We start from the raw sequence: 288,358 nt of genomic DNA, 5'->3' as shown, positions 1-288,358 counted from the left end.
GGGTGGGGCTGGTGGTGGTACTGCCCCTGCACTTCCGCCTGCCAGCACCACTACTGCTGGATTTCCACCCATAATGTGGCAGAAATCCAGCAGTACTCGTAATATGGTGAGCGGAAGACCACCAGCACTGGCAGTCTTCTGGTGTCCGTGGCTTTGGCGGTCTTGTAAAAAGACCGCCAAAGTCATATTGAAAGCCATAGTCTTTACTAAAATCCAAACTGCCATTCGAGAGTAGTCACCGGGAAATGTGCCATGGAGATTACTTACTGAAGGGGAAAAATGTAACACTGTGGGTTCTTCTTGAAGGGGCAGAGTCTACTGGGCTCACACTCCAGCTGCCACCTGGGTGTTGTATGTAACTCCGAGCCCAGCAGGTAAAACATTTTTTTAAAAACACAGGATCGCACAGCTGTAACCAGAGTTGTCGGACTTTCGTTCAGCACTTGCCCTCTGAGTGGAAAGTAAAGACATAGGAAACGGAGGAGGGAGGAGAGGGAAGCCAGGGGTGTAACTGAGGCCCCTGTAGCCCCTGCCGAGTAGGGTGGGAAAACCTTTCAGGGCCCCCAGCTCTTCACTGGGTCCCCTTTCAGGCCAAGGCCAATGAATATCTGTAACACACGGGAGACTCTATGGTGGTGGGTAGTGTCATCCCAAGGATTATTGGGTCCCGTGGCAAGACATATTTTTTTGTGGGGGGGGGGTTTAGAGGAGAGTGTCTTGTTGGGAGCAATTTTGATTTTTTTTCTCCCATTTTGTACTAATTCAAGTCGTATGATGGCGAATTAAGTTTCAGAATTAGGGTCACTGAAAAAACAGTTGAAATATGCCTTTCCTGGGACCCTAAAATCTTTAAGATGACCCTATGCCAACAGAGTCCGAGATAGAGGTAGAGAGAAGGAGAAAGGATGAGATACAGAAATAGTAAGAGGTGATCTGGAGAGAAAGTTCACTTTCCTAGGTAGCTCCTTGAAAGGCAGTGATCCTGGGCAATTGGCCACTTTCACGTTGCCCATGCCTTAAACCATCCGGAGGAGCTCATCACATTCTGCACGGGGGTCTTTTTGCATTAACCCCTGGGGTGGCCAGGACGTAATGGTTATGTCCTCATTTGCACCGCTCGGGTGCCGAGGTCGTAATCATTACGTCCTGCTATGGGCCCTCGGGGGAAGCACTAACGCTACCCCTGATGGCCTGGCACCCCCCTCCCATGGGCAGGGATGGAATGGGAATCGCTTCCCCTTCCACCCCCGCCCACCCTGACCCTCCCCAGTGATGTCTGATGATGTCAGCGTGCGATTGTGCGCTGATCTCATCACAGGCCGCCCCCACCACGTTGGAAGCTCAGCTTCTAGCACAGATCAGAAGAGAAAGTATTTCTCTTCTGATCACGTGCTGGGGGTGGGAGAGCCATCAAAGGAAAGGAAAGCTCTTAGACACCACTAGACACCAGGGAGTTTTTGTTTATGTGTGTTATTGACATGAGGGGAGCAACCCCTTGGGCAAGGGTCGCTCCCCAAGGGGGCAAATAATTTTAAGGCCATTTCTGCCCCCCCGGGGGCAGATCAGCCTATTGTAATTAGGCCGATCTGCCCCCAGGTGGGCAGAAACCTCTAGACACCAGAGATCATTTTTATTTTTTATTTTCTTTATTTTTTTTAAACTTTTTTACACGTGGGGAGCGACCCCTTACGCAAGGATCGCTCCCCTGGAGGGCAAATTATCTTTAGGCCATTTCTGCCCCCTTTGGAGGCGGATCGGCCTATTTTTATTAGACACCGGGGATTTTTTTTTAGGTCAGTTTCATGCAAAGGGAGTGACTCCTAGGGCAAGGGTCACTCCCCTGGCAGGGCAAATTTATATTAGGCCATTTCTGACCATCTTGGGAGCACATCAGCCTATTTTAAGTAGACCGGCAGCAGCCGCTAGGCACCAGGGAATTGTTTTTCTTTTTTTTGTTTTACAGATGGGGAGCGACTCCTTAGGCAAGGATAGCTCTCCTGGGGGGCAATTTTATTTTAGGCCATTTCTGCCCCCCTTGGAGCAGGTCAGCCCATTTTTATTATGCCAATCTGCCCCCAAGAGAAGCAGAAACCACTAGACACCAGGAATTTGTATTTTTTTGTGACGGTTTCACGCAAGGGGAGCAACCCCTTTGGCAAGGGTCACGCCTCTGGCAGACAAATTTATTTTAGGCCATTTCTGGGGCCGATTTGCCCCAAGTGGGGCAGAAACCACTAGGCACCAGGGATTTTTATTTTTGAAATTTTTTAACAGATGGGTAGCGACCCCTTAGGCAAGAGTCGTTCCCCTGGGGGTAATTTTAATTTAGACTGTTTCTGCTCCCCTTGGGGGCAGATCTGCCTTTTCTGTTAGGCTGATCTGCCCTCTGGGGGCAGAAACCACTTAGGAAGTAGGGATTGGTGTGTGTATGCGTTTTGTTTGGGGGGGCAGCCCCTTGGGCAAGGGTCGCTCCCCATGGGGCACATTATTGTTGGGCATTTCTGCCCCCTTGGGGGCAGATCAGCCTATTTTTATAAGGCCCAGGGGCAGAAAGCCCACCAGAGACCAGGGAAGATTTGTTTTTCAAAAAAAGAGGGTGGGGGTATGGCCTTAACCCCACCCCAAATAAATGGTGCAAAGCTGTTCTGCCCACCGATGGGCAGATGGGGCAATTATCCCTGATCCACTCCATGGGGGGCAGAAAGCCTACTAGATGCCAGGTTATTTAAAAAAAAATAGTGGGGTGGTGGCTACCAACCAGTATGGGCATGGTTAAGCCCCCACCCTAACTGAAGGGGGTAACAGTCTTTCAGCTCCCCCCACAGACTAAAACATCTTATCCCACAGCAAGCAAGAGGACATTTGATTATTTTGGGTTCTGGTTTTACATTTGGTCCATGAGAGCTTGTCTAACTCTCAAAATCGTCCCACATGGAATGGTGAGGGCTGCACTTTTTGGACTTTGGAATGCTGCCATGCAGAAAAATCTACCAGACCTAGACACATCTGAAAACTAAACATGTGGGTGAATCCAGAGTGGTGTGCGTCACATAATTTATTGCGCACGATGCCCTGCAAACCTCCAATTTTGCTGGAAATAACACCTTTTTCCCGCATTCTTGTGATGGAACCTTCCAGAATCTGCAGGAATCCACAAAATTCCTACCACCCAGCATTGTCACATCTATACTGATATAAATTCTGCCCCACTTGTCAGCCTAAAAATGTTTTTTTTCAAACTGCCCTTTTGGATCCGCTTTGGTTCCCCCTCATTTTCGACATGTTTTTTGCTCTTCCCTGTCACAGGCACTTGGCCCACCTACTCAAGCGAGGTATCATTTTTACCAGGAGACTGAGGGGAACGTTGGGTGGTGGGACAATTGTGCCAGTGCGGTGATCCCACACAGAAATGTGGGAACAATGTGATATTTTAGCTAAATTTGAAGTGTGCTGAGGATTCTGGGTAAGGATACACTGGGGGATCCACGCAAGTCACACCTCCCTGGACTCCCTAGGGTGTCTAGTTTTCAGAAATATTTCAGTTTGGTAGGTTTCCCAAGATGGCTCCTGAGCCCCGGACCAAAAACACAGGTGCTCTCCCACCACCCCCTGCAGAAATAGGTAGTTTTGTATTTGATAATTTTGTTGTGTCCACATAGTGTTTTGGGGCATTTCCTGTCGCAGGCACTAAGCCTACCCACACAAGGGAGGTACCATTTTTATCAGGAGACCTGGGGAAATGCTGGTTAGGTGCAGGTTTGTGGCTCCCCTCAGATTCCAGAACTCTGCAGCACTGAAATGTGAGGAAAAATTGTTTTTTTGGTCATATTCTGAGGTCTGCTAAGGATTCTGGGTAACAGAACCTGGCGGGAGCTCCACAAGTCACCCCATCTTAGATTCCCCTAAGTGTCTAGTTTTCAAAAATGCACAGGTTTGGTAGGTAGGTGCCGGCTGAGCTAGGGGCCAAAATCCACAGCTGGGCACTTTGCAAAAATCAGCTCTGTTTTCTTTGGGAAAATGTGATGTGTCCATGTTGTGTTTTGGGGCATTTCCTGTCACGGGCACTAGGCCTACCCACACAAGTGAGGTATCATTTTTATCGATAAACTTGGGGGGGAATGCTAGGTGGAAGGAAATTTGTGGCTCCTCTCAGATTCTAGAACTTTCTATCACCGAAATGTGAGGGAAAAGTGTTTTTTTTGTCACATTTTGAGGTTTGGAAAGGATTTTGGGTAACAGAACCTGGTGAGAGCCCAACAAGTCACCCGATCGTGGATTCTCCTAGGTGTCTAGTTTTGAAAAATGCACAGATTTCATGGGTTTCGCTAGGTGCTGGCTGAGCTAGAGGCCAAAATCCACAGCTAGGCACTTTCCAAAAAGCACATCAGATTTCAGTGTAAAAATTTGATGTGTCCATGTTGCGTTTCCTGTTGCGGGCATTAGGCCTACCAACACAAGTAAGGTACCATCTTTGTCTGGAGACTTGGGGGAACACAGAATAGCAGAACAAGTGTTATTGCCACTTGTCTTTCTCTACATTTTTTCCTTCTAAATCTAAGACAGTGTGAAAAAAAAGACGTTTATTTGAGAAATGCCCTATAATCCACATGCTAGTATGGGGACCTCGGAATTCAGAGATGTGAAAATAACCACTGCTTCTCAACACCTTATCTTGTGCCCATTTTGGAAATACAAAGGTTTTCTTGATACCTATTTTTCACTCTTTATATTTCACCAAATGAATTGCTGTATACCTGGTATACAATGAAAACCCATTGCAAGGTGCAGCTCCTTTATTGGCTCTGGGTACCTAGAGTTCTTGATTAACCCACAAGCGCTATATATCCCCACAACCAGAAGAGTCCAGCAGACATAACGGTATATTGCTTTCGAAAATCTGACATTGCAGGAAAAAGTTACAGAGTAAAACGTGGAGAAAAATTGCCGTTTTTTTTACCTCAATTTCAATATTTTTTTTATTTCAGCTGTTATTTTCTGTAGGGAAACCTTGTAGGATCTACACAAAAGACCACTTACTGAATTCAGAATTTTGTCTACTTGTTAGAAATGTTTAGCTGTCCAGGATCCAGCATTGGTTTCAAACCCATTTCTGTCACTAACTTGAAGGAAGCTAAAAGCACAAAAAAATAGTAAAAATGGGGTATGTTCCAGTAAAATGCCAAAATTGTGTAAAAAAAAAGTGTTTTTCTGATTCAAGTCTGCCTCTTCCTGAAAGCTGGGAAAATGGTTATTTTAACACCGCAAACCCTTTGTTGATGCCATTTTCAGGGAAAAAAACACAAGCTATCTTCTGCAGCCCTTCCCATGTTAAAAAAAAAAATGACATCTTTGCTGTATTTTGGCTAATTTATTGATCTCCTCCAGGGGAACCCACAAACGCTGGGTACCTCTAGAATACCTAGGATGTTTGAAAAAAAAGGACGCAAATTTGGCGTGGGTAGCTTATGTGGACAAAAAGTTATGAGGGCCTAAGCGCGAACTGCGCCAAATAGCCAAAAAAATGCCTGGCACCGGAGGGGGAAAAGGCCTGGCAGCGAAGGGGTTAAACCACTGAGGAATGGAAAGAAGGAGTGTGCGATCGGAGTAGAGTGGGGAGTGTGTGAGAGGGAAGAAGTGTGAAAGCTGTGAGACGGTTGGAGTGTGAGGTGCGTGGGAAAAAGTGAGTTGTGTGAGGGTCAGGACAGGAGACGTGGAGGCAGAGGTGTGTGGCAGAAGCAGATGGGAATCCTCGAGAAGGCATAAGAAGCAGGGACGGGGGCTTAGCCCCGGACGTTCTCTGATATTTCCCTATTGTGGTACAGTTCGTTGAGTTACCCGGTTACAGAGCGACACACATGGCGCGCCCTGGCACAGCCTGCAGTGCAAGGCGCCGGGTCACTCTCGGTTCATCTCTCCGGCCCCCAGGTCTCTGCCAGTCTCCGCAGTGACAGCAGTAGCAAGCAGCGTGCCATGGTTCTCACGGAGGGGCCTGTGGACCCCCTCGGCTGGTGGAGTGGGCTTGCGTGACAGAGCTACGCGTCATGCGCAAGAGGTACCTGCGGACTGTGCAAGCTGAGGGCCCGGTGTGCGGCAGAGGTTGGTTTGGACGTCAGAGGGTGGTATGTTCTGCGCCTGTGGCGGGGGGAAATGTCACTTGTGGCTCAGGACCGCTAAGGGGTGGAAGGGAGTGCCCACGAGGCTGATGGGGTTGGTTGTGCCTTAGCCAGTGCCTAAGGCGTGTGGAACAATACTGGGCCTTTGAAACGTCTCTCGACTTCTCTCAGTCTGTGGTAAAGCTCATGCTCGCTGGCCCTGGGAGCTGAACACAAGCGGTAAAAATAGATTCCACCAGTTCTCAGTCTTTTACATTGAGTGAGCCAGCGGGACATGGGCACCTTGTAATAAGCAACTAAAAAACTGTTTCAGAAGTGTACTGGCATTAACCCTGGGGAGGTGTATCGTTCAAACAGCGAGCAAATAGCGCCTCTGACGGGTACTGGCGCTAAACCTGCTCAGAGTCCCCGAAAGCCTACTACTAGTGGAAAGCAGATCGATTAAACACTGCTGAGTGATGCCCCGGAGTTTGATGCTGGATGTAGTACTACCATGAGGTAGTTGTGGGCAGTGACACATACCTTGCTAACAAAGGGAAAACAATGGAAAACGTTTCCATTGAGTTGAAGTTCTAGGAAGAAACGAGTACAGAAGGTTCCAGGGAGATATGTAAGGGGGTCCTAGAACTATTGTCTGCCACAGGCAAACATTTTTTCAGGGCCCTCGTGTGCGCGCGCACACACTCTCCCCCAGCTTTCCATTGAAAGGGCATTTATTGAGTTGCCTATAGCTTTGACTCCCATGAACGGATCTGCACTAAAGTTGGTAGTCACTGGGCTTAGCCAGCTTAGATCTGGCATGCCAATGTTCATGCAAATTTGTGCAGGGAAAAAAATGTAAAGGTAGCAAGAGATGAAAAAATATGTATTTTCCGATTTTAGCTCTGATAGGAATTGTTGCTTGTTTATTGTAAAAAACTGCTTAAGGGATTTACACTATAGTTGCCATGAAAGCGGAACTTTTCTACAAAACGTACTTTTGTTTGTTTTCTGGAAATCCGCCCAGCAGTTTTGAGAAATAAGTGTTTGAAAAAGATGCCCTTTGGGCTTGAAAGGTTTAACACTTGTATATCTTTGCTGTTTAAAGTTGCGATTCAGTGAATCGTGGTTCCTGCCATTCACATTTGATTTGCGGCGTTCATAGAGGGTTTAAAAAAAGTTAAAAAGACAGAAGGAATGGGAGACAGAGCGAAAAAAAGACAGAGGAAAAATATCAGAGCTAGGCAGAGCCATAGACTGTGCACACTGTAGGGGTAATGCAGGAACAGGCCCCTCGAGGTCGGTTGGATGCAAGCCTTCGCAGAGCATGTATATATAGTAAAGGTTTGGTGCCCATGGTGGGTTGAGAGCAGGGCCTGGCCACAGTCCAGGCCATGCTGCCAAACTCCACTGGGCATCACTGTGACTGTTAGCTGCCTGCAGAGGTTTGGGCTCTGGGCCAGGCTGCAAGCCAGGCCCTGCAAGCAGGCTCCGCCATGCACGGGGTTCTGGAATAAATTATATTATATAAAACAGTAATCCAATAAGAAAAACACAGCTGAACCGTGCCATAACTTACATCACCTGCTATGCACAAAGCACCCATTTGAAAATGGCAGTAGAAAAGTGGTAATTAAGGAAGAGGTAAACATGGTGGGCGATGTGTCTGAAGGCATTCGTTATGTGACCTGCAGAACATAACTGGTGGATTTTAGTGATGTGGTGCGTTTGAGGCAGAACCGAAACACACTTTCACCTGTTTTTTATTGAATACATAAATATACATAAATATATTGGAGTTCTTGTACTCAAAGGTAGTAAACTATCTGACAATTGACAATTAGGGGTGTGAGATTTCTTTTATTTCTCATTTGAAGAGGTGCTAATCACAGCTAATTTGATCCTACTAATAGCTACCAGAGCTTTCCTTTTTCCTACATCTACACCTTGGAGTACTTTTTCCATGCAAACTGGCAATTTATTTTCCCATGTGGATTTTTTAAGCTGAATATGGATGCACAGTTTTCTCCAGAGTTAGTGGTAAGCTATTTTCCTTGCAATTTTGAAAGCGGCTAGATGGTGGCAATAGTTTTGCAAAAGTACACATATGACACTCCTTTGACTGTACCAGCTGTATGTATTCCTTTTATGCAATGCTGGAATATGTATATTTCAAATTCATGAAGTCTGGAGATGATCAGAAGAGATGTATCCTAGTGGCTAGAGCTGCTGTCTTTGATTTTGGGGAGCCCAGTTTGAATTCTGGCCTTGGCTCAACATCGTGTGATTCTGGTCAAACCACTTAAGCTCCTGGTGCCTGAAAATGTGTAACCTCTGCCAAGTTTGTGCTATATAAAAAATGTAAAAAAGTTGATTTCTGGGATACATTAAAGCACCCATGCAATAGGCCTTGATGCTATTAATTTATTATAGCTCTGAAGCGGCTTCGAATTCGAACACTACATAAAAGAAACAAATACAATTAATAGTATCACACATACAACAACGGAAAAAGCATTGCTATGAATTTTTCATTTTTGTAAATTACATGTATTACTTTCACAAGCCAAAAGAGAATTGAATTTAGAAGCGTCCAAAGCGAAATTATTTTTAAACAAATAGGGAGTTACCTAGGTTAGCACGTTTACAGTGTGTGTTTTTCCCTACCACCGAGTTAAAGTGTGCTACCTGTATCCCTTTAAAGTTATATTTTTTGTGTTAAGTGTGAAAGATGGCAACCAGGCTGTGATGACAGGCTTTCCTTGGAAAAAAGCCCACCTATGCTGCCCGACACATCTTAGACCCTGTCTTCACCTGCTTCAACATCATTATAATTAACATCCCAATACCTGTCATGCAGCAACCCGGAAGAGCCCCCACAGCGGCCTTAGCATGCTGATACTGAACAACGTAACAGAGGCAGACTTGATGACCACCCTACACAAGAACAAACCAGAACCCACAAGTATCCTGGCATGCAACATCGAGAACTTCAGCAAGTGATCACCAACTGCCCTGACATTCTGGCCCCCAAGAAATGAAGCAACACACTAAATACCAGGACACATGCCAGCTGGTACACAGAAGACCTCAAAATGACCAAGCAACACTGCAAACAACTGGGATGGAAATGGAAAACCAGCAAAGGGGAAGTGGAAAAAGATGCCTTCACAAATGCCCAGAGAAGGTACCACCAGCTCATCCGAGACCCAAGAGGAAGGATTTAGTTGAACAAATGAACACCACCTCCAATAGTAGCAAACAAATATTCATAATCATTAACTTCACTTCACCCACATCTATCACCAGAAAATATGAATCTGTCACAAGGTCTATGCAACAATGCCTCAAACTTCTTTTTCAGCAAGATCGCAGTCCTACACAGCAACTTCCCCATGCAACCAGACCACTGGCCCTCTCCAGAAGTCTCCCATTGATGAAGGAAGTTAGCACAATCACCACATGGGGCACAATTAGGACAGAGGAAATCACAACAATTTTGAAGACCATTCGCTCCAGGGCCCCAGCGGACCGCTGCCCCACCACACCTTTGACAAAATAGCAATCCCTAACAGCGGGGCCCTCACCTCTAGCCTGGCTGATGAAGGGTGATACCCTGAAACCAGTCCTAGGCTGCTTGTTAACGGTCCAGGGCGACCTGGCTTAGTAGTTTGAGCCGGACTGTTCCCATGGGGAGAAGGTTCAAGACGGATTTGCATATGGCTGTGTCCAAAGTGGGATGGCGTTGTGAGGAAACAAACGATGGATTAAACCGAGATCTTTGTGACTGGGGTGAATGTTTGCATTGTTCAGCATTCCGTCCATCATCTGTTCTTTTTGCATTTGTCACACCCTCTCCTCGGCACCTCCATCAGGGACAGCCACCTTCCCAGAACCACGCAATCACTCGGCCATCATGCCCTCCTAAAGACAATCTCAACTGACCTGACCAAACGCTCCAATTACTGACTTAAATCCTGCCTTTCATATCCACTCCTTCCCTACCCAGCCAAAGTCTTGGTAAAAGCCATCAACCAGTGCCTCTTCGACAGCCTTGCCAAACACCACACAAGCAAGATTCAGAATCAACTGCAGCATAGAAACCGCCCTCATAGCAGCAACAGTTCATGTCCACATGAATGGCCTCTGTGCCTACTTTTGTTAATCTCTCTAACGAGACACCAGATCAAAGCTCTTATGAAATAATATTACGTCGATGTGCCAATTCATACCTGGTCTCCTGGTGTACTGTACCAACTCAACCATGACATTTAGTAAGTATAGCTTAAGTTCAGCTAATCATTCCCACGTAAATGCTATTTTCTCTACCTTATGGCTGGATTCTCTTGCTTGAGGGTAATGGCTGTATATGAGCTGGTAGAGGTTGGATCAGACATTGTGTCTTTCCCCTCTGCAAGGGTTAAACTGATGCTGGGACAGCCTCGCTCCCTTTGTCCATGAGTTGTTTTTGACCAGGAACATGTTTATTTTCTGCTCTTAGCTTAGCACTCCTCTCTTCCTCAGTGCTAGGGGATTCTTCATTAACTGCTGCTGCCTGGGGCGTGAGCGATGGATGAAATCATTGATCCTGAGGAGCCCTTGTCGATCAGGCCTTGTCAGGCTCCAGGGATGCCATGGATCCAGCGTTGTACAATAATCTGAGAGTGCCTTACAAAAAAGTCCTGAGGTAATGGGAAGGGAGACCTCGTCTCAACACACGGACCACATCTGTCTAATCTGGTTAAGATAGTTCAGAACAGGATGGAACAATGGTTACTAAAACAGGGCAAATGATCTCTCCGAGAATGGAGAGTAGGTACAACAATTAGCATTAGCGCCATAGAAAGAAAACAATAAATAATGTCCGTCGATGATATTCTAATCGCAAAGGAAAAACAAGGAAGCCATAACGTAAAAATAAAAGAAACACCATGCTGGGACCCATAGAAATAAACCTATCCCTGTAATGTAGCTCATATGTCTTATTTTTATGTATTTATTTAGCGGGTTTATAAAGCACTGAACATTACGTACGCCATCTCAGACCACTGAAAAGGAAAAGAAAAAAAAGCAAGTCAATGAGAAGATCTCGACAACATGAGAGCCAGGGTTGAGATGAAGCAAAGGATGAACCAAGAATCTGACACTCCCATGATAATATTGATTATAACAGAAATTTGGTTTACAGCCGTTCATAGTTTCATTGAGGTGGGTTGGCACCAGACCAACATAGAGGCCCAAGCTGACCAAGTCAGCATCTGGGAGAAATTGAGGGCGCTAATAAAGACATATCGACTGGAGCACAGGGAATCTGAGGGACCGAGCACCTGGGAGATGGTCAGACAAAGCTGGGTTCAGTAGCACTACAACTGGGCAGAGACACCAGTTGCTCCTGCTGAAGTTCTTGCAGATTCTTTCTTGTACACTGGGCCAGGCGTTTCCCCCACATACATCTAAGTTCGCTATTGAAATGCTATTTTGAGGCACACTCTGTTTCATTCGTGTCCTTCTCCCCCACTGAAGCTCACTTCCTCACAGTGGGGCGTGGCTGGAACTGTCCCACGAGTGGCTTCTTCCGACGGATGTCTCCAGGTGCCATTTGTTATCAGGTACGTGAAAGACAGATAGACACAGCTGTGACCCTAGAAAAGCAGAAGGACCCTTTTCAGCAGCTCAGCGACCATCCACCGCAGTTTGAGGTGCAGTTTGGGAGCAGAGGGGACAGCAGCTCCGCCCAGCAGCACGCCTGCCTTAGACTAGAAACGACGATGATGCGAAAACCACACCGGGGGAGAAATAAAGATTCCCCATGAAATTTGCAGCCCTATTCCCAGCAGTGGAGAAAGGTTCGCTAGACAGAAGCAATGTTAGTTGTTTTTCTCAAGTTTACTTGCTTGGCTTCAATACTTATCAAGCACTCTGCTACCCAGATATCCTGGTGCTGAACTCACTAAGAGATCTGTGGAGGGTCGACAGGCTAAGCTGACTAAGAGGAAAGTTCAAAGGTGTTTCTGAAATGCCATGTGATGAGAGTCTGAACGAGGATGAGGGGGTTGATGATTCCAAAAGGCGACTGCGTGTTGGTGCAGGAGCGCAGAGGCTGCAGAGTGACAAGGTTAGGTTTTAATATATCTATGCATCACCAGCGCCAGATGCCTCAGAGCAGAGATTAATTGATATAAAAAGACATAAGTGCAGCAGACCAAAGTTTTTCAGAGGACTTCCCCCGCTGCCAAGCGCTGAATCCAAAATGCCCAGTCTCCATTCTAAGTCATGTCTCTTTCCTTCACCACCCTACACTTCCGGTCTCTTTATCTCACTCTTGTAGATGTTTTGTTATCACTGCATTATCATTCCTTTGCCACTCTTTTCCTGTCTTTCTGTCCATTTTCTTTTTTCCTTTCCTGTTTCTCTCTCTTGCTCTGAGTCGAAGTCTGATGATGAATAATAAGTGCCTGACCCCAAAAATGAGTGACTGTGCCCGTCATCTGCAACCTGTGGAACAAATTAAGCACTGTCCAAGACTGAACGCATTAATTCAAATAAATCAGATATTCCCACAACCATTGAATATTCAGTACGCAATCAAATAATTGAAAGTCTCCTAGATTTTTAATTTACTTTTTTATCAACTTCAGTCGATAGCCTGTGGTGAACGACATCTAGTAAGAAGTTAAAGAAAGTAAACATGAACAGACACAATATTCTCATTTATATGTATTACTTTTGCTGATGCACGAGTTAGATTTATGGGTACAGAGTGCAGATTAAACTGGAGGAGGGGAACAGTGGCCTCGGCTGGTCCACAGCAGTGTGTGACCTTGGGTATAAAAGGAAGAGGCATGTGCTGGGGGCTGGTGGAGAGGGGGAGAATGAGTCTCAGCCGGTGGGAGGAACTGTGTGGCTTAAGCTCGTGGAAGGAAATGTGCAGCCCAGACTGGCGGAGGAAGGGTGGGGGACCCAGGACGGCATTGAGATGCGCATCCAAGCCTGACACACAACCCACACATGCACAGAACCAGATCAGGAGGATGGTTGTCCTCTTATATAACTCCTAAAGTGTGGAACGACCTCCCACTCCACATCAGAGACTTCTCCACTCTTTATGAATTCCACAAGAAGCTGAAGACTTAGCTTTTCAATTAACCAACCCACCATAGTCAGGGCTAGGCACACACACACCATAACATAACATAAAACATATAACCTGTAACATTTAACATAACACAACAAAAAATAGCTTAACCTACTACACTTTGCAACATAGATTGTTAGAACAGGTTAGCAACCAAGCTTGTTCAAGTAAGACATGCTCACTAGGAGGGCAGACCATGGTATATGGCCTTGGGTGGCAGGAAAGTGTGACCAACGTCACCAGAGGAGTGTGCTGCCTAAGTTGACATACTAGGTAGCATGGACAGGGTAAGGGCGACATGCAGCCTTGCTTTAGTAAGTGATGTGTGGTTTCCAGGGTCGCAGTAGAGCGTATGTGATGTGGGGGATGTGTGACAGCACCTAGGTTTGTGGTGGGCAACTTGGCATCAAGGAGAGGGTTATATGGTCCAGGCATGTGGTGAAGGGGTTGTAAGGCCTATGACGGTGGAGAGACTGTGTGACCCAAGGTGTTGCAGTCCAGGCTGATGGAAGGATGTAGGGATTTGCTCATCAGCTGTGACTTTCTGGGAATGTTTGTTGCCAGTCAACGACAATTGTGACCTGTGACTAGATTGGGAGACATTTTAATTACTCCAGAGTAATCTGAATAATTTTGGTAATTTTGTGTTACTCTTGTGACACAAAATTACTGTTAAATTATGCAATGATGTCTGCCTGCAGTAATTTTGAGTAATGTATAGGAAAATGCCTACAACTAGAGCATAAGAACAGAGCACAAACAGTTACTGGCTGGTGCTGTTCATGTTCTGTTGCATTTAGCTCTATTTTTGTAATGCAAATGGATGCAAGGGTGCATTTTCTACTACGAAAATAGTGCTAAATGTAGGATTACCCTCTTAATGTAATTCCACATAATCTTGTGTACTTCTGCTGTAATGTAGCATAGTTACGGTACATCAAATTATGCAAGTTACACCCACCCCAATCCCTGACCTCTTGGCCTGGTACTGTGTTCTCAATGTCACCCAATTGTCCACAGATTTATGAATATATACTGTCACCACTGGCAACTCTAGGCTGTTGGAGAGAAGAAAGGTACAAATATTTGTCTCTCATTTCACCAGTAATAAGCTACCTGGTGTGCCCCACTGAATGACGTGGGTTGTAGTGACTTACAAAATATGTATTTTAAGGCCTTGCTTTAGAAGCCAAGCTACAAGGATTGCTGCAGGCACCAATCCCTCCTAAGTCTGGCAATATATTGTTTCCATGTGTTTAGAGGTGAAGACTGCTTCTATGAGGGGCTGTCATAAATTATTGACATGTTTGTGTGTTTACTGTTGTAGGAAGATGGCTTTTTGCAGGTTCACCCACACTTTTTGCCCCCCTCCCTTTTTGATGATTCAGGTAGTGGTGTAATGATTCTGCACAGTATGGTTCTGACGTCCATCGTGCAGCGTATGTGCTTTGACCCCTAAAGGCGTGTAGCAGTGGGTACAGATTGGCTAACCCTGATTGGCAAGGTTAACTTACATGAAAGCCCTTAGTAAAAGTTATTTAGAATACCTAGGGCCTGTAAGTTAGTGTGCATTTAGTGGACTGCAGCACTATTTCTGCCACCACTAAAATGGCAAGTATAGATTTGATGTTAGGTCTGTTCTTCTACCTAGTTGGTACGTGTAAAGATATTCCAATTCAAAATCATAATTGGAAAGTTTAATTTACGTGCAAGTCCCTAGTATATGGTGCTCAGAGTACCAATGGCCTTAGGGTAACGTGTCCCCAGTGGAAGCTAGTGCACTTAAACGTGAACCACTGCAGTGGCAAATGAAAACATAACATTTGAAGCACCGTCTCATTCGCCCTTTTGACAGGCCCAAATGTCCCTATGTTTTACCTATAAGTGACCCCTAATGTGCACCCTAAGTGCCCAGAGGATAGCGTAGGGTGCTATTGTTATATCCCGACAGATACATGGGTGGGTTATTCTTCTGCGATATTTAGCTCACTTAAAAAGCCGGATACAGAAGCTGAGGCACCTCTACTCCAGCCTCTTTTGTTTTTACCTTAGAGGAGCTTATCAGACCACAGGATAAAAGTCCGGTGGAAAACATCCTGGCCTTGATGGTGTTCCTGTGGACACCTATAAGCTCTTACCCTCTCTATGGGTGCCCCTGTTAACTGTGGTACTAAACGTAGCCGGTGCTGGTCATATATACTCTTCCTGGTCAGAGTCAATAACCACTCCAGTCTTTAAGAAGGGTTAAAAAAAAGACCTGAAATGTTACCAACCAATATCACTGATCAATTCGGCAACAAAAGTATTAGGGAGGATCATTTTAGAAAGATTGGAACAGTGAGCTGAAGATATAATATTCTGGCCAAGTCATAGTATGGATTTAGGAGAGGGTTAGGGACTGTAGAATAGTGCCTCAACCTGAATCTCCTGGTGGCAAAGTACACAAGGATAAAGGAAGGATATCTGTATATGTGTTTTATGGACTTGAGTAGTGTTTTTGATTTGGCGAACCATAACAAATTGTGGAAGTATATGGATCTAGTGGGTGCACCAAATATAATCTCCCTTCTAGCTCATATGTATAACAAATTATCGTCTAAGGTTCATTTTGGGCGACCAGGGCTAGTAACCCATTTGTTTAAGATAAGAGGGGTGAGGCAGCAATGGCTGCATTAATGCACATTTCCTCTTCTGCCTTTATATCAATGGCGTCGATAGGAAACTGGAATTACTTGGCACTGAGAACTCCACATTTGGCCAACGGCCTGTACCGATTCTTCTATATGCAGATGATGCAGTCTTATTATTTCAAACTCCTATAGGCTTGCAGAGTCTTATTAATACTTTTAACTGAGTACATGAAGGAGTTAGACCTGAGGAATCATCTAAAAAACATTTACGAGTAGTTCTAAAGGGAGATTAAAGACTCGTCCCTTTTACATTAAAGGAGGTAGGATCACAAGTACCCAGAGCTTCAGCTATTTCAGTTTACATTTTTCCTGTAATGACATCTGAAACCTTCATAAGGAAATTAGTTGCACTAACATGCTGAGAAACAATTAAGTGGTATTTAGGTTGTCAACTAAATTAGGTACCAAGTCCATTTAAGAAATGTTGGTGTTCTATGGTGTTAAATCAGTTGCAGCAGTAACCTAAAATGCATTCATGCGAGGGTGTGGGCGCAAGAAAACGGTAAGAGAATACATTTCTCAGATGATTTCCTATAGTTCCACACTTCAACTCCTGAGACTGTAATCCATATGGAAACAGGACCCCCTTTTTTGCAAACTGTTTCCACCGTGACATTTGATTTGGTCCTAAGCTGAGACATTATTTACAAAAGAAATCTTAAAAAATGTCTTAGCATTACATCATGTATTTCAAGTCCCTTGAATAGCACATATTAGAGATACTTTAAAGGGACTGGATAACCTAGATGGGGATTTTCAGAAGACCCCTGAAATTATAGTACAGTTCTCAAAAAGGGAAATAAAAAAAATCTTAATGGCATGAGAGCATATGAAAGATATTTGAGAGAACATAATAAAACTACACTGGTGAGCTACTTATCAACTCATAGGCACCCGTGGACACAACTTTATTTGAGTTTGGTCTCCAACATTCGCCATAGGTATATGCTAGCATGATTCCATTAAGGAACACAGCATCATTTGGTTGCTGTCACCAGGCACAGGTGATCCCTCTGGATACACTGGTAGAGTCACTTAAGAACAGACACTCCACACAATGAATCAGGATTTGTAAAGCACAGGTAATCACCCGTCAGGGTATCCAGGTGCTTGCAGGTCCCTGAGGCTCATTTGAACAGCCAGGTCTTGAGGTCCCTTGAGAATTCTGGAAGTGAGGCGATCATCTGGAGTTGCCAAGGGAGGCTTGTATATCCATGGGGCCGGTCGCGGATCCTTATCTAACTGCCTGCTTCACACCACAAAACGCTGTGTCTCCTTTTTCCAAGGGTGCTGGCGGGCGTCATTCTGGATACTCTAGGCCCGGATTATAATCCGTAATTCAGATCACAGCCTTCTGTGCCCCGCGTTGTAAGAACAAAGTTCACTGTAGCAACGTTTCATTTATTGTACTCTTTTATTTTGGCATAAAGCGATGAGGGTGTTCCGTCACAACCCTTCTTCCTGATTCTAACCAGTCTTTTCTCTCTGTGTCCTTTTTTCCTAGGCTGCCGCTCGTCGTCTCCTAGGTCATTCTCGATGGGTAGTGAATCTCAGAGAGAAACAAACATGGGCTCTGCTGAGAAGTAAGTCTGAGCTATTCTGGGATGGGGAAGGGGGTTGTGTGTCCAGTCGTGAGGGGAGAGACCTGGGTAGTCTCACTAACGACTTCTGTGCATCACACGTAAGAATCGTAGCAACACATTGTTCCTGGTTCCAAAGGCCCTATTCAGCATTTTGCTCAGAATATGTTAAAGCTAGTGTTCCCCGTGTTCAGCCTTATGTAGGCCCCAGCAGCCACATGCACCCCACCCCCCTTTTCACTATTATTTCGCCCACCACCCCCTCAGTTGGGACCGTGCCAGGGAAAGCCATGTTTCTCATGGAACGTGGCAGGAAGGTGCGTCCTCCTGCTCTCATCTTCGCTCCTCGCCTTCGCTCGTGGCGGTTTCAGGCAGTCTCATCATGGCTCTTGTCCAGTTGGCGTCTGTCACTCTCCTCTCCGCTCCTTAGGCTCTGACGCCTCCTGGTGTTCCTGCCATCTCTTTGGGTCTGTCCATGATCTGGAAGTTGTTGCTCTGTCGTTGAAACGCTGACAGCTCGTCCAGTGTCCCCCAGGGCACTCTGTAGTTTCCACTGCGACCCTCGGTGTTGCTGCTGATTGGGGGTTAGCAGACATCTTTCCCGACCCACAATCACTTCCCTGGGACAGTTCCATTCCATAAAAAGGGTTGCTGGTGTCTCAATAACTGAATATGCCCCTGTGACAAGAGATCCACTCAGTCAAAATTGCACTTTTCTGTAAATTCTATTCTGTTTGTAGAAAACAATTTTGAAAAACATTATTTTGAAAAGAGAAGTTGTTTGATTATCGGGAGGCTTTTCAATACATGATTAATTTAAATGATGTAATTGTATGCAATGCTGTTGCCAAGTTTTTCATCTATCCTATATGTGTAGGGAAAAGCTTGACATACCTAGACTTGTGATGATTTTGTGTTAGTAATTTTTGTATTTTAAGTGTTATGTAATACAGTTTTACATGAGTTTAGTTTGGATAGTTTTATCCTGTCTAAAAACCAAATAAAGATTGACTGACTGAGCAGGCTGTATATAACTTGTTTTACATGCCCAAAGTAAATTTTTCCTATTGGAAAATTGGTAGCCCTATTGGATAACATTGGGTAACTGTTATTATTACTAATAAAGTGTAACTTCCCAATGGAATTAGGTAAAAGGGTGTTTTAAGGTGTCAAATTAAGAGTTACATTAAATCCAACTTATTGTGAAAGTCACTTAGAAAGTAGCTTTAGAACCTTTATTTTTCTAGGTTGCCTAGGAGGCTACTGGTAGCCTTTTCTGATTGGCCCAGCAGTTTACAGCTGCCAAGCTCTTCCTGTGTCAAGTGTTCTCAGGAACTGAGAACAAAATAGCAATCTGCTAGTAGGTGTTTTCCTCCCCTGTAGCAGAATGGCTGAAGAGGGGGATAGAGGGCAATTACACTTCCAAGGCAGGATGCCCCTGCAAGAACAGAAGTCGCTGAGCCCATGCCTGCCCCGTTTCATTTGTTGGTGAGGCAGCCTGGCTGCACTTTATTTAGATTAGGAGTTTTCCCAAAGGAAGAAGTGTAGCCCCCAGGTATCTACACCTGTAGGGTGGTCTAGGGATCCCCACCCTAGAGGTGTGGCTTTGTTGGTAATGATCAGAATAGTGCATTCTGGGATAGTGTGATGTCACACTTCCAAGGAAGCAGTCACAAGGTGGGTATGAGCAGTAGCCATATTAGCTAGGGAGTCTTCCTCTCCCACAAGATTGTGCAAAAGATAAAATAGACAAAGTTGACAGTCCTCCAAGCTAACTTGGAACACTGCATGACCTGACAAAAACAGAAGAAATATGGTTAGGCATCTGGATTGCACAAAGACTGCACCAAGAAGGACTGCACCTGTTGCACCAATTATATCACCAAGTAGGACTGTGCCTACTGTTCGACCCGTGGAGAACAACTAAAGGGCTGGAGCTGCTCCCACTTGTACCCAGGACAGAAGAGTGGTTTCCAGGGACTGGCTGGCTGGTCTCCTGTACAGCTACATGGTCACAACAAGTGACAAGAAGTCACCAGAGGCAGAGCTGCGAAGAACTGACTTGCTGTCCTCAAATCACAGTGCTAGTGACCCTAGGTAGTGTATTCTGAGGAGTATCAGAAATACATTTTATGTCTGTCGCTCATGGGCACATAACCTACACTCCTGAGAAGGGCATTTAACCAAAGAAGGGACCAACAATGACATTTTATGCAAAAAGTGCCCTAAGACCATTTGCTTGAACATTACCCTTGTTTGGGGTCAGAGAAGACTCCTTTTTGTCCCCTTCAATAATGTCCAGTAACCGACGACTAGAAGAAAGGTGTAACTAAAAGTAGGTTCTTTTCATTCACCTGGACAGTAGTGATTGGCGAGCCTTAGGCAAGTCTCATGGAAAGTGACCAACTATCACCACCTCAGTCCAAATATGTGTACAGCATTAGCGTGCACTCTGAGGTCAGAATGTCCTCTCCCATACAACTAAAGTCACAAGATCACCAGTTGTAGAATCTTAAGCCAAACATTACCAAAGACTGGAACCTGCCAAGAATGACTTTTTCAGCGGCCTAGAGATGCAGTTTAAGCCTTACCCTAGTAAATTGCACCTTAGTGGCTCTTACCATTAAAGAGACTAGGTACTGGCTTTGATAGCAGTATGAAGGTCCAAATCTCATAACCCTCTGTTGGATGTGTACCCTAGCTAGGTTAAGAGCAGGTAGATATGGGAGATGTGGTTGCCAGTGGCATCTTACAAACACCATTCTTACATTATGAAAGATGGTTGTACATATCCTGATCACCAGATCTTAGGTGTGTGTGTGCACACACGCACACAGGCACACATGACCCTGTCTGTCCCAAGACTTTGGACTTAATTTAACATTAGTAGGTGAGTAGGCAACTTCAGTGGGTACACCAAGGCGTCTTAAAATGACAACTAGAGGACACCAGCCAGGACATACAGGAAGGGCCAAAAGTGCTGTCCCTTTAAACATTCTGTACCACTTAGCACATCAAGAGTTTCACAGGGACGCATAAGATCTGCATTTCGAAAGGCCCCGAAAGATTAGGGACCCACAAAATACCAAAAACAAAAATCAGGTGAAATTGACAGTTAGGAACAAAGAAAGAATGATAGCAATGGCATTGGCATTGTGCTGGACTTTCTGTCTTTACAGTGAAGATCCTGAGTTAGAGGAACATTGATATGCCTGCATTATTGGGGTACTTAAAATTCCAAACCAGACTCAGCTTTGAGAGATAAGCATCCTGGCCCCAGGGTGGGAACCTAAAGAGTAGATCCTAAAGCTGCAACCGAATGCAGAGGTTAGTGCACTTCTTCAATGAAGGTGGGCTGACCTTGAGCGGCAGCATCCCTTAGCCAAAGCCCTTTAAACTTACTTCAGATCATCCAACTACATCCCGGGCTGGCAAACTTATGAGACCTCGTGGCACTTGTAACCAATGGAGCATTCACGTTCAGCCTCTAGATAGGAGGTTGAAAGCGCTTTCAAAAGGTCTTATGGAGGCCTCAGTCCAAATATGAGGATGGAGACAAATAGTTTTTATTATTCCCAATGCTTAGTTGAATTGAATTGGATTTAATATTTATAAAGCACACCGTTCACCAAAGAAGGCATCCTGCCACTACAAATTCAAAATAGACTATTGGCCAAATGTAGCTAACAAAGCAGTAAGATTGTAACAAAAATAAACAGGGGCAGCTCCTCCGCAGTGGCGGAGTGGCGTCACCCCCCTTGCTGAGCCAGCAGATGAAAAATAAAACGATAGCTTGCTATCATTTTATTTTTCATATGCTGGCTCAGCCAGCTGGTGCAGGGAGGGGAGGGTCTGGGCTACTGGGAAGGGGGAGGAGGGGAGAGTGAACAAGTGCACATGTGTCTTTGGCCAGATGCCTGAGGCCGGCCAAATACACATGCGCACTTAGGTTCCTCCAACCCGGCTGTATACACAGACGGGCTGGAGAAACAGCACAGGCCCCAGGCTGGTGTCTGAGCGGCAGTTTTATGTTTAGCATCTAAGCAGCGGCAGGATTGTTGGGGTGCCTGTGCTGGGGTCCCAGCAAATGCTGGGACACCACAAGAGCAGCGAGGCGGCAGCAGACGATGGACAGGGTGGTGCAGCGTGAGTTAAGTGTTTTCTTTTTTTCCCAAAAATGTTTCCTCTGTCGTCGTCCCCGCTGCTGCCCCTTCACATAAGCGGCGGCCGCCACTGAAAATAAAGGAGTTTTTAAGGTCTTCCTAAAAGACAGCTGATACATTTTATACTGACATGGAGGTTGTTCCCGAGTTGGGATCCTAAAAATGACAAAGTGCGACCTACAACCCTAGTTTTCTAAAGCGGGCAATGATGAACACCAAGAGGGAATTCGAAACAAGGCTCCTAAATGGATTATAGTGCTTAATTTGCATTGCTAGCAGAGATTTCTGGAATAAAGGACTTGCAAGACATATCAACCAGGAGAGGGCTAATATAGACACTCAAGCAAAACGTGTCAGATGTGTGTTAACAAGTTAAGGGCAGTGGCGTAACACAAAATGATGGGGCCACCCTGCAGAATATGATAGAAGCCCTGGAGTCTCCCAGACTGGACAAATACTCTTTGTTCTCGTGCTCACTGGGGTCCCCAAATGGTTGCCAAATCCTCTAAATGACTAGAGGGCCAGGGGGTAGCTTCACGGGGGTATTTGGGGTGTTACACCCCCCTAATAAATGTATTTTCTGATAAACAGTTGGGTACATATACACAGGTTGGGTACATATAGACAGACACACATTCTCTCCCTCTCTGTTTCCAAAGTGTTCAAAATGTTGGTTATTTTACAAAATGTTGCATATTGTGTTTTCTCTCGTAGTACTCATACAGGCCAGCATTGGTCTTCCTTTTCACTGCCCCTTAGGCCCCCTCATGAACCCTGCTTGCCGTGTGATGTATTTTAACATTATATGTCAGCCTGATTGTTGGAAAATCTGATGCTCACAACCCCGATCTTACTGACCAATCTATGCCCCTGTGGAGAGCCCTCTGCACCATAGGGGCTGCAAGGGCCTTTGTTATGCCCCTGCCCTGCATTTCGCCGGGTCTCTGTCTGCCAGCAATATTTACTATGCAGTTTTATAATTCTGTTTATTTCTGCTCGGGAAAACAGAGTTTTTTCCCGAGCTTGTAACTGTTTAATATTCCATTCCATTGCACGCATCCTGCTGGCATGCAATGGAATGGCTTAAGGGCTAACGGCCCAGTCCAAAACAAGGAACCCTGGGGACCCCCCCCACCCTCCACACCAACCCTCGCACCCTGGGGACTGCAGTGCCCTCCGTTACGGCCTTGGTAAGGGCTTCATCGGGGGAGTCTTGCAGTTAGATGCATCTGAGGTCTGGTAAGGTAGATTGGGACCAGAAAAACTCCCTTCCAAAATTTATTTTTAAGGGTTGGACTTTCTTTGGGGAAAAATTAGCAGACATTCCACAAAAGTCATTCAAATAGAAAAACGTATTTAGCCCTAGGGAATGAAAGCAGTAAACATCCCTTCCCTATTCAGGCACGTAAGTGCTCCTTCCACTGTCGAACAAGGGTTGTTTTACATCCAGAGTTATTATGGAAGTGGACAAGATCTGCTATAGACCTCCGACCCCCAACAAGTATCAACTAGACCCTTGACTGTGCAGCAAGGGGGAAATCAGTATTAGCAGCCAGAGGTGTCTCTTATGTTTCATATTAAAAGGCATCAATCTCCCCAGCCGGGGCCCTAGACATTGAGGACTCCAGTATGCAACAGAAATGGCTGCCCTGTCGCCAGATTCAGACTTTGTCTCAATAACGTGGCCTTAAGACCCCTCAAATAGTATTGCTGCCATTAAGGCAAATTTGTACTTGTCACAACAGAATGCTACTGCTCCATATCCAAGTCAAGAACAAGGCCTGGGTTTTTATTCAGAGGTATCCATAATGCAGAAAGGATCAGTATGCTTTAGGCCAAGGATCATTCTGAACAAAGACAACACATTTGTTCATACAGTAAAGTTTGAAATTTAAAGTCTGCATGAAATTCGTCTTGACCAACCACACAGAGGCTTATCCTGCTGGAAGTTCTGGAGATCATCCCGTCTGAGGTTCCTGGGTTTTTGCATCTTGGGATCTCACACAGTTTCAGGTTCCCTAAGGTGGCAGTATGTTCACAATAGGGAACTCATGTACCACCACTACCTGGATGAATGGCTGATACAAGAACTCTAAATTAAAAAAGTGAGTTGGCATTCTTATGAACCCTTGTACAGTACTTCTCATCCCATCACAGGAGCTGAAATACATTGAGCCAGATTTCATGATTCACCTTTCTTGAAGTCTTCTTATAGACCAGGAGGGCTACCAGGTTGATAAATTGAATGGCCTCTCTCCTTCAGAGGAATGAGAATGTCAGCCACAGATTGCCACCTGATAAAGGGGAGCATGGTGAGTAGACTAAAGAATGCTCCAGCACAACAGATCTCAAACTAGTGCATCTCTCTGCTTCCACAGTGCATGTCCAGATTACTGGAGGTGAGGATTACAGCAGCTGGATGCATTGCCATACCCATGGCAGCTTCAAGTGCTGTATGCCTTCCCCTCTTTCTCCGTGGCTTACTGTCTCCTGTATCAGATCCAAAGAGAAGAGCATCAAGGATTAGGTCAGTAACCTGGAATCACATGGAGTGGCTTCCCGCTGCTGCATCCATTGCAGTGGATGGTGCCCTATGTTGCCCGCCCCTCTAGACTCCAGTTCTATCGCACTGGCAGCTTGGGCTGCTGCTGTAGAAGGTGAAAGCCAGGACTACACTTTTGTTGAGTCAAGGTAAATAGTTGATACATACAGCAGTCTCTGACACTCTCATATGTCTTGCAATGCTAGAGTGAGATGCATTGGTTCTGGGCTCCCTGTATAAGGAGCCCTGTAAAGGGCCTTGGGTTTACAGCCCCTTTCCAACACTTGTGTAAATCAATTCAGTGGGAAATGAGCACAAACGTTTTGAGTTTGCCTGTGGAGAGGTAATCCCAGAATGGCAGGTTATCAACATTTAGTCATCACAGTTAGAAATCTAACTTTTTTTGTATAGTGCTATATCTGATTCATAGCACTGTATTGTATTTTAGTAACAAACTTTCACCTAAGGTGTAATTTCCTATACTTCGCAAGCAGGGCCACTGGAATTATGTGATTGTGCAGCTGCAGCTATTTTCGCATAATTATAGATTTGCTGCATTTGCCACATTATTCATCATCTGCCGCACAATCTGCAGATTTAGAAAAAAATAGTTTCTAGCTCGAACTGCTCAAAAGTTACTAAAAATGCAGCTAACGATGTTGCAGCGCAATGAAAGCCCCATTGCAAAGCTTGACTGGTCATCTTTCTGTTGCCTGTAGCTATAGTTGGAAGTTAAACTGGTGGTAATGAGGTGCACTCAATGCTCAGAAAGTGTTACCAAGTTTAAAAATGATTTACTAATGAAGTAATGTTATTGCAAAATGAGCCACTTTATGCAGCATAAATTGCCTTTTCTTGCTGCATAATTTACTCAATCCTTCCGTATAATTTGGCCCTCTCCTGCTTCATAATACCAGTGGCCCTGTTAGTAAGTACTTCCTTGTTGCGGGGACTGTTGACATTTACTATATTAGCTTTTTACATTTGGGCTACTTTACCTGCTAATAATTAGACACAGTGCTTCCTTGTCAGGTGTAAAATATCTTCTCTCCTCTCTATTATCGTGAGTGGCTTATTGGTAACTAACGTAGCTGCCATTTTTCAAGGAGTGGAATACTTGAAAGAAAATGTAACCAATCTCCTAATTAAATTGTTACATGAATCACTCACATGGAATGCTAAGTGATTTGTTAGCGGTCACACTCAAAAATACATCGTCCTACACATAAAAAATGATCAGTTCACAGTTTCTAGGGATCCGCGATGCTATGGCCTGTCTACAGTGCCATTTTTAGGTCAGCCTAACAACACAGTTTTCTGAGCCACTGTTGTTACCAATTGATTAAAATATACAGAGTGGACATAAACTACTCTCGTCTCGTGCTATGGGTTGTTCGCTGTATCTCTTTGTCTTCTATGGTGTGCTTGAATTCAGAGGAGACTGGCACCCTAAACATTTGGTGTGGCAACCAACCAAATATTTGGGGTACCAGTCGCATGTGGAAGAGAGGGAAAATGAAAAATAAAAATAGTACACTTATCTCCGCTGGCTCGCATCCGGTCCTCGTGCAGTCCCTCGGTGCTCTGAGTGCAGCAACTGAAGTCTCCACACCAATCTAGACGTTGCTCTCATGTTGCTGATTATGTTAACAGCATGAGAGCAGTGCCAGGATTAGCTGGAGTGGTCTGTCTCGATGCTCCAGCAGACACTGGGGGCCTGTGCCTGCTGTCAAGACAGCTGAGTGGAGAGGTTTACACTGCTCATCAGGCTGCTGTCGCAAGACGGCCGGCCAAAATGACATGCGCAATGTAAACTGGTGGAATGAGCATCGCTCCCTTGCAGCCAGTCAGCAGTAGTGGCCCTGCCCCCAAACACCGCTCAGCTGGGGAACGGGAAAAACTAAAATGGTAATAAATGTATTTTATTACCATTTTATTTTTCACCTTTTTTGCAGCGCAGGCAGCAAGGGGGCGACTCTCCTATGTCCTAAGGGAGCGGCTGCTGCGGCTTGAATTGTAATGAATGAGGAACTATTTTGGATCACTTTTATTATTGTTTTACTCAAGACTCAAAATGCATGCTAGCCCTATTGATTTTGCCAATATTTTTTGTTCTTTGGTGTTTCTGGCAAGTAAGACCAGCAGAAATAACTAAGTGAAAGGCCACTGTGCAAACCAAGAATCCACCGAGAATGCACCACAAACCCGTGAACATGGGTCATGATAAGTAGTTGTCTCTAAGAACTAGCATAATGTGCGAGCAGCAGAAGAGCAAAAAATTAAAATACATTCAGAACCAGGCCCACGCACGCAGAATACCACGAGTTTCAGCAATGCTTAAGTTGTAGAAGAGCAAGTGACGGGGCTCAATGCTCAGAAGCTCACGGTGGGAGCACCTGAATGTTGGCATGGCGAACACCAAAGTTCCACATTCTTGCTTCCACCTCATGCATCTCGCATGCACCACCGGAAACTCCCTTCACCTTTATCTCACTCTTGCATGTTCCTGCTTCTTCCTTTTGCCACAGTTTTTACCCTTGGATGTTTATCATCCTCTTTCTCTGGGTCAGTCTGATGAGATAAAAGAAGTACCAGTCCCCAAAAAAATGAGTGGCAATCGGCCCCACTTTCAACCACTGGCTCAAATGAATCACAAATTTACACTGCCCGATCTGGAGTTTGGCGGGTGGTTTAATGTATGTCAGGGCGACGGAATACTTTACTCCTTTACTGTGACTGACACGCCACCCACCAAATTTGGAGTTGTTCATCGGCCCCTTGGACATCTCTAGACATTGGCATGAACTGCTGTAATGGCGGTTTTTGTTGGTGTTAGAAAAGTTTGACAGATGGCACTGTCAAACAAGATGGCTGGTTGTCAAACTTTTACAAAGTTTAAAATTTTTCAAAAATAAACTCCGAAGGTTGGAGTTTGTGTTTTAAAAACGTAAAACTAATGGCCCTGTGATGGGCCGGACTGGGCCGACCCGCACAATGCGCCTGCTTGTTCTGAAGCTTCCCCTGCTGACCCGGAAGGGCCTCCCCGTTCCTCCAATCACGTCGTCCGGTGTCCGCACCAGCGGGAACCTGGAAGTTTAAAGGGCCTGCCGTCGCTTCCTGGAAGGAGGGCGATCGTGAGTGGTGTTCCCAAGAAGAAGACGACAGACGAGACGACCAAGGAAGACGAGGACGACAGGACAACCCCAGACGTGTCCGGAGGATCCAAGGGCCATGCGGAGCCATCCGCTTCGTTCAAGTGTTGCGGAACGAAGGAGAAGAGCAGGAAGCCGGCGGTCCCAATCGGGGACGAAGGAAACTGGCTCTAGGGAGCAGGACGCGAGTACACGCCACACTTCAGGAGAAGCGTGGCAGAAGCAGGTGCGTGGGAGCATCCTGAACAGGGTTAGGGAGGACGGGAAGGGAAAGGAATTATCGAAAAAGGGTTGGGGGCACATTTTAACAAAGAACTCACGAGGGAGGGTGAGCAGGTGTAAAAGAAAGCACGAGGGAGGGTGAGCGGGTGAAAAAGAAAACACGAGGGAGGGTGAGCGGGCTTAAAATAAAACAGACAAGGAAAAGAGGAAAGAGTAAAAGGAAAAGGTATGTCCATAAACTAAAAGACATAAGTAACGGGCACTTCACGCAGAAACAGTATAACGAAGAACCGAGGGAGAGGAAACAAAAGACAAGGGACAGAGAAGAGACCAAGAAGTCACCACAAATAGCAAACAAAGGGAAAGATAGACAGTGGTTAGCAGACAACGGGGAAAAGAGAGATAAAAGAGCGAACTCAAAGACCAGGACGTACCAGGAAGAGGAAAAGGGAAAGACAGAGGCAGGAAGAGAAAGATAAGAAAAACGAATCACTTACCGCAATTATTCTTCTTCTTCCCACATGTGCTTCCTGAGAGTCCTAGAGGTGCAAAAAGAGAAGAAGAAGAGACCATAAATCCCTGCCTGGAGTAGAGACACAGAGAGCGAAAGCAAAACAAGAGATCCATCTACTATCACAGACTGTTATATACAACCAATAAAATACCACTTACCTGTACATCTGACGAGCACTGAATGATTACTAGCGCCAATCCTGCAACAGGCCCCCACACATTGAGAGTTCTCCTGTATTGCGTGTGTCATATTCTTATTTTAACTGTTCCTCACTGCCTGGCAGTGATGGACAAGAAAAGAAAGTTATCCGACCACCCTCAATAAACTGGGTAGAGGGTCAGATGACTTATCTCCGATGGCCCGCCAAAGGAGTATGTCAACGACCGAGTCAGGGTAGGCTCTGTCATCAACATACTGTTTATCTGCCCACCCTTATATTGGGCAGGCAGATGGAGAGTGCGGCAGAAGGGGTGCTGTGTTGCTGCTGCGACAGAGTACCATTTCTGCCTAACTCTAACTTAGCACCACAGTTTGGACACAAGCAGTACAAGCTTTTCTGCGCACATGAACATATAGAGTTTTTTATTACATGCATCGTCTTGCGTGTAAGCTAACGTTTGGCCTATCTATAGTTTTTATACCTTATCTCATTTTCTACACCTAATCTCTTGTGTACTTTTCCCACGCAAAATGGAAACAGCTCCTCCCATTTACTTTTCAGAGCCGAATATACATGTGCCATTTTCCTACAGGTTAACTTTAAACTTTTTTTCTTGTAAATTTGAAAGTGGATTGATGTTAGGGATCCTTTTTTCTTAAACCTTCTTAAAAAGGTTGCAAAGGTTCCAATTTGCAATGTGAAATCTAGAGATGGGCGAACAATTCTGCCCTGCTGGTGGAGTTTTGTCCACTCCACTCGCTACTTGGAGCATGGAGATCCTGCAAAACTCCACCAACCGCCGCAGGGTGGATTTTTTTCTTGTATATGGCTTGCCAACGTTGATGAGTGTGAGTGAGAATTTGAGTCCCTTAGCATTATTTACGGGCACAACAATGCCTCCCAGTGAGATTTCTCAACATGGGTGTTTGCGGCAGGTTGCTGTCATTCGCGTTGAGAAAGCTGCAGTTCGAGTAGAAAATCTACTTGAGCAGCAGGGAGAAGAAGAACCCTTTGGCATGCCACATGGTGCCGTTCTTGGTGATTTTACAGCATGGAACAAGCTCCCAGCGCTAAAAATCAGAAAAAGCAGCGTGACTCTGTGAGATGTTGCAGTTTTTACATAACTCAGCGGAATTCCATGGAGTGAAACTCCACGAGTCCTGTCCAGGCCTAGTGAAATCCCACATGCAGGAAACGATAAGAGCTTCAAGTAGCAAACATAAAGTATGTGAGAATTATGGTTAGGTTTGTGAAAGAAATACTCTGCAACTTCTAACGCCTTTCATGACAAGGCTTAAGGAGCACTGAGGTGCAGAATGAGAAATATAAGTAACAAGAAGGGAATAGTGTGTTACTGCTCTCAAGATATCCTAATTTATTGGCACTCTTGATTCTGGCTCTTGATGTTGTTTACATAGGGTCCCTGGTTAAAGACTGGTAACACTCCGTCCAGACAAACTCAATTATGAGTGTGTTTCAGTGTCCTTGTGCTCCTCGTCTAATTTCTTTGAAACAAGAAGAGATGAAGGAGAGAAAAACAGGGGAGGGAAAAAACAGGGGGCTGTAGGAGAGAGAAACATCACAGCAGGGAGCTGGGAAGTGGAAACAGATTTACTGAGGAATTGGGATAAACAGGAAATGGCCAAGGTCCTTTGCTTAGAGCTTAATGTCTCTCATCTTACCGAGCCCAAGATGATTTCTCATCTCCTCCCTCCCATGACCCCGCTAAATCCCAAAAGAGGGGATGGTACCGCTCAGTCAGTGCACCACCATGCGGTGCAAAATAAGCACGATGCGGAGGAAGACCCTTCACTGTCTTCAGCCCCAGACTCTGAAAACCCCACATACCCACATGTGATAGACAGATTGTCAACTCTGCATTTTTTCAAAGGAAGCTAAAAATGTGTGTTTTCCTAACTACCCTTGTCTGTTGTCTTTCTGTTCTCTTGTATTACTCTCATTTCCTGTTGTCTCTGCTCTAGACATCTGACGCCCTTGGATGAGGGCCTGCACTTTATAAATAAACAAAAGAAATGAAAATAGTACATAATGAACAGAGAGGGTAATGGGGCAGAGAGAGAAGGTAAAGGAAGAGGAGTGAATGGCAGGAGGTACTGAGAGGGCGGTAGTGAGGGGAATGTGGGGCACTGACAGTTGTATGTCAAAATATCATAGTAAACTTATAGCCTGACATGAATATTTTGATTAAATATCACTGTTGAGCTTAGATTTCCTATTATTACCTCTGTTGAGCTTAGATTTTCTTTTATTATCTCTAGTCAGGCAATAGTTTTGTAAACAATATTTAGGATGCCATTTTTTTGCCAGATGATGTTTAGTCCATGATATTGTGATGCCATACCAGACTGAGATGGTAGAAATCAGAACATTTTTGGGAACAATAAATCCAGGATTTGTAAAGCGTGACAAATCAACCATGAGGGTTTCAAGGTGCTGAATTGTAGGCATAGGGGGATTAAGTGATTTGCCCAGAATCACAAGATGTTAAACTGATGCTGAGTCTTGAACCTAGTTCCCCCAGCTCCGAAGTCAGTAGCTCAGGCTGTTACACCACACCCTCTAACACTGGGTTACCTCATTACATTTAATGAGTTCTAACTTTAGATTGGGAGCAGATAGAAATATGCTGTTTACACTCAAATTAATAGTGATTTAAATTTATCTGTAATGGTGAAGTCATATTTTAAGTGACAACTCTGAAAATGCCACTTTTAAACCGTTGGCATTTTCTTGTCCTAACCATCTGTCTCTTCTGCCAGTGCCCTGGGTCACAGGGCTGTGAGTGGCTCTGCTGTTGGGGGTTTGTGTATTGCTTCCAGACAGTAGTGCAAAGCGAGCTTTGGGGTGGAGAGGATGGGCCATCCAGGCAGGATAACTGGAGTGGGGCTATAACGAGACCCACTTACAATTCAAAGGTCTTTACCTGCTGCACACACAAAAGAAGCTGACACCAAGTCTGCGCTACCTTCCTCACCCCCAGACCATTTGGAAACTTGACAGGGGAAGGGGAAGAACTTTTTGGATCTAGATGTCAGGGTAGGACAGGATAGTCCCCCCAAACAATAGCTGGAACCAGGTATAAATATTGGAGCTACCGAGCCACTAATCGGAAGACACCTAGACTTGTAGAAGATTCAGAAGAAGGACTGCCCTGCTGCCAGTGGACTGCCCTGCTGCTTTAAGGATTGCCTTGCTGTCTGAGAAGGAAGATTGGACCTGCTTGCCTTCATCCCAGGGTACACAGAGTGACTTCAGGGATCAGCTGGCTGGTCTGTGTGAGCTACAGGGACACAACAAGCTTCAGAGGCTGACCTGCTGCAACTCAATCTGCAACTGGATATGTCTGAGTGCTGCTGCGGGTCTCTGCTGAAGGGAGTCCTGATCTCCAAGAGGTGCCCCCACTATGCGAGTGGCAGATTCTTGCGGTTCCCCTTTATTCCAAAATTGCTTCCAATATACCAGCTCCAGCATTCTCCATGGGTGTGCCATATATCAAGTACGCCAATATAGTTTCATGTGTGCCTGTTATGTAAAGAATTATATCCAGTATCCCAGTACCAGCATTTTCCATGAGTGTTCTTTGTGGCAATAACAACCTCCTCTATGCCAGTGTATGCCATAGCACGTATACAGTCACCTCCAGTATATCAGGGCCAGTGGCAAGTGTAACACCCTCACACAAACAATGTGTCTCATTCATACTCACAGTCACTCTGCCTTACATTCATTCTCACTCATTCTCAATTGTAGTTACATTCACTCTCACTCACCGTCATCCATTCCCCTTATCACTCACTCTCACTTACTCACTTTCACTTACTCTCACTGACACTCACATAGGCACACATACACAGTCACTGGCAAGAACGCACCCAATATTTTATAGATATGTTTTAGTTACCTTTAACTACCTGGGCCAGTCCACTTCAGGTCCTCATGTGCTGGGTGATTGACAGACCACTGTATCAGAACACAGCCCGCCCCCGCCCCCCCTCCCCCCTCGTCTTGAGCATTGAATTGAAGCAGGAAACTAAAAGTTGAAGCCTGTGAAGTGTATTCACAACGTTGATGCACTATGCAGGTTTCTGTTTTCAGTCACTTGCTTTTTCACCAGCACCTCACAGGGTAGATTTGGGTCAGTGAGGCTCTTGAACCCATCCAACACTGAAAGGAGAATGGAGAGGTTGAGTTTACATCCTGGTTGACTGATACTCCCAGACACTACAGGACTGATGCCTATAATTAAAAGGGAGCCTAGAAGAAGGAGGGCTGACCCAGATGCGCCTAGGGACAAGCCGCCATGGTACATATGCCCAGAACATAGCGGTTCCCGCCTAGACACTGGGGCAGGTTCACTAAGCATAGTTCCTTGGGCAGGGTAGAGGGCGGAGATATTGCTTTGATTTGAACACAATCATAAACGTCCTACTTATTTTACATAGACTGGATCCTACACCAGCCCTCTTCATCCATGGAGCTGTCCACGTTTTGGTTCTGCTTACCATGCCATACATCTTAAGTAATGGGTCAGCCCACATCATCCATTGGCTCTCTTGCACTGTGAGAGATGCGTTTTGCCTGATCACATAGAACCATCCACTTACAAAAAAAGTTCACTTCAGTGCCAGGTTTGTTGGCCCAATACTTTTCTTTTCCTATGTTTTTTCTCTTTCCATTCTTTATATTTGTCCTTTTTTATGTTTTTGGCGCACTTGTGTTTTTAAATTATGTATTCAGGTTACATTTATTCAAAACCAATAAGCATGATACTTTCCTCTGATGTGCATGAAAAGTAAAACAGGGTGCTAGACGCATTCTAACCACTATACTGTTCTATTAAATCATATGTAGTTACTATTTTATACATTTCAAATTATTATTGCAAACACATGGCACCCGCGTTTAGGGAGTGACAATTTTCTACAGTTTTGTATACATTGAAACTTTCATTTCTGTGGCATATCCTTTAAAATAAAGGATAAAGAACGGATCATATTTCCAAGGCCTCTCATTTTGGCTTGCCAATGCTTGTTACTGGTTGATGACCTTTGAGAAGAACTGCATTTGAGAACATTGTGCAGGGAGAGGTATTTTGTAAATTACGCCCCGGACGTGGATCTCAGAGGACTGAAACCTGATGATCTTTTAATAACAAGAAAAGAGTAACCGAGGAACTTCTGCCCAGCTCCAGATTTCTATAGAAACCAACACCATTGGCATCAGAGGCCCATAAAGCAAAGAAAATAGTTTTTCTAGGATTTTTGAACTGAGAGGACAGAATTAGAAGCGAAAAATAACGAATGCCGACGAGTCCGCTGTTTGGCCCCATAATGATTAGATTATCTGTAAATGAAAAGTGACGATTGTCAAAAGAACGATTATGTGTTGATGCGCCCCCTCGTGGCCATAGAGAGTTCTGGTCCTAGCAAAGAAAATTGTAGCTGAACTGCTAGTTTGTGAAAAGTCAGATCACAGACTGTCTTTGAAACGGCTCAAAGGGGGCCCCTGTAAACCACATAGAAAAATAAGAAATTCAATAACAAATGAATGTAACACTTTTCCATGTCAGGGCAAATCTTGATAATTGGATTAGAGACGTGCTTCCAGTTACGGTCTCCAAATAATAAATTATATAACCGCATTCACTCATGTTTTCAGAACAAATCCAGTGCAATTAAAACATTGACCTGTGCAGACATTGGGTCAATTTTCGATTCCACGTCTGTACTACAATTTTATATTCATATATTACAGAACTCAAAAGTTATTATACACAATAAAACACTAAAGGCATTTTACCAGAATTTCTGAAAACCAAATACAATCTAAGCAACGATTGTTTCTCAGTAATTTCGAAAAGATTTAAACAATATCGTCCCCATGTTTCTTACAATCATTTACAGAAACCCCATGATGTTTTGCCTTCTCGAATCATGATGGGGCCGTTCTAGTATTTCTACTATTTCATTGTGTAACTAGGGCTTACATTTTGTAATATAGGACTATAGTATTGTAATAACTGGGCGTGGCTTGCCTCATGACTCTGTGCCTGCACTGGCCCACGTGGCATGTCACTTGATTTGAGCTGAATGAACGCTGGTATAGTATGGGTCATTTGAAAGACCTGACTGGACCAACTGATTAGAGTAACAAAGTCCCTGCTTGGAGATGTTGTACAATTATTTGTGGAAATAGGAAATCGAGACATCACCCATAGTTCTGGAGGGTGTGTCTTCCCAAACAGGGAAGATCATGTTAGATTTTCTTATACTCTGGGACCTCATGAGTGGAACGTTGACAGGAATTCCTCTTCAGTCCTCACTCCACATCCATACTTCCCATCCCTGCTTCTCATCCATCATCCATACGAGCGTGTCCTACAACGGATGCTGTACAGGAGGTTGGTCCTCCTAAGACCTCCACCACTTTGTTCTGAAACGGAGCAACAGGAGTTAAATGGAGCTCAAAATGTGAACTCTTTTTCTACTATTTCAGCATCTCACTTGAAGAGCACACACAAAGGTTCTTCTGTTTGAAGTGTTTGATGTAGTGCTAGCCCAGCTCCAAGCTGCAGTGGAGCACTTTCCAGAGAACGCCGTGTTATTGCAGGCTGAGCATCTAAGCAGGAGGTGCTGTACTTCGTACATTATTGTGTCTCGAGGGGCCAATTGCAGCCAGATTACAGACACCGGTATGCGGTGGCTGTGGGGATGGGAACTTGTAATTGGAACAGTAGTAGACAGCACAGCTATTTTTGCATCACAGATATTTACACATTATGCAACATTAGAGTATTTTCATGTATTTACAGATTCAGGTATACTACAACAAGAGACCCGATTTACAGGGCGTTTTTTTCATTAGGAGCTGTGATTACTCATGGGGATTCAGGATTAAGTTATTCCTACTTTCCAACTCACAGAAAAATCTTTGTGAATTGAGTCCCAGGTGATTTGACCAAAATCGCATCATTTTTATGCAGTGTAGGAGTCTGGCTTGGAAACCCTGCCCTAGAATGAAAGATGAGCATTTAAAGAGACCCTGGAGGAAGGTCTGCAGTTCTGCCTGGGGTGTGGAGGACCATCCACCCTGTTTAGAAATCCCACTATCTGGCAGAGACGCATGTGCGGGAGTGGGATCCACCACTGCTCCCTTCACAGCACTGAAGGTTTGCAGCATTTTGCCGAGTGGCCACTATGTTTAAGATACCACTCAGCAAACGTTTTAGTATTGAAAAAACAAATTCCCAAAGCGGGACTTTGTGTTCTTATTACAAAAACCAAGGAGCCCTGAGGCTCAGGAAATTTGCTGTCTGCGCATGGGACCAACTCTACATTTGTCTTGCCCACGTCTGTCATGTCCACCATGGCAATCGTGAGCTGGGGAAATGAGTGATGGTTGCTCTGCAATCTACAGGGCAGGGCAACCTTCACCTAGACCTAGCTGCCCATCTTCAGATGGGCTGCCATCTCAGAGGTTTGCATGGTGGGACAGAGGAGACTCATCCTATATAAAGACAATGCTTCCCCCAACTCTAAAGAGGGCAGGCCACTAAGAACTGGCTGGGACAGGAGCACCACTGATTTACAGGACTGCTTCTGCTCTGCCAAGCTTTTCATAAGGCCCGAATCCACTACACCATGGGGCATATTTATACTCTCTTTGCGCTGAATGTGCGTCAAAAATTTTGACGCACAATCGGCGCAAACACTGCCCCATATTTATACTTTGACGTCCGACCCCGCGGGCGTCAAAGTTCCACCATGTGCGTCATTTTTTAAAAGGGGGAACCAGCCTTGCGTTAATTATATGCAAGGTAGGCGTTCCCTTCCAAAAAATGACTTTAAGGCCTGTGCGTCTTATTTATACTGTGACGTCATTTTGACGCACAGGAGGGGGCAGGCCTTAAAAAACGGCGCCCAGCCTGATGGGCGCGTTTTTTAACGCCTGGGTCAGGGCAGGCGTTAAGGGACCTGTGGGCTCAGAAGGAGCCCAGAGGTGCCCTCCCATGCCCCCAGGGACACCCCCTGCCACCCTTGCCCACCCCAGGAGGACACTCAAGGATGGAGGGACCCATCCCAGGGAAGGAAAGCTAAGTTCAGGTAAGTATTTTTTTCGTAATTTTTTTGTGGCATAGGGGGGCCTGATTTGTGCCCCCTACATGCCACTATGCCCAATGACCATGCCCAGGGGACATAAGTCCCCTGGGCATGGCCATTGGGCAAGGGGGCATGACTCCTGTCTTTGCTAAGACAGGAGTCATTTCAATGGGGGTTGGGCGTAAAAAAAAATGGCGCAAATCGGGTTGAGGCCAAATTTTTGCCTCAGACCTGACTTGCCCCATTTTTTGACGCCCAAGCTCCATTTTCCCCTACGCTGGCACTGCCTGGTGTGAGTCTTTTTTTTTGACGCACACCAGTCAGCTGCGCCGGCTAACGTCATTCAATAAATAAGGCGCCCGCATGGCGCTTTGGAATGGCGTTAGCCGTCGTTAAAATTTTTGACGCACAACTGCGTTGGCGCAGTTGTGCGTCAAAAAGTATAAATATGGGCCCATGTGTGTCCAACGAAGGGCCAAGAGGGCTGGATCGCTGTCAGATGTTCAGGAATACCACTGAATAAGTAAATTAACTGAATATGGACTAATTGTCTAAGGATGTATCATATGTGGATATTCCTAAAATGTGGGATAGGACGACCCATCGCAGACAACCATGAATTATACCATGTTCATTTCTTACATAATTAAATGTCTTCTTGTGTTTTTTTTTTAACATAATGAATATTGGGATGGATGTACGAAAGAGTTTTGCATTGGCACAGCCAGCAATTTCAAAAGCTCAGGTTTTTTAGGCTGTAAAACCAGAAATCTCTTTAAGAAAAATGAGTTGCCACTGTGTGACTGGATAGAGGGATTGAGTCTGCCGTCTCTTTCAGGCCTCCACCCCTGCACTCACAGTCCTTTAAGTAGGATTCACAAACTGAATTCCTGCCTCGTTGATATTAATGGGGCTAGATTCTGGAAATACTACCTAATAACCTTTTTGCACTGACGAATTACTATGGTAAACATTCAAATGAAAAATAAAAGTGTATTAAAACTAAATATTAGAGAAGAAACAAATCCTACCTAAAGTAATCAGTGCAGTGCATTGAATGTATTATTATCTAAAGAGGGGTATCCTAAATTTAAGTAAAGTCAAAAACTTTGAAAACTTAATTTGTGAGTAAAAATGTTAGTGAGCATATGTGGCAAATGAAAACCATAACTGGGACTGTTAGAGGATAAGTTTGGGAGATAAAGTTACTATCAGGCAACGGAGAATGGCCATCAGATAACCACTCCAGCCAATCAAAAGGCACAGGAGTCAGACACACATACCACAGTGTCCTCTTTTGCGAGGTGCTCAGTCTTAGACAGGGCTAGACAGGTGGCAGGCCAGAGGTGCAGCTCCTTCAAGCGTTACTCTTATGGCTACTGGACCCTCTAGAGGCTGGGTTTATACTGGTAATGAGTTCCCACATCAATCCTAATTACGCTCTTTGTCCTGTGGATGATAATTCCGATTCAGGAACAATCCCAAACGTATTCAGGTATCAGCATTCCAACATCTCTGTGTTTGCCCACAAGATCTTCACCAGATAAAACTGGGCAATCATCTTACTGGCAAGTTGCGCACACTCCGATTCTGTGGAACCCTCAACATGGGGGAACACATGTAATTTGTGCGCAATCCCCATTCTGATTTCTAAAATGTGGAAAGGTGTGGCAATTCCGCAGCCACTGATTGCCACACCCCAATGTATCTCAAAAGGCCAGTGCAAAATTATTGCCCCTAGACCCTTATGTATCAACACATTTCCCCATAGACACAGAATGGGAAAACCTTTCGTGCATCAGGGCCTTAATGTAGCCTGCGCTAGATCAGAAGGAAGAATGACTGAGGGGGTTGTCCTTCCACTATACTCTAATGCACATTGAAGATTATTTCTGGACTCTAGAACGGCTAAGTGACATGTCACATCATCAGGAGCTTGCATCCACTGAGGGACCCAATCCCTTACCAGGATCTAGCTCCAATTGAGAGAGCCAATCTGGTTATCAGATTGTAGTACAGGCCAAGGGAATTAAGGGAACCATCTCATTACAGACTTCTGGATAAAATCTCATATACAGGCTGTGGGAGAGACTCAGTGGCCTGTTTCAGTACTGGCATCTAGTACAGACTGAAGACCTGTCTCATCATTAGATTGTATAACAGTCTTTTTTAGGTCGAGCGCGCAAGCACTTTGACCTGTTGTAAGTATTGTGGGCTTTTAACCACGCTCATCTCACGGCCATTACTTTCATTCGTTCCTGGGCTTGCCTTTCAAAAATTACTTGATGTCATTGGTAAATGTTTACGTTTGTCCTGCCTTGGCGCTGTTCTGTTACTGCCGTGCAGACTGACCCTGACATTGGATTATTGCTCGATTGCCGATATACTTCAGCGTGGGCGAACTATTTTTTTCTTTTGTCTCTCCACTTCGTGCTGCATGGCAGCCATGGCACTCGCAGCGTGAACAGGCACAACAGCGCAAACTCCATCTACAGTACTGGGGCGCTGGTCACATTGTTCCCAGTTACCTAATCAGAGTAATTTCTTGTGACTCTTCCCTTAAGACACTTGAAATTGGTAAATGCTTTACGCATAACAGAAATCCTCAAAGTGAATGTGGCTCTCCCGGCACATCGGGAGAGCTGATACTACAATATTCACTGCACTCTGGAAACACGTCCCATTATGCTTTGCAGGGCATTACTTTTACAAAACATTTTTGCTCATAACTCATCCTGTGGTGGTCCTTGGACAATGGGACCCACTAAAAAGTTGCACATTACACACTCTTTCTATCTAGGACATCTCTGTATCCCCACACTATATTAGTGGGGACCCCAAAATAATACCCCCTCCCACAATTCAATGTCTTTTTAAGTGCTCTTATGGCTGGAACTTTTTCTTTACAGCTGAGAATAGCTTGTGTTTTAAGGGCTTTGTCTGTAATATAATTGCTATACGCCTGCCATCCCTGAAACTGTGTAATGCACTATGGTCTCTAGGGGCTAAATATATGGTTACACTGCATTATTTTCTGCTGTTTTCTTTTAATTTGGTTATTCCATCTAGGGGCTAACTATATAGCTACATGACCCTGATTCTTATAAATGCTGTTTTCATTTTGGTTTCCTCTAGGGGGCGGTTCAAAGCATTACAGTCATATCAACATACTAAAATATTTGTGGCACAGAAACCTGCCCCATAATCATTTACAGGAAATTACTTTTACAGAACATTTGTGTTCATAACTCAGCCTGTGGTGGTCCTCGGACAACGGGACCACCTACAAAACATTCACTGCAACATACTCTTTCTGTCTAGTTCATCTCTGGGTCCCCACAATAGGTTAGTGGGGACGCTGACAAAATAACCCCTACCAGCATTCATTATCTTTTAAAGCTCTCTCATGGCTGGAACTTTTGTTTTACAGCTGATAGAAGTTATGTTTTATGGGTCCTTGTTTGTAATATCATTACAATTAACCTGCTAACCCTGAAAATGTGCAATGCACTACACTCCTTGGAGGCCAAATATATGGTTATATTTCATTACTTTGTCCCATTCTTTTTTTATGCAGTTATGCTCTCTAAGGGCTGACTGTATGGTTACATGATCATTGTTCTACCCAATGCTATTTTTGTTGTGGTGGTCTCAAGGGGCTGTTCTAAGCATTGCAGTCAAATACTATAATATTCCCGGCTCGAAAACTTGCCCCATAATGTTTTGCAGGGCATTACTTTTACAAAACATTTTTGCTCACAACTCAGCCTGTGGTAGTTTAAGACAATGGGACCACCTTTAAAACACTCTTACTATCTACATCATCTTTGGGTCCACACGCTAGGTTATCAGGGACCCCAAAATAATAATTCTTCCCACCATTCAGTGCTTTTTAAGCTTTCTCATGGCTAGAACGTTTGTTTTTACAGCTGGGAGAAGTTTTGTTTTAAAGGCCTTTTTTGTAATACCATTGCAGTTGGCCTGCTAGCCCTAAAAACGTCCTTTAGGGGCTAAGTATGTGGTTACACTGCATTACTTTCTCCTGTTTTTGTATGGGGTTGTGCCCTCTAGCAATATGGTTACATGACCATGTTTCTTACTAATGATATTTTTGTTATTGTGCCCACTAGGGGCTGTTTTGAGCATCACAGTCTAATGCCAAAAGGTCATTTCTGAAAAAGGTTTACATGATAATTGCATATGTTTTAATAATCTCTTCATATTACAATTATGACCATAATTCAGGCCAGTTTAACATCCTTATTACACTATGCCAGTTTTAACAGTCTTGATATGTTTGGGTGACCCTTCTAGTTTATTTCTCCTCTGTGGCTGTCTTGTGTCTTTTTTGGGGACTTGTGTTAACCAGCCAGCAAATCTGATGGTGGGGTGGTGAAAGTGGTATTCTATTGGAATAAGCATTGCAGATTTAAATTAAGATGTTAAATGGCAACATTTTAATTTTTTGCTGAAAATAGATGAAGAAGGTAAATGGAAGTGCTTTGGTTATATGCAGGGCCACTGGAATTATATGGCAGGAAAGATGAAATTATGAGGCAGGGTTGACCAATTTATGTGGCAAGAAAAATCCAGTTATGAATTTACAATGCCAGTAGCTCTAACTCAAGCAAATGTGAGATATATTGCATTGAAAAATGCTTGTTATCAGTTTCTAGAAGGAATGAAGGGAACAGCTAATTACCAGATTCAAAAACAGAACCAAGAAATAATCTGATTACCAGGGTTTCGGAGAAAACAAATCTCATTAATTAAGGTCTGGGTGTGAGTCGACCATTTTTACAGATTGACAGACACTTGTCATCCCCAGACTGTAGTGCAAAAGGAGAGACAAGTACTTAAAAAAAATAAATAGAGGCAAGTAATTCGTAGATATCCACAGCTTTGACTGTAGATGCCTGGGTTGCTGAATACCAAGGCTGCCTAGTCGTGATTCCTCCTCATGCTTCTTTTCACACCCTACTATACTTCCTTTCTCTTTATGTCGTTCTTGCAGGTTCTTGTTCATCTCTGCTTTCTAACTTTTACAATATGTTCCCACCTTTCTCGCCCTTCCTCGTCTCTTTTCCCCATTTGTTTCTCTCTCTTGCTCTAGGACGAAATCTACTGATGAAAAATAAATCCTTATTCCCAAAAAGGAGTGGGGGTGCCCCCCCCCCCCACCTGTAACCACCAGCACAAATTAAGCACTGGGTCTCAGTCCATTACGGGGCTCTGGTGCAGAGTGAATACCTACCACCAAGACTCAGCGTAGGCCGAGGGACCGATTTCTCTTCCATAAACTAAAACAGACTGAGTAAAGAATGTCATTACTAGATTTCAGTGCAGATTTAGAGTCCCTTCTCATAACCAAGATTCCATGGCCGATTCAGTAACCGAGCCCGTTACGAAATATCAGTGTAGACAGAGGGACAACTTCTCTTCCAGACTGTAATATAGAACGAGGGACATTCTCTCCGACTGGCCTCAGTGTGCCCAGTACTGACCCAGATGGAGGGAGTCCGACAGACATGGCAAAAAACATTAAAAGAGCAAAATGAACCATCAGAACACGAGAAATATGAATGATTTCTCTTCACCCTCCCACGGTCCCTCTCTTACAGACTCACACATCTTGGCTCAACAACTCGGTTTGTCGTGAGAAGTGAGATATGACTCCTTGGTTTGGCGCTGAAACATGGAGCACATTACCTCCCGAACAGGATCGCTCAGGAGGATTGGCACAAGATTACACAGCCGCTCATTTCTAGAACGGGGTGGGCTCAGTGGGGGCACAGAAAAGCAGAGAATGTCACTATTAGGAATGGAAGATGTTGAGAAAAGGACCTTGATATGTTCTGGAGAGCATGCACCCATGCCCCGAGCTCCCCATGGAGACTTTTTGCTGTTTTTTATTTTTATTTTTACCTCAGCACACACAACAGGCATACGTGTGGGTTGAGAGTCCCTTGTGACATGAAATGAGTTGCAGAGGAGGGCTCTGTGGTATAGAGCGACACACTTAATGTACCCTCCTTTTTAAGTGTGAACACTATCAGCTTGCCAGGCTGTAGAAGACTGGCAGTGCTGGCAATCATAGATTATAGTGGTGGGGCAGAACTTTCTGCCTGTCACCTGCCAAGGAGCGGTGCCTACTAGCTTTTCTGTGCGTTAAGTTACTCTATCAGTCCCTTGCAACTGGTCCTGCTCCCCATCCCAACTATGTAGAACATAGAAGACTCGCAGGTGTGCATTAATATACATACACAGTAGAAGGTACACGAAGCAAACATGATTCACGTGGCTGTGGAAACCCAGGATTTCATTTGATTTCTTGAACTAACGTGGTACACAATAAGATGGAGGTTGGAGGCAGACCCAGAGAGCAATATGAATAGCAGGGCTTCCCCAAAGCATCCCCGTGGTCCTTTGTAGTGGTACAGATGTTAGGGTAAGGAGGAGAGGAAACAGAGGCTCTTTTTCAAGTGTAGCAATCCCGGTGTGCAATAATAACGCCTCTCCTGGAGGGCCTGCAGCCAGGTATGTGGAGGGAGGGGGGGCAGGACCTCCAACCGTGGTTAAAGTTTTGCCATCATCGGAGCCTGCCGAACAAGGGCAGGGACGGGCTCCTTTGGGAGAAATAGACATGGGGGCTGGCCCTTGTGATTAGGGCAGACCCCCCTCCATATGGTTGCCAGGTGGCTCCACACAGGAGGGGCCAAGTGGGCCCCCTGGAAAAAAGAAAGGGACAGGCCGGTCATGCCCAAGGATGATTCAGGGTGCTGCTTTGGTATGAGCCCCACCTGGGCCCTGGAACTTGGCGCATTCTGGCACCTTGTCAGGTCAAGAAATGCCTCAGGATTGGTCCTCTGTGGCCATTGAGGCCAGGATTCGTGAGCAAAGGAAGGCGGTTGTGGAGACAGAGGAGAGGTGGGCACAGCTGTGCAGGGACAGGGAAGTGGCTCTGGAGAGGGGGCGGCAACCAAAGAGGGAGGTCGGTAGAAAGGGGCCTGAAGCCATTTCATCGCCTAGGAAAGATCAGGGCAGTTGGGTATGGGTCCCAAATGAACAGGAGGTTAGGCAAGAGGCTCATGTGGCTTCGGCGGCCTTCTCTACACCGCAGGAACATGTTGGCCGCGAAGGTGGTAGGCACCACGCAGGACGGGATCAGGACTAATGGAGTGACGTAATGGACGAGAGAGGTGCGGACGACAAGTGTGCGATGGACAGGGAGATAGTGGTGGAACTGGATTAGGAGGATGAATCGGATGAATGGGAAGAGGGGGAGATTCATGAAGGTGGGGTGAGCAAGGAGAAAGATGGGAAAAGGGCACAAGAGCGGCGCAACCCCCTCTTCAATTTCTGTCTTACAGGCGACAGCGGATAGTGGATTGTCGCAGGTGGTGGCACGCAAGGAGGAGCGTGGTCGCCAGGTGCCGACGGCAGCAAACAGGGCAGTGCCCCACGTTCAAGGTAAGGGTGAATGATGGTCTGTATGGGGTGGGGGTCAAGGTACGGTTGTGTCAAAAACACACAAGTCCATAGGGGGTAGGTGATCATTCCATTCACAAGGCACCTGTTTCTAGGACGACACAGGCGGGGGACGGTCAGAAGCTATCAACACAGGAGTGTGGTGACGGCGGACAAGGATGGGGAGGACAAGGTCAGGGATGGGCATAAGAAGAGGCTTCTGTATATGGGCCTGGTGATGCCTTTGGGTTCCCATGTGGCAGACAAAACGAAAGCAAGGATTTGGCGCCATGAGTATGTTGATGTTTTTAAATAGTTGCATAGGGACATAGAGGCAAAGGAAGGTTTGAAAGTGGAGGAGTGGGAGTTAGCTAGGCAACCCAGGGTGCCGATTACCATGGATAATTGGACATCTGCTTTTCTGATACATGCTAGTATATATTGTGAGAAGTTTCCCGACAAGGCCATTGCGCTCTTCAAATACATGGATATCATAAGTAAGGCCCAAATGCATTTTGGGGGTTTTGCGTTGCTGAATTATGATGAGGAGTTTCGGGTGTGGGTGAGTGCGAAACCTGATAAGCCTTGGTGGGATGTGGACTCAGAGCTTTGGATACAGTGGATGGCTTCATCGCATTCGGCAGCCTCGACATTTACCGCTAGTGGTCTCTCTGTAATCTACAAGCCTTTTCAGTCCCATCCCGCCCCAACAAGGGTGGGGATGGGACAACGACCCCAAATTCCTACCTCAGGGGCATGTTGGATCTTCAATAAGGGTTTCTGCTCCAGACATCCCTGTAAGTTCAAACATGAATGCTCTAAATGTGGGGAAAAGCACCCGGTTACGCAATGCTTCTCACTCAATAGCCCAGCGGAACAGTGGAGAGTGGCTAGGGGTAGAGAGATGCAAGGCGGTCCTGCGCCAAAGGGCGCCTACGCCAACTAAGCTTGCGGTATTGCTGCTATGGCTGCGCGTGTATTCGGTTAGGTACATGGTGAACAAGTTGGAGTGGGGTTTTCAAGAAGGGTTTCGAATAGGTTATCAGGGGCCGAGACAAAAGGGATGGGCGGACAATGTGCGGTCGGCCAAAGATATGTCTCAGGTAGTAGCGGACAAATTGGCAAAGGCAGTTGCGGAAGGTAGAATTGTGTGTCCATTCTTCAAGTGGCCTGTGGCTGACTTGATGATTTCACCTTTGGGCGCGGTTCCCAAAAAAGAGACGGGGAGTTTTGTCTCATCCATCATTTGTCATGGCCTGAAGGAGCGACAGTGGATGATTTTATCATGCCTGAAGACACAAGGGTGGTTTATGCGTCCGTTGACTATGCCATTCGGCTCATTCGGGGATGTGGTAGGGGGTCTCAGTTAGCAAAATGCGACATCAAGACAGCTTTCAGGCTCTTGCCCATTCATCCTGAGGATTTCGGGTTATTGGGTCTGCAGCTGGATGGGGCAATTTTTGTGGACAGAGCCCTCCCGATGGGCTGCACCATCTCATGTGCGCTGTTTGAAACTTTTAGTACATTTCTCCAGTGGGTTTTTGTGAAAGCGTGTGGACATCGGGATGTGCCCATTATTTGGACAATTTTTTGTTTGTGGGTAAGGCTGTCTCCGACTCTTGCGGAAAGGCGTTGGCAGGTTTTGAGAGATTGGCTGGGGAGATCGGGGTTCCTTTGGCTCCCGAGGGCCCCAGTTGCGTACTGACTTTTTTGAGGATTGAGCTGGACACAGTGAATTTGGTAGGCCATTTGCCACACGGGAAGGTTGTGGAGATTTTGGAATTTCTGAGACAGGTTCATTCATTACATAAGATTGACTTACGCATGGCACAACAGCTGTTGGATTACCTTAACTTTGCGTGTAGGGTGGTCAAATGGGGTAGGACTTTTTTGCAGGCGCCTGGGGCTTGGCATGTCAGGCGCTTCCCTCCCGCATCACAGGATTCGAGTGTCAGTGGGTTTACGAGAGGATGTCCAAGTGTGGGAAACGTTCTTGACACAGTTCAATGGGGTTTCCATGATTTTCTGTGAGGAGGATATAGTCTGGCAGGTCCAAATAGTTTCGGACGCTGTGGGGGGCTGCTGGTTTTGGCCTTTTTAGGGATGGTAGGTGGTGTGCAGAACAATGGCTGGCACGTTGGTTGCAACAAGGAAGAAGTATCGCTTTTTTTTGTTTTTACGGTTGTTGGTGGCTTTGCCGGTTTGGGGGGACGAACTGACCAACAGGACGGACGTTTTTCACGTGGACAACACGACGGTGGTGGAACTAGTGAACAGGCAGAGGGCGAAGGATGTGAGGGTGTTGCGCTTATTGAGATGTTTCATGCTCAGATGCTTGTTGCTGAATGTTATCTTTAAAGCAGTGCACATTCCAGAGTTTTGAATGTTTTGAAGGGAATTTTTGGGTACACAGTGAGACCATGCTGCAGTCTCGTACTCTGAGTTTTGTGCTGATTTCAATCACGAAAGGTTTGTCGCCAGCCACGATTAGGGGCAAGTTGGCCGGTGTTTCCTTTTATGGAAAATTGTTTTTTTGGTCGGGATCCAGCTAGGGACGATATTCTGGATAGAATGTTGAAAGGATGGGGTAGGACTGGGGGGGTTGGATAAAGAGGCACAGGAACCCATCACATTTGAGCTGTTACATGTGTTACCTGTTTGTTGTTTGGATGCTTGTGAGCTTGCTTTGTTTCGTTGGTATGGTATGGATGTTTTTTGGGGGTTTTCGTGTGTCAGAACGTTTGGGTGTTGGGAAGGATGTAGGCGTGAGAGCGGCTGATGTATGCTTGAGTGGGGAACGTTTGGGCATATGGCTGAAAAAGTCTAAAACAGATCAGCTAGTGGGTTTGGTTGGAGAAAGGGGGGAATGCAGCGGCTTGTCCTGTAGTGGAGTGGTGCTGTTTTCAGTCACAGGTGCATGCAAGCATGGCTGGGGTTTTTAGGCATGCCAATGGCAAGAAGGTTACAGCTTTTCAATTGTTGGCGGTGTTACGGTCAGCGCTGCGACACATAGGGAGAAGGGCACAGTGCTATGGACGCATTCCTTCACAATAGGTGCAGATACCATGGCAGCGCAGCTGGGATGGGATTGGGCTCAGATTAAACGGATTGGTAGGTGGAGATCTAGCTTCTGAGAGCGCTATATGCGGCCTTAGTTAGGAGGGGGGTTTTGTTGGGGAGGAGGGGACGATGATGTATTTGAAATGCTTGGTTGCCAATCTCGTTAAAATGTGTTCTTCTTACAGGCCCCAGGAGTCGGAAGATGGTCACTTGGATGGTGGGCCACTCCTTTATACATTGGGTGGTGAAGTATGTCGAGTGGCAGATCTGTGGACGATCTTTGGGATTGCTGAGTTGCTATCACAAAGTTGTGTGGTGGGGAAAAAGCGGCATGAGGTGGGGTAACCTGCTTCCTTTTTTAACATCCATGATGCCAAACTGGGGTTGCCCGGACATGCTGATATTGCACCTGGGGGAAAATGATCTGGTAAAACTTTCTGGGCTCACCTTACTGCAACATATGCAACGGGATCTGGAGTTGATTTGTCAGAAGATGCATGGTACTTGCGTAGTCTGGACTGAGTTTGTGCCCAGAAGAAAGTGGAGAGGGGCAGTGAAGCATGGGGCTATCGAGAGGGCTCAGAGGAAGCTCAACAGGGCAATGAGGGTTTTTTGCTGGGCACATGGTATTAAAGTTTTGAAACATGAGGACATCACGGAAGGGGACGCAGGTCTGTATCGGGCCAATGGTGTACATCTTTCAGAATTGGGCAATGCATATTATCTGATGGAGATGCATTTGATCATGGGGGATTTGTGGAGTGAAAAGATGTGGCTCAAAGAAGTGGTATAAGGTTGCAATGTTGCAGTTTGCTCGGTCGTGGGGCAGGAAAAACGCCTAACAGGTTTGTGCTGGGTGGCAGTAGATGGGGGAGGGAGGAGAGTCAGATGCGGGCCTGGCCACCCTTCCAGGGGTGAGAAAGAAGCAGGTGAAGGATGATAACGTGGTGATGCCTGAAGCAGGCAGGGAATGTAAGGAAAAAGGGGATGTGTGGGTGAATTGAAGTGGAAGATGAGTGAACTGAGGCAAAGTGAGGGAATGAGTGAAAAAGAGGAATGGGGAGAAGTTAAAAGGGTGGGGGTTTTAAAGTTAAGAGTTTAAAGTTCAGTATATACAATGTTATGTACAACATGCAATCCTGTCCTAAATAAATGGCCTTTTTCACTAAGTAAATCAGTGTGTCAGTGACTGTGTCCCGATGGCCCATCCACAACCCACATGTGAGCTTCGGGAGAGGGCACCCCTGGCTGACATGATCACCACCTGCAAACGTAGTCTGCAGATAACCTGGCACCAAGGAGTAGTGACTGCCTGCCGAGCGCACTGCTCTTGGCATGAGGCCTACCCATACCAGTACACCCCTGTCTGGGACTACGGGGGTAGGTCCGTCTCTTGGCGCACGACCTGTAATTATAAATAACCTTGTATTCTTCCGCCATCATGAAAGTTTAGAGTCACAACCCTCTTCAGTGTGCCCATAAGCCTCCTGTGCACGCAGACCACCGGAACTGACTTCAGAACTGGACATTTAATACCCCAAAGAACTAAATTCTTATTCTACACAGAGGGCCGCTGTACTTTCACCCTGCAGAGCCTGTGTCTGCACTTAAAAAGCCCTTCAGCATAAATACCCGATCACAGTGGATATCCCCTTACGGCGAAATGAGAAGCATCGATGTCAGACAGAGGTAGGTGTCCACTGTGCCGAGCTGGCTATATTTTTACAACCTAGCACTGAATGCATTGTATATCATTGGCACCGTTCTTTGCTATGGCCCCGGCAACCCGCCATTATTACAGACGTCTGTCTGGTCAACAAGACATTTCATTTTGAAAGTGAGTAACTCTGTTTGAGCATACATACTTATGTACTTTTAAATGTTTGGTAATATTAATTTGCATTTTGTATAGCGCATAATTTGCCATTAGCGTGGCATCACAGTGATTCGGGTAGTATTGTATGTACTTTCCAGAGACCTCAATGGCTAACCTGAGTAGGAGTCTGTAGGGTGAGTATGTCAGTTCTGATGTGTGCGTTTTTGGCGGCTGAGTCCAAAACGCTGTACCAAACTGCTTACACGTTTCCGTGGTTGGCACGAGTGTCCACTACCGAGAAGACGGGTCTGCGTTAAGTAGATGATCATGTGTGGTACCAGTCCTCTAAGCGCCTCTTAACAAGCCTTGAGCGCTCGACCAGAGCTACTCCAGGGTGAGCCAAGTACCACAGAGCGCGTGTCTACCCTCAGCACTCAGGGCAGTGCGGGGCACATGGAGAGCCCCACCCAAGGCTACTGGGCACTCCTTGCTTGGCACTAGGACCTGGAGAGCTGTCTAAAAATCAATCAATCAGGAATTTGTAAAGCGCACTATTCACCTGTGAGGGTTGCAAGGCGCTGAGGAGGGGAGGGAGGGAGGTGCTGCTACTGCTCGAACAGCGAGGTCTTGAGAAGTTTCCTGAAGGTAAGGAGGTCTTTGGTCTGGCGCAGGTGAGTGGGAAGAGTCTTCCACCGTTTGGCGGTGAGGTGCGAGAATGATCTACCGCCGGTTGTAGTTCTGCAGACGTGTGGGACGGTTGCGAGGGCGAGGTCGGCGGAGCGGAGATGCCGGGTCGGGGTGTAGAAGGAGAGTCATCTGTTGAGATATTCTGGTCCAGTGTTGTGCAGTGCTTTGTGAGCATTCACTCTTGCACTGTTGTGCAATGCTAAGGGCTTTCACTCATCCATCCTCTTGTAAAGTACAAAGGGAGATGGTTGCCTGGCTCATTTTTGTAAGACAGACATTTATTAAATCAGAATGGAAAGTTAAATTGCACCATGAGTTAGTTAGCATCATCGTACCTGTTGTCTTCAGATGATATAATCCCTGTCACTGTGACCGAGGCTGTTTTGGAACGGGTACAAAAAAAGTTACAATGCTGCTTATTCCAGAATCAGTAACCGAACCATAGAGAACTGGAGGCTAGAGTGTTTGCAATGTTGCAACATTACCCTAAGCCCATAAGAACAGACGTGACAGGATTTGGCTCACTGCGGCCAAATACATTGGGCTATCACGTCCTGGCTGCCTCAGGTTTTGTACCAATAAACTAATCCTTCTGTCACCTACAGGAAAGGTGACTGGCTCTATATCGTATGCCAATAGCGAAACCAAGCCAGTCTAAAGACAGAGCTAGGGCGATTTGCAAAGGCGAATCCAGCCACTGAGGTGAAGGTACTTTGGGCCAGATTTACAAGGGCCTAGCGCCTCCTTGCACCACATTAGCGTCATTTTTTTTTTTTACATTAATGTGGTGCAACAAGGCAAAAATCGCAGCGCCATATTCACAAGGTGGCGCAATGCATACATTGCGCCATTATGCTATCCCTTGCGAGACATTATGTCTGTGCCAGCCATAATGTATGCAAGGGGCCATCCAGCATTAGGAGGCCCACAAAAATGGCACAATGAAATCTACAAGATTTAATTGCGCCATTTTTGGCGTCATTGTTAATGCCTGCTCAAAGCAGGCATTAAAAAGACGCACCCATTGAAATCAAAGGGCCTCCTTGCACTTTGCTCCAAAATCAAAAATGTTGATGCTATTGGTCTAACGTGTGCCATGGTGTACTGTATTGTAAAAACCGCACACCCACGGTGTCGTTAGGTGGCAGTGGCACTAGAAATCTGGCGCATCAGTACTGGTGCACCAGATTCTTGTGATGCGCCAGTCACTGGAGCACAGTCAGTCACAGAGATATCACTACACCATTGAGACATCTAGTCAAAGAGGTGACTGGCTTGATGACTTGATGTTAATGTCAGAAGATGTGTGTCACTGTGTCAATCCAGTGAGTTCATCCAGCACCAAAGGGGGCAGGCTCTAATTCAAGATGTCAGGGCCTGAACCAATCAGCCACAGACGTGGCGAGCAATGTGTCCCTTTGTAAAACCCATAATCTCATCAAAGCCCATGGGTGCCAAGGTCTGAGCTGAGCCAGCCCTAAAGTTGGCAGTGATTGTGCCAGTGCGTGAGGCCACCCATCATCAGTGGTGGCAGGCCCTGTATCCCTGTGCCAGTGTGTTAGACCCCCCACCAGTGATAACCCCTGTATCACTGTGCCAGGGTGTAAGACCTCCCACCACTGGCAGAGACAAGCCCGGTATCCCTGTGCCAATGTGTGAGGCCACCCACCAGCAGCGGTGATAACCCCTAAATTGCTGTGCCAGTGTGTGGGACCATCCACCATTGGCAGTAACAAGCTCTGTACCCCTGTGTGTGAGACCATTAAGTATCACAGATGTCAGCCTCTGTATCCCATTGACACTGTCTGAGCCCTTCAAGCCCCAATGGTGATGGTCTCTCTATACCTCTGTCAATGCCAAAGCTCAGCCAGTCACGGAGGCGACAAGCTCTGCATCCCAGTGCCAATGTAAGTGCCATCCAGCCTGTGTTTTAAAGGCCTCTGTGCCAGTCTCCTGCTCCCATCCATTCACTGCAGTGATGCCTGTAGTTCCAAATGCCAATACCACAGTCTATCAAGACTGAGAGGCAATAGGCTCTGTATTCCTGTGCCAGTACCTGAGTCTATGCATTCCCAGAGATAAAAGGTTCTCTGTCAATTTCATGAACCCAGATAGCCCGGGTGACAGTGCCTGTATCCCGATGACAATACCTGAACCATTCTACCGCTTGTGAGTAGTGGCTCTTCTAATTCCTTGATCCATCCCTTTCTACGCCTTCTGACAGCCCCTTGGCCAATCACATTCTAGAGGTAGGAGGCTCCGTGTCTCTGTGGCAATTCCAAGAGACCTTCCATTCACAGTCACAGGGTCTGTACCCATGAGAACTCCATCCCCAGAGGTGAAAGGTCCTGGGCCTCTGTGTCAATCCTTTGTAGTGCATTAAGCTCTAGTGGTGGTGAATGGCTCTTGTGCTCCTGCAAATGCCTTGGCCCATCGTTTTTATGCCTTCTGAGGCTCTGTACTGTTCTGCCAACCCCTGAGCCCATCCCACCCTAGAGATGAAAGGCCATCTGCCCCAGTGCCAATACCAAGCGCCCTTCTGTGGATTTCTTTTTCAGAAATCCCAGGGCAGATATGGGTTGCTGGGCTTAGATTACAACAATCAAAGCCTTTTAACACTGATGTCCTGGAGCGTTTTCCTACTGTTGAGCACACAACTGAACACTAAGGCCCTCATTACAACCCTGGCGGTTGGTGTTAAAGCGGCGGTAAAACCGCAAACAGGCCGGTGGAAAAATAAATGGAATCATGACCATGGGGGAAACCGCCAACATAGACAGCCACTTTAACACTCCGGCCGCCACGGCGGTACAAACAAACAGTGTGGCGGTAACCGCCGACAGACAGGCGGAAGACAATGTACCGCCCACCCTATCACAAGATGCCTATCCGCCACCTTTTCTGGGTCGGAGCCAACGTGAAGAAAAACACGGCGGAAACAGTACACAGAAGGGAAAGCACCCACCTCTCCACACCCCACGAGGATCCAGGACGCCATGGAGCCCGAATTGCAGATACTGCTGATGCTGGTCTTCCTTCTCTTCTATCAGGAGCACCAACGATGGCGGCGATGACCACAGTGAGTACTGCACCTACAACACAGGGGAGGGGAGAAGGAAAAGAGAGTGACACACACACACAACACGCAACACAACCCAATCCCACCCCCACCCCCACCCACAACACCATATACACAAATACATGCAGCAACACCCCCCAACCCCCTGGAAGAAAGCAAGGACAAAAGGAATTGATTTGAACGAATGTAATCATGTGAAATCTCATTATCAAAGTTCAAAATCCTGTAAACACAATTATGTACACCAACTACACAAGTCCGGATAGTGCACCACTCATTGTCCGTGGACCACTGGGCCCAAAATGAATGGGCGAAGCCCACACATGATACCTGACTGGAAACGGAGAGAACACTGGAAGGACATCAGATCGAAATGAAATAGGCACCTCAGGGGGAGGGGGGCACCTCAGCCAGATGAACGCACGACGCCACTGCTGCACGAGGAGGCTCCATGCCCATTGATGTATCCTGGGGAGTGCAAAGCCACAGTCTCTTAAGTCTCTCCAGTGGGTGCATTGCCCACTGCTTTATCCTGGGGAGTGCAAAGTCACAGTCTCTCAAGTCTCTCCAGTGGGTGGTTTGCCCACTGCTTTATCCTGGGGAGTGCAAAGCCACAGTCTCTCAAGTGGATGTATCTCTCCACTGGTTCTGGAGGGGGCCTGGTGCCCAGTGTGCTTTATCCTGCCAAGGACTGAGGTAGCAGATGTCAATCTCCACTGGTTCTGGAGGGGGCCTGGTGCCCAGAGTGCTTCATCCTGCCAAGGACTGAGGTAGTGGATGTCAATCTCCACTGGTTCTGGAGGGGGCTTTGTGCCCAGAGTGCTTCATCCTGCCAAGGACTGAGGTAGTGGATGTATCTCCCCACTGGTTCTGGAGGAGGCCTGGTGCCCAGAGTGCTTCATCCTGCCAAGGACTGAGGTAGTGGATGTCAATCTCCACTGGTTCTGGAGGGGGCTTTGTGCCCAGAGTGCTCCACGTGCAGTGTGGCTGGTACAATTCCCTCACCTGGGTGTGTGTGCCACGAGATTGCCGAGGTACAGGTAGCATGATCTGTCATGGAGGCAGCGACATACCCCACACTGATGCGGCTTCGCATTCCACCTGCAGGTGACAACAGTGATGACAGTAATGCTTCATGGAGTGGTGCCACTGTCAGAGGAAGTCGCGGGGCCGCTGGCAGTGCTTGCGGCGATGTCTGTTGCGGCGGTGCTGGCGGCGGTGTCTGTCGTGGCGGTGCTGGCGGCGTGGTCTGTGGCGGAGTGTTTGCTGCGGGTCTGTGGCGGCGGTGCTGGCTGCGGGGGTCTGTGGCGGCGGTGCAGGCGGCGGGGTCTATGGCGGCGGTGTTGGCTGCGGGGTCTGTGGCGGTGGTGCTGGTGGCAGGGTCTATGGCGGCGGTGCTGGCTGCGGGGTCTGTGGTGGCGGTGCAGGCGGCGGGGTCTGTGGCGGCGGGGCATGTGTCAGCACCTGCTGAGGGAGAAAGCAGGATGTCTCCTGCAGCCTCGGACGGCTGCCCACCGGGGAAGAGGCAGGGGACTGTCGCAGATGCTGTAGACGTGCCAGAGGCGGTGCAGGTGGCGGTGCAGGTGGCAGTGTTCGCCGCCGTACAGGTTGGCATGGACGTGGACAGAAGGTGTGACACTGGTCCCTCAATCTGTGCCACCATGCCCTCTCCTGACCTGCCCTTCTGTTTTTGGCCCTTCCCCACCTTTGATGGTGGCGCAGTTGTCTTGCCACTATCCCCTTTCGTTTTCACTGACCCCTTGGTGGCTGGTGTTTTCGGCTTCTCCCTCTGGGATGTGGGCACCTTTTTCACCTTGGCAGGTGGCAGAATGTCCTTGCCCTTGCTACGTGGCACACTGGCAGCCCTGATGGTTGGCGCACTCCATGACCCCGCAGTTGCTGGCACCACTGTGCCTGGGGATGTGGTGGCTGAGGTGCTGGGCTGGGACCTGGAAAGCCTGGCCCTAGGGGAATGACGGGGGGTGAAGGGAAGAGTTCAAGGTTTACCAGAAAAAGTCTTTTAGACACACTGGGATGGGTAGATGGAGCGGGTTTGGGAGTGGAGGAAGAGGTAGTGGTTGTAGGAGGTGTACGTCTGTGAATTTGGATGAAGGTGCATGGGCTGGAAGCTGTTGTGAGGTGGATGGCTGATGGGTTGGTGTGTGCATGCGTTTGTGTACTTTGGGAGGAGGGCTCACAGACACACTGGTAGAGGACACTGGGGATGTGTGAATGGTAGTGGGGGTGGTGAGTGCACGTGAGCGGTGTGTGGTGATGGGCGTGCTGGTGATGGAGGTAGTGGCTGAGGATGTAGTGCATGCAGGTGTGAGTGGAGACGAGACTTGGAGGGAGAAGGGAGACATGTAGGAGGGGGACACAGTGGATGAAGTGGATGTTGGTATGTGTGCATGGGTATGGTGCTTGTGTGAGTGCCTGTGGGATGTGTGGTGCTTATGTTTGTCTGAGCCACTCTTGTGTGTTGATGTGTGTGCATGCTGGTCTGATGGTGTGCTTGGGATAGGCTGAGGTACAGGGGATTAGGTCTGGGTGGAGGAGGTTGGAGGGGGGAGGCTGGACATAGGGACAATGGCTGCCATCAGTGCTGAGGCCAGAGCCTGAAATGCTCTCTGTTGGGCTGCCTGGCCAGAAGGAATGCCCTCCATGTATGCATTTGTTTGTTGCAAATGCCTCTCAACACCCTGGATGGCATTCAGAATGGTAGACTGCCCAACAGCGAGGGATCTCAGGAGGTCAATAGCCTCCTCACTGAGGGCAGCAGGGCTGACTGGGGCAGGGCCTGAGGTGCCTGGGGCGAAGGAGATGCCCACCCTCCTGGGTGAGTGGGCACTGGACAGACGCTGAGGGGCTACTGGGAGGGAGGTGCTGGTAGGGGGGGTGGTGGCTGTACCTGTTGATGCGGTTGGCACAGAGGGGCCCGCCACCGCAAGGGAGCTCCCATCAGAGCAGGAGTAGCTGTCGCTGGTCTCTGCTCCTGTCCCCGCTGTGGAGCTCCCCTCGCCCTCTGTCCCACTGGTGCCTTCAGACTCCATTGCTTCACCCTCCAGAGCCAAGTGGGATGCAGCTCCCTCCTGCTCCAGTGCCAGTGCTCCTCTGCCTGATTATGCTATTGCACACAAGAACAGGGAGACCACAAAAAGGGGGGGAAGACAGAAGAAAGACATGTTCAGTGCATGCAACACCTCTACCGTTGGCGGACACAACAGACAGTGAGCAGCCCTCTGCAATATGCCATGCACTTATAGTTCCTAGATTTATCACATGCCCATGGGGTACGAGGCCTAAGCCCAATTGCTGCACACCTGGAAGTCACAGGAGCCTGACTAGGTGTAGATGGCTCTAACCACTAGTGGGGTTGGGGTGCCACATAGCCTGCCTCACAAGGGTCTTTGCCTACCAAGATTGCCCTGGCCTAGGGAAACCCACTGCCCACCTCCCCCGCCCAGACACCTCGTAATGCGCGCAAAGTCATCTGAATGAGAGTGTACTCACCCCCTTGTGGTTGCTGTGATGCCCTCAAGTGCCCATCCAACTCCGGATAGGCCACCGCCAGGATCCGGAACATCAGGGGGGTCATGGTGCTACGGGCGCCCCTCCCACGTTGGGAGGCCATCTCCAGCTGGGCCTCCGTCATCTTCTTGCTCCAGCGGCGCAGGTCCTCCCATCTTTTATGGCAGTGGGTGCTCCGTCTGTGGTAGACCCGCAGGGTCCGGACATCCTTGGTGATGGCACACCAAATAGCCTTCTTCTAGTGGGCGCTGACCTAGATTAATGGTACAGGGGGAAAGGACATTATTCACCCCTCCGGACCATCATACTCATTGCCCACCAGTTCCCACCAATGCCAGGACGCACACAAACCCCCCATCCACACATGTAGGCCTCAGCACCCCCCATGTATCTTCCATCCACACCACACAAAGCAGACATTGCCCATTCAGCATGCTTACAGTGTACTCACATGTTTGTCTGGAGGACCGTACAGTTGCGCGTACTGGGGGAGGACCCCATCCACTAGTTTCTCCAACTCCTCCGAAGTGAAGGCAGGGGCCCTTTCCCCAGACACATGTGCCATCGTCGCTTCCAGACACAGGTCACAGCAGCACTTGCCGTGTAGGTCCTCTCCTGTTGAAGGTCAGGTATCAAGTGACTGAAAAGACAGAAAATGGCGGTCACGTCCACGGCGGTGCGTACCGTCACCGCCGGCATACATCGTCATTGGCTCCTCGGACCCATAGGGCCCAATGTTAACCAATGCAGAATTGCGCCGCGGTCTTTGACCGCCCACCGCAACAGTGTATAACTCCAGCGCAGTTACCTCATATTCCCTTGTCCCACCTTACAGGTCAGGCAGCCGCCATTTCAGGGCACCACTTGGCATTAATAATAACTGCGTCACACCTATGTAGGCCTGGAATACACACAGTTACAGGCACATTGTGGATTAATAAATGTGTGCAAATTACATTTTGGGATACCTCATTGTTGGCTGACTCTCTGCTCCCTGTTCTCCTCCATAGGTCACGTCTGCTGGGGCAGGTGATGAGATGGCGGCTTCCTCCGGTGTACAGACCACTGGTGGACCTGTCAACAATGGAAGAGAGACACATAATAGTCACATACAGACTTATTCGTGCAACAATCGAGGAACTGTGTGCCCAGTTGGAGCCAGACCTGATGTCAGCTATCCGCCATCCCACAGGGATACCCCCTCTAGTGCAGGTCCTGTCAGTACTCCATTTCCTGGCAAGTGGTTCCTTTCAAACAACAGTGCCCATTGCATCAGGGATGTCCCAGCCAATGTTCTCTAACGTGTTGGAGAGAGTGTTGTCTGCCCTGCTGAAACACATGCGCAGCTACATTGTGTTCCCTCAGGTGGAGGATTTGCCCACAGTGAAAGGTGACTTCGATACCGTGGGACATATCCTCAACATTATTGGTGCCATTGATGGGACACATGTGGCATTAGTAAGCCCCCGCAGGAGTGAACAGGTATACAGAAATAGAAAAAGCTACCATTCAATGAATGTGCAGATGGTGTATTTGGCAGACCAGTACATCTCCCATGTGAATGCAAAGTTTCCAGGCTCAGTGCATGACGCTTAAATTTTGAGGAATAGCAGCATCCCTTATGTGATGGGGCAACTCCAGAGGCACCGTGTGTGGCTGATAGGTGAGGCCAAGGACCCAATACAGTGTGAATAGGTGTCTGGGTATGGGGTTGTCCCTAAGGGTAAGTGTGTGTCTAACAGTTGTCCCTCGATATTTGCAGGTGACTCTGGTTACCTCAACCTGTCATGGCTACTGACCCCAGTGAGGAATCCCAGGACAAGGGCAGAGGAATGCTACAATGAGGCACATAGGTGAACTAGTAGGGTGATCAAACGCACCTCCGACCTCCTGAAGGCCAGATTCCGGTGCCTCCATATTACAGGTGGTTCCCTCTACTACTCACCAAAGAAGGTGTGCCAGATAATCGTGGCCTGCTGTATGCTGCACAACCTGGCTTTGCGACGCCAGGTGCCTTTTCTGCAGGAGGATGGGCCAGCTGGTGGTCTTGTGGCAGCTGTGGAGCCTGTGGACAGTGAAGAAGAGGAGGTAGAAAAAGAGGATATTGACAACCGAAACAACATAATCATACAATACTTCCAGTGAGACACAGTTAAGAAGATGTAACTGCCTCCCACATCTCATACAATTTTTGGAGCTAGCATAAGTCTGTCATTTTCACTCAGTGTATGGACCCAGACTTGTCACTTTGACTTTCCATTTCACAGATGTGGGTCCCACTTTGTGCCCTCTGCTATATTTCCTCCAGGCCTACAGCTGTGTTACATCGGTATGCCGTGCATGCAGGGCGTGACATCCCTATCCAGGCCTGGTCAAGCACACCAGGCCTGAGTAAGTCGGCGCGGGACGGCTTCGTCGATGACATGAAGCGCTGCCCATACCGCTGCAGCATCGTGGCCTTGGGCCATGCTGCAACAAAAACAGCACAACAAATGCCTACCTAAATCCTGGGAGGACCGGCCAAAACTTCTCACCGCGAAATGGGCTGGCACAGAAGAGGCCGGTCCCTCCCTTCTCCGCCCTATAAATTCCCCCCCTTTATCCCACCCCCACACACCCCTCAACTAATCCCATCCCATTCACGCCATTTCCTCAATGGTCTGCGTCACTTAATGGTCAGCTCCATTTGAGGGCCTTGGTAGGATAGATGGTTTGATAATCGGGCATCTAGCTCTTGGTTCTCCTGACTCTCGAAGCAGGCTAGATGGCTAACGCAGGCTCTCAAAATCATGAGGGGTGGTGTGACCAGCTAACCTTGCCAGGGAAGAAACCAGCCCCACAACGGGCCTCACTCCTGGAGGTCTGGTCAGTGGTGAAGGCACCAAAAAGCTGTTCAGAGTCCCCAAGACACTCAACCTATTAGGAGTTTGGAGATGAGAAGGGTCATAGGTCAAATTGTGTCACATTTTGCTCAACTTCCAGGGTTCTTTCTGAGCATACAGTAGCACGTGCATCTTATTCAAAAATGTTTACGTCACCCAGACAAGGTTACCTGGCGGGAAACTTTTTTAGATTCTTCCATGCATGTCTTCTACCTCTTGACAAACAAAAAGTAACTTATTTCAGGCCATATCAGCCCTTTCTCCAGGGATGGAAAGTCGTGCAGAGGGGCTTTAATGCCCAGTCATTGTGCATTTGGTCCCTGCCCCAGGTAACGTGTACAGCTGTGAAGCGAAAGTTCCTGCTTGAGAAATTTACTTTTTGGGCACCCTATCCATTTTTTGGTGCTCCTCACGGATTACCATTTTACAGGCTCTCTAGCAATGACAGACAAAAGATGAGGGTCGAAACCAGGCGAGCTAAGCAGGAAGAAGCAAAAGAATGGCAGGACCTCTGTAAGGTGCTCACAGTTTTCAGACTTACCTAGTTATGGAAGTCATGGAGTCATCAAAGTCCATCTAAATCTAACCATACAATGTTAAAAGTCCAAGCAGCATTTAATTAAAGGATTGGGAAAGGGATGGTAGATGCCAGATTTGCAAACCCTTCAACTCATCACTTCGAGAAACTTCCAGGCTCATTTCCCATTTGTTTGCGCCTTCAACCTGTGAAGGCTTTCCTCTTTGGGGTTTGCCAATTGTTCCTCTCAATAGCCAGGCTCACTCACTCAAAGGCCATGGTACCTTATGGGATGGCTGGCGCAGGTGCGATGAGTATAGGTAGATGATTGGCTGGAGCATCTCTGGGGTATTAGGCTCACAAAGAGACCTGTACCCCTATTCACCGGTGGAGTCTCTTAATCTAAGGGGCTTGGCTGCAAACCCAACATTGGATGCTTCATCTCACGCAGTGTCTTTTGTTTGATGTTTTTAAATCTGTGTGTTAGGTCATTGATGATTTATATTCCTTACTTTTTTTTAGAACGTATTGCTTAAGAAGTTGGCATTCTCTCTTCATGGTGCTATGCAACAATATTTAAATTAATCTTTATTTTCTTATGTGGAATTCGTTCCTTATGTTTTAAAAAGTAGCTACATGTACCATAATGCATAGTTGCATTTTGTGTGCCTTGCTTATATCATTTACTATTTAGAAGGTCATGAAGGATAGTTTGTTGAGGAGGTCTTCACCCTCATAAAGCCGAGCTTTTCCTCCCGAAAGGTTGTGGTGTTGTTTTGGGTGTGTCTAAGCCTTTACAAGTAAAGGGTTAATAAATATGCTGTAAAGGTTTAGATAAAACAAGTTCCATAATACTTTTTGCTTTAGAGAACTAAAAGCAATTAAGGAAACAGTTCTTTATTTTATGAAGACAATTAATAATTGATTTCAGGTTATAAAAGTGGTGGCGTGCTATCATTTGGCGTGCCAGTGATTTGCATGTAGATGCATTTTGGTGTTTCTCCGTGTATACGTTTTATAAGATAAACGGGCAGATTTACCAGCCTTTCTGGCAACGCAGCAGCCAAAAAGTCTGTGCTGCATTGCGCGAGAAGGAGGGAGCAGGAGAGCGCCCTATCTGCAGAAATATGTCTCTCTCCTCCCCTTTCCCTAGCGCTGCTTTCAGCTGCCGTGCACAACGCACACACCTTTGCTCCTTAGTGCAATGGTGTGTGCGAGGGTCTACCATAGGCTTTGTACTGGTGCCCGTCCAGTACAAAATATTAGACCTAGACAACTTCAAAAACACTTCCCACTTTGTATGTGTGCTGCTCAGCACAGCAGACATACAAAGTAGGAAAAGAAAGGAGAAATTACAACATTTCTCCTTTCAACGTCTGGTTTTAAAAGGTGTTAATTTTTGACACAGAACCCTGTCCCACGTTTTGGTAGATGGGGTTTTGCGTACAAAAGGGTGGGTGGTTGCATGGGAACGCCCATTTAATGCCCCCTTGACGCAAAGTAATGCAAAGCAGTGCCTCGTCATTTTCCAGTGGAAAGCAAGTTCCGTGCTGGAAAGTAAATAACAGAAAAAACATTTTGCAGTTTGCGTCACTTTCATGATGCAAACTCAGTGCAGAATGTTGGTAGATCTGCCCCTGAGTTCTTATGAGCCCTACGGTCCTGAAGACCAGTGTAAGGACTAACTCCTATGACAAATCTTATGAACAGTGTTACAAGTTTGTCTGGAATCTTTCTAATAGATTGCCTCCATAAAGTCAATTCCAGCTATGTCTAGTACCAAAGTCTTTCTCCTCATGGTAGATCAAAGCTGAGACCATTCCTTTAACACAACCAGGCATGGGGTGTGGTGCAAACTTATACTTGAAGATTACAAAGATTTTCATGGTTCCCCCAGCACCTCACTTTTATATCCTCAAACTTGCATGCTACACATGACTTCCATTTTCCCATTGTGCAAACCAAAGAACCTTCCTGAGACTATCCTCCCATTTTATATTTGTGCATACCAAAGAGCCTCACTAAGAATACCCTCATAGCAGTATTATTTCTTTATGATGCAGCTTTCAAGAGATCTTCTGATCACTCATAAATATAAAAAACTCAGCATAATTAGTGGGACCAAATGCTTGACGGTCCTGCTATTAAACTTGATTCTGTAGAAGGCAACGTCAGCTTCAAAACTGCAGAAATAATCTGCTGCCTATAGTTTTTGAGATTTATTGACATTTCATACATTTGTGAACTAGCTGTGTCTCTTTCAGCTCTTGTCCCTATTTTGATATACCATTGTGCAAATCTTAAGTGTTTCATTCCAAATGTTGTGATCATTTCTTTTACACAAAGTCTTTGTAAATCATGTAATGTGAGTTGATTGAATGCCTTGCAATAATATTCATTAGCAAGAGCATATTTACCGTTCTTCCTAATATGAAGCAGCTGAGCAAGGGGACTGTCATCTGATGAAGAAACCCACAACGGCACATTGCTTTTTTTAGCCGAAGTTTGGCCCTTTTTAGAGCAAGTTGGCCATTCCTTCTCAACAGTCTATGTTGTTGATAAGCTTTCAGTAAGGGGTGCTGATCTGATGCCCGTCCCGGACTTGGGCCTGGGGCCTTGGTTCTGCCCACAGCCACGTGCCGAGCTCTGATAACTGGTATTTTATTAAAGCCAAGGCCTGTAGCATGCAAAAGGTCTACTTATATTTCCACAGAATTCAAAGTATCGATTTATTCTCTGCCATTTTCAACCATGGTGCACTGTAGGATTCTTTGCAGCTCTTGCAATGTGTGAGTACATCACAAGTACTGCACTTCAAACACAGGACTTCAAACAATGTTTGGTCCTAATTTGTAGCAGTGGGTCCCCTTGCAATCGGGAATATTTCTCCAAAGTTAAGCCACCCTTTGTCACCTTGCTGTTGAATGGCGGGTGAAAGTCCAGCCAATCAGTGTGAAGAGCGCCTGTTTTGAATCAGGAATCCAGAGGTTTTCCTCTGTCCACCATCCCTAGGACAGAAGCATTGGTTACCTCTGTGAATGAATGAGGAACATATAGAGTGCACCGTCACTCACAATAGAGCGTCATGGCACTGTGTCTCACATTTCAGTCCAGTTCGATGTAAGGAGCGGATACTGACAAGGGGCTTGATGTAGCTGAAGAGGGCTAGTTAAAGGGGGGCTTGGGGGAGGGAAACATCTTATCCAGTACAGAACTCCAGAAAACAGCGGCAGCCAGAAGGCCCAATTGTCCCAATTGTTTGGGACATCCCTAATCCCCTTGAATTGTGGTGTCCTGCTTCGGACTACGAACAAATGGCAACTCCTCCTAGGGTAACAAAGCAAGCTGAAATGCTTTCTAGCGCTGTGCAGGTGCCTTTGTTGATCTATGGGCTTTCCTTTCATTTTATTTAAAAAAAGAGTCCAAGTTGTAACTAAACCACACACTCATCTTTCAGTTGTAGCGAAGGGTTCTCTTCGACAATTGTTTTTTTTATGGGAAAACTGTTCTCCAGCAGTTTTTTTTGCTTAATTTTGAACCACGGGCAAAGTTGTATAGATGTGACGAAATCTTCAACCTTTGCAGGCAGTATTGTAATTTCGCACACCTCCTGCTACAATCTCACTGTGCAGATAAAAGCAACAGATATGGAAAATAAAGGTGATCCCGCTGTATTTCCTGAAGTGTCCTGGCTTGTAAAACTTTAAAACACCACAGAAAATGAATAGCAAAAGCACAGTCTGTTCCAAAGGGAAATCTCTGCATGTTCGCTCTTCGTTGACTAATCCTAAGGACGATAAAGATGGTGGCGACGATGGGGATACGTTCGAAGGATGCACGAGGGGTTCTCATACTGCTGCAGATGACCAGAAGGAGTTGAGAAGGTAGATACCATTCTGACTCGTTGGTAGACAGCTCACATGGAGTACAGAAAGGAGGGGAGGAAGGCTCCTAGAACTGGGGCCTCACAAGGGAACGGGTAGAGCACAGGATTGATCTGCGCACCCACAACATTCGTGTGGAGGGCACGTGGTGGCCTGCCCGTGCTGTGTGTGCGCGTGCGTGCTGGGGAGGAATCGGTGGTGTGTGCGCATGCGTGCTGGGGAGGAATCGGTGGTGTGTGCGCGTGCGTGCTGGGGAGGAATCGGTGGTGTGTGCGTGTGCGTGGTTAGTACATATTGTTCTGTGTCATTCATCAGGCGCTTTTATTGTTTTGAATTATTGTGAAGCTTGGACAGAGGACTGACTAACTCAATTCCACCGGCAAATGTTCTTCTGGTTTCAGGAAATTCGGTTATCGATCGTGAGCATTGGAAGGATGTGTTCAATGGCTGCGTGAAAGCAGCTGATTAGATCAAGGAGGATTTTTTTCTGCATGGGCAGGAGGCAGAGCCTCTTCGGGTTTTCTGTCATTTGCCAGGACCAGAGAAGAGAGCTAGAGCAAGGAAAGCGAGCAGTGCATTTCATACTGCGACATAGAATTAGGGAAGATTTGGGAAAAAGTAAAGCATTGTAATTCGGGTACTTTGTACTGCAAGGATCAGGGTGTGAGTTAAGTTCCATTGGTCTAATCTGGTAAAAATTGGCTGTAGATCCAGTGCAACTCTAATCTGTTAAGGGTGAGATGTAGGTCAGGGTTAGTGTAATCTGATGAGGGTGAGTAGGAGGTCCGTTGCTAGTCTAATCTGCTAGGAGTGAGTGATAGATCCAGTGCTAGTCTAATCTTTTAAGGGTGGACTGCAGGTCCAGTGCTTGTCTAAAATGCTAAGGGTGAGCTGTAGGTCAAGTGCCATTCTGATGTGGTATGGGTGAGATGTAGGTGCAGTGGTAGTTTAGTTTGGTCAGAGTGAGCAGTAGATCTAATGGTAAGGGATGAGCTTTAGGTCCAGTGCTACTCTAATCTGGTCAGGGCGAGTTGTAGAAACAGTGCTAGTTTATTCTGGTATGGGTCAGTTTTAGGCCAAGGGCTAATCTAATCTGATGAGGGTGGTCTGTAGATCCGGTGCTAGTCTAATGTGTGAGCTGTAGGTCCACTGCCAGTTTAATTTGTTCAGGGTGAGCGGTAGATCTAATGGTAGTTTAATCTGCTATGGATGAGTTACATGGCCAGTGCTACTCTAAGTGGAAAATTACTGGGCTCTTGGAGGAAATACTTTGAAGAGGGGGACATTAATGCTCTATGAGAACCTAACGAGCGCCTTTCTGGCTGTGAAGCAAACTAAGTCTAAGTTTGACAATCTAGGACCAAACTTGACAAAGATGTTCTTCGGGTCTGAGGCTTGAACCATCTTCTTTCTATAGATCTTCTCCGTGAGCCATGAGCACACCTCATAAATGCCCCCTGGAACCCTCCTAACTCTACAAAGTGCTGGAACTGCAGAAGCACTGTAGATGACTTGCCAAGGTAACTATGATGACAAAGTGCAGGTAAACAGATCTAGTACTTAACTTCTCTGCCAGACTAACCCTCCCCCAACCACACTGCAGCCTCTCTATGGAATCCTATGTTTTCAACTGCACACTTCTGCGTCAGGTGTGTTGTCAAGCCGCAGGGCCTGTGAACCCACCAAGTGTGCTGTGAGAGTGTGTTGAGAAATCATTTTTGCCTCCTTTAACCTTAGATGTAGGAGAGAGCCTTGATTGATCAGAAGTGCAGGGTTTCCTTCTTTCACCCTCTGTTCGCAAGGGACCAAGACCCTGGAAACCCTGATGGAGATGAACAGACTACACAAAGAATGCTGGACTGAAGGACATAGGTTATTTGTGATGCCCAGTGTCAGTGCCCCTGACAAGGAACAAGTAAAACCTACTGCAACCAGTAGAAATGGAGATTCAGACCAAGTCCATTTTCAGAGCGCCCTTGCCCATGACAGAGGTACTTAACTCAAGTCCTTTGTACGTACCCTTGCATCACTAGAAAAAATAAATTGCATTCTCTGTACCTCTCTTGGACCTTAACAGAAACTTCGATCCCACCATTGCTGCTTTTCGGCTCTGTCCTAGAGACAACTTCAGTTTGCCTTAAACACCTTCATTCATGTGTCTGTGCGAATGTCATTCACATTTTGCTTCCACCGAATACAGGATACACCTTACGGCAACTGGTCAGCCCACTCCAGCCATTGGCTTGATCTATTTCTGTGTGACGGCATTGTACATGACCGTCAGTGCTTTACTTTGCTGACTTTTTTTCTTGTCATTCTGTATCCTTTTTTTAATTTTAGCCAGTCTGGTGTTTTTTTTATTGTGTCATTAAGGTATAGTAATTGAAAGCAAGTAATAACGTTTTTGTGACAATGAGAATCATATTTGTACTGTGATGGGCATTCATTTAAAACATATACAGGTTCCTACGTGCACCTGCCTGCAACGTAGCATCTCTAATGTTCTATTAAAATTCAATGCAGTAGTTATTTTTTGTATTAATTTTTGTATTACAAGCATATGGCTTCCACGTTTAGGTGATAGCAAGTGTTGTTTGTATTGCTCTTTCTAATGTTTGTGGTATATGCTTGCAATAATAATAAAAACATTTTTATCATAGCACCACAATGCCAATGTGCGACCTCTTAGCTTTGCCAATGCTTTTTAAAAAAAAGTTTTTGCAATCAATACCATGTTTTAATATACTTGGTTTCATCTCTAGCACTAACGTGGGTGAAGGCTCGAGCAGAGTATTACGTAAAAAAAAAAGCAGACAGCGTAAAGAACCCAGGGGCATATTGGCATATCTATGAGAGCCTTGCGTCACGTTTGCACCACATAAAGTGATACATGCTTGATGCAAGATCCTGAGTCAGATTTATGAAGCCAAGCAAAGCCACATTGCTTGGCTTTGAGTGGCCTCATAAATCTTGAGTTTCCCTGTTGCCTTACTCAAGACTCAAAACCTTGCATCAAAACTGATGCGTCGCCTTACTCTGTGCAAAGGAGGCGTTTCGTGGGCGTTGCAGTGGGTATTCCCATGGATTTTGAGGTATTCACCGATTTACAAAGACTTTGAAACCTGAGAATGAGTTAAAATCTTAACCTCCCCAGGGCAGGCGTAACAAAGAGAAATAACTTTATTTCTTCTTGCTTTATGGATTGTTTCTGTGCAGGAGGGTGCCCCTTCTTGCACATGAACAAGCCTGCTGACAGCACAGGCACCCTGGCATCATGATGCTGAAACGGTGCCAGTGCAGGGGGAAAGGACAGGAATGCACAGCATTGAATAAATAGGGTGGATTCCTGCACCTTGATGTAGGGAAGAGCATCAAGGTGACTCGCTGCCTACCCTTCCACCAAATCCCCAAAAATGAGGGCCCCGGCCCTCCAAGCTTCGTGCAGCCTTGACAGAGGCTAACATTGCCCAGACTCATTACAGGATCGGTGCCGCCATCTTGTGCTTTAGTGCACGCTTGTGGTAGACAGGTTTGACAACACTTCTCAGCCGTAGGCACAAGAGACCTCTGTTTCCCACCTGAGACTGTTTATTCAAGTGTTTCTGTTAATTGTGTGCATAATGGAATGGTATTAACTTTAAAACCAGTGTCTCTGACTACACGCTGATCTTCACTCATTGTGCTCTGCTGGTGTCACACGGGCCTATCACCAATCTTTACACCAACACCTGTCACTTCTGGCCACAGTTCCCACTAGAGAGTCTAGGGGGCCACGTAACCTTGCCGGACCATTGAAGACCTGCTGCCCAGATTGATGGTCCTGCAGGAAAATCATATACCGGTAGGTACTCCTCAACCAGCAGTCAGGAGAAAACGCCTGTATTTTGTTCCGGTTCATGTAGATATCCTGTTAACACTGGTTTTATCGCTGCACCAGGCTGTGTTGGTTGTCTGAGTGTTGCGCTGCGGTTAGGAAGGGAGGGGCCCTGTGTTGCGCTGCGGTTAGGAAGGGAGGGGCCTGTGTTTCTGCTCTCTCTTGAGGTGACCAGGAGGGGCCTCTCGGGTGTCTAGTCACTGAGAAGTGAGTAAGCGGTGCGAATGAGGGGGAGGAAGGTGATATGAATGGAGGAGTGATACTGTGGCGGGGAAGAGGGAGACTGATGATAATCAGTCGCCTATGGCGGCGTGAGGGGGCTGTGCCACTGGGCTGAGCAGTGATAGTGAAAGGAGATACCATACATGGTTTCCTCTCCACCATCGACTTCCGTGAAGGCTAGTGCTGGCCTAACGTGAAAGATCCCTGTGCCCCGAGCTTTCCAAAGACCGGTCTGGGGTTAGAGTGAAGAGCCCTATGCTTTATGTTGTGTAAAGACCGGTCTGGGGTTAGAGTAAAGAGCCCTATTCTTAAAGCTGAGTAAAGACTAGCCTGAGGTTAAATAGCTATGTGTTCAGAGCTGTGTAAATACTGGCCTGAGGTTATAGTAAAGATCCCTGTGCTCTAAGCTGTGTAAAAACTTGCCTGAGGTTAAAGTCAAGAGGCTTGTGCTCCAAGCTGTAAAGTCTGGCCTGAAGTCAGAGTAAAGAGCCTTGTGCTCCAGGCTTTGTAAACAGAGGCCTTAGGTTAGAGTAAAGAGCCCTGTGCTCCTGGCTCGGAAATGAGAGGCCTGAGGTCAAAGAGCCCTGTTCTCCAAGCTTTGCAAAGACTGGCCTGAGGTTAGAGTAAAGAGCCCTGTGCTCCACCGTTTGTAAAGACTAATCTGAGGCTAGAGCAGTGGTCTCCAAACCTTTAAATGCCGCGTCCCCCCAGTTGAAAAATAAAAATAATTGGGCCCCCCTCAGAATTTTTCACAATTATTTTTAAAGATTGCAATGTTTAAATATATGTAGACCTATTTAAACATTGCACATAAGTACTGTTACCTTTTTAAAATTGCAATAACATGCTTTTGCTTAAAACAAAGGCCTGTTATCTATATAATGCTTCTTTTGGCCAGAGTCTGGAGCCCCCCCCCCTGGGATCACTTGAGGCCCCCCAGTTTGAAGACCTCTGGGCTAGAGTAAAGAGCCCTGTGCTCTATGCTGTACAAAGACTGGCCTGGGGTTAAAGAGCATGTGCTCCGAGCTTTGCCAAGCCTTCCCAGAAATGATGACTCTCCTTACTCGTTTACAGGACAGTCGCGGTGGGTGGACACGCCTGGATGCTGGAATGGCAGGGGATGCAGTAACAGGAGAGGATGTCGCAGGGATGGTGCGACAATACACAAAGGATGTGGTAATCCGGGCCTGCTCCTACCAGTGATGGAAGAGAGCAATGTAGTAATATGAGTGCTCCTCGAAATGGAGCAATGTCAGAATCCTTAAGTTCCGAGCAGAGGGGACATCTGTTTACAGTGGGGGTCCTGTGAGTGGAAGGAAGGGGTGATAATGGGGTTCTTCTGAAAGAGGTGTGATGGGGGGCGGGCGGTGCTCCTTGGAGTGGAGGAGGGGGCTGTCATACAGTGAGTGCTCCTTGAGATGCAGGACGGAGGAAGGGGGGGTAGTTTTGGTACTGTTCCTGAGTGGAAATGAGGATGTGGTAATTGGGGTGCCTTTCGAAATGGCGGATAGAGATGTAATATTGAGGGTCCTCCTCGGAGTGAAGGAAAGGATGGGGTAATGTCGCTTGCTCCTCAGAGTCAAGAGAGGGATGTGATAAAGTGAGGGATCCTTGGGATGCAGGACGGGGGTGTGACTTTGGTGGCATTTCTGAGAGTGGCCAAGAGAGATGTGACAATGGGCCTCTTTGGAGTGGAGAATACAGATGCGATATTGAGGGTGCTCCTTCTGGTGAAGGAAATGATGTCCTACTCGTATGAGGGGGGGTGGGGTTAGAGGTGCTCTTGGAGTGGAAAAGAGTGATACCATCATGGCGCTGCTTCTAAGACTGGAAAAGGGATCTGGTGACGTGAGTGTTCTTTGGAGTGGAAGAGAGAGGGGTGATAATGTTGTCTTCTCAACGATGATCCGTCCGGTTGATCTCCCCGCCGCGCCACAAAGAAGGCCGAGCCTTTCTGGGAGGGCGCTTATGTAGCCCCCCACTGGCGCGCGGCTGCTCCGACCGGATCAGTGATCGCAGCTGCAACATACACCACTCTAAGCTACTTCCGCCCCCACACCTCGCGAGGTGTGAGGGCGGAAGTACCTGGCCAGCCTGACGCATAACTAGTGCAGAGGGTCCGGCCCACGGCGGCCCGACCTCTAAGGGGCCGTGCTCCCCCCGTATTGGGGTGGTGCGCTTTTTTATTGTTCCTGGAACTGGAGGAGAGGAATGTCATGGAGGGAGTGGTTTTTGGGGTGGAGTAGAAGGTGTGATATGGTTGCTTGCACCCCAGGGTGTAGTCGAGAGGTGTGATAATGGAAAGGAGGAGTCATAATGGTTGCTCCTTGTAATGGAGGTGAGAGGAGAGCTAATGAGAGTGATCTTGGAGTGGACGAGAGGGTGTGACAGTGGTGTTTGCTCCTCAGTGTGCAGGAGAGAGATGTGATGCCAGGTACTCCTTGGGTTGGAGAAGAGGTGTGTGATAACGGGGTGCTCCTGGGAATGGATGAGAGAGAGGTGTGATAGTGGGGTGCACTTGGAATGGATGAGAGAGGTGTGTGATAACGGGGTGCTCCTGGGAATGGATGAGAGAGAGGTGTGATAACGGGGTGCTCCTGGGAATGGATGAGAGAGGGGTGTGATAATGGGGTGCTCTTGGAATGGATGAGAGAGGGGTGTGATAATGGAGTGCTGCTGTGAGGGGTAGAAGTAGAGGTGACCCCAGCAGAACTGAAAAGCTGAAGCACTGGAGGAGAAGGGTCTGATAGTGGGGTGCTCTTGGAATGGATGAGAGAGGTGTGATAGTGGGGTGCTCTTGGAATGGAGGTGAGAGGGGTGTGATAGTGGGGTGCTCTTGGAATGGATGAGAGAGGTGTGATAGTGGGGTGCTCTTGGAATGGAGGTGAGAGGGGTGTGATAGTGGGGTGCTCTTGGAATGGATGAGAGAGAGGTGTGATAGTGGGGTGCACTTGGAATGGATGAGAGAGGGGTCTGATAGTGGGGTGCTCTTGGAATGGATGAGAGAGAGGTGTGATAATGGGGTGCTGCTCTGAGGGGTAGAAATAGAGGTGACCCCAGCGGAACTGAAAAGCTGAAGCACTGGAGGAGAAGGGTCTGATAGTGGGGTGCTCTTGGAATGGAGGTGAGAGGGGTGTGATAGTGGGGTGCTCTTGGAATGGAGGTGAGAGGGGTGTGATAGTGGGGTGCTCTTGGAATGGAGGTGAGAGGGGTGTGATAGTGGGGTGCTCTTGGAATGGATGAGAGAGAGGTGTGATAGTGGGGTGCTCTTGGAATGGATGAGAGAGAGGTGTGATAGTGGGGTGCTCTTGGAATGGATGAGAGAGGGGTCTGATAGTGGGGTGCTCTTGGAATGGATGAGAGAGAGGTGTGATAATGGGGTGCTCTTGGAATGGATGAGAGAGGGGTCTGATAGTGGGGTGCTCTTGGAATGGATGAGAGAGAGGTGTGATAGTGGGGTGCACTTGGAATGGATGAGAGAGGGGTGTGATAGTGGGGTGCACTTGGAATGGATGAGAGAGGGGTGTGATAATGGGGTGCTCTTGGAATGGATGAGAGAGGGGTGTGATAGTGGGGTGCTCTTGGAATGGATGAGAGAGGGGTCTGATAGTGGGGTGCTCTTGGAATGGATGAGAGAGGGGTGTGATAGTGGGGTGCACTTGGAATGGATGAGAGAGGGGTGTGATAATGGAGTGCTGCTCTGAGGGGTAGAAGTAGAGGTGACCCCAGCAGAACTGAAAAGCTGAAGCACTGGAGGAGAAGGGTCTGATAGTGGGGTGCTCTTGGAATGGATGAGAGAGGTCTGATAGTGGGGTGCTCTTGGAATGGATGAGAGAGGTGTGATAGTGGGGTGCTCTTGGAATGGATGAGAGAGGTGTGATAGTGGGGTACTCTTGGAATGGATGAGAGAGGGGTGTGATAGTGGGGTGCACTTGGAATGGATGAGAGAGGTGTGATAATGGGGTGCTCTTGGAATGGATGAGAGAGGGGTGTGATAGTGGGGTGCTCTTGGAATGGATGAGAGAGGGGTCTGATAGTGGGGTACTCTTGGAATGGATGAGAGAGAGGTGTGATAATGGGGTGCTCTTGGAATGGATGAGAGAGGGGTGTGATAATGGGGTGCTCTTGGAATGGAGGTGAGAGGGGTGTGATAGTGGGGTGCTCTTGGAATGGATGAGAGAGAGGTGTGATAATGGGGTGCACTTGGAATGGATGAGAGAGGGGTGTGATAATGGGGTGCTCTTGGAATGGAGGTGAGAGGGGTGTGATAGTGGGGTGCTCTTGGAATGGATGAGAGAGAGGTGTGATAGTGGGGTGCTCTTGGAATAGAGGAGAGAGGGGTGTGATAGTGGGGTGCTCTTGGAATGGAAGAAAGAGGGGTGTGATAATGGGGTGCTCTTGGAATGGATGAGAGAGGGGTGTGATAGTGGGGTGCTCTTGGAATGGATGAGAGAGAGGTGTGATAGTGGGGTGCTCTTGGAATGGATGAGAGAGGGGTGTGATAGTGGGGTGCTCTTGGAATGGATGAGAGAGAGGTGTGATAGTGGGGTGCTCTTGGAATGGATGAGAGAGAGGTGTGATAGTGGGGTGATCTTCGAATGGAGATGAGAGGGGTGTGATAGTGGGGTGCTCTTGGAATGGAAGAAAGAGGGGTGTGATAATGGGGTGCTCTTGGAATGGATGAGAGAGGGGTGTGATAACGGGGTGCTCCTGGGAATGGATGAGAGAGGGGTGTGATAATGGAGTGCTGCTCTGAGGGGTAGAAGTAGAGGTGACCCCAGCAGAACTGAAAAGCTGAAGCACTGGAGGAGAAGGGTCTGATAGTGGGGTGCTCTTGGAATGGATGAGAGAGAGGTGTGATAGTGGGGTGCTCTTGGAATGGATGAGAGAGAGGTGTGATAGTGGGGTGCTCTTGGAATGGATGAGAGAGAGGTGTGATAGTGGGGTGCTCTTGGAATGGATGAGAGAGGGGTCTGATAGTGGGGTGCTCTTGGAATGGATGAGAGAGAGGTGTGATAGTGGGGTGCTCTTGGAATGGATGAGAGAGAGGTGTGATAGTGGGGTGCTCTTGGAATGGATGAGAGAGAGGTGTGATAGTGGGGTGCTCTTGGAATGGATGAGAGAGAGGTGTGATAACGGGGTGCTCCTGGGAATGGATGAGAGAGGGGTGTGATAATGGAGTGCTGCTCTGAGGGGTAGAAGTAGAGGTGACCCCAGCAGAACTGAAAAGCTGAAGCACTGGAGGAGAAGGGTCTGATAGTGGGGTGCTCTTGGAATGGATGAGAGAGGTGTGATAGTGGGGTGCTCTTGGAATGGAGGTGAGAGGGGTGTGATAGTGGGGTGCTCTTGGAATGGATGAGAGAGGTGTGATAGTGGGGTGCTCTTGGAATGGAGGTGAGAGGGGTGTGATAGTGGGGTGCTCTTGGAATGGATAAGAGAGAGGTGTGATAGTGGGGTGCACTTGGAATGGATGAGAGAGGGGTGTGATAATGGAGTGCTGCTCTGAGGGGTAGAAGTAGAGGTGACCCCAGCAGAACTGAAAAGCTGAAGCACTGGAGGAGAAGGGTCTGATAGTGGGGTGCTCTTGGAATGGATGAGAGAGAGGTGTGATAGTGGGGTGCACTTGGAATGGATGAGAGAGAGGTGTGATAGTGGGGTACTCTTGGAATGGATGAGAGAGGGGTCTGATAGTGGGGTGCTCTTGGAATGGATGAGAGAGAGGTGTGATAATGGGGTGCACTTGGAATGGATGAGAGAGGGGTGTGATAATGGGGTGCTCTTGGAATGGAGGTGAGAGGGGTGTGATAGTGGGGTGCTCTTGGAATGGATGAGAGAGAGGTGTGATAGTGGGGTGCTCTTGGAATAGAGGAGAGAGGGGTGTGATAGTGGGGTGCTCTTGGAATGGAAGAAAGAGGGGTGTGATAATGGGGTGCTCTTGGAATGGATGAGAGAGGGGTGTGATAATGGGGTGCTCTTAGAATGGAGGAAAGAGGGGTGTGATAAGAGGAGTGATCCTTGGCTTGGGGAGAGGGTGTGATAATGTTGTTTGCTCCTCAGAGGGGAGGGGAGAGATATGATAACGGGGTGCTCCTTGGAAGGGATGAGAGAGGGATATGAAAACGGGGTGCTCCTTGGAAGGGATGAGAGGAATCTGATAGCGGGGTGCTGCTCTGAGCGATAGAAATGGAAGTAACCCCAGCAGAACCGGAGCACTGGAGCAGAAAAGAGGCTCGGAGATGGAGTCCTGGCCCACAACGGGGGGCGCTCATTGGCTGTTCTCGTTTCTTCCGTAGCTCCCCGGCCCCCACCGCCCCCACCTCCCCGAGTACGACTCTTCTCAGTGCTGCCCGACCACTGGTGTGGGAGACGGGGGGCAGAGTGCGTGAGCTGGCCCGAGTCACCCCAGAGATCCACAGGGGCGGGAGGGCAGAGCCGCTGCCTGTGACAGGCAGGGCCGAGTCTGTGGAGGACGAGGGAAGGGTTGCGGCGGTCACGGTGGGGTGGGGGCCGCTGAGGAAGGAAGCGTTGAGTCTGGGGGCCTGGAGGGGCAGTCAGTAGGGGACGTCATTATGGGGGGGGGGGTACACCCACCGAGGCAGGTAGGTCAGAGTGATTGGGGGCATGAGGGAGCAGTCACAGGGAGAGGCCATTATGGCTTGGGGGGAGGTAGGGGGCAGAACCACTGAGGTAGGAAGGGCAGTGTTACTGGAGTCGCGAGAGAGCACTCATTGGGGTATCAGGTAGGCCACCGGACAAGAAGGGCAGAGTCACGGGGGGCATGAGGGAGTAGTCCGCAGAGGCGGTCAGTGGGGGTAAGAGGGCATTAGAGGAAGCGTCCCTGCAGCAGGGTGGTTTACACACTGTGGTACAAATACCGTGGTGATTGGCACGGACTACAGACTGGTGCTTAGGGCTAGGCAGGCACTGGAGACTTCGGGGTGGAGGCGCTGGGGCAGGAGGGACAGAGGCGCTGAAGCAGGCAGCGCAGGCATGCTCATTGGACACGTACACTGGCTGCTTACACGGGTGTTATGGGGCACAAGGGCGTTGGGGCAGTGGGCACTGAGGGGATCGGCCACTACCTGAAGCAGAGGAACAGACACCGGGGAAGAGGTGGGCAGAAGCACAGACACCGGGGCACAAATGGTAAGGGGCACAGACATCGGAGACACGAGTGTGCACGGGGTGGGGACCGGGACACAGCAGGAGTGGGTAGAGCGGTTTGGACAGGGCCACGGGAACCTGGGCAGGAGTGGGCAGGAGCATCTACACTGAGGGTAGTAGTGGTGAGGAGGCTGTGGTTAGGGTCATAAACACAGGTAGTGGTTAAAGGCAGGATCACAGGCGCGAGGGACAGGAGAGGGGAGGGGTACGGTCCCCAGGTGAGCGAGTGGCCGGGGAGTTAGGGGAGGGATGCAGAGATGGTTGGGGGGGGGGGGCGTTAGGTACAGGATCACAGGCAGAAGGACGGGTGGGCAGTGCCAAGGACACGAGGGCGGGAGAGGCAGGGTGTTAGGGGCTCGAGCATGGGGCTGGGGTTGCTGTGGGGTTAAGGGTAGGGGCACAGACACGACGACAGGAGCGGACAGGATCACAACCAGGAGGCCGGTAGTGCGCAGGACTCGGACACGAGGACAGGAGGAGGGAGGATCGCAGACACGAGGACGGTGGTGGGCAGAGGCACAACCATGGGACAGGGGCGAGCAGGGGCAGAGACACGAGGACTTCGGTAGACAGGGGCACAAAGACGAACGTGGACTGGAGTGGTCAGACTATTAGGGTTAGGGGCACAGACACGAGGACAGCAGCGGGCAGAAGAACAGACACGAGGACAGGAGTGGGCAGAGGCACAGACACGAGGCCAGGAGTGGGCAGAATCACACACACGAGGCCAGGCGCGGGCATAGGCACGAGGACAGGAGCACTGATAGGAGGCCAGGAATGAGCAGGATCACACACACGAGGCCATGAGTGGGCAGGGGCACAAGCATCAAGACAGGAGTGGTCAGGATCCCACACACGAGGCCAGGAGCGGGAGGTGCACAGGTACGAGGATAGAAGCGGGCAGGGGCACTGATACGAGGTCAGGAGTGTGCAGTGGCTGAGGCACGAGGACTGGAGCGGACAGTGGCACTGATATGAGGGCACGAGTGGGCAGTGGCACAGGTACGAGGACAGAAGCGGGCAGGAGCACTGATACGAGGTCAGGAGTGGGCAGTGGCACAGGCACGAGGACAGGAGCGGGCAGTGGCACTGATATGAGGCCAGGAGTGGGCAGTGGCACAGGTACGATGACAGGAGCGGGCAGGTGCTCTGATACGAGGCCACGAGTGGGCAGTGGCACAGGTACGATGACAGGAGCGGACAGGTGCTCTGATACGAGGCCAGGAGTGGGCAGTGGCACAGGTACGAGGACAGGAGAGGGCAGTGGCACTGATATGAAGCCAGGAGTGGGCAGTGGCACAGGTACCATGACAGGAGCGGGCAGGATCCCACCCACGAGGCCAGGTGGGAGCACAGGAGCGGGCAGGGGCAGTGATAGGAGGCCAGGAGTGGGCAGTGGCACAGGTACGATGACAGGAGCGGGCAGGTGCTCTGATACGAGGCCAGGAGTGGGCAGTGGCACAGGCACGAGGACAGGAGAGGGCAGTGGCACTGATATGAAGCCAGGAGTGGGCAGTGGCACAGGTACCATGACAGGAGCGGGCAGGATCCCACCCACGAGGCCAGGCGGGAGCACAGGAGCGGGCTGGGGCAGTGATAGGAGGCCAGGGATGGGCAGTGGCACAGGCACGCGGGCAGGGGCAGGGGCAGTGATAGGAGGCCCGGGATGGGCAGTGGCACAGGCACGCGGGCAGGGGCAGTGATAGGAGGCCCGGGATGGGCAGTGGCACAGGCACGCGGGCAGGAGCGGCAGCGCCTAGGGCGGGGCGGGGGCGGCCCATCCTCCTCAGCCGCGCAGAGGCAGCAGAGCCGCCTGACTGAAACTCCCACAGAGGAGCGGCAGCAGAAAAACACCTTAAGAGGCAGCCGAGCCGCAGGAGCGCGCGCCGAGTGCAGCTGCTCTGGGAATAGCAGGGTATTTTTGAACTCTGCGAGCAAAAGCAGGCTTTCATAAATTTTATATGCGAGGCGGTTTATGAGTGAGGGAGAGAGAGGGGGCGCACAGAGCTGGAGAGAGGCTGAGACACACCGGGCTGGAGACAGGGACTGAGGGGCACAATCACTCCCGGCCGGGGACGGAGAGAGACAGGGGAAATAAAGTGAGAGGTACTCTGGGGTACAGGGGAAGAGAGCGAGTGAGGGGCCCAGAGACAGACGGGGTCACAGGAGAGACCGAGATAAAGGGTCACCTGGAAGAAAGAGACAGAGGGGCAGTGACGCACCCAGGTGAAGCCTAGAGACAGGCAGGTGAGGATGAGGGCGGCTCAGAGGGAGACGGAGGGTCGAGATAGATGAAGAAGCTACGGAGGGCAAAGAATCACGACCAGTGAAAGAGGAGAGAGACACGCCGGGGGAGAGACAGCGAGGAAAGGACGAGAGAGCGAGGCTGTGATAGAGCAGCACACCTCGGCGCCAGCGCAGAGCGCGGGGTAGAAAAGAGAGGGGTCGGGGGGGTGAAAGAGACAGCACGGGGAGGGACACGGAGAAACACTGAGACGGGGCAGGCAAAGAGGAAGAAAGAGACTGAAGGAGTCAGAAAGAGAGTTCGAGAGAGAGAGACACTGTTCCAGAGGTCGGGGCATACAGCCAGGGAGGGGGAAGAGAGGCAGCGTAAACGGCATCAGAGGAGACAGAGATGCCCCGAGCTCATTACCGAGGGAGTCGGGCACAGAAAGAAAGAGACGGGCGAGGGAGGAACAGCGGGTAGAGGAGACCGAGTGATCGAGAGATATATGCATAGTTCCTCATGTAGAGAGACAGGTGGAAGAGACAGACACAGAGGAAGGGACAGCCATGGGTATCTGTGAGGCTGCTAAAGGCAAAGAGCTGAAGTCGAATAACTAGAGACCGAGGTGGAGAGAGGCGCACAGGGAGGAGGAACAGACAGCTCAGGAGGACAAGACCGGGGAGAGACACTCAAGCAGGGGGAAGCTAGCAGTCCTACCTGCCGAGAGTGCCTCTCCAGGGGCCGCGTCTGCCTCGAAGCCCGGCAGAGAGGGGCTTCATGTCTCCCCAGACACTTTATACCCCCAGCCTTAGGGGGGTGGGGAGGTGTGAGTTGCACTCTGCCAAAAAGGGGGGCGTATTCTCCCCTAAAAAGGCTGGAAGACAGACAACGAGGCAGAGTGGAGAGCGGGTGACAGAGGCAGGGAGGGGGTGAGAGTGGCAGGGAGTCGGAGGACCGCGAGGAGAGAGGGGACAGAGAGTGCGCCAAGCCCGGCTCCGGCTGCAGGAAGCGGGCAGAGCTCAGCCTTTTCTCCCCCTCCTCCTTCAAGGCTCCCGTAGCGTCCGTCCCTGCTGAGTACAGCAGCCAACTCCGGGAGAGGAGAGAAGCATCGGCTGCCCTGTGTCTCCTGGGACCATCCACCTGCCTCTCCGGGGACCATCCACCTGCCTCTCCTGGGACCAGCCTGCAGCTACTACCCTCCTGGGACCAGCCTGCTGCTTCTACCCTCCTGGGACCAGCCTGCTGCTTCTGCCCTCCGAGGACCAGCCTGCAGCTTCTACCCTCCTGGGACCAGCCTGCTGCTTCCACCCTCCTAGGACCAGCCTGCTGCTTCTACCCTCATGGGACCAGCCTTCTGCTTCTACCTTCCTAGGACCAGCCTTCAGCTTCTGCCCTCCTGGGACAACCTGCTACTTCTACCCACTCGGGACCATCCATCTGCTACTCCTAGGACCAGCCTGCAGCTTCTAACTTGCTATGGCCAGCTCACTGCTTCTACCTTCCTGGGACAATTCTTCTGCCTCTCCTAGGATAAGCCCCCTGCTTCTACCCTCCTGGGAATAGCGTGCCGCTTCTACCCTCCTGGGACCAATCTGCTGCTCCTGCATCTCCTTAGACCACCCTCCTGTTCTACCTCTGGCGAGGGCACCTACCCAGGACAGCGCTGCCCCTACTGCCTCTCTCGGACCCTTCCTTCTGCAGCCTGTCTCTCTCACCACCGGTGTCCCTCTCCTCGGACTACCTCCGTCTCCTGGGACACCTGCTGCTCCTAGCTCTTTGGGGGTCAGGGGGCCTCCCGGCAGTCTCTTCCACAGCTGTTCGGGTGGCCTGTCTCTTGTTTGCGGGGTATCTCCTTGGTTACATGAATTGTTCTAACTCTTTCAAGCATTATTATCAGAGAATAACTTCTGGCGGAAGATTGTCTCGTCTTGGGTGAGGACTCACTCTGCCTCAGTGCTGTCTGCGGCTAAGGCCTTTCTCTGGCTGAAGAGGTCTCTGCCTGAGACTCACTCTGACTGAGCACAGTCTGTAGCCGATGACTGCTTCTGGCTGATGACTGACCCTGATTCCAGACTTTCCCTGGCTCCGAGCTGTCTCTGGAAGTGCAGACAGCCCCGGAAAGCGCCCACCCTCGAATAGCGCCTACCTTCGGATTAACCCCGTGGCGCTCTGGTCTGTTCTCTGGATTTTGGAATATCCCCCAATCTCAAACAGCACCGATACTCCATGATGCTGCGAAAAGGTAAGACATATCCTTGGGTTCGGGGGCATGCCTTGCTGCCCTGTAACAGATTTGCCTCCCTGTGGTAGGTCTATTCCAGGATGTGCCCCCCTCCTTTTGCTCCCAGGCTGTGCCGTCTCATGCACGAGCCCTGAGGTGTCACCTGCAGTCTGTGCCGTGGGTGTGCCGTCTCCTCTTTGTGCTCAGGTTGTCTATTCTCTTCTTTGTACTTCCAAGTTGTGGCATTTCACTCTGTGTGCTCAGGTTAACTTATGCCTTCTCCTGCTTGTGCTTCAGGGAGGACCGCCAGGATGTGCCCTTCATGTTTGTGCCCAGGTTGCAGTATTTGTGCACGTTGTATATCCCCCTCTTGTTTGTGTCCGGAGAGAATAATCTCCTCTCTGTCCCGCCAGGATGGGCCATTCACATTTGTGCCCAGTGTGTATTATCACATATGTGCCCAGTGTGTGCGCTCTTAATTTTTGCCCAGGGAGTGTCTTTTCCTCGTTGTGCTGCCAGAGAGCCCTCCTGGACCTTGCCATCACCTCTTTGTACTCGGGACATGCTCCCTCCTTTTAATGCCCAGAGAGTACCTCTCTTTCCTTGTGGACAGTCCCTGTCCTCACAAAGCTCAGGGAAGGCCATGTGTTGTCTGAGCCAGAGATGTCCTCTCTCCTCCATCTGTATAGGATGTGTATTATTTTCTCAATGTGCTTAAAATGTGAATTTTTCTCTTTGTGCATGGAAAACAAACTTTTTGTTCCCAGAATGCGCCCTCGCTTCTATATGCTCGGGAATGTTCCCTTCGTTGTTTCATAATGTGGCCTCTTCTGTTTGGGAGCAGTATGTACCATTTTCTCATTCTGCCGATTGTATGCCTTCTCCCCTTTCTGCCTTGGGTGTGCCTTGTCACTTTGTGCCCATGAAGTACTTTGTCTCTTTAAGCCAACAATGTGCCCTCTCCTGTTTACTGACAGGATGTGCCCTTTAATATCAGAGACCAAAATTAGCCCTTTCCAATCTGTTCTAAATTTGTGCCCACATCAGTGTGGCCACATGATGGCTCCTTTCCACTTTGTGCCCAGGGTATCACTTCAGCTATTTGTTCCCAGTGTGTGCCTTCATTTATTCCCAGGTTGTGCCCTCTCTTGTTTGTGCAAAATATGCCTCCTTGCTTCTCTGAGACAAGTATAGGACCGATCCCTTTGATAGGCAAGTGCTCAAACCTTCTATGCCCATCACAGCCCTCCATACTTTATATCCAGGGTGTGAATTCTTCGATTTGTGCCCAAGTTGTGGCATCTTTTCTTAGTGCACCCGATGTTCCCTCTCATCCTTGTGGCATCCCCATGCCACTACTGTTGGCCACCACAATGTGCCATTCTTCGTTATGTCCGATATACGCTTTCTCATCTTTGTGCGAAGGAATATGCCTCCCGTCCATCGTGTATATAATTTAATAGTTCCTCCTTTTACCCAAGATACAGTTTATCCTCATCATACCCTAGATATGCCCGCTAGTGTTTTCCAGGCGAGTATTTCCCAGTATTGTGCCAAATTTCTGCATTTTCTTCTTCTACCTAATACCTGCTCTTGCCCTATTTGTGCCCGAGGTGTGTTCTTTCATATCTATGCCCTGAATGAGCCTTTCCATCTTCTCATCCCAGATGTACTCTATTAGTGCCTACGACGTGTCTTTTCCTGTTTGTGTCGAAAATGTACCCTCTTATTTTTGTGCCCATGATGCCTACTTTGACTTTTTCTACAGAATGTTCTCTCTTCTCTGTAGGCAAAAGAGATGCATTTTTCTTTTTGTGCCCATGTTTTTTCTATCGCTATAGGTCTTCATGTTGGGCTGTCTTTTTCTAGTGCCCAGGATGTATCTATTCATATTGATGCCTGTAGTGTGCAATCTCCGTTTTGTTTCCAGGATGTGACTTCTGTTCCTTTGTGCCCAGTATGTTCTGTCTTCAGATTTTATGCACAACGTACTCTCACTTTTCTTTGTCACCAGTCTCTCTCTTGTCTGTCTGTACCAGTTCTTTCCACTTTCGATCAGAAACTCTTGCCTCTTTGTGCCCAGAGTTTGTTTCATCTTTGTGCACAGAGTTTGTCTCCCAGGGTTCGTTTAGTCTTTGTGCCCAGGGTTTATTTCATCCTTGTGCCCGGGTGTTTTTCATCCTTGAGCTGTGGTTGTGTTTTCTCTTTGTGTCTCGAGTTTATCTTCCATTTTTTTGTGTCCAGAGTGTAATTCCTCTTTATGCCCAGAAGTTCTTTACACTTTGTGCCACATGGGGTTATATCTTTGTGCCAATGGTGTGTTTCCTACGTTTGCCAAGAAGGTATTCCATCTTTGTGCCTAGAAGTTGTTTACTATTTGTGGTACAAGCGGTTACCTTTTTGTATCCAATGTGATTGTTCCCTTTGTGTCTATGACATTTTTCTTTGAGCACAGGAAGTATTTCCTCGTTGCGCCCCTGGCTGTTTTTTCTCTTTATGCTCAGGATTTAAATTAAATTCCCTGTGCCCTGAGTGTGCTTTCTCTCTGAGTGACTTGTGCCCGGTGTCAGTATTTATTTCCCTCTCCCTTAAGGAGTCCCTCTGGGTTGACCCAAGCGATACTGACTTCTCCTGGTGCTAGTCCCCATGGATGGCTTGATAGACTTGTATTAGGAGTCATGGCTAACTTTTTTGTCTCTCGCTAGTCCCCATTTAGGGTCCATTGGCTCTAGTATGGCCCTATTGATTATAATCCTTGCTATAGGTACTCCTCAATCCATGCATGCCTCCAATGTCTAGGGTTCTCTCACCCTTTTACCTCACTGCTCTCCTTTGGATTACAGACAGTAAAAAGCAGCCACTAATTGGGTGAGGTGGGCCCCTGACACTCTTGGGCCCTGGTGCCAACATTGTATGCCCTGGATGACAGGCATTTGCACTGCTATGTAAAAAACACTCAATCCATGTAATGCTGGATAATGTTGGGTAATACTGGGTTACATTGGGTAGTCAAGAGGAAAATTCAATGGAAGGTAGTGCTGACATCTAAGTGATTTTGTGCAATATTAGTGATTCATAAAATTGGGTGATGTTGGGTGATGTTACAGCATTGTGGATGTAGTTTGATGATATTGGGTGCCTAGTGCGGCTACATTTTCAGTGGTATTTGATAGCGCTGGGTGATGTTGGCAATGTTGGCTAATTCTAGATGGCTGGGGCTGGGCATTGTTAATGAAGTTGGGTAATGTGTAGGTCTTGGTGATATTCATTGATCTTGGGTGAAGTTGAGCATTGTTGAGTAATGCTATGCATTGCTCATATAGGTTTGAGATCGGTTGTGCTGGGTGATGCTGGTTGATACTGATTGAGGATGGGAAGCTTTGTCTGAGGCTAGACATTGCCTCTGAAGTTGATGAAGTTGGGTAATGTGTAGGTCTTGTTGATATTCATTGATCTTGGGTGATATTGAGGATTATTGAGTAATGCTATGCATTGCTCATATAGTTTTGAGATCGGTTGTGCTGGGTGATGTTGGTTGATACTGATTGATGTCTGGGAGCTTTGGCTGAGGCTGGACATTGCCTCTGAAGTTGATGAAGTTGGGTAATGTGTAGCTCTTGGTGATATTCACTGATCTTGGGTGATGTAGAGCAGCGTTGAGTAATGCTATGCATTGCTCATATAGTTTTGAGATCAGTTGTGCTGGGTGGCATTGGTTGATGCTAATTGATTTTGGGTAGCGTTGCCTGAGGCTGGACATTGTCTATGAAGTTGGATAATGTGTAGGTCTTGGTGATACTCATTGATCTTGGGTGATGTTGAGCATTATAGAGTAATGCTATGCATTGTTCATAAAGTTATGAGATCGGTTGTGCTGGGCAATGTTGGTTAATGCTGAATGATGTTAGGGAGTGCTGGTGATAATGCACAATACAAATAAAGATGGGCAACGGGTAGTGCTGGGTGATATTGGTTGATCGAGTTGTCGGGTAATATTGAGCGGTGTTGGGAGATGCTGGGCACTGTTCATAAAGATGAGTGTTGGACAGTACTGAGAGATGTTGGATGGTGTTGATCGGTTTAAGGTGATGCTATCCATTGCCCTTAAAATTGGGGAAAAGTTGGCGATGCACAAAAGGCCGTGCTGGGTAATGCTTTAAAAGCTTGGGAGAACGGCAATAGCATGTTCTGAAATGTCTTTGCTTTCGTGCCTGGTGCTGCCTCCCCTTTATCCATCACTATAAGTTATAATAGTAATATCCGGCACGTACATAGCATGCCAACACTTATACAGCACTTTATGTGCCTGGCACCAGGTGGACTCAGTGCAGCCGGCTGTGCAGCACCCATTAGCCGTCCCTGAGATTGTGCAGTATTTATTATCACTAAATCTGGATTCTGCCGCATTCGTTACCTTAGTGACTGGGACTGTGCACAAACTATTACCTTGGCGCATGGAAATGTGCATCATACATTGCTGCAATGCTAGAATGTCATAGTATTAAATACTTCAGATTCTGGAGTACTCATTGCCGTGTTAGTGGTTCTGCTGTGTGTGTGTTCTTTCCTCCATTATAAAATACTGCACAGCACTCTGTGTGTCCATGCCAGGATGCCATAGTATGAAATAATTCAGATTCTGGGATTTTGAAGTACTCATTATTGACGTGCTCGTGGTTGTGCTGTGTTAGTTCCTCCAGAATAAAATACTGCACAGCACTCCGTGCCCATTCTCAGGATGTCATTAAATACTTCAGATTCTGAAGTCCTCATTATTTACGTGGTTGTGCTGTTTTAATTCCTCCATTATAAAATACTGCACAGCACTCTGGGGTCCATGCCCAGGATGCCATAGTATTAAATACTTCCGATTCAGGGACTGTGAAGCATTCATTATCCCCATGCCAGAGGTTGTGAAGCCTTCATTATTCTAGTTTTAAATACTATAAAGTATTATCGAAGACACTCCAGTGTGACATGTTGTGCAGCATGTATTGTCTCAATGCCATGATATCATAGTAGCAGATACTTCAAATTATGGAATTGTGACATATTCCTTATCGCTGCGCCTGGGGCTGCGCAGAATTTACTGCTCCAGTGTATATTATCGCGCAGCACTCCTTGACTTGTACATAATGACTAGGGTATAGTATTAAATACTTCAGATTCTGGGATTGTGACATATCCATTATCTCTGTGCCTGAGGCAGTGAAGCCTTCATTTTTTCAGTCTTAAGTATTGTGCAGCACTTCTCCTCTCAGTGCCTGTGAGGTTTTAATATTAAATACTTCAGGTTCTGGAATTGTGATGCATTCATTATCCAAGTGCCTGTGACTGCGCAGCATTAGCTGCTCTTGTGTAAGATACTGCACAGTACTCATTGTCTCAATGACTAGAGCATGTTAATAAATACTCCGAGTTATGGGATTATGAATATTCATTATTGATGTGCCTGCAGCTGCACAGCATTCACTGCTCCAGTTTAAGGCATTTCAGAGTACTCCTTGTCTCGATGACTCGAGTACAGTAATAAATACTCCGAGTTACGGGATTGTGATGTATTCCTTATCGATGTGCCTGTGGCTGCGCAGCATTAGCTGCTCCTGGGTAAGGTATTGTACAGCACCTCTTGTCTCTGTGACTCGAATATAGTAATAAATACTCCAGGTACAGGGATTATTACTATTTATTATCGATGTGCCTATGGCTGAGCAGCATACACTGCTCCAGTGTAAGGCACTGCACAGTACTCCTTGTCTCACTGACTGGAGTATAGTTATAAATACTCCGGGTTCTGGGATTGTGATGTTTTCACTATCGATGATCCTGCGGCTGCGCAGCATTCACTGCTTCTGTGTAAAGTATTGTACAGCACCCCTTGTCTCTGTGACTCGAGTATGGTAATAAATACTCCAGGGTTTGGGATTATGACTATTTATTATCATAGTGCTTGTGTTTGAGCAGCATTCACTGCTTCTGTGTAAAGTATTGTACAGCACCCCTTGTCTCTGTGACTCGAGTATAGTGATAAATACTCCAGGTTCTGGGATTATGACTATTTATTATCGATGTGCCTGCAGCTGCGCAGCATTAACTGCTCCTGGATAGGGTACTACACAGTACTCCTTTTCTCAGTGACTAGGGTATAGTAATATACATACCCCTGGTTCTGGGATTGTGATATATATTCATTATCGATGTGTTTGTGGCTGCGCAGCATTCCCTGCTGTAGTGTTAGGCACTGCACAGTACTCCTTGTCTCAATGACTAGGGTATAGTTATAAATACTCCGGGTTCTGGGATTGTGATGTATTCATTATTGATATGCATGTGGCTGCCAAGCATTCCCTGCTGCAGTGTAAGGCACTGCACAGTACTCCTTGTCTCAATAGCTAGGGTATAGTTATAAATACTCCGGGTTCTGGGATTGTGATGTATTCATTATTGATATGCATGCGGCTGCCAAGCATTCCCTGCTGCAGTGTAAGGCACTGCACAGTACTCATTGTCTCAATGACTAGGGTGTAGCAATGAATACTCCAGGTTCTGGGGTTGTGGCTGCGCAGCATTAACTGCTCCAGCATAAGGCATTGCACAGATCTCCTTGTCTCAGTGACTAGGGTATAGTAATAAATACTCCTGGTTCTGGGATGGTAATGTTTTCACTATCGACGTGTTTCTGGCTGCCCAGCATTCCTTGCTGCAGTGTAAGGTATTGAGCATTACACTAATAGCCCCAGTCCCTGATGTTTGGTATGTTATGCTGCTGGTAAAGTACTGAATGTGCCCTGACGCTGTCCAAAAGCACTGGGAGGGTTATCGAGAGGTGGAGTCAGGAACAGGGGCAGTGGGAGGAGTCAGGTGAGCAGGAAGAGCTCTGACTCTGAGTCATATTTAATACCTGAGTGCTGCTGGGGATAGTGAAGTAGTTGCTACCCTAGTGCTGTTGATTGTGCAATTTTAGTTCCCAGGGTGCTTTGGAATATGTAACACTAATTTTACTAAGCTTATTATATTGATGTTATTTTTACCTCAGTGCTTCTGATTGTGCAGCAGTCTTACACTTAGGGTAGTGATTGAATAGTATTCCTTACACCGCGCCCACCATCCATTCCCACAGAGCCTGCTGTTTTGCTGTATTTCCTACTGTGCAAAGGTCTATTCTTCGCTGCTATTCTTAGTGTACAGTGCTCTGGTTCAGTGGCTTGGATTGTGTAGTACCCGAGCGTGTAGGATTGTGTCTTATCTCTTGTGGCATGCACAGTGTAATACCCAAAGCGCCTTGGATTGTGCTGTGTATTTACTCCAACTACATCTGTCTTTATAGCACCCAATCTCAGTGCCTTGGGGCGTCTTGTATTCTCACCTCAGTGGGAGGGATTCTGCAGCATCTAAGGGCATACTTGGGGTGGTGCAGTAATGCTGGCATGCAGTCCCAGGGGTTGTGCAGTCTACTTATTCTCAGGGCACCTGTCTTTAAAATTTGCCTTAATTCAGTGTTTTGAATTGTGTAGTGCCCGTACCTGAGTGTCTGCGACTGTGTAGTATCTCTACCACCATGCCTAGGATTTTGGAGTATGTATTACTTCATGCTTCTAGATTCCACTGTGATTGGAGGTGGGTAAAATAGCATATTTTCTTTTCAAGTGTACATACATTTGGGCAGTAAATTGTGTGAGAATTGTGTGCTCACTGCATCGACTGTACGGTTTCTATCTTCACATGGTGAACGTTGCTCTTGGAACTCGGATGGCAACAGCAACTAACCTGTTTCACAGTTCCTGTGTGAGCATTTTTTCTTGCACCAGTCACCCACAAGCACGCATTACAGGAACAGCGTATGTGTAAGTGAAATTAAATATTACGTGAAATACGCAAAACCCAACAATCAAGATCTACGTGAGATTATGGTTGGATAAAACAATTTAGGGCCTACTAAAGTCACTTACTTTTCAACTTGTACTGTGCAGTTGTCAATGCCACAGAGCCTTTGTTATGCAATGTTCTTTACCCCAGTATATGGGACGGGTCAGCATTCGTTACACTCAGTGCCTAGGATTCTACAGGATAGCTTTGATCATGTGCCTGGAAGTATTCTATAGTCCTGCACTCAGCTCCCATGATAATGCAGCATTCCTAACCCGAGTACCTGAGATGACTCAGTACTCATTACCCTTCATGCTGTGATTCCATAGATTTCATTAGTGCAGACTCTGGAATAATGCAACATTGAGGATTCAGATGGGAGGATTGTGCAGTAATTATGCACTCTTGGCCTCTGGCTGTGGAGTATTTCGTACACTCAGATGTTGTCATTGTGTCCTATGCCTCAGTTCACTCCCCGAGACTGTGCAGGATTCATTTTGATAGTTCCATACCCCAAGTGTAGGCATTATTCAACAGTTTTTACTATCAGTGACTGGGACTTCATCACCTGTTGATTTGAAGTAATGATTATGTAAGACTGAATGACTGCAATTATTGTATACGTAGTGCCCCAGGTTGTTCAGTTATCAATACAGTCAGTACCGAAGATTGTGCCACAGGCCACAGTTCAGTTCTTGTAATTGTGCATTATTCGTAACATAGGTGTGTACATTTGTTCAGTATTCAATACCTCGCTGCCTGGGGTTTTACACTATTTATTAACTCAGTGCCTGGGACTGTAGACTATTCCTACCCTCAGGGTGTGGTTATGAAGTATTTTTTTTTTTATGGTAACCATCCAGTTTCACAGTTTATGTCAGACCATTTTTTTCTTGAACCAGTTACCCTCCATCAAGAATTATATGAACAGCAAATTAAAAAAAATATATGTGAAATATGCAAAGTCCAATAATCGAGATTTACGTGAGATTATACTTGAATATACTTGGATACATCACTTACTAATGTACATAAATCACATTTCCCTGGGCTGTGGGATTGTATTATATTGCATTGTATTGTAATAGTATTTATATAGCGCTTCCTACCCCTGACGAGGCATTGAAGCGCTTTTCGGAGAGTAACACGCTACTCCGGAACCCAAGAGGAATTAGTGCTGTATTAGTATAGGGAAATATGAGTACAGATTTAGTATTCTTATGAGTTAATTTGAGCAGAGAATATGTGAGTTTGTTAGTTGGATTGACTAGAATAATGGAGGGAAGAATCCAGAAGTGTTAATTGGGAGTTTATAGTAATAGGATGAGGCTAGGGATGAGTAAAGGAGAGATGGAGGAGGGAAGAGTCTATTTCAAGGGATAGGGAGATTATAGTAGCAGGAGGGGTTTTGGATGAGTCAAAGGTGAGATAAATGAGGAAGAAGTAAAGCTTATAATAGACTACATTTATATTATTATCCTTTTATTTATAATTTAATTTATATATATATATATATATATATATATATATATATATATATATATATATATATATATATATAAATAAATTGGTAATCATTTTTATTTTTATTTAATTTATTTATTGATTAATATTTTTGTAACTTTAATTTACTTATTTATAATTAGAATTTTATTTATAGGTTTTATTTTATTTATTTTTATTTAATTGTTTCTCTAGTAGAGTAGGACTGGAGAAATACATATATATATAAATACATAGTAAGGGAATATATGTTCAAGGAATATAATAATGGGTATAATGGTATGAGAAGAAAATAAGTATTGTATAAACACAGGCTTTCAAAATTTGTAATATTTGAAGTTAATTAATAAGTGTACTTTTCTAACATGTATTTATGTTTCCTCAATTTTTGAATAGGGAAATGCTTATGATACTAAAACATTTGATCAGTGTGATATAAAAACAAGAGCAGGGATTCATAAGTATCTAATATAACAACTTATCTAGGGGCTATGCAATGACCTATGAACATGTTAAGCATAGAATAACATGCACAAATATATGCATATACACACACACATATATATATACACACATACACACACACACACACACACACACACACACACACACATATATATATTTAACCCTGAGTAAATATACATTTTAAACAGGTTTAAAGAGTATGTGTGTAATTTATTGTTATGACATAGTAGCGATACATATTTCCTAAAGAACTATACATATCTAGAATATACACACAATCAGATTAAAAATATTTATCAACACAGGCATCTGCAGTCCATTGCTGTTTGAATATGGTGGTTATGAAGGAAAGAGCCAACACTTGAGTAGTCTTCTGAAGTCAAGATAGTTATCCGTGGATCTTATATTTGGGGGTAATGAATTCCATAGTTTGGCTGCTTGAACAGAGAAGGATGTACCACCTATAGTATTTTTCTTGTATGGTGGTGTTCTAAGGTGGGGTGCCAATCTTCAGTGGAGGTTTCTTTGTTGAATGTTTTTGGTTATTTTGTTTCTGATAAAAAGTGGTCCTGTTCCATGTATAGCTTTGTGGGTGATACAAAGAAGCTTGAAGGTGGATCTTCTGGCAGCGGGTAACCAGTGTAGTTCTCTCAAGGCAGGGGAGATGTGAGCTTGTGGCTTTACATGTAATAGTAGCCTGTCAGCGGAGTTCTGAATACATTGTAGTTTTTTCATAATAGATAGAAATGATCCATGGTAGAGGCCATTGGCATAATCCAGTTTGGATAGTAAAAGAGAGATAGTAGCTTGCACCTTGTGTGGAAATCCGAGGTGGTGGAAGATGCCTCGAAGAGTTCTTCAAGGTGATGAAGCTTGTTCGTGCTAATTTGTCCACTTGGGCTTTCATTGTTAACCTGGAGTCCATGGTAATTCCAAGGTTTTTAACTTCCCCGGATAATTGAGGAGGTGGTCTGAGATCGTTAGGCCAGGCGCACAGTGGGACATAATTTTTCCAGTCACCACATGTGAGTATTTCCATTTTGGAAGCGTTTAGTTTGAGATCCAAGTCATCCACTGATCAACGGCTCTGAGGCAACTGAAGATTTGTGATTTTTCAATTCCTTTGCAGCATTCCAATTTAAGTAGTATTTGTGTGTCATCTGCATAGTTGTAGCATGTGAGTTGAAAACCATTGATCGGTTCTGGTAATGATATCATGTAGATGTTGGAAAGTAAAAGTGAGATGATTGATCCTTGGGGGAGCCCTGCTTTTCTGAGGTAAGGTTTGGATGAGAAGGGGGGCGAATAGATAATGTCAGTTCTGTTTTGAAGGTAGTATGTAATCCAGTCGAGAGCAGTCCCTTCTATGCCGGCTTCGTGGAGTCTTTGGATTAGGGTGTCATAGTCAACCGTATCAAAGGCAGCCGAGAGGTCCAAGAGAAGTTGTGCAGCAACTCCATTGCGGTCGACTGTGTTTTTAAGATCATCCCAGATTGCTATGATTGCCGATTCAGTGCCTCTTACTGGGCAGAATCCAGTTTGGAAGTCTGAAAGTATAGAATTGTCTTCAATGAATTGTGACATCTGGGCGAATGCTGCTCTTTCTATCAGTTTGCCCAGGAAAGGTCCATTTGTAATTGGTCTGTAGTTGTTGGGGTCCTGTGGGTCTAGGTTTGTTTCCTTTAATAACGGACGTATGTATGCCTTTTTCAGGTCTTCCGGAAAAGTTCCTGTAGTTAAAGAGTTGTTGATGATTCTTCTTACAGGTGTGGCGGCATTCCATTACCACAGCACACACCATTGGACATTATTTACCTCACTCAGATCCTGGATTTCGGCACTATGCTGATCCTCGGTGCCTGAGATAGAGAAGTGTGAATTACATGAGTTCACCAGTTGCACAGTATTCATTGTATTTAGTAAGTGAATTGAGACGCCTTCATTACTTCACTACCTAGGTTTGGGTACCATTTCTTAGTCTAATTACCTACGATTTGTGGTACTCGTTATACATGATGTGGAAAACCATGTAAGTAATTGTACACCAGGAATGCAGCAATTATGGAGATCTCTTCAGAGTTGGGAGTTTGCAGCACTGTTACCGTCTGTGCCGAGGATATTGCAGCATGTGTTTCTTTATTGCTCTGAACTGTTCAGTATTAATCACCTCAGTGCCTTGGAGTTTGTAATATTAATTAACTTAAATACGTGCATTGTGCAGTATTAAGTGTTTCGTCGCCTCAAATCGTACTGTATTCCTTCCCCTAGGGCCTGTGATGTTGCAGTATGTATTGCCTTCAGGCTCACGTTGTGTTTCTCGAATGCACATTATTTAACAAAATTGGTGCTTGTGTTTTGGGGCGTTTATAAATTCCGTGCCTTTGACTAGACTCCATTTCTCTCAAAACCCCTGATTTACAGTATTTGCACCTGCACTGCCTGGATGGGGCAGCATTAATCCCATTCAGTTTTTCGATTGTGTTACATTCCTCCTCATACTTGGATTGTACAGTCTTCAGTGCACTAAATTGAAAAAAAACATACATGGGATTTGAGCAATTTCTTAACTTCAAAATGTGGTAGTGTTAAGAATTAATTTGCCTAACACCTGTGATTGTACAGTATTCATTTGCCTGACATCTGGAATTGTGTAGGATTCATTTGCGTAATATATGGGATTGTGCAGAATTCATTTACCTAACACCTGAGATTGTACAATATTCATTTGCCTAATACCTGGAATTGTGCAGTGTTAATTTACATAATTCCTGGGATTGTGCAGCATTAATTTGCCTAACACCTTGCATTGTGCAGAACTCCTTAATTTATCCCCTGTGATGGGGCAGTATTCATGTGCCTATCACCTGTGATTGTGCAATATCCATTTGGCTAACACATGGGATTGTGTAGTATTCATTTCCCTAGCACCTGCTATTGTGCAGCATTCATTTGCTTAACACCTTGGATTGTACAGTATTAATTTGCCTAACATCTGGGATTGCGCAGTATTTATTTGCCTAACCTCTGGGATTGTACACTATTAATTTGCCTAACATCTGGGATTGTGCAGAACTCATATATCTAACACCAGAGATTGTTCAGTATTGATTTGCTTAACAATTTAAATTATGCAGTATTAATTTACCTAACACCTGGAATTGTGCAGTATTTTTTATTTAGCACCTGGGATTGCGCAGTATTCTTTACCCCAGTGTCCATCAATGTGCATCAATCACTCTTGCTGTGCCTACTTGTGTGCAGTATTTATTAGTTTGATGCATGACATAGTGAAGTATTCACCACATCAGTGCATGGATCCCACAGCATTAATTGACCACAGTACCTAAGAAGTACAAACCTTTTATCCTCGTTGCATTCTTCATGCCCTCAGTGCCTCTGAGGACATTCCTTTTTTAACGACAGTACCCGGGACTGGACAATAGTATTTCCTGGAATTGTGCACTATCCTTAGCTGTAGTGCCACTATTGTGTAGTTTTCATAAATTAAAACACAGGGAGAGTGTTCTAATCCTCTGCCCTAAAGAATGGGATTTAGAAGTATTTATTTCCCGACTACCTGAGATTTGAAGTATTTTGTGCCCTCAATGCCTTGGATGGCTCAGTATTCTGACATTCAGGCCCAGATTTATAGTTTTTCATGCAAAACTGCTTTAATGCAGTTTTGCATGAAAAAGTATAGCGCCGGCTAGCGCCATTCCAAGACACCAGCTGGGCCCCATATTTATGGAATGTCTCTAGCCTGTGCTAATGCCCAGTAAGCGTCCTTGTAAAGGACGCAAACAGGGTAGGGAAGGTGTAGGGGAAACCGGAACTTGTGTGCCGAATTATGGCGCTACACTGTTTAGAGGTAAAAAATGCCTCTACGCAGTGTAGTGCCATTTTTTGGCACACAACCCCCATGGACATGGCTCCTGTCTTAGTAAAGACAGGAGCAATGCTCACCACCTTAATGGCCATGCCCAAAAAAAAAAAAAAATATATATATATATATATATATATATATACTTACCTGGGATGGGTCCCTCATCCTGTGGTGTCCCTCTGGTGTGGGTGGGGGTGGGTGGGGTGTCCTTAGGGCTAGGGAAGGGCACCTGTGGGCTCTTTCCATGGTCTCTGACTATGGAAATATGCTTACAGGTCCCCTTACTCCTGCCCATACCCAGGCGTTAAATAATGGCACCACACAAGCTTAGTGCCATTATTTAAGGCCCCCATCCCCCTGTGCTGGATTTTAGCATGGGGGGATAAATATGGTGCTAAGGCCATATCATCCTTTTCTGGACAGGAACTCCTACCTTGCATCTCATTGACGCAAGGTAGGTTTTTACGTCCAGAAAACGACGTTAACTCCATTACTGTGGCTCTAGACGTGTCTAGCGCCGGCGTATAAATATGGAGTTAGGTTTGCGCTGAATTAACATTTAAAAAATGATGCTAATTCAGCGCAAACCGGGTACAAATATGGGCCTCAGTCCCTGGTATCTTCAGTATTCATTACTGAGTGCAAGGGTTGGTTCAGCATTAGTTATTCCCATGGCCTGAGTTTTGCTGTATTTTGTACCCTTAGTGCCTCGAACGACTCAGTATTCTGACATTCAGTCCCTGCCATTCTGCAGTATATGTAGGGTGTGTTCAGAATTAGTTATTCCCATGTCATGGGGTTCTGTATCATTCATTAAGCACCTCAGTGCCAAGAATGATAGGGCATGAAATATCCCAATGCCCCGAACTGTGAGGTATTCATTTCCGCAATATCCGCAATGTGCAATATTTTTGACCAGAGTGCTTGGGAGCACATAACATTTATAATCTTCAGGACATTTGATTGTGGAGTTGATCAAAATATATTCATGTAGTGTGCAGTATGTACTAACATCATTGTCATTACATTAATTGCCCTTAAAACCTGAATGATGCAGTATTAATTACCATCACTATGCATAACCTGGAGTGTTCATTACGCTCATTACTCACAGTAAGTGAACTTTGTCATTTTCCCTTAGTAATGCAGATTTATAGGATTGACTGAATTGGTGCACGGCGTTGTGCCATATTTCTGACCCCTGTGTCTACAGTTGTGCTTTAAGTATTACTACAGTGTCCTGGGCTCTAAGGCAGTAATTATCTGTTTGCTTTTTGTTGATAATTGTTAATTATTTTAATTGCTTGTTTGTACATCATTCACTAATCCCAGCAACTTATTTTATAGTATTTATTATTGCCTGAATAACTAGGGCTGTAAGCTATTCCTCACTACAGAATGTTGAACTGTGAAGTATTACCCACCTGTCTGCCGTGTCTTGACAGTTATTAATTACTACGCTTGCCAAATTATGATTCAGTCTTTATTCACTACTCTCAGTACATTGATTCTGTGGCCTTATTAGTTAAGTACCTAGATTGTGCAGTATTCATCAGCACAGTGCCTGTGACTGTGAGGTAATAATTCTCTGTCTGCCTACTGCTGATCAGGATTAAGTCATTTGCTCGGCTATGCATCATTCATTACTCTCCAGTCTCAATGTTTTGATTATAGAGTATCATTGCCTCGGTGCCTGGATTGTGCAGTGTCCGTCTCTACAGTGCCAAGGACTGCCATGTATTCATTACCCGATTGTCTTGATCATTATTAGTTCCCTTAATTTCACAATAGTGCATTATTCACTAATTTCAGTTCATTCACTGTATGTTATTATTAGTCAGTGCCTAGGTTTCATTGGTACAGTGCTTAGGACTGTGAAGTAATTATTACCCAATCGTCTTGTTTGTATCATTATTGAGCTCCTTAATTGATCAATTATGCATAATTCGTGAATTGCCAACACCAGTACGTTGATTATACAGTATTATTGCCTTAGTTCCTGGATTTTGCAGTATTTAATTCCTCCACTATGTGACTACGTAGCACTCATTACCACAGTACCGGACCAATTCAGTATTCTTTTGCTCAGTATCCGTGTGTCTTCATTTTTCACAGTTTTGCACTGGATTCCCCTCAAATCGTATCCTTTTGGTGTCTGGAGTTATGCAGTATTGATTACCACAGTGTCTGATATAGGTCAGTATTCTTATGCACAACTCATATGACTACACAATGGTCATAACCATACAAATCATGTTATGCTGGTTTTGTTATCCTCTCTATATGGTATGTGCAATAGTTAGACCTTTAGAGGCTGGGTTCGTGAGGTATTCATTACTACATTATAAGCATTGAACCACAGTTATTACTCCCATAAATTGTGCAGTCTTCCTCAAAGAATGCGTACATTGTGTAGCATTCATTACTTCACTGTAAACATTGAACCACAGTTATAACTCCCATATGTTGTGCGTTCTTTCTCAAAGCAGGGCGTATGCTGTTTATTATTCATTACTTCATTGCAGGCATGGAACCATAGTTATTACTCCCATAATTGTGCAGTCTTCTTCAAACAAAGGCGTTTGTTGTGTAGTGTTCATTACTTCACTGAAGCATTGGACCACAGTTATTATTCGCATAGATTGTGCAGTTTCCTCATAGAAGGGCACAGGTTGTGTAGTATTCATTACTTCACTGTAAGCACTGAACCACTGATATTACTCCCATAAATTGTGCGGTCTTTCTCAAAGTAGGGCGTATGTTGTTTATTATTCATTACTTCACTGCAGGCATTGAACCACAGTTATTTACTCCCATAATTGTGCAGTCTTCCTGAAACAAAGGTGTATGTTGTGTAGTTGTCATTACTTTACTGAAGCATTGGACCACAGGTATTACTCCTATGAATTGTGCAGTCTTCCTTAAAGGAGTGCATAGGTTGTGTAGTATTCATTACTTGCTAAAAGTGTCTAGGAAAAGGCAGCATTCAGCACCTAAAGTCTCTTGCATTGTGCTTTGTTCACTAGGTCTGTGTCCGAATAATGTAGTATTAGGTACAACAAGTGATGAAATGTAGCTTTAGTGCCTGAGTGTATGTAATGTTCATTACTTCTCTCACTGGCATAGTGTAATTGTCAATGTATGGGATATGAAGTTCTGCAGTGTCCATTACTCACAGTTCCCGAATTGTAAAGTGTTCCTTTTAAAAGTGCGTGGCATTGGAAAGAATGTAATGCCTTCTGTAGGTAAATCCACCGTTTTACATGGCTCCCCTGAAATTGTCTCTGTTTTAGTCTGATGGGGAGAGAGGGTGATGCCTGCTGCATTTGCAAGTCTCAGAATCACAATAGGAAAGGGATATGTTGGGACACTATGTACAGTGTCGGTGTAGTTTCGAAAGAGCTTGAGTTCATGGAAGATGAAACCAAGCAGCATTGGTTTAATATGGAAGGTACCAATGACTTTGTAGAGTTTTAGTCATAAGTATGAAACCTAAAGTAAACAAGAGGGTGGCTGGAGTGGAATTTCAGAATAGGGGCATTCCCTGCCTCTGCTAGGTACTACTACATCTGATAGTGTTGACGTCAAAGCTTCTTTCATGACATGAAGACTGTGTGCCTGTCGACTGTAGGACAAGGGCTATTCGCAGACCCCACTCAGATGGAAGAGGTTGGAGAATATGTGTGGAATGAGCCTAATGAAGCCCAGACGCGTGTGGTTGGAGGTCTGAATGTGTTGGATGGACAGCCAGAGCACAAACACCCATGGTGCAGAACTTGGAAGTAGAGGAGAGACTGCTGAAACAATGGGGAAAAGTGGTGGCTTCCTTGACAAAGACGGTGGGCTTCTAAGGTATGATTAAAGAGATATGATCTCCAGTTGGCCCTGAGGTACACAACAGGACATTGAAGACATTGAGAAGCAGATGAGTTGATCAATTGCAACTGGTTTGGCACTGACTTTGGGAAGTTTCTTGTTGGAACTGGGAAGTGAGTGACAACGCTATCTCCCACTCACTATGAGCTGGCACCCCAAAAGAACCCTGCGAGGTTTGGAAGCTGTGAACTATGCCTCCTGCATGAGGTGACTGACTTTTTCAATCCCTCTGGTCTGACTGAAGGTAGGAGGCAGTCTGGAGCTGGGTGTCATGCTGTGCCTCCTGGAGAGGGCGGAAGCCTCCTTCTGCCGTATGTGACTTCCCCGCAGTAACTCTCATGGACTGTCCATGCAAAACGGAGAACTGTAGAAAGAAACTTTGAAATACTACATTGTTGAAGTGTGTGATCTAAGTTTCTTCATGTTGGTGTTGAGTTGGTACTGCCTAGCCTAAACATGTGCTCTCTGAAATAGACTTTCAGCTCATCTCTGTGCTACTAAGGAGTAAATGAGGCTGTCTTAGAGAAACAGCGTCTGCCTTACTAGGAGCTGGTTCTGCGCGGTGGTGGGACTTATTATTGCCTAAATACCCAGGGCTGTAAGCCATTCCTTACCTCAGAACGTTGAACTGTGAAGTATTAATCACCTGTTGCCGTGTGACAGTCATTAATTACTATAGTTGCCTAATTGTGATTCAGTCTTTATCCACCAATCTCAGTACATTGATTCTGTAGCCTTATTACCTAAGTACCTAGGATGTGCAGTGTGCATCAGCACAGTGCCTATAACTGTGAAGTCATAATTTACCGAGCAGACTAGTTTCCTACGCCTTCGATACCTGTATTGTGCATTCAATACCTGTATTGTGCAGTCAATACCGGGTCTGTGCATTAAATACTTGGACTGTGCATTAAATAACTCGAATGTGCATTCGATATCCAAATTGTGCATTTTTCTCAGGTTGAGTGACAGGTTGTGTAGCCTTCACTACCTACGTGCTTTGCCCTGGACTGGACTGCATGTAGTACCTACCATAGGTGGGTGGGATTGGGAATTAATTATTATCTCAGATTTGGGGATTGTGCAGCATTTACGGCTTTAGGTTTGCAATATACACTTTCTTTTTCAAATCAGGTCCAGGATTGTGTACTGGTCATTAGCACAGTGTCTGAGATATATAAAATGTATCATTCGCAGTGATGTGCAATGTAATATTCTTTACTTCACTGGCCTTATTTCATTAGAGTACTCCCTCGGAATGTGCAGTATTCCTTTTCTCAGTATCTGATATATTGGTGTGTGTTAATTCTTTCAGTAATGGAATTTTGCAATGTTCGGTAACCTCGGTGTGGACACATCGATTGCTTTCAATATTTGACGTTGTGCTTTATTCATTCCATCCTGTTCCTTTTAATGTGCTATGTCCTGCAGCCTCAGAGCTTGAGATTGGGCAGTACTTTTACAATCTGTGGCTATAAATCTGCCACATTCCTTTTTCTGAGTGCCCCAAGTATTAATTCAGATCAGCATTTGTGACTGTGAAGTGTGTGTTGCCCTTTGTGTCTGCAATGGTCCACATTCCATTTTCATTTGTTGTCACCTCAGTGTCTTTAATTGTGCAGTTATTATTGCATTCCCTTTTGGGGACAAACAAGGGTGCTTATGGTTGGTCCATGTTTGGAATGGCATACATACGCTAAAATGATGGAATGGAATGCATCCAGAGAAGTTAGCAGTATTTCGTATATTGTTCCAAGTATCTCCATCCATCATTTTTTGTTACCCAAGTGAGCAGCCGACGTGGCGCGGTATGCCCAGGTGTCTGTTCTGAACTACAGCGCTGGGGGACCTCAAACTGCACCTCACGGTTGAGAAAAAACAAATGCAAAACATGCCAGCGATTGCATGTTTTCATATTCAGAGGGGTCTTGGTGTGGCACTCTGGGCTTGACAATTTGTAACAGGGCTAAGACTGGTTTGCATATCGTTGATCACTCCCCATAGTCGCACAGATGAGCTACAGATTGATGGAATGGAATTAGCATGAAATAATGAGATTTTCTCTCGTCAGTCCTCCCTGTATCTCAGATTGTACATTATTCATTACTCTTAGGACCTCATATTGTGCAGTTCTCATCCTCCTAAAAGTCAGTAATTGTGTGGTATCCAACATACCTGGTAATTGTAATTTTGCATTAATCATCCTGTGCAGTGGCTAAGAATGCGCAGTATTATTTGCACTAAGCACCGGGGATTTGTAGTATTCAGTCTGCTCATTTCCTGGCAAATTGAAATATTCTTGGCTACAATGGCCAGGTTTACGGCAGGTGCCTGAGACTGCGCTCTATAAGTATGTAGTTAGTAGTTGTACCGCATTCATACTCCAGATCATTGGATTGTGCGGTTTACATTCTTGCCGGCTGAGATCACGTAGTATTTTCTCACAGTGCCCGGGTGTGTGCGGTAGTCACTAGGAGGCAGGTGGTTTAGTACCAGAGGGAGACCAGGCGCAAGGCTTAACACGCTTAAGCCTGAGTCAACCACGGCTGCTTCTACCAGTTCCCGGTTTAATTGCTGAGATAACGCCTCTAAGCCATAGATCACCGTCAGGAGAGCTGAAGCTAACAGTCTTGTCATACAAGAACTCATTGCTTAAACTCACTCAGACGAATGACCTTCAAAAGATAAGTGTGACATTGGGCTAGAGTCAGAAATGCACAACCAACTTTGGACCGTGTTTATACTTTTTTAGCACCGCTTTTGCGTCACTTTTTGATGCAAAAGCAGTGCAAACTTACAAAATAAAGGCCCATATTTATACTTTTTGACGCAAACCAGCGGCGGCGCTGGTTTGCGTAAAATTTTTTACCGTCGGCTAATGCCATTCCTACCCACCAGACGGGCGCCTTATTTAAGGATTGACGTTAGTCAGCGCTGTGGGGTGGTCAGAGTAAAAAAAAAGACTCAACCCAGGCAGCGCCGGCGTAGGGGAAAATGGGGGTTGTGCGTCAAAAAATGGTGCAAGTCAGGCTAGAGTAAAAAATCATGGCTCAAACCGGACTTGTGCCATTTTTTGACGCACAACCCCCTTTGAAATGACTCCTGTCTTAGCAAAGACAGGAGTCATGCCCCCTTGCCCAATGGCCATGCCCTTCTGGCCCCTGGGCATGGCCATTGGGCACAGTGGCATGTAGGGGTGCCCAAGTTAGGCCCCCCTATGCCACTTTAAAAAAATAAAAAAATTATACTTACCTCAACTTACCTGTACTTACCTGGGATGGGCCCCCCATCCATGGGTGCCCTCCAGGGTTGGGCGAGGGTGGCAGGGGGTGTCCCTGGGGGCAGGGAAGGGCACCCCTGGACTGCTTCCACGGTCTGAGACCATGGAAATTAGCCCACAGGTCCCTTAACACCTGCCCTCACCCAGGCGTTAAAAAAACGGCGCACATCAGGCTGTGCGCCATTTTTTAAGGCCCGCCCCCTCCTGTGCGTCAAAATGACGCGGGAGTATAAATAAGGCGCACAGGCCTTATAGTCATTTTTTGGATGGGAACGCCTACCTTGCATGTCATTAACGCAAGGCGGTTCCCCGCATCCAGAAAATTACGCACACGGAGGGATTTTGACATTCGAGGGGTCGGGCGTCATAGTTTAAATATGGTGTTAGGTTTGCGCCAAATGTGCTTTAACATTTTTGACACACATTCGGCGCACACAGAGTATAAATATGCCCCACAATTGTATTTTGTAAGTTTGCGCTGCTTTTGCGTCAAAAAGTTACGCAAAAGCGGCGCAAAAAAATATATAAATATGGGCCTTTGTTTACTAGTGCCAACTCATGTTTCCTATTCACAAATCTTAAATGTACATTCGTAAATGGATTAACTCACATGTGAAATTAGACCACTGTGATATTTTTACACATGGGAGCAAATCTGCTCATAAAGGAGGGTTGTGGCCATTCTGGGGTAGATATACCTGGGTAAGCAGGTGTACACCCACAAACCTGTGAGTTTGGCACATTTCCACCTTGGATACAGGGGATGTGACCAAAATTTGTCGGGGTGCAGGAATGGGATTTTCCTTCTGGCCAACATATTTTAGCTTTGGAGAAACAAAATAATAACAGTCTTTGAAAATTCCAAAACAGTCAGAAGTGTATTATGTTTTGCCTTCAGAATTACATGCCTAACATTTTGTGAATTGTTCCTAATATAATTCACACTTAGAAATCACAAAAATAACATTATGCCCCTACCAGGGTAATGGAAATTCATAGAAAAACGTGAACAATAATAAAAATTAAAGGGAAGGTTGACTAGCCTTAAGATACATAATCATAATCATAAGCGGTTTGTTAGAGTAGAGCTGAGCTAAATGTGAAATAATACGAAGAATGGTTATAAAAAGGCGCTTTTAGAAAAAAATCACCAAATTGGTTTCTAGTAGTTAGGTTCTTTGGTAGGTTTGAAGGACAAAGGGGAGCTGGTAAACAGTGGCACCTCAGTTCCTTGTGCTGGCTCTCGAGGGCTGCAGCAGGGGCCTTTGCAGGAACTTTGAGACCACCTATTTTAAATTGACTCATTGTCAAGAGAACAATAGGAGAGAGTGAGTATACAATAACATACAAAGCGTTCTATAATAGGTAAGAATTCCGTAAAAACTTAGATGTGGCTTACCAGGGGTGATAGAAGGCATATCTGTAACTAGGCCGCAAACAAACCTGGAAACTTGCCAGAGAACCAAAGATGGGTACCATTCCTCCCTGTGGGAAACTAGAATCATAGTTTCCAAATCAAAAAGGGGAAATCTGAAAGTCAAGTCTAAAACAGTTTCTGAGATTCCAAAATCAGATCACATGATATAACTGGAGGGGGTATAAAAATTATTGTGGAGTTGAATACCAAGGTTAGTCCAAAGCAAAAGCATGGGTCCTTACAAGGGATAGTGAGAAGGGAAATCTGGCAACCAAACAAAGGGGAACAAAACCTAAAACCTGATGTAGCCTAACAAATGTGAGAGGAGGCGTATCTGTAACTAGGCCCCAGGCACACCCGGAAACTTGTCAGAGAACCAAAGACGGCAGCATACCTCCTCATCGGAAACTAGAATCATAGTCAAAATGGAATCTGAAGCGTAGTCAAAAACAGGTTCTGGGTTTCCAAAAGCAAATCCCAGGAGACAACTGGAGGAGGTACAAAACCTACTGCCGAGTTGAAAACCAAAGTCAGTCCAAGGCAAATATATGGGTCCCTACAAGGGATAAGGAGAAGGGAAACCTGGGAACCAACAAAGGGGAGAAAAACAAAGATGAAGGGATGGAAACACAGGTTTGAATTACAACGTCCAGCAAAAGAGTTGAAACAACCAATGTTACCAGACACGATATTCAATGCCCATTAAGTCTTTATAGTGATGTGCCCTCTCTGGCCTGTGAGTCAACTGGCAGAACTCTAGTGGCTTTAGCACCATTTTTCAGATCTGATCCTGAAAGCTAATGTCCTCCATTACTGTAGCCTCCATGGCCAGTTCTCATCTCCTTCATGGGGTACGTTCCCTGACTCTCTTAAGTGATAACTTATCCCCAAAAGTGACTGAGGGCTTTTCCTTGTTTCTGAAAGGGAAGGTGGTGCCCACGTGTCTCCAAAATGGGCTCTGTGTTAGTGGACTGCCTCCAGGTCTGGTTGGTATGAGATACATTTCAAGGACAATCCTTCTGCAGAACAAACCTGAAACGAACACAGGTTCTGAAGTACAGAACTGATCCTACCTCTTATAGAGTTAAAAAGGAGAATGAACATTTAAAAATGCAGTATTCCAATAAAAGATGAACAACAAAACAGACTGTCGTGTTCAGCAAGCATTACAATAATATAAACACTAATTACTATTGGCAGGTGAAGCCTGAGCCAGTTCTACGCGTGCACATAATAGTCCTGGTGTGCAGTACAATCTGTACATGTGCCACGAATTAGGGCTCTGGAAGCAGGTTAGGGGCCACTGATTTCTGCACGAACTTTATTTGATTTAATAGCTTTTTACATTTAATTTCTATGATTTAGTGTTAGTATTTTTATGTGTGATCGATTTGGTGTGATTTATGAGCTTACTTGGAAAGTAGCTTCAAGAACCAAACAAAAACAATTACTTCTGTTTCACGACGTTTCCTCATGTGATCCTCTTTTTAAAAAATGAAACAAACACTGTAAGGTGGTCATAAGCTTGGTCTTGCCTGGGGTCTTTTTGGTGTAATAGCACCTTATGGCGCTACATGACAATAGTGCTTTATGATGCTAAGTGAAAGGAAATAGGTTAATGCATCGCATCTCCTTACTATGCCAATGGGCAAACGTGTTGACCTGTGCCCTAAGTGAGTTCGCCTAATCACGCTGTATGCAGATGCAGTCTTCACCAGAAGTGGTGTGTTGACCACCTTGGAGAAGGATATGATGCTGTTGCGGTACCTTTCCTATGCCACCATGGCTGTTGCTGTAGGAATGTATTCTACTTCTTCAATGGCTTTTTTGTGGTGACTGCTTTTGCCTGTCCCTCTCAAAAGGCTGGTGATGGGCCTGGTGACCTGTGGTAATGGCATTTGCATTTTGTGGTCCTGAACAGCTTGTTCCCTAGGGCAGGCTCTGTCTCACAGGATTCTGCCCCACGTTGCTTCTGTAACTTGGTCACCTCTAAGAGACCTCAGGACATTTACTACCTCATTTACTTGTTACCAGGGCCGGCCTTAGCTCTAGTGGTGCCCTGTGTGACAATGTCTGTTGGTGCCCCCCAATGACCACCGCTCACATAAAGCCCTGCCTAGCCTAATCCAAAAGAAAAAAAATAAATACCTTATTTAAAAATATACAGCCCTTAGCCATGCTCCACTTTTCTCTGAGCCATAAATATGGGCAGCCCAAAACATGTCCTGGAACACCAACCACGCCATGCGTCCCTGTGGTCAACTCCCAAGTGGCCATGGAAAGTGCGCATTCGAGATGGTGATGGGGATTACTAAAATCTGAAGTAATGAAGATTACGGGTATGTAATCACAGCATTAGTGCAGAGCATCTTCCACTGCAGCTGTCTGCACTGTCCCTGTCCTGTGAGTGTGAGGGAAGCTTGCTTTAGTTATGGCCATATCGTACCAGTTCTTTGTGTCTTATTGAAACTTCAGAATATTTTTCCCTACAAAGACTTCAGAATGTTGGCATTGTCAATGCTATGTCATCTGATGCTGGCACCGGTTGCAACGGCAACGGTGTGGCATTGCAGTGCTAGTATCTTATCTGCTGGAGTTTGTAGTCAGCATTGATGACCAGAGATTATGACTGGAGAGGTCTAGGTTTGTACTTTGTCTTTTATTGTGAGGGAGGTCTTGAGACAATTCTATGGTTGCTGTAGATTTGTCATCTATCAGATGTGTGCCGGTGTCACCCAGAGAGTGCTTTTGTTCTATTCACGTGCAAAAACAACAGATGATGAACGGAATGCAGAGCAAATCAAGCATTCACCCCCAGTCACAGATCTGGGTGTAATCCATCAGGTTTTTTTGTGTTCCATGCCATCCCAGTTTGGACCCAGCCATATGCAAATCAGTCTTGACCCTTTTCCCCCTATGGCTGGGTCCAAACTGGGGTGGCGTGGTGAGCAAAAAAGCAATGGATTAAACCCAGATCTTTGTGACTCGGGTGAATGTTTGCATTGTTCAGCATTCCGTCCATCATCTGTTCTTTTTGCATTTGTTGCCCCAAGTGGGAAGGGTATGTCCAGACGTGGGTCCCGTGCTCACTGTGCCACTGGATTCAAGCTAGCCTGGCTGATGAAGGGTGATACCCTGAAACCGATCCCAGGATGCTTGCTTCCGGTCCAGAGAGGACCTGGCTTGGCAGTTCAGGCTGCACTGTTCCCATGGGAACAGGGTTAAGACTGATTTGCATATGGCTGGGTCCAAACTGGGATGGCGTGGTGAGCAAAAAAATGATGGAATAAACCCAGATCTTTGTGACTGGGGGTGAATCTTTGCATTGTTCAGCATTCTGTCCATCATCTGTTCTTTTTGCATTTGTTCTATTCACATCTAGTCACTTGGTGGATTTCTGGGCCAGTTGTCTACTGCAGCTTCGTAGCAGTGGTTGTTTAGCTGTTGTAGCACCTTGAAGGAGGCAGTTAGGATGGGGTTGTGAACTTCTTGAATAGCTTCTTCCATTTCAGTCCTGCACTACTCACCCATTGGGTGTTTGAGGGGGAGGGACTTCAAGGGCAGCATTGACAATCTTTTTTTGATTTTCTCCAGTGGCGGCCAGTAATTTTAGAAGGAAGGGGAAAGCGGGACGCACAGGCACACATGCACACTCACACTTACCTATTCATTCACACACATGTGCACACACACATCCATTCTCAACACTCATTATAAAAATATTCAAACATGCACGCACACACACGTACCAAACATTCATTAAAAAACAAAAACACACACACACTTGCCTTCAGCTCTGCCTCAGAGGTCCCAGTAGGGTTGGGACTGATGCCTTCCCTCACTGGCTAACCTAAAGTCAGCCAATGAGGGAAGGCAGCAGTCCCAACTTGTCACAGGATGGGATGGGGTCAGTGAGACTGCTGACCCCTCCCCACTCTGTGACAATGTGTCACTGATTGACATTCAGCATTAGGCGCTTCACGGCTTAAAACTGAAGCGCCCAGTCTGAAGCGATCGGGGACATTCCCCCCTCGTCATGAGTGGGAGGGCCATCGAAGCATCTTTGCTATGCTGAAGAGGTCATGCCCACAGGGCTGTGACTTCCTCAGCCCAGCAAAGTTCAGCTCAGGCAGCTGGGAGCCTGCACAAACAGTGCATGTCTAGCTCTTGGATGCCTGACCAGAAAATGAAGGGCTGACCTTTGCTCAGCCTGACAGACACTCTTCTTGGGGAGCAGAAGGTGGAGGGGTGACCCTTCAGCCCCAGAGGATGGCCGCGGCTGGTTTTCTCACTTTATACACATGGACTCATTGGGAGTTTTGAACCAAGTAAAGAATTGCTGTCTCTTGGTGAGGGAGCAGTTTCCTCTGTGTTAGATGTTAACAGGTTTTTGGGGTCATGTGATGAGGAGGAGTCGCATTCTGATGCCTGAGGAGGTGAGTTGCTTCCTTGTCTGCAGGGGGTGGCAGTCCTAAAAAAAATATTTGGTAACGCTTTTTGTCTTGTTATTGTTTGTATCAGAAGCCCAGGGTTGGGTAGTTTGTTCCACCCTTTCCCACATGTGCTGCCTGTAATTGGCTAGGAACCTTCAAAGCTGGCTTCTGATTGCCTGGCTGGGCCGTCGGGTCCCGGCAGCAGCTATCAGTAACAGCAGATGTCAATGTTGGGAGCCAGGCTCTGAAAGAAGCCCAAAACAAGCAGCATTTTTTCAGATAAACAAAACAAAAATGCAACAAGTGACTGAGCAAAATTATAAGCGCCAGCAGATGACAAGAAGCCAATGTCATATATCATGGGCAGTTGGCAACAGTAAATGCCCCTTAGCATGATGGGAAGCTCATTCCAGCCCTCAGCTTAGTGAAAGCCTGTGAATTACATTATGAAAGATAGCTGCTTCTTCCTCTCACTGGAAAGCGCCAACCGAGAAAGCCATGTCTGAATTTCTAGAGGGTAAGAAAGTTCAGTGACATTAAATATGTTTTTCTCGTCAGCCTTCTTACCACCAATTCCCCCCAACCATGTGAGGTTTACCTCGCCTGACAGACATGATTTTCCTATCCTCAGGCCTTTAGGTGGGATGAAAAAATGAAGAGTCTCTAAAAAGGGTGTGGCCTTTATAATCAAAGGTGTGGCTTAAACATGTAAACTAAATTTCTGTGATTCCCATAGTGTGCCACCCAACCAGTGGTTTGGTGCCTCTTTGAGTTTTCTGATATTGAATTTAGTTATAAAACACTGCCATACACTTAAACCCAGCCAGGACTATTGGCTTTGTCAACAATCGTCGCTGTTTAGGATAAAATGCTATACAAAAGTAATATTCTAAATGGGAAGAAAATACAAAAATAAACAATATCATGGAAACAGCTAACAGTCATAGGGAATGCAATATTAAGTAAAACATGTAAAATAGAAACAGGAACTAAATCGCTGACATGGATTAATTTAAGTTTTTTACATTAATTATTCGGAAATCTATCAGTGTTTTTACCTGTAAGGTTGAAAGAACAATTTTATAGTGATTTATAATGACCCATTTAAGAGTCCATTTTTAACTACTGTCTGAGACCAGGGTGGAGCAGCTCACTTAAAGCCCTGCCTAGCCTAATCCAAAAGAAAAAAAAGAAATACCTTATTTAAAAATATACAGCCCTTAGCCATGCTCCTCTTTTCCCCTGAGCCATAAATATGGGCAGCCCAAAACATGTCCTGGAACACCAACCACGCCATGCGTCCCTGTGGTCAACTCCCAAGTGGGCAAGGAAAGTGCACATTCGAGATGGTGATGGGGATTACTAAAATCTGAAGTATTTAAGATTACGGGTATGTAATCACAGCATTAGTGCACCATCTCACACTTTCTGACCAGACCAATTCAGCCACTCCTTCTATGGCAGAGGGAGGAAGCCCCCTGTCCGGACTCTAAATGGAGTCTCTATCGTAAGGGAGATCCTCTAAGGTTACGTGGCCACGGTCAATCAGGGGCGCAGTGAAGGGCCGCCATTTTAGCGGTGAACAAGAGTGGCATGCCCAACCTATATTTTGATGCCCTCCAATAGTGGAAGCAGCTCCTTGTTCGGCTTGCCCTTTGAAGATGAAACGGCCCATGAGAGCAGCCTGATACCTGCCTCAAGCAGTCACGCTGAGCCTTCTGTTTGGTGGGCCTGGACTGCATATGCCTAGGGGGGTGAGCTGGCAAGCTGGAGGCTGCGGGCACTGCTGGTCTTTGTAGCTGAGCTTGGCACGAGCCCTGTAGATTCTTTTCAGAGCCTGAAATTGTGCAAACATTTTGGCCCCAGGGAGTGAGATTACTTGCAGGCCTTCAATACTGTGTCCTCTGTATCTAGACTAGTGCAGTATTTTTACCCTCAGTGCCAGGGATTGGACAGTATTCCTGATTTCTGTTTTTGGGGTTGTACAATAGTCTAACACTCATTGTCTGGGATTATACAATATTTTACCCTCAATGTCTATATTTCTGTCTTCTGTGCCTGGGATTGTACACTGCTCTTGCTCTAAGTGCCTGGGATCAGGCAGTATTCTTACCCTTGGTGCGTGAAATTGTGCAGTTTTTTTACCCTTGGTGCCTGGGATTATTGACAGCAATTTTACCGAACAGCAGTTTTACCCTCTGTGTCTTGTTCTGTACAATATTCTTACCCTTAGTGCCTAGGACTGGATTCTGTGTATGGGACTGTGCAATACTTTTGTACTGGGAGCCTGACTGGTACAGTGCTCTTATCCAGAGTCTCTGTGATTGGACAGTATTACTACCTTCAATTTGTGGAATTGCACAGTATTTCTGCCTTTTGTGTCTCGGGGGACACAGACATATGCTGGAGTTTTACAGTATTCTTACCCTTAGTGCGTGGGACTGTACAGTAGTCTTACCGTCGTTGCCTGGGACTGTATAGTATTCTATACTGTCTGTTCCTGGGGTTGTACAGTTTTCTTACTCTTGGTGCCTGGGATTGTACAGTATTCTTACCCTTGGTCCCTGAGATTGTACAGTTTTCTTACCCATGTTGCCTGGGATTGTATAGGATTCTATACTCTAAGTCACTGAGACTGTCAGTAGTCTTACCCTTGGTGCCTCGGATTGTATAGTATTCTATATGTTCGGTTCCTGAGATTGTACAGTATTCTTAACTTTGGTGCCCAAGATTGTATGTTATCCTATATTCTTGGTCCCTGGAATTATACAGTACTCTTATCCTTGGTGCTTGGGATTGTATGGTATTCTGTACTCTTGGTGCCTGGCACTGTACACTATTCTTACCCTTGGTCCCTGGGACTGTACAGTATTCTTACCCTTGGTACCTGGGACTGTAAATTTTTCTATACTCTTGGTCCCTGTGATTGTACAGTACTCTTTCCCTAGGTGCCTGAGATTATATAGGAGTCTATACTTTTAGTCACTGGGACGGTACAGTAGTCTTACCCTTGGTGCCTGGGATTGTATAGTATTCTATACTCTCGTTCCCTGGGAGTGTACAGTTTCCATACTCTTAGTGCTCGGGATTATATAATATTCTATACTCTTGGTGCCTGGTACTGCTAGGTCTTCTTAACTGTGGTGCATGGCACTGTACAGTATTCTCACCCTTGGTGCCTGAGTTTGTACAGTATTTGATAGTCTTGGTTCCCAAGACTGTACAGTATTCTTAGCCTTGGTGTCTGGGATTGTATAGGATTCTATACTCTGGGTCAGTGGGACTGTATAGTAGCCTTACCCTTGCTGCCTAGAGACTATAATATTCTATACTCTTGGTCCCTAGGATTGTACACTTTTCTTAGTCTTGGTGCCCGGGATCATATAATATTCTATACTCTTGGTGCTTGGAGCTGTACAGTTTTCTATGCTCTTGGACCCTGGGATTGTACAGTTTTCTTACCCTTGGTGCCTGAGATTGTAATCTATACTCTCAGTCCCTGGGATTGTACAGTTTTCTTCCCCTTGTTGCTCGGGATTGCATGGTATCCTATCTTCTTGGTGCATGGAACTGTACAGTATTCTTACTCTTGGTGCTTGGGATTGTATATTACTCTTGGTCTCTGGGATTGTACAATATTCTTACCCTCAGTGCCTGGGATTGTATAGGATTCTATTCTCTCGGTCCCTTGTTCATACAGTACTGTTATCCTTGGTGCCTGGGATTCTAGGGTAATCCATACTCTTGGTCTCTGGGATTGTATAGTATTCAATACTCCTGGTCCCAGGGATTGTAGAGTAGTCTTACGTTTGGCCCGTACCCTGCTGTCTTTTCTGGTTCCTCTATTCAGTCTTTCTTCCTCTTTCTCTCTCTCTCTCCACCTGCTTCTCTCCCCTCCCCCTTTTCTCCCTTGAGGTTTTGGTGTTCCCGTGCCTGCAGAATCTGGGTTGAATACATTAGCAATGTTTTTCTTTTTCGCAATAAAACTTTCACAGGCTGTGTGACGCATTCATGGAGGAGTCTGACTGTGCTCTAATGCTCCGCTCTGCATTCTGGGTAATGCAGTGGGAGGTCTGTATATACCCCTAGGGCTTCATTCCAGTAATTAGTGTCAGGTTGTAGGGTAGGGATGACGTTTGAGGGTGGCGTATGCACAGGAGGACGGAACCTGGGTTTAGGGGTCAGGTTGGATGTGATGTTTACCTGGTACTCAGATTTGGAGATGGGAACTGAGTTGAGTATTGCAAATCTGAGCTTGGTGTCGAGGCTCAGCATTAGGGTTGGGATACAGGAGGTTGAACTGGGCTTGTGCGTTGCAGGTTGCGTGTTCCAGGTTGGAGACCGAGTTCAGTTTATGAGATTTGCGAATATGGTTTAGTGTGAATGTTAGGTTTAGACATGCAAGCAAAGAGCATTAGGGGGAGTCGGTTCAAGGTGTAGCATTTGGGTCTGTGTTATGTTATAGGGTTTTACACAGTGTAGGATCTGCAGCTTTCAATGACACATTGGTGCTTTTGGGGTGACAGGAGCCTGGTAAGGATTTGGCTTAAAGTTCATGGTGCTCCCATGGGGATTAGGCATTCTCTCCTCAGGCTCACTCCATGCCTCTGTGTGTGCTAGCCACCCCTCACCCCCCGCCCCACCCCAGTTGAGTTGTGCTAGCTATCCTGAGAGTATTGTTATTCACTGGTAATTGCCTGTGTATGCCTTACACCTTCATGAGGGTTCATCCCTATGCCTCTGCTCTTGCCCTGTCTCTTTGTGTTAATCACCCAGCTGAACACTAATTTCGGGGTGAGGGTTGCCACCAATAGATGAGGAGTCTGGGCATGTGCTGGTCTTGTGAACCACTGCCAGCTTTTGTCTGCAGATGATGAAATGGTGGTGTGCCACTGTAATGTGGCATGATGCCAGTGTCCTTGAATTATTTGATCATGCTCTTACTAACGTACAGTACTGAACTGGCTCTAAGTGGTTTGGTTTTAACTCCAGGGGTCAGGGCCAGGGTGCTATGTACACAGGGGTGTCATGTATGCTTCCCTCCCACACCCCATCCATGCAACTCAATGTCTTCGTCAGGCAGCACTGGCCAATCATAACACACAAGAGTAAAGGTACTGAGACCTTGTTTCATGTCCGAGGACATACCCAGGGCCCTATTGCTAGGGCGGGCAACCGGCCATTGCCTGAGGGTCCTGTGGCGAAGGCCAGCTAGTGTCTATTTCTCAGCTCCCAACAACTCCCAACATATGCCTGTGTCCCCTGGGCCGCTGGTACACAACTCGAAAAGCTGCTGCAGACTGAGGTAAGACCTCAATATGACCAAGTACAGACCCTGGGTGGCTCATTGTCATGTGCAGTGTGATAAGGGAGCAAGCTGGGCAGGTTCAGTGTGCGGTGGGTCCGCCCCTATCCTGAGTCACTGAGCATGACAATGAGTCCTCAGGGAGTGACAATGGAGTTTTGAGCATCATGCTAGCACTAATGTTATGTGAGGATGGAGTGAAAGGAGGTTGTAAAGGGGCCAGACTGCAAGTGGTAGCCATTGAAGAGGCTCTAAATTTGTCTCCTGCAGTGGACTGATTAGCCTGGGGTGTTCGCTGCCACCTTGTCATCTTCAAAACCCGGGGACTCCTGTTTTCCATTGAGAGAAAATGAAAAAAATAAGGCTAACAAGGAAATTATGCAAAAATAAAACTTTTGTTGACAACTCAAAACAATTGTTTTATGACACATTACTGTGAAAAACATTCATCCTGGGAAAATATGACAAAGGGAAGGGAGAATAGACATGGAATGAACGAGGGGCTTAGTGGGAGACAAGAGAAAAGTGAGACACTCTGAATGGAGAAGAATGACACAAAAAGGGGAAGAAAAAGGTAAATTCAAAGACAGAAAAAACTCCCCTTGTAGTAACTATGCAACATGGTATTAAAAGTAATTTTGCACAAGTGTTGGCCACTTTTTCGTTTAGTGCCCGGGCCTAATTTTGATCCCAATCCAACCCTGGAGATACCTCATGGATCTGCTGTCCTTTGGATGGAAGCACACAGGAAGTAAAGGTACTAAACTTTGCTAGACCAATGGTAGTTCTAGACCAGTGGTAGTTATGGATATCCCTTTAGTGGTTTTACTGTTCTTTCTACTATCAGGGAAGTAATAATGCCTTGGGAGCACGACCCTTAACGTCATTTAGGGCTCATGCCAACACTGTGATTTAGGTTTAAGGTGTTGTATTAAAATTAAGGGTCAGAGTCATGGTTCAGACATTTGGGCTCGATGATTAAGGTTTAAAGTTGAAGGTTTCGGTTGGAGGTAGGCTCATGGTTTCTATCTTACATTTGGCTCAGGATGTGGCCAATAAACCCATAGGTCTGCGTGCTCGCGACTAGCGATCCTCAGGTTTCTGGGTCTATACTGATCCCTACTTCTGCCATGGGATGGAACGCAGAGGGTTTTGGCGCCACGGAGCACGTGCCTAGACTCGCTCTTCCCTAAACATCACCCGCTGCATGATTGACATAAGCCGCTTTACAGAAGGGACACCAGTCTCGACCCCCGCATCCACCACAGACCTCTACAAAGAGCTTGTCTGGGGCGAGCCCAGCGGAGGCCGCACCCCAGGCGGAGCTGTGCTCCCGGCAGGGCCTCACATGAGAAGATGCTGTCTGGAAGTCCCGGTGCACTGTGGGCCAGATCAGGCCGCTACGCCCGTCCGGCCCTTCCAGGAGCCTTTTGGAGCGCGAGCGCCATCATCGATATTTCATAGGGATGGATTTTTGGATGGGAACACTTGATGAGATAGTTCATTAATTGCAGCCCTGCCTCGCACGCTGGGACCTGCAGGACCTTTGCTGCTCCGGCGTTAACCCCTTAATGCTTTCGTGTCTCTCTTGTCTGCCACGCCCGGGTCACGAGACAGCGATGAGCGTGTCCGCATCAAAGGAGCGTTCCGCCTCGGCCCTACCGCACCCCACGCACCGACCCTCGAGAAAGGCAGCGAAGAAAACAGCCGCTGATGTAATTCCCCGGGGGGAAGGCCGAGCCCGGCAATCTACCGTGTATCACATCAGCACGTTATTGGAGGTGAGAGAAACAGTTGTTTTCTGTAGAAGGAAAAACACTGCGTGGTTTCTAATAGAGGAGAATATGGGGCAGCGAGGGGAGGGGCGCCCTCTCCCAGTGGAGGCGGCTGCACCGCTCACCTGCACAGCACTCGTTTCTCCCACAGGCTGCCGAACAAGGCTTTTCCGGTGTCCTGGCCTATTCCCACTACAGCCCCCAACACGCTCACCCCACGCTCTCGTATGTGGCCAGCACGTGCGTGCTAGAATAAAAGGAGTGCTTCTTAAATGTTGGCCGGTCCCAGCCCGCGAAAAGTCTACTGTCAGCAGCTGTTCTCACGCCAGCAGGGGTCAGTCTGGCACTTAAATCACTTTCAGAGTAGTGACAACACTGCGGCTCGCCCCACTTCTCACCGTGGCACGTCAAACTCTTAGCATTCGCACAGCTAACTGGACAGAGCTCCTGGCATAATCCGGGTATCAGGCAGATCCCATGTTGCCATGTGGTCAACAGTCGTGGCACTTGACAGCATTTGCCAGAATGAACCACACACCGCACGCAAGAGTGTACGCACACAAACACTCATGCGGGTGTACACACGTCCTCCTTGTCTGTTGTGCAACGGACACGCCTATTGATATAAGCGACACCTAAGCAATTGGCAGAGCCCTTCGTCCTTAACCTTAAACGCCAAGGTCATAACCTTAGCTCAGCGATGAAGGCACAGCACAGCCCTCTGATAGAGACTAGCAGCCAAATACAATGTCTGTAAAAATCACCACAAGTTGGATCAGGCGCTCTTCTCTGGTGGTAGCCCAGGAACCATGTGGAGAGTTGCCGGGCAGCCGAAAGCGTTACGAGGTCTTCTCAAAGGTAAAAATGTGCGCTATGAAAACGCTGATAACGTAACACCATGCTCTGTGTGTATGGATCCTGAGAGACAGAGTAATGAAGGCGAGCCACCGCCAGGGGTCGCCGCAGACCCCCCCATCTTCCAGGTTTAGCCCGTCGCAGCTGAGGAGTCCTGACCTCCTTCCACTGCTCTTCCCTACCCCCAACCCCCACACGCTGTCCCCTTAAGAGGAGCTTTAAAAATATCACACTCATGGGTCTCAAAATCGCAGCATCTCCTGATCCCCAGTTTCTGGCACTTGCATGCTTTTCCCTGAAGCATATTAGTTGACAATAAAGCTAACACGCCCACAGTGTTCTTGTGTGTTCGAGCATAAGCTGTAGCCATGGGTGGGGCAGTCGAGCCAAGGAGGAGGAGAGGAAACACCACTCTCCGCCCATTTCTCCCTGGTCCCTGCCAACTCTCCCACAACTTCTAAACTTGCCAGGTGCCGCGAAGGTGATGAAGGGGGTGGGGGCTTAACCTTGTCTGCTGGCACCGTAGGTTCAGTTCCACACACTTGAATCGTATACATCCAGGGCGCGTGGAGGGCTGTATGGCAGCTGCTGTACAAGAGGGACCAAGAGCGTAGCAAGGTGGCCATGGGCAAGCAATGAAAATGAGCCCGGTGACTGCTGCAGGGGTGGCAAAATACAGTATTGTCAGGGTTCAGACCCCCCTCCCCCAAATCAGGGCTCTGGGGCCAGGTGCCACTGCATCTACTGCACCAATGATAACCACGCCTCTGAGAGGGACAGTTACAAACGTGACTGTCTCGTGAAGGGCATAGCCTGGCATGTACCCATAGTTTCCAGGAAGATTAAAGTAAGTACTTGTCAGTGCCAGGACTTCGGTACACAGCAGCACCACTACGGTAAGACTAGACCAGACAAGCCTCACCTTCCATGATCTAGGCCACTTGCGTGGAAGTGTCTTCTAGGAACAACTGAGGCCCCGTCCACTGAAGCGAGTCTAACCGGATGCGCCCCCTTCCGCCCCCCAGGAATATTTAAACCCCAGCACCTACCCCCTCCCTACCAGCCAGTACCTCCCAGTATATACCGCCACGGTGAAAAGGGGAGGATTGATTTTTTGTTGAATGTGTTAAGATGGGTCCCTGGTGAAGCACACTAATCCCCACAAGAGGACTTTCTTTGGGTCAGACCTCTTTCCGGAGTTCTGCGCACACAGCGCAAAGAAGGCCTCCTTTGCCCGTGGCTCAATACCGCAGAAGACCCCGGTATCTCGGCCACAGCGAGCATAGCTGCGAAGCACTAAGCCCGCCCTCTACCCTCTCTCCTCTCAAGGGCATGGCCCTCCCAGTACCAACTTATGTGCAGGGAGGGGTAGACCCCGTGGGACCACCACGCCAACGCACCGCCTCTCAGCTGTTACGGCGCTGGAAAGGATATCATTTTTTGACAGCCCACAGCCCTTCTCACGGATGCCACGAGTGCCCCGCGACCCTCCCTAGCGAAGTTCATCAAACCCCACCCGCGCCTACTCGACATAGGACCCTACCTAGCCTTTGTGAAGAACCACTTAGCCCCAGTTCTGAGCCGTCCACGTGTGGGACAGAGCCTGCTATCCGTGGGGACCGGGGCCCCTATTAGAGCCCCTCCCGCAGTGAATCCCTGGCCCATTTCTTTACTCTGCAGCTTGTACCGTCGCTCGTTACCCAGAGCACTGCCGGAGCAGCACCATGGACAGCGCCTCCCTGGCTGCTGCCGCTAGACCTGTTCAGCACCACGGACAGAGCACTTCTGGTATCTGTGCACTTCTCGCCGCAAACAGACCACGGCCTGGATCCGCGCACTGCTAACCAAGGGCAGAGCACCTCTGTGAACTGCTAACCATGGACAGAGCCCTGCTGGCATCCGTGCACTGCCCATTGCGCGCAGAGCACGACTGGCATCCGTGCACTGTTCCTTGCAGACAGACCAGGGCTGGGATCCGTACACTGCTCGTCGGGGACAGAGCAGCGCGGGATCCCTGCAAAGGTCACTACGGGCAGAGCTAAAGCTGCCCGACCACCGACTACTGGCGGCACAGTGGAAGTTACAGTCCTTGCATCCCTGTGAGAAACAACGTGCGCAGGCGGCGTCTGCCCGTCGCTCTATGGCTGCGAGGCTTGTATGTGAGGGGACGTATATACCCGACGATTTCCACATCTACCTGAAGGCGGACAGAGAAGTTCATACATTGCCAGTCCTACGCAAACGATACCCCGAACTACCTGAAAGCAAACGGTCCACGCGTTGGTAGTCCTGTGTGCACGTCATTCTGCTGTGCCTAAATATAGGAAGTCCCGGCATTGTCAGTCTTATGTGGATATCATTCTCCTACCCATGAAAGTAGGCAGAGTCCTGACATTGCTTCTTTCGTATGTACTCCGCTCTGCTTGGGAGGAGGCAGAGTCCTCATATTGCCAGTTCGCTGTGTACATCATTCTGCTGCCCATTAAAGTGGGCAGAATCCACACGTTTCCAGGCTAAGATCACCGAGACCTCCCAGAAGGCTATCCCAGAGAAAGGTCTTTGTGCCTTGAGGCGAGAGCAGAAGTGAGCACGAGTGGGGTGCCTGCAACTAATGGATTCTGAACAGAGGTGTTACTCCCACAGCCTAACGCGCTGCTGCTCCGGAGCCCGCTAGCAGCCAGCGCCCCTCGTTTTAACCTATCACACTTTAGGTTGAAACTGAGAATTGAGGTTAGTACTGGTCCGTGAAGCCCCCCAGGAGTGCTGGTAAAAAGCATCTTCTGTGAGCTCCACCCGTGGAGGAGGGTTCGCTTTCTGGTGCTTCTCGACTGCATCGCCCTGGCAGGCAGACCTATGCTGCTTGCGCCATTTTAAGGCAGTACGGAGGGGTGTTCCAGAAAAGCTGATACCTGGGCTACGCGTCCCTTCAGTGCCCTCAGTGCTTAATTTCATCCCCCTGTATCAGCCAGTATCACTCCTCCCTTTCTTCTCTAAGACACTGAAACATTTAGTTTTGAGCCAACTCATTATCTTATCTGTCCCTTGTCCAACAAACTTTCCAATCGTCTGTACCTAGCACTCTACCAGACCGCACTCTGTCACCTACCGCTTCATCTCCTCTGCTCACCACAGTCACCTATCTTCAATCCTCATCTGTCTGCAGCTTGTGACACTATGGATTACCCACATAACCTAATTCTCCCACAGAACCATCTCTTTCAATAACACAGCTCTTTAGTGGGTTTCATCTTCCTTATTCAACAGAACATTTTTAGTAAAGTGGCACTCCAATAGATTCCCACTGGCACACCTTTCTCTGGTGTTGCCCCATGGATCAGTACCAGGAATGCTCCTATCATAGTTCTAGTCTCTCTCTATACCCCACCTCTTTTGGAGACATAGGGGGTCATTATGATCCCCGGCGGTTCAGCCCGCCATGCCGGCGGCAGGTGAAAAGACCGCCACCGGCATGGCGGGTTGAACCGCCATATAAAGGACGCATGGAGGGCCACCATAGGCCGCCCTCCTCCACCGCCAGGCTGCCTCCGACAGGCAGCCTGACGGTGGAGGGAATCATTATCTGACAGGGCAGCTCTGCGTTCCCCCGCCAGAGAAAGGCTGGCGGAAGTGGTGCTCCGGGGCCCCCTTGGGGGCCCCTACACTGCCCATGCACTTGGGGTTAACAGGGGTTAACACTGCCGTGTTCATAATGAGGGCCATAATCTCTGACAACATGTAAATCTTCTCTTTCTACAACTTCACTTCCTACATCCAATCACACATCTCTGATTATCTCACTGTAGTTGGGCATTAGATGGCCCTCTTGTTCCTTAGGCTCAACCTTTCCATGATGGCAGACCTCCACGTTCCCTTCTCCTCTACTACTATCACATCTCCAGTCTCTATCCACCTCCCTCCAAGTAGCCGGTCCTTCTCCTCCTCGGCAGGGAATCTAGGAGTAGTGTTCAATCTTAAATATGACTTTCTAGGTCAGGGGTGCACATCTCCTTTCAGCCCAATGTTGCTGCATGTTCCATTCATTGTTCTGTGATTGGACCTCCACCCAGATCAACCAAATCCTACCTAGCCAAACGCTTCCAGAAGGTGATCCATTCACAGCTCCCGACCCTTTTCTTCATGGTGAGCACCCCCAACCAGCTGAGACTCTTTATTCCATCAATCGTTCATCTTGTTAGTTAATATGTTGGCTCATGTTTGAATTTTCTAAAATCCATAACATCTTGTTTCATAGCTACCATGGCTTGTGACTAGGGCCATGTATCATTGTAAACTGAGCTTTCTAACCCCACGTCCATGTCCTTTTCCATACAGAAGAGGTGTGCAACATTTGTGCATGAGGGGCTGACCTTCCCAAACTATTCATCATGTCCAAGTGTGCTGATTGTGGACCATGGATTGTCAAGTGCTAAATTCTTTAAGTTATTGTTCTTTTGTTTCACCACACAAGGTCTATGTCCAAATCCACACAGGAACTTTGCAATATAAAGAGGGTACACCCAGCTGTGTGTTGCAATGTGCTTTCACAATTCAAATTACAATTCACACTGCAAACCTTTGCGAGCCACAAGTGGAAGCTGGCATCAAGGTGGAATTCCCACCCTTCTTAAAACTAACGAGGGAATGTCGCAAAGCATGAAGTGGCTACCGACTGCCAAGGCAGGTGTTACACATTTGCAAAGTGTAAGCTGTCAATTCCTACAGTGTATGCTCTGCACATCTAGACTGTTGTTATCAGGAATGACAGAGAGTGAGTGATTCCACTTGTATTGTGATCCCTGTCACTTTAAAGAGCTACTCTGCTTAAATTCATTAAGTGCTTTAGTAGAAAAATGTAATCTAAATAAAGGTGTCCAGCCTCCAAAGAGAAGAGCTGCATTATGTAATTTTTAGCTGCAAATATTCCCCTTCAGAAGGTCAAGTGAGCTGCTGCAATCCACAGTAGGTGCTGATGAAACCTCATATGATTGCAGCCTATTCAAAGAGCTGTTGAAGCAGCTGTAGTGGAACTACCTTTTCCATGTAGACCTTGTTAAGAAGGGAGATATTTCCATGAACTATTTCTGTACAGACTAGAAATGTGCAAAGGTGCAAAGCCCATTGATTGCAACTTTGCTAATGATTTCTTCTTTAACCAAACAAGCTTTGTAAATTATGAAGCTCGCAAATTAAACAGGAGGGATGTCTTGAGTAGCTCTTTGTTGCAGGATCCTCAAGGCTGCCTAATAGCTGTTCCAAGGAATAGGCATTCTAAACATTTCTGAAATAAATAAATCTTCTAGACTGTGATGGTCATCCAGTCATTGTAACAAATGATCCGGACCACCAAACGCACTGCTTTGGTGGACCGCATCGGTGAAAGCACCAGTAGAAGCAAGCAAATGTTCGCCATTGTGAAGGATTTTACCACACCATCAGCTGCCTCCAGCTCGATCACCCCCTCGCAGGACGTCTATAACAGTCTGTCTCAATTCTTCAGCAACAAAATCATCATCATTTACAGCAAATCCAACCCACAACTGGACCCAACAGACCTCGGCAAATGCCTCTTAATCTTATTCAAAGAACCAATGATAATCACATTGCCTGTTATCCCCCTAGAAGAAACTGCACACACCTTGAAGTCCATCCATTCAGGGGCCCAATTGGACCCCTGCCCCCACCATGCCCGCTTCAGAGGATTGCAACCCAACAGCACAATGATCACAACCATTCTAAATGCCTCCACTTCTTCTACGGCCTTCCCAGATGCTTGGAAAAATTGGACTGTCCTATTGCTGAAGAAGCCTTCCATGGATCCTTTAACACTTGCCAACTGCAGACCAATCTCTTGGCTACCCTTCCTGGCCAAGATCTTGAGGAAAATCATCAATAGATGTCTCACCGAATACCTCAATGACCACAAACTCCTCAACACCACTCAGTCTGATTCCAGACCCAACCACATCACAGAAACTGCCCTCATCACAGCCACGGATGACATCTGCATGACTCTAGATGAAGGAGACATGGTGACCCTCATCCTGCCGTACCTCTCCAGAGCACTTGACCTGGTCTCCTACCCTCATCCTGATCCAGTGCCTACACGACATTGGAATCCAAGGTCATGCACTCTGATTGATCTTTTCCTTCCTGACTGGAAGGACCCAGTCAGTCAGCCAGGCACTGTACACCTTGCATGCCCACAATCTCATCTGCTGAGTTCCACAAGGATTCTCCATGAGTTATACTCTCTTCAATATATACATGATCCCTTAGCCAGCATCATTCACTCTCACAACATCAATGGCATGCAACTCATTCATTCCCTCACGGACAAGACACCCACGCCCAAGTACCTGGATCAAGTTCAATGCCTGCATGACTGAAATCGCCCACTGGGTGAAGACCAGCTGTCTGAAGCTGAACACCAATAAGACTGAAATTGTCATCTTCAGGAAGAGAACTTCACAGTGGGACTACACCTGGTGACCAACAGAGCTAGGACCGATATCCACCCCCACGACTTACACCAAGAACCCTCAGGATCATCACTTACATCAAATTCAATATGACAGCCCAAGTCAATGTTGTCATTGCCTCATGCTTCCATATCCTGAAGATGCTGAGGAAGAATTCCAAAAGCCTCACAATCAGCACCCAGAAAACCATCACACATGCCCTAGTCACAAGCTAACGGGCTACAGCAACACCTTGTATGCCAGGATCAATAAATAACTCACCAGACGGCTGCAGACCACTCATAACTCAGCGACCAGAAACACTCTTAACCACCCATGCCACATTCATATCACACAACATTTGAACGAGCTCCACTGGCTCCCCATATACAAATCTGCACAATTTAAACTCTTCACCCACACTTTCAAGGCACTACAAAACACTGACCCAGCATATTTCAACAATCGCAGCTGCTTTCACAAACCTTCCAGACATCTCCACTCATTTAGACTGCTATCTTCACACATCCCATGAAGGTGGAACTTTCTCCTACATCGATCCTGAAGCATGGCATGACCTGCAGGTCTACATAAGAACCTCCTCCTCTCTTCTTGAATTTGAAGACAATGAAGGCCTAGCTTTTTGATTAGTCCCACTAGGCCCTATGTGTGTCCAGACTCATACCTGCTCAGTTGCAGGATACCCTTTCAAGTGATAGTGCACTCTACACATCTGCATAACATAACTGGCTGGTAACCATTGCACACATGCCATGTGCGCTGAGCTATGGTCCCTTGCTTTTCATCAGCAGATCTCTCTTAGTACACAGGTCTGAACCCTCTATACTCTTGAATGACACATGCTGGCAGCCAGCTTACAGGGAATTACATAAATCAATCCCACTGAAGACCATGGCACTAAGCAATGCAGACCTGGCTTGGAATGTTAAAGATGGCAGAATGTTGAACACATGATGCAAGTTATATAGTTTGTTATGCTAATTACAATTAAAAGCACTCATTATTGTTTCACATAGCACTACAGCTGTGCTGCTCAGGACCATGCATTTTAAACACAATATCAGGTTGGATAACCCAGTGCAGTAAGCAGCTAAGCAGACTGTGATCATAAGAAATGCCATGAATAAACCTGCAGAGCTACTCAAAACTGCCAGCATACCGAAACCATAAACCGCACCCCTACCCCCCCACACCTCTTGATCCACCAAGCACTGTGTTCCATAACATAATAATAACACTTAGGTGGTCTTCGCGAACAACATGGATAAAAAACAAAGGCAACACCGTTCCAACCACACCCAACTCCAGTAAGTGCTATATAAATGCTGCAGTTTAGTACAATACAAAACTTATTTATTTCTTTGGAGGGTTTGGAATGTTTCCTGAGGTCTGGGAGGCTGGTGTGTATTCAGGTAATAAAGGGATATCTTTTTCATTTGTTAAGGGCAGTGTGCAGAGCTGAAGTACATAAAGAAATGCTATGTAAGGAGGACCCAGGGCCATGGAAGGGCAACCTTTGGAAAGAGAGAGGGTCATGAAACCAGTGGCAAGGCTTTGGGGAAGACAGAGGGGATCGATAGGTTCAGCTATGGAGATGACAAAGGGCCTAGAGATTGTGGAGCCATAAAAAGAACGGCAGCTGGTCCAAATGCCAGTGCAAAAAGAGACAGGTAGCAATAAAAAATGAGTCACTAAGGACAGACATGAAAAAGACAGAGGGCCTCAGATCATTTTGGGTGTGTATCATTGGCCATTTGAAGGACAGAATCCCTGAGGGACCAGGGCGGTAGGTATCCACTGGAAGACTAGTAGGTCCATAGCTTAGAGTGGGTATCCATCAGAAGAACAAAGTTCTCCGAAGTCAGTGGGAGAAACCAATGGACTGACAGTGGGCTAGAGAGACACTGTGGCAGGTATAGGAAGTCCATGTGGGAACATTTAGAAGGCCCTAGTGCCTATGGGGGCAGACATTAGAACAGCAAAGGACCCAAGAGCCAGTGAAGATAGCCAATGGGAAGGCCAGCAAGCTCCAGAGCAGTGTGAGACAGCACTATGAAGGTTGAGAGCCCCAGAAGAATTGAGATAACGAATAGCTCAGGAAGCCAGATCCAAAGTGAGTTAGATAGCCAAAGGATAAAGCAGTGGGACCCAGAGTCAGTGGAGAAAGCCATTTGCCAGCGGGTAATGCAGTTGGAGCCAGGTTTGGTTAGGATGGATGTAGGGTAAGGATGTGGGATCCAAAGTCACTGCGTTTAGCCAAAGGGATGGACAGAACCCCTGGACACTTAGTGCAGCCATGCAAATTGCATGGGGCCTTAAAGTTGATTGGGGTGCTGGGAACAGATGATTTCAAAGCCTACAGAAAGAGAGTTGGCTCCATACCTAATAGGGGCTGTCATGGGAAGGATAGAGGGTTCAGGGGGCTTGGGAAAGTCATGGGAAGGAGGAAGGCCCTATGAGCTAGTGTGAATCGGGTGGCCATTGGAAAGACCCGGGGGCCTGGTGCCAGAGTGTACAGTCAACTGAACTGATAGAAAGAGGGAGAGAGGGAGAGGCCATTGGACTAGGAGAGTACAGAAGCTGGCCTCGATTCTTAACAAGGCAGGGCGATGGCACCGAGGCAGCAGAGGGATCTTGTGATTAAGACGTTCTTCATTGAGAGTTCTAGAGAATCCTCAAGGAAGAAACCTTTGCAACAAAAATGTAAATACAAATATATGCTCCCAATTCAGAGCGCTGTAACAGATTTGCCTGTGGAGTATTTTACTTTACTCTCCCTCACCCAAAGTAAGCAAAAACCAACTTTAGCCCGGTACTAAACCTGATTATACCCCAAATACCAATCGTAGCTGTTCCCAAACTCTGAGCTAATGTCTACCTCACTTCTAGCCACCACCCTTCACTAGTGACCGTGTTACCTCACCCGTCCGCGAAAACGTACCAGTTGTATAAATGGCACCAGCAAAAGGAGGTAGTTACCAAGTTATTTTTTACATTATTGCAACTTAAAAATGAAATCATTTGTAGGCACGTTTCCTTACTACATGTTCGTTAATGAGGGTTTCTGCATACGTATTCCCCATAACTGCACACTCCCTAGCTCTCATCTGCAAGCTTTAGTAGAAAAGCGCCCCTGAGTTCCCTGGCTGAGGACCAATTGAGCACACTGCAAGATAGAGGACAGAGCCCCTGACTCCGCCTCCGGGCGAACAGTCTAGAACCTTTTCTGAAAGTTTTTATCTTGTGCAGCTCGAAAAAGCGAGTGCCAGATCGGCTTTGTTAAGTGACTAGCTAATTAATAATTTAAAATCTTGTAGCTGTCTTTCATTAGAATTTATCCGTACATCAACCACAAAATCAGTCAAACACACTCATTTATAAGTTAATGCAAGCCCTGAATTATTAAACAAGCAGCTAGATTAAGGCTCTCAAACCGCAGAACACTTTCATTCGCCTGCATCCTGCAGCCAGATGGCCGGTGCCAAGCAGCGTGAATGCACCACTCTGGGGAAGAGGAAGATGTGTGTGTGTCGGCGTGCCTGTGTGTGGAATAAACACGCAGGTGTGTGTATCTGCGTGTGACAGCGCCCGTATCTGCGTGTAATAAACATCGCATCATTATTTTTACATGCGCGCCGTGCATAGGGGCTGTGTGCACTCGCCTATGTGTGCGCGCGCCTGTAAGAAACATGCAGTTGTGCGATTGTGTGTGAATGTGTGTGGATGCGTGTGCACGTGTAATTGCATTTTTTTTTGCACTTTTGAGTCTGTGTGGAAAAAAAATGCAGATGTGTGTTTGTATGTCTTTATGTGTTTCTATTCCTGCATTTTTGTCTATGTGAATAATCACACATAGGCGTACGTTTGCGTGTGTGTGCGTGCATGAGCGTGTGTGTGCGGTAAGCATGCAATAGGGAGTTTAAGTGTTCACGTGGTGTGTGCGTGGGTGTGCAATATACAAAAAAAAGGTGTTTTTGCATGTGTTTGTATGCTATTGCGTGTGCATCGGCGTCTGTGCGGAATAATTACAAAGGGTTGTGTTTTCTAGTGTGTATAGGCACGTGTTTTTGGAGACCATCTATATTTGCCACGTGGCCCCATGACACGTATGAAATCATCAGTTACTCATGTCAACTACGTATTGCATACAGGGCATTTGATTGTTTTTTTGCTATTGTAAATAGGGCTGAAACGCCATGGCACGCATATTAACGTGGCTAAAGGCTAGATATGTATGTGACGCACAAACACGGAGTAAGGGAGGGGTGTGTTTCTGTGTACCACCGCCATTCCCCCGCAAGAGGTCCATGTGAAGTCGCACCTAACCCTAACATGACCCGTGGTATCTTTTGTAACCCAAGTAGTGACTTAAATATCGCACTATGCAAGCAGGCCCGGCTGAGGAGATGAGGCTCTCTCAAAATGGCGTTTGTCCGCCCCACCCCATCCCCGCCTGCTTAGGCCCGTCTGTATCCGATTCCAGGTAGAAAGCTTCTATTGATATGAAATTGATCTGATTCTATCGTGGCACTCCTCCTAGCCTTTACTGACAGCCTCGCGCATGTCAATGCGTCACACACACTCAGTACAAGGGGGTTCTCTCATCCCTACCCGCCTCGATGTGAGTGCACTCTCAGCAAGTGCGACACTTAGTTCAACCTCGAAAGGACGATTAACTCTCTCCTAACCACTCACTAGTAATATCACCGATCGCTGTCCTCCGAGCGGGTACCAGGGCATGGGGTGATGAGGTCTGGGGGTGACTTTCTGCTGCTTCCTCTAAGCACTCTGCTGTTTGTATTGTGATGTCATATCTCTGGGCCACAGCGTCTTGGACTGTAGTCTGCGTGGCCAGCAGCGGGGGCCCTGTCTGTCCAGTATGGCCTCCAACTCATAGTTGCATTCACAGTTTGAAGTAAGTTCGGTTTCGAAATAAAAAAATACATTGTTTTGCTATTTTCGTCACTCAAAATATCAGATCTTCAGCCAAAATGGTGCACAATTCGACATATTAATTACCTGTTCTCTTTTTGTGCAATCCGAACGTTGGAAAATCCTAGGCCTGGCTTTGGCAGGCCAGCTATTTTACTCTTTTTTTCCCCAAGAATATACAATAAAAGTTAAAAGTAATGAAAAGTAAAAATTCCACAGGTTGGTGGCGTGCCCAAAGAAATGACCCATCACAAACGTAAATTAAAAACAAACACTGAATTAAAGCAAAGATGAACACAAAGGTTGCCCCACTAGCTTCGGTACTGAAATGAAATACTTTTTGGTGGATGTGCAAAGGTGAACAAACAAAATGCTGAAGAGGACTGACACATGGACAAATGGCAAATGGACGAAGAAGCTTGACCGGAAGGGCCTGTATGTATATATTTATGTAGATCTTATTATATTTTTTTAAACAGCTGGTAGCATTTGACCTATCTCTAGGAGAGACCTAGCATCTTTGTATGTGGTGGTATTGTATGAATGTTTTTATATATAGCACTTTTTTTACCCTGACAAGACCTAAAAAGCGTTTGTGGATTTTACAAGCATGACTCTAAAGATCCCCAGTGCCCACGTGCAACAGTGTGTGTCCCCCCATGATCTAGAACAATCGTTTTTAACCTTTTGACATCCATGGACCATCACCTAATCATTACTGGAATCCGGGGGCCCCACTGAATCAGTATTAGAATCCAAAGACCCCCCCCCATACACTGAGCTTCAGCAATTTTGATGAATCGGACTGCAAAACAACATACAAAATTACATAACAATCATCCATCAACCAAATATGCAAAATATGAAATGTATTTACTTCACAAATATAAAAATCTAATGCCAGTTGACCTTTTTAAAAAGAATTTAGAGCTGTGTGTCCCAATTTTGGTTAATATTTTTAGAGCTGTTTTAAGCTCTGCCACTCCTCCAACATGGTACAAAACTATCAATGTCCCAATCTTTAAAAAGGGGAACCGGAATGACCCTACGTGCTATCACCCTGGGAGGATCCTTTTGGACTACCTGGAAGCGTGGGCTTTTGATAATAATATCATTTCAGAGTCCCAGTATGGTTTCCGGAAGGTGGTGGGGACAGTTGATCAATGTTTGAATCTTCATCTGCTTAGAGAAAAGTATGTGGGTGCTAAACAAGCGTGTTTATGGACCTCTAGGTGGCATTTGATAATGTTGTAAGAAGTAAATTATGGGCAAGTCTGATTAACAAAGGGGCAAACCAAAAGATAGTATCTCTGCTGGCCCAACTTCATAGTAATGTGGAAGATAAGATCGGATTTGGGCAACAGGGAGAATGTACTAGCTCGTTTAGGGTTGCTAAAGGGTTTACGATAAGGATGTCTTAGCCCCCCTTTTTTTTTACATTTTACATAAACAACCTTGAGGAAGCCCTGATAAATGAAAAAGCAGATCCCCCCAAGATCGCTGGTAGACCTCAACCAATCTTAATGTATGCCGATGATTGTGTCCTTATGGCCAGAACCGTGAGGGGCCTTAAAAAATTACAAAAACAATTTGTGGAGTTTATGACTGTGTTAGGCCTGACTACTAACAAAGCAAAATCGTACACTATGGTTTGTGGCCGAGGAAAGTAGAGTGCTCCAATTCTATTTTACAGGCTCCTGCACACTGTTTTATGGTATTTATGTTACTCAAATCTGATATTATGACTTTTTTTTTAAACATATATAGGAATTGTTTTTAATGGTTTTCAAATGTTTCTAATTTTTGAGTATCTATTTAAATTTTAATAACAGTTCTTATGTCTAATGTATGTTTCTTTTGTGGATATTTTAAAAGATCCGAATAAAGATCATGACTGAAAATGTTAATTTTAATGGGAATGTTGGAGCTTTCCTAAATTAATTTGAGGTCACCCATTGTCCATACTATATTCTTTTTGATTCACTTGCACTGCTCCACAAATCAATGAGGGGATACCAACTTAATTTTAGCCTCCAATGTCAAATTCCTCCACATTTACAGAGAGTTATACAATTTTCAATTTTGCTTCTTCATTTATATACACTTTATGAATCTGTAAATATTATTTCATTTTCTAAGCAGTCTCGGATCCCCTGAATAGGGATCACTGACCCCCAAGGGACCTGGACCCCAGGTTAAGAACCGCTGGCGTCGCTGCAACTCATCAAATAATGTTCTTCAACCATCAGAACCCACAGCGGAGAGTGCACTTCCGTGGAATAGTGAAACATTGTTTCTTTGTATCGCAATAATGTTCCTTTCCCTGCTACAAACTGTTGAAACAATTGCCACTGTGTCCCAAGGGTCTGCTTTTAAAAGTTAGCCATTTGGGTGGTTCAGTGCGATAACGCACTTCCTTCAGAGTAATGTGTACAACTGTAGGCCACATCTCTTAGACATGTCATGGCAAACTCAGCCTTTCATCCTTCCGAGGTTGAAACATGGCTGCCATGAAAAGTAAGGACAAACTGCATTTGAAGAAAAAGAACGGAACAGGGGCAAAGTGCTCTCAACCAAAGCCTGAAAAAAATATTGTGAAACCTGAGAGCACTCTCTTCTCATAATCCTTCCCCTCTCTCCTCTGTCATGCCACCTTACACACCTGAGCTGGTAAGGGCATGCTGGGGTGGAGGGGGAAAGAAAGAAGACGCTGCCAGAGTGACTATTCACCTGGGGCAGCCGGTAGAGAGGGAAGTGGGGAGAAATGTAGAGTGCTGCGGGTCCCCAGAAGGCCTGGAGCGCCCTCTAGTGATAATGATTACATGGGCATCATGCTAAGAGTCTTGTAAAAAAAGTAATCCAGGCTGGCTGAAGGTGTCACAGACGACATTTGGCAGCTGCGCTCCTCTGACAGCCTGTGCCGAAGAGACTCCTTTCTTTCCATGGAACTGGAGACAGCAGTAAAAGAGCGAAAGGGCGCACTCAACTGTTTGCCTCAGGCCCAGGAGTCCAAAATCAGCTTGGGAGGGAGTAGAAATCCCAAGTCCTGGTGGATGGTGTTAGCTACAACCAACCAGTGACAGTAGCCACAATCCCTGGCTTAGGACGCCAGTGCCTTAGCCATTAGGTGACAGTAGCCAACAGGGTCGGACAAAGAGAGTGAAAAACCTTGAGTACGCAAAGGAGGGGCATCAAAGACTCAGAAAGTTTAGAGATCTCAGCCCTTCTGATTAGAGGTTTGTGAGTCTGGCTTCACAAACTTCCCACCAACCTGCCACACACACTAAGTAGACAGAGAACCCTAGCTCTTCTAGACCTGAAATGCAAGGCTAGCATCTGAAGTGACCCCCTTTGTACGTTCCCACAGATGTAGAGTGGACATTTCTTGTTTATTAACCGAGGTGCATTATGGACACTTGCTATGTTCTCTCTCACATGCAGGATGGACTCATGATCTTAACTCCCTGACGTGCACGTTTGACACATGCTCTTCTTCCCCTGTGATGCAGGATGTTCACGTGTTTTTTTCTCCCTGGGAAGCAGGCTTGTCACTTGCTGTTTTCTCCCTGAGATGCAGGGTGTTCACCTGCTGTTTTCTCCCTAAGATGCAGTATATACACATGTTTTTTTTCTCCCTGAGATGCAGGATAGTCACTTGCTGTTTTCTTCCTTAGATGCAGGATGTACACATGCTCTTTTTCCCCGAGATGCAAAATGGTCACTCGCTCTTTTCTCCCTTAGGTGCAGGATTGTCACTAGCTGTTTTCTCCCAGAGATGCAGGATGTACACATTCTCTTTTCGCCTTGAGATGCAGGATAGCCATTTGTTTTTTTCTACGAGAAATGCAGGATGTACACATGCTATTTTCTGCCTGGGATGCAGTATGTACACATGCTATTTTCTGCCTGGGATGCAGTATATACACATGCTATTTTCTGTCTGGGATGCAGTATGTACACATGCTATTTTCTACTTGAGATGAAAGATGGTCACTTGGCGTTTTGTCCCTGGAATGCAAAACGAACAGCTGCTGTTTTCGCTCTTTAATTTTAGGATGTGTATATGCTGTTTTCTCGCTGAGATCCAGGATCTGCACATGCTGTTTTCTTCATGAGATGCAGTATGTACACAAGCTTTGTCCCTGAGATGCAGGATAGTCACTTGCTGTTTTCTTCCTGAGACAAAATATGTACACGTGCTCTTTTTTTACCTGAGATACAAGATGGTCACTTGCTGTTTTCTCCATGAGGAGCAGGGTGGTCATTAGCTGGTTTCTCCTTGAGATGAAGGATGTACACATGCTCTTTTCTCCCTGAGATGCAGGATGGCCACATGCTCTTTTCTCCCTGAGATGCAGGATGGTCACTTGCTGTTTTCTCCCTCAGTTGCAGGATGTACCCATGGTCTTCTCTCCCTGAGATGCAGGATGGGCACTTGCTGTTTTCTCCCTTAGATCCAGAATTACGCATGCTGGTCTCTCTCTGAGATGCAATATGTATACATGGCTGTTCTCCCTGAGATGCAGGACATACACATGCTCTTTTCTACCTGAGATACCAGATGGTTACTTGTTCTTTTCATCCTGAGGTGCATGATGGTCACTAGTTGGTTTCTTCCTGAGATGCAGGATATGCACGTGTTCTTTTCTCTCTGAGATGCAGGATGTACACATATTGTCTTCTCCCTGAGATGCAGGATGTACACATGCTCTTTTCTACCTGAGATGCAGGATGGTCAGTTGCTGTTTTCTCCCTGAGATGCAGGATGTACGCATGGTATTTTCTCCATGAGATGCATGATGTACACATGGTGTTTTCTCCCTGAGATGCAGGGTAGTTACTTCACTATTTTCTCCATGAGATGCAGGATGGTCGCTTGCTGTTTTCTCCCTGAGATGGAGGGTGACCACTTGCTGTTTTCTCCTTGAGATGCAGGGTGACCACTTGCTGTGACCACTTGCTGTTTTCTCCCTGAGGTGCAGGATGACCACTTGCTGTTTTCTCCCTAAGATGCAGGATGGTCGCTTGCTGTTTTCTCCCTGAGGTGCAGGATGACCACTTGCTGTTTTCTCCCTAAGATGCACTACGTCAATCACTGTTTTCCCTTATCTCCAGATCCGGCATCTGCTGTTCCCACCGATACCATGCACTAGTTTGCTACTCGCAGCTGGCGTAGCTGGATTCCATGCAGTTCTTTGCACACACGTATCTGTGTCGATTTGATTGGCAATGGCATTCAGCGCACCTATAGGCTGTAGACTGATGTCCATCTGTCTGCTAAGCTTAGTACCCCTGATTGCACACACCCAGCTCAATAGAGACTGGCCTCATAGCCTACTTCTGGCATACTGTAAACGTTGTATATCACTAACCCCTCTACATAGCAATGAAGAGGTCATCAGCTACTGCTTTTTTCAGCATCTCAAGTATATTGATTGAATGGAAGGTGCTCTCTTCTTTCCCAGCAGCCTCGACAGGGGTTCCTGCAGGGTTTGCCTGGGTCTGGCTTGCTAAGTCCTGGGTGCAATGGACAGTCCAGCACAGACACAAGCAGACATGACAGCTCCTTGTCTTAGGAAGGATCTGATGCCCATATTTATACATTTTTAGCACCGCATTTGCGTCATTTTTTGACGCAAAATCGGCGCAAACCTCCAAATACAATTGTATTTTGTAAGTTTGCGCCGATTTTGCGTCAAAAAGCGGCGCAAATGCGGCGCTAAAAAAGTGTAAATATGGGCCTAAGTACCTCGACATTCACAATGTACTCAGTCAGATGCCTGTAGTTTGGTACTACATTGGAAAGTTCTGTCTTATCATCGGCGAAGTTTCACTACTTTTTGGTCAGCCATTCCTGAACTTTTCTTGCCATGAAGTAGTCTTAATGGACTTGCTTTCTGACACCCCAAGTATCAAGCCACATTTCCTTAGAATCTATCCCAGGAGACCTGAGCTCAACAGCCTCTGGCTCTGCTCCCTGTTGGTTTACTTCGAAGACCCCATCAGTCGAAAGTCAGAGCAAAGGGAAGGGTCCTCCGACTGGGCTGGTGCCTGTATCTGTGGCCCACATATTGTACTGGTGCCTGTATTTGTGGCCCTCCGATTGCACTGGTGCCTGTATCTCTAGCCTATGGATTGCACTAGTGCCTGTCTCCGTGACCCATGGATTGCACTGGTGCCTGTTTCTGTAAGCCTGTATCGGTGGCCCTCCGATTGCACTGGTGCCTGTATCTGTGAACCATGGATTGCACTGGTGCCTGTATCTGTGGGTCTCTGACTGTGCTGGTGCCTGTATCTGTGGCCCACATATTGTACTGGTGCCTGTCTCTGTGGTTCTCCGATTACACTGGAACCTGTATCTCTAGCCCATGGATTGCACTGGTGCCTGTCTCTGTGACCCATGGACTGCACTGGTGCCTGTTTCTGTAGACCTCTTATTGCACTAGTGCCTGTATCTGTGGATCTCTGACTGCACTGGTGCCTGTATCGGTGGCCCTCCGATTGCACTGGTGCCTGTATCTGTGAACCATGGATTGCACTGGTGCCTGTATCTGTGGGTCTCTGACTGTGCTTGTGCCTGTATCTGTAGCCCACATATTATACTGGTGCCTGTCTCTGTGGCTCCCCGATTACACTGGTGCTTGTATCTCTAGCCCATGGATTGCACTGGTGCCTGTCTCTGTGACCCGTGGATTGCACTGGTGCCTGTATCTGTAGACCTCTTATTGCACTAGTGCCTGTATCTGTGGATCTCTGACTACACTGGTGCCTGTATCTGTGTCCCTCTGATTGCCCTGGTGCCTATATCTGTGAACCATGGATTGCACTGGTGCCTGTATCTATGGCTCACATATTGTACTGGTGCCTGTCTCTGTGGCCCTCCGATTACACTGGTGCCTGTATCTCTAGCCCATGAATTGCACTGGTGCCATTTATCTGTGATCCATGGATTGTACTGGTGTCTGTATCTATGGACCTCCAATTGAACTGGTTCCTGTATCTGTGGGTCTCTGGCTGCACTGGTCCCTGAATCTGTGGCACTCCAATTGCACTGGTGCCTGTATTTGTGACCCAGAGATTGCACTGGTGCCTGTATCTGTGGCCAATGGATTGCACTGGTGCCTATATTTGTGGACCTCCAATTGCACTGATGCCTGTATCTGTGACCCATAAATTGCACTGGTGCCTGTATCTGTGGCCGATGGATTGCACTGTTGCCTATATCTATGGGCCTCCAATTGCACTGGTGCCTGTCTCTGTGGATCTCTGACCGCACTGGTGCCGTATCTGTGGCCCTCCGATTGCAATGGTGCGTGTCTCTGTGGATCTCTGACTGCGCTGGTGCAGTATCTGTGGCCCTCTGATTGAAATGGTGCCTGTTCCATGGCCCTTCGATTGAACTTTTGCCTGTATCTCTGGTCCATGGATTGCACTGATGTCTATATCTGTGGACCTCCAATTGCACTGGGGCCTTCATCAGTGGGTCTCTGACTGCGCTGTTGCCTGTACCTGTGGCTGTATGACTGGGCTACTGCCTGTATCTGTGGTACTGTGATTGCGCTAGTGCCTTTATCTGTGGCCCTCTGATTGAGCTAGTGCCTGTACCTATGAATCTCTGACTGTGCTGGTGCTGTATCTGTGGCCCTCTGATTACAATGGTGCCTGTTTCATGGCCCTTCGATTGCACCTTTGCCTGTATCTGTGGCCATTGGTTTGCAATGATGCCTATATCTGTGGACCTTCAGTTGCGCTGGCGCCTGTATCTGTGGCCCTCTGATTACAATGGTGCCTGTTTCATGGCCCTTCGATTGCACTTTTGCCTGTATCTCTGGCCATTGGTTTGCACTAGTGCCCATATCTGTGGACCTTCAGTTGCGCTAGTGCCTGTATCTGTGGCCCTCTGATTGCGCTAGTGCCTGCATCTGCGACCCTCTGCGCTGGTGCCTGTATCTGTGGCCCTATGACTGTGCTGGTGCCTGTTGGTGGCTGCACTCCTGGAGAGCAACCCTCATAAGAAAACAGACTGCGGGTGGCATTCCCTAGGATAATAGATTCTCTTTTTAAATGGGATTTCAGATACACATAAATCTATTGTATTGCAGTGGCTGGAAAAATGGAGCATTTCCTAACCCAGAAAACAATTTCAACAACTCAAATCTCAAATAAAAGTCTAGATGTTTCTTACAGAGTTCTCTAAATGCTGAAAACAAGAAGCCATTTTGCGAGGAGACTATATGACGGATGTTTGCCGTCAATAACAGCACAAGGACACCTGGCAACAGTGGGGAAAGTATGATTGTGGGCGTAGTGTCTATATAAAAGTAAAGCTCTAACTGGCAGTCTAGCCATGCAATCTACTATTTAAATTAAGAAAATATCTACCTCCAGTTACAGATTTCAGTAGGCGAGGGCGTGTCTATGGGCAGAGCCTCTGTCCTGAGGCTAGCCTGCTGTTCTGCAAGAAAGTGTGGCTTTGTAAATAAAATATCCCATTCTTTAGGACCAGTCACCGAAGAGGCTCATGGCAGACACAAAGACGGGTTACATGCAAAAGCAAGTAGATTTCTTACAACAACAAAATATGAGACGTTGTGAGAATCATCCGTCATTATTCAGAAATGTTTTGGTCTTGTGCTCATGGTCCACACCAGTAATTCTCTAGGTCCTATTTCTGAGAAGGATTTTGTGACTTTCTCCATTAGTTCAGGCATTCAATCAACCAGGTATTTATGAAGTGCAGCTTATCCCACGGTGTGTCTCAAGGCACTGGGGGGAGGATGCGGATTAGTCAAAGAGCCAGGATTTGAGGTCCTTCCTGAACTGGATCAGCAAGGGGGATTGCCTGAGGTGGAGAGGCAGCATGTTCCAGGTCTGCGCCACGAGGTAGAAAAAAGGTCTTCTGCCAGCTGGCTTCTTGCAGATCCTAGGCGAGGGCTAGCTAGGTGGAGTGGAGCTGTCTAATGGGAGTGTAGAAGGATAGGCAGTGGTTGAGGTAGGCAGGTCCGATGTTGTGTAGGGCCTTGTATGCGTGTGTGTGAGGAGCTTGAAGGTGATTCTTCTGTTGACCTGTAGCCAGTGGTGGTCTCTCAGGTGTGCAGTGATGTGGTTGTGATGGCAGATGTTCAGGATGAGTCTGGCCGTGGCGTTCTGGATTCTCTGGAGTCTTGTTTGGAGTTTCTTGATGATGGTGGCATAGAGTGCATTGCCGTGGTCAAGTTTGCTGCTGACAAGTGCCTGGGTGACTGTTCTTCCTGCCTAATGGGAATCCATTTGAAGATCTTTCAGAGCAGGCAAAGCATGTGGAAGCACGATGGTGAGATGGCATTGACCTGGTGGGCCATTGAGAGCAAGGAGTCGAGGATGATGCCAAGATTGCATGCCTGGTCGGTGGGTAAGAGGGGCCCGAGGGCTGCGGGTCACCAGGAGTCGTCCCAGGCAGAGGGGGTGGAGCTGAAAATAAGGACTTCAGTCTTGTCAGAGTTGAGCTTGAGACAGTTGTCTTTCATCTAGGCGGTGACTGCATTCATTCTATTGTGGAAGTTGTTCTTGGCCGCTGTTGGTTTGTCAGTGAGGGAGGGTATCAGCTGGGTGTCATTGGTGTAGGAGACAATGTTGAGACTATGGTGTCTGACGATGTTAGCGAGCTGGGTCATGTAGATATTGAAGAGGGTGGGGCTCAGGGAGGAGCCCTGGGGTACACCACAGCTGGTCTCGAGGTGAATGATGGGAGTCGGACTCTAGGTTTGGGTGGTGAGTAAGGAGCGTATCCACTCAAGGGCCTTGTCGCGGTTGCTGGTGTCATGTAGTCTGGTGCAGAGGGTGGTGTCGAAGATGGTGTTGAAGATGGCGGAGAGGTCCAAGAGGATGAAGGCTGCTGTTTAGCCGTGGTCGAGGAGGGTGCGGATGTCATCTGAATGGCGGATTTCTTGCTGTTCTGATGAGGAGGTGGCATGCGGTGACAGTGGTTTTGAAGGCTTTGTGGTCTGCTGTGTTCTTGCTGCTTCTACACTTTCTCTCAAAGTCATCTGCAGGTGTGCTTGGACTCTTGGAGGTCGGGGAGAACCAGGTGTTTATCTTGTGGTGTTGACTGTTGGAAGATTTCCTGAAGGGGGCCAGTTGGAGATCCATTGGTGGAGGTTTCCGGCTGAGGCTTTGGCATCCGTGGTGTCCAGTGGTGGGGCGTGGCGGAGGACTTCGGTGAGTTGGGCTTCAGAGATATTGCTCCAGTTTCTGCAGGGGTGGCGGTGGGCATAGTGGTGTTCATGTCCTTGGTGAAGGACAAGTGGACGCAGTGGTAGTCGGTCCAGTGTAGTTAGGAGGAGTGTGAGATGGAGATGTTCTTGCCAGCAGAGAAGACGGCGACAAAGGTGTGTCCTGCTGAGTGGGTTGGAGAGTTGACCAGTTGTTTGAGTCAGAGGGTGGCAAGGTTCTCTAGTAGGGATGAGGTGGTCTGGTCGCTGAGGTTGTCCAGGTGGAAATTTAGGTCATCAATGAGGGTGTAATCCACTGAAGTGAGGGTGTGAGGTGTGATGAAGTCGACTATAGAACCGCTGAATGGAGGGCAGGGTCCAGGGAGTCTGTAGATGAGGGTGCCGCAGAGGGTAGTGTTTGGGATTGTCTGAATCTGGAAGTGGAGGTGCTCCATTCTGGGAGAGTGATTGTCGGAGCTGATCGTGAGGTGGAGGGTGTTTTTGTGGACAATGGCGACGCCTCCTCCTGGTCTGATGATGCAGTCTTTTTGAATGATTTTGTAGCCGTCATGGATGGCGGTGGCAATATCCGGGCTGAGGTGGCGGGTTATCCAGGTTTCCGTCAAGAATGTGACCTCTGGGGAGATGGTGTTGAGCAGGTCCCAAATCTCTACGGAGTGTCTGACGAGGGAGTGGGTGTTGAGTAGCATGCAGTTGAGATATCCAGGTGGGCACTTGCTGGATGGGTCTGGTGTGTGGAGGCAGGTGAAAGTGCAATTGCGGCAGAAGGGGCCCTGGGTGCTCATAGGCGAGGCAATAGGCGGTGGATCCTCCGGTGTTGAGGGCATGGAGGGTGCTGGCGTTGTACCGTCAGATGCTGCAGGAGCCAGGGTCCATGGCCCTGGGTGCGGGCCAGGCACGGACAGGTGCCGATGGGCTTGCCTTTGTGCGCCTTCGGCATGCCAGTGGCGCATCTGTCGCGCAGCAGCTGCAATTAAGAGGGGCAGGGAGGTGGGAGGGGCTGGTCAGCTGGGAGGCAGGAAACGCAATGCTAAGAGGGGGGTGGGGCCGCAGGGGCGAAGCAGCGGCAGGAGTGGATAAGAGAGCCAAGGCAGGCAGGATAAGAGCAAAGGCAGAATAAAAGGCAAAAAAGCAAAAAACTGAAAAGAGAGGCAAAAAGCAGAAATCAAAAGAAAAAAAGTAGAAATAGCAAAAAGGAGGCAGAGACAGAGAGAGGATCACCACTGGGCCAAGTATGAGATGCAAGGCAGGAACCTATGGGTGGGGGAGGGCCTTGTACTCATGCAGCAGAGCTTGCAGAGCTTGCGGAGCAGCACAGTGGGCAGCAGCACACTGGTGGAGCAGCGTGGTGGGGAGCGGCACATGTTGACTAGAGGCCAGTTTACGCATTGCATCTATTGACCTACCTGTCCAGGTTCTATTTGGACATTGAGTTTCTGGGCTTCAGATTGAGTCATGGAATCCATCTGATGCCTGGTCTGGGTGGTTTTACTAACAAAACAGAGTGATGTTTAATAGGTGAAAATGTACAGCTATTCGAGGAGTGACAAAATATGAGTGCAACAAAGAATGAATCTTTCAGTGAAAGTTTCTTAAAGTCTCATCTGTCTGTCTTCCTAAATCTTCCTGCTGGTTAATCTGAAATCTGATATAAATAAAAAAATATTAGTAAAAACACATTCAATTCTGACTTACTATTTTTTGGCCGGTTGAGATATCAGCACAGATTTTCCCTTTTATTTTTATTCTCAATCTTTTGTCAGCTGCGGCCCATTACTGCCCTGTTGTCCAAGAATTCTTTGAGCAATTAATATTGTTTATCTGATGAATTATATTTTGTTATCAGAAGCTTTTTTCTTAATTGTCTGTCACATGCCTTTATAGGGAGGGCCACTGGAGTTATGCTGTAGAGAAAAGTGAAATCATGTGGCAGAGATGAGTAAATTATGCAGCAAGAAAAAGGCTAATTATGTGGTGTAATGCAGCACATTTTGTGATAGTATTACTTTGTTATGTTATCATTTTTACACTTGTTAACAACGTCTGGGCATTAGTTCCACCTCATTTTAACACCCACATATACCAATAAGCAGCTAGTGAACCTTTTCAATAGGCCTTCCACTGCAGCAACACGTCACTGCATTTTAGTAACTTTTCAACCATTTGAGCTAGAAACATTTTTTTGTTAAAATCTGCATATTATGCAACAGGTGATGGATTATGTGACAAATCTGGCTAATATGTAATTATGCAAAAATCTCCGCGACTGCACAGTCACATAATTCCAGTGCCCTGTTTATTGGACTCCATTGCGAAGAAGTGAGGAATTGCTCAGCGCAGAAAGTTTTGCAAAGCCATCACATTTTCTTCCTTCTAAGCCATCGAATGTGCTTTCTTTTAAGGCATTGAGCGAGATTTGATTTTTTCAGTAACAAAATAGGGATTGCACTTTCTGTTACATCGCTGTGTGTGTGTTTCTGCTAAGACATTGATTGCACTCTTTGCTAAGATATTGTGTGTGTTTTCTGCCAGTGCGTTGTTTGTGTTTTCTGTTTGAATATTGGTTGTACATTCTGCTAAGATTTTGTTTGTGTTTTCTTCTCAGGCACTGACTTTTTTTGCCATGCTAAAACTGATTGCACTTTCTGCTAAGTTAATGCATGTGCTTTCTGTTATGACAGTGACTGGAGTTTCAGCTAAGTCTTCCTGTATGCTTAGACATTCCACATATTCTCTGCTATGCCACTGATTGCACTTTCGGCAAAGTCACTGTGTGTGTTTCTGCCAAGTTATTATGGGGCATAGGGCCAGATGTAGCAAAGGGTTTTTCCCATTCTGTGTCAATGGGAAAATGTGTTCGTACATATGGCCCATATTTACAAGAAAGTGGTGCTTCAGTCCCGATGCCACTTTTCTTGCTTCCCCTGCACCCCCACAACAACATCATGGTTCTGCTGTATTTACAATATGGTGCACCATGGCGGTCATTACCACAGCATTGTCAAACTTTTTGGCATTGTTGTTGCACTTTGCTGCACCAGCAATACAAAATGGTGGCGCTAGTGCAGCTAAGCACAGGGAGGCCCATATGCCACTATAGGAGCGTCATTTTAACACCTGCCTTAGGGCAGGCGTAAAAATGACGGAAGAGTGATGCAGTGAAATTTTGGGGGCATGCCCCCCTTGCATACATTATGCCTGGTACAGGCATAATGTGATGCAAGGGATTACAAAGTGGTGCAATGCATGCATTGCGCCACTTTGTAAATATGGTGCAGGGAATGGCCTCCTTAACGCCAGCTTAGCGTAAAAAAAATGGCACTAGGGCGGCGCAAGGCAGCAGTAGGGGCTTGTAAATATGCCCCTGTGTTTTTTTTATCTGCTACTATATTGATTGTACTTTCTGCTAGTCCATTGGACATTGCTTGTGTTTTGAGCTAGGCCATTGATTGCACTTCATGATTAATCATTGCATGTGCTGTTCACTCTATTCAATAATCGGTGACTGTATTTTTACTAATTGCGGTACTTGTTTCCTAAGGACAAAGTCTATTTTTCCATGACAAATTACCTCTACTTCCTTTCCACTGGTTAATATTAAAACCTTCCATTTCCATTTGTTCTGGGCTACTACATCCCCGCTTTCACCAGCACGTGCGTTCTCAGGAGGACTGTGCTTGATCACAGAGCTTAATCATGATTCACTCTTGTACATCCAAGAAAAAGAGATCGATGAATTATTTTTAATCCATACATCAGTAATATCTCCACGCTGGGGAAAAAATCTTCCCATCAGCCCCTCAGCTTTGTGCAGCTCCCCCACTTCTGAAGAGTGCCCCCCTAATACCTATATTGTGAACCCAGTAACACAGATTCCAGTTATGCTGGCATGAGGTACCCTCTGCGTAACATCGTATACGGCTATTTACGTAGTCCGGCATAGTACGTAGTCTGGCATAGATCTACGAGGAAGCAGCTTGCTATCACGCTTCTTTCTACACAGTGGTGTCAGTTTCATGCTCCTTCCCTTTCCTGGGCCATCATTCCTAGAAGCTGCTCAGGGATTCATTTTCTGTATGACTAACCAGGTGTATTAAACAGCTAGTGCTGCAGCCCCACCAGCTGCTATTGTTCTCCCTTTGTCAAGGATGGGTTTGGATTACTAGTTCTCCACCTGCGCATAGCAGAACCACTCATGTTTTATCAGATTACATTTTGAGTTTCAAGCATTTGCTTGAATCTTGTCACCTGTATCTATGCCATATATTGTGCCTCATCCATTGTTGACCATGATCCAAAGACTTGCCCTTTGTGCGTCAAACACAATGCATTGGCTGTTCCTATACGTTTAGGTGCCCTGTTCATGTTTGTGCTCCGGCACACCTTTAAACAGGAGCACCAGGCACAAAGAAGAAGGTGCATCACCTTTTTGTAGGTCAATGTGCCTCATGGCTGCATCCATGCCTTTGTGCCCATGTTCATAATATGACGCAGGCACAGAGATTCCCTCAATGAGGGAATGCCTTCTCGAGATGGTGCTGGCGCTACACGTGGGTTAGTACTATTGGTATAACAGAAGGGTCCGGACAGGGCACTATGAGTAATATGTGCACCAATGTGAAATTTTTAGTGCTGTATGGAAAAGTAAATTATTATTATGTGAATCTAATTGGATTTCCTTTAAATAATTGGAAGTTACCCTGAAAATCTTGCCTGGACTCGGACTTATGTTGGGCACACCAGAGAAGTGGGGTTGGTTTCACAACATTTTGCACATCCAGGCTCCATGAAGGTGCACAGAAGCATAACTTCCTCATGCAGGGCATTGGAATTATGTGATTGCGTGTCTATGGCGCTTTTCGCATAATAATAGATTCACTGCATTTGCCACATCTGCTGCATAATCTGCAGATTTTAACAAAAAAAGTTTCTATCTCAAACGGTTCAACCGTGACTAAAAACACACCAACGTGTTCACATGCAGTGCAAGGCCCTTTGCAAAGGTTAACAAGTCCCTTTCCTGTTGCTTATTGCTGTATTTGGGTGTTTAACTGGTACCAATGTGCAGACAGTGTTAAGTGTAAAAATGACAAAACCTGAAGTAGCACAATCACAAAAAGTGATGCATTGTGCCACATAATTTGCCTTTTCCTGCTACATAATTCACTCAACCTGGCTGCATAATTTGGACCTCTCCTGTTGCATAATTCCAGAGGCCCTGCAGATGTGAACACTTACCCTTGCTCACAGAACTATGGTGCAGAAGGACTCCTTGATGCCCTGGTTGCGACACCTTAGCTAATCCTGGTCTAAAATGTCCAGCTGCCTTGCGGCATCTACTGCATGTGTCACAGGGGGTCGGGAATGAGGGGGAAACATTATTTTTTATTTTTTAAAAGACAACACTTACCGTGCACTGCCCGTCTCCTGCTGCCGTCTCCTGCCTCCTCGCTCCTCTTGTGATGTCCCAGCATTCCCTGCGACACCAGCACAGGCTCCCCATCAATCCTGAAGATGCTTATGTGCTAAACCTAGCATGTAAGCAGCATCAGGACTGGTCTGAGTGGCAGTCACTGCTGCTCAGACACAAGCCTGGGGTCTGGGCTGTGTCTCCAGCCCGCCTGTTTATACAGCCAGGTTTGCGAAACCTAAGTGCGCATGTGTGTTTGGCCGGTCTCAGACGGCCGGCCAAACACACATGCGCACTTAGTGCACACTCGCCTCCATTCCCCCACCCACCCGCCTACCCCCATTTTTCGTCTGCTGGCACAGCCAGGGGGGCCGACGCCCTCCACCACTGCAGCTACCATTGGTGAGGCAGGTGCAGGGCCGGGGCCCAGAGGCCTTAGGGGCTTATTGAACCCTGGTAATCGCTGTATTCTAATACTCCAACAGCAGTAAAAAAGGGCCCATTCTGCTCTTTGCACGAGGGTCCGTGGCACCCTCGCTATGCTACTGGCGTCCTGGGCTCTGCTGTGCTTCCCCTCCAAGACATCCGACATCAGTTTTCATCAAAGCGTTCCGAAAGGAGCACACCGCGCGCCCGAGCCCTGCAAGCCCGGCGGCAGCCCTTCGCCAGCTAACAATCCATCGATTATTGAACTTTTCGCAGACACTTCCTGGACTCTGTGCTTTATAGTTATTTTATTCTCTACTCTTCGCCCGGGATGCGCAGTTTGAAGTCAAGGCGCATTGGGCGCCAATTAACGGCGGCTTGCGCACTCGGCGGGCCTCCCTTCAGAGGGAAGCGCACCGGCCGCAGCCGAGCCTGTGATTTCTGGCAACGCAGCTCGTCCTTTACATCCTCACACCCCTGCCGAGCAGCTTTTTATTGTTACACGTGTCACTATAGGCGCGGGCAGGCCATTGTGCAGGGGCGCGCGCGCACAAAGTGCTTAATATGAAACATGGCGCGCAGTGGGCCCTCGGAGGAGAGATCTCCTGATGAGACGGCCGGCGCAGCTGAAAGGCTGTCGGTGTTTTGGGATTAAGCGACTGTGGGGAGGAGCCGCCGATCCTTATCCGCTCACCGCTCAGATGGTGCGGAAGGTTGCCTCATAGCTGCATTTTCAGAGCAGGGCGCGCCCCATATCCTGTGATCCACGCTGGGCACTCTCCACCCCTAACACCGGCCTGTGAGTTGCGGGGACACACGTGACCCCGGTGGTGCTTGCCCACGGCCCGGGCAGGCAGGAGCTCGGGCCTACAGCTGCCTTTCTAAACTTCTTTCACCATAACTTTGAAGCTATTGCATATAAGAATGTCCAGGCGCTACACTTTCTAGAGTTGCTTTAATGGGAGGACACCGGCACTTTCAGTCGGGCTGTTATACTCCCAGTGTGAGCCTATTTGCTGTTCCTTCCGAGGCTGCAGTACTTGTAGAGGCAGCCTACAAGCACTTCTCAGAATGGCTGATATACGATGAATGGAGGATGCATGTGTGCACTTCTTCGAAACACTGCAATGCATTTCATGGGAGAACACTAGCACTTTCAGCACAGCTGTTACATTTTTAATGGCAGAGTATTTGCACTTTTATGAAAGGCTGCAGTACTTTGTCTGAGAGAACACCAGCCTTTCTAAGCAAGACTGTTAACTTGTAAATGTACAAAACCTGCACTTTAGAAGCAGTGGCACTTTTTAATGGGGGCTTATTTGCACTTCTTTACAAGGTTAGTTAACTTTTAACGGAAGAACACCGACACTTCTCAGACCGGTGTTATGCATATTAATGGGAGTGTGTTTGCACTTCTTTGAAAGGCGGTAATACTTTTAATGTAAGAGTGCCAGTCCAGCACTTTTTAGCAGGGCTGCTACACTTTTCATGGGAGCATAGCCATTCTTCTTAAAAAGGCAGTAGTACTTTTAATGGTAGAATACCAGAGCACCGGCACTCTTTGTTTTACAAATTAAGCACTGGTACCAGCACTTCTTGGCAGAGCTCATATACATTTACCTCTGCATGCACCTGTCTGTGCCTCCTTCGCTTGGTACTGTGCCTGTCCCCCCTGCTTGCTTCTGCAGCAGTGGCAAACGCTGGAGAGGGGAACGCATCTGTCCTTTGAAAACACACTCGCATCCTTTGGAACTAAACTGCAAAGCGAGTGATGAATAGATCTGAAGAGAGGTATCATGGCTCATATCAGCAGAGTTGATATAAAGGCCGCACAAAAGGGGCGAGGGAATTATATATTCCCCATACCGGCTCCTGCGCTCCGTGTCATCCGATAAGGAGGCCAATGTATATTTTAAAAGATTGTTTTCCGTGTTTGGTGGAGCAGTTTAGCAGTTGCCAAGCAAGATAAACAGCATTTGCCAAGCACAGTGCTCTCTGCTTTCTGCCCGAGGTGGCTAATTCAATTCAACGCAAAACAATGAAAACACTCTTGCATCCATCTTTCCCGCCAAAACTGTAGAAGCCATTTACGAAAGAGGTCAGGCCTTAGACAAGGGCTGACATTCCTACTTCGTGTTCTGCTCCTCTCTTTGGCCTGTGCTTCCCTCAAAGCGACGCCCAGCATTTCAAAACGTGGTGAAAACACCAGTTCTAGCAAGAGGAGTCACTTCCGGGGTTCCACCACAGCCAGGAACAGAGTAGGGGGGTGTAATTTTATTAAGAGACTTCCCAGCATGCAGCGCAGGGCTTGTAACATTGGTCAAATGTGGTTGGGCATTTAAAGACGCTATAGGGCATGTTGGGGGTTCACTTCTAGTATTTTTTTTGGGAGAAATTATTTTTAAATTTTAGTTTTTAAAACATATTGGACCAGTTGCATTGGTCCAAACCTGATATGGATTTTAATGACTGATTTAGAAATGGTTTTGGGTTCCTAGGCTTTGGAAATATTTAGGGCCTGATTTATGAAACGTTTGCTCCACCATTGCATCTTTTTTTTTTACACAAAAGAGGCGCTAACTTCAAAAATACAATTATATTTTGTAAATTTGCGCTTCTTTTACATCACAAAATGACGCCAAGGTGGCGCAAACTTTTCATAAATCAGGCCCTCAGACTATCAGGAAAGTAGATTAGGGGGAGTGTGAGCTTTAGATTTTCTAACAATATAATTTTAAAATACTTTATACCACAAGCAGGGCGCATGAGAGGGGCTTAAGGTGCAGTGAAAAGGGAGAGGCATGCGGATTGGTAGGGGTATCACAATATATTGAAATCACAATATTTTTTTAAAATAACCAACATTTTTGAAGACTTTAAAAACCGAGAGATGGAGAGTATATGCATGCATTTTCGTCTATGTGTTTGTTAATATCCAGGTGAAATCTGACAGACACCTCACCAAACCCGACTGAAGGCACCTATACCCAACTATTTACCAGAAAATACATTTATTAGGGAGTGTAGCACCCTAACCTCCCCACCCCCTTTCAGTTATGCCTCTGACTATTAGGATGAAATATGTGTTTCTGAAAGATGAAGGCCAGTAAAAATGATTAGGTAGTGATCCTCTTTAAAGACCCTTTAGAGCTTCCCAATTGTTCCCATGTCCTTCAAACTCCCACCTACACCCTATTTCCCTCTCCTTTCATGTCTGCAGACTCCCCCCCTTTGCATCTCTCCCTACTTTTGCTTCCCTCTACATCTTCCGTTCTCCTCGCTGCTATTTCTCCGAAATTAAGTTATTTTGTGGTGTTGGGAACCCCCTACTGGGTTCTGTATCTCCATCCATCCAGTACGCTTTGCTTCTTTCCTCTGCCCCCTCCTCGGGAGTCTGTGTCTCCCATTTTGGGTCATGTGCCTCCCTCCACTAGACCCTATATCTTCTTTGCACCGGGTCATCTGTCTCCTTCCTCATAGCTCTGTTTTTCCTCCTTCTCACCAGTTCCTGTGTCTCTCCTCCTGAGACCTGCAGCGCCCTCCATTGGGCCTGGAATCTCCTCTCCACTCCTGTGTTTCCCTCCATTGAGTCCTGAGTCTTCCTGAACCCACCCAGTATCTCCCACCAATCACTGTCTCTCACTCATCGGGTCATGCTTCTCCCTCGTTTGGATCCTGTGTCTCCCTTCCCACACGTCCCAGGCTGTCCTTTCTCGATGCTCTGTCTCTCCCAGGGCTTCATTTGTAAATAAAAAGGTGCCGGGGCCGAACTCTCTCCTCTGAAACACGCGGCTGTTGCAATTAAATGTGCGGACACAGAATACTGAGGCAGCTAATCCTGAAGCCACCTCGGGCCTCTTCAATCCATTTAAAGCCAATCCCTGCCCCTTCAGTTCTCTCTTGCAGTTTGTGCTTTCTTACTTCGTGACGCTTTTTCTTTTTTCGTCTTTCCATCTGTGCCTTTCGCTCGTAGTAGTTTGAGGCAGAAAAATAAGTACTGGTCCTCAAAAATAAGTGCGGGTGCTCCGCACCGGAAGTCACTAGCACAAATTAAGCACTGGTCTCTCCCTCTCAATTTTCCGGTGACTCCCTCCTGCCGGGTGCCTTGTGTTTCCCTCTCGTGGATCCGAGATCTCTCTCCCTCCAGTCCCTGGCTGTCCGCCTTCGGGGTCCTGTGCCTTCCTCCACTGAGCCCTATGATTGCTATGTCTCCTCTCCAACCCACCCCCCCACCTCCCCGTCTCCTCTCCCCCCCCACCACCCTTCCTCAGCCTCTTCCTCTTGGCCCCAGCTGGAATACGCCTCCATCATAATGACTCGCCGTCACTCCAGCCTGACATATTGTGTCTTTTTGTCATAGATATGATTATCTCTAATTGAAAGTGAAATTCTATCATTTCAAAGGTATCCCCACGCGCGTCAAGGAGCTTGTTGGGTCAGGCCACCTCTCGCTTTAAATGCCTGGTAGATCATAGAAGCAATTTATATCAAGGCCCAGGTGGCGTGTAATGCACACCCGGCCCGGCTGGATAGAAACACGAATGTGAGGCGCAGGAACCCGAGCTGAGGCGCCTCGCGCCCGCGCACTCTGGCTTCATCCCTCCGAGGTGGGCGCCCGCTCTGGTCCAAGGATACCTCGCTGTGAAGGAGCTTGTGGCCCACATTCATCAATTACACCCTCTCAGCCCCGGTACACAAAACTCTGCAGCCCCGAGGCGGCGTCCCCGAGGCTCCCCAAGCACCGCGCACTGCTTCAGCCTCTAGGCCGCAGTGGATTCTGCTTGGGTAGGTATCCGTCTGTCTGTCTGTCTGCCTGTCTGTATATCTCACGCTTCCGTTCTCTTTCTCTGCCTCTCTCGCACATACAATGTGGTCTCACTCTCTCTTTACCTCATCCTCCACCGGCCTGTAACATCTGCACACGGTTCTGAATCGCAGACACACGTGATCATTTGACTGACCTCTAGTGTCTCACATAAACTACACTCGCAGCTATAAATAATCAGAGCACTTGTATGTTTGGTCGACATCCCATGCCGTGCACATACATCCATCACACATGGATTGCAACAGAAAATCAGGTCAATGTCTACAGAGACATTCCTAGACCACAGGCTTCTTTGAGGGTAAATCGCTTTAATTGACCTTATTGTTGAAAGCGGCAGGCCAGATCTGGAAAGCACACATTACATGCAGGCATCTGAAAGCATGTGTGTTTAGACACCATAGTCGAATCCACACATCCCAGTACACGGATGGATACACACATCTGCATTCGCCCCAACAATACATCTTTTGAACACAAAAAACAAAAACAGCAAACACTACGCAACTTGTTTTAATGCACCAAACAGAAAACAGAAAAATAACACTATTAAAGTGACATCATACAAACTTTAATACGGCCATCACAGATGATAAATTGTGTTATTAAAGCTGTCTGCTGGTCTTTGTAGTTAATCCTGGTATTATGGTTATGGCTATAATTTGGCAGTTAGTAAATTGCTGTTACAGGTGTGCTAAGCACCAGGGAGTGGAGCTAAGGGAATAAATAGGGTGGGCCATTAGTGCTTGCAGTGTATTGCGTTGGCAATTTGATTGTATGAAACTGAACTGAAAAGAGGATGGGGTGAGGACTAATGCATCTTTAATTGGCCACTAATCTTCATCCCTAGGTTTCTTCTATCTTTGCTCCTCTGCTGTGGCTTATTTGGCCTTGATTGGTGGTGGGCACAGGAGGGATTGTCTGACACTCTTTTGGTCACATGCCTCAGTGTTCCAAAATCTAATTTGAGAAGAAAATCTTTTAAACGTTTTAGTTTTTGATTCCTTATAATGCTTAAACCAAGACTGTGATTCGAGTCAACAGGGAAATAAAATGGCCCTGCAATCCTGTAATGCTTTGTTTTTGTATTCATTACAGAAAAGAGCCAGTAAGTGCATGTCATGGTGTATTATTTCAGTAATTCGGAGGAATTAGCTTCATTATTGCTTTTAGTGGTAAATCATCAAACTGAAGGTCATTTAAGCATTTAAAATGGCCGCCCACAATGGGTCACTTCTTAATGCAGATGGCGAGAGGGGGAGACATGCACGGGGTAAACAGAAAGAGGAGAACTAAATGTGCAATTTCTGATTGTAAGGAGGCGAGACAGCTCCTTGCAGTAAAAAGCTACAGCCCATCAGAGAGACTGAAGTGCAGTGATGTGCTTCGGCACTGAGAAATCATTACCGGACTTGTAGAAGGGAATAAGATACACAGAGACATGCTAAGTGGTTCATTTAAAGATGCCCCAAGGGCAGTGCAAGACGTGAGGCCAAAGGCTGCCTGACATCAACCACCCAGAAGAATTTTAATGGACCATAATGATGAACTGCAGGGGCACGCAACTCTTCTACCCTATAATGGGCGGCCAGAGACAACCCTTGCAACCCGACCAAGAGCATGGCCATCAACTGTTTGTCTGCGATCAGTATCACTGTTTGTGTTATTTGCATCAAACCTCTGTCCGATCACTGTACAGACATGATGTCAAAACAGTAAAACAATCTGGACTGCAATAGAAACAGGAATAGACACCATTTTAGAGGTGGATTTCAAGCCAGTATATCTAACCACACCACTAGGAGCAAGGCCAAGGCCATAACTGCATAAACCGGTCAATTTAGGAAGCGGTGTGCTCACTTTTGAGGTAGGTCTCTAATGTAGTTATATTTTTCCACTACGATAATAGAGGAAAGAGTGGAAGGGCAAGACCAACAGTCGCTTAAAATCTATGAAGCTAAAAGCGGATGTTACTGAATAAGACTTTAGCTTCATATTTGAGTGCTTTTTAGGGTTGAGCGTGCTAGTGCTCTGGCCACTGTTGTAATCTCCCTGTGGGCTTTTAATCACGCCCATGTCACACCCATCAGTTTGGTTGGTTCGTGGGCTTGCCTTTTAAAATTTTCTTGATTTCATAAATGAAAGGCATGCATACTCATGCCTTTTCTGGTGTTTAGCCCTCCTCGAGAGCACTGGTAAACTACTGAAAACATACAAGGCTCCATGTTTTCCGCATGGCTTCTAGACTAATTTTTCTTTTTATTTCCCCTTGCAGCGCGATCTCGCTGGGCAGTAATCAAGCACTTTGCATGACATCGACCCTGTTACAAGGATAATTGCACTTTGCTGGTTACATGGATAATTGCACTTTTGCCGATACGTTTGACTGCAAGCGAACTTGTTTCCTTTTGTGTGTCTCCTTCACGCTTATGGTGAAACTTTTACTCCTCATTTTCAGTTTATGTGGCAAGAAAAGTCCGGTTAGGAGTTTATAACACTAATAGCTCTAACCCAAGCTTTTACTTATGTGAAACTTTTACTTTCATTTTCAGTTTATGGGGCAAGAAAAGTCCAGTTAGGAGTTTATAACACTAATAGCTCTAACTCGAGCTATGCGAGACCCATTGCATTGCAAATGCTTGTTTATCATGTTATCCCTTTTCTAAGCGTACTGCTGATATCAGAAAATGTTCATTTTGTCCTCAACCCTTTATATTAGTTACAAGGGCCCATGGCTCTGATTTATTTGTGGAGGTTTTTGGTAATAATGTATTAGCTGCAAAAGATTACCCTACTTACTTATTTCTTAAGTCATTAGTTATACAAGGTTATCCGAGTTGTTAATGTGCTTTATGGGACTTTCCTTTGTTTCCTTGTGCTATTCATATTTCACGTCCCAGATACCAACTACATGGGAAAATACAATTTCCTGTATGTCTGTTATGTGAGACTCTGCACTTTCCTGTGTCAATTACAAGGGATTATCTCAGCTCTGATGTATTAGTTGAACGAGATTACCACAATGTTCCTTTTTTCCAGGAGATTATTACAATTTCTCTTTATTAGTTACAAGATATTATTACATAGCCTGCCTGCTAGGTACTGGAAATGAGTTCAATTATTGCATGTTGGTTAGCTGGGATTATCTCAGCTATACCGTAATTGCCATGTATCAGTCACAACAGAGTACCTCAATTCTGGTGTTTGAGTTATTTGAGATCATACCATTTAGTATGCACCAGTTACAAAGGATTATTAAAATTTGGTTGAGTTATGTACGAGAGATTATCTAATTTCTTGTTTTTTAAACATTTTCATTAGGTTTTCCATTTTATAAACCAGTATAACAACAGTTGTCACACCTGTCTCATCCAACCGTGCTACATCTTTACCTTTCTCTCAGTGGGACATAGAAAGGGATTCCCCTTCTTCCCCCCACCCGCACTCAGCCTCAGAACAAGGCAGTGCATAGGTCAACATCGGATAGGTGGTTCGAGCTCCTTTAGAGACCCTGGTGAGCTCTCCACACCCCCACACTTTTTCTCATTTCTTGGGGCCCTCTCTCCTCTCTCCTCTCACAGGCCACAGTGCCAGCCGTCATGCATCAGTCCATGTCATGTGTCCTATCTGCAATGGTTGGTAGGGTTCCTACCCCCCATCGCCTTCCACATTTCACTTTGCCCCTGCCAACCTCAGCGACAGCCACAGCTGCAGGTATTTGGGTATCGTCTTCTCTCCCGATATGTGGAGGAGAAACCATTTGGCAGTTCTTCGTATCGGAAGTCCTGTTATTTGTGCCATAACCTTCTATATTGCCTCCCAATTGCTCTGGATTTTCCGGAAACCCCAGAAAATTATGGAAGAAAGAATCGTCTTGGCCACAGACTCTGGCACAGCTTTTTAAGGGCGGGGTCTTCCCAATGTTGTATATGTGCAAACTCGAATAGTATGATCTATGTAGGATATGGAACTGTACCAGGTGGAATCCAGCTCTGGTTACGGTTCCACTTGGACCCCTCAGTGCCTCCTTCCATTACTCATCTTCCAGCATGTCTAGCTCTGATTCCAAATTTGCTTTTAATTTCTGATGGACACCAGGGGAATTGTTAATTCTTTTTGTAAACCAGAAACATTGCGTTTTTTGTGAGGTGATCGAGTAGGATCCTATTTTCTGTGGGACCAGATTACATCAGTTGTGTGCCTTGTGGGATATGAGAGTGCAGGACATGCCTGACCACTAGTTCGTACTCGCTACAAAGGATTTAATAGGAGATCATCTCACCATGTGCCCACAGGTCCCCCAACTTTGATATTACTACTGTTTCCCTTTTAGCAAAGCCCTCCAGGTTGTCCAGCAATGTTAGTGCGTCACTTTCCCCGAGAGGGGTGTGCTCTGCAAGATCATCCTTCCATCCCAAAAATGCCACTGCTTCTCTCCATACGGAGACCAACGCATCAGTGTGGAACATCGATTTCCCTGGGGTGCTACCCTCTAGAGTGCGTGGGATACCCCCTCATGCCCAATGCGTGTCTGTTGAGTATCTCAATTCTTGTTGGTTAACCATCAATGCTAACCTTCACTCTTTTGTGTTGGTTGAATTAGTTTATCTGGATCGTTTTTATTTACATGTGCTTCTTATAGGAAAGTATATCAGTTCCAATGTGATGACTACATAAGATTCTATCAATTCCTGTGTATTTTTTATAAAACTGTATTACAATTTTCTTGGGTTGGTCACCAGAATTTCTCACGTTTCATTTACTGCATTTGAAAGAAACGATCTCAAATCTCTTGTTAGCTAGTCATATGAGAGTATCTCAGTAACAGTGAAGCGGTTATTGAAGATTATTACAGTTTTCTTGCATTAATCACAAGGGATTGTCTTGGTTCTAGTGTACTAGTTGCAAAGTAGTATCACAATTCTCTCATGAGAGTTGCAGAAAAGTTCTAAAGATTACTTTCACACAGGGTGTAGCTTCAGGGTGGCGGCTCAGGTTTTACACCTGCCTAATATTTTTTCTGAAGCATATTTGGGTGCAAGTGCTTCAGTCGGGTATGGTGAGGTGTCTGTTGGATTTCACTCTGGAGTTTTGCGTGCACACACTGACAAGAACACACACACAGACACACTCTCTCTCTCATCTCTGCTTTGAAAGCCCTAAAAAATGTTGATTATTTTACAAAATGTTCTGTTTCTCTCACTTAGTACTCCTACAAATCCGCATACCCCCCCTTCCACCACCTCCTAAGCCCCTCCTATGTGCACTGCTTGTCATATAATGTATTTAAGCATTATATGGTAGCTTGATTGTCAGGAAATCTGAAGCACCCCACCCCAATCTTACTGACTAAGCTACATTCCCTGCTCGCACAATAATGACATGGGGTGATATGCACCCTAGGAGGGTCATCACAGAGCATGATATGAGCTCCCATGTGTCCACTAAGGAAGTTTCCCTAGTATGCAGTACAGGAAAATGTTTCTATGGAAACATTATTATGCCTCTGGTATCGCCTGCATTTTTAAAATTATATTTTTGTCTTTGGGGACAGCGTCACATTTAAGCAGGAGTAGCGGCATCGCGTCTCAGGATTTGAGGTAGTATGCAACAAAAAAGATTTATATTTCACACAAAGGATGCTCAGAATGCGGAATACTTGTCAGTCTGCCCCCTCCAGTCGTTCATCTAGGGCTCACTGTGCCAACGGAGCACGTTGCAAGATGCCCGTTTTCAAGGGCACACGATGACTGGTTGAATGAGAGTGTTTGCTTGTTGCTTCCTTGTGGTTTTGCAAGGGCAGAGAACCATCTGTGTCTCCCCTGGGACACAATCTGCCACTAGTGATACACTTTGATTAGATTTTTAGTGACTGCGAGGTGAAGAATTGTAGACTTGGTTTTACTATGTGAATGTTTTTAATAGTTTTTACGCAGAATGTCTATGCACTTTGTGCCTGTCAGAGATTACAGTAAATACAGAGAAACAAACAAATCATTTCAGTTCCTCTTGTCCAGTATAAACCTGTGAGGCCATGCAGGAGAATACATTCTGTTCCTCAAATGTTAATATATCATGTTGGGTTCTGAGTGCCTGACTAATTTACTTCCTGTAACAAGTGCATCATGAGGAAGCACTGTTGAGTATTCAAATACAACCAGCCAAGGAGTCACTGTCCAGAGTGTGTCAAATGATGCCATGGACTTTGGAAATCACTGTAACGAAGGTAGCAGCTCCTTCGGTACTGGTGTCCCAGGCAGGGTCGGCTTTAGCACTGGTGGCGCCCTGTGCGACAGTCTTTTTTGATGTCCCCCCCTATAACCTCCTCGGATTCCCACACTACCACCTGGCAAAAGTGCCCCCCATCTCTCCATATCCCCTCTCTCAAATACATTTCATTTGTTTTAAAGTTCTGGCAAGGGCTGGGTTTACTAATCTACTCAGCTATCCACATAAAATACAGATTTGTTCTTTGCAGCAGTTATAGTAACATTCTGTGCTAGATTACGGTGAGTCAAAACTGCCCCTGGACGAACACCATCTCTCTCTCTGTCAGGAACATTAATCACAAGAGTTATCTTGAAATTTGTATTGTTGCCTGACAGCTGAACGCACATGGAACTCTGCTTGAGGTGCTTTTAAATTGTATGTTATTGCTAAACACAGTGCCCCCTCCCCTGAGGTCGGCGCCACCCTCCAGGTCAGCACCAGTGCAGCCACACCAGTCGCATCCCCCCCACCCCCCCAGAGCCTGCCCTGGTCCCAGGACACTAAAAGTTGTCAGAAACCCTTGAATATTCTGAGACCCAGTTAAGGTTCTCACATCCTTTTCTGCAGGTTCCTGGTGCAGGGGCATTTGGGTGCACACATTTCCGAACCTTCTTGGTACATGAAGAATTTAACCACATTCTTTCTACAGAATCCTGGCACGTGAGGCACCTGGGTGAACCCATTGCTCTAGGTTCCTTGTATGTGGGTATATTAATAGTTGAATCTTCTAGGTCAGGATGTGCCCCAACGATACCCTCCCATAATAAGATTAGGAGACACTTCAGAAAAGTGCAGCAATCTACCAGCTGTGCCATTGGTGTAAACTGGAGCTACCTTTGTATGATGTCTTGTCTTTAATAGCTTGTGGCACTGCCAAATTGTTTGACACCTGATTCTGTAAATGGAAAACCCAAGAAATCCACCATTTGAAAACGTTTTTACAGAGACCAAGACTGTTATTACGGAGTTTGAGGGGTTCAGATTTACAAGAAAGTGGTGCATCAGTCCTAATTTGCCACTTTTCTTGCATCGCCCCTGTCCCACCTAATGACACCATGGCGGCACCATATATTCAATACAGGGCACCATGGTGGTCGTTTCCACAATAGCGTTATATTTCATCATGCTATTGTGTTTTTTTGCTGGATTAGCACCATAAATAATGGCGCTAGTGTAGCACAGCATAGGGAGTCCCATAGGTTACAATAGGGCTGTCAATTTAACGCCTGCCCTGAGGCATTAAAAATGACAGAAAAAACGTTGCAGTGAAATCTTGTAGATTTTACTGGGCCATTTTTTCGGGCCTCTCTGCGTGAGCACACCCTTCTTGCATACATTATGCCTGGGGCAGGCTTAATGTTTTGCAAGGGGTTACAAAGTGGTGCAATGCAAGCATTGCACCACTTTGTAAATATGGTGTGGGGAGATGGCCTCCTTGATGCCACTTTAGCGTAAAAAAAAAAAAATGACGCTAGTGAGGCGCAAGGAGACGTAAGGGCCTTGTAAATATCGCCCTAGCTTTTGATGGTGTTATGCTGTTACTGACACTTGCTGTGGGACATTTGAGTGGCAGAAGGGCACCAAAGTATAGTTGTCAGCTTCTTGAATGTGAGATATCATTTTGAATTCGTTTGTGATTTTGTTCATTTTCCTGCATCCACTATTCTCTCCATCTTTCTCTCACGCCTGCCTTGTGCCACAAAATCATGGATTACATGTCCGTTTTCAAAGGAACTCTATTCTTATTCAAGTCTGATTTCCTTTTGAAATTCTATCATGTTTTCATTACTTTTTTATTAAAATGTAATGAATGTGGTACATTTTGCATTATTCTCTTGATTAATCCGAAGTTCAGACCCTGCTCAACCTCGACGCTAGAATACGAGGACCGCGGTGATTATATGCAGTTACGGTTTCTCTAGTTCAGACTTACCTGAACCTGGTGCTAGATTTGGGCATGGCCGATTTGAGACTTTAAAGTCCCTCACAAGGACCCATGTGCTTGGAGAAGGAGGACCAACCTCAGATCAGTACCCACAGGTCATTTCTCTGGGTTGGCATATGAGAGACTGGGTAACGTTAAATGCTGAAGATTATCTTATTTACATTTCACTATATAGAGCATGTTTTCTTTTCTTTAATGGTCTGTCAATTATGGGAGATTATGCTAGCTATCTAGTGCTAAGCACTGGCTGCTGCCTCTGGTCCAGCGTGCTCATTATAGGATATTGCCCAAGCTTCGGTATGTTAGCTGTAAGAAGATTATCTCTGTCCCCTTGTGCTATTGATGGTGGAAATGTAATTGTCCATGTGTTAGCTGTTGATAGTTTTTACCGACTCTTTTGTGTAAGGTACAGGAGATTATCCCGCATTTGAGTGTTGCAGTGGGTTTTCACAGTTGTGAAATGTTGTTTACATGAGCTTATATCAAGTCGCTTGTTTTCTGAACAGAATTTAGCAGAGGTCCCATATGGAATCAATCTGCATTTAGTATATGCTAAATATGTTAGTTAAGGCATGATGTCTGCATTCTCTTATCAAGGGGTAGAGGATGCTCGCACATAATTATTTGTAATTTTCATGATATGGTTAACTAAAAACAGGAAGTGAGCGAATACACAGCTATTGATAGAGGCAATTTAAGTTACTGAGTACAGTTGAGCAGCCAAGTTGCTTGTTGAATTCTTTCTTTCTCTTTTCTTTGTTCAGGTAACCACAGCCAACACATTTTGCCCCATTCTGACACGCAGACATGGAGCTTTTTCAAGACCTATTCTTATGTCTTGAGTAGTATTTTTTTTTTATGGGAATAATAAAAAATGGGTTCTCGTAGCTTTGTTTCCTCCAAATTCAGGGTTGGTCAGAAGGCTGTCTTGTCCAAAGAGCACGGTTCTGCCTGATAGCTCATAGCGTTCGTCCGTAGTTTTGCAAGTGTTTTGTACGTCCTCTCTTTTAATGCAGCCTAGAAAGTCATTCCTACCTGTGGATGCCAGGGCACACACCAGCAACGACACATTGATACAAGGCAACTAAAAGAACTGGGTCCAAAGGCACCTTCTTTTGCTGACTTTAAGTCGATTCTGATGTGTTACTTAGTGCTGATTACATATGTTACTATGGGTCTGTTACTGGATATTACTCGATATTAATGTAATTCCCAGGCATTTTCTGAAAAGTATTATCTCACATCTGGGGGACATTATTGATGGAGTTTCCCTCAATGGCAGTACTGGTTTACCAGAGCTTGACACAGCTCAAGCGTCTTTTCTGTGTCACGGTCTACTCATTGCTTTTGCTAGACGGCCAACCTTCAGCCTCCTTGACTGCTCCCCCAACAAGCTTCAGTGATGGGGGTGTGATATGTGTCAATCACCCAGGGTTGACAGACGTGGAAAGAGAGGGAATGTACATACCTTTAAGGATGGATGAAAAAGAAAGGAGAATATGTTTTGGGATGGATGCGGTGATAAGTATAGAGACAAGCAAACTTTCTAAAAGGTCTACATGACCAGTGTCCCTCCTAAACAGATGAAAAGGGCTCAGGTCAGGTGCTGGCCTCATGAAAGCTTCTCCCCCTCCTTGAATAATGTATTTTAGAACCTTTCACAGCCTTTTTAGGTCTAGCCTAGGGACAGCTCTTGGTCTGTTTAGCAGTTATTCACAGTTTGCTTCCACCCACCTCAGCAGACAGCATAAGACAATGTTTCATGCCACCTAAGTCACCCTAAGGCTCCCTTGCACTCTATATTGCCTGATCACATGTACACATCTGCTTAAGAAGTTCTTCAGTGGCAGGGCTGATGGACTAATAATTTACTATGCTGTTTTCTTTCCATTCTTTAGCCTTTTATATTTTTGGTCATCAGTGTGTATATAGATTATCTCTTCGGATTACAGTAGTTCAAATCCAACTGTACCATTTCTTCGCAACAAAAAGAATCATATTTTCTTGTGATGTAAATTAAATCTAAAACAGGTTTCTATACATGTACTAAGCAAACCTATCACTAGGACACACCTACACTGTTATCTTAATATTTTAGACTATAGCTAATTTATTTTTAAATTTAGATTTTTTACTTTAAACTTAAGGCCATTGTGTTTAGACAGTGGCATGTTTTCTTATTTCATATATTTTTGTGGCATATGCTTGCAGAACCGAAAAGTGGGTTGTTAAATAGCTGCAGCGAGGATTTTTTGAACTACCTGCAACATTAGGAAAGTGATTAAATCTCATATAAGAAATCCATTTGTGGGTTGTACCAATACCTTTGCACTTGTGAGAAGCTTCTAACCAGAAATCGTGATTTAAAGGATGCTGCACACATCACGATGTAGTCAAAGCCAGAGCTTATTGCGTGAACAAACAGTCTGTGAGTGGGGAATGTTTTTGGAAAACATTAGGTGTTTTTCAAAAGTGAAAGTGTGACACAGAGAGGACTTGAGGGTATTTAGGGTAGAGATGAGGACCAAATGTTGCAGATGTGGTCATTCAGGACATCTGCCTACCAGTTTTTTGTATTATTCCAGAAACAAAAGTGTGTCAGTCGTCATTATGCAAGAGTGTGGAAGGAGGGAATGTCTAGTATAATTTGTAATTGTAATTGTATTTATACAGCGTTTACTACCCCTGATGAGGCATTGACATGGTTTTCGGTGAGTAGCACGCTACTCCAGAACCCAAAGGATTAGTGGTGGATTAGCATAGGGAAAAATAAGTTATTAATAGAGCAGTGGACATGTGAGTCTATTTAATTTAATAAGACAAAGTAGGGATAAATGAGGGTAGAGTATAGATAGTGTTATGTGGGATTTCATATTAGTTAGTTGAGACTTGGGATGAGTCAAAGGAGGGCTAGAGGAGGGAAGAGTGTAGAAAGGGTTATTAGGGAGATCATTGTAGTAAAATGAGGTTTGGGATGAGTCCGGGGAGAGATACAATAGGGAAGAGTCTAGGAAATGTTATTTTGGAGATCATAGTAATAAAATGAGGTTTGGGGTGAGTCAAGGAGTGATAGGAGAGGGAAGATTTCGAAAGGGTTATTTGGGAGATCATAGTAGTAGAATGAGGTTTCGGATGAGTCAGAGAGTGGAGGCAGAGGATATATTGAAAGAGCTATAGGATGAGACATAGAGTAGTGCATTGGAGGGAGTTAAAGTTTTTTTTTTCTACAGTAGGAGTAAAGAAATACATATATGGATACATTACTACATAGAAGGGGTATACATTCAAAATTAAAACAATAAAGAAATAGTAGAATTGTATTGCATAAATGTGCAAGTATGGATAGATAGTTAGAAATTCAGACTTTCGGGTGTTACATTACATACAAGCTAGTTTATTTGTGTATATATATATATATATATATATATATATATATATATATATATATATATATATATATATATATAATTCACCAAAAGTATTCACTGCACTCCATGAAGTTCAATTTATTGATGCCAAAATAACAACCACCAACGCGTTTCAACTCTCCAAAGAGTCAAGAGCACTGTGAACAAGACTCTTTGGAGAGTTGAAACGCGTTGGTGGTTGTTATTTCGGCATCAATAAATAGGCACTATTTGAACTTCATGGAGTGCAGTGAATACTTTTGGTGAATTGTATTTCTCGAGATTGGTCCTCTCCGTCACTAGCACCGGCAGTGGAGTGCACCACCCAACAACCTTTAGACCATCCTTGTTTGAAAAAAAAAAAAAAAAAAATATATATATATATATATATATATATATATATATATATATATCTTAATTTTATTCTATATTTTCCCAATATTTCAATAGTGAAGCAGTTATAGATACAATTGTTATGATCATATTTACATATTGTGATAGATAAACTAAATAAACAGAAGCCCATAAGCATCTAATCAAATAAATTATATGAAATCTATGCAGTGACCTATACACATATAAAGCATAAAATAATGTTTAAATACATATTTATATATAGATTTGTGAAGGAAATGAGAAGATTGCATTACATATTGAGGATGCACATGATGTGAACATGACGAAGTGTGAGGTGCTGCTGGATGGTGAGTTCCTGGTTGGCTTGGGCAGGCTCATCCCACTCTGAGCTGTGAATTCTAAAATTGACTTAGAAGGTGTGATCAGAAAGTAGATTGTGTTCAAAGTTCACTGTACAGTTAGAAAGATGTTCTTCACTAAGAGCGGAGGAAATCCGTTGGGATGTAGGAACGAGAACGGGTGTGGTATTCAATTAGATCCCATTTCAGTGGAATTTCATTGGAGTCAGTTATATTAATGGCAGGATTTTTAGAAGGAGTTGAAAAGTTTGCAGATGTTTTTTTTTCTAGAAAGGCCGGAGCATGTAAAGAATTTTTAGATGCCAGTAGTCCAAATTTTGCCCCAAAACCAAATGTAACGCAAAAGCCTTTGAACATGGGAAGGCTGGCAAGATATTACTGAGGCATTAGAATGCTGGCTACAGTGCTTCTGGTCAACAAAGATTAGGCGTGAGTGTGGATCACCTGAGCGACTTAAGGCAGAGTATCTGGCTAGATAGAATAGGAATCTTTTGCTAAACACAGTGGAAGACATGATGGCTTTCAGAGTAGAAAGTGGCATTATTAAAATAGATCTGTCTTGTGCTTAACACCAAGTGAACTCTGTACCAGTGCTAGCATTGGCTTTCGCTGCCTCTTAGTGCCTCTCGCTGCGTAGTTTCAAGGTTTTAGGGATTGTTCTGCTCTTTCACAAAGCACTCTTGCCTTTAGTTAGAGAATGGGTGAGCAAAACTGAACCTGACAAGTCATTGCACGAGCCGAGGTTGTGGGGAGGCTGGAAAGTAATAGGTTTACCAAGAGGAGTGAAAATGTCAATTAAGGTTAGACGTGGTAATACATTTGGGACACAAAATCTTAAAACATTGGAATCAACTCAAATTTGAATTTAGCTGAGGCGGTAACAAGAGCACCTCAACTGTTCTAGAAGCACCAGGTCAGCTTATTTCTTAGAGTAGTGAAGTACTTCTGTAAGTTTGTGGGGGACTTTGAGCCAGACTTACAAATAGCCAGGTTGCAAATAGTCGGTGCAAATGACGTGCCTACTTTTTGCATCCTGCCTGTCAGTTTGCAGTGTGACTTACGTACTGATAGGTTGCATTGCAAAATATCCAGTCACGGGGGACCACAGACGACCTTCAGAATGATTATGAGTTAGGCAGTTTGTTATTTGCAACCCCTTGTGATTGGCTAGAATACAAAAGGCAGTGGCCTGTAAGGGAGATCAGACAACCATATCTTCATTTGCATGCAAACATTTCTTTAAAGCAGCCTATGTTTCTTAAAAGAACAAGTGCTGCATTCCATTTGGGAATACCTTGTGAAGAGCAGGCATTGGGCCACTGCCTTGTCCCCACAAGTGCACCCAACAGGCACTGCTTCTCCTTTGCGAATGAGTTACCACTTTGATCGAGGTGTTGAGAATTTTTTAATGGTTTGCAATCCCAATTGCAGTTATAAACCATTGATACGCATGGCGGGGCACGAGTTATAGTTACCTTAGGGCATTAGTTATAGTTAATTTAGATAACTATAACTATAATAGGTGAATTGCTATGCTTTTGTATGTTTAAAATATGAGCCTAACTATAACATTGCTGTAACCTTTGGTTTATATATGTGTGCATATATATGTGTGTGTTATATATGTGTGCAGATGTGTATCTGTGTGTATATATATGTTGGGGAAAGAATATAAGACAATCTAGCCCAAGTGGGCTACGTGCTCAGACAGCCCCAGACATAATAGTTTTGTTTATAGGCTCTGAAAAGCATATGATGTCCAATAACAATACACATGTTCACACAAAAAAAGAAACAGAAACGAAACAGTCACCCAAAATGGGCTTTCACTGTGGTCAAATAATGCAAAATGCTTTATGTGTGTAGTCGCCTTAAGACATTATGGCTTTTTCAGCAATTAAAAAACAAACTGAATCAGCAATTACAAACTTAATGAATACAAAATTAAACTTGAAGGTAGAGTCAGAATAAAAAAAAAAGATTACTTAAGGGCTTCCCCTAAAACCGCACATGGTAAGGGAGCCAGTTATATCACAAGGAACTACATACAGAGAAGGAAAACTCACAGACCCTAAACATGTGTCTACAACTCCTTGTCCATATTTAACCCACCTGGTGGCTGGTGGCTGGTGGCAAGCTGCAGGTTGTTTCTTTAAGTCCCTTTCCATACCTCCACTTCTTATACTCCTTGGGACTGCATCTATGACAAAATATTTAAGGTCTTGAGCTTTGCTGCCAGGGCAGTCAGCAATATGCCTGGCTACGATTCAGAAGCTGCACTGTATGAGCAGAGCCCGGCCTTCCAGAATATCTTTATACAGATAGCCCAGAAAGGCTTGTACGGAAATAGATTCAATACCATCAAAGTTCTTCTATTTACTAAAGTACAAAATAAAGAAACATATATATTTTTGTAATCAATGCAAATAAGCCAAGCCATTTTTAGGTTGCAGCCTACCAGACAGTGCAGCTCTCTGGTTTTCTAAAGACATCTTGGGGACTTTCAGAAAGTTGAGCTAGGAACGCATTCTGCTCGTTGATTACCATTAGCTTTGTGCCTTATAGCTCACACTTTCTGGCTTTCAATTTGCTGGTTTTATTTGCTTTAGGCTCTCCAGGTTCAGTTTGTCCCTCCCGGTCCCTTAACTGGATTTCTGTATCCTTCCACGAACTCGCTTTCTCTTAACAGGCCTCCAAATTGTGTTCTTATGTCGTCACTTTGCTGTCCATTCAAAGACCAAGGTCAAATGTCAGGTACTGTCTTCCAAGGGCGCACATTTACTTTTCTATCTCTGACTTCAAAGTGAGAGGATTTATGTAACAATCTTGCTGGATAGTGGGGATGGAAAAGAGTTTTTTCTAGCACACAACAATGTTTAAATGATCGATGTAAGATTTCAGAATATATCAAAGATTTTGTGTTATTTCTGAAGTGTGTTGGAAAAACATTACTTTAACATGATCAAAATGAATCATTAAACTAGGTGATGCAATTTTCACACATTTTTGTCTGTGCACTGTAAAGTTTTATTAGTAAAACTGTATGTCTGTGCAAATGTAATGGTCATTTCAATTGAAAATTCATTGTCTGTAATGGCTGTATGCTACCATACCATGAATTCTCCACTCTATGCCACTCCATTCTACGCTGCACCAATCTATACCACTGCACTCTACTCTGCATCACTCCACTGTACACCACTCCACACACTGCACCACTCCACTCTATGCCACTGCACCCTACACCATTTCACGCTATGCCTCTCCACTCTACCCTGTACCACTGTACCACTGTATGCCAGTGCACTCTTTGCCACTCTACTCTACACCACTGCACACTTTGCCACTGTACTCTACACCACTTCAGTCTAGGCCACACCAATGTACTCTGCACAACTCCACTCTACGCCACTGTGCTCTACGCCACTTCTCTTTATGCCAGTACACCCTACACCAATGCACTTTACTCTGTAACACTCGACTCTATGTCCCTTCACTCTAGGCCAATCCACTGTATGTCACTCTAATCTTCTCTGCTCCACTGAACTCTATGCCAATGCACTTTACACCACTGTACTCTATGCCATTACACTCTACACAACTGCACTCTACCCACTTTACACTGTGCCATTACACTCTATGCAACTGCACTCTATCCAGCACCACTGTACTCTATGCCACTTCACTTTACTCTGAAACAGTCAACTCTATGCCACTCTACTCCACTCTATGCCACTCCAATTTATTCCACTGCACTCTATGCTACTCCACTCTTAACCACTGCACTGTACACCAATTTACTGTACACAGTTGCACTCTTTGCACTCTATGTCACTGCACTCTATGCCACTGACACTCTACTCTGCAACACTGCACTCTTCACCACTGAACTCAATGCCACACTACTCTGCATTACTCCTCTCTACGCCGCTGCACTCTATGGCACTGCACTCTATGGCACTATACTCTGCTCTGCACCACTCTATGCTACTCTACTCTGCACCACTCTATGCCACTGCACTCTATGCCACTCGAGTCTTCTCTGCAATCTACGTCACTGCATTTTATGCCACTCTACTCTGCTCTGTGCAACTGCTCTCTGCATTACTCTACTCCAAGCCACTCCAATCTGTATCACTCTATGCCACTACATTCTCTGCCAATACACTTCATTCCACTCTACTTTACTCTGTGCCACTCTACTCTGTGCTGCTGTACTCTGTGCCCCTCCACTCTGCACCACTGCACTCTACTGTGCACCACTCTAACCTATATCACTGTATTCTGTGATGCTGCATTGTATGCCACTGAATTCAATGCCACTGCACTCGAAACCCACTATGCTCTGCAACACTCTGCACCAATGCACTCTACACCAGTTCACTCTACTCTATGCCACTCCAGCCTGTGCCACTCTATGCGACTCCACACTATGCCGCTCCAATACACAGCACTCTCTGCCACTCCACAGTACAACACTCTACTCCACTATTCGCCATTCCACTCTGGGACACTGCCACTCTCCTATATGCCACTAATGTTTAGCCATACGGAACAGCAGCCACACTGGTGAACGACATCGCTAAAACACATTGACAAAGCCAACAGCTCTTGCAGAAGCAAGACCTATTGGCTTTGCCCATGATTGTTGTAAATTGCCATTTATGCAAGGCATTTTTTCATATATGGTTGTGTCGTGTTATCTTCTGTTATCTTCTGTTGTCTTCTGTTGTCTTGCATTAACAGCATGTGCATAGTGTCCACTACCATTACTAGGGCATCACTGCACTTTCTTCAGCTGGGTACATTTTTTGTATGGGTCTGGGATGTTCAGTGATTGGCAGTGCATGGTTAGTGGTGTATGCTCAGCAGAGATTTGTTAAGTGTCTTGGTGAGCAATGGTTTACCTTGGTTAATATATCCCTTTCTGTACCCTTTCCCTGGCTTAGTTACAGAATGTTATATATTCTCTCTCTACACTCAGGTTAGTTACAGAATGTTATATTACATTGCAAAGCAGGTTACCCCTCTCCCTTTGTCCACTCCATCTGGTTGCATCTTTCTTGGTTGGCCACTGGATTTTACATCCCCTTCTGCATCTGTTACAGAAACATTTCTCCTCTCGTTTGTTAGTAATGTGGTTCTCTTTTCCAGTTGTTAAATATCTCTCTTTCAGTGTGAGTTAAATTAAATATTTTCTTACTCTGGGAGAGTACAAGTTGTTCTTTCTATGTTGTATTTAGAAACCTATTTGTTAGTTACATGTGGTACTCTCCTCCAGTAGTTGGATATTACAGACGCTTACCTGGAGGTACCATCTTCTTCCAGATGAGTTATGAGATTTTATTATATCCTACCTCAATTACCTACGTAGTCTTTATCTCTTTGCTAGTTTTGTGGGCAGAGACGTTTTAGGACATGGGCAAAGTGGGCTCTGGCCAGGGCCTCAGTCTTTCAGTGTTTGGGGCTGATAGAGCCAGTTCTGTTCTTCAGAGAGTTTTACCCAGCTGACCTTCAATAATTCTTAAAGAGATTGTTTTAAATACTGTTTTCCTTTCATTTATTTTTGATGTGGGTGATGTGTGAGAGTCTATTCCAGATATTAGCAGAGCAATATGTGTTTATGTTTCATGCAACATCCATAAAAAACTTTATTTTTAAAACAGGACCTCACGTGCCACAGAGAGTATCTGCAGTAATATTAGTGAGCTGCTGCTGTATTACAATATTGAAAACATAAATCACTATCTCTGAATATTAGATGTAATCACATTTAGAATTTGGAGGCGTGTGCCTGTGCACTGTCAGTGACCTGGCCAAAAAGGGAAAAAGGCTGAAACTGTATCATATATTCAAAGCTGTTCCAAATAGGACCCCCCCCAAAATGCGTTTGGCATGTGGGCCCCAAAATGCATAAGCTGTCCCTGTTTGTGTGTTTATCTCTTCGTATGTAAATTATACCATACTATCTCTCTTTCTGTGTTGGTTACAGGAGGTACTCTCCACACACAGGTTAGTTAGGGATGTTTTATTTCACTGAGCCTGGTAGAGCGAGTTATCTCTCTCCCTTTGTTTATTACACTCTATTCCATTCATTGGGTATTACAGCCCTTTTAGTGCTGGTTACAGGAGATAGTCTTTTCCTCTTGGTTAGAAATTAGATGTTATGTCTTCCTTGTAACAGATAAAGCATCTCTCTCAGTGACGTTCCCCAGTGTGGGTCCAGATTGGGCCCGAGCATCAGTTCTATTTGTTCTGCTCCCACTTTGTACCCCACCACAGCTGCTGAACGTACCAGAAGGCAACACGTAAAAAACAGACTTTGCACTTTGTCACAGACATTAATGTATCCAACCACCTTTCATTGCACAGCAATGTAATTTGCTTAAAATGTTTAAAAGTCAGGATTAAAGAGAGATATATGCAGCATACAGACCTTGTACCAATGTTTAGATATTCCAGAACATGTTTAAAGGGCTGCTGTTGGCTTGGCACACAGTAGACTCGAGCTCTTCATATTTAAATGGTGTGTACACTCGGACTTGCATGTTTAAGCTATCTACCTTGGATATGGAGCACTCTGTATAATGTTTCTTTTTAGAGCTTACATCCAGATTGCTTGCTATCTCACAAAGCCTTCTCTCAATATACTTTAGAAGTCTGCATGAAAAATTGACCTTCACTTACTCCCACTTGATTCCTCGCCTTTATTTCTTCAGAGTGTCCCTATTCTTACCTTCCATCCCCTGCATGCCTTTTATTTCTGAGCATCGCCTCCTCTCAGTCCTATAGCTGCCTGTCTTAATCTCTCTTATTGTAAATTTGCAATTGATTGATACTTCATTTTATAGATCACAACCTCTCCTTTTTAAAACCCTAGTCATGTAACCTTGGCTTCCGGAGTAGCGTGCTACTTGCTGTAAAGCACTTGAATTCCTCATCAGGGGTAGTAAGTGCTATATAAATACAATTATAATAGAAATCCGTTTATAGGAGGCCTGGCCAGTTTTATCTGTGGCCCTAAAATGATCTTCTAAAGGCCCCACTGCTTTCCCTTTGTTAGTTATTGGATTTTACAGCCCTTTCAGTGCCTGTTACAGTAGCTACTCTCTTCACAGGGGTTAGTCACATAATGTTATCTCTTCCCTGTATCAGTCGCAGCCGGTTACCTTGCTCATTAGTTTGGTTATAGGAGGCTGTCTATGCTCCTTTGTAAGTAACAACGTAATACACCTCGTAATACATCTCCACCCCAGGGTTAGTTATAGATTAATATCTGTTGCTGTGTTAGATATAGAAGGCAAGCCGACTCTTTGTTGGATATCAGAGTTTATCTCCACTGCTGCATTTTACTTACAGGGGTTCAATCTTTCCTTCTGTGTTTCCACTGTTCAACTCGATACCCGCAAAATCCAAGAACCTGATTTTTAAGATTACCATCGTATCACATTATAATTTCAAAGGAATTAACAAAAGCTCTGGAAAGCCTGCGCCGCGTGTGCCTCAGCGAGAGCCTCACATCTTCTGCAATCGGCTTTTTAATAATTGAGGACAATATATACACATCTCTCTCTCTCTGTTTTCCTCGTGTCCTCTACTTGTCAGCTTCCAGCCTCAGACTCTGATCACAGGATCTTTTAAGCAAAGAATCCCCTTAGGTTTAACTTATGTAAAACTCTTCTCTGCTACACCAGACACTCCCTTTCCTCTGCCAGAGAACCCCTCTGCTGTGGCAGAGATACCCCATCCTGTATCAGAAGAAACCCTCTTCTACACCAGACACCCCCTCTCCTGCTCCAGCGAACCCCTCTACAGTGATAGGTATTCCACCCTGTATCAGAGGAACCTTTCCTACACTACACACCCCTCCCCTATACAAGAGATCCCACATTTTCTAAAATAGATTTAGTCTATACAAGAAGATCCCATCTTCAACATCAGACACCCCTCTCCTGTGCCAATGAACCACTCTACTGGGGCCGAGGTTTTCCACCAATCAGAGGAACCCATCTTCTATACCACACACCCCTCTCCTCTGCCAGAGAACCCTTCAACTGTGGAAGAGATACCTCACTGTGAATCAGAAGAAACACTCTCATACAACAAGCACTATTCTCCTGCGAGACAACCCCACTCCTCTAGGATAGACTTGTTAGTCTGTCTACTTGAAAAACCCTTTTTTCACCAGACACCCCTCCCATGTGCCAGACAACTTGTCTCTTGTGAGATAGATACCATACCCTGTACCAGAAGAAACCATCTTCTGCACCAGAACCCTCTCCCGTGTCAGAGAACCCCACTCCTGAGACAGAAATACCATACCCTATTACAGAACAACCCTCTTCTGCACCAGAAACCGGTCTCTCATGCTGGAAAACCCGTTTCTTGTAAAAAAAAGATCCCCACCTTCTACACCAGACACCCCTCCCGTGCCAAAAAATCACTTTCCTGCTATAGAGAGGCCATAGTCTATACTAGATGAACCTATCTTCTACATCAGATGCCCCTTCAGTGTTTAATTTGAGCCAGTGGTTTCCGGTGCTCTGGCCTGGCACTTTTTTCTCACATGGTGGCGCTGATTGTCTAATTTTGAAATGAGCAGACAAATATTGTTTGTCTGCTTATTCCATGCTTATAGCTTTGAGTGGCCTTTACTATTCAGAATTCTCACACTTGTAGAAGTGCAGACCTGTCAACTCACACAGTGCCACTGTGTGTCACATGATATCAGCTCCTTTCGCATCGTCACCCGGTGAGGAGCTGATATCACACGGTGGCAATGTGAATTGGGAACCCCTGTGCAGTATGTTTGGGATAAGAACAGCTGATGTCCATCTGGGTTTTGCGACCTACACAGGACATCAGCAGCAGCCTTTGCAGCCTTGTTTTTTTATTTGTTTGAGGGGATTAGCGTGGCTCTTAGCAGGTGCCTTCATTAAGCCCCACCCCTCTCATAGACTAAGCCCCCTTAGAAGCAAGTTCATGGCTAGGTAGATGAAGGTCTAAAGGCCCCACTCACTCCTCAGGTCTCTCCTCTCTTCTCCTCATTTCTTTCTCTCACACAATACGTTTTATTTTGAGTTTGGCAGGTCTGGAAGTGGTACTGTCTTTGGTAGTGCTGACAAGGCCAATGGTTGGCACAAAATGCAGGGCCTCTCAAGAAGGGCCCTGGCACTTTCATTTTTTACAAATTAAGCATTGAATCCCCTTTTTTGTGCCAGAGAGCCTCTCACCTTTTGCAGAGATACCACAGTGTATACTAGAAGAACCCATCTTCTACATCAGACGCCCCTCTCCTGTGAAAGAGAACCTCTCTCCTGTTGCAGGGATTCTATCGTGTATACTAGAAGAACCCATCTTCTACAGCAGATGGCCCTCTTCTGTGCCAGAGAACGTCTCACCTGTTGCAGAGATACCATAGCCTATCCTAGAAAAATTCATCTTGTACATCAGACACCCCTCTCCAGTGAAAGAGAACCTCTCTCCTGTTGCGGGGATTCTATAGTGTGTACCAGAAGAACCCATCTTCTACAGCAGATGGCCCTCTCCTGTGCCAGAGAACGTCTCACCTGTTGCAGAGATACCATAGCCTATCCTAGAAAAATTCATCTTGTACATCAGACACCCCTCTCCTGTGAAAGAGAACCTCTCTCCTGTTGCAGAGATACCATAGTCTGTACTAGAATAACTCATCTTGTCCATTAGATGCCCCGAGTGCAGACCTAAAGATAGTACTCGTAAATGCCCTTTGTGAATTCCCAGGGTCGTAAACATAGATGTTTGGTCTAAGTTTGGAACAAACATCTAAGTTTACCATGGTGAATCAGGCCCTTTTTATAACTGACTTAGGGGCAGAAGGTGGGCCTAGGAGATCAAGCTATCCAAGGGTCTGTTGGGGGTTTAAATTGTTCCCTAAGGTCATAAGATTGGTCTTGCTTCCAGATAGCTTGAGGTGAGGCCTATACATCCAGCTTGGTCCATGGTCCAAGAGAAGGGGCTGCAGGATTGTGATCTGGAGTGAGTGAGAATACCAGTTAGATATCATCTGCATAGGATACCGTGGAGATCCTGAAAGGCACTAAATATCTTGCAGTGGACGCATGTAATGATTGAACAACGTGGGACTCAATGATGATCCCTGATGGACTACACAGTTTAAAGGCAGTATATCTGAAGTTTAGGACTTATCAAATAATTGGAAGGATCTGCCTCTCAGAAACGAACTGAGACACTCCAGGACCATTCCTGACACTCCTGCATTATGAATCCTTTTGCTAAGGATTCTGTGATTTACAGTGTCAAAGTCATCGCTTAAATCAAGGAGTATGATGGCCACAGTGCCTCCTAGATCGTGCCTCCTTTTTCAATCCCCCACTACCGCCAGAAGAGCAGTTTCTGTGCTATGTTTTGGCTGGAACCACATCTGGGTAGGGTGTCAGACATTGTTAGCTTCTATAAATTCAGACTTCTCCTCTGTGTCAGTGAAATACCACCTCTATGCTGGAAAACACCTCCTCTATGCCGGCCACCCCTCTCCTGTGCCTCGGACATGTATACCCTACACTATTTTACACCAGGTACACCTCTCCTTGGCCACAGATAACCTCTCCTATGCCATAAATACGCCTACTCTACACCGGATACACCTCTCTTCGGTCAGGGATATGCCTGTCCTGTACCACAGCCAGGGCCACCAGAATTTTGCGATTCAGTGGCCCTTGGTGATTTTTGCAGAATTATAGATTTACTGGATTTGACACATAATCCATCTACTGCTGCATAACCTGCAGATTTTAACCAAAAAAAATTGGTTTCTAGTTCAAACTGTTCAAAAATTACTAAAAACGCAGCAACACGTCTTGTTGCACAGTGGAAAACCTTTTGCAAAGGTTGACTGGTCACCTTTCTGGTTCTTGCTGCTATATTTGTTTGTTAAACTGTTACTAATAAGGTGCACCCAATGCCCAGACGGTGTTAACACGTGTAAAAAGTACAAAGTAACAAAGTACTACTATAAAAATTTGTGCCACGCTACGCCGCATAATTTGCCTGTTTTTGCTGCATAATTTACTCAACCCTGCTGCATAATCCAGATTTAACCGCCCAACGGGTACATGTGCCATTATAAAGACACCCGGTTTGGTTCAGTGAATACCTCCACAGCGTGTTACTCTCTTATTTCTCAGTCCACGGGGATTCATTACAATATCAAATGCTGATTTAATGTTCATGTTGTGCGTTACTCCGGCTCCTTTAGCAATTACATTTCTTGCGAACAGTGCTTAATTTGTGCTTGTTGCTTCCGGTGCTGAGCACCGGCACTTATTTGTGAGGGCCGGGGTTTATTCTTCTGCCTCAAGCATTTGCAGCGAGCATAAGACACATATGGGAAAAACGGAGGAAGAGAAAAACGAAAAAGCGTCTCAAAGGGAGAAAGCTGCAGGATGAGGTGAAGGGGCAAGGGTGGCCGTAAATAGATTGAAGAGGCCAGAGATGGCTTCAGGATTAGCTGCCTCAGTATTCAGTGCTGGGAGATTTAATTACAGCAGCCTCGTGTTTAAGAGAAGGGCTTTGAGCACCAGCATCTCTTTATTTACAAATTAAGCACTGCTTACGAAACTATCTTGATGAGTACGTTTCTATTAAGACTCTGAAAAATATGTGGGCACTTGAATACTCTGCGCTATTCCCGTTTGTCTGGACTTGGATTTGATAATCGTCTCTTCAATTACACTTGCCGGGACCTAAATGCATTAAAAAAGCCTTTATACTCTGAGGGACTCGGATATGGTTGACAAAATGAGACCGAAACGTTGATGCTGGTTTTTGATTTCTTCAAAGAAGTGTCCCACCCATACTACAACATTTCTCTCTAGCTGGTGAATGATACTTATGTCTTAATATAACACCTTTTCTTATCACACTTTTTTCGAAGTATTGCATGTGTTCAACTCAGGTATGCTTTTTTGTCGCAGTGTGTTGTTTTTTTGTTGCTGTTGTGCTGTGTATGATAGTTAATATCGTATATGCTGGAAAAAATAAGTTTACTTTTTTACATTCTTCTACCCATGCTCTCATTAAAAATGTTATATGAATGAAAATGGTCACGATAATTGTATTTGAAGTAGAATCTGTGTGAAACAATCCGCTATAGGACATTTGAGGATCCTTCTCTAACACAAGAGTGCCGGAGGGGTGAAGGGGGGTGGGGGGGTCACAGGAAGCAGGCACAAGCATTTACTGTGAAAGTTTCCCCTCAAAACATGTTTTCCTCAGTCTTAGACCCCTCCCCTGTTCTCAACAAGATCCTGACTCCACCCCACCCTCACTCTCCCAGTGTTGGACTCCATCTTAGCCTCCCCCTTCAAGACCTCCTAGCCTAGGCGTTAGGCTGTCCCTCTTTATTAAAATTCAGATTCTACCCCTCCCATGCCGTCCCCTAAAGGCATGCATCCTCAGGCTCCCTCAAGACATGCTTCCCTTGGAGTTAGACTACTCTTCTGTACTCAGCTGGAGTTACTCTCCAACTCAACCCCCTCAAACATTTAATGACTGCCCCTCTACACTCAGGGCCGTAGCATGGCATTTTCCTGGTGGGCTGGAAGGGTGAGGGGCGGTTTTTCAGAAGTGGGGGACAGTTTTGTTACTGGGGGCTGGTTTTGCAGCAGTGATGCAATATCGGCCCCCAGTAACAAAAAAACTAATTCAACAGTGCTTTGTCCCCACCCCCCACCCTCCCACCCTGGGGCTGGTCTGACAAAATTGCCCAGGCTGCTTTGGGTTCCCAGTCCGGCCCTGCCAACTTATCTGTAGTCTGAATAATACACCCCAAGCTCCCCTTAAAGACATGCTTCTGACAGTGAGAGACTGCTCCGCCGTAACATCTGACAACAGACTGCACCTCCGCCACCACTCCGGTCATGCTCCTCCGTACTCACCGGCAGTAAGACTCCAGTCTTCCCCTCAAGATAGGCTTTCTTTCAGTATGAGGTTGCTCCCCCAATACTATTAGCCTCACTTCCCTCAGTGTTGACTGCTACACCCTTCTTCTCTGGCGTTAGCCCTCACCCATATCAAACCTCAAACCGAGACACCGAAATGAGGGATGATGGAGACAGGACTCCCTTAGATAGTCTACAAGGATTTCGTAGCAAGGTATTGCTGATTAGATTTTCCTGAGCACCGCCATTTGGTGGATGGTAGAGGAGAAGAAGTGAATATGCAGATTCTGTTTTTAAAGGTGAGGAGGATTCTAGGCATGGCCTGGCCTGTTGTTGTTCCTTGATTGCTAATTTAAGTAGACTGGTGACTGCCAGGTGTGGAGTCTTGGCACTTTAGTCTGCCCATGATTTGGCCGCTCCTGCTTGAAGTCATCATTATCAATAACTGCTGTGAGAGCCATCAACTTGCACAAGGAAAATGTCTGCACTATAGCCAGGTAACAGAATTTGAAAGGGATCCACCCTCAACCTATTCCTGGACATAAGACAGTAGATCCACATCCCAGTGGAAAATGAGTATAAAAATGCAGCCAAAACCACCTCACTTTTTACGTTTAAAGTTATGTCACTGACCAAGCAGGGAACTGCCCTGCAGAGTACTTGGAGAGCTGCTGTGGTCCAGGGTGGGTGAAGTCTGTGCATCTTGTCCAAAAAGCTGAGGGTCTATCTAGCACCTGGAAGCCTGCTTGCTTGTCTGTTGAGAGATGGAAGGAAAGTACTTGACCCTGCAGAAGAATAGACTGTCAACGAGGAGAAACCCAGCCATGTTCTACGATGTTTGGGAACATGGGACTAACTGCAGTGTATTGATAGGGAGGAATGCTGCTGCTTCTCACCATGCAACATGCCAAAAAGGATCATCACCATCACTGAAGCAAAGGTCTATCTCCTGGACATGAAGGCTGTGACTAGTGTCACCATTGGTCACTGTAAACATGCCGAAGAGGATCGCAATCATCATTGGAGAGGGGAGCTTTCTCTCTCTGCCCGGAGCCTGCAACTGCCCCAGACCTGGCACCCGACAACCAGTCCAGCCACCTTGTGCAACCATGCAGCACCAGAGAGGATTAAGGCCGCAATCTGCGGACGTGTGCTACCTACGAGGATACTTAACTGGAACTGCTACAGCTGCATCCTCTGGCACACAGTTAATATGGGTCTGATCGCAAGAGACTGGAAACATATTTTGAATTGTCAGAACCTGCCTCCCTTAGAGGCATAGCAATACCAACGTGAATGCTTTCTCTCTGAAGATTACACAAACTGGCCTATGGATTGATACCGCATGGTGATCGCTTAGTGATCTCTCACCTGTGCTACTGCTGCCTAAACCCTGTCATTCCCTTGGGATATTCCATACCTGGGAAAGCCCAAAGGTCAAGGAATGGTACACCACAGATTATGAGCCATTTAGCAATTATCCATACTAGGAAGTGCTAATTCTTGTGTTTACCTCATTAATTAATTAGTTATTGCATTATTTCACTTTGCTGTAATATTAATGCACTTTTCTTAAAGAGATGCACTAGGCTGGAGAATGAACGATTGTGGCTGTTGGCTGACTTATTGTGGCTGTTTGATTGTTGATTCAACTCCCCCCTCCCTCACCTGCCATACTACCTCCCAAGAAGCCCTTGAGTGCTCACACTCACAACCCTGAGTGTCAAGGCTGGAAAAGGTTAACTTGACCCAGATTGCATAGCCATAGTAGGATGGACCCCAGGACACTAGTGGCTACCAACACCAACCACCATGGCTATTGCCCAGTAGCCTCTGTCTGACCTGTCTCCCCTGCCTTGAACAGGGTCTGGCAATTCCCAATATGATCAAATTCCTTATGGAACTCTGCAGATGAGGTCATGGACGTCCGAGGTGTACGGTGCCAGGCTGACTGACTGGGTCCTGCCATATATGAGAGAGGTTTATGTTCAGTGCACATCCTGAACTGAATTATTTCAAGGTGCTCTCAAATGTGAAGATTATAGAAAAGGAGGCAGAGGAAAGGAAAGTAATTGCCCAAAGCCACATAGTTCGGTCAAGCTGGGTAGCTGTGATTGAAACCAGAGTATCAGGGTAATGGCTACTTAACTAGTATAGCATATAGTTGAGCCAGGAAGTAGCAGATCCATTGGAGCGTGTGTCCTCGGATTCTGATGGCGTTTGATGAGGATCGGGTGCAAGACTGTCTGAAATGCTGCATGGAGGTCTAGAAGGATGAGGTCTGCTGTGTCTCCTCCGTCCAGAGTCATGCGGATGCCATCTGTTGTGGCAATTAATGAAGTTTCTGTGCTGTGGTTGGGTCTGAAACTAGACTGAGTGGTGTCAAGGTGTTGGAGGTCGTTGAAGTATTTGGTGAGGTGTCTGTTGATTTTCTCTAAGACCTTAGCTGGGAATGGTAGCAAGGAGATTGGCCTGTTGTTGGCAAGCATTGAAGGATCTGCAGAGAGTTTCTCCAGCAATGGGAAGGCAGTTGCATATTTACAGGCATCTGGGAAGGTCACGGAAGAGGTAGAACCATTCAGAATAGGTGTGAGCATGGTCATGATGGATTGCAGTGCTCTAGAATAGGCTTGGAGGGGGCATAGGTCCGATAGGGCTACTGAGTGGATAGACATCATGGTTGCAGCGGGTTCTTCTGGGGAGATGATGAGCCAGGTGCTTAGCACTGGTTTTATGGATAAGATCGTGAGGCGTTTGGTGAGGTCTGTTAGGTCCAGTTGCGGACTAAAGTGGCTGTAAATTGTGGCGATTTTGTTGCTGAAGAAATGAGACACATTGTTGTAGAGGTCCTGTAAGGGAGCAATTGAGTTGGAGGCAGCCAATGGTGAGGTGAAATCCTCTACAATGGCAAAAAATAATTTTTTGTTAGTGCTGGCATCGAGGCAGTCCACCATATAGGGGCGTTTGGTGTTCCAAATCACTTTGTGGTAGCGGCTCAGGACGGATTTGAACATGCTCCTCTCTGCATTTTTCCTGGCTCATCCCTAGTTGTTTACAGTGGCATTTCCTTAGTCTCTATTGTTGAGTTTGAGGGGGACCAACGAGTTAGCACAGAAGGTGAACAGTTGTTGAAATCCTTGATGGCGTTAGGAAGGCTGTTGCTGTGTTTGCATCGGTGGATGTGGAGAGCGGTTCTCCTGTCCTTGTTAGTAATGTTATTCCAATTTTGGAGGGCTGGTCTGGTGGTGGTGCGTGTGCATTGGACCATGCCCTGGATGATGACCTTGACAAGGGCACTGTCAGTCCAGGGAACTGGTGTGAGCTGATTGACTCTGATATTGCTTAAGTTGATGAAAATAGGGTTAAGGAGGGGTCCAGAAACAGGGGTAGTTCCCTTTACTTGATGGGTGAGGCCCAGGCTACCAAGGTCTTCAATGAGTGCCCTTGAGTTGGGGTTGGTATAGTATTCCAGGTGGAAGTTCAGGTCTCCGAGTAGGATGTAACTGTTAGCATTGAAGATGTGTGGTGCGATGAAGTCCTTGGTGGTGTTGATGAAGTAGGTGTGAGGTCCCAGTGGCTTGAAGATGAGAGTGTCCCTCAATGCAAAGTTGGCTGTGACGTGGAGCTTGAACGACAGATATTCCATGTTGGTGGGCAACGTGTCCATGGATGTGTTGCAGCTAATGGTGTTCTTCTGGATGAATGTGATTCCACCTCTGGGTTTATGCAGTCTGGCTGGTCTGGCAATCTAGTAGCCAAGGAGGTGGCTGTGGCGATGTCATGTCTCAGGAAGGAACAGTAGGTCAGGGTCATACACAAACAGTAGGAAAGCAGCATATGTCAACAAATCTTGATTTCTGTATCAAGCCTATTCCATGTAAATCCCATAATTTCAGAGGAAAAATGTACATTTTTCTGAGTTGTTCTATACATAATGACATCGAGGAGCAGATCACTAAGGTCTCAGTTCCAAATGTAACAACTTTTTCATTCATCACTATGTATTAAGAATTACCAGTTCCAAATGTAACAACTTTTTCATTCATCACTATGTATTAAGAATTACCACTCCAGTGATAGTCTCTTATTCCCTGTCCCGTCCTCCTCCTGCTCCATTGTTTACCCAGTTGAAAGCAGGTGAAATCTCTGCGTGGGAAATTGGCTGAAAATGGGGAATTGTCAGATTAATTTATCTTGGTAATTGGTTGCAAAGTTCATGATTTGCACATGGATGCCTGCAACAGAAATGTTGCAAATTATGCAAAGTTGTGTTGTTTTATATAGTCATAATGTAATGTAATCTAAGGTGGATTTGTAGAGCACTGCTTGTCACCTGTGAGGGTATCCAGGCACTGAGTAAGTGAGAGTGGGAGTGTGGTGAGGCGGGCCTGAGTACAAGCAGTCACGATGGTCCCACAAGATCCTTGTGTACCATACAATCCCTGGCACTCCAAGCCAGTGTTAATGCACCATCCTATGCATGGACCTTCAAGAAGGTTGCAAAAACACAATAGTTTGTACTGCATTGGTGTGTTCTAAGAAGGGTTTAGCCGAATGTGCGCGTCTCTTTCGTTAGGTACATTTAAGCAGTGCTTGAAATGGAAAAATAGAAGTGCAGGTACTCTGTACCAGAGTACCTGCTTGTTTCTGAGAAGTTCCACTACTCTTCAATTAAAAGTATTGCGTTTTTATTGAGAAGTGCAGGTACTCTCTCTCTCAAAATAAAAAAAAGTGCTGTACTCTGTACCGGACAGAGCCGGCCCATTTAAAGCACTGCATTTTAAGGATGAACCCTTGATTCCAGCTTACTAGCGGCTTCCAGGTCACTAGTAAGCTTAGAGACCTCTGAATCTTCGAATACCAGATGCAGAAGTGCTTGTTAACTATAACTAGATTCCAAATGTAAGGTGACCCTTAGGGGCAGGATTAGGCCAATGCCAGGGAGAAGTGAGAGCGACGCTCCAGAGAGTGTGTGCAGGAGGACACCCCAGCAAGGAAAGGTTCTCCCAGACAGCCGCGTGCACTGACATGTCGAGCGAGGCCTAATGACGGGATAGGCCAGTGGCAGGAAGATGGGGAGAGATAAAGAAGGGACTTGTGCAGAGACAGGCGATGACTGGAGGGAAGAAAGAGACGTCGAAGACAAAATGAGAGGGGTACCCAATGACTGAGAGCGAAAATGAGAACACCCGCAAAACATGAGAATGCAGGGCTTTGGAAGAGACATGTGCAGAGACATGCGGTCGGAAGGGTCACAGCTAACGAGAGGGATGGGCTAGTGCAGGGAGGCTGGAGAGAGACACACAAGCGAATGTGTGCAGAGACCGGCGGAGCAAGGGAAAGGTTTCAACCTTAAGAAAAGTATATACCCAATGACGGGGAGAGAAAAAACAGAGGCATCGAAGAGACTGCGAGCAGAGACAGGGAGAGAGAGAAACCGATGTCAAGAGAAGGGACGGGCTACGGAAGAGACATGTGCAGAGACATGAGGCTGGAAGGGTGGCGCCTAACAAGAGGGGTGAGCTAGTGCAGGGAGATAAGAGAGAGAGAGCCACACAAGAGACCGTGCGCAGAGACAAGCGGAGCGAGGGAAAGGTTACCCCTAACGACGAGCATGCGGCACAAGGGACCCAGGGGATGTGCGCTATCTGGAGCTGTCAGGAGACATGAAAGGCCTGGAAGAGCCGCCTCCCCCTGCAGCCGCGAGGAGGCCGCTCATGACAGAACAATGAGATTCGGCGCGAAAACAAACAGATTATTTTGTCAGCAAGGTTATTGCAGGAGGATGCGGAGAGACTGGCGCGAGGGCCCCTCAGTGATACTGATACCCAGAAGGGCCCACCCAGAGGCCGCTGAGGAGGAAGGGCGAGCCAGGGCTCTCGCGCTCCTGCAGGCATTGCTGCATCTTCACGCAAAGAAGCTCACGCGCGCGCACATGCACACCCTCCCCCACAGCTGACCAAGCCGACTCCAAAGCACTACACACTTCGGGCAGGTACACGTAGAAATGCTCTAATACACACACAATGTAGTGCTTTAAATGGGCCGGTACTATCCGGTACTGAGTACCGGCACTTTTCTATTTTGAGAGGGAGAGTACCTGCAATTCTCGAGAAAAAACGTAATACTTTTAATTGGAGAGTACCGGCACTTCTCAGAATCAAGCAGTTACTCTGGTACAGTGTAAGTGCAATTATATTTTTCCATTTCAAGCTCTGACACACATTATGCCTTTTTCCCGCCCCAACTCCCCCTCACTCTCCGCTGCCCCGTGGCAAAAATCATAATTGTTTTTGGTTCAGAAACTTTCCAATGTAAATTATGATGCAAATGTACACTTATGGCATAACGATTAGATTTAAAACTCCATGGATCCATCCTTCGCTCAATCACTGCCCCTCCCCTGTAAGCCCCCCCCCCCCCCCCCCGCTCCCCCCAAGTTAAGTCCTGGTGAAATCTGCATCCTCCGATCCTTCCTCCTGCCTCAGGTGAATGTTTGTACCGCCCCTTCCTGTGCCGTCGAATCCCACTCTCTGTTTCTGACAAGTGATAAAGCAGGCCTCGCGCCTCCTCTGTCACCAAATGTCTGTACGGGACTAAAAATAGAGCAGGCTCAGCCCCATCACCCCTGCCACCCTTGTGGAATGCATCTACCTGCCTAGCGGTAATTTATCTGCATTACTGTGGCACTGTCGCCCTTTCCTATAACACCTTCCATCTTCATACAGGCTTGGAACTTCCACCAATCGTTTGTGTATGTTTTGTTTGGTTGTGTGCAGTTAGTAGTGATTTGTTACATGTTCAGTTTAGTAATGATTTGTAATTGTTAATGTGAAAATTAATTGTGCTGCAGCCACATACATTTATCTGTAGTGTGTAATGTGCATGGCTGGGTTTCCCAAAGAATTGGGGCGTTTTTTTGCTGTCCTGGATGATCAGTTGTCTATTGCCTGGCCTATATAGACTCTTTTCTAGACAGTATCACCAGTGGGTGTTAAAATGTGATGTGATGTTGTGTGCATCAGGGTTTGGAGTATTTGAGCTAATTTTATCTGAATAGTTCTAAGATGTATGCTGGTGTGTTGAGGGACAGGCTGCTGCACTGACACAAGTTTGCCAACTATGGGCCAGATGTAGCAAATTCCGGGTTTGCGACTCGCAAATTTCGAGTCTGAGAGACTCGCAATTTGCGAGTCGCAAACCCGGATGCAGGATGGTGTCCCAGACACCATCTGTTAGTCGCAAGGGGGGCCGCAAAGGCCCACCTCATTAATATTAATGAGTTGGGTCGCCATTTGCGACCCCCTTGCGAGTCGCAGCACTCACAGGGATGGTGGCCTGCTGGAGACAGCAGACCACCATGTCTGTGACTGCTTTTCAATAAAGCAGTGTTGTTTTTTTTGTAATGCAGCCCGTTTTCCTTAAAGGAAAACAAGTTGCATTACAAATGAAAAAATGAAACGTTTCAGTTTCATTTTTTCAGAGCAGGCAGGACCACTGCCTGCTCTGCAAAAATGTTTTCAGGGCCATTCACAAAGGGGATGGGGTCCCATGGGGACCCCTGCCCTTTTGCGTTGGTTACCTCCAGTGTAACACTGGTGGTAACTGCGAATTGCTTTGCGACCACGTTCGCGGTCACAAACCAATTCGGCATCGCGATGCGACTCGCAAATAGGAAGGGGAACACCCCTTCCTATTTTAGACTCGCATTCCCATTTTGCGAGTCGGTAACCAGGTTACCGACTCGCAAAATGGGAATGGCATCGCGATGTGGCTTTTGCGCCTCGCAAACAGTGATTTTCGCTGTTTGCGAGGTGCAAAAGCCTTCCTACATCTGGCCCTATATGACTTTGATGCCACTCTGTGCACATGAGGGTGTCAGGGCTCTGTTAGGGTGCTCTGTTTAGGAAATACAAAGTACAGGCGCAATTTTAAAGGTGTTATGTGGTAGGTATTGTTGGATGCCCACTGATAGCTAATTGTGACACTCTGCTGGGAGAGTGTCTTGCGATCTGTGTTATATGTACTGATTGTGAGGTTGGTTGGTGTACCTGGAGTTTAAGTAAAACAGTGATAGACGACCATACGCCGAACCTGATCCGTGTTGCGTACTTGTGTTGTCTAATGTCAAGTAAGGCCTATTGATAGATATGTTGTCCTCAGGGATAGAAGCAAGGCGAACAGAACACACCAGCGCAGGATTCAGAATCATTAGGGATATCTCATAATGAGGTAAAGCATGCAAATTAAAACAATGCAAGCTTCAGAATACAACAGTGCAAAACTCAGAATGTGGTTATATAGTCTGATATCACACGGAGTTCTTGAGACATGAAGGCTAACATAAGAAGCTTTCGTTTTTAATGTGCTTGCTATACTTGTGTGTGAGGGGTTTGGACTAAAGTATCATTGTGCTTGAATAGCCATGCTTATTTAGCACTGGTTATGAGAGGGATTCTCTGCATACTCTGGGCCTGATCGAGAATTCGGCGGAGAGGGTACTCAGTCACAACAGCGATGCTGTACCCTCGCCACCAAACTGAAGTTCCACCGCCTCATTTAGAGTCAGGAGAAAACTCCCATGGTGAGGACGGCATTACATTTTTCTTTTCCAAAATAAAATCCTACTTTGTGTTTTTTTTTTTGGGAAAATGAAAAAATACAAAGTCATTTTGTTGTGCAGCTCCATTGTGTTGACGCAGCCATTTGTCAAATGTATAATGCATTGACAGGAGCTGCTGGGATGGCGTTTCCTGACAATGCTAGAAGTTTCCACTGGGGTGTCAGGTGGGGACTCCGTCAGGGCGATGAAATACTTTAGTCCATCTTCCTGACCAAGTAAAACCCCATCTGCCGAATTTAAAATCAGGCCCTCTGTTCCTACCGGATGTGCTGTTGAGTGGGCAGTGCTTAGCAAGTATACAGCTTTGTTGCCATGTTATGTGTGTGATGGCGCATAACCTTGTGTAGCGTGTTCTGTTGGTGTGCCAGAGATGGTCAGCATATTATCATCTGATCAAGTGTTTAGCCGACCTGTGGGAGAAAAACAGAGAGGAAATCCGAGCCCTACAGTTATAGGTCATTTCACCATAACAGACATTTAGTTAGAATTTTTATACCCTCTGTAACTAAATCGTACATTTTTCACGAGATGGAAAGGCAGATTATGGCTGTTGTTCGATGTGTTATGGAAGCCTTGCCCTCTGCTGCTAGGTTTGTGAACTCTCCTGGTGTGAACCCCGATGTTGCAGGCCATGCCATGTTTCCACTGGCTGTGTCTGAGTGGGTGATGGGCCTTAGAGTGACAATCGCTGGGGGCCTCAGTGGCCCAGCTCGTAAGTACCTGAAGGGTATTATTTACAGTTCTCAGAGGGAGGGATAGACTCTTGGGAAGATGAGCCATACTCTTGGCAAACAGCATCAGAGGCAAGTGAGGTTTTCCATTGGAAACAAAGGCACCGGTAGCTTCTATAGGTTATCACCCTATCAGGTCAACCTAAGCAGCCGAAAGGAGCATCCAATACATCAGACACCCTGGAATGTATGCAACAGGGAAGCAAATAGAACAGTAGAAGTCATGTAAGAGTTGTGACATCAATAACCACCACATCACGTAGGTGTAGCTCAATCAGTTCTAAATTCTTGTATCTCCATCCTCTGTGGATGATTCATCGAAGACTGTGTTTCTCCGCCATACTAGTGTTTGAGATGGACCACAAGACCCAAAGTTGCCTATGAGGATCTAACTCTGCCCCACATCACTGCCCACAGCCCCAACTTCAAGATGGCCTCGATAGCCGCAGAAAGGCAAGATGGCATATAGGGTAACACTCCATCTCTCTCAGCTTTAAGAGTTATCCAGTTGCAACAGAGTGTTCTATAGCAGTTCCTAACTGACGCCTCACCAAATCCACTCACTTCGGACCCCACCATCAGGACAGAGCACAAGAGGCGTACCAGAATCGCAGTATGTAGAAACCAGGACAAAGAGCCTGAAGCTTCTTCCAAACTTCCCCTCTGTGACCAGATTTAACAAAATGCTATGCAACTGCTGGTCTTGAGACAGAAGCACTGCCGAAAGATTTATTTGCATGGTTAGTGTTGTCTTGGGTGGTCCAGTTGACCTGCATGTAGGGCAAGACTGTTTTCTGAACTTCTCATATGAGAGCAGTTTCGTCCCATATTTAGGTCGACCATATTTTCCTAACAGAGGACCTGCCCCGGTGTTTATGGAGCCTTCATGATAGCTGGTTATAAGCAGCCAATAAACAGAGGCAAAGACAAAGGCACAGTCCCTACAAGGGGGAGCAGCGCCTCTGCTGGAGCATCCACGAAGCACATTTTTCAAGCAGCCCCTATCAGCGCTCGTGGAGCCATTGCATTCTCAGGGAGGGACTCCTTTCTTCTCCGCCCTACTTTAGGAGTGTAAACAACCTGCACCAGTTTACTTATTTATGCATCTGTGTATTCATTTATTTATTAAAGAGTTTCTTCCCTATCACATCGAGCTCGTCTCTGGCTTTGACAAGACTCTCAGGCATCTCATGCTCCTCGCTGTGTACCTCTGCAGGGGTTTAGGTCTGGCTAGAGGGAGTGTTGATTGGCTCATACTGTCTAATGCTATTTACAATTGTTCAGCCCGCCAGGTGCACTAAGCACATGACACAAATAGTGCAGTGTTGTCAGAATATCCCTAATCAGAACTACCAGTTCAGTGCTTTAGTGTCACAGTATACAAAGGCACTAACTATCCTGTGGCGTGATAGTCCTTCAAAGGGCTAACAAGCCCGTCTTGGATTGCATGAGACAGAATAGATAGAACATGGTAGGAAATGCAATGCTTTGAAAATATGGAATACTAAATAAAGTCTTTAACTATATGGTCCTTTAAGTAAATGCACAAATAATGCAGTGTTAACAGGCTGTGTCTGCAAGCTCTAAGAATATTACACCAATAGTGTAGTGTTTACTATGTAAGGGGGTATCTACAAATTCTGAGTATTATACCTATAGTGTAGTGTTAACTATGTAAGGGGGTATTTACAAATACTAAGAATATTACACAAATAGTGCAGTGTTAACTATGAAATGAAGTATCTACAAATACTATGAATATTGTACGGATAGTGTAGTGTTAACTATGTAAGGAGCTATTCACAAATGGTAGGAATATTATACCAGTAGTACTGTGTTAACTATGTAAGGAAGTATCTACAAATACAAATAATGTTATACTAAGAGTGCTATGTTAACCATGTAAGGTAGTATTTACGAACACTGAGTATTTTACAAATAGTACATTTTTAGCTATGTAGAGAATATTTGCGAACACTACGATGTACAAATAGTGCAGTGTGAACAGTCAGGGCGGAGTCTTTGGTTGCGTTTGAGATTCTGCAGTAATGAATCATATTGGATATTGGCAAGTTACGTTTTCTTTTAGGTTTGTGTAGTACAGTATGCATATTTTGCTCAGTTCTGCTGGGATGTACATTTGTCCACTATTCAGCTTTGGGTCCATATCATGTCTTGTTTATTACTTCTCCAGGCGAAGCATAGATATGTATCTGTTTGAAATTGTGGGTTTGCATTCACTTGAAAAAAGAAAGATAAAGTAATGTTGATATCTTCATGAAATGAGTTGGGAACCTCTGATGTGACCCCTGTTCTGAGTCTATTCTGGCCAGGTGAAGCCAGTCTAGGGTACTAAGGGCCAGATGTAGCAAGCTGTTTGCATGTCGCAAACTGCGAAAATCGCAGTTTGCGACATGCAAACGGCCTCACGCGATGCTCATTCCCAAATTGCGAGTCGGTACCGACTCGCAATTTGGGAATGCGACTTGCAGATAGGAAGGGGTGTTCCCTTCCTATTAGCGACTCGCATCGCAATTCAGAGTTGCTTTGTGACCGCGAATGCGGTCGCAAACCAACTCGCAGTTACCACTAGTGTCACACTGGTGGTAACTCATTCGCAAAAGGGACGGGGTCTCTTCCCCTTTGTGAATGTCGACAAAAATATTTTTTCAGAGCAGGCAGTGGTCCTATGGACCACTGCCTACTCTGAAAAAAACGAAACCAAATGGTTTCGGTATTTTTTTCATTTTGCAACTCGTTTTCCTTTAAGGAAAACGGGCTACAAAATGGAGAAAAAAAAACTGCTTTATTTAAAAAGCAGTCACAGACATGGAGGTCTGCTGACTACAGCAGGCCACCATCCCTGTGAGTGCAGGGACTCGCTATGGGGTCGCAAAATGCGACCCACCTCATGAATATTGATGAGGTGGGTCTTTGCGACCCCATAGCGAGTCGCAGAAGGTGTCTGAGATACCATTCTGCATCCGATTTTGCGACTTGCAAATTGCGAGTCGCTCAGACTCGCAATTTGCAAGTTGCAAAATCGGATTTTGCTACATCTGGCCCTAAATCCTTACGACCAAAAGCATGGTTGCAGGTTTATTAGCAGGGCTATAGTACTTTAAATGGATCCGTATCCGCACTTGTCTGCAGGGCTGCTTTACATTACATAGAACTCTATACTTTCCATGGAACTTGTATTGGGACTGTGCAGAGGGCTCAGCAGAGTGGCCATGGATATTTTTCAAAAGCTCCTTTATTTGATTTATTGCGTTTTAACATTTAGAGTCTAAACAGCACGAATTTGCTTGCAGCTTTCTGTAAGTTTTTTTCGTACTTTGGTGGGAGAGGGGGATTTTCTCCACCCAGGTTCTCCTGATTGTCAATTTCAATGTGGGACGAGTCAGCAGTATTTTTGGCTGGAAGACCATTGTAAAATATTCTGGATATTTAATCATCGTACAGCTTGGTTAGTTCTGTGACATAAGTAATAGGATGTTTATCCACAAAGAGAAATGGGACCGACAAGCCTGATTTATAATCATCAATGTCTTTTACTTGTATAGCAGTGGCAAGTCGCTTTCTTTCGTAGCTTGGTTTGGCAGTAACGTGTCAAGAACGTCAAATCAATTGAGAGAATGATGTGACCAATCAACATGGATGATGTTATAAATTTTGACTTGACCAAATTTGAAGATCACTCAGTCCAGGTTAGTCCTGTCTGGTTAGGTCATTCTTCTCGAGGAACAATTTAAGTTGATAGTTGACAGTGACCCTCTTTTTTCCCAGGGAAATGAATATCCCGAGGAAAGATGTGCTTAGAAGCTGATAGAAGCTGAGCTGTTATAAAATTCACAAATTCCTCCAGAAAGAAGTTGTATTTACCAAAGTGGTGATTTATGTACCATAGTTGTTGTTGAGGGTTTGATGGTACCAACATCAGAGGTAAGAGATTGGAAGTTCTTCGTTGAGAGGGTCTCTGCCAGTGTACACCATACACAATAATGAGTATTTATAAATAATAGTAACCCACCCTCTGCTTCACTAGTTCTATCTAGGTAGAGTATCTTGCAACTGGGTGTCAATATAAGACTGAGTTGAGGCCTACAGTAGTGTGAGCCATGTAAGTGGCAGCAATTCAGTGTTGTTGCCCAAATAAAACAAGAGATCAGTGTGGAATTAGAGATTCTACATCTGCGGTTAATGTTGGCACCTGCGGTGGGTGGTGTATAACATGTATATGAATCTATAAAAGCTGACTTAGGCCCGTATGACATTTTTGCTGCACGAGTGTGCTTAATTCACAAAGTTCGCATGGTGTGAAATGGACACCATTTTCTGGTTTTCCATACAAAGAGATTTTGCTTGACAGTTGCCCACAGGTGATCGATAGGAAATGTCTTGCCACAGATTGTTATCTTTGAGCAAAACATACTCCTCTTGAACGAGTCTCTTGTTGGTACCTCACATGACGTTTTTGGTTTAGAGTATACCGTAACAGAAAACATTTACCTGAAATACCTGTAATGTATTTAGCATGATACCTGAAAGTTCGTGAAGATTACACGTTTTGCAGAAAAATACTGCAAGTTGTGCATACTCCTTTGATTGACATAGTTTCAATATTTTCAGAAGTGCTGGCACACTTTCATACTAAAATGCAAGCACTTTTCGGGAAGAGTGTTAATACTGTAAATACGTCAGTACCTAGACTTCTCTCTAGGGTCGCTGGGCGTTTAATTGAAGTGTACAGTCTTTTATTAGCGAGACTGCTACACAAGGACTTCCCAGCAAGGTATCTATACTTTTAATAGGTTAGCAGAGTGCCTATACGTTAATACATCAATACAGCGCTTCTTAGCAGGCTGAGCCCGTGCCAAACACGAAAACAGGGCTCCCTCCAGACAGCCCATCACTGCCTGCCAAGGACCCTCCATACTCCTCTGGCTACAGGTGGGAGGGGTCGGGAGCACAGGCCGAGCGCCTGACCTACATTCAGACAGCTTCAGTGAAGCCACGGAGGGGGAGCAGGGGAGGACGGGCAGAGACCCGGGAAGAGAGGAGAGCTGCAGAGACAGAGGAAGAGAGGAAAGGCGGAGCGTGGCGGGGGCAAACAGAAATATAGGAGAAGAAGGGGGCAGCAAGGCAAAAAAGAGACAAAACACTAAAAGTCGAAAAAGCAACGCGAAGGAATGAAAGGGATAGAAAGTGATAGAAAATTATGAGTTTTCCTAGTCACTTGCAGTCTCTTTAGCAGGGGTTTTCAACCCCAAAATCAAGCCGAAAGCAATGCTTGTATATATGCAAATTCTTAAATGTAACCTCGTGAAACAGAGATAGACTACCTCAAACCTGCTCAGGAATCAGAGGCACCAGAATTCGGGAGGCCTGGGAGAAACTGAAACTCTGCGTCCCACCTCCACCAACCACCGCTGCCTGAAAACAACCATCAAAGACCCATGAGTTCCACCATCGCCTTTCACTCAACCAAAACCCTCATCCGTGCATTACTGCGTGCTCAGACTCATTGCCTCGTGGATCTCCATGGTAGGCCAAGCTTGGGGGACAACCACTCATTAGTTGGCAATTAAATTAATCGTAGGGCAATTTGCCTTATGTGGCTTTCCTGAGGATCTGGTGTGGATCCAGCCATCATTGATCTACGTTGTGCATCGTCCGAAGTCAGCACATGCCCTAGGCCTACCTGAGCGGACCCCAATAAACAGTGCCCCCCAGATTGCTACGTCCCTTATGCCCCCACTCACCTGATGCCAACTTGTGTGAAGGCCCTGTGTACATCAGTTCAATCTGAGATGCTCAAAAAACTGGCAGGACGAATTAAGGGTTCTGAAACCAGTGAGTTAGGAATATCCCTTTTCAAACCCATCTCACCCAGAGGATGGAACAATGCAGGTGAGCTGAGAAAAGGATCTGGTAAGAGTGCTAGGATAACTAATCTGGGAGAAAATTAAAGTTCTCATACCAATAGCAATTGATTTATGAATAACTCCTGACATATTCCTTTGGAAAACTGTTACATTTACAGTCACATATATATATATATCAGAGCAATGCTGCTATACATGAGAACCTCCCCATCCATGACGCTCAATTACTAAGAGCGGGTCAAAAAGTCTGGCACTTGAACTGAAAAAGCATTTTGATTTTGACTCACTCATCATCATCTAAGAAGAAGGCCCATTTTGGACAATTTCTTCTGATATGATCCACCTAGTAATGCCATGGTAAGGCATCAGCCTTAAATGAAATGATGGAAGCACATGCACTGTCAATTAGCTACATCTTTTGTCCAACTTCAGTAAGAATTATAGCACAGGGCAAAAAATACCAAAGTACCATCAACTGGAGAGACTGTTTGAAAAGAACATGGAGTGGGGCTCATATGCGACCCTGCATGGACACTACAGTGTAGATGACCAGCTCGCGAGTCTCAGGAATACACAACTCAGAAACAAAGTCCCCAGGTGCAGGCTTAATTATCATAACATGGTTGTTAAATCAGGTTAAGCCCAGAATTAAGGGAAAACAAGAGATGCCAGGTTTTGCATCACCTGGTGACAAAGGAAAGACCAGAGACACAAAGTTCTACATCCACTGTGACAAGGGATAGGCCTACCCTGTAGTCGCCCTGGAAGAGGGAAGATAAGAGGTACCAGCCTCGGCAGGGCGAGTGCCAGGAAGAAGAGCAGAGACCAGTCTCTGCAGCTTGGATGACAGGAGAGTGGAAGTCACCCAGTGAGAACGTGCTCTGCAGCTAATGTTTGCATTTAGAGGCCTAGCGGAAGAAGAAGGATCTGCGACCACTGTGACCTAGAAAACTTTGCAGAGTCCAGGCTGCACATCATGTGGCAGAGAGACGCTCAGACAGTGGGCTCTGCACTGCAGTCAATATGGTGGGGGGGGGGGAGCTAAGAGACAAGGGGCACTGCATCCAGAGTGGCAGAGAGAGGTGCAGCGACGCCTCTGCAGCCAGCGTGAAAAGGTCAGGAGCAGAGACAGGCTCTCAACCAGCGTGAGAGGGGCAGGAGCAGAGACAGGCTCTCAACCAGAGTGAGAAGGGGCAGGAGCAGAGACAGGCTCTCAACCAGAGTGAGAAGGGGGGAAGGGGGCAGAGACAGCCTCTGCAAGGGGCAGAGACAGGCTCTCAGCCAGAGTGAGAAGGGGGGGAGGGGGCAGAGACAGCCTCTGCAGCCAGAGTGAGAAGGGGGGGCAGAGACAGGCTCTGCAGCCAGAGTGAGAAGGGGGGGCAGAGACAGGCTCTCAGCCAGAGTGAGAAGGGGGGGAGGGGGCAGAGACAGGCTCTGCAGCCAGAGTGAGAAGGGGGGGCAGAGACAGGCTCTGCAGCCAGAGTGAGAAGGGGGGGCAGAGACAGGCTCTCAACCAGAGTGAGAAGGGGGAGGCAGACACAGGCTCTCAACCAGAGTGAGAAGGGGAGGAGCAGAGGCAGCCAGAGTGAAAGTGTGTGGGGGGGGGGCAGGTGGGGAGGGGGCAGAGCCAGTCTCTGTAGCTAGAGTGAGAAGGGGGGGGGGCAGAGACAGGCTCTGCAGCCAGAGTGAGAAGGGGGGGGAGCAGAGAACCAGTCTCTGCAGCTAGAGTGAGAAGGGGGGGGGGCGCAGAGACAGGCTCTCAACCAGAGTGAGAAGGCGGGGGGGGGGGGCAGAGACAGGCTCTGCAGCCAGAGTGAGAAGGGGGGGCAGAGACAGGCTCTCAACAAGAGTGAGAAGGGAGGGGCAGAGACAGGCTCTGCAGCTAGAGTGAGAAGGGGGGGCAGAGACAGGCTCTGCAGCCAGAGTGAGAAGGGGGGGGAGCAGAGAGCCAGTCTCTGCAGCTAGAGTGAGAAGGGCGGGGGGGGGGGGGCAGAGACAGGCTCTCAACCAGAGTGAGAAAGGGGGGGCAGAGACAGGCTCTCTACCAGAGTGAGAAGGGGGAGAGCAGAGAGCCAGTCTCTGCAGCTAGAGTGAGAAGGGGGGGGGCAGAGACAGTCTCTGCAGCCAGAGTGAGAAAAAGAGGCCCAGAGTCCAGGAACAGTAGGGAGTGACAAGGAAATTAAAGAAACCTAGCAGCCCCCCCCCCCCTGCAGTCACCAGGATACAGGGACATGAGAGACTTGCCCTTTCTTAACATTTCAAAGAAGGTAAGCAACGTGCTGACAAAAAGTGGAGAATAAAATGTAAGGCAGCAGTAAATTGTAATGGGAGTAGGTACAAGGGATATGTTATCCTGAAGAAAAACATTGTGACACCTTAATTACGCTGAGGGAAATATTTATACCAACGGAAATCCTTAATTGCACACTTTCTAAGCAGGCAGGCTGCTTTTTGAAGGCTGAATTAAGCAATAAAAAACACGGAAATATGTTTTCCACCGTCGATCGGTGCTTTGTCGCAGCCGTTGCGTTCTCTGTGGGGCAGGGGGTACATACCTACACAACACTAAAATGACGCTGGTCTTTGCCTACGCAAGATATCAACTTAGACAACAATAGATTTATGTTATTTACGTTAAGGTGATGATCTACCAATTCCACTTTATTTAGCAATGTATATAAGGATATATGGTTATCCATCATTTCAAGTGGTTAAAAAAGCAAGAACAAAATGCAACGTCCACTCTTTTGCCTCAGGTGATTCACCAAGTGCCCCAGCCCTTTATCGTGGGTTTTCAGCCCTGACTCAAGATACACAAGTGTTCATGGGTAAAGCTTGTGTGTAAAATCTGGGGTAAAATTAACAGATTTGGTATTTCAGGGGCTCAGCAGGCAATAAAGCATTAAGTTGGATCTTGGAAGAGTCGAGAGTGACGTGTAAGGTAGGTACTGACATGTGGTCCTGATCTCTTAACGAAAAACATGTTTTAGAGGTTGTAAGTTGGAAGGGAACCCGCTTCAAGCAATTGCGCTCTCGAGCTTCATGATTCTTGCACAATGTCTGTACCTCTGTCTGCACACACCCCTGTGGTTGTTATATCGATCTCTAGTCATTGGCCTCACTTTTTGCTGCGTTAGATGTATCTGAATAGCAAGCAGTCGGTCATTTGTCTAGCCTTTTGCGCCGTCATCCACGCAACTCTGAGGTTTCCATCACAGGCTTGGGTTCTGGACTCTGCATTCTTGCGTTCTGTGCATCTTAGGGTTGGGTGGCAAGGTCTTATTCAATGAGCTGAGGGTGCATGGGGTTGGTTTAAAGAGGCCTGCTGGAGGAGGGCTTTACTGATTGCTTAAACATGTCTTCTGTTGGTAACCTGTAATTGGCCAACACTTTGATCCTGGCTTAACGTTGTGTCACAGGCTACATAACGCGTTTGAGCTGCCTTTTTGGTGTTTGTGGAGTATCTTGGCAGCATAGAACTGTGATATCCATCTCTGTGGCATATCTATGCTGTGTTACTTTTGCTCTGCTAAGTCAACATTTAACTGTTACTTTCCGCACACTCATGAGCTCATTTATAGTACGGTGGTAGTATCAGGCACAAAAAGATCCCAGGGCACAACACGTTTGCCATGAGTGTCTGCTGTGTTTTTGCCAGCAATTTACCAATGGGCAGTAAAAATGAGGAATACACAAATTTTTTTTTTTTAGTTTGCACTCAATGCTAGCGTCAACTTAGAACCTTTGGTAATAGATGTCGGAAAACACAACCAACAGATAACAGTGTTTCACTCCTGATCAGCACTAGGTAAGAAACGTCCGCCCAAAATGATTCAAGGCTATTAGTTGTAAGTGCAGACCACCTAAGGCCGCTGCTCGGGGACACCTATGCAGACCTAGGTTACCTGGTATGGATCTGTTGCCTTAGGCCAGGATCCCAAGCGGAAGGCTTCAAAAAGTGAAGCGCGCCAGCCTGAGATCCACTTTGGTGCTTTGAACCTGTTGAAAGGCCGGTGCAGGCAAAGTGAACGTGTGGTCAGCAGTGCAGTGTTTGGGAAAGTATGCCAATCTGCTTTTCGTGTAAAACTATAACTACTGGCCCGAAATCCCACTGCCCTTTTATTAATGATTCTGCAGACGAGTTTGCTCAGGCTGCTGCTGACACAGATCCCTTGATGGCTATTAGGGTTAAGCACATCGCCTGCTTCAGGAGAGATGTGGATAATCCTTTGGGCTATGACTCCAGGAAGAGTCCAGGCTGCAGGAGGTGTCAGAAAAATTCAGTAAGCCTCGCAGTATCCGTGGACAGCAGCTTTTCAGCGTCCTGGAAATAACCCATATAGTCCACATCCCGTACTAGTTTTCAGCTTTGGGAGGCCATCTTGGATTGTGTGTATCGTACCTATTGAGTCTGATTGTTTTGAATGGCGTGATGCAATTGGCTCCATTCGGTATAGAAATTATATTTGTTTGGTGGAATATGTCCTTTAATGTCATCGTATCAGGGGTGGCTACATCAGATTTAGCATTCAGTGCTGCCAGAGCTGGTTTGTTCCTGCCAAGGATGGGAGTCTCCTGCATGGGCCAGAAATCATCCTTATTAATGGGCCTTTCTAGTCAGCAGTGCCTGGTCGTGTACTCTGGCTCCATGTCTGCATCTTCCGGCCTCTCTCTGTCTCATTCACTATATCTATATAGATACTTACGCTGAGCCAGTGGAAATGTATGGGACCCAATAAGGCTTGTTACTGGTATCAAGTGTACTAATAACAGTAGTTTCACGTTCATTTATTACCAAGCTGCAAATGTCAAATTCCATATTATTATGAGAGTACGTGCCAGAAAAGCATCTTTCAATCTCTCCAGAAGATAACTACTGGCCCTATGTTCGCACGTTAATGTGGTCTAGTTTTGGAATAATACCTTTGTTTATGATGTCTACATCTGAAGTAATGGAAAACAGTATGCAATCAAGCTTATATGCAGGAGGTTAAGCGCAATATGCTACTGAGTATCTTGGTTGAGGGAGGGAAGGACATCATGACCTACTCGAGGGTTGATCTGCCATGAATTATTATGGTCTTTTCCCACACTCATAGCGTAGAAGAACTGGAAAACTGTTGAAATGTAGCAACTGAATAATTACATCATGTTAACTGTGTTTTTCGATATATATGGTTACACTCTGCATCTATATATGTAAATTTACATATACATATATATTGCCACATATCTTAGATAACCTTACCACATAATTTGATCTTCCATGCCACACAGTTCTAGTAGCCCTGACAATATTAAAGCTCTCCAGAGTGTTGAGGCTCTCATGATGATGTCATTTGGATTTCACAGAGATACATTAAATATTGTCCATATTCTCTGTTGTATGGGTTTTATGCCATTTCATTTTGTGCAATAAAAGCACCAAAGTATGTATAATCAATATTCTGTCTATCTATCTATCTATCTATCTATCTATCTATCTATCTATCTATCTATCTATCTATCTATGTATGTAGTTCTAGCTACATACGTACATATATTTTTAGCTTTATAAATGATATTGTTTGTGTGTGTGTGTGATGTGTGCACTGAGAGACGCTACCCTAGGTCACTTGGCACACAGATCCATTCCTCTCTGCTCTTCAGGTTTGCTTACGCTTGTGCCTGTTTCAACCTATTTCAAAATCCAGCACGTGGTCACCTATCCTGTTTTGGGTGATCAGTTTCTTGTGATTCAGCTTCTTCAAAATGAAATCATAGCTCTCATCTAGCAGGACGCAGAACGTATTCTATGTCTATTTGTGTCTAGGGTTCACAGCATGTTGTATATTATAGCTTTTCTGCATTTTGTTGCGTCCCCTTGGAAGGTAATGGACTCTAGTTGTTAGGTTTGGCCTGTGGCAGTGTATACTTTGAAACAAGGGGAAGATTTACAAGGGCCTATGGCCATCAGAACCTCACTTTTAGTGACGCTCTGATAGAGCTATGCACTGCATGTATTTACAATGTTTAGGGGTTACGCCCCTTTTTGTGGCTTAATGCCACCTTGTAAATATGGCCCCTTTACACACAGCACTTTGCGTGGAAGGGGCGTGCAAATGGTGTTGCTGTGGGCATGCCACAGCAACACCCATTGCATTTTGACACTGCCCCAGATTTACGAGTTTTCAAAAACCTGGGGCAGCTCCAAAATCTTATGCCACCCCAGGGGTAGCATTGACATGGTGCAACGAGGAGAAATGCTTTAATTTCTCCTCGCTTTCTAGCTCTTTCTATGTGTGCTGCATTCAGCAGCACACATAGAAAGAGCAAAAGGCCATTGAAGATTGTTTTTGTGCAGGAAGGTTTTCCTTCCTGCACAAAAACAATCTTCCCCGCAGCGCAGCCATTCTTTCACCATGGCGCAAGGGTGGCTGCTTTGGTGTTCGGCAGCAAATTTAGCACAGGGGTGCGCGGTATTCTATTAAATATGGCGCATCCCTTTTTTAAAAAATAACAGAGCGTGGTGCTGCCAAATTTGGCACAGCGTCGCACTCCATCATTTTCTCGTAAATCTGGGCCATGTATTTTAAGATAAAGAATGCTCAAATTATATTCACGAGAGTTTTTGTGCCTTGTAGCACATCCTGACCAGGATAAACAGCAGGAATGGCCTCATGCAGAGTCAATAACTTAAATTCTGGCCCCACATTGCCTTGGAACCTGCCCTTCATCTCATAAAACACTACTATTGTCTTCACAGGTTCATGCCTTGGATCCTGGCCTTTATCACATAGAACGCTCCAGTTGCCACGTGTCCTACAACATACTACACCCTCTTTGCCATCACAGGGTTTTACTTTGCCAACAGGCTTTTATGGCCTAAAGTGCTTGCATGTATTTTATGGGGTCTCTACATCAGCAAAAACTCCCTTTGTCTTCACAGGGTTTATGCACTGAACCCTGGCTTTTATAAGATACACTGCTCACATGACCTTAACAGCAGTCTATGCCTTGGAACTGTATGAACCAAGATTGGGAGCATAAGGAGCTAGCATTCTCTTCATAGAGGGTTAATGTCTTGACATTTAGAACGTATTAACCTGAACACTCAGATGGTTTCACAGTTGGTTCCAGTTTGCCCTTTATCCCAGATATCACTGACACGGTCTTCAAAGGGGGTTCATACCTTGAAACAAGGCCTGTATCTCATGGGCCGCTCACATGGCCTTCACCTCAGGTTTGTACCTCGAAGCACGGCCTTCATCTCATAGAAGACTCCTGTTGTCTTCACTGCTTCATGCCTCATTTTGACCTCATTAGTCTCCTAGAACACTTTCATGGCCATCACTGCAGTCTCCAAGCATGGCCTTCATCTCATAGAATGCTCACGTTAGCTTTACTGCATTCATACCTCACATTCTCCTCATTTGATACTTGCACGGCCTTCACAGCAGTTTCATGCTTTCGAGCCTGGCCTTTGCCTCTGGAATACTCCAGTGGCCTCACAGGGATTAGGCCTAGAAATCTTTTCCTCATTTTATTGAAGTCTCCTCATTGCATTTTCTTTCATGCGCTCTATGGCTCACTTGAAGTTTCCTGTTGTTTGAACATCATTCCCAAAAGTTAGGTGCGCAATAATATTTCCACCAGCCCTGCTGCTCACAGTTCATGATCCGTTTTGGAATTCCAGTGGGCATTATTTTGTTTATTCTTCGAGCTCTGTAAGTTAACGCTTTCCTGAAGGCCATACTTGGTCGAGGATAAAAAGGCCAAGTGCTCGCCATAGACCAGGCACTTCCCCTTTGTGTCTGACAGCATCAGTCCAGACCCCGTCAGCTTCACCCAGAACAGGTCTGTACTCGGACAGTATCCTCGTCGTACGGCTCACTCCTGTTTATGAGGGTTTGTCATAGTGTTGTTTATTTTGACTCTTCATATTGTCTCTGTGTGCTTTTCAAAAATAATACTATCCACCTTCCTGCATACCACTTTAGAGACTTTTGGGAAAAGTCCAGTGTGCCATCTTGAGTCAAATGCTGAGCGAAAGAAAACACATCTTGCTAATATTTTCCCTTTTCTGTGCTATGCAGACACACATCTATTCTTGTGTGCAGCGTATATATGTAGTCAATTACCCTGAGATCTCATAGAAATTCAATAATGCTCATGCAATGGATGGCTTTGGCTCTAATCTATGTCTGGTTTCCCCTTGAATGGGCATGACACTTACATCAGGTAAATGGTTACAAAACGACTTCTAGTTAACCTGATTCAGATGGACGCCATTGCTGTATCTATACTCAGTTACTCGGTCTCACCAGGTCTTGTGCAGTTGCTCTGACCCAGCTACGAAGTTATCCTCATGCAGATGGTCACCATCGCCATATCTGGGGCAGATACGCCACTGTTGTTAGGCCTTGTGGAGTTGCTGTGATGTAAGTGCAAAGTTATCTTGATGCAGGCGGTCACCATTGGTTTATCTAGGGGTAGATAAATTGTTCTCACTAGGTCAAGTTTCTCTGATTTAAGTGTGACATTGTCCTGATGCAAATAATCTCCACAGCTGTGTGTATAATAGATAGGTTGCTTTTACGAAGTCATGTGTGGTTGCTCTGATTTAAGTATGAACTTATTGTAATTCAGATAGTCACCATTTCTGTATTTGTGGTGGATAAGCAGCCGTCACTAGGTCTTGTGCAGTTGCTTTGATCCGAGTGCAAAGTGATCATAATGCAAATGGTGAACATTGCTGTGTCTAGAATAAATCATTTGCTCTCTCTAGGGATTGTGCAGTTCTGAACCAAGTGCAGGTATCCTGATGAAGGTAGTCACCTTTGCTGTTTATATAGTATACAAGTTTCTCTCACTATGTCTTCTGTAGTCGCTCTGATCTAAGTGTAAACTTATTGTGATGCAGATGGTCACCATTGCTGCATGTGGGGTAGATAAGCTGCTATCATTAGGTTTTTTGCTGTTGCTGTGATCTAAGTATGAAGGTATTGCAATATAAACGTTTACCATTGCTGCATCGTGGATATATAAGTCACTGCCAATAGTTCATGTGCAGTTGCTGTGATCTCAGTGCGAATTTAATGCGAGGCAGGTGGTCACCACTTCTGTATCAATTACAGAGAAGCTGCTCTAACTAGGTCTTGTGCAGTTGCTCTTATCTAAGTATGAGAAGTAGTTTATCCATTGAGTTCTGCTGTTCAAAGGTATTATACTACAGTTTGCTACTAATTACTCAGACTGATTGTACTTTTTGTAGTTGCTCCTATGAGGCTAGTATTGTAACTGGGATGTCAGATGTTTCTGACAGTATTTGATTTTTTTTCTGTTGTTCAGTAAGTTGACATCGATCATAGGTTATGAACACAACTGATCAATTTCCTTGGGATTAACCAACTGTCCCTCTTGATCTCTCTCTCACTCTGTGTGTGTGTCTCTTTTTGTACCCCCTGTCTACCACTCTCTTTGCTTCCCTCTCTTCTGTCCACTCATCACGTGTTTTCTTAAGAATATTAGCACTATTCAATGGAAAAGGCCATTCCATCTGGTTTTGATATAGCAAATTTCATACAGATCTGCCAAGGGAGAAAAAATGGCGGGATCAACATTTCCCATTTGAACCCCCATAGGAGTCTTTGCTCTCCAATACAGAAAAAACCACCGAGCGGAACTACATGAGACTTGGTATGAAAATCCAGCTTTATTCAGGGAAGTGGCTTAGTCCTTCAAGCAGTTTTCAAGAAATAAGGCTTTAAAAATGATTCGATGAGCTTGATAGGGTTACACTTTTAGCAATATCTGGTGCATTAGACCTTATTATTTCTGGAACCTAGGTTCATGGACCATCCGTGGTCAACATTTGAAAAATAAACACATCGGACTGGGTGGTAGAGTTTTTTTTTGCTGTCATCACTTTTGAGCCCCAGGCCCCAAAACCGGGTCCGCAGACGCAAAACTCTCCTATTAGATGGTTGTCACTTGAAACATTTTGTGGCTGCCATTACAGGACTAGATCACTCAGTCCCAGACTCCTGAAAAATAAAAATGAAGGCGGCATGAGGGAGATGAGTCAGCACCATTCGACCCTCTGGTTCAGGTAGGGACCTCATAAGCGAAAAAGCATTTAAAAAATATATATTTTCAGTGAGGGGTTTACAGATTCTAGGAATGCTTACACCCAGGTGTTGAATCCTAAGCAGGGGGTCTTGGATCAGACCCTTCTTGGTGCATCCACTGATTCATGGACCCAAAACTTGGTCGTCAAACCCCATGGAGGCCCAACAAGGGTCCATAAGTCTATAACAGATCACAAACCCTGTGTCAATGCCAGGCATGTGTAGCAAGGGACTGCCAGCCACAGCAGGTTGGACGCACGGCCTGACCAAAGGATGGCCAGGCACTTCAACCAACCCCCATTCACACAACATTTGGCTGAGTGCAGTGAGGACTGGATGCTCAAGGAAGGCTGGGCGTGGGGCCTGCAACCAGTCCCTGCAGCACTCAGTGGAAGGTCATGCGCATTAGCACTTGGACGACTGGAGCAAGCCTGGCTGCTGGTCAGGCCCTGATGCCAACCCCAAGCAGCTGTCACTCACTTTGTATGGCTGATGGCTATGTGTTGGCCGCACACAGAGTATTGGACACAGGGCATGTGCATCAAGAGTTGGCCACCTGTGGTGGGATGTGGCCTTGTGGCTATCCCTCAATGTCCAAGGCCAAAGGTATACCCTGCAACCCCCTAATGACACCCCACGGCTCATCCCTTCCCCTTCATCCACACATAACACTTTTACTTTCTATCTCTCAAAGAATAGATCCCCCCTAAAACCCGAGTGGCAAGGAAGGTGCAAGGGGCACGAGAGCCACACCTGGGGCAGGAGCTTCTTATCCCTAATCGAGGGTAATGTTTCTCGTACGTTTCTTCTCTCTTTTTCTCACTCTTTCTCTTTCGTTCTCCCCTTTCCTTCATCTCTCAATCCATCCACAACCCATTCTTCACTCCTAGGCGTCTAATTCGACTGTCCAGCCGAAACAGCCCCTCCGCTCCTGACTCTATGGACAGAGCAGTCTCTTTGCACTTGCTGTCTCTGTGGACAAAGCAGTCTTTGTCCTGCCTCTTTCAGCATCGAGGCGTTTGCGCTTTCTAGAGAGAACAGTCTACTGTCGGGAAATAGAGGTCTGTTTGTCTGTATGGGCATCGCAGTGACTGCTGTGTAGGAGTCTCATTGCGCTCGCTGTCTCGCTTTCTCGCCCTGTCTCTTCTGTTTGTTTTCAGTTGCAGACAGAATGAGGCTACTCCTAAAGCAGAGGGTGTCAGAGGCTTTAAATAACCCAATTATGTCACCGCTGGAACTGAAACTGAGAAAGGGAGATAAATACCTGCGAGGACTCCAGGGGTGCAGGGGACAGGTGCACAGACACCAGGAGCAACACAAGCGCATAACCAGACATCCAGAGAAGCACAAACAGAGAGAGAGAGAGGCCAGGCAAACACAGACGCAGGCAGAGAGGCCAGGCAAACACAGACACAGGCAGGGAGGCCAGGCAAACACAGACGCAAGCAGAGAGGCCAGGCAAACACAGACGCAAGCAGAGAGGCCAGGCAAACACAGACACACAGACAGCAGGGGGAACACAAGCGCATACCCAGACATCCAGAGAAACACAAACAGACAGAGAGAGAGAGGCCAGGCAAACACAGACGCAGGCAGAGAGGCCAGGCAAACACAGACACACAGACAGCAGGAGGAACACAAGCGCATACTCAGACATCCAGAGAAACACAAACAGAAAGAGAGAGAGGCCAGGCAAACACAGACGCAGGCAGAGAGACCAGGCAAACAGACACACTGACAACAGGAGGAACACAAGCGCATACTCAGACATCTAGAGAAACACAAACATACATACAGAGAGAGAGGCCAGGCAAACACAGACACAGGCAGAGAGGCCAGGCAAACACACAGACAACAGGAGGAACACAAGCGCATACTCAGACATCCAGAGAAAAAACAAACATACACCGGCACAGGCAGAGAGAGACCAGACACACACCGACACACAGGCAGAGAGGGCAGGCACCCACAGACAGCATGAGGAGCACAAGTGCATACGCAGACATACAGAGAAACACACGCAAGCACAGACAAAGAGAGAGGCCAGACAAACACAGACACACAGACAGAGAGGCCACGCAAACGCAGACACATAGATAACAGGCGGAGCAAAGGACATATTTAGACATCCAGAGAAACACAAACACACACCGGCACAGAGACGGACAGAGAGAGACCAGACTAACACAGACACGCATACAGAGAGGCCAGACAAACACAGACAACAGGAGGAACACGAGACTATACTGAGACATCCAGAGAAACACAAACATACTCCGGCGCAAACACACACTGACAGAGAGAGGCCAGACAAACACAGACACGCGGGCAGAGAGGTCTGGCAAACATAGTTAGCAGGAAGAGCCGAAGCGCATCTCAGACATCCAGAGAAACAAAAACATACCACAGGCACAGAGAGAGGCCAGGCAGACACAGACGCAGGCAGAGAGGCCAGGCAGACACAGGCAGAGAGGCCAGGCAAACACAGACGCAGGCAGAGAGGCCAGGCAAACACAGACGCAATCAGAGAGGCCAGGCAAACACAGACACAGGCAGAGAGCCCAGGCAAACACAGACACGCAGACAGCAGGAGGAACACAAGCGCATACCCAGACATCCAGAGAAACACAAACAGACAGAGAGAGAGGCCAGGCAAACACAGACGCAGGCAGAGAGGCCAGGCAAACACAGACACAGGCAGAGAGGCCAGGCAAACACAGACACACAGACAGCAGGAGGAACACAAGCGCATACCCAGACATCCAGAGAAACACAAACAGAGAGGGGCCAGGCAAACACAGACGCAGGCAGAGAGGCCAGGCAAACAGACACACTGACAACAGGAGGAACACAAGCGCATACTCAGACATCTAGAGAAACACAAACATACAGAGAGAGAGGCCAGGCAAACACAGACAGAGAGGCCAGGCAAACACAGGCAGAGAGGCCAGGCAAACACAGACGCAGGCAGAGAGGCCAGACAAACACAGACACGGGCAGAGAGGCCAGGCAAACACACAGACAACAGGAGGAACACAAGCGCATACTCAGACATCCAGAGAAAAAACAAACATACACCGGCACAGGCAGAGAGAGACCAGACACACACCGAAACACAGGCAGAGAGGGCAGGCACCCACAGACAGCATGAGGAGCACAAGTGCATACGCAGACAAACAGAGAAACACACGCAAGCACAGACAAAGAGAGAGGCCAGACAAACACAGACACACAGACAGAGAGGCCACGCAAACGCAGATAACAATAAAATACATACACACTCTTTAAACCTGTTTGACTAAGTATGTTTACCCATGGTTCTAATTATGTGTTGTATGTGCATATGTGTGTGTATTCATGTGTGTGTGTGTGTATATATATATGTATGTATGTGTATATGTTGTTTCTGTGCTTGGCATGTTTCGTGGATCATTGCATGGCTCCTGGGTGGGTTGTTATACTAGATATCTATGAATTCCTGCTCTCATCTTATCACACTTATCTACTCATCATCATATGTCATGTCTCTATCAAACTATCCTCCATTCTCACTCTGACTCATCCCAAATCCCTTCTACTACTTTAATCTCCTAAATAACTCTGCCTAAGCTCTTCCCTCCGCTTCCACATCTAACTCACCAAACCTCACTCTACTACTGTGACCTCCCACACAACCCTACTAAATTCTCCCGCATTTATCTCGCCCTGCTACTATGCTCTCCCTAACCCTTCCACATACTCTTCCCTCCTCCACCCCCCTTTACTCATCCCAAGCCTTTGGGTTGAGTAAATGAAGGATATACTCCCAAATAACACTTCTGGATTTCTTTCCCCCTCCACCCCTCCATTACTCCAGTAAATCTAACTAACAAACTCTCATATCCGCGGCTCAAATTAACTCATAATAATACTAAAACTGTACTAATTATTTCCCGATGCTAATCCATCACTAATTCTTGTTGGGTCCCAGAGTAGTGTGCTACTCATCGAAAAGCGCTTCGACGCCTCGTCAGGGGTAGTAAGCGCTATATAAATACGATTACAATACAATACAATACATAGATAACAGGCGGAGCAAAGGATATATTTAGACATCCAGAGAAACACAAACATACACCGGCACAGACACGGACAGAGAGAGACCAGACTAACACAGACACGCATACAGAGAGGCCAGACAAACACAGACAACAGGAGGAACACGAGACTATACTGAGACATCCAGAGAAACACAAACATACTCCGGCGCAAACACACACTGACAGAGAGAGGCCAGACAAACACAGACACGCGGGCAGACAGGTCTGGCAAACATAGTTAGCAGGAGGAGCTCAAGCACATCTCAGACATCCAGAGAAACAAAAACATACCACAGGCACAGAGAGAGGCCATGCAGACACAGACGCAGGCAGAGAGGCCAGGCAAACACAGACCCACTGACAGAGAGGCCACGCAAACGCAGACACGCGGACAACAGGAGGTACAAAGGATATACTTAGACATCTCTTGAGCGGGTCAGTTTGGGAGACCCACTGTTTTCCACATGATTCTTGGCTTAAGTAGATATATATTCCACATCCCTCACCCTAATGCTTAGTTATCTTAAGTCTTTTCCATAGTTTCAGTCCATATGCTCAGTTAGTGGGGCGTTTTTTCAAAGTTTGTGTTTGCTATACCCTCATCTTTGGAAAAGCTCAATGTTGGACTGGGTCTGAAAGTAGGCCTGGGCACCAAAATAAACGTGTCCCACAGTTACGAACGGGGTAGCAAAAAAGTGGCCCACATTTGTAAATTGATCAACGCTAGCCTTTGTCTTGCCAGTGTGAGGGGTACTCTTACAGAGATGGAACAGTGACATTTACGATGTTGCACCTATCAAAAAGGTAAAAACATTGGCATCTTCCTACTCTTCTGTTCTCAAGAGATATTGGTCAATTCACTCTGCATGCGATGAGACCACAGCATCCACGGCCTGCACAAGACTGCTTGCTACTGTCGCCTAGTCTTTATTTTAATCTATGTACAACACCAGCCTACACTCAGAAATCTTCAGTTGCCTCAGAGCCGTTGATCAGTGGATGACCTGGAGCCATCTCAAACTAAATACCTCCAAAACAGAAATACTCATATTTGGTGACTGGAAAAGTTATGACCCACTGTGCGTCTGGCCTGACGATCTCGGATCTCGGACCACCTCCTCAATTATCCAAGGAAGTTAAAAACCTTGGAATCACCATGGACTCCAAGTTAACTATGAATGCCCAAGTGGATAAATTAGCACAAACAAGCTTCATCACCTTAAAGAATCTACAACGCATCTTCCCCAACCTCATATTTTCCACACAAGGTGCAAGCTACTATCTCGCTTGTACTATCCAAACTGGATTATGTCAATGGCCTCTACCATGGATCATCTCTATTATGAAAAAACTACAACGTATTCAGAACTCTGCAGCCAGGCTACTATTACATCTAAAGCCACAATTCCACATCTCGCCTGCCTTGAGAGCACTACAATGGTTACCCGTTGCCAGAAGATGCACTTTCAAGCTGCTTTGTATCACCCACAAAGCTATACATGGAACAGGACCGCTTTTTATCAGAAACAAAATAACTAAATACATTCAACAAAGAAACTTCCACTCAAGATTGGCACCCCGCCTTAGAGCACCACCATACAAGAAAAGGTGTGTATGTATGTGTGTGCGTGTGTGTGTGTGTGTATATATATATATATATATGTATGTATGTGTGTATGTTGTTCTGTGCTTGGCATGTTCGTGGGTCATTGCATGGCTCCTGGGTGGGTTGTTATACTAGATATCTATGAATCCCTGCTCTCATCTTATATCACACTTATCTACCCATCATCATATGTCATTTCTCTATCAGTCTATCCTCCATACCCACTCTGACTCATCCCAAATCCATTCTACTACTTCCATCTCCTAAATAACTCTGCCTAAGTTCTTCCCTCCACTTCCACATCTAACTCACCAAACCTCACTTTACTACCATGACCTTCCAAACAACCCTACTAAATTTGCCCTCATTTATCTCACCCTGCTACTATGATCTCCCTAACCCCTTCCACAGACTCTTCCCTCCTCCATCCTCCTTTACTCATCCCAAGCTTAAATCCTATTGCCATATACTCCCAATTAACACTTCTGGATTCTTTCCTCCTCCACCCCTCCATTACTCCAGTCAATCTAACTAACAAACTCTCATATCCACGGCTCAAATTAACTCATAAAAATACTAAAACTGTACTGATATTTCCCAATACTAATCCATCACTAATTCTTGTTGGGTTCCAGAGTAGCGTGCTACTCGCCGAAAAGCGCTTCGATGCCTCGTTAGAGGTAGTAAGCGCTATATAAATACAATTACAATACAATACAATACATCCAGGGAAACACAAACTTACATCGGCACAGACACGAGGCCAGGAAAACACAGAAACACAGATACAAAGGTAAAGAGGCCAGGCAAACACAGACAACAGGGGAAGAAAGTATAAACTTAGACATTCAGAAAAACACAAACTGACACCGGCACAGACACTACAGAAAGAGGCCAGAAAAACACAGATAAAAAGGGAAAGAGGCAGGCAAAAACAGACAACGGGGGGCGAAAGTATATACGTAGGCATCCAGAGAAACAGAAACATACAGCGGCATAGACATGGACAGAGAGAGAGACCAGACAAATACTGACACATAGGCAGAGAGGACACGAAAACACAAACATACACAGGGAGGGACACAAGGAGGGCGCTCAAGCACAGACACAGAGGCTGGCACAAACACGCACACAGGCACATCAAAAGGACAAACAGGTGTGCTCATACATGCACAGAGATCTGCAGAGACACAAAGAGGCAGATACATTAGCAGGTGGGAATATGTACACATTTCACACCAAAAGGATCTATAGGCATACATAGACAGCCAGACCCCTGCCCCCCACACATATACATACACATTAACAGACAACACAAGGACAGTGTTGAAAGCCCAACGAAAATGAATGTCCTATTCCCTGATTCCCGGCGTTCTTTGACCGCCTTGTAGCCTTTTTACCTGTCTGAGAGCCATTCATCTCTCTGCACAGAGCATGAATGCTCTCGGCTTTCACGCTCTGTACATACCCACGAGAGGGTGCTTTTAAGTTTGAAGAATGCAACAGTCGCACCTTTGGTCATTAATATTGTCTGAGTGTATATTCAGTTGTGTTGTCCTTCAGGATTCCAAGTTGGGTTAAAGTCCGTTCTTCCTTTCTCTGACTGGCTTCAGCTTGAACGAGCAGTGCTAACATGGATAGGCGGGAACAATAAATGCCTTTCCCTTTGCTTCATGTCTGAAATGGCCTTTAAATGGATCGGGCTTTGGAAGGGAGGACTGGGGATTGTCCGCGGGTTATGTATGAACTCCACATCAGGCTCAACTGGCATTCAGCTTCCACCCTCAGCCTCACTGTCCTCCAGACTCTCAGAACGCTGCCCTGAGGGAGGATTGGTGACTGTACCCCTCGGCTGTGGATTATACTCTACTAACATGAGCCCAGGACTAGCCTTTTCTCCACGGAGAGGACAGCAAAGGTCCCTATCCTGGATTAATTGTGACCTGGTCACCTCCTCTTCAGGAGTCCAGAGGACGATTCACCAAATCTCTAGTGATTGAAGAGTGGCTTTACGCACTCTTTAACTCCCAAGAACATCGCAGGGTATCCCCTTTCTCCTTTTTTTAGCCCATCAACCACCTCCTATGTGCTTCTCAGAAGCAAGATGGAGAGCACAAAGTGGAAACTACTTTTTGTAAACATGGCCTGTAGAGGCATTTTCATTTTTGTCCATGCTGCTGCCTTCGTGACTCATGAGGCAAGGGGCTGACATGGGCTGTGCCAGGGTTACCAAAGGAAAAGCCCGGGGCAGCCGCGGAGAGCCCTAATTGATCTCCTTGTATGTTTCCAGACTTTGTGTCCTTAAATAGGATGATCTATAAGTTCGGTGAGATACGTGGTACAAAGTTGAATCAGGTGAGATATTATTTTCATCATTCAAACATACATATCCCTGGACTGGACCAACCCCTTTGGCACCCCTGTCTCCATGCTCAGCGTCCTGCCTACAAATCAAGGTAAACACACAGGTGAAGAACAAACCTTCTGATCAATCCTTCACAGAGTTCTCTGTAGACAACCTAGTGGTTAGACTCATCTCTCACCTCATCAGCTCAGTGTCCGATGCCCTTCTAAACAACTTTAACAATGTTTTGAAAAGCTATGTGAGATCCACACCCCGTTTACAATACTCAAGTGCAAACCAAAGCCTTCAGCACCCTGGTACTATAAAGACCTTGCTGACAAATTATCCATCCACAGGCAGGAAAGAGAATGGAAGCAAAACAGATCTCCAGAGGACCTCCTGATATTGAAGTCCCTCCACTCACTAAACACGCAGACAGCTGATCACATCAGCCAAACAAGGTTTTATACTTATACTATAGTAAAATGCATGTCTGTCTTCTAGCTGATAATGTTGAATCTCTTGGTGTAATTCTGATCTCTTGTGCAGATGACACACAGTTGTTTATCTTGCTTTTGCCGGATCAGGGTAATAACTCTGGACAGTAAAGGAACTGTCTCTTGTTTATGGTGGGCTGGATAGGTGACAACTGCCTCAATCTGAACATTGGTAAGACAGAAGCGATGGTGGTGTAATAACTCACAATTCTGACCTTGCCCTGGTGGCTGGATGCACTTAGCTCTTTCCCCAGTTCAAAGCCAAAAGTAAAGGATCTTTGTATCTGGTTCAAAGATAAACTATTCTTTGAACCTCACACCAGGAAGGTACCTGTCTGTTGCTACCGCGTTCCGAGGACCCTTAGGAAGATATTGTGGATCCTTCTGCTTTCCACCCAGAAAACAATGGTCCAGGCTGGTATTACTTCTCATCTGGGCTGTGGCAGTGCTCTTTACCTGGGTGTCACATAAACCCTATTAAAATGATTACAGAATGTTCAAAATGCATCTGCACATTTGCTATTATGCTTTCCAGCACCTCAGTCTGTTTCCCTTCACGTTACCAATCTCCATTGTTTGTCAATTGGAAGGCGCATTAAAATCAAGGCCCTTTGTATTGCCTTTCTTGCATTTGCCAATACTAATCCAGTCTTCCTTAGACATCGACTCAGCTTTGAAGTCCTCTAACTGGAGATTTTCCTAGGTACCTAGGACTGTGAAAACCAGACAAGGGTGGGGGGAGGGAGGGATCATTTTGCTTTGGCTTAAAAATTCTGGAATCCCTTCCCTTCTCAGCTGTAACTCAGTCTTCGTGAAGCAACTTTCAGAAAGCAATTGATCACTTGGCAGTTTTATTCTCCCACAGTGTAGCTCAGTTATGCTTTGTTGGCTTGGAAGCCCTTTCTGGGAAGCCATTTGCTTTATAAATGTTAACATAAACCTGGAACATATTTCAAGAATGTATTGTACCGTCCTCATAACGGACATCAGCATTTTATATCCCTGCTCTCCCTGAAGAGATGCAAAGTGGAGACGTCTGTCAGATGCAGGCCTGATCAGAGTGACTTGCAGCAAAGCTTTAAGATTGGATGATCAACACTTCTCCCAGCATGCTGTAAGCCACATCAACAATTCTGTAAGTTTACTGACCCTTACAACCTGCAGCAGTGGCACAACCACCAGTGGTGGCAAGGAAAGCCACAATAACGCCATCTGTAAATTTGCTACAATATGTTGACCTCTTGGTATACTATTGGTATACTCCAGACCAGAGGTCTAAGTGGGCGGGATCTGAGGGGCACGATGTGCCCATACTTTTTAATGTAACAAAAACAGTTCCTCTACCTACTTTTAATAGATGGGACGGTTATGTTGACAACATTTGAGATTCCCCAGCTGAAGTGGAAGGAAGGGGGTCTCCAGTACTGTGAAGCGGGAGAAGGGACAGATAGTTAACAAGAAACAAGCATTATTGCCAAGGTGCCTGCTGCCTGACAAAAATGTAAGTGTGCACAGTTGATTAATCTGCATATGTAAAGGCTGTGTGAAAGTCAGAACTGGCTTTAATTGATCAAGTCGCTTGAAGCTTGCTGATGAGAAATATATATTCTATTCGAGTGTATTGTAAGTTAGCCAGCTGAGCTGTGGAGTGTGTGCCTTTTGAAGAATAATTATAAGCACTAGGTACAGTCTTCATATTGCTAAGATCTATGTCTTGGAAGACTTTGTAACTCTGAAGTCTAATTATTTTTGTGCATTTTGTGGCAGTCTATCATATGCTATGTCTATTGTGAATTTAAAATAATGGCATAAATATTCACAGTGCATTCTGTCACAGGCTGGGGCGTCATAACACTAAAACACATCACTATTCCCCCCTGCATGAACCAGAATTCAATTCTATGGTTTTCTGTTCAATACACAAACATGAGCAGTCGTTACATGAAACAATAGAGGTTTCACAACATACATTAGCCCATCTCTCACTGAGTAGTTTAACTTAAAATAATTACAGCATATTTGGTCTTTTTAGCCAAACTTCTGATTTGGACCCCATTCTCCTGGACCCCGCTCTCATTGCACTCTATATCACAGTTCCCATACTTTTTTAATGCACTTCGACCACTGCTCCAGACATTACCACAATCTGCAACGACCTCTGTCCCCCTCACTAAATCTCCAAATCTGTTCCACTAAATTCAGAAGAACCTAAGGTGGTGCTTTGAGTTCCACAGCCGTAGGATACACCCTTGCATTCCTATGACTTTACGCATGACAGTGGAACCCTTGTACCTGACAGTCAAGAACCAATGGCTCCAGGCTTTACGTAGCACAAGTCTTTTGTCTGGGGTGCAATCTGGGCCTGGTTTAGAACCACAAATTAAGTGCAAATTGGAGTTTACTCCTGATGGGCTTGGTGAATAAAATGAAGGCCTCAGCGCCTGAGTCAGCTTCACAAATGCGGTTTGATCCGGTCTTTCAGACATTTGGCTCTTGGTGCATCAATAACTACACCTTTTTTCCAAGTGACTTCCCCTGAATTGCTTGGTTTACTAATTCCAAGGGAAATAAGTCATGTTATGTAGTTTTTGTAAAGCAAAAATCTGCCTTTTATATTCCCTCTTGGTGTCCTATTATAGGGATCAGAGTACTTGCTAAGTCATTGGAAGAGTTTTTCTTTAATTATGTATGTTTTAGCTTAATTAAATTCTTGCTTTTATTTGAATTTTATTGTCTGGACATTGACTAGCGGGGTCTACTGGTCCCTAGGGCCTTCTTACCCAAGTAAACTGAGACAGCATTTTACACATTTGGAAACAGAGAGCAGGTGTAGAGGGCAACATTTTGCAGAAGAACTTGAAGTAGAGGCCCGCATCTTCTTTCGCAGGCTTCCTTTCTTCCCCTTCTCTCTTTCCTACCTCCCTTCTCCTTCCCTCCCTCCCTTCCTTTTTATATAGCGTGGACATTACCCAAAGGTGATAGAGTGCTTTACAGAGAAATATTTTATTACATGGTAGTTACATATGGTTTAAGATAGCTATATAATGACAAAGAATGAAAGTACGAGGCAGATCATTACATGAAACAGAATGTACAAAAGCCATGAAAAGGTTGAGGTATTGTTGAGGTCTTTGCCAAGAGTTGCTCACAGTAAGTGCTTAATTTGTGCTTGTTTTTTCCGGTGCAGAGCACCTGCACTTATTTTGCAGGGCCAGAGCTTATTCTTCTGCCTCAAGCATTTACTGAGAGCAAAAGACACATATGGGAAAGACAGAGGATGGCAAAGCGAAAAAGCGTCACAAAGGGAGAAAGCTGCAAGAGTGAGCTGAAGGGACAGGGAGTGGTTTGAAATGAAAAGAGGCCCGAGATGGCTTCAGGATTACGCTGCCTCCGTATCCTGTGCTCGCACATTTAAATGCAGCAGCCGCGTGTTTGAGAGGAGAGCTCTGGGCACCGGCACGTTTTTATTTACAAATTAAGCATTGCTTACACTGTAGGCTCCTGCCGCCCTCCCGGGCCCTCGCTTCTCTATTTAGGCCCCTCACACCCCCGCCCATGACGTCTCTGCTGCTTGGAGGCCCTTGTCTAATCTCGCAGACATGCGCTGCTGTGTATGGGTCCCCACCCCTCCCCCGCGGGCCCTCCCCCTTCTGCTTTCGTCCCTTACCCCACCACCCCAACCCCGCGAGACTCCGGTGTGCAGAGGCCCATAGCCCCTCTTCTGTGTCTAGGCTCCTGCCCCCTCCGAGGCCCTCGCTCTCCTCAGTGATTACCGTCCTAGAGTGGAGAGCTGCCTGGAGTTATCTCCTGATGGGTTTTGCTCATTTCACGTGGCTGCCCATGATTTATTCCCTCTGTAGTGTCTGTGGATTATATTTACATAGAGTGTGTGAGAGAGACCAGGAGGGGGATGTGGGAGACGCAGAAGGTAATGTGAGGAAGAGGCGCTGGAGAGTGAGTGAAAAGAGAGCAAACGCGTGTGTGTGCTCTCTGGGGAGAGGGGGAGAGAGGGATGAGGAAGATGAAGAACTGAGGGAAGACGAACTTTAGAATGAAAGCAAAGAGGCAAGATGTGGGAGAAGAGAGTTGGGAGTGTAAAGAGAGAGAGAAAGTAAGAAGGGACGTGAAAGGATAAGATCTCAGAAGTGACAAAAACGCGAGTGGAGAGGGTAGGGGAGCTGAGGAGAGGGAGGCGAGAAAATGAGGTGGAGAATAGGGGTACAGGAGAGGGAAAGAGTGGGTGAGATGATGGAGAGGTTAGAGGAGCAGGGGTGCGGCGGAGAAAGGAAAAAACTGAAGGAAGAGAAGTTGGGAAAAATCGGAGCGAAAAAGTAAGTGGCGCTGATCTGAAGATAGAGAGAAAGAGGAGAGGTGCAAGGGAAGAGGAGGGGTGAGAAAAATAAATGAAATGTAAGGAAAGAGCGTGTCAGGCTGGTTGGGTCTGGTGCAGTTTATGAGAGTAGCAGCTCAACAGGGGGGGCGTTGGGAAGGAGGAAGATGATGATGACCGGTTCAAGTAGTCTCTATCAGAAAATGGTGTAAACTTACTTAAAAATACTGAGGCCTGCTTGCATCTAGGCACTTCCAGCTTTGGCAGGGGTGTAAAGTGGGACACGTGAGGAAGCAGGGATTACAGATCAGGTTTTGTACTCCCAAAGCTGGCATTGTGACCATCAAACCATGTCAACGACAAGCATGATGTGAGGTAGGAAGAAGCGGGACCCAGCTTCTGCAAGGAGGGACTGAAGTCTGAGATCAGTTGGATCAGAAAAACCTTTAGTCAGACCAGCATCTTCCTCAATAAAATGTAAGAGGGAGCAAGTTTTGAAACCGACAATCACAAGCGGTTTTGCTGGCTTTCGGCCTCTGATATTTTTCATTTTGCTACATGTCCGAGCGGTGCAAATTCTCCACAAAACGTGAAGATTAATAGTGAAGGTTTTGGTTCGACTATTATTTAATAACCATAAAGGCAGCATGAGTGCTGCATAGCGGAAGAAGATGAGAAATCTCAGGTTCCCTACTTCCTTTTCTCATTGTGCACCTCTCCCTCTCAAGCACTCTCTCTTCTATGGACCTGGAGTGCTTTGAAGCAGCCTCACAGTGCTAAATTTGGTGCCATTCTCTGAAGCGCTTTGCCACCCTGTACCCAGGGTCATGGCGTGCTATATCACGATACAACAATAAATTAATGAATAAATAACCCGACATGGCAGTGATCCTCTTATCAGATAGAATCAATGATGGTGATTAATGTGATACATCTTTTTCTGTGACATTGACACAGCTATTGCAGCAAATAGTTCATCAAAAATAAGTGATATCAGGCGGCTTTACAACTTACAGATGCCGGAAAGGCATTTGATTGGAAGGATTGGTGCTTGCTTTGTTGGTTTTAAAACACAAGGGGAATACAGGTATTTTTTTTAAAGTGAATATAGAGTATTTTTATTTGACACCATATGCATTAGTAGTAGTTAAGAGTCAGCCATTAAATTCTTTATAGGGTTTTGAAGCACAGTAGTCCTGGGTGCAAAGGCCTACTTAAAAGTTATCCCTTTACATCTAACAGGTACTCGGGGCAGTACAGTGTCCCAGGGCTATGCTCTGCTTCACGTTTAGAGTGGAGGACCTCAAGCCATCTTTGGGTTCTGATGATGTAGTACCTTACACTACAGATTGGTGAAAAGCCTTCCATGCAATTTCAAAACATGATTCCAACACTTCTCTGAAGCTCTGGGACTCGGACTATGGTTGAAATTTTAAAGTAAGAATATTTACCCTAGTGATGGACGTATTATTTGGAGAGTAAAAATATACTTTGAGTTGAATATGTAGGCACTTTTGCTGCAACAGGTATGTTACACATGTAAAAACAGGTATTCTTTATTAAGGACCATCTCTAAATCAGGCAACAACTCTTTGTCGCACAAAACCGCAACAGATATTGATCTGAACAAACCAGACGAGCAGTTTCGGTGGAGGTTGTAGTGCATTCCTGTGTATCCGTTACTCCCCTTGTTGGGAGTATTGGTTACTTTGCTGAGGATATTGGGCATAATCTACAGATTAAAACAGTCAGGAATTTAGCTCATATGTAGCCCCATCAGAGACATGAGCTGAATGCCATTAAATGAGAACCATTGTTGCTGGTGAGATTGACTAGGTTAAATTCTTTCAAGACAGCACACAAATTAGACTCTTCACGATTTAAACAGTTGCGCCTTTTGCTACTATTGCTCCAAATTACAGATGAAGGATTATTCAAAAAGATACAAAACATCTGAGCGTTTCTTCATTTGCCAATGGACAGCAGAGCAAAAATATTCTAAGTGGACTTCTGTTGCAGCTGTTATTTCTGTTTGTGGCATCACTGGACGGACACGTGCGCATGTCTAATTTTTTTGTCAATGGCACATAGATGCCTGCCGCTCTACGATGAGTATGGCCCGTACTGCCCCGTGCAGAATAAAGATAATTCCACAGTGAGGACCATTTGATGGCCACAACTCACAATTTGTGGTAGTGGTCGCAGGTGGTGGGCGACATCACTCATTTTCAGGAACCAGGACTTATTGTACATCATCAGACTTTGTGCCAGGGGAAGAGAGAGAAGCAGAAATGGGAGAAAGAAGGAGGAAGAGATAAACAAGAAAGCATCGACAAAGGGAGGGAGCAGGAATTAGAATGATCATGCAAGCGTCAGTAGAGAGACAGGAAGTGTAGGGTGGTGGAAGAAGTAGGCAGGAGATGTAATCAAGACTAGTAGCTTGGTAATCTGCGACCACGGCATTGGGAGCAATAGCAGTGGCTCCTATAACAAAAATCTTGGCCTTTCTGTACTTTAAAAAAACAAGCACTGGCTGGCCACTGCACTTCACTGTAGAATAGGACTGTATTTAGCACTCTGCAAAGACGTTCCAGACTCGGTCAATCTTTTTTAGAGTCTTTATTTGATTTCCATGTAAATGTCAGTATGATTGCAGTGCAACCAATATTAGCAATTGCTTTTTCTTAGCTGTGCATCAAATAATATGGAGTATTTTATACTAAGATATTAAACTCTTTTGGCAATAGGTGACCTGATCCTCTCCTTCTCAGGGAACCACTAGCAAATGGCGGGACGGTTGGGTGGTGTTTAGTAAACAGATAGGAGATTATAGGGAAGCAAAGCAGAGGTCACAGTTTTGATCCCTGATATGGTATGCTTCACCCTTTATTCTTCACGTGGTAGAAATATTGAGTACCATCCAGTTTGGTAATAATAAAAGGGGGTTTTACTATGCTATGAAGCGGGTAGCATGAAAATAGTTGGTAGCAAAAATTATAAAAATAATTTGTTTGGTAATATGTGTAGATTTACATTACTTTTACAAAAAAGCAGCTGGATGCAGCAGCAATTTTTATGCATCATTTTGAGAATCCTGGAAGAATCCGGAGGAGGGACAAGGCAGGACTTTTGCAAAATGTACTTGGTAGTGTGAAATAAAAAATGTGTCCAAAATAGTTCACCCTCATGTGGCCTATAGTTTCTGGGCAGTCTGTGTGGCAGAGTGACCTTGATGACCATGAGCCTGGCAGATCCTTAACTTTAACATAGGACCACGCCACCAAATTTTTAAAAAGACTTTAAACATTTGGCTCATTTTCATGGAACGATCTAAGACCTCCCTGAAGCCAATAGGTAACTATAAAGCAATTTTCAGGTTTATTTTCAAACCTTATACAGTAGCCTTGACCTTGGAAACAACAATAAGACAGTTAATTATATACATATAATATTTTTTTAGATAGCAAAGTAAAAAAGTGATATTATTAACAACACACCAGGGCTACATGAGATGGAAGGTGAATTGGTATAGTTTTATTGTTAACACAACTTGGATGTGTCTGAGTACAATCAAATAGGGGTGAGTACGTCTTCAAATCGATTTATTTTCTAAATTAATTAGGTACATTTTGTTTCTATCTTTCAAGAGGTCGACTAACTATCACTTAAAGAAGTAGTGGCCTCATGTTAAATATGGATTCGATAATATAACCATACAATATGTTGTACTGTTAAATTGATAGATGCTGACCAGATGGAGGGCAAAGTACTGATACATGCTTTCTGTATTGTATTCTAGGTGCTTCCTATTTAAATATTCTGTCTCGATGATGACCCGTCTGAATTCATTTCTTTGATAGGGGTAGAAACGTCGACATTGTACTAAAAATTGTGGCTTGACTTTTGAAAAATTCAGCAGGCTCACAGTACCTATGGTTATAGGTGCTTATTTGAGACCTCATGCATTTAACCACAGTTTGGTTTTAGTTTTCATGTAAATAGCACTGCAACACTTATATTAACACATAATTCACCCACACTGCGCCGTTATACAGGAGCACCTCGATTACTTTACTTTAAATTGTTGAATTTAAGTTTCTAATAAATGTGATATACTATTCACAAACCTCATCAGTACAGAAAGTTTTTTATGGTACAACCACTGTTGTGGAGCTTAATTCATATCCTTCCCCCAGAGGGACCAAAACATTTGTTGTTATATCATGAGCCCGGCATCGGCAACAATGACAACCAGCAGGGCTATCACTGGTGTCACCAGTGAATGGGTTTACTTAGACCCAAGTATTAATACCAAGCGCATTAAATTCATCGAGAGCAGGGCGTTTTTATACTCAATTATCATTTTGGTGGTGAAAAATGGAGAACATTTGCTGATGCTTTTCCTGAAGAAATTTTTTTTCACATGCTAATACTACATTTTTCTAAAATTTGCATGAACAGCGCCAGTAAAGTGAAAGAAAAATAAGTGCATGATGAAAGGCAACACACAACATTTTGTATCTGTTTTTGCGCTTTACATTCTGATCTAATCGACCCCAAATTATCGGGGAAATGGCCTCAAGTAAGCCATGAATAGCGTGTCAGAGCGATGCACTTTCATTGTTGAAAAACGATTATACGGATCCGTCATTTAGCGTCCTTGTGCCATGTTCCGAATATGTGTTAGGCATGATCCCACGAAAGTGAATGTGATGACGAACCACGGCCCAAGTAAATAAAATAGATATGGAAAAAGAGAATATGTTTTTCACAAAGTTGGCAGTCAATTTATGGAGCAGCAGCCAGGAGAGGTGGCTGAGATAAAAACAGTAAATTAGTTCAGAAATTCCTGGGAGAGAAGCAGATGAGGCCTGGTCCTGTGAAAGCAGGCGCGTGCATGGGGGAGTGAGCCAAGACTAGCAATGGAAGCGGCAGACTGAATGCCCTTCGAGGTCCTGATCGCTGGGTAAATGATAGGTTTAGAAAGAATGCTTGAGCAACGGCCGAAGACAATGACGTGTCGACCACAGGATGGAATAGAAAGGGAAGACATACTCAGGCTAATGTGCGCAGGCGACAAGAGGACAGACTAGACATTTTGCTCCTTGTTATAATATTTTATGTTATGTAGATTTATACTGTGTTAGTGAGCATTCTGCCATGTGTATGGCCTCGCAGGGCCAATCGCATTTACTACTTTCTCGTTCTTGTTTGGAAGACTCCATCACAGAATGGTGCTGGATGTTTTGAGCTGCAGTAAATAGTATGCATTCAGAGGATTTTTGATGCCTTGTGGCTAATAATAATAATTATATGCATCCAAGTGGTTTTGGTCAGCCCTTTTCAATCATTTTTCTGTTCAGGTGTCATTCACATTTTGCTCCCTCCTTCCCAGAGAACACAGCATGGTATAATGGGTGAACCCACTGCAGCAATGTCTATTGCATATATTTGCAAAAATAAATTACATGTTTGGCAAGGATAGGCCTATCGATTTTGTGAAAGCTTGTTTTATGAAATGGTGAAGGAGATGGGGATGCATTCCCCTGTGTTTTTCGGAAATGGTTAGAGACCCCCATCTCCTTACCATCATGTTCAAGGGTGCTAGATGGTTCTATGTTACGAAGACACACCTTTTCCAGTCCTCTACTTTCTTCTTGAAAATTATTGTGTTCAGGTGCGTAAGCTAGGGCTGGGTGGAACTCACAGAGTTTCAATCTGCAGAATTCTGAGGAATAATGCATAAACTCTGCAAGATTCCACAGAGTTCTGCCAACAGGTGGAAAATATGCATGTTGTGCTGAAATTTACTGCCAGTAGCGTGAGCAGCGCTGAAAAATCATCACGAACGCCATCATGTGGAGCACAAGAGCATACGGCCATTTGAGCTGATTTGCTGCCTGCCCCCCTATAGCACCAGCAAATCTACTCAAGGAGCAGCTCTCTGACTGCAACTGTTTGTGACTGCCCTTGACCGCCTCCATTCATAAATGGCACTAGAGGATGACAAATCTCGCTTGCATTTCTGGAGCCTTGTGGGAAAAAAATTCTGTCACGTGGCGATTGGTGGAATTTGGCTGGAACGCTGTGTTACAAAAGTAATACGGTCACCAGATTCTGCCTATTCCTTGGGCAGAATGAAACATTCTGCCCACCCCTAGTATTAGCCCAGTTTGTTCAGCCAACCCGAACCAAGACTACAACTCCCCGAATACAATGATACGGATTGGAAACAGGATATCCCTGTGGCATAGAGTTGTGAAAACTGCTCCTTAAATAGCATTCCCTCTTGCATTGGCCTGTCTAGCACAATTGCTCCGCTCCTCTGACCTCTCCAGTGCATTTCAGTAGATGACAAGTGACTTGCATTTCTTCTAACAGGGAAAACATTTTGCACATTATTTTCTGTAATATTTTTCACAACAGTATGTTTCTTGTATAACATTCACTGGGGTTCCCCAAAATATCCTGACTTTTCTGCCTCTCCAACGTTATATATCCTTCCTGCTCCATGCAGACCACGTCCTGTCTCCAGTCACAGCTAAATGGCATCACATGGGTGAGCCTTGACATACATGCTAAGGGGCCTATAACCAGTAGAACCAGCTCCACTCACAGTTACATACACTTTCCACCCACACAGTACATCCTACTTCCACCTCGTGTGCTACCAGTCTACACACACCGTCTTCAATGCATGCCACTTCCTGCATAACACCCCTCATACAACACGCTGGATCATGCCCTGTGCAAAGTGTGTGAAATAGTGAAAGCACGAACACATCACACACAGAACCCCACGACGTGCTGTAAACAAACAAGGAACATACCATAAACTTTTCCATTCCACCCAATAGTAAATGGCTTGCCAACACATCTAAGAATTTATTAGACCCTGATACTTTACTGAAATCTGCAGTATTCAGTGAGGAAGCTGAAATGTCGTCTGCTGTTTTCTTTTGTTGGTCAGAGAAGAGCCTTGAAACTTCAACACAAGGCTCTCTGTGCAGAACACATGTAGAATCTAAATACATTTGAATATTAGGAGTGTGGTTTGATGTTGGGTCAAGGCTTGGGCCTCACCTGGGCGATTCTATTACATCCTCTCTGTCTCTCCATGGATACCCACTTCCTCCCTCCTTTTAGAGGCCACTTTCTGCTATTACTGATAGCTGGCATGGAGTCGGAACACCCCTCTGAACATTTGGTGCCCACTAGAGGGAAGCTTGAAAGGCAGGCACCGGTATTAGCACAGTTACTTGATGTGGAAAGCCCCCAGTGGTGGGCAGTGCAGGGACCTAACACTGGCCCTGGTAGGCAGCATGGACAGCTGGCAGTGGTGTACAGTATGACAAACTGGCATGGAGTGTGTGAAACTGGCACTCGTGGGCAGTGTGCGCAGCTAGCAAGAACAAACAGTGTAAGAAGGTACGATGGGTGGGTAGTAGGTGATGTTTGCACTGGAGGGGAGTTTGTTTTTGAAAACCAAAAAGTTTGGTATCCAGCCATCAAAACTGACCGCCGCCATCCACGAAACTCTTGGTACCTTAAGAGGATTACTTTAACATCAGTTTCTTTGACAGTAACAAGATCACCGCTGGGCTGGCAGTGATCCCTAAATATGTCAGTCTTCTGGTGTAATATCCTGAACCACCCTTACGAACAGAGTAAAGACCTCCTCACTTTATATCAGACCCTTAGTTAACTAGAGCCAAGACCAAGCAAACTAACTTTTGGTAATGCTCTTTGCGTAAAACCGGTCCACAGGTATTCTGCTTGTATTAAAATCAAGGCAAGCGTAGTGTCTTAACCTGTTTTCTGGTGCGACGTGGATCTCATGGTATGTGTGTGTGTGTGTTCCAGAGGGAAAGTGTTTATCGCAAAATGTAAAATGGGTCTAGAGTGAGAGGGGACATGCACTCTGCCCGCTACTGCTTTGTGTAGGACCATTTGTTGTGGTACTTTGAGCATTGGAAAACAGTGGGTGCAGAAGTAAAACCTGTGCAGCAGACAGAAATGGGGCGCTCAGGCTGAATACGTTACTTTATAGCAGTTCGCTTCTAGTGCATTGCAGGAAGCACATGCAGTCTGGTGTGTTCAATAACTGTTGCATGTGTGTTACGTGGAACCGTGCAGCGACTAAACCTTTGCAGTTATGCGTTTCTGTAACGAGCAAAGCATAACTTGTAATGTGCAACTAAATCCACAGGTCACAATCCAATAGTCATAATTTGTCAGTGACTGGTGTAGGAGCCGTGTTCGAGGAGAGGGTCTAGGTGCAGTTACCCGAAGAGCAAAAGTAAACAAGCCAGTGGTTGCAGAGGGCTTACCCAGAGCCCCTTTCTGACTGTATACATGTATGCATGTGTGGCGAGTTTACTGGTACCGTCAACTCTAGGCTAGACCTAAAATCCTTTAAAGGACGGCTTAGATCTATGAGGTATCTCTTTGCAAGTAATATTGCATCAAACAAGAGCGAGTTATGCAACAGCAGTTTCTTGCTGGTCAGTAGGTGAAGCAGTGTCAGTCTTTGAAGGGTCCTCGTGTGTTACATTCTGGTCTCCGAGAAGCTGCTTTTGTAATGTGACTGGCCATATTTGACGGATCAAGTTATGGAGAAGGTTGCAAATCGACAGCCATGTTTGTGGTAGCTGTGTGTGGAATATATGTCTGTATCCAGCCACCATTTTGAGTGTGAAGAGGCTTGTAGTCCCGTAAAAGCTTGGCATGTGAGCGATAGAGGAGAAATGGCCACTGACCGGTAAGAAACAACTGCTGTGCTCTTGCCTAATGCATCTTTGCTTATTGGGCTGGCTCTGGGGGCATGTATGGTCTAAAAGGGCTTTGGGATAGATGCTGGGTATGTGGTCCTGAACTTCTGCATATCTATTTCCTGACTGTAGGAGGCAGTGTACAGGCAGCGCAACAGGCTCCATTGCAGTGGGTGGCCAGGGTTGCTAGTTGTGGGCCTTGCTTTGGCAGAACTAGTCCTAGGGTCCAGCAGGTGCAGGCGAGCAGGGCAGCGCGTTTGTGAGGGTTGGCTGCAGGATATTTACAGTGACGAAGTGCTGGCTCTGGAGTCTGTACTGTGCAGAGAGTCTGGCTCACGACTCTGTACAGTGCTGCAGTGCTGGCTGTGGTGTTTGTGTAGGACACAATAGCTGACTGTACACTATGGTGCAGAATGACTGGTTGTGGGGCCTGCATGGCGCAGAATGGCTAGTTATGGGGTCTTTAATGTAGAGAAGGGCTGGTCGTGAGCTCTGCACGGTACGAAGGGGGAGCCTGCAGGGTGTGTATAGTGCACAAGGGCTGGTTGGGGAGTTGTACAGTGCAGAAGAGCAGGTTGCTGGGTCTGTATGGTGCAGAAGGGCTGGCTATAGGGTCTGCATAGTGTGGAGTGTTGACTGATGGGTTTGTATGCTACAGGAGGTCTGGGGTCTGCATAGTGCAGAAATGATTTGTTTGGGTGTGTGTACAGTGCAGGAGGACTTGCTGTGAGGTCTGTACAGTGCTGAACGATGGTTGTGGGGTCCGTATGGTGTAGAAGGGATAGATGTAGGGTCTGTTATGTTTAGAAGAGCTGGATGTGAGGTCTGTCCAGTGCAGAACGATGATTGTGGGGTCCGTATGGTGTAGAAGGGATAGATGTAAGGTCTGTAATGTTTAGACGAGCTGGATGTGGGGTCTGTACAGTGAAGGAGGGATGGTTGCAGGGTCTGTGTGGTGCAGAAGGGTTATTTGCGGGGCCTCTATGGTACAGAAGGGCTGATTGCGGAGTCTGTAAGGTATGGAAGGGCCGGTTCTGAGGTCTTTGTGGTCCAGAAGGGGTGTCTGCAGGGTTTGTACACTGCAGAATGGCTGGTTGGGGGTCTGCCCGGTAGAGAAGGGTTGGTTTGGGGTCTCCATAGTACAGAAGAGCTGCCTGCGGGTCTGTAGGTGCAGGACTGGTTGCAGGTTATGTGCTGCGCAGAAGGACTGGTTGTGGAGTCTTTGCAGAAGGGCTGGTTGGAGGGCCTGTACAGTACAGAAAGGCTGTCTGTGGGGTCTGTACAGAAGGTCTGTGTGCGGGATCTGTACACTGCAGATGGACTAGTTTCAGGGTCTGTAAAGTACAGAAGGACTTGTTGCAGGGGTCAGAACAATGCAGAAAGGCTGGTTGCAGGTTCTGTATGGCGCAGAAGGGCTGGATATATGGTCTGTATAGTACAGAAGGGGTGGTTGCGGGGTCTGTACAGTACCGAAGGGGTGGTTGTGGGGTCTGTACAGTACAGAAGGGGTGGTTGCGGGGTCTGTACAGTACCGAAGGAGTGGTTGTGGGGTCTGTGCAGTACAGAAGGGGTGGTTGCGGGGTCTGTACAGTACAGAAGGGCAGGTTGCCGGGTCCCTGAGGTACTGAAAGGCCTGGTTGGTGCGGTCTGTACAGTACCGAAGAGCTGGTTACGGGGTCTGTACAGAAGGGCTGCCTGTGGAGCCAGTAGGGTACAGAAGGGGTGGTTGTGGGGTCTGTACAGAAGTCCGGTCGCGGGGTCTGTACAGTACCGAAGGGCTGGTTGCGGCGCCCGTACAGTACAGCATGCCTGGGGATGCTGCCCGTACACTACAGAAGGGCTCGATGTCGGCGGCATGTGCAGCACGGTACATAGCTCTGGGTGTGGGCGCCCAGGGAGGCTGGCGGCCGGCACTGATGTCATGAAGGTATTATTAGGCGCCCAGGCCGCTGCGCGCGACGCTGCCCATTTGATTTGATTAGCAGATAATGTTTCATAGCCGTAGATGCTGTTAACATTGATCGTCTAGCAGAGGCATTAGCTCACCCCTGGGTCAGCCCCGGAGCGGTCAGGCAGGAAGCGGCTCGCGACGGGCGAGGATGGCGCCACCAGGGCCTGCGCCTGCCCCCATGGGCCTGCCCACCGCCTGCAAGTGCCCACCGGAACTGATGCGGGCCTTTCAGTGTGCCCACCGGTGCAAAGAGGTAGCAGCCCTTAGCACAGTGATTCATGCGAGCCAGTGATTGTGGAGGGCACCCACACCGATTTTGGGGACCTCTGACTCAAAGCAAAAGACAGAAAAGAAAAAAAAGGGCAAACTGTGGCTTTGGGGGAGGGAAAATAGTAGCAAAGGGAGAAAGCAGAGGTGAAACAGAACATGTGAGAGTGAGCTAAGAGACAGGAAATCTAAGGTGGTGGAAGAAAGGTGCCAGAGACAGACTCAAGGCAGGTCTGGTATTTGGCAGCGCCAACGATGGGCTTCAAGAAACAACTGGATCCCTGCGCCATGTTATATTATTCTTTTTCTATGAATTAAGCACAGTACACAAGGCTCCTGTCTAGTAGAGCACATCCGGCCTACCAACACCACTGCTTTTTTCTGGGGACCTTTTATCTTCAATAAATCAAACTTACCATCTCCTCACTTTAGTCTGCGGAACAAGTGAAATAGCGCAGGAGGGCTTCAATGCACTCATGGCATAGTTGGTCTTAGCCCGACAGTACTGCAAGTCTGCACATGCACACTGTCTGCATTCGGGACCTGCGGCAGCTGGGAGTGGGGTACGCAGACCTTCCAACTCACACGGTGCCACCATGTGTCACATGATACCGGCTCCCTTCACACAGTCACCGGTAAGGAGCAACATCACATGGTGCGCACAAAATTAGCTGGAACCCCCTGCAGAGAGCAGGATTCAAACTAATTGTTTCCATGCTCTGCGCTGACGATGAACATTATGGGGTGTGAAACTTTCCGAGGACATCAGCTGAAGCCTCACCACCTTTGTTTTTTTGGTGTTGGAGAAGGCAGGTGGTAAATTCTAAGGGGCATATTTATGTCATAATCAAGTAGCTCAGAAGGTCACCTTGCTGCTCTGTGCTGCGTGACAGGGAAAGGACTGCCTTTGTCCCCGCGCTGGCGCTGTTTTGGCTGCCTAGCACCAACAATGGCACCCTTGAACCATGGTGCAAGGGTGACCCCATTCTAAGGAAGATGTTTTTTGTGCAGGAAGGCATACCTTCCTGCACAAAAATAATCCCCTGAGGTATTTTTCTCTTCCGATGGGTGCTGAAGAATGCAGCGCACATAGAAAGAGGAAGTAAACATTATGTCCCACTAGGGAATGCGTAGCATTTTGGCACATTCCCAGGTATACTATTTCTGATAAATCTGGGAATGTGCCAAAATCCATGGGTGTTGCATGGGAACATCCACTCAACATCCATGGGATGCCTCCTTAGAGCAGAGAAACACAATGCAGTGATTGGTACTGCGTTGCCTAACTCCAGATTTATCAAGCCACTCAGGGCCACACAAGGTCGCCTTGCATGGCTGATAAATAGCTGTTCGGGCATGCGTTGTGCATGCACCACACTGCTTGGTGCAAGAGGGATGCAACACCAGTCATAAAAATCCCCCAGAGTGTCCCAGACTCACGTGACCATGCCCTCTACGAAGGCCACACCCCCTCCTCACACAGTGAAAATGTTTGCACAGGTTGGCAGATCTGGGTATGACAAAGTGAACAGTCCAGGGTGGCTCTTTAATTTGAGTGAGGGGCCAGAGCAGAAGTTTGGCTGGCACTGGCTGCTCTGTGCAAGTGCCATTGGGCAGGACCTGGCTCTCCAGAAATTACTCTGAAACTAAATACTGATGTGAAAAGGATGTTTTAATGGGGCAGGTGCACATTACAAACAATACAATCCCTGGCTCGTAGACTTACAACTAGCTGAAAGCCTCACTTACAACAATGCAACCTACAACTCCCCCACCTGCCACTAAGAGACCACCCAAAAACATCCCCAAACTGTATCTCCTGTCTCCAGCCATTGCATCCACAACTTTATTTAACTTCTTAACAATCTAAACCTTCAACTTCCTGGCGAGTGAAATGTCAACTCTTCGAACCCCCTTCTCTTCCCAATCCCCAATCTGTTTCAACCTCCTCCAAATGCAGTAAATCTATTTTTTGTTGTAAAACATCCTGCCAAACTCCCACCCTTTGACACCTGGCCATCAACAACAATTTTTACCAAAAATACCCAGTTGCACACTTGTGCCCTTGAAAAATGTCTCCTGATCATCACACAACAAAATAAAAACAAGCATTTGCAATAGAATGGGTCCTGCATTTTCTCCAGTTAGGGCTATTGGTGTTATAAATTCCTAACTAGACTTTTCTTGCCACATACATTGAAAATTAAAAGTAAAGCATTAGTTGACATAAGCAAGCTGATTCGAATCGCCATGTTCGCTATGAGCATGAAGGACAGACACAAAAGGAAAAAGAAGTTCACTCACAGTCAAACATATTGGCAGTCGTGCAATTATCCATGTAATAGGGTCAGTCTGCAAGGCGGTAACAAATCCTCCCCAAGGAGGGACAAACGTAAAACATTTACCAATTATAACAAAGGATTTTTGAAAGGCAAGCCCACGAATGAGTGAAAGTGATGGACATGAGGTGGGCGTGGTTAAAAGCCCACAATACTTACAACAGGTCAAAGCACTTGAGAGCTTGATCTAAAATCACCTTGCCATAGCCCCTACATTGGGGAGGGGGTGTGGCTTTTGCAAACTGCTCTATCTACTCTGTCACCTCCTTGACAAAGGTGAGGACACAATTGCAATCCTACCACTTAAACCCCTATAGCCCTGCCCTCAACCACCCTGGTATGCTAAGCGGACAGACCATCATCCGAGGTGCCCGCTAAGCCTCCGCTGCCACCAAAGGCCAAGCAGCCGCAGCAGTGGACATGTCAGCCGAGCGGCAGCTCGTGTCAAGCCTGTAGGCGCCACCATCAGCCCTCACCACTGCTGCATTGTGAAAGGAGAGAGGAAACACTGAGGTTTCACTGAATATGTTTACACTGGCAGAATTCTGAGATTTTCACAAATTTGTGGTTTGAAATTTCGCATTTCACTATTGGCCAAGCATTCATAAAAAATTGGATTTGAGCGCAAGAATCTCCCCGTAAAAATGTTCACACTTATTCTTTTATAGCTGTCTTTGCGCCTCCTTCTTGGAATTAAAAAAAACGCTCCAAAATGGACAGAATCTACACTTCGCAGTTCGCACACGTTGGTCACACCTTGATGCCTTTTATGCTGCCGTGATATCAGTCACGCTGCTGTTACCAAGCATTACCTCCCGTCCCTCCCTCGCCTTCCTTTTAACCAATGAGGCTTCCTGCCTCCCTCTAGACCCTCCCTTCCCCTTTTAAACCCCCCCACCCCTACCACCTCCTGTTTTTTCTGTCTACCCCACGCTAGACTTACCTTTTCTCCTTTCCTCCATGGCGGGGCCTGGGGGGCATCGTTCCTGCACTCCTCGGGGCGCGGGGCTCCACGAGGTGTGCTCTGGCCGGTCGCGTCTTCGACGAGCGGCGGGGCTGCTTGTGGGATGCGTCCTGGGAGTCACCTGACGAGGTCGGCCGGCTCTTTGCGGCTGGGTCGTCTATTTCCGGTTCCTCGGCCCGCGGAGCCGCGCGGAGGTGCCGGTTGGCGTTTTTGGTCTTCTGGAGCTGGTAGGACGGGCGTTCTGCCCGCATTTTTAACTGTTTGGGTTCATTTTTGATTGGTTACAGGATTTTTTATGGGAGGTCCTGTATCCTGTATATTTGGTGGTCGGGGTCAGTGAGATGGTAGTTATATTTGGATTTACCATGCCGAAGGTTCCTGCTAAACGACGCAGGATTGTTTCTTCCTCCTCCTCAGGGGAGGAGGGTACTGCTACCATATCAACCCCTGGGGGTCACCAGGTGCCGGGGGGGCTGCGCCACTCATGTCCAGGGAGGAGGTGCAGGACATGATAGAGGTGGCTGTTGCTAGGGCTCTCCAGGCAGGGATGGCCAGGCCTACTCGGTCTAAAGCATCACATCCTCCTACTACTGCGGAAAGGTCCTCTTCGGATGAGGAGGAGGGGGAGGCTCCATCGACTTCCTCTGGGGGGAAGTATGTCTCCAGGGAAGAGATGTGGGAGGTGATGGCACATGTACGGGACAATTTAGGTTTTCCAGTGTTTCAGCCTACGAGCTCTGACTCCCACTTGTTCCCGCAGTATCAGACACCTTCTAAGTTTGCCATGTCTTTTCAGGGACCTGTGAAGGATATGGTGTTTCGGGAGTGGAAGGAGGTGGATAAAGCTCAAGTTCCACGATTTCTTCAGAAACTTTATTTGCTAGAGGGGGAGGATGTACTGCCTTCCTCTGTTCGCCTGGATTCAATTTTGGCTACCCTGATTGGCAAGACGGCTGGCAATCCGGAGGATTGTGTGCCTACTGATGCCACGGACCGTAAGGTGGATTCTGGGCTCAAGAGGGCTTTTGCAGCTGAGAATCTGGCCCTGAGAGCAGGTATATATTCGGCTTATGCGGCCCAGTCGTTGGTACAGGACTTTGATAAACTGGCAGTTGCTGTTCAGAAAGGTGCGGAGTGCTCTGAACTTCTGGCTGGTATGGAGCAGCAGGCCAGGTTACTGGCGGACGTATCATCGGATGTGGTCCGTACTTCAGCTCTGGCATCTGGGGCTTTGATTGGGGCCCGTAGGTCCCTCTGGTTGCGGTCATGGAAGGCGTATCCTGGGGAGAAGTCTGCCCTCCTGAGACTCCCTTTTGAGGGTCGTAGTTTGTTTGGAGATCAATTGCCTTCAATGCTTTCCAAGGCGTTTAAGGAAAGGAAGCATGCCTTACCTTATAAAGGGGGTTCTGCTTCTGGCAAAGGGTGGAAGAAGCATTCTCGTTCTTCTCCCAAGATGGATGCAAAATCTTTTTCTTTCAGGAAACGTCGTTTTCAGCCCCATTTTTCCCCTAAGAAAGCTGCTCCTTCGATCCGGGGTGGGTTCAAGAAGGGGTCCTGACAATCACTGTGGGCCTGGCATAGGGCAGGTTGGGGGAAGGCTGAGGCGCTTTCTTTCCGCTTGGCAGGAGAGTGTCAGCGATCATTGGGTGCTGGACATTGTGACCAATGGTTACGTCATAGATTTCGATGTGCTGCCTCCGGATTCGGGGTGCGTCAAACTCCTCTGCCTGCGGTCGGGGCATGGAGAGAGGCGTTGTTGGACGGAGTCCGGGACTTACTTTTGAAAGAGGCCATTTCCCGTGTTCCTCTAGAAGAAAGGGGTCAGGGAACTTATTCTGTCTTGTTTCTGGTTCAGAAGGTGTCAGGGGGTTTTCGGCCTGTGCTCAATCTGAAAGGTGTGAATGCTTGGATCAAGACGGTGCATTTCTGCATGCTGTCAATTCAGACTATTTTTCCGATGGTCAGTCAGGGGGATTTTCTGGTGTCGCTCGATCTGCAGGATGCATACCTACATGTGCCTGTGGCAAAGACTTCCCAGCGGTTCCTACGGTTTGCTGTGGGTCTGGAACATTATCAGTTTTGTGTACTGCCTTTCGGCCTCAAGTCTTCTCCCCGGATTTTTACAAAGGTGCTGGCCCCCCTGGTGGCGTTGCTGTATTCAGAAGGGGTGTTTATTCATCCATATCTGGACGACATCCTAATACATGCACCCTCGCAGGGCCTGTTACGGAGGCAGGTGGCTCGGGTTCTGGTGGTCCTGCAAAACCACGGGTTTTTGATCAACTGGGGGAAGTCAGATTTGGTCCCATCCCAAGATCTGGTTTTTCTAGGGGCTCGGTTTCGAACTCTTCTCGGTTTGGTGACGGTGTCAGAAAAGAGGTTAGGTGTTCTCCAGTCCATGGTGAGGGAGGTTGTGTTGCAGTCTGCCCCCCCGGGCGCTTCTATGGTTACGTCTGCAAGGTCATTTGGCGTCCGTAATATTTCTGGTTCCTTGGGCTCGATTCCATCTTCTTTGCTTGATGAACTGGTTCCTGAGAAGGTGGGCGCCAGGGTCTGGTTCTCTGATGACCCGGATTCCGGGGTCAGGGTTGATTCGCAGGGAGTTGAGATGGTGGTTGGGGTCCAATCATCTTCGGGTAGGGGTGTCTTTGTCTCCTCTGAGCCCTGAAGGGTGTTGCGGTTCTTATTCGGACAGACAACTTAGTAGCCAAGGCTTATGTCAACCGACAGGGGGGGGACCAGGTCGAGGGCTTTGTTCATTCTGGCCAGGAAGATTTTTGTGTGGGCTCAGGAATGGGTTCCTTCTCTCCGGGCTACCTACATTCGGGGGGTGGTCAATGTTCGGGCAGATCTGCTCAGCAGGGTGATTCCTTCCTCACAACTTTTCTCCCTCCGGAGGTCGCTGTTTCTTCATCTTGTGCGTCTCTGGGGTCTTCCGGTGTTGGATGTGTTTGCATCCCCGGAGAATGCGAAACTCAGTCGCTTCTGCTCCCGGTTTCGGTGTCCTCAGGCTTGGGAGGTGGACGGGATGTCGTGTCCTTGGCCTCAGGGCCTTTTGTACGCTTTCCCGCCTTTTCAGCTGATCCGGTCCTTTCTGTTGAGAGTGAGGCATCTGGGAGCCAGGGTTGTCTTGGTTGCGCCCCATTGGCCGAGGGCGAATTGGTTTCCATTGTTGCAGCTGATGGCATCAGGTCGGATGTGGCCTCTTCCTCTTTGTCCGTCTCCCCTGGAGTATCCTTGCCTATCGATGGGGTCATTGAGGAGGTTACACTTGACGGCCTGGAAGTTGAACGGCGGGGTTTGATGGGTCTGGGGGTACCAGTGGCTTTGAGTTCTACTCTGCTGGCTTCTAGGCGGCGTTCCACTTTGATTTCGTATGGTAGACAGTGGAAAGTTTTTTCTTCTTGGTGCGTCCGGCATAAATTGGATCCTACCTTCACTTCTATATTTGATTTGATGCAATTTTTACAAGATGGTGCACACTTGGGGTTGTCGGTGGCTTCTCTGCGGGTGCAGTGGGCGGCTATTCAGGCGTTTAGGGGTCCTTGGCGTAATCTGTCGGATGAGGGTCATTTGATGCCTAGATTTTTTCAGGGGCTTCTTAATTTGTTTCCTCGCCCTGTACGCTCTTTCCCTTCTTGGGATCTTTCTTTAGTTTTGGATGCGTTGACTGCTGCCCCTTTTGAACCTCTGGGGGACTGTGACTTGCGCCATCTTTCTTTAAAGACGTTCTTTTTGGTGGCCATTACTTCGGCCCGCCGTTTAGGGGAATTGGGGGCCTTGGCCTGTTCTTTTCCTTTTTGTAAAGTTTTTCCGGATCGTGTGGTGCTTGTTCCGGTTCCTTCTTTTGTTCCGAAAGTTAATTCTTCTTTCCAGGCTCGCCAGGATGTCATCCTTCCTTCGTTTTGTCCGAATCCCTCCTCGGATGAGGAGGTGCGGTTACATTCTTTGGATGTGCACAGGGCATTGTTGGAGTATCTGCGTGTGGTGGCTCCTTTCCGTAAAGGTGATTTGCTTTTTGTGAATTTCAGTCCAGCCCGGAAGGGTGAGAAGCCTTCCACGACTTTGTTGAGTCGGTGGGTGCAATCTCTGAGTCTGTTGGAATATTCGTTGAAAGGGGTGGTTCCTCCCCAGGGGATTCAGGGCCGTTCTACCAGGGGTTTGGCGGCTACAATGGCTGAGCTTCAGGGGACTTCAGTGGTGGAGATTTGCAGGGCCGCCACTTGGGCCTCTCCCTCAACATTTGTTCGGCATTATAGGCTGACAGACTTGGGTAGTTTGGAGTCGTTGTTAGGTCACCGGGTCTTATCCTCTATGCGGTAATAGGGGTTGGGTCTCGGTGGTCTGTGTGCATTATAATAAACTTCTTGCAACTCAGTGTCCGTCTCCTGTGTTTTTCTTGCTATGTCTCATTGGTTAAAAGGAAGGCGAGGGAGGGACGGGAGGTAATGCGTCCATTTCTTACGATAATGGCAATACTCCTAGTCCTACTCCCTCGCCTTCCTTTCCGTTCCCTCCCGCCCTCCCAGTACGGACTGTCTGAGTTGCTGCTTGGGCTTGGTTTTTGTACAGGAGGTGGTAGGGGTGCGGGGGGTTTAAAAGGGGAAGGGAGGGTCTAGAGGGAGGGAGGAAGCCCCATTGGTTAAAAGGAAGGCGAGGGAGTAGGACTAGGAGTAATGCCATTATCGTAAGAAATGGACGCATACTCTGCCCTGGGACGGGTCGTTGTGCCATGCAGCGGGTCTCGCCACCCCGCCAGGCCTTTGGGCCTTGCTTCTGCCCTTGGCCCCACCATCTGAGGCTCTGCTCTCGGTTAGGACAGTCTGTTCCGAAGGGCACGTGCTGCGGCGTTTTATGCGCTTCGAGGCCCGGAGCAAGTGCTTGAAAGTAGGCAAGAGCCAAACCTGCCGCATCCTGCTTCACACCTGCAGGTCTCCTTGCGTGGTCAGTGTGGCCACTAATCGCTGCTCACTGTTCTGGGGGCTCTTGGAATGAGATGTAAACACCCCCGCCTCCCGTGGTCCAGCAAATATTTGGAAACAAGCAGGGTGTTGCAGATCCAGCCTCGCGCGCCATGTCAAACCAAGGAGCTGGTGTTAGGAAAAGGGCCCAGCTCCCAGATGCAATTTATATCTGTCACTTCGTGTTTCCAGAAATATCACCTCCAGTTCCTCATTAGCACTGCCGAACATGTGAGCCGGCCTAGGAATGCTACCATGGAGTACCCAGCCAGGCCTCATGTAATGCCTGCCAGAGCCGCCGGTGCCCTCTGTACTGCAGGCCGCTGCTGTAGGCACTGCGACCTGTCCAAGTCGCCTATGTGCAGCAGGCCTCCTGTAATCACTGCAACTTCAGTAGTGCCTTGTGTGCAGTCTGGCCTTTCTGCAGGCACTGCAACTTGTCCAGGTGGCCTGTGTGCTGCAGGCTTCCTGAAATCGCTGCAACCTCCACTAGCGTCCTTTGTGCAGCCTGGCCTTTCCTGCAGGCACTGCATCCTCTCCAGGCGCCCTATGTGCTGCATGCGTCCCACAATCACCGCAGGTACTACAACCTCCCATAGTGCCCTGTGTGCTGCAAGCCTCTCCTGCAGACACTACCAACTGCCCTGTGTGGTGCGGGCCCCCCAGCGGATACTGCCACATTTACACAGTACCCAATCTGCTGCAGGCATATTCTGCAGGCACTGAAACCTCCCCAAGTGCTCTGTGTGCTGCAGGCCTCTCCTGCAGGCACCGCACCATTCCCAGCGTGTCATGCATGTGTGCAGCCTGGCCTTTCCTCCAGGCACTGCATCCTCCACTAGTGCTCTGTGTGCTGCTGGCCTCTTTTGCAGGCACTGCGACCTCCATTAGAGCTCTCTGGGCAGCAGGTCTCTTCTGCAAGCACTGCAACCTCCCCCGTGTCCTTTGTACTGCAGGCCCCCATCGGATACTGGCACCTTCACACAGTGCCCCATGTGCTGTAGGCATCTTCGGTAGGCACTGACATCTCCCAGTGTGCTCTGTGTGCTGCAAGCGTTTCCTGCAAGGTCTACAACCTCCCATAGTGTCCTGTGTGCTGCAGGCCTCTCCAGCATACACTGCAACCTCCCCACATGCCTTGTGAGCTGCAGGCTTCAGGCAGATGCTGCCATCTTCATCCAATGCCCTGTGCACCTTAGTCCTCTCGCACAGGCACTGTGACCCCCAGCATGCCATGTGTGCAGCATGGCTTCTCTTCCAGGCACTACGACCTCCACTAGTGCCATGTGTGCTGCAGGCCTCTTCTGCAATCACTGAAGCCTCCCTGTGTGCTTATGTGCGGCCAGGCCTCTCATGTAGGCACTGAAACCTTCACTAGTGACCTGTGTGCTTCAGGCCTCTTCTGCAAGCACTGCCACCTCTACTAGTGACCCGTGTGTTGTAGCCCCCCAGTAGATACTGCCACCTTCACCCATTGCCCTCTGTGCTACAGGGCTCCACCAGGCACTGCAGCATTGCCTAGTGCCCTGTGTGCAACAAGCATCGCCTGCAGGCACTGAAGCCTCCCCGTGTGCTCTGTGTGTGGCAGGTCCAAGCAGACACTGCCTTAACCTACTGCACTGTATGCTACAGCCCTCTCTTGCAATCACTAAAAATTATCGGCACGCCATGTGTGCAGTCTGGTCTCTACTGCAGGAACTACAAACTCCAACTTTATCCACTACTGCCCTGTGTGCTGCATGTCCCTCCTGCTGACACTGTAACCACCTCTAGTGCCCTTTGTGCTTAAGCATCTCCTGCAGGCACTACAGCCAACCCTGGTGCCCTGTGTGCTAAAGACGTATTCTGCAGATACTCCTAAGTCCCCTATTGGTCTGTGTGCTGCAGGGCCCAGGTAGATACTTCAACCTTCCCCCTGGTGCCCCATATGCTGCAATCCTCTCCCGCAGGCACTGCAACCTCTCCTAGCGCTGTGTGTGCTACCGCCCTCCTGCAGACACTACAGCCTCCGGGCGTGACCTGTGTGCTGTGAACTTATTCTGCAGACACTACAAAGTCCCATGTTGGCTGCAGGCCCCCAACAGATACTGCCACCTTCACCAGGGCCCTGTATGGTGCAGGTCTGTCCTGCAGTCACTGCAATCACCCCTAGTGCCCTGTGTATTGCATACATCTCATGCAGACACTGCAAACTCCCCTAGGGCCCTGTGTATTGCATGCGTCTCATGCAGGCTCTGCAAACTCCCCTAGTGCCATGTGGGGTGCAGGACCCAGGTAGATACTGCCACCGTCACTCTGGTGCCTTATTTGATGCAAGCCTCTCCCGCAGGCACTGCAACCTCTCATAGCGTCCTAGCGCTGTGTGTGCTACTGGCCTCCTGCAGACACTACAGCCTCCGGGCATGACCTGTGTGCTGTGCACTCATTCTGCAGACACTACAAAGCCCCATGTTGGCTGCAGGCCCCCAACAGATACTGCCACCTTCACCAGGGCCCTGTATGGTGCAGGTCTGTCCTGCAGTCACTGCAATCACCCCTAGTGCCCTGTGTATTGCATGCGTCTCATGCAGGCTCTGCAAACTCCCCTAGTGCCATGTAGGGTGCAGGACCCAGGTAGATACTGCCACCGTCACTCTGGTGCCTTATTTGATGCAATCCTCTCCCGCAGGCACTGCAACCTCTCCTAGCGCTGTGTGTGCTCCTGGCCTCTCCTGCAGACACTACAACCTCCGGGCGTGACCTGTGTGCTGTGGACTTATTCTACAGACACTGCAAAGTCCCCTGTAGGCTGCAGGCCCCCAACAGATACTGCCACCTTCATCAGGTGCCCTGTATGCTGCAGGCCTGTCCTACAGCCATTGCAACCACCCATAGTGCCCTGTGAACTGCATACGTCTCATGCAGGCGTTGTAAACTCCCCTAGTGGCACGTGTGGCGTGGGACTCCTGCAAGCCTTCAGTGGGAAGAGCTGCCTCACCAAATGCCCTGCATGTTGAAGTCCTCACGATAATGGGGAAACACAAAGTCAGGAAGTAAAATGTATCACAGAGGTTGGGGTTATAATAAGACTGTATTACTACCCAAGGGAAACCTTTTAGCAAGCCTAGAATAACAGATCGAGGAAACCAAACCAATGCGGTTTTACGACCAGGCATTGCTGTTTACAAAGTGCTATATTTTACAGCCTGCAACTGATAAACTGCAACCATCAAAAGGCACTTGTGTCATAACATGACTCCACCTCTTTCCACTGCAACACATTGACTCCCAATTTGTGGGTTCCCAGAGTAACTTTTTTCCTCTTCCAGGACTGCCACAGTGTGCTGAAACCTTCCACTGATGCTGCAACCTCCCCATGTGCGCCGGACTCGCCTGGACACTGCTAACTGCTGCCACCTCCCAATGCTTTGGGAGCTGCTGATCCCCTCTCTTGCAGAGATCACTACCTCCCCTAGTGCCCTATGTTCTGCTGGACTCTCCTACAGACCCTGATACGCCCCCTGCTGCCCCATGTGTGCTGTAGGCCTCGAACACACACTGCCACCAGTTGCGTTATAACTTGTAGAGTGTACAAATACCTATGCAGTTCTCCTGGCGCTGTGAGAACTGAGGGGATAGGTCACAAATATAGGCGACTAACCCCGTAACGCCAGGGCTTCAAGGCTTTCCGGAAATGCAGCAGATGGGGAATGTTGTGCAGACTGAGGGGGAAGTCCATTCCAAAGTTTGGCTGCTATTACAGAGAAAGACTTTCCTCCAGCCCCAATGAACCTCCAGTTCGAATGAATAAAGCACCTCAGAGCAGCTAGCAACTTCAGCGCCTTGAGACCCTCATGGGTAATTTGCTGCGCTTTATAAATCCTGATTAATTGAGACTGAGCCTATCTAAATCTCAGGATGGTTAATACTAAGGCAGCCTTGGATAGAAGAGAGTGGGCAGGAACATGGTTCATTAATTTCTTCCTCAAATAGGAAGGGCCAATGTCATGCAAGGCTTTCAAGACATAAAGATATTTAAAGACCAATATTTTTTCCCACAGGGAGCCAGTGGAAACTAAGCATGGAAGGAGCAGAAAAGGACAATGGAAGTCCAAGGGACAGTCGCCCACCACTTTTCTTCATGAGATCTGTAGACAGACCGAGGTATAAGGAGTTGCAATAGTCCAGGTGACTCAGAATGAGCGCCTGTCCCACACTTGACGGCAGACTTAGGAAGGAGAGGCAAAGTCTTCTTCATAACCTCAGCAGGAAAAAGCAGGCAGAAACAAGGTGATTTACCTGCCTTTCCAGCGAGAGTCCGGCTCTAGATGAACCCCAGATGTTGTACCGATGTGACTGGACATGGATAGTTGGGTCAAAATTGAACCCAGAAATATGATGGTAAAGTGCGAGACAGGCTAGAATAATTTATCCAGAGCACTTCTGTTTTGTCAGAGTTGTGTCTCAATGAGTTGAGTTGCAGCCAAAATGAAACAGCAGACATACAGAGATGGAAGGACTCGAAAGGGACTGCACCCGACCGGTTCATGGAAATAATCCTTAGTGCCCTGCGTGCTGCAGGTCTCAAGCACACGCTGCCACCGCCCTAGTGCCCTGTGTGTGTCACAGTCTTTGAGTACCTGCTACTACCTCCCTAATACTCTGTGTGTGCCCCAGCCCCGAGCACCAGATGCCACCCGCAGAGTGCCTGTATGTTCTTCAGCTTTTAAGCACCCGCTTCCACCTCCTGGGTGCCCTGTGTGTGTTGCAGCCCTCGAGCACCCGGTGCCAACTCCTAGTGTCCTGTATGTGCTGTAGCCCTGGCACCCCCACTGCCACCTCCTGGGTGCCCTGGGTGTGTTGCAGCCCTCGAGCACCCTCTGTCACCTCCCTAGTGCCCTCGATGTGCTGCAGCCCTGGCACCCCCACTGTCACCTCCCTAGTGCCCTCGATGTGCTGCAGCCCTGGCACCCTCACTGCCACCCCCTGGGTGCCCTGTGAGCACTGCAGCCCTCGAGCACTCGGTACCACCTCCTAGTGTACTATATGTGCTGTAGCACTGGCACCCCCACTGCCATCTAACTAGTGCCCTGTGTGTGCTGCAACCCTTGCGCCACCACTGCCACCTCCTGGGTGCCTGTGTGTGCTGCAGGCCTCGAGGACCAGCTGCCCCCTCCTCAGTGCTCTGTGTGTGCTGCCCTCGAGCACCTGCTGCCACCTCCCTAGTGCCCTCGGTGTGCTGAAGCCCTGGCACCCCACTGCCACCTCCTGAGTGCCCTGTGAGCACTGCAGCCCTCAAGCACTGTGTGCCACCTCCTAGTGTCCTGTATGTGCTGTAGCCCTGGCACCCCCACTGCCATCTAACTAGTGTCCTGTGTGTGCTGCAACCATCGCGCCACCACTGCCACCTCCTGGGTGCCCGTGTGTGCTGCAGCACTCGAGAACCAGCTGCCCCCTCCTCAGTGCTCTGTGTGTGCTGCCCTCGAGCACCCTCTGTCACCCCCCTAGTGCCCTTGGTGTGCTGCAGCCATGGCACCCCACTGCCACCTCCCTGGTGCCCTCGATGTGCTGCAGCCCTGGCACCCCCACTGTCACCTCCTGAATGCCCTGTGTGTACTGGAGCCCTCGCACCCCCACTGCAACCTCCCTAGTGCCCAGTGTGTGCTGCAACTCTCGCACCACCACTGCCACCTCCTGGGTGCCCTGTGTGTGCTGCAGTCCTCGCACCCCCACTGCCACCGCCCTAGTGCCCAGAGTGTGCTGCAGCCCTCAAGCACACGCTGCCACTTTCTTAGTGCCCTGTGTGAGTGTGGTAAAGCACTCGAGCTCCCAGTGCCACCTCCATAGTGCTCACTGCCACCTCCTTAGTGCCATGTTTTTACTGCAACCCTCAAGCACCCGCTGCCACCTTCCTACTGCGCTGCGTGCTGCAGAAGTCACAGTTACCCCCGTCAGTGCTCCGTGGACGCCACGAGTCTCGAACACTCTCTCCTCCCTCATTGGCTGTTGTCTGCGGCAGACATCGAGCAGTGACTGCTGCACCCCAGGCGCACCGTGGACCCTGCAGCAATCCAGCAGCAACTACTTCCTTCCATGTCCTGTGCATGTCGCAGGCCTCAAGAGCCCCTGCCTACACTGTCCATCCAGAAGAACATACACCGTGGACAGCGCCTCAGTCCCTACAGGCCTCCCGCTGCCGCCATGTTCCCCAGCCCCTCGTGTGTGCTGCAGGACCTCAGCTCCCTTTCGTGAGCTCTCCTCGGCCTTGCATGTCCTATACCTCCTCCAGTGGGTCCCCTGTAAAGGATTTACAACCCCGGTGGCGCGAGCTTACTTACATCAGCCCTGTTCTTACTCTCTCCACGCATCTATCGGCTCTGGGTACCTGTCTCGGGCTTCCCGTGCCCAGATGAGATGCCTCATATGTTCCACAGTGTGGCACTAACGGAGGGAGCTGGGGGGCTGCAGGAGGGGGCTCAGCTGGCATGCATTAGGATGACAGTCCGTTCCCACCCCCTCCTCAGAGGTGCCAATGGCTTCGAGTTAATGCGGATCTGGGATGATGTGCCACGGAGCCTCCGCTCCGATGGGGTCCAGGGTGCCCGGGTGATTAGTGGGGGAGTGGAAACAGCTGTCGCTCCATCAGAATTCATCATCAAAGCAGCTGGGATGTGCCAGTTATATATTGCTCTGCTGCCAGACAGCAGCCTGGTGGCTGGGAGCCTGGCACGGTCCCCTCCGTGCCACCTACAGCAAGGGGACGGCAAGCAAGGCAGCAGAAGGCATCAAACCGAGGAAGAGGATGGGAGAAGTACTCATGGAAAGATTAGGTGGGCAATGGGGGGGGGGGCACATGAGAGATACAGCTCATCCTAATCAAGAGACGTAGGAGCGATGTAGCCAGTCTTTTGTGGGCAGAGCTTGCCAGGCCCGAGCCATAACAAAGCAAAAAAAAAACAAAAAAACACGGACTTAGTACCAGGGCCCTATGAAGTCCTCTATATTTTTCGGTGTGCTCCCTAAATATCGACCCCAGGATACTGATAAGACAATATTGAGGAAAAATATTGGAAAAAAAAGAATAAAACGAAGGGTATTTTTCTTTTTATACCGAAGACCGCATGTATGTACCTACATGGGACGTGTTTTCAAGGTACACAGATGTGGAGTTAGCAGTAATAAATCCATACAGCCCTAAATGCACTTATCTTTCGATATTTTGTCCCACGATACTCTGTCCTCAAATTCTTGTACAAGGATATTCTGGATATTCAATGTACAACCATTTCTTTCTTTCATTGACAGACTAAGGAGAAAGCCCCATACCTTTATGTTTGCCACATACTAGTGCTGCAACCCAGTGTTACAAGGAGTCCCCTTCGTGGCACATGAAGTGAGTGGCAGGTGGCTACTTCTGTTTACCATTAGTGTTCTGGGGCCAAACGCATTATTTCATTTTAACTGAATAACTAATGTACTGCCACTTACTTTTCAAGTTACCTTGACAAGTTGTTTTTAACTACCTTTGGCCCTAGATAAAGGTGCTACATAATCTGTTAAATAAAAGAACATGCTAATTTTGATTATGCTTTCTACAGTGAGACCCTGTTCATGAAGCTGTCAAACGGAGGATTCTGTTTCACATGTGTTAATTACAAAAGCCACATCACGTGTAAAGGCTTCTTGAGTCACACCTGTTTTAGAGTCACCACCTTTTTCATCCCACTTAATGCACGGGATGTAGCTGTTTAATCAAGATGTCTCATCTAATCACTGCTTAAGTGTTCATGTGCAAGTGTTTGTGTAGGAAGTCCAGCAGCGGCCACTGCAAATGTCAAGGGGGGTGTAGGGGTCAAGGGGTTGAAGTGGACGGGGAAACAGGGAAAAAAAATACTTACAGTTTTGTCGCCGCTGCCCTGCCGTCTCCTGCCGCCTCGCTTGTTGCTCCTCTTCTGGTTCCCAGCCTTCACTGGGACACCAGGACAGGCTCCCCAGCATCCTGGCACTGCTTTCATGATGTCTTTACTGTCGCTCAGTCACAGCCTTGGGGTCTGTGTAGTTTCTCCAGCCCTGCTGTGGAACACAGCTGTGCGGAAGAAACCTAAGTGCGCATGTATGTTTGGCCGGCCTGAGAAGGGCCGGCCAAACTCACTTGCGCACTTAGGTGCACTCTCCCCTCCTCCCCCTCCCACCTTCGGTGGCCCATCCCTGATCCTCCCTGTACTGCTGGCTGAGCCAGCAGATGAAAAATAAAACAATATAAAAATTTTGTTTTATTTTTCATCATCTGGCTGTTGGTCAAGGGGGCAACGCTCCTCTGCCATTGCGGAGGAGCCACCCCTGAGGAAGTCGCCTTCCTACCAACTGGGATTACACGGTCAGCACATCTTTATCATCAAGCTACAATACACCTTCCCCAAAAAGTGCCATTGAAGACATATACAAAGTTTCCTCGCAGAGCAACTCCAGTGGATTTGGCATATAGCTACAGCAACAGCAATGCATGCTGCTGGGGGCACTAATAACATAACTCCCATAAAAAAAATAAAAACATCTTCCCCCATTCTCAGCTGTCTTCAAGGCAGCCTAGAACCCACATTCTTCCTCTCGAAGTGGGATCCACAAAGCCAGCCTTAACCCGATTGGGTGGCTCTCAGACTTTTTAACATGGCTTTGAATTAGGCTCTAGTGAAATGTAAATTACACCTGTGTAATTTGCATAATTGGGGAGATTTTGCGTCACTGTTGTAAGGCGAAGTTCACAAAATTACACCATTATGCCGCTTCATGTAACCATGCCACAGTTTGTGGAAAATGTATAGTGTAGAAAAAACGTCAGCAACCAGAACACAAGTGGCTATTCGTCACAACAGTTGTTTTTTTTGTTCTATGTTTTTGGCACAAAATCAGTTCTTCTGTCAGAAATTGACATGAGGATGCATTTCACAGTAAAATATAGCGCTAAATGTCTTATTTACATTTCATGTAAATACCAATGATTTTGCTTAATTTTCTCAAGATTTTGCATAATTACGCAAAAGTATATTATGCAAATTTTGCACATCCCTACATTGAATGTGAGTGCTAGTTGCCGTTCAGACAAGTGCCACAGATGAAGAATAAAATGAAGTTTGAATTCAGTTTTCTAAAAAACAGACCACTGGACACGACACACGTGGATCTGACTGGTGCCTTCTTAGATACAGTCCTCAAAGCTGGGAGCTACCTTGGGCTTCTTCACATCCCTACTGTTCTGCCTGATTGCTTTCTGGAGATCTGCTGAGAGGAGAATGGGGACCCCCCCTCCCTCTGCCAGCCCATGGCATCAGGAAAGCTTAGCCAGTGGAATGTGAAGCCCTCGAACTCCCCTCAGCAGAGAGCCTGGACAGCCAAGAAGACATCAGTACAAAATCAAGGAGCAGTGAATCTGCCTAGCAAGCATGCTTCCTCTTTGGGAATCCACTCCTGCCTCAACACACACAAACTTCAGCACTCCTGGACCCCTCTGGCTTCTGATTAGCTAGGTATGAGCACAAGCAAGGGCCCGACACCAGCCTTTCGATATAGTGTCAGAAAAAGTGTCCATGACTGGACAGTCATCACTATTGCAGATTTTAACACCTGTCATCACAACATTCACACCTCTTCCCATGAGCAAGGCCTCAGGCAGGGTACCCCGGGCCTACCAACTCACCTGGTTCCACCCGGTTCCATAACATATCGGCTGGGGTCACCCTGTGTCCCACAATATCAGCACTTTTCAAACAGTCACAGATTTCCAGCTCATGTGTGGAGCCTCTGCGTGCTTGAAAACTGTTTCAGTTCTGCCCAGGTCCTGAGATGCAGTAGAAGCCTTTGTGCCTTTGAGGGTGATAGGACTGGCTGCTCAGGCATAGCTGGTCTAAATACCCTGCTCCTCCCAAGGCCCAATCTCCTCCATGGCTCATCTTTAGCTACTTAAGGAGTGAGAAGATTTAAGCCACTCCCCACTCTCTAAGGCTTGCAACTTCAAAAGCTCTGCTTCCTTTCTTCATAGCTCTTCTTCCAGGATCACTTGGTGAAAATATTCACAGAATTTGCAGCTCTGATGTCCAGGATACTTGAGGAGTCTTTCAGTCGCAGACATGGTATCCATATTTCCTGCTTAGTAATGACCACAGGCAATCTCACCTCTGATACTGCTCGGTGGTCCCTTCAGCATCATCCATGTGTGAAAAAGGCTGACAAGGCACCTGTCTGATAGTTCATCCAGAGATGAGTTAGTGAGTGATGGCTAGGATTTATAATGCCCTGACAAGCACCCGAGGTTAACTCAAAAAGAAGGGAAAAGCAGGCACTAAAGATGAACAATTTGTGTTAAAGAGAGGTTTGAGCAGAGGTCAGGGAGGAGGGCTGATCCATGCCAGATTTTAGGGTAACCACTGAGTATGGACAGATTTTACAGGTATCCGGCCCTTCAGGACTTACGTTCGACAGCCCAAGGGTGCATTAGAAAGAAAAGGCTTGTTCGAGGTGAGAGTGAAAGCGTGAGGTTCTCAGTGAGTGGAAAGGCCGGTCCAGGCTCATACTCAATCCATGAGTCCAACTCATGCGTCTACATGGAGAGAATCCGTCCGCGAGTGGCTGCCCAGGCTATCAGTCTGGTAGCTCCTCCCAGAAGATAAGGAGGCAGTGCAAAGAAAGAATTACTGAGTGTTGCTGGGCGGGGATACAGACATGGATGGTCCTCGCTTGCTGAGTCCGGACATGCACCGGCTACTTGCACCAAGCGCAGGGGCCTATGGAGGGAACAGTTTCCCGCTTTCTGACTTATCCACGGGTCCTGCAAGAGACAGAAAGCCAGGGCCCTATCTTGATGAGCCTAAAGTGTCTAAAGTTCTAACAACTCGCAATTTCGCAGAGTTAATGCATGAACTTTAAACAGAGCAAGTGGGACGCTGTGCAGGGACTAGTCTTTGTTTCCGTCTTTCCCAGCCCATCATGACACATCCCCGTGTTGAGTGGTCAGCCACGGCCAAGGTCCGGAGCGCAGGAACCGGCCAGACCCAACAGTGGCTAAAGCACACGCACGCTCACAGCAGGACGGTGCAATAAAAGCTCTCTCTGGAGCCTGCGTGCAGTTCCAAGATTTTCCCTCTTAAAAATTCAGTTTTCTCAGCAAAACTGCATTCTATTTTTATTTTGATCTCACCTCGTGTTGGCTACAGCTTCACCCAGGAGCTCGTGGAGATGCTATGCTCTGTCAGTAGCCCTTTTCCAAGAATGCTCCAGGAAACCGTGTTACCTTTTACCAACAGAGACGAGGGCACCCTGGTTCGGTTCCTCATGGCCCCTAGACTCCTGTAAGGCAGACAGTGCTCCTCCCAGAACTTTCACCTTTTCTGTGTAGCCAAGGGGTCCCGTGGCTCCACTTTGTCTCTAGGGAGGTCAGTGGGGCAGGCAAGTAGGTCTCCAGTCTAATTTTCTATTGTCTTCCTAGGGGTGGGCGATGTCACGAAGTTTTCATAAGGACATAATCCTTGTGAAAACTACGGATTTTATTCATGCTACTTGCGAGGCTGCCCATGTGAAAATCGAGATTTTCACAATATTTTTCAACACAAAATCCCATTTTTTTACCATTTGGTCTCAAGAATAAATTGTCTTGCATATGTTTCCCTCACGATTGTCCACTGTTGTGAGACATTTCTTCTCGAACCAATTCTAGTGCGCCAGAAAACTGTGCAGTTGGCATACATGTAAGGAAAAGAGAACATTTTGTGAGCTGTGAGTAGCCCAATAATTGGAATCAGTGCATTCTTGTGCTCATGTGATAAAAATTATGCGCGGGCCTAGTGATTTTCCAGAATCCTCTTAACTGTAGAGGGTGCATCGCCCCTCTGCAAAATCTCAGCAGATAGTATATAGGGTTCAATTTATTTTCATCCTTGGAAGGCTGGCACCCATATAACAAAGATGGAGTCCCTTGGGGCACTCTGCCAGTGGACCAAGAATTTATATTGGTCAGAACTGAATATTTTAAAGCCAAAATAGGAGGGAAAAGTGGGCATCACAGGATAATTCAAAGAAACAGTCATATCTGTTCTTCCGCCCCAGGATCAATTGTTTTGTGCTAATGTGGAGGGGGAGTTTTATTAGGGAGAGAGCACTTGGCATGTCTGGCCTGGCCTTTCATTTAGGAAGGGGTCATCTCACTGAAGGGTGCAAGCAGAGTAAGATCCAAAAAGTGCCAACTCTCAACCTTCCCTTCAGTTCACTAACAAAGAAAGCAAAAGAGACTCAAACTCTATTGTGGAGGTTCAGATTTCTCCCTTCTCAGGACAAAGCCGTTTCCTGGTCAGGGAACACACTGAATAGATATTCTCAGACGGGTTTGTGGATTTGCTTACCAGCCCTTAGATATCAAAGGGAAAGCTGATGAGTCTAACAAGGAGTAAGGTAAGTCTTCAACAAATCGGACCAGCAGCCACCCCGGACACTGGCCTATTTGTGGGAAGTCCGCTGGTCTGACTTAGTACAGACATCCATTCACACCGTTGACTTCCCTACTTCTCATCCTTAGTGGAGTGATGCATGTGTGCGGAGAAAGCTAGAGCCCGCACATGTACTGAAAGACATTCCATCCTATCACCTATATTTCTCCTCACTGACTTAGATTATGTGAACCACTGAACTGTGTCAATGGTGAGCTTGAACGGGTTTCCATCTGACCGAGGAGGACCTCTAAAGAACGTACCTTACTTGTGCAGTCTTGGCCAATCTCATATGAAGCAGAGCACTTGTGCAGGATTCCATTCCATCCATACAGTTCAATGAACTTCGCACACATACTATGAATCTAGTCATAGTTATTATATGTATGTTGCAAGCTACACAGACGTGAAGCTAAAAATTGTAAATCTATATTTACTTATACACACTTACCTTCACAATATTGTAGTAGTCGATATTACTGACAAGACATTTTGTATAGAATGACATTTAAAACTTGATATTCTAGTAGAACAGAAATGGACCAATGTTCCTCTATGACAGTTAAACACTGTGGATTGCCTTGGACCTGTTCTTAATGTTAAAAGTTTATAGGGCCAGTAGTGGAAAGGGGCCCAAAGGTAGGGACTCTGAAGTTTATTTTGGCTGTTTCTTAGGAAATGTCAGAGTTCCAACATGACATATTGGCTCTCATTACAACCCTGGCGGTCAAAGACCGCCAGGGCTGTTTCGTCGGATGCACCGCCAACAGGCTGGCGGTGCAATCCATGGAATTACGACCGCAGCAGAAGCGCCGCGGTTGCACCGCCGGGACCGGCGGTTTACCACCACGTTGGTCCCGGCAGTTGTAATCCTCCAGGGCAGCGCTGCTTGCAGCGCTGCCCAGGGGATTACGAGTCCCCCTCCCGCCAACCTTTTCATGGAGGTAGGAACCGCCATGAAAAGGCTGGCAGAAAGGGGAGTCGCGGGGCCCCCTGCGACGGCCCCATGGAGCTTTTCACTGTCTGCATAGCAGACAGTGAAAAGCGAGAGGCACCCGTCGCACTGCCGCAACACCGCCGGCTCCATTTGGAGCGGGCTCCAGTGTTGCGGCCGACATCCTCGCTGGGCCGGCGGGGATGTTGAAATGGCCACCGCGGAAGTGCGGCCGCATTGGCGGTCGTGCGGTGGTTGCACCCGCCAAAGTTGTAATAAGGGCCATTGTCTTTTGCTGGGCATTACGGTCAGCTAGGACCTCATAGTTGATATCAGGAGTCACTGTCACCTATTGAGATTTTTGTTTTTGGATTATGTGGTAATGCTATAAAAAATCCAGTGCCACTGGGGTGTTGAAGAAATGGCATAGCCCTTAGATAGGTTTACCATCACACAAAACTTAAAATCTAAGGGACCAATTTACAAGCCCCTAGCGCCTCCTTGTGCCACAGTAGCGTTATTTTTTTTATGCTAATGTGGCGTTAGGAAGGCATTTTTGCCATGCCAGATTTACAAAGTGGCGTAATACATGCATTGCGCTACTCTGCACCCCCTTGCACCACATTATGCCTGTGCCAGGAGTAATGTACGCAAGGGGGGGGTTCCGGCATTAGGAGGCCAGCAAAAATGGTGCAGTGAAATCTACAAGATTTCACTGCGCCATTTTTGGCATAATTTTTAATGCCTGCTAACAGCAGGCATTAAAATGATGCAACCATATTCACCTACGGGCCTCCTTGCACTTTGCTCCACTAGCGTCAAAATATTTGACGTTAGTGGAGCAAAGTGCCACAATAGAATAAAAAAAATTGACGCTATTGGCCTAACTTGCGCCATGGTGCGCCATTTTATAAATATGGCATACCTGTGATGTTGTTAGGTGGGGCAGGAGCAACGCAAGAAAACTGGCGCATCAGTATTGATGCACCAGTTTCTTGTAAATCTGCTCCTAAATATCTTTGAGACAGCTGGCTGTGGCTGAAAAAGTGCCAGCAGTCTACCTTGATACTCTCCTGTCGTTAGGTAATGAGAACCATGAAGAGTGAAGGCACTGTATCTTAGGAATTCCAGGTGAAGGCCTTACACTTTCAAAAACTCTGGGTTCAGAGGGGATTCATGTTGATGCTGGCGAGGGTCTGGGCCTCTCATCTGAAAGCACATGTTCTAATTTAGACCAGATGGATGAACTCTGGATTGGGCCATGTAGTCCCCTTGGTGAGCTCTGGGTCCAGTGGCACAGAGGGCAGAGGCTGTTTGTCCTCTGAACAGGCCTGAGAGCAGAAGAGAGCTTTCCAGGGCTGGGAGAGCTCCCTCTGAGCTTGGAGAAAGATGGCAGTCTGAGATTATTCCACTTGAGCTGGCTGGGGGCATGGAGAGATGGTAGCCTACGTGAGCTCCCCATAAACTGAAGGCGGTTGGCAGGTCTGACAGAGCACCCCCTGAGTGCAGGAACCTCCCTTTGAGCTAAGGGATACATGGTAGCCTGCAGAGACCCCATGTGGTGAGGGTTTAGCAGGCCTGTGAGACCTCCCTCTGAGCTGAGGCAGAGATGACCACCTGAATGACCTGTCGCAGAGCTAAGAGCGAGATGGTAGTCTGGGAGGGCTCGCCTGAACCATGAGTTTGACAGACCTATGAGACCTTCTCTGAGTTGAGGGAGAGCTGGTCGCCTGAGTGACCGGCTACAGAGCTAAGAGCGAGATGGTAGTCTGGGAGATCTCGTCTGACCTATGAGAGTTTGACAGACCTGTGAGACCTCCCACCAAGTCAAGGGAGAGATGGTAGCCTGAGTGAAATGCGGCAGAGCTAAGAGCGAGACGGTTGTCTGGGAGAGTTCACCTGAACTAAGAGAGATTGTCACATATGTGAGACCTCCCCCCGATATACAGGGAGATACGGTAGCCGGGGATTCTCCCCCTGAGCTGAGCGACTCTGTCGGCCTGGAAGAAGGTCCCCTGAACTGAGTAATACATGCAGCCCAGTCTGGCGGTGGAACCAGCATCCTTCAAAGCACATACTTAGCGCGAGATCCATTCATATTCATTGAGAAAAGCACACAATGCCGGAATCCGCATATTTGTAAAATAAAACCGACTCCTGGTGCCTTGAGGCGTGCAGACACAAATCTCGACGCGGAGACTCACAGACAGAGCTTTACACATAGACAGGCAGAGAAAAAAAGAAAATAATAAATTGTAACCGATCTTCCGTTGAAACAAAGAGTTCTTAAGAGTTAGTGAAAAGGAGCGTTTTTAATCCCAGGGAAGCGCCGACGGCTCCATTAAAGGAATCGTCTTCCTCTCGCTGCACAGCCTGGGGAGAGTGCCAGCTGCTGAGAACCAGAGAGCCCTGGCACAGCCCTGTATCTCATCCAGGAGCAGAATACACCAGGAGGAGCCGAATATTTCACCCAAGAGCCCACCTTTCAACCAGGGGGCTTGTTCCACTCCAGTTTAGGAACAGGGACTTCCAAGGGGCTTTGCATAATCTAGCTACAGTCTATAGTTTCTATCAGCAAAACACACAAAAGGCGAGGGAGGACTGCTTGCAATTAGTCCAACCACTGGCACTCACGTAGGGTAGCTTTCCAACCCACAATTCTTTGCCCACCATGCCACCTCAGTTGGGACTCACCAAATGCAAATCAGTCGTGATTCTGCTCCAATAGAAACAGTTCTGTCTGACCTGCAAGGCCAGGTCCTCCCTGAACCAGACCACAAGCAACACAAGATTGGTTTTACCCTCACTGGGGCTCTTCAGTCACATGTAGCTTGGTTGCAGTGGGTCAGTGAGCACAAGACCCACATGTGAGCATATTCTTGGCCACTTAGGGTGGTACATCAAACACAAAAAAAGTGAAAGGAGAAAGGCTTGCAATAACTCTAACCACTGGCAGTCACTTAGGGTAGCATTCCGACTCACCATTCTTTTGCCCTCAATGCCACCTCAGTTGGGACTCACCAAATGCAAATCAGTCTTGACTCTGCTCCAATAGGAACAGTCCAGCCTGAACTAAAAAAAACAGATCCTCACTGAACCGGAACGCAAGCAACCCAAGACTGGTTTCACCCTGACTGGGGCTCTTCAGTCTGGTGTAGCTTGGTTCCAGTGGGTCAGTGAGCACGGGACCCAGGTCTGTGTGTACCCTTGCCACTTACGGCGGTACATCAAACACACAAAAAGTGATGGAAGAAATGCTTCCAATAACTCTAAATACTGGCAATCGCTTGGAGTAGCATTCCAACCCACTGTTCTTTTTCCCACCAGGCCACCTCAGTTTGAACCCAGCCATATGCAAACCAGTCTCCTGTTTCAGTCCCAGTGGCTCACTGCGCTACTGGAAAGAAGCTACATCCGACTGACAAGTCCCAGTCAGGGTGAAACCAGTCTTTGGTTGTTTGTGTTTTGGTTGCAGTTTTATATAGGAAGAATAAGTCGAGAAAAGTCAAAACATTTTTCAATCAGCAGAAACCCCAACAAAGATTATGACAATTCTTGAAATGTATGTATGCAGCAATAATAATAATTATATTTTGTGTTGATAATTTTCATACATGTAAAAGTGCCCTTCATGAAATGAGAAATTACAGTTCTCGGTTTAATAAACCTCTAGCCTCGCTGCTCTTGCTTGCCAGTACACTGATGTACTTCTCCTGTACTTTAAACAGTGAGGCGCACAGTCTATTACAATCTGGGCCAGGAGAGAGGCACTTACAGACTCAACAGGTTGTGTTGAATACTATTTTACAGGATCAGCAATATTTTCAACACAATAAGAGAAAACATTATTTTCGGTTTGATAAGACATTTTCTGTTTGTCTTTTATAGAATCAATAAGATGGTCTTTTCTCAGTTCAAGGGGGTGTTCTACCAGATCCTAGGTTTTGCTCCAGAAAAGGGAGCTTCTGGTTCCATTTTCCAGTTTGTACTTTGTTGATGTATGTCATGTATTGTATTTGTACTACTCTTTAACTCCATCTTACAAACCTAGTCATTCATACCAAGCACACAACTTAGGGACTGGCGTCCTTTACCACATGTTGGTCCACCATTGAATGCAGATGTGCACCAGTTAATGATTCCTTCACAAAAATCTGCATTCTTCATTGTAAATGCACGAGTTATTTTGACCCTTTTACACATTTTATATATTTATGAGTCCATTATACCTTAACACAATGCTGCATCTTCCAATGTGTATGAACTAGTCAATGGCACTTGCTTTATGAAGCTAAATCCTCCATTGTATGTTTACATTCTGCCTTCTATATGGATTAGTCAATGACACTTTTTACTGACATACACATCTTGTCTTGTACACACATTCGTCAATACATTTTTGAACAATATTCATTTAAACATTGAATGCTTACTAGTTAATGGCTCTTTCACACAAATTTGTGTCCTTAATTGCATAAGTAATAGTCAATGTGTCACCACATAAACCTGTGCCTTCCATTGTATAGTCGCTAGCCGGTAACACATCAACACAAAGTGGCATCTTCCATTGTGTACATACTAGTCTATTTCTTTCATACAACCCTATATTTTCTATGGTATATTTAGTAGTCAATTACAGCTTTAAAGAAGCAGCCTCCATTTTGTACTTACTAGCCTTCGACTACTTCACACAAATGATCTTCCATTTCATTCCCACCAGTTAATGCATGGCACAAGTTGGGGGTACACGAGTGTACACGGCATCCACCCACTGTTTTGACATGGTGGACGGCGTACACCCTGCAGGAAGTGGGCTCCACTGAAAGATGCTCAACTTGTCCCAGTGTAATTTTCAGACACCGGGACGCATTCAGCAGCACCTACACGTTGTCTGCCTTTGTTTCAGCAGCAAGATTCAGCCGCGAGGAGGCTTGCATATTTTAGACTGCAGCTGGGCCCATAGCAAAGGTGGAATTTAAGGGGCCATTAGGCCTCCTTCTGTTTCACTGTCTGGACTGGGAGCTATATGAGCCTCCCACCTAGATGTAAGTGCAAGGGAAGGGAAACAAAGACACACAGCTTGTTGTTATCACTTCACAAGTACTTGAGGGGAATGCTTTTTAGGTTGTTCAATCCCCCTATATGAAATATGCGTACACTGTAAGAATGTCAGATGTGTTGGTCTGTTCCAGTCTTTACACAATTAACAATTTAAGTACCACTATTTTGTTTATTTCTTTTACAGCACTACTGATCCCAATGCTGAGTGACAAAGCATTTATTGACAATAAATCCTATAAATGTGTAAATAAATGTACAAAGTGTGTTACATAAAACAGTGAGGGTTACAAGGCGTAGGAGAAACACGTCCTTTATAGCTCACTGTGCTATATTAGAAGAATTACACTTTATGAACTGCGAGTGAAAAACGGATCTCTGTGTTGCAGTAACTCATTACTCACTAACTAGCTACATAAAATAAAAATCTGTCATCTGCAAGATGTGCTTTGCAAGAGACGCTTTAACTCTCTACTACTTTGATTCAAAACGGCAATGAGAAAAAACACAGGTCTCTCCGGCAAATGCGTTACCTGCCAAGGTTATCTTACTCTTTATTGTAACTTGGGATTTACTGGGTACACAAAGATCTGCACAGTAGGTGCCTTAACCCCGTGAGATATTTGAAAATGTAGACTTTGCAACCAATTTTGCAGAATAAATTGAGTGCTATATTTTTCCTTGTTGTCAACTTATTTGTGGCAGAATTTAAAAAACAATAAATATATAAATTGAGGCCCACATTTTGTGTCAGGGTTGCGTCACTTTTTTGGCACAACCCAGATGCAAAATCTCATTGGTTAGATCTCATAATTCGCTCAAATGTACCCATGATAGACCTGCAAAACGTGTGTGAAGTGTTAAGATGTGATGTCACTTCTTTTGATGTCAGTTCCCGTGAGGTCATGCATTGTGAGGTCACGTGTGATAACATGCAACATTATGTCACTTGTACACTGCCTAACTTGGTTAGTCCCCCGACTTCATTTTTTAGGACTTGTGCCCTGAGTTAATGACTCCTTTACAAAAGGGTGTGTTCTTGATTGTATACGCAAAGTCAATGACCTATTACACAAAGCTGAGTCTTTTCTTGTATTATCCTTATTCAGTGGCCATAGTACACAAAGGTGCATCCTCCATTGAATATGCACTAATCAATTGCATTTTTACACCAAGTTGCATCTCCCTAGTCTAGGCATTAGCCAATGACACTTTTAAACAAAGTACTCCCCTATTTTGTGCACTTAGTAGTCAATGGTTCTTCCATACAATTTGGGACCTTTCATTGCATAAGTGACAGCCAATGTCACCTTCAGATAAACCTCCACTTTCCATTGTATATTCACTAGCCAGTTACACATTTACACAAGCATCTTCCATTGTGTACATGCTGGCCTTTGACTCTTTCCTGCAATTCTGCACCTTGGATTGGGTACATTGTTGCCAATGACAGCTTTAAAGATTCATCCTCCATTGGATACTTGACTAAAACTGTGGGGACATATGTTCCAACACAGTGGAAGGACCTTTGCAAAGGTTGACTGGTCATCTTTCACTTGCTTATTGCTGTATTTGGTTATTAAACTAGTACTAATGAGGTGAAATCTTTGCACAGACAGTGTTACCATTTGTGAAAATACAAAATAATGAACTAATACTATCACAAAAAGTGGTGCATTATGTTGCATAATTTGCCTTTTCTTGCTGCATAATTTAGTCAACCCTGTAGCATAAGTTTGTCGTGCCCTGCTGCATAATTCCAGTAGCCCTACTTTAATTGTATGAGGACTGGTCAATAACTCATTCCATACAAAGGCGTGCCCTGCATTGCAGAGGTACTTGTCAATGATGCTTCACTGTGAATTATCAGGCCAGTGGCTTTGTCACACAAAGATGCATCTTTTATTGTGTACTACCTAGGCAATGGCTCTTTCATACAAAGCTGTGTCCTCCTTTGGATTCACATCGGTCAGTGACTCCTTTGCAGAAAGGTGGGTCCCTCCACCACTGGGGGAAGCTATCATCTCATTTGTGGTGAACTCAGCATTAAAGCTTTTACGGGTTGAATCCATGGCAGTTGCTACAAAGGAAATCAACTTAAATGATTCAGGAGAGCCACATGGTCCGGCATTTTGGAGAACCTTTGTTGTCCCCTGGTTTGCTCTACCTATGTATCTCACTCCTCTTTGTATGATCCATCCACACCAATGACTGGTGCATGCCATCTACACTCTAATATATTTACATCAATACACAGAATCCAAAGGTTGCCACGTGCAGAATGGAAGTGGTTCACTCCCAACCATTAGAAAATGGGGGGGGGGGTATGGATATCAGTGTTTCACCAATCATTAAAAAAAAAATATCTTCAGCCTTTGCTCACCATGTTGTATGCAGCAAGTATATGCTGAAATATGTCATAGAGAACTGAAGCCAGGTAGTACTACAAAGCCAATCTAGGTACACAATTAACAGTGGCTAAAGATGAGAGTGAGTATAAGTTTATGTTTTAATGCCATTATTAGTATACATCTGCAATTAATGCAGTTGCATTATTAGTACTGCGGCACAACTATAATTAATATAATTTGATATTGTAATGAACTTGGTAGTATACCTACACAACTAGAGTAGGTACATTGTTAGTAAACAGCAACAACCATTGTGGGTATAACATTAAGTTGGAATTTCATTGTTAGTTAACTTATGCAGCTAGTGTAGTTACATTGTTAGTAATGGGTAACAGATATACTTAGTTGTTTAAACTAGTTCCATTCCATTGTTAGTATACTTACACAGCTAAAATAGTTATAATGCAATTAAACAATAATGTTTATAGCCAATACAATTTATGATACAATTACATTCTTCGTTTAGGGGACTATTCACAAACACCATTTTGTAGTAAGTTAAGTAGTACTACACTAGTACTACTTATCTACTACAAAATGTTATTCATGGACCTATGGGCAGAGACCGCTGCCTCTGTCTAATTTGTCTTTTTTGGCAGAGATCGCTACACACATAGGTATTCGTTTTTGGTAGTAAATGTGGTAAGGACAATGTGAAGTTGCAGGAAAATACTTGCTAGGGGAACTTAAGGAGGGGTTTAGTGGGGAACTGTTCATATAAACACACACCCACATAAGTGTAATACCACTGCTATTCACAAATTACACTTGTAAAGTTACTACAGGCCTAAAGGTGTCAAAACAGATGTAAATGTACTAGAATGCAATCTTGTAGTAAGTCAACCACGGCACATGGCCATTGATAGGTACTGCAACCCACTCCTAAAGAAAACAATAGAGGCAGGGAAAAGATGGCACCCCATTGGAACTAATGTTAAATTAATTACATTATTTTGACACACAACCTTGCTCTCTCTCCACACACACACACACACGTATTCAGTATTTTTTTTTTTATGTTAATATGAAACTTGTTGAAATATGCATTTTTTTACTTTTACTATTTAAAGCAAAAATAATTTAAGCTAAGTAAACATAATTATAGCAAACAATACTACACACTAAATAGAAATATGAGGTTATGATTATTTTTTAATTATTGTTTAAAGTACATTATTAATCATTTAAATTAATATGTTTGAATTAATTACTTAATACTCATTTGATGAATTAATGTGCTTTAACTTTTTGAGAGTTGTGGGTTACAAATACATATTTATAATTAGTTATGTTTTTTATTTTATATGAAATTATGTTTAGTATGTTTTTAAAGACTAATAAACTTTAATATTTTTCCTATAGTTTCTGGTACAGATATCTCTGCCACTGTAACAGAGAGCTACCCCTACGACTCAAAATTACCAGTTGTAACATTACACTTGGAAATCCTGTTATAAAAGTGTATACCCCCCTGGTAAAGTTGCACCTACCTGTAATAGTAAATATATGTGGGTAAACATACATCTTTATGTTTACCTTTACGAACATGCCCCATAGTGTACTTGCATTGTTAGAAATGAATAACTATTATACTTGTATGTTTTATTTGCATTGTGAGTATATTTACAAAGTTAGTGTAGTTGAACGAACACTATCATGTTCAACCTTTGTTCACTTCAGATAATCTTTGCAGTTAGCCAGCCGATAACTCATAAGAAGGAAAATATAATAATTAGCTAATTCAAAAACAGCATATCTGCCCATACTAATATTTTTAGAGAAAAAAGGGCACCCACAAAAGCAATGTCACTCTTATAGCTCAATAGACCTTCACTCGAAAACATTGACAAAACTTGTAAGTGCCACATTTCATGGATGCTCACTCCATAGTGTACATTCTTCTCACTGTAAATTTCAGTACATTTCGGTACCTTTTATTACATTTTCTATGACAGGTATTGAAACACTTTCCATACAACCTCAGAGGGAGTTGTATGTCAGAATATGAGACAAAAACATTAGTTGACAAAATTTGTACCCTAAATATCGTTCACAAATACATAGTTCCATCAGGTGTCGATTCTGCATATTATTAACTTCAATGGGACAATATTTTTGTAAATGATATTTAGAAGACAAAATGTAGTCTGTGAAATTTCAGTATCATACCTTGATAGATAGCATCACATTTTTGCTGTAGTTTGGTGGCCGAATGTCTCCCTGCTAACTTAGTAAATAAGGAGTTTATCAGCATAGTTAGGGTAATGAAACCCCTTCCATCTTTTATGTGAAGAAGGCCGTCCCAACTGACTGAGCTTCATACAACACTCAAGTCTTGATTCACACAACTTAAAACTTTTCCCATTTCACACCCAAATCTTTTTCCCATAATTAGTGCAAATAGGTACAGCAATAGTTTGGGGTTTGGACTGTTCTAATAATTAAAAAGAATGGTTTGGAGCCTCTCTCCTGAGCTACTGACAGTCAGGTGTTTTTCAAAAAAAATTAAAATATGGGTTTTTGATTCAGATAAGAGATAGATCTTGAGATTGGTATTAAACTTACATTTCTATAATGCTTTAAATGAAGGAAATCTTACTTTGAACCAAAAAGCTTCAACATTGTCAGATTTGAGATTGAGGTTTATAGATGTCCTACTTCTTGCTGGACCAAATTATCAAAGTGTGGCAATATGCTCCTATGCACCTCCGGTGAAGGTATATTTGTCATCTAGATGGTATCTTCTTTGGTATAAGATCTTTATGTCATGCTACCTTATTTTAAATACTATAGCTTCTTGGTAGAGGTAGGCGAGTCACTGAAAGCTTGAGCCAAGGTCGAGCCAGATGTTTGGGTCTGGCTCAGCTCGCGGTCCTCTTGGAACCTACATCCCAAAATAAGCTGAGCTTTTATATAAGGCCTTGTCGCTTAGTGGCTTTAAATGATGACCACATTACCAGGAAACCGGGTTTGAATCCTGGCCTCTGCTCCATATCCTGAAAAGCCATCAAATTGTTGTGTCATAAAAAAATGTCTAAAATAGTATATTGTTGTGAAGCGCTTCTATGTCTGTTTGCAAGGTCCACACTATGTGAATATGCCAAAAATAAATAAATGTCGATTTAGCCTGTCACTCGTGCTAATCTCCTCTTCCAAGAATTAAGGACAAAGCATTGACCTTTTATGTCAGAAAGAGATACCCATCTGGTGGTTGAATTGCACAGCGTGAAACTGGAAAATCTAAGCTCAATCCACCTTCCTTTCTTGGCCAAATTGTGTGATCCACTGCAAATACCTTGTGACCAAGCCACCTTTTGATTATTACATAGTAGGACAACTTCAAATATGTGAGTTTAGGATGTGCGCTGTATAAAACCCTCTCTTGTGTTTGATGCAATAGACTGTAGCCTTGTTCCATCTATAAAAATAATCTAGGCCACATATATAAAATACATGACACTGACTTGCCCCTTAGCTCACTACTAGCATTGTTATCACTGTGAGGCAGGAATGTTTCTCAATTTCTGTTTCAAAACTATTACTTTCAAAAATACTTCTCAATTCAGAGATACAACCTGAAGGGAGGCTTTGTTGTGTTAAAGAAATGTGTCTTCTATTATTAGCAGTTCCCTCAAAAGCTGACAGGACTCCCATGTCAGGCCACCTGCCAGTACCAGATTCCTCGTCAGGGCGAGTCATGGTGATTGTTCGAAAGCTGCTTCAAAGTGTTCTGGAAAAAGAAGAAGCTGTAAGTGGAAACATGAAGCTGTCTGTGGCGACATGCCCAGGGCGGCCTCTAGCATGTGCGAACTGAGCCCATGCCCAGGGCGCAGACCTCCACAGGGGCGCTGGAGCTCCCTGCAGCAGTCAGCCTTCAAAATAGGCCCAAAGAAATGTGCGCTTGAACTCTTTTTTTTTTTCAAGAAGGCTGCTGATGGCCTCAATGGCTTTTTTTTCTTTTTTTTTATGGCGCTCTTTAATATTGCACCCCTCACCTTCCGCCTACTGCTTTCAAACTTTCAATACATAAGACAATTAAAGACAGACGGGAGTGCTTTCTGAGCAAAGACTAGCGCTGCATAGGCCGCACTGCTGCAGAAAGTTTTCCTAACTTTAAAGGACTCCAGCTTTCTGAAAACCTCTGCCACAGGGAGTCATATTGAAATAAATTAACCTCTGCATGTCCACATCAGGGCTTGTACTCCTCTTCATTACTCCCATGATCCTCAAGGCTCGGACACCCACCATGTCTGATTTTGCATATTAACATCTCGCCCTCGCTCAGCGGCACCTGGCGGGGCTTTTTGTCTCAGGGACGAGGCTTCCATTCACATTTCATCTTTCGGCAGCATGTAAAGGTGATGAATGAAAGCGGAAGCAGATAGCAGCCTCCCCCCCTCCCGTTCGCACACCTTCTCTGGTCACGAATTTCACTCAAGGACTTGCGCCTCCCATGTTCCAACACCGCGTCTGCCTGCCCATCACCTGCACGTCCTCAGCCCAGGGTGAAATATGGCCCCAGCCTTCCCTAGATCTTCGAAAAGAAACGCTCGCTCCCCGCTGCGGCCTCATTTCCATAACTTTTCATTCTAAGACACTTTCTAACTTGCAAATCATTCCAACGAGGGAATAAACCTAAAAGCAGATCTTACCCACCGTGTGGCTGGCATTTCTCAGAGAAAATCAGCATCAGTGCTGGTGCATTCTGGGAGTTCTGGGAGTGCTGCCTGCACGCCCTGGGGTCCTCTTATGCCTGGGGAAAGTTGTACATTTATTGCGCTTCCTGCACATCTGCGCTATGTTTGTGGCACTCAAATTTAATACTATTTCAATCATATTTTATATACTTCGTAAATAATTCAAGATATTATTAAAAATTGCTTACTAAGGTTGGGGAAGTTCTCCCTCCATCCGGATGCTTTCGCAGTTTCACAAGGGAGTACGCCTTACTTACTTCAACATTTTCCTTGATAATTTAATTTACTAATGCATTTTTACAAAAATCATTTTTTATACCATCTTTTAGGACTCAACCTTTGTCAAACGTATTGTTTTTGTCTTGTTCAACTAAGCAATTAATGGGTTCTTCCCAGGGCCGGCTTTAGGACTGGTGGCGCCCTGTGCAACAGTTTATAGTGGTGCCCCCCCCCACCCCATGACATCGTCCTCGGTTTCACTCACTACCACCCGGCAAATGTGCCCCTCATCTCTCCATCGCTCCCCTTTCACGTACATTCATATGTTACAAAGCACTTGTAAAGGCTGACTTTACTAATCCACTCAGCTAGTGACTTAAAATATAGGGGAATATTTAAGAGCCCCTAGCGCCATTCTAACACCACATTAGCACCATTTTTTTCACGCTAATGTAGCATTAGAAGGCCAAAAACGCCGTGCCATATTTACAAAGTGGCGCAATGCATGTATTGCACCGCTTTGTATCCCTTTGCGCTATATTATGCCTGTGCCAGGCATAATGTATGCAAAGGTGGCATTCCCCTGTTTTGGGGGGCCAAAAAATGGCGCAAAGAAATCAGACAGATTTCTTCGCTTCATGTTTTTTCTGGCACTTTTAACGCCTGCTCAGAGCAGGCGTTAAAAGGAGACTTCTGTTGGTTACAATGGGCCTCTGTGTGCTTTGCAGGATTAGCATCAACATTTTTTATGCTAATCCTGCAAAGCGCCGGACTAGCATAAAAAATTCTGACACTAGTCCTCTAACTACCACCATGTTACACTGTAGTTCTGGCATTAGTCGGAGTGCTAAGGGGTGCAAGAAAAGTGTTGCAGAACTGTGCAGCACCACTTTTTCAAACATGCCCCATAGGACAGTGCTTAATTTGAAAATAAAAAGGTGCCGGTGCCCAAAGTCCTCCTCTGAAACATGCGGCTGCTGCAATTAAATGTGTGACCACGCAATACAGAGGCAGCGTAATCCTGAAGCCATCTCGGGCCTCTTCAATCCATTTACAGGCACTCCCTACTCCTTCAGCTCACTATTGGGGATTTCTACTTTTTCACTTTGTGCCGCTTTTTCGTTTTTCTCTTCCTCCGTCTTTCCCATATGTGTCTTTTTCTCACAGTAAATGCTTGAGGAAGAAAAATAAGCACCGGCCCTCAAAAATAAGTGCTGGTGCTCCGCACCGGACACAACAAGCACAAATTAAGCACTGCCACAGGGGCATATTTAAGAGCCCCTAGTGCCATTCTAATGCCACATTAGTGTCATTTTTTAAAACTAATGTAGTGTTAGAAGGCCAAAAACGCTGCCCCATATTTACAAAGAGGCGCAATGCATGCATTGCACCACTTTGTAATCCTTTGCGCTACATTATGCCAGCGCCAGGCATAATGTATGCAAAGGGGGCAAATCTATTAGATTTCTTTGCGTCATGTTTTTTCCGGCACTTTTAACACCTGCTCAGAGCAGGCATTAAAAGGAGGCTTCCATTGGGTACAATGGGCCTCTGAGTGCTTTGCAAGATTAGTGTCAAAACTTTTGACGCTAATCCGACAAAGCACCGGACTAGCGTAAAAAATTCTGACGCTAGTCCTCTAACTACCGCCATGGTGCACAGTATTTTAAATATGATGCACACATGGTGGCGTTATGGGGGCGCTAAGGGGTGCAATAAAAGTGGCAGCGCCACTTTTCTTAAATATGCCCCATAGTTCTGTGTTTTGCAGCAGGCATATTAACCCTCTATGCTACTTTATGTTGAGTCAAAGCTGCCAACAGGAAAAACTCCCATCTCTCTCTCTATCAGGAACATTAATCACAAGAGATATCTTGACATTTTAATTGTTTCTTGAAGGCTAAAAGCACAAGGAACTCTTCAGCAGGTGCTTTTAAATCGCAAGTTTCTGAAGTTATTGCTAAACACAGCGCCCCCCTGGAGGTCAGCGCCCGGTATGGACGCACCGCTCGCACCGCCCAAAAGCCGACCCAGGTTCTTCCTATGGTCGGCTTTTGGCTTCCTATGATGATGTGACAGGAAATGGCATATCTTTAAGGAAAGTGCGGGAACAAGATGGTATGAATGGCATTAGCTACCCGGGAATCAATACGTGAGAGACTTGAAAACGGATTTTCATGATTAGTAAAAAGTTCGATGTTTAGGCTCCTAATGAAAAGTCATAGGACGCAATATGTATCAAGCTTATGTAGATCGAAAAAATAATGTGTATTTAAGAAGAACTTTACAATTGCTAAGATTATGAAAGACCAATAAATCGGAAGGAGGATGAACCATAAAATCTGGTTTGAAATAAATAAATTTGGTTAAAACATATTTGGAAAAATAAATTATCGGGAAAAAAAGCATAAGGTGTAGTCCACTATATAAGCACATGCATGCTGGATTTGAGAAGAACTTCCGATGACTTCATTATCGAGGTGCAATGTAATAGATAAAACATTGGTATTATACATTTGTATTAATAACATAGTCAAAATAATTCCCATAGGTGAAAACAACTGGTCTGTAGCTGATCCGGTTCACCAACTCCAAAGGTGTTTTCTTCACTGCGGGGTATTGCCTATTGGAGTCAGTTTGGCAATGATGGACTTTGGGCAGATTTTGTCAAGTTTCGTAGAGTCCTGGTGGGCCATTATTTGTGAAACCCTTGCCTGCACACTTCTGAAGATCATTTAACCAGTGACACTGTCACAGACCACTCACAATAAGTTACTTTAGAATGTAGCGTGAAGTGAGACAGAGTTCTCCTAAACGTAATGCTAGATGAAACAAAGTACCTTTGAACGTGGCCCTGCTTGGAAGGGCATCATTGTACTCAGTATGTTTGTACCGTACTTTTCAACAAAAAAGATCTAAAGGTGCTGGTGTCAAAAAGAACTTCGGTACTCTGCATTGAGTCTGCAAAATGCATTTATTAAAAGCTGTGATCACAAAAATTGGACATCAGCCCACTGTGGCTGCAATGAAGAGGAGTTCCCGGAGGCTGGCAACACACTCATTCGTAGTTGTTATCAGAAGTTTCTGGATTCAGGCCAAATGATTACATTTTAGATAGATTAAGAAGCAGATGCAAGAATGAGAGTGTGAGAAGCAACAACATTGAGAGTGGGTGACCTCCAGTATCTAAACACAGAGCCCAGTGCCTTGTTATTCTACATACACAGCAACATTTTGAAAGTCATGTTTCAGGTGACAAGTACAAACCCTGTCTCGCTGCGAGGCAAGAGCTTCCAGTCAATGCATTCGAATAGTTTAAGATAGATACTTGGCACGGTTAAACGTTAGCTAAACTATAGTTTTTCACTGTTGACATCAGAAGGAGAACGTGGGAGAGCCATACAGGAAGCGTCAGATGGGACCAGGGCTGAGTACTTCCTAAAAACGCTGGATTTAGGCTGCATTTGAGCTCTTCCAGAGAGCAGGCTACTTTAATATTGATGCAAAGCTGTTCTAAGGCCTGGGAAACAGCGCATGCCTCTAGATTGAGGTCTACAGCTGGGGAATAATATTCCATTTTAGCTCATGCTCCTAAGGGTGTTGGCAGGACGGTAGAAGGGTAGGGCCCTAGTTAGCTATGCTGGAGCCAGGCCAGGCAGACATTTAGAGGATGAGCAGCCAAGTTAAAAGCCAGTTTGTTTTTGTGTGGGGAGCCAGTGTGGAGCCTTTCTTGGCTGAGAGTCATGCTGCCATCCAGCACCTTTTGTCCAGCAGCAGGACGGACCCAAGCATTCTAAACTCCCTCAAACAGGTGAATGAGATGGACAGGCAGGGCGGCCAGAAGTGGGTTACAATCATTTACCCTCAAATTGAAAGATGCCCCAAAGACTAACAGTCATTTAGATTAGTGCAAAGGCTATGCGTGGTGCTAGGTAGCCTGTTGGTGGACCAGCGAAGGGGCATCGAGGAGCAGCAGGCTATTTTTGATAACCTTTGGGTGGAGAGAGATTTAGTCTATCGCAACAAAGTGCCTGTCCATCAGGGACATGCTAGAATTTAAGAAAGAGCCTGTCCAGGAAAGACTTAGTGGACCTTAAAAAAAGGGCCTTTCAAGCACAGACTTAGTGGATCTTAGACAGAGCCAGGCCAGCAGAGACTTAGATAACCTGGGGAAAGTGTCTGACCAGCAGGCACTCAAGTGACTCAAAAAAAGTACTTGTCAAATGCAGAAAGCCGTCCCAAGATCCTGACAAAAGAGGTAGGGCTGGAGTAGAAGTAAGCAGCAGAACTATAAAACCAGCAACAACCCTGAAAGTGTGCATGAGGCGCACAGAAATGTGATCGCATTGAACCCTGGTGACGTCCGGTCTATATAAGCCTTTCAGTCTCCAACATTTTAAACAAAATGAGGACCTGTCCCACTCATCTCAAAAACCATGATGGGCACTTGTTAGCTTGTTAGTCTGTGGTCACCAACTACAGCCGGAGAATTTCTGTCCCAAACCAATGATGCTACTCAGGAAACACTTGGCTACCATTCACTCACCTCCAGGCAGTGTTTAAAATGAGGGGTTCCAGCAGCTATTATTGCACCAGAGGCATGATCCGGGCTGGCCCCAGTGAAATATGCTGAATTTGTCTCAGTGTAATTTGCCAACACTGAGACACGTTTAGCAGCGCCCGCACAATGTCTGTTTTCCGTTCAGAGCAACAAATCACAGGAGACTTTCTTACTTTCACTTATTTTCACTTCCTGCTGAGTCCAACACAAAGGTCTGATTTAAAGGGTCATCTATTTGTTCCAATGTCATCCTGGCTGGGCGCTATGTGGAGCCTTACACCTAGATTCCAATGCAATGGAGGGAAGCTAAGGTACACAGCTTGTTATCATTTCACAAGTACTTGGGAGAATCTGATATGGATTCAGGTTTTTGACTTTGTTCGACCCTTGTAAGAGAAATGCATGCACTGCAAGAATGTCAGAGGTAGTTGTCTATCTGAGTAATTACGCAAATAATGTTTTAAGAAGCACTTACTAATTTGTTTTTTAATTTTTTTAATAAGCTACTCATCCCTACATAGTATGCCCGAGCACTTTGTATCACACACACACACACACACACATTTTGCAGACAATATATTATACAAATCTGTAAATCAATGTACAGAAAATGGCACATAAGACAATGAGGGTTACAAGGGTAGGTAGGAGTCGCATATCATCCTCTCATCTTTCTACACCTCAACATCTCTCTTGCTGACCACCTCTACCAGTCTGGCATTGTCCCACTTCAAGAGGACCAGACACCCTACTGGGAGCAGGCACTTGGGTGCATCTTGCCCTGTACATTCAATGTGTTTTCCATTTGCTGCTGGGTGATACAAGGAGGGACATGTATGACACAGTGAGTAATCTACACTATAAGTAAGGACAAAGCCACCACATAGCACTTGGGGAAAGTGCCTGAATGTGCCTTTTTCTCATAGATGTGTAATATGTATACGCTCTAGCACTTTTATCTATGGTGTGCCTCTGCTTCTGGAAGTTCAAACTATAATTCAATATTGGTCGGAATCAGGAAGGCCTGGATCATTTGAAAAGGAGTAAAGTTTTTCTGAACAGAGGGTGCCATAATAGGTCTTGCCCGGGGGCCCCAAAAATCCTTAAGATGAACCTGTTGTGAGTGTGCAGTGTCATAAAGTATTCAAATAGCCTAATCCTGTAAAACTATGATTGTAAGAGTAAAGTTACTATAACAAAAACAGAGGTGTATGCCCTTCGAGCTACAAGTGTGAAGGCCCTGTGAAAATCAGGCCCATATTTATACTATTTTTTTGCACAGCATTTGTGTCATTTTTTTATGCAAAAGCGGCGCAAACTTACAAAATATAATTGTATTTTGTAAGTTTGCGCTGCTTTTGCGTCAACAAATGACGCAAATGCGGCGCTAAAAAAGTATAAATATGGGCCTTGGTGTGCACAGGCTAAGTGTTGTTAACCCTTGAGAGTGAGTGCACATGCAACGCAAGTGTGCAGTGGTGTAAGTCCTGCCAGTGTCTCATTGTGAGTGCGCTACTGCATTGAGTATTCACATGGCTTAGTCGTGTTAAACTCTGAGGAAGAGTGTGCAGTTACACAAAGCAGAAACCTATGTCCTGTCAAGCTGTGAGCGTGAATGCACTGTTATAAACCTGCAGAGGGCCAAGTTCTATCAATCCTTGAGTATGAGTGTGAGTAAACCTGCTACAAGGGGGCAGTGGTGTGGGTTCTGCCAATTTGTGAATTTGAATACACAGCTATATCCAAGACCATTGGAATTATGCTTCAGGGGAGTACACAATTATGTGGTAGGTTTAATTAAATTATGCAGCAAGAAAAGGCACATTATGCAGCATAATGGGGGACATTTTTTTATAGTGTTACTTTATTACTTTTGTAATTTATACACATAATACTGTCTGGGCAAATATTTCACGTCATTAATACCTGTTTTACAACCAAATACAGAAATAAGCTACTGAAACAAGACCAGTTGACCTTTACGAAGGGCTGTTCGCTGCATGCAAACTTGTTGTTAAGTTTTTAGTGACTTTTGAACCGTATGAGCTAGAATTTTTTTTTATTACAATCTGCAGTATACCTGAGTATGCAGGAGATGATAGATTGTGTGGCAAACACAGCAAATACATAATTATGCAGAAAAAACTGCAGCCGCAGAATTGCATAATTCCAAGGACCCTGGCAATACCAAATGTGCAAGGGTCTACCAAACTGTGAGTGTGAATGCAACAGAATAGGAATGAAATACATTTTTGCCAAACTGTTAGTGCACAATTGGGTGCATGGCTCAGTGTGAGTGTACAAGTCATACAAGAGCAGGTCAGTGTGGTACGTCCTGCCAACAAGTGAGTGTGAGTGCCAGGTTAGTATTATGTTCAGATGACTAAATCCTCTGAAACCATTAGTGTGTGTACAGTGAGCGTGCAGAGTGCTCTTTATATGTGTGTGAGCGCACATGCAATACTGTGACTGTGAGTGCCTGGTTAAAGTAAGTTTTCAGAGGGTTTTATCTTGTCAAACACAAAATGTCCAATTATATGAAATGAGAGGCCATGTCCTGCCATCCTATAAGTGTGTGTGCACAGATAAGTGTGCCCATGGTTGAGGCTAGCATAATGTGGTGATGGAGACTACAACACATTTTACAATGGTGCAGTGCTTTAAATCGAAATATAGAAGTGCAGCAACATTACTGTTTAGACCAGCGGTTCCCAACCTGTGGTCCGCGGACCCCCAGGGGTCCGTGACACATTCCCAGGGGGTCCGCAGGCCTGGGATGGGAGAAAGGCACTTCTCCAGCTGGGGCCTCTAAAAGTTACTGTTTTTATTTGTGCAGCAATGTAAAGGCCCTCAAAGTTCAATGTACAACCAGCAGCTTTCCAGAGAACATAAAAGAACTCTGGTGATTAATGTACCTGCTGGAGCAAGATGGGAGTTTTGTCTAGTGGCAGTTCTGACTCATCTAAGGTAGCACAGATGGTTAATATGCCTGCCACAAAGAACTGTATTTTATGTGCATAGGACAGTGGGTTACTGCTTTTGTTACAGAGATTCTTTTGTTACTATGCAGTTTATAAATTACAATCATAACATAGCAGAGTGAGCTATGAACTGCCATTAAGAGCTGCATGCAAATTGCATGGCACAAATTAGAAAGTTTGTTTTTCCCAGTCTCTCATTATCCTTATGCTGCTAAAAAAAAGGGTTTGCTTTCGCACAAATATATTCTTATTATTAAAGTCAACGCTAACCACTGTTATGTTCTGGAACCTGAGTTTGTGCTTTTCCAGACCAAGCTCTCTGAGAAAATGCCTACCAGTGTTGATGACATGTAAATCCTGCACTTTGTAGTCCCCTGTAAAGAGTATGAGAGGTGCTATATAACAAATGAATTACATGTGACAGAAAGGTTATGGCGATATGAGAGGCTCTTGTGGTTTTACTTCCATTCCCCACCACATTTATGTGAAAAAAGCTTTCTCACATCTTATATACCTAAAAAATAAAAACAGAAATCGCCTGGAAGATGTAGAATCTGACCTGAGGATTCAGCCTTCCTAAACAAAACCATATATTGAAAGGTTAGTTGCCAAGATGCAGCACCCACCTTCCCATTAAAATGTTTAGATTTTTGCATATTTTTTTCAATATAAAATAATTATATCATTAGCAATTTGAGTATTTGTTTGATGTGTACTTGTTTATGTATTTTGTGTGAATTACGTTTTTAATGTTTGAAATTTAAATTGTACAAATTGCTTGGGGGTCCCCGGCTTCTAGTAGTGATTCAGTGGGGGTCCTCAGGAGTCAAAAGGTTGGGAACCACTGGTTTAGACCACCTCTTTCCTTCTGTGAAATGCCAGTACTCACCCATTCAATGTATTTTAGCAGTGCTGAGAATTGCAGATCCGTACCGGAGAGTACCTGCCCTTTTAAAGCACTGATGTTTGCCACACCTCAAAAGCAATATTTGCCTGAATCAAGAAGTCATTGGCACTCCACCTGTTTTAGACTGACATCTCCAATAGAATGACGTGGGAGTTTTGACAGCTTATGTAAGTGTGTTCTAAGCCAATCTGTGGTCTAGGGTGGATAGCCTCTGCTGGAAAACAGCAGCTCAAAGGGTTCTGTTGGGATAGGGAGGGCCACTAGTTGTCCATTGTCTTACATTCAGCTGCTAGTGTAGACTTATAGGGCTACGAGTGTCGCATTGATTTATGTGGTACAGTCAGGCCTGTATTTGTTTACGTAGAGCAGCTGGTGTTGCGTTGGCCAACAGAGGACAGTTAGTGCTGCATTATCTTATGCAGAGCCGCTCACGCTGGGCTACAAAGAGCAAGTGGGTTGCATTGTTTTGTGGAGGGCATCTAGTGCTGTTTGGTTAGGGAGAGTATCTATTGTTACAGAAAGCAGCTAGTGTTGTTACAAAGGGAAGTGTTGTGGTGTTATGGAGGGCAGCTAGTGTTGTGTTGTTAAAGAGAGAAGCTATTGTTACAGAGGGCGGCCAGTGTTTTTAGAAAGGGCACAGTGGTGTGGTGTTATGAAAGGAGCTAGTGTGGTGTTAGGTTCTCAGAAGTAGCTAGTGCCTCTCTGTCATCTAGTGGGCAGCTAGCCTCTCAGCGCAGTCCAGTGGTTGTGCGTCATCAGAAGGTGACCCTTATGGCCATGAGCATTACAAGAGTCTTACTTAATGTGGAGCTATGCGTCTAGTCAGTAAGATGGCTCAGGTGGTTAAAGCGAAAACTGCAGAGAGCTGTCTGTTTGAGCTCCGTTCCTGGCAGAAATTTTTCGTCTTTTCATTCTTTCCATCCTGCTACTGAGAAGGGTAATAAAGCCACGTTTAATTGCCACTGCATTTATCGCCAATATGCTTAAAATGTTTGGAGAGAGGGGTCACCTTACTTGTCTCCCCCCCACCCCCCATATCCTTCAGGGAGAGGCTCTCCAGGTGAGACACCTCTGACCGCTCCAGTAAGCAGCAATTATTCTCAGTTTCAACATGGCGCTTGTTTTGCAACACTCCGCTCGCTGAAATATCTTCAGAACCGTCGCCATCTTTCCCCTGGGGCCTTTATTTTATGGTTTTAATATAGTGCGTTTTATTCAGTTTTTATTATTTCTTGTAATGTGCCCGGCGCCCCATTCAGTGGAAGCGATAATTCAGAATAAAAAGATAAAGCGCTGTATATCTCCTCTCATATTAAGGGTGAGGTTTCTTGAAATAATAGGTCCGGCGGCAATCCCCGAAGAGGCGCACAGCCCTGCGTGCTTCGCCAGTAAACATAGGCCCAACTCCCAGGGTGCCCGTGGGCTCATTATACCGCTCCCGGAGGGCCTCGCACCTGAGCAGCGCTGTTTACATGGAATATACCAGAGCAGGGCGGGCGGGGAGGTGCGGCGGTAGAAAGCCCCGGGACCGGGGGAGAGGCGAGGAGGGGAATGAGATGTAAGAACAGGGGAGGAGAGACAACAGGGAGAGAGGTCTAAACAACAGAGGAGAGGAAATGGCCTGAACTCCAGCGGCAAAATGGGAGAAGACAGCAGGGGTGTGTGAAATTTGTTTCTTTTGCTTTCAAGTAATTATGCACTATGGTGACGTAATTATGTGAAATTGTATAATTTCGGTAATTTCCGGTAACAAGCATAATCCTAAATTCCTGATATTACACAAAATTACACCGGCGATTTAAATTTTGCCTAGAGAAGAGAATAAGGAAATGAGAGAAGAGAAAATGAGTGGGAGAATGTTCTGCAGAGGGGACGTTGGGGTTGAAAGGGGGAGAAGACGCATGGGAAGCAATTCAGAGAAGACCTCCTGAACGCAGTGAGGGTCATTTAAGGTCCACTGGAGTCCAGATTTGCAAATGGTAGTAATTTCTGGGTTCTTGATTTAGCTACACAGTACAGTATTATTTTACCAGGCACTGGAACACAATAATGTGGACCAGCGGTGGGCTGCGGAAAATCTCAAGGTGGGGGGCGGTTAAAATAATATTTTTTAAAAAGTACCTGTTCCTGCTGCCGTCGGCTGCCTCGCTCCTCTTCCGATGGTGTTGGTGTCCCACCAGTTTCAGGGACACCAGCACAGGCTCCCCATGCAATCCTTGCCCTGCTCTTATGGTATACCTAGCTTGAGAGCAGCGTCAGGATTGTTCAGAGCGGCTTGGTCTGTTGCTCAGACAATGCACTGGAGTCTGTGCAGGTTCTCCAACACAGGTGCAACACAGCCGGGTTGGAAAAACCTAAGTGTGCATGTCAGTTTGGCCAGCCTAAGACGGCTGGCCAAACTAACGTGCACTTAGTGCTCTCATTCCACTCCTCCTCCTTCTCCCTCCCATGGGTAGCCCCGCCCGCCCCTCCCTGCCGATGTTGGCTAAGCCAGCAGCTTAAAATAAAACAATGGTAAAATATTGTTTTATTTTTCAGCTGTTGGCTCAGCCATGGAGAGACGAGTCATTGCGAAGTAGCTGCCCCTGGTGTGGACTAAACATCATCTGACGAAAATATTGTGCCATAAATATCTTTTACAAAGAATATAACCTTACTGAAGTTAATAGTAGGAAATCTACACCAAATGAGATCTTATACCATTTGATATTTTTTGTCAACTATATTCTGACATACACCCATGTGTATAGCACCACCTACCATGGCATTGTGGTGCATTCTTGATCTAGGTTGCCTCTTCATACAGTTCTGATTATGTCTGAAAATTAGACTAAGCAAATATATCAAAGGCATTGATGACCAAAATATCTATAAGGTAAGTACATGTAGGTAAGTATAGGTTTACTATTCTAAACTGCACATATGTGTACCTTGAAGATACATATCCTAGAGGTAATAATAGTAAACCTATACATACATATAGATACTTCTTGATATTTTGGTGGCATATTTGTGTAATGATATTCTTATTGCACAATGTGTCTGTAGTTGATATTCTCACGCATAAACATTTCTTTAGGAATTCCACCAGCAGTTGACTGGTTGTATATCCTTGTTTGCTTTCTACATAGTTGTTTATCTGTGTACAGTTAGCAGAGATTTGTTAAATGTCTAGTCTAATAATGTTTCAGATTTGTCAATGGGAAAGTAAAATTAGTTTGTCCCTGCCCAAGATCTTTTGAATGTGTTACATTATCTGGTCTAGCTGAAACGGAGAGGCTGGTAGAAATGTGTAAATAGATGCTGCACACATAAGTCAGGCCATTTGTTTACTTTTCCCCATACATAATTCATTTTAACATGTGTTAGGCTAACTCGATACAAGACCAAAGTGCTGTAGAATCATCAGAGAAATAACATAATTTTGCTGTTATGTTTTGGATGACAGATATATTCTTAAAACCCTTAACAGTGATGCAAGAACTATAGATTTCATGAGTACTTTCATTTGAGGGTACCTTCTTATAGGCAGGCGAAAAATTTAAGGGGACTGGATGGCAAAGAGGGGTCGGCTGGGTTTTTTTCTTGCTGAGGGGAAAAGGATATGAGACGCGTGTCCCACAGAAATCATTTTAAAAGGATGACACCTTCGGTCCGAGGAGCTAATTAAAATGAAAAAAGTTTCGATGTCGGTGGTACTTGCAGCAATGTTTTAATGTAGTTCTGTTGTAGTTGCAGGGGATTCCACCTATGGTACAATAAATGGAACACTTATTTTTGGTCCCTACTACTGACAAGTGCTTTTTATAATATGGAAATTGATACTATCAGACTTACTGTTCATGGACACATTTCTTGTAAATGTTTAACAGGGCAGTGGCTACAGTGTCTTTATTGAGACAGCTGAGTTTTAGGTTCTTTGGTTCAAATGCTACTTTTAAAGGCAGGAGGAAAATATAACTAACATTCATTTCCCACTGGGGCGAATACTCATCCATCACTGTCTCATGAAGCTCTTTCTTGGTAGAGTCTAGTCTCTTTTTTAATTTCCCTACCAGTTTGTTCGTTTGCATGGAGTTACCTAGCAGCAGTTTGACTCCCCTTGCAGCCTGCAGGTGTTCCCCAAGAAGCCCTTGGCATGCAATTCCCTGGTACCCTCTGTTGTTTTCATGGTCTTTCCCCAGCAGCCGGACTCCCTTGCATGTCCTACAGTAGCAGTCTCTAATATTTTGCAAGTTGTCCTCTAGCAGATCCTTCCCAGGCTGTTTTCCCTTGCAGGTAATTCTCTAAAATCGGAATTCCCAGGGAGGCTTTTCCCTAGCAGTCTGAATTTTTTTGCTGCTCCTTTCCAAGCAGTCTAGTGTTGCTGTACTTGTAATCTTCATCTTTTCCTCTCTCTTTCCCTTGAGCGTCCCACTGTTGCAATGTGTATTTATCTGTAGGTTGTCGTCATGACTTGGGACTTGTATTCCTTTACAGGATCTTGCTTGCCCCTTCTGGTCCCTTGCTTTAAATCTAAATCTGATAAGAACAACATGGGTTAAGGGGGCTTCATTCCCTTGGGGGTCCACAGGCCAAAAACTCTACCCCCTTGCCTTGCCTAAGTGATCACACCTACTGCCATTCAAAAAGATTTAACTCTGCCTATCACTTGCCTAAGAAGTTCGAAATCCTTACCAGACTCTTGCATAGCCTCTTCGACCCTTTTCCCAGTCTCGTCAAGCCCCTGTAAGGGTTCTGCCATCACTGTAGCTGTCAGCACCTACTGCGACCTTTGCCTTCTAACCTGCATCTCACTGCAGAGCCCAAGCCTTAGAGCCTCCACCCCTCTGCCTGTTCCCTATGGGAACCATGCCTCGCAGACCATATCCCATTGCAGAGCCTTGTCTAGTCAAGAGCCTCCACCCCTCTGTCTCATAGCCTATTACAGGGTCCTAACCTAGGAGCGGCCATGTCGGTCTCTGAGAGGCCCTTGCTCAGGGGCATAATACAGCCTCTGCAGCCCCTGTGGCTTTGGGAAGGGGGCAACCTTTCAGCCCAAGATCTATGAATAATCTTGGGATATGGAAGTCTCAGAAGCCCCTCAGCACATTCTCCAAGAGGTCCCTATCACTTTGTGTTACGCCACTGGCCTTTATCCTTTTCAAGAGTCCCAGTAAGGAGCCTCCACCCTCCCGTCCGTCAGTGGTGTAATGAAACCTGAGGGGGCCCCACCCCCTTTGGACCCAGTCAGGGGCTGCCGCCCGCAAACATGGTACTGTGCTGAGGGGGCCCCCTGGAGCTCGGGCTCCCCTCCCCGCACCATAGGGGAAGCGGGGCCTTTGTTACGCCACTGCCGTCCGTGCCCTACGGGGTCCCCGTCTCGTAGCCCATTGCAGAGCCAGGGGCGTGGCTACCACAGGTGCAGCAGGTGAAGTGAACCGGGGTCCAAAGCCCCGAGGGGCCCACTGAACCCTGGAAACTGCTGTATTTTAAAACCCCAACCGCTAAGGGGCCACTTTCCTTGCTTGCACAAGGGCCCATGTATCCTTGCTACGCTACTGTGCAGAGCCCTGGCCTAGGAGCCACCACCCTTCTTCCAGCTCCCGCGGGGCCCTTGCCTCTCCTTTACAGAGGCACCTGACAGCACTCTGCTGCCCTGCTGGAAGATTCATCACGGGTAGGCCGTGAAGCAGTCAGGCCTGATTAATATTGCATTGGGAAGAGGCCCTGCTCGTTAGTCTGTGAAGGTTGCGACGCCGGGAAGGAGCCACTAATGAGCAGAATGAATAATCCTGTTCCTCTAACTCTGGCAATCAGGCCGGACACCTCCAAAGATAACAGATCAGCCCCGAATACTTTAAGCTAATGGCTAATTAATGCACAATTAGAATGGAAGTTGAAGGTAAGTGCCTGGGACAGACTCTGGAATCCAGTGTGCTGAAAGTGAACAGGTTCCGGCACCGATGCCGCGGTCCCACCAAACCCCACTGCCCCTGAGGTTTGCTACCTATGCCACAGAGCCCAGCATCACCAGCAGACCTATGAGGTGGGTGGTATGGAGGACCTCCGGGCCAGTCTTGGAGTTAATTATTAATGTACGAAGACACAGCAAACCCTAGGTATCTCTGAGGGATCTGGGACTATCTGCCTTAACCCCAGTGGCCGGTCAGGGAGTCAGTGAACCAAGTATGGCACCCACTGAAAGTCCCACAGACCTCTTAGGGGGCTGGATATATGAGCCAGAAACCCTCAGGTGTCGGCTATCTATGCCAAATACCCTTATAGGGAGGTGGGTGTCAGCCTATGAGACTTCAGTGTATATCTCTAACTTGTAAGTGTCACCGTCTGTGAGACCGTGCAAGACATCTCTTAGTAGTATATGAGGCCCCCAACAGTCCACTGGGGATTGTGGATACCACAATATATAAGAAAATGTATGCGCCAGCATCAGCATGCTAGACCTCAGAAGACCACGCTGTGATGTTTTAGGCCATAGATATCACAGTCTGTGAAACCCCACAGGGTCATGCGGAGGTTCAGTGTCACAGACCATGAGTGCCTTGAAGACCTTTCAGTGTGATGGTTGTACAGATTATGAGACCCCCCCGAAGATGTGTTGAGCGTGTAGGTGTCACAGTGTCTGAGATGCTTCTGGACTACTCTGTAGCATGCCCAACATTCCCTCATCATAGTTAAGATGTGTAATAGGAGGGCAGTATGATTGTAAAAAGGGATGGAGAGAACATGTCAGTGGCAAAATGAAATTATTGGTCACTACTTAGACCATTAGTGCCAGTTCAATGGGATGAACAGTATGGACGTCGATTCTCAGCTGGAGTAGGATTAAAACATTGGTGGCACAAGTAATACTCGAACGGACACATGTTGGTGAAATAATACCAAAGCTCAGAATTTGGGAATGCTAGCAGATTATGAAACTAGAAAGCTTTAAAGGTTTCTCGACACAGATGATAATGGGTATCTCGTCAGTAAACTTTCTCTTGGATTCACACCTGGGTGCAGACATTAGAAGGGTATTCCTAAAGTATAGAGATTCAGAGGAGATTAGCATTACCAGCTTCAAGTTAAATTCTAGGAAGCATGGATGAAGAACATTAGTAATTTTACTACCTAACGTCCGACTTATGCATGCATTGTTGACAAGGGCGAACAAAGGAATTTTCTATACGTTTTGTCAATCTTCAGAAGCAATGAAAGATGAAAAGGTCTTCCTGGGACAATCCAGTGAGGGCAGTGGCTCTCTTTCTGTATCTGCGAGTACTTCTGAGACAGTAGGGGTAGTCAGGGTCAGACTGCCCTATAGGGTAGACTGGTGGTGTGAGGAGGGCTGGGCTGCCAGATCAGTTAGTGGGCTGTGTTTTTTGGCCATTTGCAAACCTGTTTTGTGAGCTGGTTCGCCGGTTTTTACTGTTGGTTTAGTTGATAATACCTCAAACATTGCCTGCAGCAAGCACAAATACATCCAGTCTTCCATACCTTGCAAAACACCTGTACAGCTTGCTTTTACAGTTCAAAATTGACTGAATTGCAGAAGGTGGACAACTTTCTTTTAACTCTCTGATTCACTACTGGGGGGACACTTTTATTTTGGCCCTCAGTTTACTTTCTGTCCTAGTTGACCCTGGTATAGTTTACCAGTTTTTGATGCACTCAGTGCTTAATTTGTGAAAGAACGAGTGATGGTGCCGAATCTCTGCTCACAAGCCTGCAGCCGCTTGAGTTAAACTTCGACTCACCGAACACCAAGGCTGGTAGTGTTAAATCCACCTCAACCCTCTTTAATCCACTACTAGACAATCCCTGCCCAATTATCCCTCTCGTGGAAGTTCCTGCATTCTCTCATTGTGACGGTTTTTCCCTCATTCTTTTCCCCATCTTTACAATCTGTGGGGCTTATTTACACGTCCCTGTGGTGCAGGTGTCTTTCTGCACCACCCTGCGCCACCAGGAAAGGGCAGAAATGCGCTGTATATAGTTGTATATCGTTGACTGGACTATTTGTGTGAAGGCAAGAGGCAGCGCCCAACACACTCCGTCTAAAGAGAAGATATGATACTGTCGTCGTCAAAAGTGTATTTGGCTTCCAAAGCTTGTAAATTATACAGCTGAAGCATAATTTATTTTGTTTAATTCAAAAGAAAATATCATGGCCTGGGGAGTTTATATTTCCTTACTATTCAGAATCCTTCCTAGTGCACACATAGCTGCTGTTCAACAAGGCTAAAAGTTAGTGCCATAGAGTAGCTTAGACTAGAGTGGAGTGGCATAGAGTAGAGTGACGCACAGTAGAGTGAAGATGTGTATAGTAGAGTGGAGTGGCATGACCTGGAGTGGGATAGAGTGGTGTGGAGTGCGTACAGTAGAGTGACATACAGTATATCAGAGTAGAGAGGTGTAGAGTGACAGAGTAGAGTTTTGTAGAGTGGATTGGAGTGGAATGGAGTGGTGTAGAGTAGAGTGGTGTGGAGAAGAGTAAGAGTGCAGTGGTGTAAAGTAGAGTGGCGAAGAGTGGAGTGCATAGAGTGCCATAGATTAGACTGCCATAGCGTGGCACTGAGTGGAGTGGCATAAGATAGAGTTGCGTAGAATGGAATAAAGTGGCATTGAGTAGAGTGGTATAGAACAGGGTTGCGAATAGAGTGATGTAGAGTAGAGTAGAGTGATATAGAGTGGTATAGAGTGGCGTAGAGCAGTTTGGAGTGGCATGGATTGAACTGCTGAAGAGTAGAATGGTGTAGATGGGCATTGCAAGGAGTGGAGTGGTGTACAATAGTGTGCTATAGAGTAAAGTGGTGTAGAATAGAGTGGGGAGGAGTAGCGTAGATTGGCATGGACTAGACTGGTATGACATAGAGTGGCGTGGAGTTATGTAGAGTGGCATGGAATAGAGTGGAACAGATTAGAGTAGAGAGGCATATAGTGGAGTAGAGTGACATAAAGTGGTGTAGAGTGGCATGGAGTGGTATAGAGGAGACTGCTGTAGTGCAGAGTGGCATAATGTAGAGTGGCATGGAGTGGCATAGAGTGGTGTGGAGTAAAGTGGCAAGAAGTGGTTTAGTGGTTTAGTGGAGTAGAGTGGCGTAAAATGGTTTGTAATGGTATAGTGTGGAGTAAAGTAGAGTGGTATAGAATATAATTGAGTGTAGTAGAGTGGTGTGGCATACAGTAGATTGGCATAGAGTGGAGTGAAATAGAGTGGAGTGATGTGGAGTGGCGTGGTGTAGAGTGGAGAGGCGTAGAGTGAAGTGGCGTAAAGTAGAGTGGAGTGGCATCGAGAAGAGTGGAGTGGCATTGAGTAAAGTGACCTATAGTAAAGTGGTGTAGAAAGGTGTGGAGTGCCTTAGAGTGGCATTGACTAGAGTGTCTTGGAGTGGAGTAAAGTGGCAAAGAGTGGCACAGAATAGAATGGAGTGGCGTAGAGTATAATAACATAAAGTGGATTGATGTAGAGTGATGTAGAGTGAAGTGGCGTGGAATGGTGTGGAACAAAGTAGCATAGAGTGGAGTGATGTATAGTGACATTGTGTGGAGCATATTGGAGTGGAGAAGAGTGGCGTAGAATAGATGAGTTGCATAGAGTGGACTGAAATGGCGTACAATAGAGTGGACTGTGGTAGAGTGGAGTGAGGTAGAGTGGCATAGAGCAGAGTGGCATGGTGTAGAGTAGCGTAGAGTGAAGTGGTGTAGAGCAGCATAGAGTGCAGTAGCATAGAGTACAGTGGTGTGGAGAAGTACAGTTGTGAGGGTCAGTAACTAAAGCATTGATAGAAAGTGCAGATAGGGTGAAAGCAACAGCGGTATCCTAACATTAAAAGTAGATAAGCACATTGCATGTCCAGGAATAATACTGAAATGCTTATAAAAAATACAGTGTTGAAAAAAGTCCAGGAATCAAAAAGACAGGGAAGAACACATGTACTTGGCCTTTGCTTCACAGAAGAGCTAGCACAAGAAAGGAAGGGAAGCATATGAGAGCTAAGCAATCAAAAGATTGCAAATGAGAGTGACAACAAAAATAACTAGTGGTATTCTGTGGGTGGGTTGTAAGCCCACTGAATAGTAAACAATATGTCTCACATAACACAGTATGTGCTGTGTAGGCGAGATCTAAAATAGCTCCCAGGTCCCCACTCATTCCAGCTGTCCTGGGGATCCTCAAGGCACGCAGGAAAGGGGGCAGGTGTAATTCACAATACAACACAATTCACAATTGGCCATTTCTATTGCCCCAGGGGTCACTTCAGCATGCTTATACTTGCAGGCCTTACTCAGAGTGATGTGGGTGTAAAATTGCTTTCCACGTTCTTTTGGATACTGGTACTGGACTCTAAAAAGGAGATTTTGTGCGAGGCAGAGATTAGGTTCCTATTCTTCGATCTTTATTTTACTGCTGAAGTTGGTGGTCCTCTTGTGATGATTCACATGTTATAACTGCTACTTGTTAATGTGCAATTGCGAGTGTAAGTGGAAGCTTTGAGTTTCTGTGGCATGTTCAGCTAAATAGGTTTTGTTTGCCAGTCTTGCCAAAAGGCCTTGAAATACTTCATCATATAACCCAGCTTCTTTTGTTTCTCTTCCTGCAGGGGACTACCTGGGGCTCTTCCTGCTGCTGCTCGGACTCGAGATCCATCTGACCGTCTCCTGCCCGGTGAACTGCATTTGTTACCCATCCCCAATGACTGTCAGCTGCCAAGCCCATAACTTTGCAGCCATCCCGGAGGGCATCCCGGAGAGTAGTGAGAGGGTTTTCCTGCAGAACAACCAGATCACCATGCTCCTCAGAGGGCACTTCAGCCCCTACCTGGTTACCCTGTGGATCTACTCCAACAACATTACCTTCATTGACCCTGCCACCTTTGATGGCTTCTACAGCTTGGAAGAACTTGACTTGGGAGACAACCGCTTCCTGAGGGCCCTGGCAGCAGAGACCTTCCAGGGCCTGTCCAGGCTTCATGCCTTGTATCTCTATAAGTGTGGGCTGAGCTCCCTACCCAGTGGAATATTCAGTGGTCTACACAACCTTCAGTATCTTTACCTGCAAGACAACCACATTGAGTTTCTACAAGATGATATCTTTGTTGACCTGATGAATCTCAGCCATCTATTTCTCCATGGCAACAAGTTGTGGAATCTGCACCAGAACACTTTCCGGGGCTTGATCAACCTCGATCGGCTACTGATCCATCAAAACCAGCTGCAGTGGGTTCACCGGCGGGCCTTCCATGACCTCAAGCGACTGACCACCTTATTCCTCTTTAACAATAGCCTCTCTGAACTCCCAGGGGAGTGCTTGGCTCACCTTACAGCCCTGGAGTTCCTCAGGTTGAATGGCAACCCTTGGGACTGCGACTGCAAGGCCAGGTCACTGTGGGACTGGCTGCGGAGGTTTCGGGGATCCAGCTCTAGTGTCATATGTGAGACCCCAGAGGACATGCAGGGTAAGGACCTAAAGGCTTTCAAAGCAGAGGACTTCATGGTGTGCTTGGGGACAGAGTCACAGCACCAGATTAAAACACACTTCTTCAGCAGCATGGACAGGGTGGCCCATAAAGATCACCACTCCCAGCATACCTCAAAGGAGAAGGGGTACGGCATAGACTTGGAGCACAGTCTGCATAACATTGAGCCAGCTGCCCCGCACCCGGGCCACAAGAAGACGGGCAAGAACTGCACGCATCTCAAGAACCGCAACCGCATTTCCAAACCTGTGTCATTGGGTTCCAGCAAGAATGCCCACGAACTGCAGGATTATGTGCCCGATTACCAGCAAAAGTTCAGCTTTGGCCTGATGCCCACAGTGTCCCCTAAAAGGAAGGCCAAATGCACTCGTAGGACCCCCATCCGACCCCCAAGTGGAGTGCAACAAGCGGCTGGCAGTGGTGGTGCTAATGTGAGGGCATCTCTGCTGGTGTTGCTTCTGCTATTGATGGGCATCATACGCTGATCATGGCTGGGAGAGGGGTTAGGGGCGCTCTGGACTGGCGCTGCTTCTCAAGAGCCCAGCGGCGTCTCCTTTCTTCTCTTGCCTTTGTGTACTTGGAGGATTTGGCACCAGGTGAACGGAGAGGAGAGGGAATGAGTGGTTCATTTATTTTGGTTGTTACCAGAACATGAGTTCTACCTACCACCGCCCAGGAGCACGCAACTGGTGTTGGCCCTGTGTCAACGATGCTGCCGTGCCAAGCACCTCTGGAGAAGTCAGCTATTATGCTTCATTTTTTTTTTCTTTTTTCTTTAATTCCAGCTTTAGAACTCTGGGCAAATTAGTAAAAGGGGTGACGCTGGGCCGGCACTGTGTGACTCCCTGATTTTGCAGGACATGCCATGTATTCTGGGGGAATAGGATCATTCTCCCACCAAATAAACATGACGACCCCTCAAATCTAACATGGATCTCTGGAGGAGTGCGGGTCAGACACCTGCAGCATATGTACTGGGGAGGGGAATGCATTTGAAACTGATCAGAAGACTGTCCAATCCGTGAAGGCCTCTGACATACCTTGCCATAATATACAAATATATTTATACATATATATATATATATATATAAAAATGAGAGAAAGAGTGAGTGTGCAGGCTGGACTGCACAGGAAAAGGAGTATTCTGCAACCAGAGGAATGGTTGGTTGCATAAAGCTATGAGTGTTAATTGTGGGAAGGAGATTGAAGGGGACTGAGGTAGGCAGCTGGGCACATAAATGCTTTTATAAGTTCACATTTCTCAAGATCAAAGGTTTTTGTCTACCCTGCAAAGACTCCCCATGCACATTAACCATGCACCCTAACCATACCATAAATACCTAAGCCATGCTAATTAACAGTGTGCAAATCTTCTCTTTACAAATTAAGGACGCCTTGGCCTAGTCTAGTACAAAATGGAATCAATTCATGGATGGGTCGATTCTGGGAAAAGCAACGCAGGGGCCCACCTTCCTCACACCTCCCAAAGCACCCTGCAAGTCATCCCAGGTCCAAAGATCCTTCTACACCCAGGACAGTGACTGCTGCCAGGGCACTAGAGACTAAGCCCAAGACACAAAGCGCAAAATCTCATGCACAGGACACCATCTATCAGCATGATAGGGAAGGGTGCAAGGGATAAGCCTAGAATTAGTGGTCACAACACATCGGATGATGGCACACAACATGTCTGCTGTGATGACTGTATGGATCTGCCTCTTAGAAGGGCATGTTGTAGGCAAAATAGGTCCCATAACCTTTAACAACATGGATTCTGACAGGGCACCTGGGCAGGGCATGGGGCCAGGTGCAGTTTAGATTGGATAAGGATTAGAGGTTTAGGTAATGGGAAATACAGTCCACATCATCTTTGACTCAGGGCCTGCAGGACCCCGTAGGGCTGCAGGGGGGCTGCGTGGTGTGTAGAAGGCCACTGGGAGTAGTTTTTTCTCTTCTGCACATCATGGTGGGTGTTTTTCCCCATTCTTAATTCAGAATCCTTATCCTTGAGGTTGTCTGGTGGAGCAGGGACAGACCTGCCTTCTATGATAGCTATACAGATGAGAGCCTGCACATATTTCCACAGCCACTTCTCCGCGCAGAGGAGTCCGGGGGTTCCTACTCTGCCATGAGCAAGGGTCGCTCAGTTTAGAGCAGTGGGGAAAGTGCAGCAGGTCTATTGACCTCACTGTGATGAAGTGGGGGTGTCTAGGGCACCCATAAGTAGGACCATCCAACCCATAGGTTGAAGAAATGCTTTTTAGGGGGTTGCCCAAAAATATGTAGGGAAGGCTAGTGAGAAGGGAGGTGGAGGGAGCCACCACGACATCCACACCCTAGTGTTAAGGTCCTTGAAGCCCAAGTTTGGTTGTGGCAGCGTCACGGCCATTGAAGGTGGCCAGGGACACCCCTACAGCAAGTGCTCCCCTCCTACCTTCCATTAGTGCACTGGCTGGTACTGGTGGACACAGCGTGTGGAGAAGTGAGGCGGTGGTAACAGCGCACGTCTTTGTTGTGTTAAGGGTGCGGGGAGGAGGTAGAGCTCATGGTGGCCTGGGCTTTGCACACAGGTTATGGCACAACCATGCCCTTCCAAACGAGATATTGTATAAAGAAATACACCTTCTACTTAAAACGTAAATAAATGATTTTTGAATAAATACAACTTGACTTTTCTATCATTGTAAATATCTTAAATGTCATTTTCTTTGCCGTGTAGGACTGGCGATCCCCACCTCCCCACTATTTGGGGGGAACTTGTCCACATCCCCCCCAGATGTCACAGCTGGGCTACCTGTGCCAGCGCGGGCTGGATGTCGAGGACAGCCGCCTGCGCGACTCGGCAGCTGTGAGGCCAGGCCCCTCCATTAGTGCAGGAGGAGCGGGGTCTGCTGGGACCGGTGCATGCAAGGGAAGCCATGCAATATGGATGCCTCCTGCGCGGCCTATCGTCCTGGAGACACGCTCTATTACTGCAGGAAAGAGCAGCGCCAGAAGAAGCCGCGGATATTTTTAGTCTGCCCTCTCTGAGATGAAGGCAAGCTGTATTGCTCATTCCTGCACGGCAGTCTGTCAGGAGAGTGCACAGAGGCCAGACTGTCAGCAGTGTTTAGAGTGACCAGACTGTCAGCAGTTTTCAGAGTGAGCAGACTGCAAACAGAGTGAGCAGACTGTCAGCAGTGTTCAGACTGAGCAGACTGTCAGCAAACTTCAGAGTGACCCGACTGTCAACAGAGTGGACAGACTGTCAGCAGTGTTCAGAGTGGCCAGACTGTCAACAGGGAGCACAGAGAGGCCAGACTGTCAGCAGTGTTCAGAGTGACCAGACTGTCAGCAGTGTTCATAGTGACACGACTGTCAACAGAGTGGCCAGACTGCCAGCAGTGTTCAGAGTGGCCAGACTGTTAACAGAGTGCACAGAGAGGCCAGACTGTCAGCAGTGTTCAGAGTGACCCGACTGTCAACAGCGTGCACAGAGTGGCCAGACTATCAGCTGTGTTCAGAGTGAGCAGACTGTCAACAGAGTGGCCAGACTGTCAGTAGTGTTCAGACTGAGCAGACTGTCAGGGAGTGCACAGAGTGAGCAGACTGTCAGCAGTGTTCATAGTGACCCGACTGTCAACAAAGTGCACAGAGTGGCCATACTGTCAGCAGTGTTCAGAGTGAGCAGACTGTCAACAGAGTGGGCAGACTGTCAGTAGTGTTTAGAGTGAGCAGACTATCAGGGAGTTCACAGAGTGAGCAGACTATCAACAGAGTGGCCAGACTGTCAGCAGTGTTCAGAAACAGCAGACTGTCAGGAGTGTTCAGGGTGAGCATTCTGTCAACAGAGTGCACAGACTGGCCAGACTGTCAGCAGTGTTCAGAGGGAGCATGCACTCAACTGAGTGGCCAGACTGTCAGCAGTTTCCAGAGGAACCAAACTGTCAACAGAGTGGCCACTCTGTCAGCAGTGTTAAGAGTGAGCAGACTGTCAACAGAGTGCACAGAATGGCCAGGCTGTCTGCAGTGTTCAGAGTGAGCAGAATGTCAGGGAGTGCACAGAGTAACCAGACTGTCCACAGTGTTCAGAACGACCAGACCGTCAGCAGGGTTCTGAGTGACCAGACTGTCAACAAAGTGGATAGACTGTCAGCAGTGTTCAGAGTGAGCAGACTTTCAGCAGTGTTCAGAGTGACTAGACGGTCAGCAGTGTTCAGAGTGACCCGACTGCCAACAGAGTGGCCAGACTGTCAGCAGTGTTCAGAGTGGCCAGAGTGTCAGCAGTGTTCAGAGTGAGCAGACTGTCAGCAGTGTTCAGAGTGAGCAGACTGTAAACAGAGTGGCCAGACTGTCAGCAGTGTTCAGAGTGAGCAGACTATCAGGAGAGTGCACAGAGTGAGCAAACTGGCAGCAGTGTTCAGAGAGGCCAGACTGTCAGCAGTGTTCAGAGTGAGCAGACTGTCAGCAGTGTTCAGAGTGAGAAGACTGTAAACAGAGTGGCCAGACTGTAAGCAGTGTTCAGAGTGAGCAGACTGTCAGCAGTGTTCAGAGTGAGCAGACTGTAAACAGAGTGGCCAGACTGTCAGCAGTGTTCAGAGTGAGCAGACTGTCAGCAGTGTTCAGAGTGAGAAGACTGTAAACAGAGTGGCCAGACTGTCAGCAGTGTTCAGAGTGAGCAGACTGTCAGCAGTGTTCAGAGTGAGAAGACTGTAAACAGAGTGGCCAGACTGTCAGCAGTGTTCAGAGCGAGCAGACTATCAGGAGAGTGCACAGAGTGAGCAGACTGTCAGCAGTGTTCAGAGCGAGCAGACTATCAGGAGAGTGCACAGAGTGAGCAGACTGTCAGCAGTGTTCAGAGTAAGCAGACTGTCAACAGACTGGCCAGACTTTTAGCAGTGTTCAGAGTGAGCAGACTGTCAGGAGTGTTCAGAGGGAGAAGACTGCCAATAGAGTGCACAGAGTGGCCAAACTGTCAGCAGTGTTCAGAGGAAGCACACTGTCAGGGAGTGCACAGAGTGGCCAGACTGTCAGCAGTGTTCAGAGTGAGCAGACTGTTATGAGTGTTCAGATGGAGCAGACTGTCAGCAGAGTTCTCAGAGCGACCTGGCTGCCAGCAGTGTTTAGAGCAACCAAACTATAAGTGATCAGACAGTCAAAAGAGTGTTTAGAGTGTCGAGACTGTCAATACAGAGTCCAGAGATTTCAGGCTGCAAACAGATTTTTCACACTGTCAGCACAGTGATCATGGTGATCAAACTGTCAACATAGTTCTCGGTGTTCACATTGCCGTCACAGGGATCAGTGTGCTCAGACTGTCAACGAACAATTTAGGGTGTTCATTCTGCCAAGTATCCACAAAGTGCTCTGTGTTCAGATTACCAATATAGAGCATATGCTATTCAGAATGACAACGGAGTGCAGAAAATGCTTAGACAGCCAATCGAGGGCTGACACTGTCAGCACAACAATCAGTGGGTTCAGGCTGTCAACAGAGTGTACAAAGTATCCAGGCCGTCAAGAGACTGCTGAGAGTGTCCCTTCTGCCAATATAGTGCTCAAAGATTTTACGCTGTCAACAGAGTTTTCAATATTGTTAACAGAGCACTAAGATTGACAGTAGTGTCCAGACTGTTCACAGAGCGCCTAGAGTTTTCAGACTGTCAGCAAAGTGCTGAAATTGTTCAGACTGTCAAGAATGTTCAGACCATCCGCAGTGTGCTCAAACATCACACTATCAGCAGAGTTCCCTGTCCTCTGACTGTCAGCTGAGTTCCCAGTCCTCAGAATGCCAGCAGTGCTCAGTTATTAGACTGACAGCAGTCCTCAGTCCTCAGACTGTCAGCAGAGTCACTGTCCTCAAGACTAACAGCTGAGTGCTCAATCCTCAGACTGTCAACAGGGTGCTCATTCCTCAGACTGTCAGCAGAGTGTTCTGTCCAAATACTGTCAGCAGAGTTCCCTGTCTCCAGACTGCGAGCAGAGTCCTCTGTCATCAGACTGTCAGCAGAGTTCCCTGTCCTCAGACTGTCAGCAGGGTTTCAGTCCTTGGGCTGTCGGCATAGTGCTCAATGTTCAGACTGTCAGCAGGGTTTCAGTCCTTAGGCTGTCGGCATAGTGCTCAATGTTCAGACTGTCAGCAGGGCTCAGTCCTCAGACAATCAGCAAAGTGCAACGTCAGTGCTCAGATGCTCTGAAGAGGAGGCACGCTAAAATGAAATCTCCCTGCTGAAACAGCCACGCTGTAACCGTTCTCAATGTACTTATAGCAGCCTAGTGTTAGCAGAGACAACAAACACCTCCCTCAAACCTGTGGATTAAGGTAAAATGATGCCAACCTAACCCTGCCCCCCTCGCCCCCCGCCAAATGTCACGAGGGGCTCCGTGTCTCCTTTATCTCACAGATATTCATTGGCTGAGCGCGGCCCCTTGAAGGGTTGTGGTCCCCTGGATGGATGGTTCGCCTGTCACCGGCGCCGCATGGGCCTGTGGTACGCCCATGCCCCAATGGAGGGGACAGCAGCAAGCACCCACCTGCCCCAGCCTTACACAGGATCCTTTTCGAAAGAATGGACAGGCCAGGGACTCTTGTAGTAAAATTGATTGCAATTAAAAAAACAAGCATTTGCAAAACAATGGGTCTTGTGTTTGCTCGAGTTAGAGCTATTAGTGTTGTACATTCCTAACTGGACTTTTCTTGCCACATAAATTGAAAATGTAAAGTAAAACAGTTGACATAAGCAAGTCAATTTAAAGCGCCACGGCCGCCATGAGCGTGAACGCGAAGGGGAGACACAAAAGGAGCAAGACGTTTGCTCGCAGTCAAACATATCGACAAATGTGCAATTATCCTTGTAACAAGGTCAGTCCCCAAGGCGGTAACAAAACCACCCCAAGGCGGGACAAACGTAAAGCGTTTACCAATATCATCAAAGGATTTTTGAAAGGCAAGCCCACGAACGAGTGAAAGTGATGGGTGTGAGGTGGGCATGGTTAAAAGCCCACATAGATACCAACACGTCAGAAAAGCAGCGCTTGCACGCTGCTATGCTCGACCTAACAAGCATGGTAAGCAGTCCGAGTCAGAGGCATTAGAAGAGTAGAACTTCACAAACTGCAGTTCAGATACCACTGAAAAAGATATGGGATACCTCGCTTAATAAGGCAGAGGCAGAACAATGTGTTCTGTGGATGCTAACGGCAAACTAGTGCAAACATATTTCTGAGTATCAAATTACCACACTTACAAAAAGAAAACATAGTCAACCCTGGTTTGGTAGTCTAGTGAGATAATAAACATTACTCAGAAGACCAATAACACATTTCTTACTCTGAAAATAGTACTAAAATTTCTAATGGGCAGATGCCCAAATGAGCCATCTGTGGCAATGGATTTTCCACTCAAAATATTTTAGCAGCAATAAATGTGCTACTACACTGGAAAGCACCAGGGGCTATGGTTTACGGGTGGATCTGTAACAGATATTGCCCCGGTGTTGACGAAAAAATTATTAGGTGTGTTTCAGGAAGCTCAGGTCATGAGAAAGGTGGTCATAGAAAAGGGAAATCACCACCTCCCATGGTCGAGGCGGTCAAAGAAATGATAGCAAACCGAGATTGGCAGGGATGGGCTCCTATAGGTTGCTATCGATGCTAAACACCGAATTATGGGCCATATGTACCAACACATTTTCCCATTGACACAGAATGGGAAAAACCCTTTGCTACATCTGGCCCTATAAGTGTTAAGAAAGGTGTTGGTTGGCAGACCTGTTGGGCTAGTAGAAACAGGAAACATTGACCCTTAGATATCAATGCAGCTTTGTACAGCAAATAAATATGCTGTTAAATTTACACAGTCTCACCCGTGTCATGCACAGGATGTGTCAGATATAGAAACACCCTTCAATATACTTGGCTGGGATTACATGCTGCATGTTTTGTAATGCACCGGGTTTGTCCCCAAGTTTTTACAATGAATCAAAATATTATATGCTGAACCCAGGACCTGAGTGACGATCGGCTGGGTGATAAAAAACTGGCCCATAGAAAAGAAAACTAGGCATGGCCGTCCTTTCCTGTTCGCTCTGGTGATGGAGCCACTTGGATGCATTCTATGGCATGAACTGAGGGATTGGAGCCTGTTGGTGGAGGACACCAAAGGCACAGGGCCTGATTTAGAGTTTGGTGGATGGGGTTACTCCATCACAAACATGACAGATATGCTGTCCGCTGTATTACGATGTACATAGGACATAATGTAATCATAATAAGACGGACAGGATATCCGTCACATTTGTGACGGACTAACCCCATGTACCAAATTCCAAATCAGGCCCATAATCTTGACGTATGCAGATGTCTCCTTGGTGTATCAGCAGACACACATTGGTTTCGTTTTGCTTCAGAGAAATATTGCAGCGGTGAGTGAACAAGACAAAAATTAGACTTCCCATGTGCAGGAGCTAAGGGGTTCTGGGCAGGCTGGGAAGGAGTGCATTGTCTGAAATGGGAATTCAATGGGAACAAGATGGCTTTCAATATGTAGGCACCCAGGTGACACACACAAGAGAAACAGTATGGGAGCCACATAGGGCAAATTGCAATGGGGGTAATAAGATCAGTTGCCCTTTGGAACTCTCTGCTGCTGGCCATCATGAGTAGGGTATTGGTGGCTAAAATAATCTTTATGTCATGAAATTTATGTTCTTTGCATGGCGTGATGAGCCCTCTGCAGGCACATTTGTTTAAGGAGGGGCACCAATTTTTGATCCAACTGGTATGAACAGGAACATCATGAAGCTCCCATGGCCAAAGGATGACTTAGTCACCTGACACAGAAATATACTATATGGCTTTGCAACTACAGCATGTAGTCAATTGGCTGGACAACATCCCAGCTGGGAGACGGCACTCCTTACAGGCAGCCATGGTCGAACAAACGTAAAGGCATTACACCTCAAAAATATCCATTCATAATTAGACAGGTCAGGGAATTCTGGGAGACAGAGGTGAAAAAGTTGTTCACACAAGTCAAAACGAACCTCACTTGCACAATCCTGCAGCCTCTCTGGAGGTTTAGGAAATAAATGATGGTAACACAATGGAGAGATGAGAGGCTGGCTGACTGCAGAGGAGCTCTAATCTGATGGGAGATTTATAACATTTAATGATGCCTCAAGAGCCTTTGGGATAGGGCAATGACACGCTTACTATATGCAAAGCAGATGCAAAAGGCCAGGGGGTTTGGGCGTGATTTCCAAATGCACCAGATGTTCAGTTTTGAGGGGAAGGCCAGTCGCTAATATACATCTCATGGCTTCATCAAGTGATTGACTGACAACCACTGGACGAAACAATAACATTGGTTTCTTTGATCTAGCTTGCACAAGGAAGGGGAACTCCTTCCTGTAGCCACTGTGCCACTGCACAATACATCACTACGTGGAAAGAACAGGTGCTTGCTTAAGAAATGCCGCTGAATTAAGGGAACAACGAAGAATGAGACAGAAAAAAACCTTCATAACCTCCAAGGATAAGATGGCAGAATTACCGGTGCAATAACAGATCAGGCACTAAACAGCACAGGAGGAAAACAAACAGGCCAAAAGGAAAAGTCACAAATTCCAGTAGAAAAAAAAACAGCTAAATTATCAAAGATGACTTATTGAACCCTGCGAACCATAGTGCAAGGGTGCCTGCCTTGCAGGGAATGATTGTTTATGTGCAGGAACGTGTCCCTTCCAGCACATAAACAATCAATATTGACGATTTCTTACTTCTATGTGTGCTGCAGAAAGCCGATGCAACACACTCAGAAGTAACAAATCGTAATTATTTAATAATTGTTTATGTGCAGGAAGGTGTCTCTTCCTGCACATAAACAATCATAAATGGTGTTTTGCTGTTTCTATGTGTGCTGCAGAATGCAGCACACATAGAAAAACAAAAAAGGTGAAATAAATTATTTCTCCTTGCTGCGCCATGCTAACGCCACCCCTAGGGTGGCGTTAGTTTTTGGCGCTGCCTCAGATTTATGTTTCCTTATAAATCTGGGACAGTGTCAAAAGTAATGGGTGTTGCGTGGAAACACCCACAGCAACACCCATTGCATGTCCCTCTGCCACAGAAAACTGGGTGGGGGGGGGCTCATATTTACAAGGTGGTGTTAAAGCCACAAAAAGTGGCTTAACGCCGCCTTGTAAATATGGCGCAGGGCATAGCGTCACTGGAGTGTCGCCCAAAGTGACGCTCCGATGGTGCTAGGGGCTTGTAAATATGCCCCATAGAGTTTCAAGGTAACAATTCCATTCCACGCCTCTCTGCACTGCATGGACAGTCAATGAACGTTCCTGCACAATATTTACACATGGCTAGTTGAGGTTTCCTTTCTCTGCAGGATCACAGTGTAACTCCCAGCTCCGGGTTGCCTCCTGCCTTGAGTCAGGCTGGAGGGGTTGGGTGAGAGTCACTCGTCTTTTGCAGGTAAGCACAGTTCACAGCATCCAAGCTTGACAGACCTCACAGTGAAAGTTGGTTACATCTCTCACTTCCTTATTACAACAAGAATCCTCCCAAACACCACTGCCTAACCATTTACTCGATGGCTTCACAATACGTGCCCTGTATGGTGCCAAGTTGTGTAACTGGGGGCTAACAGTAGATCAGCTCTCTCTGGTTCTCTTGGAGAAACACGTGGTTCTTGGTTATGGTGGGCGCAAACTTTTCCCTGTTTGTGTGGTCTCTGCTGTGCTACCAAGTTCTGCACTAAGTGGCTTTGTGTTCTGGCAGTCCAGTCCACATGTTCAGAACTACAGCTGTGTTCTATCTCCTGGGAGCCCACGCAAGTTTGGACTCTGTTACCACATGACACACACAACCTCCAGCTGCTTCCATTGGGCAGAGGACTGTGCCCAGCCCTTGCCCTGCTGTCGGCAGGCAAACAGCCTTCATGCCATGATAGTTGCTGGTGCAAATCTGTAGCTTAGAGCTCAGCACCATCAGCCACAGCGAACACAACAGAGGTGTGTAGATGTCCCTACTCTGATCCTCCAGTTCCAGATACTCCCTAGTTTACCACAGGTTTCTCACTTGTGGCTAAACTTTGCCCAGTAAGTGTTAAATTCTGAGCTTTTCAAAATATCATCACTCTTAACTGCAAACGCAAGTGCTTTCTGTAGGCAAGCCAAGGCTGCTTGGTTTCTTCATCAATTAACTTTTCATGAACCTAGCTAGCTTGCACCATATATATATATATATATATATATATATATATATATATATATATATATATATATATTATTTCCCCCAAAGAGTCTTTGGAAACTGCAGTGCTGGGATGGCCTGGTCTCTTCCCACACATTCTTTTTCCATCTTGTGTTTGAGTCTCGCAAAAGGAACAGGCACGTCTTTTACTCCTTATAACTCACACCTCATGGCTGCCTCACTACAAGAGAAAGGCACTTTGTGCACCTGCCACTGAGAAACTAGATATTGTGTGTGTGTGTGTGTGTGTGTGTGTGCAACTACAAGCACTTACAATGAGAACCCGATTAGTGAACTGTAAATCTGCAGTCTGAAGACCACCTGTCAAGTTACCAGAAAAAGGAAGGAATCCAAGCCAAAAGGATATAAATGTCTCACTCTTTATAAAAAGCATGTTAAACATTTATGTACAAGAAAAGCACCAGCTCAAACCAGAATCATAATCCAGGCCGCTTTCTAGTTATGCCCGTGCTTCATCAATGCTAGCATGAGGTTCTCCATGTTGTCAAACCTTTTTTTAAGACTAGTACATAGTAAACTGTTTTGTGAGTTCGAACCATGAAATTATCTTCAGGTAACTCTTTAACCCAACGCAAGTCACCTTGGACCGGGAGTTTCGCCCTCAGAAGGACTAAAGTCTACCCTTTCGGAAGCACCTTCATACTGGCAAAGAGAATCCAGGATAGGATAGTGTTTGGCCTCATTAACAGTTCTCCAGGGCTCCTATCATCGCCTTCATGTGCTTGCTAAACCTTTCCAGCAAGCGATTTTTATAAGTTACTCCTGTTCTGTAGCAGACAAAGCTTATGACCCACTCAGATGCAACGCTGCTAGGGACTAACATGCATGAAAGGGGTTAATTAAGGACCTGATACAGAAGTTGTTGTCAATTATCCCAGTTATGGAGTCTGCAAAACTATTTGGATGGTCCTCAATCAACAAAGTTAACCTTGCTACCGCAGAGTGTAGAGAGGTTTCAGGGGACCATCTTCACACAGTGGATGGGAGCACCCCTCATCAGTCAAGGTATAAGGTGTGCACTTGTAGTCACTCCAGCTTGTAGAGGATCCCAAGGCAGAAACCATTGTGTTCCTTTATTTCCGTGGCCATCTGGTACCAATAAAAGTAAGCAGTCTCTCGTCTGTTTCAGTTATTCCTAGGTGTCAATCAATGGGAAATCAATTCACAAACCATAATATAGGCTATTGGTGGCCCTCGGTCACTAACAGCCTCCGCGATGCTTGTGCCCAAATCTTCTGAGCTTGCAGAAATAACACTTCTTCAAAGTAATCTCTGTACAATTCTGGTGCTTCTTTCGTTTCATGGTCCTTTGGGTGCTGACTGGAGCACCCATCATTAAGCTATAGTAATATGTTGTTGATTACCTTGTAGCAGACACCCAACTGGATGCATCAGAGCTGTGCTAGGGCAAGGTTATCTAAAACTGTACTTAATGCTTCTGGAGGGTAAAGATGGGTTTGAATCCCATTAGCAATAGCAGACAGATTCTGAAACAAGAGTGTTTGCAGCAACTTAATGTATTTCGAAATGTACTTCTAGTGTTGTGTTTTTTTTATAACTTTGATCCAGAGACGAACATGTTCAGCTATTGCACAACCATCGAACTGTTACCTCCTAAATTTGGGGATAGCACACAGACTTGTGATAGTAGACAGAGGTCTTCTCACAGCGTTGTACCTAAACATGGCGCTACAATGCACGAGATGTCACTTAAGGGGTCCTTCTGTCCAAAGCCCCTTCGCCCCGAGCGCCCGTCTCTCCGAGGGGCCAGGGCACCCTTCTCCCAGAGGGTGCAGCACGCTTTTCGGACACAGGATGTCCTTCCTGGGGGGCACATGGTGCAGTCTCCTGAGAGCCCAGCCTGTCACGCACAGGAGTTTGAACCGGATGTGCTCAGTCGCCCGTGGACATGGGAGTCCCGTATGTGCGCTTCTACAGGTTGGAGGTGAGACTGAGTGTTCGGCTGTGGGTGGACTAAAATCTCTTAACATGCACTTTTACTAGAGTCCTATAAAGTGTAGCTAAGAAAGAGGTCCGAGTTTCCGGCCAGGGAACGGGAGATGCGGCACATTTGAGGTCACGAGGCTCTCCACTTTTATCTTCATAAGGACAAAGAAGGTTAGGATTGAACTCGGAAGTAGGACAAACGCAGGGTAAACAGGTCCCAGTCACGTCCTTCTGTCGGTCACGTGCATGCTGCCCACACACTGCCATTTGGATATAAAGTCGCATCCTTAGGACCTCAAATCAAAAGGAGTGACGCCATTTCTCCTCATAAGAATTTGTTCGTCATTATGAGATGCGGAGAACATGTTAATACCCCTTCTTCAGGTAGTGGTATTTACGGGTGTGTTAATTATCTCTCCCTTTTCCACACAACTTATATATCAGCGACAGTTTCCTAGTGTTTAAAATGGCCCGAAGAGCACAATGTTAGGTAATGTGGTTATAAATCCTAGACAAGGAACATTAGATGGTGTCCTACACTCCTGAAACAAAACCACGAAGAGCTAGAAGTAAAGAAAAGAAAATTCTGGTGTGTGCTATAACGTGTTTTCCATGTACACGTAGAGCAACCAGAAGTGTGACCCGTAAGGCGGCCTTGGGTCCAGTTTATGCTCCTAGATAACAACAATGGAAGACGGACAGTCGGATCACATCAGGCGAGCATGCAAAGTGCTAATGTAAGGTATGGGTTATACCTTGGTTTTAGACTGATTTGTGTCATTCCTT

The 288,358-nt window shown here is 46.2% G+C and overlaps 2 protein-coding genes across 4 annotated transcripts; both read left to right on the top strand.

The window, feature by feature from the left end:
* Window positions 1–27,294: 27,294 nt before the first annotated feature.
* LOC138285774 (uncharacterized) lies at window positions 27,295–48,048 on the top strand. Its single transcript, XM_069226144.1, has 3 exons — window positions 27,295–27,580; window positions 43,741–43,840; window positions 47,083–48,048. Exons 1-3 carry the CDS (start codon window positions 27,434–27,436, stop codon window positions 47,688–47,690), a joined length of 855 nt encoding a protein of 284 aa, XP_069082245.1. The 5' UTR covers window positions 27,295–27,433; the 3' UTR covers window positions 47,691–48,048.
* A 28,351-nt stretch (window positions 48,049–76,399) lies between these two features.
* RTN4RL1 (reticulon 4 receptor like 1) lies at window positions 76,400–277,025 on the top strand. Of its 3 annotated transcripts, none has more exons than XM_069226142.1 (2): window positions 76,400–79,019; window positions 273,485–277,025. In XM_069226142.1, the coding sequence occupies exons 1-2, from the start codon at window positions 79,004–79,006 to the stop codon at window positions 274,843–274,845; spliced, it is 1,377 nt and encodes a 458-aa protein (XP_069082243.1). In that variant the 5' UTR covers window positions 76,400–79,003; the 3' UTR covers window positions 274,846–277,025. The 3 variants fall into 3 exon arrangements, with proteins under 3 accessions (XP_069082243.1, XP_069082244.1, XP_069082242.1); XM_069226143.1 differs by lacking the exon at window positions 76,400–79,019 and adding an exon at window positions 112,731–112,807; XM_069226141.1 differs by lacking the exon at window positions 76,400–79,019 and adding an exon at window positions 264,498–264,556.
* The last annotated feature ends 11,333 nt before the right edge of the window (window positions 277,026–288,358 follow it).

Source organism: Pleurodeles waltl, chromosome 3_1, assembly GCF_031143425.1.
Source record: "Pleurodeles waltl isolate 20211129_DDA chromosome 3_1, aPleWal1.hap1.20221129, whole genome shotgun sequence".
In the NCBI taxonomy this organism is placed as follows: domain Eukaryota; kingdom Metazoa; phylum Chordata; class Amphibia; order Caudata; family Salamandridae; genus Pleurodeles; species Pleurodeles waltl.
This window is presented reverse-complemented; position numbering and strand designations above follow the sequence as displayed.

What these genes read in the sequence shown, in the direction of transcription:
- LOC138285774 (XM_069226144.1), top strand. Translation starts at nt 27,434, where the DNA reads ATGCGGAGCCATCCGCTTCGTTCAAGTGTTGCGGAACGAAGGAGAAGA. An exon ending in GAGAAGCGTGGCAGAAGCAG is followed by an intron (nt 27,581 to 43,740) that starts GTGCGTGGGAGC and finishes TCTGTCTTACAG; the next exon opens with GCGACAGCGGATAGTGGATT. An exon ending in GGCAGTGCCCCACGTTCAAG is followed by an intron (nt 43,841 to 47,082) that starts GTAAGGGTGAAT and finishes TTCTTCTTACAG; the next exon opens with GCCCCAGGAGTCGGAAGATG.